Source organism: Podarcis pityusensis (assembly GCF_964106645.2).
Source record: "Podarcis pityusensis genome assembly, chromosome: 4".
NCBI lineage: Eukaryota > Metazoa > Chordata > Lepidosauria > Squamata > Lacertidae > Podarcis > Podarcis pityusensis.
The window spans coordinates 21,366,050-21,654,407 of NC_138027.1; the positions used below are offsets into that span (position 1 = coordinate 21,366,050).

At 44.0% G+C, this 288,358-nt stretch overlaps 1 protein-coding gene across 2 annotated transcripts; it reads right to left on the reverse strand.

Annotated features, from left to right (window-relative positions):
- Positions 1-31,716: 31,716 nt before the first annotated feature.
- Positions 31,717-178,453, reverse strand: GUCY1A2 (guanylate cyclase 1 soluble subunit alpha 2). 2 transcript variants are annotated; one of them, XM_081002045.1, is made up of 8 exons: positions 177,596-178,453; positions 156,741-156,802; positions 151,500-151,621; positions 145,195-145,913; positions 104,174-104,659; positions 83,948-84,091; positions 55,558-55,712; positions 31,717-39,852 (listed from the first exon to the last, which is right to left on the reverse strand). In XM_081002045.1, exons 1-8 carry the CDS (start codon positions 177,899-177,901, stop codon positions 39,645-39,647), a joined length of 2,202 nt encoding a protein of 733 aa, XP_080858171.1. In that variant the 5' UTR covers positions 177,902-178,453; the 3' UTR covers positions 31,717-39,644. The 2 variants fall into 2 exon arrangements, with proteins under 2 accessions (XP_080858171.1, XP_080858172.1); XM_081002046.1 differs by lacking the exon at positions 177,596-178,453 and adding an exon at positions 166,052-166,107.
- Positions 178,454-288,358: the final 109,905 nt, after the last annotated feature.

Consider the following 288,358-nt stretch of genomic DNA (forward strand, 5'->3'; position numbering starts at 1 on the left):
AATCTGTTCCCCCCGGTTTCCCAACCTTTACAGCTTTCCTAATCTGATGTCAGGTCTTTTAAGTGGGAAATTGATTCCATAAGGCTGCTTTGCATTTTTCAAAGTGTCTTGACCAAGGACAGGGCAGGGCGGAGAGAGACAAGCTTAAATGTGCTGTTCTGCAAAGAAAGTTGTGAATCCAAGGAGTTTCAAATGTTTGCCTCCAGGGACCACATCTTTATGGGGTGGATTCAACTAACTGGGGAGCCCACCTCCTCTCTCCATGCCCCCCAATACTCCTCCAAATTTGCTCAGGGGGGTTGAGAGAATCTCCAGAACAATGAATGGAGGCGAGTGGCGGCCATTCTGTTGGGCAAGCAGAAATACTTGTGCAGATGAGACCTTTCTAACAGCGCAACATTGATTTGCTCCTACAGTATCAACTTGCCTGCTGAGGAACCTTGGACATATTGGTCAAAACTGCATATGCAAATGTGTATATTAAGAGAAAGTCACACTAAAAATGCTGGTAAATTTCCATGACTTTTTTTTAAACAGTAATTGAAATGTGAAGAGCTGAAATTAAGAATGGAAAAAGTGAGGAACGGATAAAAACTGAAATTCACAGATTTGTTCATCCCTTGGCCAGAAGAAGGTGAACAAGCAGGATTGCAATGGTGAAGAGGAGGGGCAGGTCTATCATAGCTGTCAACTTTCCCCTTTTCTTGTGAGGAATCCTATTCAGAATAAGGGAATTTCCCTTAAAAAAGGAAAACGTTGACAGCTATGAGGTCTATGGGGCTCTTGTCAGCAGGACCCAGATTGGGCATTGGGTTTTTAGTAGCAGCCCAACTAATCCTGTTTTCTAGGGTGCATATTCCAACCTGGCAGGGCACACAGTAAGCCTAGTCACAGAATAAATAATTCACATAATTTACTTCTTCATGTCTAGAATGTCTCCCATGCCAAGTATGGAGAAGTCAGTTTCTTATTTTGAGGTGGCCCCATCTGAGTTTGTTGTTAAGAGGGGGTGTGATAAAATGATAATCCATTATGATCATTAATGCTAATGTTGCCATCATAATTCTGTGGCTGCCGGATGATTCTTACTATGCAAACGGTACAATGCGCCCTGTAAGTTTTGTATTTGTATTTCTTCATGGATAATATACGGTACTAGTTTTCTCATTTCCTCTTCGATATCCTGCCCTTAGATATTGACTCATTCATTATTTCAGCATTTTAAAATTCCACATATCTGCTTTTTCCAGTCTGGCAGCCTCTGCTGGATATTGAATTATATTAATACGATACATCAAAGTGTATTGTTAGTGATAAAGCAATAATCTCGAAAGAAATAAACAATTCCGAGGCACAATGTCCACTATCCAACGTCATATTTTTAAATGAACTTGTGTATTGTATAAACTGTGTCTGGCAGTTAGTTTGCTTCAAGATGAACTTATTGTATCTACTATCAATCATCCCCTGAGAGAGATAATCTAAAGTTTAACCACCACGTATTAATGCCAAGGGATGCATCAGTGCTAGGAGGTTGTTTACGGTTCATTCAACACTTGTGCTCATTCATAAGAATTGAAGAAAAGCCTAGGCTAGAGATGGGTACCAAACCTGTGAATCTCCAAGTGCCATCATCTCCTAGCCAGCATAGCCATTAGTCTGAGGTGATGGGAGTTGTAATAGTCCAATGACATCTGGAGGACCAAAGCTTCCCTATCTCCAGCCTAGACCAAGAGCCACCTAGTCCATCATCCCTTTTCCAATCAGCCACTGTGGGATAATTTTTCCTTTGGGGTTCAAGTATGGGAGCTCATACCAAGCTACCAGTTGGTTGGACTTCATTCAGTAATGCATTACACAAGACAAGAGTCCAGAGAGTCGGCATAGGAGACATTCTAGAGTCTCCAGCCCTAGGAGTCCTCATAAGGGAGCTGTTTCTGGAGGAAGAACTGTGAGGGGAGAGACTTCATCAGGCAAGGCCTTCTTCCACCTGCCTTGCTCTACCCTCTAGTCTCTGCTTCTCAATGTGTATTGTATTGTTTTATGTTCTGTGGCTTGCCGTTGTTTTATTGATTATAGTTTAGATATTATTGTAACTGTTGAGTGGATTTCTGTTTAACTTTTATATGTTGATATTATTATTTTATACTATTCTAATTGATTGTTGAATGTTACTTTTTTGATGTAGGCTGCCTATTTTAAACTTATGTTTTATCACATTTTTGTATTGCATGAGATTGTTGTAAGATGTGCATTTTTTGTTTCTTCAGCTTGTAAACCACCTTGAGTATTGTAAGATAGAAAGGCGGTATACAAATTAAAAATGATGATGATGATGATGAGAACTTCCTCTATAAGGGAAAAATATGTGTCATCTTAGCTGTTCGTCCTCTACCCAAACACTTTCTGCCACCCCATCACCTGTTAGGGACTGGGCAGAGGAGGAATGGTGGAGACTGCCTCCCCATCCTGACCCTTCCAGGGAGGAGGAAGAGGAAGACAGTATAGATTTACAACAGTGGTTTGCAGGAGGTCACAGCTCAGAGTCAGATGAGGGGGAATGCTGGGAAATAATGGGAGAGGAGAAGCAGCCAGAGCCAGAACAGCAGCTGGCTGACACCTTGTCACTAGAAAGCATTCCGGACCCTCCATCTCCCAGAACCCGGTGATCCTTAAAAGTAGCAGAGCAAAGAGCTCAAAGACAGAGGGCAGTTAGCAGCACCTGCAGAAGTGGGAGAGATGGGGGGGGGGAGATTCACTTGGGACAATGCCATTATCCAACAGGCTGTGTCCGATAGCCTCTCTCTGTAAAGATTGAAATCAATAAGGATGGTAAGAAACTTTTTCTTGTCATTATACTTTCCTGGGCAACCAACTGGGAGCTGCTGACAGCATCCTGACACCCCCTGACTATCTCTTCATCCCACCACAATCCTTGAAATGCAACTTGCTCAACCCATTTCCACTGTAGCTGTCAGAGCCCTCCTTGTACCTTATGTGGAGTTGCTATTCACTCTAACTTTATCAGTTCTTAGGTTCCCCATTTAGTGGCCCTTACCAGTTTTGTGGTCAGGCCACACTCCTGTGCACCTAACACTGGTCTTGCTGATAATGACTTTTACAGAAATTCCACACTGCCAGGCAGATGTTTCTAGTAAGTTCACAGGCAGGACATGAAGGCATTAATCCTCCAGCTGTTCATCTACCCCAAACCCACTCAGCAGCAGGTGCCTTTTAACATGGAGGATCTGTAAAAACGCGTAAAGGGTAAAGGACTCCTGGACAGTTAAATCCAGTCAAAGGTAACTATGGGGTGCGGCGCTGATCTCGCTTACAGGCCAAAGGAGCTGGTGTTTGTCCACAGACAGTTTTCCCGGTCATGTGGCCAGCATGACTAAACTGCTTCTGGCACACGGAGGACTGTGATGAGTGCCAGAGCGCATGGAAATGCCGTTTACCTTCCCACCACAATGGTACCTATTTATCTACTTGCACTGGCGTGCTTTCAAACTGCTAGGTTGGCAGGAGCTGGGACAGAGCAACAGGAGCTCACCCTGTTGCAGGGATTTGAACCGCCAACCTTCTGATTGGCAAGCCCAAGAGGCTCAGTGGTTTAGACCACAGCACCACCCGTGTCCCTTCAAAGGATCTGTACCACCATCATGACTAAAAGTCATCCTTTAAATAAATTTTAAAATGCCCAAAATACATAAGGAATGTGTTTCAACCCATAATCTCAAGGGCCTTCTGAGTGGCTGCTCCCAGACTTTGAAACTCCCACCCTAGAAAAGCTAGACTGGCTCCCTCCTTGTTGTCCTTCTGCCAGCATGTGAAGACTTTCTTGTTCCAACAGACCTTTAGGAATTGATGGCTTTTACTTAAAGGGCTGGTGCCATGCTATTTTTTATTGTAGTTATTGGTATGGTTTTAATGGACTTTATATATGCACTTACTTTTAATTTTATCAGTGATTACTTTTTTTAACTTTTTTTCTTATGGTTTTTTTTGCAGTTCTTATTTTTATCTGTAAGCCTCCTTGAGTCCCGTCAGGGGGAAAAGGCGGGCTATAAATAAATATGTCATTATCATCATCATTTTGATCATCTGTTTCTGCATAGCAGCAGATGCCACACTGGTATCTGTGAACATCATAATTAAAAGATCCTTCCCATTTAGAAGCCAAGGCAGATATCCCTTCTTCAATGTTGAAATTAAAAACCCAGCCACATAATTTACGTGTTCAGCAAGAGTCATGCACTGGTTGATTGTATTAATTTATAGTCTCCCTTTTGGCCTAGCCGGGCCCTCTGGATGGCCCACAATCTTATTTAATAAAAGCAATTAAAATCTGTTTTAAAGAACTGATATAAAATAATAGAATCAAAACTCTGAAATCACAGCAGAGCATGGCAAGAGGAACCCTCAGTATATCAACCCAACATCTCAAAAAACCTTCCACACTAAAAGGTTTTCATTAGTCATTGAAGGTCAAAGCATCTGAGATTTACTTTGCTCATACCTATGACCTGGAAATATTAGAGTACCTCTAGCTGATTGCTTCCTAAGCTTCTTTATAAGTTTCAGTCACCACTTCATAATTAGATGGTTTTCACGCAGGTGAGCAAAGCCAACTCAAAGCTGAAAAAGCTTCCTTCCTTATTTCAGAGACATTTGTTTTTCTTCCCAAGACTATATTTCTGCTCCTACCCTCCTTTTGTCTCTGCAGGATTTGTTCCTCCCTCCCTCCCTCTCTTTCTTTCTCTTGATAACTTGTGCATGAACCGTGTCACAGTCAAAGTCAAAGTCCTGGCTGAGGACGTCGGGACTGGGGGCAAGATGGCAGGGTGGAAGCAGGAACGAGAGTCCAGAAGCCAGAAGTCAGGAAGCCAAGAGTCTGAGGGTCAGGAAGCAAGGAGTCACGAAGTCAAGGGTCCGAGGATCAAGAAGCAAGGAGTCAAACGCAGCAAGGCAGGAAACGTGTTGCTGTGGCAAAGAGCCGAAGGGAAATGCTGACCTTATATCCCTTCCTGGCTCTTGCCACCAGGTGCTGTGAGTTACCAATTGGCCTCACTTGTGCGGCTGCGCCTTGCCGCCTCAGAACAAACTTAGGAAGGCCCCAGTCTTACAAACTCCTACTGCTCACAGGACCTGGCTCCTGCACACACTTCTGATAAACCGAAACATTTCCAGACAAATTATCAGTTTAAGATCAACAGGCGAAAGCCCTGTTGAAACTCAGCACACATCCATGTCACTGAAACTTGGAAAACCAGGTTTCATATGACCACACAGCTTTCTCTGTTGTGGTCTTCACTTCTAGTTGTAGTGTCCTTGTCCTTGGAGGAAACATTGAATATGAACTTGAAATGAATGAAATAAATAAGTAAACAAATAAACCACACTGTAAGGGCCCATCCATCCAGGACTGGGCTTTAAAGCTCCATGTCCGAACATTTGTTTTTTTGTTTTGCTTTGTCCCCAGGAAAACTTTGCTTTGCTTCCCCCAGGAAAACCCACATTTTACTGCTGGATTGGAACAAATGGCAATTGTGTTTACCATGTATTGCTGTTTGTTCCGATTCAGCGGTAAAGCAGGAAGTGCAGTGGATGAGCCCGAGGTCATAGAATCGTAGAATTGTACAGATGGAAGGGACCGTGAGGGTCTTCTAGATCAACCCTCTGCAATGCAAGAATCTTTTGCCCAATGTGGGGCTTGAACTCACAACCCTGAGATTAAGAGTTCCATGCTGTACCGACTGAGCTCTCCCATAAAGCTTTATGCAATTTTCCAATCCCAGCGAGTTTGGTAAGAAGATATCCACGGCATATAACACCAACATGCTACCATGGGTTCCTTTGGGAGTAACTGGCAGCCTATCCATCACTCTATCAATATGCATTACGGAATGTATGTCAACAGTAGAAATGAAAATATGCCCTGTCACATAGAGAAGTTGCAGATCTTCAGAGAAAAAGAGAAAGAAACCCACAAAGGAAGTCCGAGTGCCCTTCTGTGTAGCTGGGAGGCAACGGTTGTCCCTTCCTATTTTGGAGGTGGGACTGTCTCTTTTTCGTTTGTCCCCATCCTTCCCCTTTGGTGACATCCCTTTCCTTTCATGTAAAAGAACAGCAAATTTCACCTGGTCAGTCATTTGAAACAGGGGCACGGCGCTCTTGGAATCTGATGAGGCCACAACATTGTAGGTGGCAAGAAGGGTAGCCTGATAACAGCAGAAGCGGCTGTGTTTATTATCTCTGATCCCAATTTGATGTGACTGGAAGCAGCATGGTAACAAGGCTGTCACTGATATCTCCGTTGCCGCTCCGTTTTATAGAGATGAAATTAAATGAGACATCCAGGGATGGCTTGAGTGTGCAACTGCTTTGTACAGCCAACTCCTGGTCCCTTGTCAGAGGATCGTAGAACTAGGAGGTATAAAAAAAATTAATAGGAAGAAAGAAATGGGTATTGATTTCCAAGTTGGGGTAGCTCACTCATACATATATGCTCATCACTTGATGATTATCAGGCCTGGTGCCAGAGGTTGGCAAAACTAGCTGAGGGCCCCAGGGGTCAGTCATGGACTGGTTGGATGGGGGGGGTAAACAACATAGTTAAAGAACATACACAGAGTGCTCATAGCACCTATCTGACTCTTCACAGTGGCATAGTCTTAGTTACTGATTTACTAGAGTGCTGGAGCCACTCTGTCTGCCTTAGCTTTACATCAACAACAATAGCACTACAATTATACCTCATGTTACGTCCGCTTCATGTTACGTTCTTTCAGGTTATGTCCCACGGCGACCTGGAAGTACCAGAAAGGGTTACTTCTGGGTTTCGCCGCTCGCACATGTGCAGAAGCGCAAAATGACATCACGCACATGCGCAGAAGTGGCGAATCGCAACCCACGCGTGCGCAGACGCACCGCTGCGGGTTGCGCTCTTTTCATGTTGCGAACGGCCCTCCGGAACGGATCCTGTTCGCAACCAGAGGTACCACTGTATTCAACAGACTACTGCATACAAAATCCGTACAGCTCTCTCACTGAGGCTACTTTTTATAGGGAGAATGAGTCATCACCCAAGATGAGTCACAAGACACAGTGACTTAGCAGTTTGCTGTTAACAGTTTAGCAGTTAGCAGGCTTAGGCTTGAATGATTGCGTAGGGCTTGTAGGCCTTACTGCTACTTCTGCTCTCAAGAACCTTTGTCCCATGACAGAAAGCTCCAAGCCAGGGGATTGGTGGTGGGACAACAACGAATGGTCAGAGGGAGAAGAAGGAGCAGACTGGCTTGAGGAGGTGTCAGCAGCAGGAGAGATGATAGGGTTTCAGATTCTGACTCTGAGGCTGGAAGGGAGGGTGACCAAGAGGCAGAGTGGAGACAGGCTGCTGAAGAATCCAGAGGGTCTCTCCTTCCTGCTGCAACCAGCTCCCCTTCTCCAGTCTCCTAGAACTCGCAGAGAAATGTTGTTTTCCAAGTGGGGGCACATTCAAAAAATGGCTTATCTCCCCACTGCAGCCTGAAGTGGTATAACCCCCCCCAACCTGGTGCCCTGCGGATGTTGTTGGGCTCTCAGCAGTCCCATCCAACATGGTCAACAGTCAGGGATGAGGGAGGTTTGCCATCCAAAACATCTAGAGGGCACCACGTTTGGGGGAGTTTAGTATAGTCTACTTTGCCATATCTGTACCCTTACTAACGCTGTGGGTTAAACCACAGAGCCTAGGACTTGCCAATCAGAAGGTTGGTGGTTCAAATCCCCGCGACGGGGTGAGCTCCTGTTGCTCAGTCCCTGCTCCTGCCAACCTAACAGTTCAAAAGCACGTCAAAGTGCAAGTAGATAAATAGGTACCGTTCCAGCGGGAAGGTAAACGTTCACCAGAAGCGGCTTAGTCATGCTGGCCACATGACCCGGAAGCTGTACGCCGGCTCCCTCGGCCAATAAAGCGAGATGAGCGCCGCAACCCCAGAGTCGGTCACGACTGGGCCTAATGGTCAGGGGTCCCTTTACCTTTACTTTACCCTTACTATTACATTTTGCTACACCTCTACCAGGCAAGAAAGGAAAGCTTGACTAGAAGATACAGTTTGAAAAGCCTCCAAATGAAAACTGAGCTCCTGCTCTCCAGTGAGGTTCTCCCAAACAAGCAGTAGGAAAGGAAAAAGGAACAGCTTCCTCTGGAAGGAGACAGCACAGGCTTGCAAGTGAGTGACTGAGACATTTGTCAAACAAGACACCATTATTCCAGGCCAAATTGCTCTGTAGACCACCAATGATCCATAGACTAAGAATAATTGTGCTGCGTCTGGTTCGCTATTTTGCCAGGAGACTGCAAATCAACCGCAGTGTTTTACTGGGTGTATTCATCTCATGTCTGTTTTTCATCACTGTCAGCGTACGCTTCTGATGTGTTTCAACCCCCTAGAGCCATTATTCCAACCTGCTTTTTCATTTAAGATTTCACAAAAAGCCTTTTATTAATGCCCCCTTCATGCCCAGAAATTCTATACCAACTACATTCTCTCTCCATTCTCTTGTGATTCTATTATAGAAATCAATCCTCGCGGACCTGTTGTGCATCGTTCCATGCGAGCCCTGGCTGACTGTTACTTCTTCCTCAATCTGTTTACACTGCCCTTTTGTTTTAACTTAAAGGCACAATGAAACCACAACATTTTGATCACAATGAAACCCTCACATTTTAATTTCAAACTTCTGCTAATTGGGTCCCTGTTTTCTCCTGTTCACTTACCTGCTCTCTCGGCATATCATTTTTGTTGGCTCTAAATGGATCGGGTCAGAAATACTGGTGCTTTTACTACACGGAAGTTTGTGAAAATACAACATATTTTATTTACAGCTTAAAATCCAAAAGGAACTACAGTTCCCAGGATTCTTTGGGGGAAGTCACATGATTGCTGTTTTGTATACGCAGCCTGAACCTCATCCTGTCCGTAAACTGAGGCATATAGTTCCCATTCTCTCCCTGAAAAATGCAATTTATAATTACCTTTCTCACAGAGGTATTCTGAAGAGAATAAAGAAAACAGCCTCACACGTCAAAAGTGCTGTTGTCAATAACAGCCATTTCCATTGCTACAAGCCCAAGCAAGGAGTAGGCACATTTTGCCAGAAGCCTGGGAGAGATGAGATATTATTTACAGGAGTGAGGGGCTCTCCATGGAGGTGTGTTGTCGCCTCCGGTCAGCCTCTGTAAACAGAAATGACAGGAATCAATAGTAATGCCTCCACAGTGACTAGCCTGTTCCGTGGTATTTCCAATTCACTGAATGGAAATGGATGATTACATTTTACAATCCCAACAAACACGCCAAGGGTGAACCGCGCTAAAATAAACAATATCTTACAGAAACAATTCTCCCAACCGAACAGAACAGAGGAGGTAAGTGCAGAGACTGGCGATAATGCAGCAGCCCTTAAAAACAGGTATCATCATGGAAACATATTTGGAAAGGGTCTTAGAGATCGTTGAGTTCAACCCACTGCTCAATTCAGGAGATGCAACATCCCTAACAGATGGCCATCCTACTGCTCACCCTGCTCAGGACATGGTCCAGCTTGCCAAAACCTGTCTTAAAATGTTGGGCTCACAACTGGACACACACATACCAAATGCAGCCTGACCACCAGAACAGAACACCACGAAACTAGTCATTTGCCCCTGCTGCCCAAGGCAATTGGCTCATTTTGCCTAATGGGTAGGAAGACATTGGGAGCTTTGTATTGGGCTCAGGAGCATTTAGGTCTAACTCAGTGTAGACCCATTGAAATTAATGGCCATGACTAACATTGGTCTATTAATTTCAATCAGTCTGCTCTGTAACTTAGCTGAACACAACCCGATAAAAGTGGCAAGCCAATAATTTGAAAAAGCAGCACCATCAAGGGGAATGGACGAAAACCAAAGAAAAATCAATAGTTGCAAAGGTGAGGAATTGCAAGTAGTGCAAGTTGATTTGCGACTCAATAAACAAACGCTGCCACAAGTTAGGAGGCCATTGTTAATATTCTGCAACAATGGCAGAACTAAAATAACCTTCAAAAACAAACAAGTGCACTTTTAATACTAAAATAAAATGTGTTTTCTATAACTGTCCAAGTAACATTTAAGTAGACCATAGGTGAGGAACCTGTGACTCTTCAGATCATGTTGGCCTCCAAATCCCATCAGCTGTAGCCAGTTTTCAAGGGTGATGGAAAATGATGAACAGGTATAGCTCAGTGCCATTGGTCGAACGCAAGTCCGACAGCTGGTTACCTCTTGGTGAGGTAACCAACTACCTATCTCTGGAAATAGAGAGAGACCAAGATGGTAATATTTTAGTACACCAGTCACAGAAAATTGCTGATGTGTTAACCAAACTAAACCTGATGGATGCTAACCCTGTAGACACACCAATGACAACAGGTTATCAGGTAGATGATACAGAAGAAGCGTTTTCTGACACTACACTGGCATCTCAGGGAGAGCTGAAATTTAGACAATACTGAGCTAGATGGACCACTGGTCTCACTCAGTATAAGGCAGCTTCCTAGTCCAACAGCATCTGGAGGGCCACAGGTTGTCCATCTCTACAGCAGATGCTCTTACCTATTAAACTGGTTCAAGTTTGCAGCCCTACTTTGCAATAGAGGCTTGTTTCCAGGCTTACTGGAATAACTAGGACGGGCCATGGCTAGGAGACCCACAGTGCACACAGGTCAGGAAGCCGTGAGAAAGACAATGTGACTTCCTCGACCATTTGTCTCAATGGTGCGGAAGCCAGCACATTGTCATGTTTCATTAGATTTGCAAACCCCAGGCCTTAATGACTTCCTGGAGAGGACTCTTCTGGAATTAGGATAATTAGCTGAAATGTTGATCCTAGAAGAAGACAGCATGACCTTCAGCACCTTTCTCCCAGATATGACAGTGACCCTAATAGAGCTTGACTGCTGTTGAAGCAACATGGTAGGCTTCTCACAGAGTTGCAGCAGCACTTTATTGGAAATCTATGGCCATCAGTCAGAAACTGAAGGAATCCTTGCTGGCTTTAAGTAGGTAATTAGCTAAGAAAATGGGAGGTTTGCACTGGTAACATCCATAAAGTAAGCCACATTTTCAATGGCCTTAAGTCCATTCTTTCTTTCTCCACCCCACCCTGGTCACATTTTGCACCATTTTAATCAATGATCAGATTCTCCTTCATCACAACTTTGCAACCCCTTACCTACTTGGTTGGAAGACATATTTTATAGGTGGCCTTGTATCTGAACAGTGGTTGAGGAAAGTAGCACAATCTTATATAAAAACAATGTTAAAGAAAAATCACTCACAGTCTGTCTTATGTTCCATCTAGCTCTCTATTTGCAGGAAAGAAGAAATGATTTTGAAATAGATCTGTGTACTAACCTCCCATTGCAGTAAAGAGCTATATTTCGCAATATGGACCCAAACAACAACCCTTCTTCTTCTTCTTCTTCTTCTTCTTCTTCTTCTTCTTCTTCTTCTTCTTCTTCTTCTTCTTCGATTAGATTAATATCCCTAACAGGCATAATTATATTTGAAATTACTGGATTGCCTTTCTGTAATTTTCTATTAGGTAAAGGTAAAGGGACCCCTGACCATTAGGTCCAGTCGTGGCCGACTCTGGGGTTGTGGCGCTCATCTCGCTTTATTGGCCGAAGGAGCCAATACATCTTCCGGGTCATGTGGCCAGCATGACTAAGCCGCTTCTGGCGAAGCAGAGCACCGCATGGAAACACTGTTTACATTCCTGCCGGAGCAGTACCTATTTATCTACTTGCACTTTGTACTACTTGCACTTTGACGTGCTTTCAAACTGCTAGGTTGGCAGGAGCAGGGACCGAGCAATGGGAGCTCACCCAGTCGCGGGGATTCGAACCGCCGACCTTCTGATTGGCAAGTCCTAGGCTCTGTGGTTTAACCTGCAGCGCCACCCGCATCCCTGTAATTGTCTATTAATTCTGCACAAAAATGCTTAACAGATAAAAGTACTGTGCAATAATTTTCAGATGGGTGCAAATCCAGTTGCCTTCAGTCAGTCGCCCTTGATCACCCTTGCTTAAATCACCTGAAATGTATTTGGGTTAGGGTTTTTTTATTTAAAAAACTGTGTTAGTCAAGAAATATCTTTGCACCCAAAAGATGTCACATAAATTCCTCCCGATATTATAGGAAATCCCTTAATCCTAGACAGATGTGTCTGCATGGTCTAACAATGCTGTCACGAACACTGGAGTTATTTGCTCTCCGTGACTTGATACCTTTCCAGTATCAGCTGTTGTTTTTATCTGCTGTGGGGAATATATTGCCAGATGAACTGCTCATTAACCACAAGATCATATTAAGAAGTGATTCAGGTGGCGCTCTCTTTCAACTTAAGTAAATTGGGTGATTTCTATTGCTTGAGCTTGCTAAACAATGTTTGGGATGTTCCAAGTTGCCTCCTGCCTCACCACTTTACATCATCCTTTCCCAACCTGGTGCCCTCCAATGTTTTTGGACTGCAACTCTCATCAGCCTCGGCCAGCACTGAGTAGTCCAGAGCAGCCTTGGGACCCTGGGCTTGGATAAAGTCTGCTTCACATCCTTGTGAAGTGTAGCTTCTCCTGGAGTCTAGTCTCTCAGCAAAGACTTGGAACACTAGCAAAATACAGTTTTGAGAGATTTTTGAAGCTGGGACCTGCTTATTGGTAAGGTTCTGGGGCTTGATGAAGGCCTATGGATATTTTTATTATATCTCTCAGTGTGTGTGTTTTTTAAGATACTGGATTGAAGGTGGAAGAATAATAAATATATTAATGGCAGTTAAAATTTTAATCAGGCTGAACTAGAAGAAGCCTCCAGAGAAATAAATTGGAAATTAGGTGCTGGGAAATGATTAAATTGGCAAAGCTAACATTTTGGCTTTTAAAAACAGTGAGAAACGAGGAGTGAGATGGACTGTTCAAATAACTTTTTAAATAATTATAAGAATAGTGTATTTTTTTAGAGAATCTTGATTGGATTAAAACTGACAGAATCTTCAAAATGAGGATTAGTTATTGTTGCATTATAAGCAATGGAATGGAAGATAATTATTCCATTTAAAATGCATCCTTTATTTACAGAGCTGTAGGTTATATTTAAATACTGATAAACTTGTTAGTTGATTCTTTAGTTTCTAAAAATTTAATTTAATATATATAGCAGATGAAGGGGAATGGAAGTCATAGGTCCGCTCTTTGGGCCATTATATATCATACCCTCCACCATGTTGCAACAGGAAACCATGACAATCATCTTCTAGGAAGTGCATGGGTCACATGACCTGCATGAGAGCACGGTGCCCCAAACCGAGCATCTTTCAGGGCCATGGTCTCATGCGTTTTGGGGCTCTTTGCTCTCACACAAGAGCTTGGCCCCAGAAAACGGGATGTCCTGATTTAATTGGGACAGACAAGATTTGGACCAAGAGAAGGTGGAGTGGGGAACCAGCAACCAGCTTTAGGAAAATCTGGGGATAGTGGACATCTGCCAGGGAAGCATTTGAAATGGGCCAGATCCTTGGTATTATATGAATCATTTTGTTGTTGTTTAGTCATTTAGTCATGTCTGACTCTTCATGACCCCATGGACCAGAGCATGCCAGGCACTCCTGTCTTCCACTGCCTCCCGCAGTTTGGTCAAACTCATGCTGGTAGCTTCGAGAACACTGTCCAACCATCTTGTCCTCTGTCATCCCCTTCTCCTTGTGCCCTCAATCTTTCCCAACATCAGGGTCTTTTCCAGGGAGTCTTCTAATACCAGCTTGGCTTATATTGACTTGAATTGTCCCATGTCCGGAATGGAAATCAATCCATTGAATACAATTGTTGTTGTTACTTTCAGCCAGCATGTGATGCATCACTGATTACATTCCCTTCTACATTTGCATTGCATTTCCTTCTCATTGTAATGAATCGGGTGGAACAACATAGTGGCAATGGTAACTTATACTTTTTCACGGAACTGAAACAGTGCTGCCTGGGACAAATGCAGGGCAGAAAGGAAAACCATGTCTGCTTACATCCCTAGTCTTGAAACAGCCGGCCACTGCTGCAGCATTGAGTAGCTTCACATTTTTGTCCTTAAAAAGGCACTATCCAAGCACCCATCTGCTCAAACTGATAAGCACTCACCTTTTACTGAAATTTGGGGAAATAAATTGATTCTCTGCCTTCCCAGGACTGCAGGAGTATTATGTTAGGTCTTTAACTAACTGAAGGACAGGCTGGTAATCATCACATCAGCACTTAAGGGGAAAATGTAAATGCAGCTTGAGTTTCATAGGGTTGTATCTAACCAAGTTACACCCACCCGAAATGAATGGACTCAAGTTAGCGAAGTCCATGAATTTTTGAGGGATCTACTCTGTATAGAATTAACATTGAACACAACCCAAAATCTTGAAAGCCGCATTTTAGCTGAATGGCAGCCACAGATGGTACTGTTCAGAAACTGATAACTGGGGAGGCTTTATGATGGTTCTGGGATTGAGTGCGAACATCAGGCCCACTTATCATGGGAGTCTGAATTCATGTCTTAGTGCAGTGAGGGGAAACCTCTGGCCCTTGAGATGTTGCTAGACTTCAGATCCCATGATCCCTTATCCTTGAACACAGGATGATGGGACCTGGAGTACAGTGACATCTGGAATACACCAGGTGCCCCATCCATGTCTTAATGTGAATGTGATTTTTTTCTGATATGTTCTCCAGTAGCCCTCAGAGCATCGGGCAGCTCCCTGTCGCTTCTCTCATGAGCACCAGTCGCAGACCAGAGAAGCCCTGCTCAACATGGGGTCCTCCCCTCCAGTTTCCTTTATCCTCCCTCAAGGGGTAACCTCTGCCTTCCTCAGGTTCTCCTGTTCCAGTGACCCCTATGAGGCATATTATTATTCTTAGATTTATTAGCCACTTTTAAGAAAAAATTAACTCAAAGTGGCTTATAATACTAAAAACGGATCTAAGAACAAGAGCAAAAAGAATCTAAAATACAGCAAGTTGCATAAAATAGAAAATGCATCATATAAGCCAGTGGGAAGAGGCCCCATCATTACCTGGTTACAGTCCATTTGGGCTGATTTTTGGTTGAGCAATTTACTCACAAGTAGCCCTGGTCAGGAGCTTCTCCTTGTGCTGGACTAAAAAACGAGGGTCCTGCTTTCGATCAGTGGGATGTTGTGGGGCATGGAAATTGCCTCGCAGTACCTTCATTCAGTTTATTTTAAAGTACAGTCATACCTCATGTTACGTCTGCTTCATGTTACGTTCTTTCAGGTTACGTCCCGTGGTGACCTGGAAGTACCGGAAAGGGTTACTTCCGGGTTTCGCCGCTTGCGCATGCGCAGAAGCACAAAATGACGTCACACACATGCGCAGAAGTGGTGAATTGCAACCCGCGTGTGCGCAGACGCGCCACTGCGGGTTGTGCTCTTTTCATATTGCAAACAGGCCTCCAAAATGGATCCCGTTCGCAACCAGAGCCCCACTGTAGTGCCAAACATTTCTTCCTTAAGATTTCATGAACAGAAGTGGTGAGAAGTATTTTGTGAGTGCCAATTGTTATAGCAGAATTGTAAGCGACCTGACCCAACATACTACTAATAATGGAGTATGTGGTTTCAATATTTTATTACTGGGCATACAAGGGTTTCATTTTTTTCATTTTTGAGGTGTAGAAGAAGAAGAGGAGTTTGGATTTGATATCCTGCTTTATCACTACCCTAAGGAGTCTCAAAGCGGCTAACAATCTCCTTTCCCTTCCTCCACCACAACAAACACTCTGTGAGGTGAGTAGGGCTGAGAGACTTCAGAGAAGTGTGACTAGCCCAAGGTGAATGTGGAGGAGTGGGGAAGCAAACCCGGTTCACCAGATTACGAGTCTACTGCGCTTAACTACTACACCACACTGGCTCTCATGTGCTTCACATGTGTGTGAGGATGTCGTTCACATGTGTATGAGGATCACATGTGTGTGAGTGCTTCACGTGTGTGAGGATGTCCACACAAGCTCAACACATTTCCTCTCTGTGCAGAGGCTCTGTGCATATTATTACAATCTTTCTTACTGTGTTGGATTTCACAATTCATCTCTATGTTTGCTCGTTTAAACCTGCTTTTTAATTTAGTGGAATAGGAATACAGATTTAAAAATGGCACACACACACCACACACTTTTTAAAAAAACCAGGATATTTGTCATCATGCCCACAAAGCAAACAGCCTGACAACATTTAATAGGTTTGGCATAAGATTTATTGATGTAAATATAGTTTAAATAATTGATCATACACTCAAGGGTAAAGAAAATGTATTTTTTTCCTCCTTTAAAACATAAAACCGGGATATGGACAGTATAAATAGAACACACAACAGTCATAACCACTTTATATTTTGTTTTAATCATCTGGATTTACTGTCGATGTTTCGATTTTCCTCATATACAAATTCATCTTGTTCTGAAGTTGATGACCTAGAAATTTTTGCATAATGAAACATGCTATTTACACCGCGTATGACACACACAAAAATATACAAAAGTGTTTAAAAGGCTTTTGCTGTGTGAAAAGCATGGAAGATACATTTCATGTTTTGACCGAGGGGACAAACCAACAAGCACTGCTATTGCGCTTCCTCCATCTACTCCAGAGATGTGAGTATCTCCCTGTCAGACCAATAGTCAGTGCTGAGAGCTTTGATAATATGGGGAATCGATTCTCCCAAATCTCAGCTAGTCAACTGTCACTTTTAAGACCAAACAGGATGGGAGATCAATGCTTAGAGCAATCTTTGAAGCTCTTCTCTCTCTCTCTCTCTCTCTCTCTCTCTCTCTCTGCAGCCATGTTGGAAGAGGGGACAAACAGGGGGCCATTTCCCCCATCTGGTGGCATCATCACACCGTCCAATTTCTTGAGTTGGGCCTGAGATATACAAAACATGATGGCATTGTGAAAAAAGGTAGATGGATCTACTTGGGGTGGAGATGCCATTTTGAGAGGCCTTAATGTGCCATGCCTAACATGAGGTTGTGAACTTCCTCTGGTGGAAGTGAAGGGCATGTATTGGGTGGATGTGAGTTAAGGAGTGTAAACAGAGGGATGATGCACAGAAGCTCAGGTGTAGGATTTTTTCCTTAAAACCTCACAAAGCGCCTTTTGAATGTGCCGCACCCAATCGTGAGGGGTATATGGGCATGTGTGGGGAAGCCGCTTTTGCACATGGGTCTCTCATCCTGGACCCGACCAATCATCTATTGCTATTCACCTCACAAGCCCCAGCGAGAAAATGGAAAGAGCACAGCAGCAGTGTTTGCCATGTTGTTCCTCAGCACTATAAATGCATACAGACTGATATAGATTAATTCCAATCTGAAATGGCTATTGACATTATACCTCATGTTTCACCCATGACAGGAAATACATGGGATGCGAACCAAGTGGAAATTACCAAAGAGAAAACATTGTTGGGAACTGTACATACTTTGAGAGGTGGGTTCAGCTGGGAGGGAAATGTAAATCAAATATTTCTGACGCTGCAGATTATATTAGCCGTTGAAAAACACACGCTTCACAGATACTTTTGTATATGGAAGCAATGTGGAATGATGGCATTGCAATTGCTATTTGATATATCTAGTACAGTTTCCAAACAAACAAAAAATTGCCCATGGCATAGTGGTATAATAAAATAGCAGATGTACACTATTATTTACACTGCAAACTAAATAAGAGATAATGACCTTATGAAAATGCATCAAATTGCTCAGAATAGTAAAAATCACAGACCTGATTCATAAAATATATGCATATGTATATGTATATTATATATATATATTTATATATACTTATATATAGTATATGAACATGTATAAAATTTAATGGAGCAGGAACATAAGGATTATTTATGCTGCTAAAATACCTACTAGAGACTTTTTTAAAAAACTGGGTTCTCCATTCCACCAGAAATGGACGTTTCAGAATTGAACTAAAACCCACATGACCTAGAAGCTCCACGGCAGAGTTGCAGAATCTCCTGCATATGTGGAGCTCTGTTTGAGAAGCAGCCACCCCATTCACTCCTATAGGAATTCCCATAAGGTGCTTTTCCCCCTGGTAAAGTCAGCGAAGCAGTTCTCCCTCATGCTGAACTCTGTGGGTGCAATGCAGCTAAAGTTAAAAAGCCTTTTGGCTGCCACTGATACTAATGGAAGAATTTAGCATGTCCTTAAAATTTTGCTCATTGGAACAAGCGGGGATTAAGGCTGCAGTCCTGAGCACTCTTAAAGGGGTAGCCACACCACTGAACTTACTAGGGCTTACTTCTGAGTTAACACAGAACTGTGCTCCGTTTAAATTTGGGTGGTTGATGCCCTACGAGTGCAAAAGGGATCAATGGAGCTTTTTACAACTGTGTGTCACAGGGCTTTTATTTTATTTCTTTACAAACCTGTCACTGTGAAAAAGCAGCACTGCCATGAAAGAAAGGAAAGGAAGTCAGTGTTACAAACATGGGCCCAATCCAAAGCTTTATGCCTGGTTTTGGATCCCCACACACCATATATGTGTGTGTGTGTGTGTGTGTGTGTGTGACCAATCACATTCTGCACACGCAATGGATGATTATAACATCTAGCTTAAAATGTTATTTAAATTATGTTTAGGCAAGAAGAATGAAATACAATGACAATCATATGTCAAGTGGTATTCGAAAACTTTCCTCAAGAGATGACACGATCAATGGAAGAGGGGAAACAGCACCCCATTCTGACATTTTGTTCAGTCAAATAATTAAAGCATGTTGGCATCTCCACGTTCTTAAGTGACCTCCAGCAAAGTCACTCCAAAGACATCTATGCCTTCTATTCTACATGAAGTCTGTCCAATCAGACAAGCATATTTGGCCACTGAATGCCACTGATAATTTCCCACCAACTTTCCATCTTTGGGCAAAAAACCCCTCAATTTTGGTAGGATTAGTCACACCATTAAACTCTACACACTATTGTAAGCACTTAAGAGGGCTTATTGAGAAGGCTTCAGTTCTGAAAGCAGAATGCTACATTTATATTTTTATTTTTTAAAAAGTTCCTCTTTCTTTTGTGGAGAAGCACATAACAGAATTTTAGAGGGAGAGACAAACACTATTCAGTGGCGCGCTTTTACGTGCCAAAGATCAGGTAGGAGAAGACATTGATCTGAGTCTGGGAAAAGTTGCTGCCTCTTGTAGTAGAAAATATTCCACGAGAAGGACAGCTAATCTGACCTCATTGAAAGCTGCTTATGCTGTAAATTTACATTAGCCATGTACTGTACCCCATCTCTTATTGGCCTCTGTTAATTCACATACACGTTGGTAAATTTTGCCTTGTGACCTATTAGAAATATCTAGTGAACAGCATTATGATGGAGCTGTGAAAAGGCCTGGAGATCAGCATATACCTGTGTATAAGTTTTCCAGATTTTAAAAAATGCTCTTATACTTTCCATAGCGACATTTACATTTCATCTTTAATAATGAAAAAAAGTGCAAAGGCTCTAACTCAGCTGTGTCCTCATGGAAACACATGCATATAGCAATAATCACACTGGTTAGTTGATTGGCAGGGGAAATAAACCATGGAGGACTGAATCCAGATACTCGCCGTTTCTTTTAAAAATTCATTGATTGGATCTCAAATTTTATTTTATAAGGGTCTACATGAGCACAGCAGAAGTCAGAGGGAGTGACAGAAGATGCTAAAAAATAATGACTGAAGAATTGGAGAACAAGTTGAAGAAATGCCCGTATCCCTGAGTCCTTAAAGTTTCAGAGACTTTAGCAATCTGAACAGCACGAATAAAATTATTGAACTGAGATGCTGAATTATTCCCCCCTCCCCCTTTTTATGAATCAGGTACTGTGTCAAGATCACACATGAAATAGCTGATTAATTTTTCTTTTTCTCTTTAAAAACCCCTTTTTTGTCAGCGATATTATAAAATGTGGCAGATTGGTCGAGGGTTAGAAAATATGGGTGTGGAAGAAGTAGACGCTGACACTGTTCTTTATTGTCATCGTATTAATAATGTTTGGAAAAAAGCAAGTCGCCTCTGCTTGGTGCAGCGAATATTAGAAAACTGCATTCTGTTTATAAACATTTATAAGAAATAGCTTACCGCTATGGAGGCTTTGACTGAGAAGATGCAGAGTAGAGTAAATATTGCTTTACCTTTTATTTATTTATTTAAAATAAAGAGTGTACTTTAGGCTTACTAATATGGCAACAAACAAGGTTCTCCAAGACAAAGGAAAAACATTGCGCTGTAATACAGACACGCACACGGGCCGTCGCACACGCACATACACACAGCATTGAAGCAAGAGATTTCGTTACAGAAGGCAGATGAGGAGTCACAACACACATCAGAGGAGTTATTACAAGGTAAGCTCAAAAGATGTTTTTGTTTAGAAGTGGTGCTGCAATTCTCAGGCAAACTGGAGGAGCAAAGTCTCCCTTGGCTGACTGCAGGCCCAGCTTTTCTTTACCTCAGTAGCATAAGGATAGCCATTTTGTGTGACCCAGATGGGCCATGGCTCCTGATTCACTCTTTTTCCTGTGGCAAAGACTACCAATGTTTCCTGTGGTAAAAAGCTGCCAAAGTTTGGTGCCGCTGTCAACCAACGCTGTGGTAAGATAATGATGAGAATTGTGTGTTTTTGTGTACTGTAAAATTTCTTTTAACTGTTAGTAACAAAGACAAAATGACTGCCACCAGCACAGCAGTTCTGCCATTTTTGTACGGAGATGCCTACACTCGTGGCGCTTCAGGTTGCTTCCTGATGTGAACAATAGACATTTTCTACGCAACCACAATAAGCATGAAGGAACCAAGTGTTGACATGTGCCTATGACTATGACTTCAAGTGCCCGCTTCCGCCGTGCTGATGGAAGACAGTGGGACACCAGCAGAAATGCTGTGGCCCAACTTATTTTGGGTCAAGCACCATCTAAGGGACTCATCAACTGATACTCATGAAATATGGTTGCTTTCTAATGTCTCCCAGACTAAGTTGCTCCTGAAAAAAATTTGTATCGCATGAAACATGTTGGCCAACAGCCTTTCTACCAAAACAAATCTTTCCTAGCATCTCTTGAGCTTATCTCCCCTTCTGGTTTCCTCTGCTCATTGGTGTTGCCCTCCATTTCAGTTCTTGTTTCCAAAGCATGGAGTTTTTTTGGGGGGAAGCACAACACAAAAGGAATGCTCTGAATCAACAACAGCTGCAGAGGTACCCTTTGCAAATGCCCTGTTTTCCCAAAAGGCAACCATCAACAAAGCTTCATCTCAAGTAATGCAAGTGAAAGGGATATTGCTCAGTGATAGAATCCATGCTTTCTATACTGATGGTCCCAACATCAATCCATTCAACCTCATGTAAATCTGGGCTGGGAAAGACCTCTGCCTAAGTCTTTGGAGAGCTGTTTTCAGTTGGCATAGTCATAGGGCCGGCCCTACCATTAGACAAAACGAGGCAGCTGATTCTGTATATCATAAAAGCCAAGCAATTTATTCTTCTTTACCTCTCAGGCAGATACGTTTTTCAGATATTTTGCTGCCTCAGGTGTCAAAATAATTTGGCCAGCCTTGGGTCTATGCACTTGACTTGGGGTGGGAGCCATGTATTGTTCTACCTCAGACAGCAAAATGTCCTGAACATAAACAGTACAAGGCTAAGTGGATGAAAGGTGTGACTCTGTATAAGGCCTGGCAACTCCCTGTGCTAATTTTCTTGCTCTTGTATGTAGTATTTTGGGCTGCTTCATCCCCTTTCCCCACAGCGTTAAGCATAACAACACAGGCCTAATGGGAAGCAGGTGTTAGGAACAAGGGCTCCCGGGACAGAAATGGAAACAGAGAAGAAGCCTTAGCAAAAGGCAAGGGTGACTTCTCCAAAAAATACATTCAGCTATCATGGAAAATGGTTCAAACCTTAAAGTGTTAAGAAAATGAGTAGTTTTTACTGTGCACAGACAATTGATCTCATGGCCTTGTCATATGGCAGTGAATTTATTCTATAGACTTATGCACACCAGTGAAGGAAGTAATTAAGTTTTTGTTCCTCCTCTTCTAACACAACTGCTTTCCAGTAATCCCTAGTCAATATTCTCCACTGTTTTGCTATTATGTTTACTATTTACCTCATATACCAACATCACTCAAGTAACAAGGCCATCTATCTATCCCATATTATGAATGATTAAGTCCCACTGGCTTCAGTGAGAAAGGTTTAAGTGTGAGCTTAATTCTCCAACAGATCAATGGGAACTTAAATGCAATTCATTGTGGATGGATCATGCCCCAGATTTGGTCTATTCAAGTAGGTAATTTAAATCTTTGGTTGAATGTAAATTCAGTTGTTTTGGGGGAGGCAATCCTAACTCAATCATCACAAAGCAGACACCACTTCCAGAAATGGTGACTATTTGATGGCCATCCACAAACCAGCTAAACACTACTGCTGGTATCCCCAGTAACGAACGTATGAGCTTTAAATGTAATAAAGTAAACACAACACTTCCATGCATGCCCACCCTTTGCCCCTCTTGTTGCAGCATCTCACACGGTGTCAGATCCTGCCCCCACCCCAAATACCCTCAAGCCCTCATAACTTAGGACCATCTCCATCCCTACCAACTCCATCCCTACCAACCTTCTTGAGCATGAAGATCTGCAGAGTAGGCTTGGTAGTTTTGCCACCCTCATAAGTAGAGGGAATGTCAGCCTGGGAAGGGGCTTTCTCTGTGGAAGCCCAAACTGAGGAACTCTCTCCCTATAGAAGTATGCAAGGCATCTTCACTATATAGCATTCAGCATATGCTGAAGGTGCATTTTTTACCCTGGCCTTTGACAGGCAAGGTATTTTGACTTGTGGGACCCACCTCTTCTGCTGAATTTAGGACGTTCTGTTTTATTTGGGTTATTTTTACATCTTTTATCATTTTAATGGTTTTATTTGTTTTTATAATTATATATTCTATTGTTGTAACCTGCCCTTGGAATTTATGGTGAAGGGCAGGCAATAAATTTCATAAACAAATAAAGGCATGGCTTTTCCAGGCGCATAAGTGATTGCTTCTGATTTCTAAACCAGCTGTTAAACTACCTTCAGCCTGTACCTATGCATTTTTTCTGAGACATAAACCCAGTTGAGTTAAATTGGACTTCCTTGGCTTTGAGACCATGACCTTAATTTTGCTTTCCTGGATACCATAATAACTCTTATTTCTAAGAAGCCTAAAATGTTTGGCCATATGCTTACACCACCAGAGGGCACACTGCATGCTTGAAATTATAAGCACCTTTTTTTGAGAATACAGCATCAGTGTTTTAATTACTAAATGTTGAGCAGTATAACTCGAAAGCCTTCTGTTGGCCATTAATATCAAAAGCACCATTTACTGTCATCATTTTAGCCAAATCTTATTTGACATAGAACTGCTGCAGCTGAAGCACAAATTACTTATTTTAGGTTCAAGTTGCGCTTGCTTTGAAATAAATAAATAAATAAATAAATAAATAAATGCTATTTGATGTCGTGACAGTCCCAGTTGCCTATACAAAGAACATCGGTTTTCAAACGACACATTCTAGAGCTAGGCCAAAGTGCTGTGTAACAGTTGATTTTTATCTGCATCTTGCAGAGTTGAGATGGTGAATAATTTACCGAGGCTTTTGCCCTGCCCCTTGTCTCAGAACATAAGAGCAGCCCTGCTTGATCAGGACAAAGGCCCACCAAATCCATCCTGTTTTCACAGTGGCCAACAAGAGGCCTTTGCATTCAGCTCCGACAAACAGGACTTGAATGCAACAGCACTCTCCCCACAAGTTGATTCCCATCAAATAGTATTCAGAGGCATATCACCTCCAGCAGTGGAAGAAGAGCACAGAGTTGTATCTAGCAGTCACTGATAGCTTTATCCGTGAATTTGTCTGGTTCTCTTTTAAAGTCATCCAAGTTGGTCACTCTCAGCTGAAATCATTTTTTTTCTTCCCGAAGGCAAGTGGGTGCTCAGCTCCAAATTACAGATAATGGCACACTGCCCCATTGTCTGGGGGCGTTAGCGTGAATTGGTGAGCTGTAATGTGTGCAGATTATGCTCAGGGCAACAGTAGGTGGCACCTCTGAACAGACCCTGATGAAAAACAACATCGTCTGGTTGTTTTTCTGGGATGCTGAAGGCTACCATCAACCCTTGAGTTGCTGCTCCATGGCTGTCAAGGGCTATCAAGGGCACTGAAGTGGTCAAGAGGCAAGAGATGGGCAAGTGACAATAGTAGCAAGCAGGAGGAGTTTTCCACATGTATTGTATGCAGCTGACTTTGATCTATCAGGAATCTTTTCTATTACCCATAGCTAGAATGTGAACAAAATGTATTCAACATGCTCTGCTGCAATTCTATCTCTTATGTCATTTGTGTCTGAAGAGTTGATACACACTGGTATCAAATGTGATTTTTGAGCTTTATTTTTGCTCTCTGGGACACCTAGCTACTTTAAATTTTATGTTATCGTTATGTATTTTTATGTTGTGAACTGCCCTGTGATCTTCGAATGAAGGGCACAATACAAATTTAATAAATAGCATCATCATCATCATTCTCAACAACAACAGATTTCAAATCTCCACGGTGACCTATTTTTTCAAGACCAATGTCCTAGGAGAATCCTGACAAACTTTTGGATCACTGATAGCTGCTGTAGGTTGCTTGACACAGACCATACCAGTGATTGCCTGGAACTTTGGTTAGCATTTTCTCACTTTCTCTACTTTTTGGGCACATTCTCAATACTAATCAATTGCCATTTAAACACCCTTTACCCAAATGTTGAGACTCATGATCAGGGGTTAAATAATGGTGTTCTTCCGCGATGAGTACTAATCTGCATTATTATCAATAGGCAACCAGGGGATGGCTTTGAATGAACGGTGCATGATGTGTTAGTGACACAGGCTCCAATCTCACCATTAAGCAAAGCAATGATAGAACTAACCCTGTGACAGTCTTGCTGATTCTTGTGTGACTACATGACAGCAGAGTAAGTGTATATTGCCTCCCGCAACCTTATTTGTAGCTAAAAATACAGATGCACTCTCAAGGTCACAACATAAGCTAGCTACTCCTTCATAGTTTTTGACTACCTATTTATCCTTATAAACAATTTAAGGCAGCTTATTATAAACATAATGTGGTATCTCTCCACCTCCTCTATAATGTTGTTTATTGATGAGAATGAATAATATGGGGTTATTCTTGATTAATTAATAAAAGAAGTTGGATGTTAGGATGGTGCTGAAATTTAGTGAAGCGACCTGACTTGGGCAACAGTTTGTTGGATAATGGCTGTATGAATCCTTAATTTTGAACTGAAAATGTGGAAAATAAAGTACAGGTGGATTTAAGGCAGTGTTTTATATGTGCCAGAGAGGTGGCCAAACTTTTTCTGTTCTACACTTCCATTAATGAACAGACTCATTTTCTCTGTGACCTTAGTGGAGGGGCTTGATGAAACCTCCATGCAGCAACACAGCTAATTAAGCCACACTGAAGCAATTTTGCACTGTTTATTACCTTGGATACTATATTTCCTCCAAGGAACTGAGAATTAGGGCAGGGAGTGTTCTCAGATGGATTCCTATTTCAGGCAATAGCCCAACCCAGACCTGCTAAGTTACAGAGATGGAGCTACATTGTACAGCTTCTGACGGACCTCTGTGTTGGAATTCTGCCTGGGTCAGAGGAATGTGCCACAAGCGTAGGCACCGGCAGATATTCCTGTCGACCTCCCCGCGTCTCCCAACCTCTGCTGATAAGCAGGCGAGGTCCGGCGATTCTTCTCAGATGTATGAGAGGAACACACCGTTCTTCCTCTCTCCCCTTTGGTGTCCCCAGGGAGGGGAAAGAAGCAGACAGAAAACTATTTACATCATTTATTTCTGCCTCTTACATCAGTACAGAGAATCATGTCTGCACTCAACAACAGCAAGAAGAAACTCCTCCCAAGTACATCCAGTACGGGTCATATGACACACACACACTGAGCTAACATCCGGTGCTCAGTACAGAATGGACTGCCCCTTTGTTTCCATGGCAACAGTCACAAACATCCTGTTTGGCTTTCCAGCCACAAGCAGCTGGCTGAGCTGCTAGAGCCTTTGCTTGCTGCAGCATTGGTGCTTTATGGTAACATACTCCCCTTAAAGTATCAATGTGTGCTGCGAGCAAAGCGTCATCCAGAGAAGAAAACAAACAGTTGTTATATTTATAACATTCCCCTGTTGTTTCAGTTCCACCCTTGGAACTACCCGCCACTGGTTTAACCAATGTACCTCTCTGGTTGTGTGACTTCGCATTACCTCGATTAACAACTCTCTGTTGTGCCTTTGTCTCTGACTCAGACACAGCTTCAATCTGTCCTTGGTCGTTTACAATAGCAACATATGCAAGGTTAGCAACCTCCTTTGAATACCTCTTGGGTGGTACACCCTTCGTTGCTCTCTCAGACCTACGTATGAGGTTCTGATCCTCTGTGCTCACCGGTTCAACCTTTGAACTCTGTTGAGAACCAGTAGCAATCAGTGGTTCTTCCTTCACCTGTGAAGGTCTATCCATTGTGTGAGATTTCCTCTCAATGACTGTGACAACTGAGCTGTCTGAGCTATCGCTGTCATCATCAGTACTACTGAACTCAATAAGATCAAACTCATCATCATCATTATCATCTGAATCGTTTCCTGTGGGAAATGTCTGTACTATCCGCTCTTGCTTTGGAGCACTCTCTAGGAACTTTGTGAGAATCACCTGACCAGATTCAGACAAAATTACTCTGTAGAGACCTTTTTCATAACCCACAAAAATGCCTCTGGCATTCTTTACTCCACCTGGAGCTTCTGTTCTCACATGAGACCCGAAAACCTTAAAATAGGCAACAGAAGGTTTTCTATTGAACAGCTTCTCAAAAGGAGAACATCCCAACTCTGTTGAGACCTTTCTCAACCACACATGAAGATAGGACGCTAGCGATTCGGCCCAATATTCATGTGGCAAATGTGAACTCAGCAATTGCGCATGCATCCCCTTTTGCAATTCTTTGTTCACTTTTACACAGACCCCCCTGTTCCACGCTTCTTGCGAAACTGCCACTTTGTGGTCTATCCCTTTTCCATCCAGGAACTTCTGAAACTTCTGTAACAGAAAAACTTGTTTGTCATCTGTGAAAAGACAATCAATGTTAGCATCATGCATATTTTTAACCTTGTCACAAAACTCCTGAAACTTTTCTAAAGTTTCTTGCGGTTTCTCCATCATATAAACCCAAGAATAATTAGTGAAACAATCCACACACAAAAGGTAAAATCGTGCACCGCCTCTAGATGGTTCTAGAGGACCAATCACATCAGCATACACCCGCTGAAATGCTCTGTCGACCTTCTTGGTGAGCTTCCTGGTGCTCGCACTGGTCACACCTGCAAGAGAGATTTCGTTAGAAACAGAAGAATTACATTTCATGTAATCACTTTGATCAAAAGTCAACAAATACAGTCCATCTTTCTCTTTGGCAGTAAGAAACAGTTCTCCATCTTTGTAGATCTTGCAGCTTTTAGCATCATAGGACAGTTTCAGTCCTTTCTTTGCAATCTGCGACACGCTCAGCAGATTAAATCTCAGTTCTGGAACCAGGTAAACATCATTTATAGTCAAGTTCAGACTCTCAAGATACACAGTCCCAATTCCAATTGCTTCCAACTCCTGACCGTTGGCCTGTTTCACAGTGAAGCTTTGCTTCTTCAACGTCGAAAACAGTCCTCTGTGCGGGCACATATGAACCGTTGCGCCCGTGTCAATTATGAACGCGTTCCCAACATCTGGCGTGGTTCCTTTCGCCATCATAGCCTTTGCAGGTTTCACCTGGCACTTGGTACGGCTTTTGCCTGACGCCTGAGGCTTCGTAGAGCTGCTCTTTGCTCCTCTTGACTGGCGCGGCTTCTTACAGTTTCGCTGTAGATGCCCAGTCTGTCCACAATTGTAGCATCGGACAGCACTCAATGCTACACCATGCTCTCCAGTAGCATCAGCAGTGGGGAAATTAGAACTCTGTTCTTCCCTCCCCCTGTCTTTTTCTTCCAGTGCAGCAAGTCTGTCGTGTTCATTCAGGACCACAGCACAAACTCTCTCCGCGGTCAGCTGCGCGGCCGGTAGGGAACCAAGCTGACTGGCAACAACCTTGTAGGTGCGGCTAAGGCTGTTTATCATCATGAAGCAAAACACTTCCTCCTGAAGACGGAAATTGCGTTCCACCATCTGTTGACGCAGAAACTTCATTTCTGTCAGGTGCGCTTGAACATCTCCATCAGGCGCAAGTCTCAGATTGGTCAATTTCTCAAAATACAGCAACGCTGAAGAACCAGCATCTCTCTGATGCGTTGTACGCAGCGTGTCCCATACCTCTTTCGCATTTTCTAAATGCTGAACATGCACCAACTGATCATCTGAGACACACAGAATTATAGCAGTCCTGGCCCTTACATTCTGTGACTCCCAACCTCTGGTTGGTGCTGCAGGGATGGGGTTTTCAATTACATCAAAAAGCCTCTGATTCTGCAGCAGGGCCTTCATCTTTACAGACCAAGATGAATAATTGTTATTGGATAAGGGAGGTGGGCAAGGCAAAGCTCCTTTCTTGGCATCCATCTTGAAGCCAAGCCTCCAGCTCACAATGTCAAACAAACTGTAAAATCCAACAGTCGTTTTTTCCTTTCTCACGCAGCAAACTGCAAATTGTTTGTGCTTTTTGCACCTGGCAGCTAAACTCAGGCTGCTATTGAAAAGTCCCTTCCAAGAGCTCGTAAACCTTGTAGCCAAAACATTCTCTGATCTTTGTTTCGCTTTCCCAGGCTCACTCTCAGAGTCCAGCCCCTCTGCCAGTAACTTTCCGTTACCTAGCAACAATGCATTTCAATAGGACTTCTTATCTACCACAAAAATTTGTGGAATGCAGGCAGAGCTTCCAAGCTACAGGCCTCTTCCTCCGGAGCTTTTGTTTTCTCTGAAACGCAGCTCCGTGAACCAGGGAATTAATCTTCCTGCGTTCACACTTTTAGCCCGAAATGCAGCATACCTTGAGCTCCGTTGCTCTGGAAAACACCTCTTCTTTCCACCAGCTGTCTGTGGAGCCTCTGGCATTTCTCAGACGCTTTTCTCCCTCCTTGGAGCAGAGGAGGACAATCCACCAGCCTCTCATGCAGATGTCCGATGAATCGCAACCATCCTCTGCTACCACTGTTGGAATTCTGCCTGGGTCAGAGGAATGTGCCACAAGCGTAGGCACCGGCAGATATTCCTGTCGACCTCCCCGCGTCTCCCAACCTCTGCTGATAAGCAGGCGAGGTCCGGCGATTCTTCTCAGATGTATGAGAGGAACACACCGTTCTTCCTCTCTCCCCTTTGGTGTCCCCAGGGAGGGGAAAGAAGCAGACAGAAAACTATTTACATCATTTATTTCTGCCTCTTACATCAGTACAGAGAATCATGTCTGCACTCAACAACAGCAAGAAGAAACTCCTCCCAAGTACATCCAGTACGGGTCATATGACACACACACACTGAGCTAACATCCGGTGCTCAGTACAGAATGGACTGCCCCTTTGTTTCCATGGCAACAGTCACAAACATCCTGTTTGGCTTTCCAGCCACAAGCAGCTGGCTGAGCTGCTAGAGCCTTTGCTTGCTGCAGCATTGGTGCTTTATGGTAACACTCTGGTCATGGCATCAGCTGGGAGACTTCCAGCTTTAGTTTTATTTATTTCATTTATGGCCTAACTTTCTTAACAACAGCAACTGAAGGCAGTATATGATTGGTTTCCAGATGGTCTCCCATCCTGCCACTGACCAACCAGTTCCAGGCATAAATAGCACTGCTTCAATGAACTCCCATGTAAAAGAAGTCAATACTGCTATTCTTGAGGATTATTTTAACAAGTGTGCCACTGTATGCCAGATGAGAACAGCATTGGCTGCTATGCACAGTTGAGTATGTGCTGAAGGGAAACATCAGCTGTGAATTCTGAAAAACAGTCCAGGCAATACTAGGAAAGCAATGGCTGAAATGTGAACCTTGAAAAAGATAGACTTTGGAGATTGGCTGCAGAAGTCCCAGATTCAAACCCATAATTTGGTGGCCATGGGCAAATACTTCTCTTCCAACCCTCACTTATCTCACACTTCCAATGTGAAGATAAAATGGAACAAGAGTTGGAAAGCTCCTTGTACAAAGCAAAGAGTGCTTTCTTGCTTCACTAACCATCTAGTAGCCTGTGACAGAAAGACACATGATGCTATCCTACATAGAAATTTCTTACGTCAAACAATCAGACTTCTTGGATGCCACTAATCAATAAAAGCTGCCTGGATAAATGCCGGCAGAAGCTTTGAGGTGCATAACAGTGTTTCCATGCTTTTATGGTGGGCCAGTTTTGTTCTTACCTTATCTATAAGTTTTGCAGGAACACATATAATTTCCTTGAATTTTAATACCTGCAAGTTGCAGATAGGACTTAAGCCAATCTTAAAGCTCTGCAAAATCAGCAGCTACCTCAACCTGCCAACCAGCAGATCTCTTTTTACATTTTTCATAGGTTTTTAAGCACTAGCTCTTGTCCTATCTTCCGTTGTTAAATATTCTCACCCACAACCTTGCAGGCAATGCATGTGAGAAAACTGGACCTTGAAGTAAAATGCATTCGGAAAGAAAGATAATGGCTTGGTCGCACAAGATGGATGCTGAGAGACATTAAATGTTGCCATGTTTTCTATAGCCATTGCTCCAACTCAGAAGCCACTTATTGCTTTGTATGCCAGGGAGGCTAATTTTCAATGTATGACTTACTGGTTTATTGCTTATATACAGTTTAACTGCCACAAGCACAAATAATTTGGTACACAGTATGTACCTACACCAATGTGATCATGGCTTTTTCTTTTATTGCTTCGTACTTGTAAGTTATTGCTAGGAGCTAATTCTCCCAAGCGCACATGCACAATTCATAATGGGCCACTATGCAAGTACAATATGAATTTTCAGTGCAGATTTGCCTGAAGATTTCATTTGCAGCTTGGTCCTAGCAAAAGATCTCTCTGCATTCTTTGCATTTACACAGCTTGTTAATTTCCTTTGTTTTCTTTGCCTACTTGTTGATTAATAATATCACATCTGGGAAGGATTTAGAAAAGCTGCCTAAAAGCTGAACTGGGCTAGAGCTGAGAACATGGGCATCATACCTTTGGGGTATTAGTTGGACTGTATCCAACTCAGTTCTACAGGTTGAGTGTTATGTTATCAAGCAATAAACATACATGCATAAAGTGATGTTTAAACAAGTGAATTCAAGAGCTGTGGGATCAGAGCACTTAAATGACTGGCCAAACAGTGTTATTTCTGATACCAAGGATGACTTAGATCCTTAGAAGGTGGGATGTTTGAGGAATTCATCCTTTGCAAATTCTGATATGAACTGACCTGATCCCCAACTTCCTAGACTAATGCATTGATCTGAACTTAAGTTATCCACCAGCATTCCCACTTCCCAAATGTTCTGATGAAGTTCTCAGTTTTTTTAAAAAAAAACAACCCAGAAAAAAATAAATTTTAAAAGCACATATTTAAATGTATTATTTTTGTGCAAATATTATTTTAACTTGCAGAATGATGTGGAAACATGGCAGAACGGACAGATAGGAGAAGACATACAAAAATGACAAGGAATGGATATGTCAAGCCCTACTAAAAAGCACGTGTTTGTTTTCAATGGGATACTTTTACTCATCTCGCAACATTTATTCAAGTGCATTTGCTTTGCTTTGTAAATGATGGTTGAGTCTCTTAGTAATGTTTGGCAGATTTGCTGAATGTTGAGTACTTGATATATTACGAAGAATTACTAGAATGGCTAGAGAGTGACCCATAAATATGTAAGTGATTATAACATACCTGGAAGTGATCAAAATAATGGCACTGACCTAAAATGGACAGGTGGCACATGGATGCACTGCTTAAATTTCCTTCTTCTCAATTCTGGCAGGTGTAACATACCACTTACCAGTGGTAAATGTTGTATGGCAATCCTAGTGCCATCTGCCAATGATCCATTCTTGATATGATTTATTTTCTGGCACAAATAGGGACTGGAGAAGGCTCTGACACCTACTGGCCATTGTGAAATAAGATAGGGTATATTGGGAAGGGCCATAGCTCAGTGGTAGAGTATCTGTCTTGCATGTAAACGATCCCAGGTTCAATCCCTGGCACCTCCAGTTTGGACTGGGAGAGCCTCCTGACTGAAAACCTGGAGAGCTGCTGGCAGTCAGTGCAGACAAAACTGTGCTAGATGGACCAGTGGTCTGCCACTAATATAAGGCAGCTTCCTATGTTCCTATACATTAAGAGGTATGGGACAGCAGAGGAGATTCAGTAGAGTTTGCAAATACTCAGTGGGTCTAGTTTAGACCCATGTTTCAAGACAAAAATACTGTATTTAGCAAGCATTCTAAAATAACACCTGCTCAACATTTTTCAAAAAATCTCCATGGAAGCCAACCCTGCAATCTATAAACAGATTTCCCCAATTATTTACAGCACAGTTACTTGATGCATGTGAGTAATGTGTGTGGAGATATTAAATCCTTCGGTTTGCTACCAATTTAAAAAGATAATTTAACATACAGCCTAAAATCCATGGCAATCTAGAGTGTAGTGCCTGGGAATTGTATAAATGTCCCTCCCCACATAGTCTCTGCCTGGAGACATACTGGCTTGTTTGAAGGGCATCATCTGTGTGTTGATCTCTAGGATTTATAAGAACATCATAGGGATGTCTTAGGTAAATTAAATTTTATATAGAACTGCAAGTGACATACATGCCATCCGCAGTGTAAGATGTAGATGTTCAGATAGTTCAGAAGATGAGATGCACCATCAGAAGTTAAAATATGCAACCCTGCCAGTTAGGCATGGCTAAATCCGACTAAGAGCAATGCAGAGGGACTAACCAAAATGTTATGGATGCCCATATGCAATGAGGCTTTCTCCCATGTAAGTCTGCATAGGTGCAGCCTTATTGACTACTGCTTGACTGCACCCTGGCAAGGGCTACGTGTAAGTAACAAACATATGAAAAGCTTGAGGGCACCAGAGCATGCCTTGGCAAAACTTACTTTGTAAGCCTGCAGTTCAATTTAGTTTTAAAGCATTCTGAATGAGATGATTTGGTTAGGAAGACTTGGAATATTCTGAGAGGCAACACTACTAGCGGTTTTGATCTGTGGAAGATCAAAGTTCAAATCCTTGCTTGATTTGATCTGAGTGGCCCTACAGCACAGGGTCTAGCGTGCGTAGCCAATGTGGTGCTCTGCAGATGTTGGACTGCATCTCCCATCAGCCCCATCCAGCATAGCTAATGGTCAGGAATGATGGGCTTTGTAGTCCAACAACATCTATAGGCCACCGTGTTGGCTACACCCGCCCTACAAGGTTGCTGAGACGACGACGGTACAGCATTCTGTACACTGTGAGACCTGTAGAAATAATCAACAATAAACCATAATATCTATTTCAACCTAAGGGGTACATTTCATGGGTATGCACAAAGACATCCTATTGTAGCACATGCGTTAGAAATAGACTCCTTGCCACTGTACTGGAAACATGAAAATCAGAAAGTATTATTGTCACGTATGACTGAAATATGATTATGCTGCAACAAGTTCTGAGCTTTAGTTTTCTCAAGCGTAGGTCTTGATTAGACTGCCCAGCCAACTTCTTTTTAAAGCTCCTAGATCTATGGAGTTAGTGGTCTAACATCTACTCCACTCATAGGTCCCAAAGGCAAGACCAACAAGCCTATAATTCAGAACTTGGATGGTGTGCCACTGAAAGGTACTAATGTAGTAAATTGTCCTACCAAACAGAGATAATGCCTTAGCATATCTCTCATTTGGATAGCACTGCATTCATTTACATTCTAAAATGTTGCCTTAGTTCCTTTTGATAAGTTTTGCAAAACACTGCCTGCTCACACCTTGCAATTTGAACAGCCTTCCAGCAGCAGAGCTTTGCTGAATCCAAAATGTCTCTCTCAATGAGGGGCAACTGGACCATATGGTCCACAGCATCTGTTTAGTTAAAGCTGGGGGGCGGGAAGGTCATTCTTGATTTAATGAAAAATGTCCCTGCTTTTCTCTTCAAGATATTAAATAATCTGGCCATTGCAGCAGTATAAAAAGGCAAGACTGGCAATACACTCCAGCTTCCCTCACACAATGAGCTAGAGAAACGTGCCCCCAAAGGAACTTTAGTTGTCATAATACGGAAGCACATCACTTGGTACAATGCACTGAAAATGGGTGTCTGGGAGGTGTCGCATTTGAAGATGCTTATATATAAAAAGCACTGTCTGCAGGCTCTTTGTGGGAAGCTATTCTTTCTTTTGAGAGAGTTGATTTATTTGCAAACACAGCCATTATCTCCATGGAGATGATGATACCCAATTGTTTAGGTTTCGCACTGATCTCTGTGATTATAGTGGTTCTGCTTTTTTCCCCATTCAGGACCATCACTCCTACCTCCTGGACACTATTGTTCAAAGGAATTAGTATTCCTAGTCTCTCTACCTGTCTAGAAACAATGGGAACAATTCACCAAGCAATGTTGCCATGCAACGTCCCTTAATTATAACTGAGGTTGAACAGAAGGCCCCTGCAAATCCTAATGCAATGAATGGAGGAGATTACATAGCCATAATGCTTGGTAGATTTCGTTCCCACTGTCCCTATGATTTCCATAATCATAATGATTTTCATTGTTGGGACCATGTGTGTCTTGGAAGCTCAGTACTCAAAAGCAAATTTTTAAAGTTCATATCTAAATGAAGCTATTTCACTGCAAAATTGTTTCCATGATGACTCCAGCTTAGAGATTCAAATGTAGTATAAGATGCCGCCACCCCCCCCCCCCAAATCTATCTGCTAATAGCTTGCATATTGCTGGATAAAGCAGCAACCAACAGCTTTCTCAGAGGTAATCTGCTGTGCTAAAAGTGAAAAAACAAAAATGTGATATTGACGACTTGAGACTCTGCTATGAATGGCTACAATGTATGGGAAAATGTACAACCTTTGACACAGGAATACTTCAAGCCCTGCCTTGCACCTTATGAAAACAGATTTTGAACCAAAGGTAATATGGCTAATTTTGCTCTGTTAGAGGGTGGACAGCAATGAAGAATCTCTAATTTTTAATAATGTCCTTAGATCAATAGGCTTGTTCTGAAAAAAATGACCGATATTGATAGAGCATCATCTGTGGCCATTTTACAAAAAGAGACTTCTAACAATGCAATCCAATGCATGCCTACTCAAAAGTAAGTTGAACTGGGTTCCATGGGACTTGCTTCCAAGCAAGTGTGTAAATGACTTTTTATTATCTTATTATCTTATTCCTAGTTAGTACTTATTTTATTATCCCTATCATCAGGGGTTCTATTTCCACTCTCAACTGATATTAATCACAATATATTTTAAGGCAGAACTTCCCATCATGACGCTATCTGGATGTTTCAAACTAAAATTTCTAACCCTAACCCTAACCCTCCCTGACCTTTGGCCATGTTGGCTGAAATGTCAGGAAAGCCTCAGGCCTGGGAAAGGGATATCAAGCTTGCAATGGATATGGTATCCTCACTGATGTCCTGAGTGGATGGTCCAGTCATGAGGATGGATTAGGAAAACTGCCTGCTGGACCAATGCACATGGTGACCCGGACCCATCAACAGGGGAAGGGGGTCTGGGAGATGGCTGTGCCCACAACTCAATGCTTGAGAACATTTGCTGTAAATGAATGAATCTAGAGAAACAGCCTTGTTCTCAGAAGCAACACACTCTTTGCAGCGAAGAGCACAGCATCTTCCAAAACCTTTGACTTCAACTTAAATTCCAGTTCTGCTTTTAAACTTCAGAACTCCTGTACAAACATGCACTTGAGTGTTCATCTGTAAGACACGGGCAACATTCAGCTTCAAATTAGCATTCTGCTCAAGGTACCATTGCAGAAGTAATATGCCAGCCACCTCTTTAACTGTCAAGAAAGCTCCAGGGACGCAATACCAGAGAAATACAGTATGTTCTATGCTTCACCTTCAGGTATCAAGGATCATACAGGGCATAAATCATCAATGTTCCACTGGAATTGTGTTGAATTGCTTCAATGCAAGATAGCCAAGAGTTTTGTGGCACATTAAAGACTAACAAGATGTATCGTGGCATCAGCTTTTGTAGACTAGAGAGCACTTTGTTGGATGCATGAAACATTATCTTGTGCATGTATATCTCTGCCTGTCCATCCATAAATATAGAGGGAAAATGGAAGCGTTCGGTTTCAAATCCCAGGGGGATGCAGAGCCCACATGTTCCAGGAAGCGCCAGTTTTTATCGTGTATACGCTTTTGCCCTGCACAGCAATCTCAGAAGCATGATTCTCCCTCTTGCATGGCCGGCTATTTATTTACATTTTTACCCCACGTTTTCCTCCAAGGAGCTCAAGGCCTTGTACACAGTTCAACCTCCCCCACTCAGCTTTGGTTCCAAAAAAAGCCCAAAGCCGCCAACAGCAAAACAGTACTACCACCCCAGCTCTGTTAACACAAAATATCTGAAGGAATGTCATTAGAACAAAACACAGCATATATCTGAATGTAAAACAAGTCAAATCCAAATGCATGTCAAAACAATCTCAAACACAATCGATCAAATCCAAGAATTAATTCAACAAAGGTCCTCCATCTGGCCTTTATGTTCCCAACCCATACTTGGCCTCCTTTTTACAATGATGGGAGCTGCTTCTCCATGGAATAATTTATTTTATTTTATTGCAAAACAGTGGCAACAGATATCTGTTGCCCCCCCCCGAAGATGGCCTTGGCTTGAAGTTGGGTATCAATGTCCAAAGGCCTGGGGATCTTCTTCCTGTTAGCCCAGCTCTCCACACATCACTATGTGGCAGCAACAGATGTGCCAACAAAGATAATACTCTCTGCATCTAATGAAGTGGACCATAGTCTACGAAAGCTTATGCTCAGGCCTAGCGCATGGGGTTGCACCACCTGAGGCAGGCAGTGGCTCTGCCATCACCACTTTCCCTCTGCATTGAGGTTTTGCAGATGGTGTCCTCGTCTTCCCTCCTGCCATCCTTCCTTACTTCTCATCCTTTCTCTTTGCTCCCAAGTAAGTGTTGGTGCTGATGTCTTCCCCACTGTTCCCTCTCCACCCTTCCTTCCTCACCTTACCCAAGGGGGCCCTCTGTGGCATTCCACATTTATAACAGTCTCTTTAGCCACTGTGATTTGCCTTAGGCAGTCTCCTGCCTACCTCACCCAAAAGGCCTTGCCCTGTGGGACACTGAGAGCAGGATGAGACAGGGGGGAGGAGTAGGGCACCAAGACTCTTGCCTTGTTGGGTGGAGTGAGAGGGGTTGATGGGCAGCCAACCCAGCTAATGGCAAAGTGAGCAGGGGGTCCAATTGCAAATTCACTGCCCCTTGTGCTGACCACTTGAGACAACTGTCTCATTCCTCTTTGTAATTGGGCCAACCCTGCTTATGCCAAAATAAATCTTCTAATGCACAATTCTGTACATGTCTTCCCAAAGGTAAATCACATTGAATTCAATGGGACTTACTCCCAAGTTAAGTGTGTATAGGATTACAACCTAAGCCTTTAAGATGGTACAAGATCTTTGTTGTTTTTGCTGCAACAGGCTAAATGGGCAATTTTTCAAGAATCCGTCCCTTTACCAGTTCTGAGTTCTAAATTCTTCACCGTGTTGTGATTTCATGAGTAAAGCCCCATGCATGGTTTTATGTTCTTCAGAGCATATTAAAGTTTGGTGTGGCATGGCGCACTGCTGAGGCAAAGGAACACTACAATTTTGTAAATGAAAATCTCTTACTGAATTAGTCCGCATGAAAAATGAACATGAAATTATCTACATATACAAGTGAAATTTTACTGCTGATCAAAGCAGTAGCTAGACTACAGTCCTCAAACTGCTTACTCGAGAGTAGTCTCAAGGATATTAATGGCACCAGGACTTTTGAAGCTCCAGAATTTGAAAGGTATTTTGAGGGGATACTTCTAAAAATATATCAAATCTTGAGAAACTGAATGATGAGAATCAACGTAACAGATGGATTGTCCCCACCCCGCCAACATTAATAACTGGATATTCTACCCATGTTAGTAACTGGAAATGCAAAGCCAGTGGCAACATGTATCTTATGTCCCCCAATGATAGCTGGAAGCTTGGGAGAAGTTCAGAGCACAATGAGGTCATGATGTTGGACCACCCACTTTTAGGCACGTTTCATTACAAAGGACAATTACTTTACTCTGGGGCTTTAGGATTTCCAATAATATACCAATCAATGAGTATGAAAATAACTACTTTGCTTGCATTGTTCTGATGCCAGGACATAACACTACTAGCGGGACAAATATTGAACATCAGTTTAAATATGCAAGACATAAACATCTACTAAACAAAAAATGAAAAGTATAGCTCTTGCAAACCCCCAGCAAAATGGCATTTCTTATAATTTGAAGAAGAAGAAGAAGAAGAAGAAGAAGAAGAAGAAGAAGAAGAGGAAGAAGCAGCTTTGACAGATAGATGGCAGAAAATATACAGGAGTAGCCTAGCCTCACATCTGATACAGCATGTGAAATATAGTCCAGATAATGAAATGTATAAAAAGTAGACAAAATCCCTATGATATTATATGCAGAATTATAATGCTTCCTGCTGAGATGATTATAAATGATCTCTACAGTATTTGTATGAAGTGTTGTTTTTTTAAAATAAAAAAATACCGAGAAGCATATTTAGGTAACCTTCCTTTAAACGCAGGAATGAATCATAATCAGTTTAGCTGGTGCAACTTCTGAGAGCAATTCAGCAAGGACCGCTACCGTGACTCTTACATGCATTTCACAGATGCATGTGAAGGGGGCCTACCCCAATTCTGTTGGCGTGAATGCTGGATGTTTAAAGAAGTAGCAGGGGTACTACATCTTCAGATAAAAGGAAATGCCCACCTGTTTTGGAACAGAACAAAACAATATACCAAATGCTCCATTTATTTCAACGGGCCTTGAGGAAGAGGCCCAATGCTTTGTGGAATGCCTCCCCCATTAATAGCAACTCAATCTGGATTCTTCTTCTTTTTACCACATTGATATTTATGGCCAACAGTAGCTCTGGCAACAAGAAGGTATTTTGTTTTAATTTGATTAAAAAATAAAAACCCCTGCTCCCTCCCTTGACCCTTTCCAGTTTGTTTATGGACTGCAGTCACCCACCTTTAAAAAGAATTATTGCCTGACATTTCACGGAGCTTTTACTGCTTGCTTGGAACAATGCAGTGAAACAGAAAGAATCTCCTCTCTCCTGTCATGACCCAGTTCTGGGTTTGTGCTTTTTTGATGAGTCTTTGATCTGCAGCAGGCCTCATAGGCTCGTTTCCCGGAGGAACATGGTGCCAATGTTGTAGGAAATCTTTCTCACTCTGGCAGATGTGACAGAGGACTTTGGCTGCTTCTGACCAGTTCTGACCTCCAGGAAATAACAAATCCCAGGGATTTCCTTTGGAAAGTTGTCTGGAAGCTCTTCACGGGATCGAGGAATGAAGATAAAATTTTCTTCCTTTTTCAGAAGCCTGGGGATGGATGGGGAGGGAGGGAGGAGAGATTAAACAAAAAATCAGTGTTGAATTGCAGTTCTCAAACTACAATGCAGACCAACTTTACAAGGCTCAGAAGATTAAGGACAAGTAAACTTTTTCATAATTTCTGCACAAAATATAGTGTCGGTTGGCCACTTGGTAACAACAATTGGCAACAGCAGATTGAGCAATCCATGTTCATATATTTATTCATTCAATACTGCTCTTCAAATCTCCTAATGACTGTCTCCAATGGCTTCATATAGATGTCAAGTAGCATTGGGGGCAGAATACTGCCCTGCGGAACCCCACAGCTCAGTTAGAAGGGGACCCAAAGGCAATGTTATTCACTGAAATTGTCCATGAAGGTAGGAGCAGAACCACAGTGCCTCCAACTCCTAACATGGAGGTGATCCAAGAGTATACCATGGCCTGGCCAATGGTATCCAAATCCTCTGTGAGATCAAGGAGAAACAATGATGTCGCACACTCTGTTTCTCTCCTAATAAAGGTCATCCACCAGGGCCAATTTGATCCTCCAACCAGTTTGGGGGACCCAGACTGAAATGGGTCTAGATAATCAGTCTCACCCAAGAGTGTGAGTAGCTGCACCATTATACCCTTATAAGAGAACATAGCTAAATCTGGAAATCTCAGCATCCAGCACCTCCCCTTTCCCTGCCAAAGTATGGAACTACCATAAATTAGGAAAGATTGCCTAAAAGCTAACACATTAAATAACGTGGAATTGTGCTATGTGTGCTTTGGATTCAGAATAGTTCCATTTGCCACCTGTTCTTTACAAATAGAAATTTAGGAGCCATGCCTGAGCCAATGGCCCAACTCTGTTTTGGTGAGAGATGACCAATATGGCTAATTGAACTGAAGAGACACCCCTCCCCAATCTTTCTGACTCACAACTTGTCTGTATTTGCCAATATAATATTGGTAAAGTATTCTTTTTGTTCAAAGGTTTTGAGCAGGTTTTATTCCTATGGCAAGAAATAAAGGAGCTTACGGTACAGTTTCCATTGCTGGTAGAGGATTCTGTGCTACCGTAAAGCACAGTCAATACGTTATCCATACAGAGGCCAGACAGATCCTGTAAGGGTATGAGAGGCAATGCAAAGACTGTGCCAAAAGTAGAAATGCACACACACTCTATCTCAAGAGGAGCTGTGTGGGATAAATAAGTATCTGCTTGGGGATTAAGTGTTTTGGAAACAGCCGTCCCTGCCAGGGACCTTGCAAGTCTCAGACCATTATACTGAGCCCAAGCAGGTCCCTTGAGCTTGATAGCAAAATCCATTCTTTCAGCTGTAAAAATTATATGGAAGCTTACATTTCTGCAAAAAGCCAGTATAATCCCCGAATGTTTTCTGTAGGAGTCATACGGCTTCAGCTGGTGATATATACCCTCAGCAAACAAGAACTGCATTCACAAAATATTCAGATGCTAGCCAAATCCATTTCTTGCTGCTTTCCCCCATTTTCAGAAAAAAATAGACCTAATAACTGTTTATACAAAATGGACCTAAAAGCTGTTAGCATTCATATATATAGGTGATATATTCTAACTGAAAGATTACAGCAAGTAGAACATGTTTCTATGGGAAAGAAAATTCAGTTAATATACAATTTAGCCTTAGATTCAGATATTGGGGTATCAAGCTTATGAGGTATCTACCATAACAGGTGAACATCAGTAAATACAGAAATACATTTGACAGTAGATGTGTTTGCATTTGGCCTGTTTTGAACAATTAATTTACCTGCTAGTCCAACACTCTTTTATTCATGACACTACCATTGTTAGTGGCATAATACAACTATTAAATTACTCAAGTCCATCAAGAATAGAATAGATCAGTGGTCACCAACTTTTCTGGGCTCAGGGGCCCATTTAGAATTTTGAAAGGATGTTGTGAGCACCAGCCACAAAATGGCTGCTGCAAGGATTGACCCATAATGGTTGCCATGAGGTTGTGGGTTGAAGCAAAAATAGGAATATTGCTATTCTTATATTTAAAAAGCATGAACTGATTGGTTGACCTGAGAGACCAGGGTTCAAAACCCCAGTTGCTCACTTTGTCTTCTGCTGATAAGTGTAGATCAGAGGTTTCCAAATTTTTCATGTTGGTGACACACTTTTGAGACATGCATCACTTCGCAACACACCAATTCAGTTTTACTAGCAAACCACAGGTTAAATTAACCCCTTTCCAGCCCCGGGAGGAGCACAGGGAGCATTCGCACAACACACCTACACACTGCAGCCGACTCACTAATGTGTCGCGACACACAGTTTGGAAAGCTCTGGTGTACATTTTGGGGCAGATGGTTTACTGTTTATAAAGCTGGATAAATCAACCACACCAGAGAGAGTACCAAATATGCCATTGGTTAATGCAACCTCCTTGAATTCCCAAGTCCTGTTTATCATGAACAATAGAAACAGCTTTAATTTTAGTGCTAGCAATACGGACTAAATATGCCCCCTTAAAGCTTTCTACAGAAAATATATGCTCTGCTGTATACGCTACTGTTAGATATACTGAATTAAACCCGGCATCTGTAATTTTGCTTTATTTTCAGGCCAAGTAGCCAATTTCTTTCTGCTTCAGGTCTTGGCTACTACCAGTTACTACTAGTTAACACTGGTCTGACTCAGTATATGATAGGACTGTTGACCAAGAAGTTATTTGATAGTCCTCATTAACCAGTTCTCTTCCACCAAGGCTCCTTTTCTCAGCCTTGCTAGTGCAGGCTATAAATTCTGATATGAAGTTTTTGTTTCTTCATTTGATGGGCTTCCACAGCCACAACTGTGTTACCCATGACCCTTTCAACAACTTTAGTAGTTTAAGTTGAATTTTCCACTTGTAAAAAATACATCCTTCCCTAAGCCTATTACTGGTAAGAAAGGGGATGGTGTCCCAAGTGCTTCTTTTAAGTCCTCCCAAGGGATTAGCACAGTCAGTTGGGTTTTCTCTCCCTTGAGCAGCATACCACTATGTCCTTTCTTTCTTTCTTTTTTATTAAAGATTTTCTTGTTTTATAAAAGTGTTTGCGATGTCTCTCTTGTATTATTATTTTTTCCATGTAACATTTTTACAAATCAGTTTCATTTGTTGAGACATTGGGAAGAAAAGGGGGAAAGAGGTGGAGGGGGGGGAAGATGGGTGGGGTGGGGTCAGGCGACGGTGTTACTATTTTACTTACTATATGTAGGGTTTGGTGCCACCGTTGCTTGTGCAGGTTCTTTGTTGTTCGTTTGTGTTCCTTTGGTGGTGAGAGAGATTAGGGTTGGCCTAGGGTGTGGTTGTTCATTTGTGGTTGGCTGTGGTGGTCTTTGTTTTTATGTGTGAGTGGGGTGGGTGGGTCTTTTGGATCAGGTTAGCCATATTGATTTGTATGCTGTTGGTGGGTTTTTGTCGTCTTGTTGGGCTGTGTATGTGATAAAGGGGAGCCATACTGGGGTGAATCTGTCTTCTTCTGTTTGTCCCCGTGTCAGTTTCAGTTTATTGGTTAATTTTTCTAATAAGGCTGTTTCCCATACTATTTGGTACCATTGGTCCATGCTTACTCCTGACAGGTCTCTCCAGTGTCTGGCTATGATGCTTCTGGCTGCTGAAAGTAGGTGGGTTATGAGTTCTTTGTGGTGTAAGTGGGCATTATTGTCTTGGAAGATGTTTACTTGCTTGGTTATTTTATTTATTTCTTGTATGGTTGTTGTCCAGAATAGTTGGATTTTGGGGCACTCCCACCACATGTGGAGGTATGTGCCTGTGGAGGTGCACCCTCTCCAGCATTTTGGTGAAGTTCCTGGGCGTATTAGCGCTAGTTTTCTTGGTGTTAGGTACCACCTGTAGGTGAGTTTTAGAGAGAGTTCTTTTCTTTTCGTTGATATGGATTTAAAGGGTGTTTAGACCACATTTTGGTCCATTGAGTGGGGTTAATCTCATAGCCTATGTCCTCCTCCCATTGTTTTTTGATTGAGTCTAGGGGGTTTGTTGGATTTTGTAGTAGTATTTTGTCCTTTTGATACTCTCCTCGGTTTCCAGAGCAATGTGATATGGAAAGCTAGTATTTGAGACATGGAAGATAAAAAAAATACCACTCTGTACATTGAGCCCAACGGGGCCGACTTCAAAGTAGACCAACAAAGAATTGCTCTGCATATCCCATTCGCAACTCTTTCACAGGTGGCAAGCTGCAAAAGAGGGCTGGGATCCTGCATTTTACTTATTCAGCAGTAGAAACTTGCAGGACAAGCTAAACTGTTCATGCACTAGTGACCTCCCACTTAAGGGTATCAGCACAATTTTATTTTCAATTCCTTTTCTAATGGTCCTCGGCATGGAATTTGTCTTTTTTACAGCTGCTGCACTCTCGGCCAACATCTTCATCAAGTGGTCATCCATTATGACCCCAAGTTTTCTTTCCCAGCCACTTACTGCCAGTTCAAATCCCACGACCATATATGTGAAATCAAGGTTCTTGGGCCCTGACATGCATCACTTTACCCTTTTTAAATATTGAATTGCATATGCAATTTAATTGTCCATTCACTTAGTCTGGAGAGGTCCTCCTGGAGCTCTAGTCATGCCAAGCCCTGGCTTGGTGCCAGGCAATGAGTCCTTAAAGGCCACACTGGACATCCCAAAAGACAAAGTCCTTGAGGAGCACAGGGACCCATGAGTCCAATGTGAGGATCCCCTGATGAGGAACTCCTCGGACTATTGGATGAGGTGAATCAGCCCCCTGGTCCTTGAGAATGGAGCCACCAAAAAGCTTTGGATCCAGGTCAAAGAGTGATAACATAACACTAGTGTCAAAACCTGACATATCAGAGAGAAGATGATTCCACACATTAAAAAGACCCTTGTGTGGTTTTTTTGTGGTTTTTTGCAGGGGGAGCACAGCCCCCATATACTCAAACTGAAAAATCACATTTGCTCTTTAGATTTTACGTCGATTTCCCCATTGCCTACATGCCACACTAAGCCGCAGAACAGTTTTCAGAAGCCCAACGTAATTGGAAGGGTGAGAGAGCTTCTAGCTTTCCACCATTCTTAATCACTTTTGTTGCCTATGGCCAACAAAGGTTATTAAGAGATCTTCAGTATATACCCCTAGCAAATGGAATTGGGGAGGGGGGAGTCCATTCTGTTGCCAGACATGAGCACTGTCCCGCCTTGATTTTGCCTTGTGCAGCATTTAGAATGGGAAGAAGATTGTAATCCACCGTGAAAATCATGCACACACTGTATATCTCTGTGTATTATTAATTGGCCAAAACATCACATTTTGTTACAAGCAAAGGTTGTTATACTCATTATTGTTATGCTGATGATTTGAGATCAAAAGTTAGTTCCCAAATTGCAAGTAAAAGCAAGCTAAGCCAGCCAAAGTTATTTGTATGATAATAAAGTACCCATTATGATTGCTCATGTATTTTTAAAATGTTTTATATCTCATTAGATTTCTCATGCAACTGAACAATTCATGCACTATTGCCCCTGAATAATACATAAATGTGGATTATAAAATGCAATACGATAGAGTAATTACTGGCTGGTCGGTTATACAATACAGATATCATAGCTAGCCACTAATTGCCAGGACAAGGGGCAGAGGAAGCTGTCTTGATTTCTCTGCAAGATTTTTTCTGCAGTAAATTCCTGGAGCTTTTGTTTTTGCATTATATCTATCTGTCTATGCATGCAAGTGTGCAAGTATGTATATAGATGTAAACAGTGCTTTTTTCTGGGGGTACGCAGGGGTATGCATACCCCTAAACATTTTGTGAATCTAAGTTTGGCCTCATTGAGGGGCAGTATTTCAATGTTGGGAAAATGAGAGTACTCCTAAACATTTTTTTAGAAAAAAAAGCACTGGATATATATAGATAAAAATATAATGATGTTTATATAGATGCAGCTGTCCATATACACTCAAGACAGATGCATATTTATGGTTTATATAATAAATAAATAATAGATAAAATTCATTCTGACACTGTTTTTCTTTCTCCTTTTTATACATTAGATATATTTTGTGTTATAACTTGGGGGGGGGGGATCAGAACGCAACCTCAGTGTATGCCTATGGTATAGGGTGGTACACAAATCTAATTGTCGTCGTCGTCATCACCATCACAAAGTGTATTCTGAATTTGAGTTGTTCACATTGGGTTTCACTCAAGTGCACGATTTCCCCCAAGGGGTCTAGATTGAGTAGAACTTAGTTGGCTACAATCTAATAATGATGATGTGCGTAGATCTTGGCACGCTGAAGTTCTTCTTTGTTTGTCTCAAACAAATACATGAACACTGGGGTGACAACATTGGGGATGGGGCCAGCAGGCATGGACCAAGCTCCCCACTCTGCATGTAAACTAAATGTGTGGAGGCAATCATATGAACCATCTTAATGAGGTCTAAGATGAATGAAGTCTAACAAAGTGTGACTGCCATTCCTCATGAGTTTTTTAAATATATATATATATAATATTTTACTGATTTTTTCCAATATATCTTAACAAATAAAACAGAAGCAATACTGAACACAAAAGATAACTTGCAATGTGCAATGACTAAGATGTGAAGTTTTACCAGTGGGAGACATTAAAGACAAAATAGCATACGAGAGGCAGCCCAATCCGGCACTTCTCTATGAGAGAGGCAGACAGACTCCTGCCAAAATTAAATTATATAATATAATAATAATAATAATAATAATAATAATAATACCCCACCCATCTGACTGGGTTTCCCCAGCCACTCTGGGTGGCTCCCAACAGAATACTAAAAACACGATAAAACGTCAAAAATTAAAAACTTCCCTAAACAGGGCTGCCTTCAGATGTCTTCTAAAAGTCAGATAGTTGTTTATTTCCGTGACATCTGATGGGAGGGTGTTCCACAGGGCGGGCGCCACTATTGAGAAGGTCCTCCGCCTGGTTCCCTGTAACTTTGCTTCTCACAGTGAGGGAACCGCCAGAAGGCCCTCAGAGCTGGACCTCAGTGTCTGGGCAGAACAATGGGAGCAGAGATGCTCCTTCAGGTATACTGGCCTGAGGCTGTTTAGGGCTTTAAAGGTCAGCACCAACACTTTGAATTGTGCTCGGAAATGTATTGGGAGCCGATGTAGGTCTTTCAGGACCAGTGTTATGTGGTCTTGGCGGCCACTCCCAGTCACCAGTGTAGCTGCCGCATTCTGGATTAGTTGTAGTTTCCAAGTCACCTTCAAAGGTAGCCCCATGTAGAGCACATTGCAGTAGTCCAAGCGGGAGATAACCAGAGCATACACCACTCTGGTGAGACAGTCTGTGGGCAGGTAGGGCCTGCATACCAGATGGAGCTGAAAGACAGCTGCCCTGGACACAGAATTGACCTGTGCCTCCATGGACACAGTTACCCCATTCAGGACCAGGGAGCCATCCACACCTGCCCCCCCCCCAAAACAGTACTTCTGTCTTGTCAGGATTCAACCTCAACCTGTTAGCTGTCATTCTATGGACAGAGATGTATCTTTTTTAATGTTGCTGCTGTAAAGCAGCCTTCCCCAACCCTACAGATGGGCTCCCATCTGCCATCAGAACCAGCCACCATAGCTAATGGCCAAAGGATGATGGGAGTTGTGGTTCAGCAACTTCTGGGGGGCATAAGATATGAAGAGCCCATCTAGTTCAGCATCCTGTTCTTCCAGTGGCCAACCAGCTGCCTGTGGGAAACCTGCAAGCACAAGAGCACCCTGTTCTCTTGCTTGAGGGACTGAGGAAAGCTGATGTGAGGTGCAATGTACACTGAGGGTGCTATATAAATAACAATGTGCTGTGTGGGGAAAATCCATGGCAAAGGCAGCATTGATTGAAGCCAATGCACACAACTGCACGAACTTTTAATCCCTCAAGGAGAACAATTATGGCCTCAAAGTGGTAGTGGTATGCATTAGCCCGTAGGAAATCAAGCTCTTGGCAGTTTGCAAAAATTATACTTTGTGTGTTCTCCTAGGTTTTTCTTTTTTACCAGAAGCTCACATAAAAAAAATGTTTTCTTCCTGTACAAAGCTCTATAATTCCACAAGATAAAAAGAGAAACGTAGGTATCTTGTGGATATGCCTGCAGTACTCCTAGGTAAGTAAACACAATATGTTTGTGCTTTGTACAATTAACAAAAAGCTGGTAAATATTTAGGAGAATTGCTGGCATTGGCCTATAACTCCACACACCCCCACACACCCTTTGTTCTTTCTTGGAATTTAACCTCAGCAGAGATAAAGAAAATGGAGGTCAATACCCATTTTTCTACCGACTTCATACTGCTCACTCAGCCTGATTTTTCCCCTGAACAATGTACAAAAGAGCCAAGAAGAATAATTATCTGTCAAGAAGTTAAGTGCATTCTGAAACATGCAAAGCACCCAAGGGAGCCTCATTTGAATGTCTGCTACCTCCTCCCACATTCCATCTTTACGACTGATCAGATGCAGACTCCATGACTTCACCATCAGCCGACATTTTCTTCCTCCACCTGCTTGCTCTATTTCCCATCTAGCCCAAGGGTAGCTGACATGGTGCCTTCCAAAAGACGCTGGACTCCAACTCCCATCAGCCCTAGCCACCAGGGCCCTTGATCAAGCAGGATGAGAGTTATAGTCCAACACCATCTGGAGGGCATCACGTTGGTGACTCCTTAACAATGAGACGTTGGTCACTTTTTTGTTGCATTTTGTTGACCGAATACAGATTGTTTTATTAAGGGTCAGTGTGGCTACTCTTACTTTTTGTGTGTTGAGTTGTCCTCTATTAAAAGCAAGGAAGATCTTGCTGAGGTGTTAAAGTCAACATGAAAAAAGGGTGCAATGTTGTACTTGCTATAAGAAACAAGGACTGCTACAAAAAAAACACAGTCAATCCATATCAAATTCCCTTCCCTTCCTCCGCAAAGTACCCCGAGTCCTGATTTTGTGAGGCAACAAGTGATCAGCGCAACAGCACCTGAAGTCCTTCTTTGTGTGCCTCCTCCAGGAGAGGTCTGGAGGGTGGCAATTTGAGAACAGGCCTTTTCTGCTGTGGTTCCCCATTTGTGGTGTAGTGGTTAAGAGTGGTAGACTCGTAATCTGGGGAACCCAGGTTCGCGTCTCCGCTCCTCCACATGCAGCTGCTGGGTGACCTTGGGCCAGTCACACTTTTTTGAAGTCTCTCCGCCTCACTCACCTCACAGAGTGTTTGTTGTGGGGGAGGAAGGGAAAGGAGAATGTTAGCCGCTTTGAGACTCCTTCGGGTAGTGATAAAGCAGGATATCAAATCCAAACTCTTCTTCTTCTCCTCAAGGAGCTTTGGCTGGCGCCTCCATTATACACCTTTAAGTGCCAGGTGAAAATGTTCCTCTTCAACCAGGCCTTTGACTGATTGACATCCGATGCCCTTTTAAAATGTGTTGTAGGAGAGGGAGCTATTGGTCTGTTTTTGTTCTCATTTTTACTATGCATGTTTTTTATATTGTAATTTTATGTTGTGAACCGCCTCGAGATCTACGGATGAAGAACGGTATACAAATTTAATTAAACGAAGATGCACTCCTCCATGGTCTCGAGACAGATGCAAATAGTAGTAGTAGTAGTAACGACACGAGGTAAAGTGCATTACATGATTCAGAGAGGGAGGAGGAATGCAACACATGTTTCTTATCACATGTGGTTCCGCCACTCCAGAAGGAGTGTCGATTTTCTGAATCAACTTAAGTGCAGGTGGGTGAATATTTTAAATCTCTTTTAAACTACTGCTAGTCTAGTAAATTGGTGGTGGTGCAGAGACAGTATGGGTGAGTACATGAGCCCTGCCCTGTTCATTGCATTGTCGTCTTCCACAAGTTGGAAGGTGTCTAAAGTTAAGAGTGTGTTGTATCTTCAGCAGCTTCCCACATGTTCTGCATACTGTCCATCCCCACCCCCATTTGTTTAAATTTCCATAAAACCTGAAGAGGGCCAGCGTTGTGCATGTGTTTGCCGAGCTGGACCTAGAGATTGCGCAAACAAGAAAACAGGTGTGAGACACACAGATGTTTCCAGAATAAATAGGACTTTTTTTTATTCTGAAAAGATTACAAAAAAACCCAACAACAACAACTAATGCAAATCCTCCTATCTTTACATCTTGACTTTCTTTCCAGACAGGTGTAGCTTGGAGCAGGCCGACCCAAAGTTCAGCGCTGTTGCTAGGTGACAGCAAATCTTATATTTAGATTTGTAAACTCTTACTTCTATCACAGGCAGGCTATGGGTGCCGAAAGCTCACAAAGATCATTCCGAAATGCGATTACCATGTGAAAGCTGACGGGATGACGGCTCACAATGCACATTTGTAAGGCAGCTTCTCATCTGGAAAAAAATAGTATCTCTGGCTTTGTATAATGTAACATTTATAATCCGAATGGTGGTTATGGTTAGAAATAAACATCCATGCTTTTATAGCATCAGCCTGCTTGAGTCATAGGTGGGACTGGAAAAATAACAGATCATCCAGAAATATGATTGTGATTTTTCCAGCCCTGCACACAGGCATAAATTGCAAGAAGATAATAAGATCCCTCCTGCACCAGACCAAAAGTACATTGAAACCAGCATCTTGCTTCCTACAGTGGCCAACTAGGTGCCTCTGGGAAGGCCAACAAATAGGATATGAAGGCAAGAGCTCTCTCCCATTGTTGCTTGCCAGTAGCTGGTATCTGGAAGCTGCAACCAGACATCATGACTAACAGCTACGGATAGACTTACCCATGGATTTGGGACCGCCTCTCCTGGTATGCCCCGCGGAGGACCTTAAGGTCCACAAATGACAACATTTTGAAGGTCCCAAGTCACAAGGTGGTTAGATTGGTCTCAACTAGGGTCAGGGCCTTTTCAGTACTGGCTCTGACTTGGTGGAACGCTCTGTCACAAGAGACTAGAGCCCTACAGGACTTGACATCTTTCCGCGGGGCCTGCAAGACAGAGCTGTTCCATCTGGCCTTTGGTTTGGACTCAGCCTGACCCTTATGTTTCCCTCCCCTTATGGTTTTGATCTATGGGCTACTTTTAAAATGAGGCTGCATTTTAAATTGCATTTTAACCTGTATTTTAAATTGTTTTTTTCCCCTATTATGTTTTTACTATAATTTTATTGGTGTTAGCCACCCTGAGCCCGGCTCTGACCAGGGAGGGTGGGGTATAAATTGTTGTTGTTGTTGTTGTTATTGTTGTTGTTGTTGCCTTTTAGAACCATCAAAACTAGTTACTGCCACCACATCTTGGGATTTTCTTCTTCTTCTGTTAAGGAGAAATCTTTTGGAGGCAACATGTGGGCGCAGACATGCCAGCAGTGGGTGAGGATGGAGCCCAAAGTGGCTGGAGTTAGAAGTGGGTGGGACACCCCTTTTTCTCTCTTACTGCTCCATTGTAAGGGCGTAAAACATCCCTACTGGATCAGACCGAAGGCCCTACTAGTCCAGTACCTCATAGGATTCCACAGGGAAAGCTCGCAAGTATGGCTGCCTTCTCCAGCAACTGGTGTCCAAAGGAATATCCCCTCTAATACTGGAGGCAGCAAACAGCCACCATAACTAGCAGCCAGACCTATGCAGAACTTGTCTGAGGCCTGGGGAGGAAGTCCCCATTCGGTTGGGAGGTATGGGTTGTGGAGGCCCAGGGTAAGTGTACCTGGCTGCCTCCCACTGCAAGGGCCTGCTAGCAGCTACTGATAGCCTTATACCAATAGGAAAGAACTTTGTTGATATGGGCTGTTTGCATGAACTCTGTTTTTATAGACTTGTGTATTATATGGGAATGCTAATCTTTTATGTCTACTTATTGGAGGGTTATAGGTCATCTGCCCCAACTGCAACAAAACATGTCTCTCCTGTATTGGTCATAAACTATGCTACTTGGAGAAGCTTCAGGATGACCCAAGGGAAGCTTTTAGGCTGACTGATAAAGGGCAGCCTTGTTGAAATAAAGTTCCCTTTATCTGGTGGCAGAGAGTTCTTACATGGGGAAAGGGTGGGCTGAACTACAACTCCCATCATCCATGGTCATAGGAAATGCTTGCTGGGGCCAATGGGAGTTGTAGTTCAGCAACATCTGGGCGGCCAAAGCATCCCCAGCCTTGGAAGTGGGAACCATTTAACAATCTCTGTCTAACCAGCTTCACATGTTCAAATGTCCTTCTGAGCAGAATACAAAACAAATCCTAACTAACTAATCTAACTAACTAACCATTTGTTCTCCCCTCCCCCCAAAAGTTGGTTATTTAGATTTTGTAAATGTCACAGTAATCATGGATTACATCTGCTTGTTCTCTCCACCACCTCCCCCTACCACATTATAAGGAGAAAAGTCTTTACTTTCCATTGGACAAATTCATTATTCATGCAGTTTTCAAAAACCAGAGAAATTATCTCTAAAATAAGCAATTACTTCAGTTTCACAGCTCGCTGGCTGGCCATTTAGTAAAGCTGTTCCTTGCATCATGTCTTCCTTTTTTCCCTTTTTAATGTGCACAGGAACGGGTTGTTTACAAAGGTAGCCAGAGTATTGCACAGATATTGTACACATATTAGTGAAGAGGAGGCATTTCAACATCAAGTCTTCCAGTGTATCCACTTTAATGAGCTCTGCTCCCTTTGCTTTACAGCAAAATGCATTGTTTTCTGTGAAACAAACACTTGAAACAGTTGCAACAACCCAGGCACAGAAGCAAGCCCTTCCTGCTGAATGGTAGCATCCGATTGCACCTCTTAGGAACATAGGATCCTGACTTATGCAGGCCACACTATTTAATCAGCTAGCCCAGAATAATCTAGCACAGTGTTTCCCAAATTTTTGGGCTGTTTTTGGACTACAACTCCCATCATCCCTAGCTAGCAGGACCAGTGGTCAGGGTTGATGGGAACTGTAGTCCAAAAACAGCTGGAGACCCAAGTTGGGGAAACCCTGAACTAGATTGTTGGTGAGCCTCCAGGATTGTAGGGAGTGATAATTCCCCAATCAGCTACTACAAAATCCTTAAAAAAACAAACACAAAAAACCCATGAAGATGCCAGGGGTTGAACCTTGGGTCCTCTGCACGTAAGCCATGGGCTCAGGAATGCTAAATAGTACCGCGATGAAAAACAAAACTGTTGTACAGACCTTGGAGTCTGTCAGTGCTGATCCTGCTTCATGAGACCACATCTCCTGCCATCGTCACCATGATGGTGTGCAGCCTGGGAGTCATTTTGGACTCACAGCTGTCTATGTAGGCACAGGTCAATTCTGTGTCCAGGGCAGCTGTTTATCAGCTCCACCTGGTACACAAGCTGAGACCCTACCTGCCCGCGGACTGTCTCGCCAGAGTGGTGCATGCTCTAGTTATCTCTCGCTTGGACTACTGCAGTGCGCTCTATGTGGGGCTACCTTTGAAGGTGACCCAGAAACTACAACTAATCCAGAATGCAGCAGCTAGACTGGTGACTGGGAGTGGCCACCAAGACCATATAACACCAGTCCTCAAAGACCTACATTGGCTCCCAGAACGTTTCCGAGCACAATTCAAAGTGTTGGTGCTGACCTTTAAAGCCCTAAACGGCCTCAGCCCAGTATACCTGAAGGAGCATCTCCACCCCCATCGTTCTGCCCAGACACTGAGGTCCAGTGCCGAGGGCCTTCTGGTAGTTCCCTCATTGCGAGAAGCCAAGTTACAGGGAACCAGGCAGAGGGCCTTCTCAGTAGTGGCACCCGCCCTGTGGAACGCCCTCCCACCAGATGTCAAAGAGAAAAACAACTACCAGACTTTTAGAAGACATCTGAAGGCAGCCCTGTTTAGGGAAGCATTTAATGTTTAAAAGACTATTGTATTTTAATATTCTGTTGGAAGCCACCCAGAGTGGCTGGGGAAACCCAGCCAGATGGGCGGGGTATAAATAAATTGTTGTTGTTGTTGTTGTTGTTGTTGTTGTTGTGTTTGTCTGTTGGATGAGGTGGTCCAAATGGCTCTTTCCTCCTTTCCAGCTGACTAACATTTCTTCGTTAAAACTATTTCTATACTGCTCAATTTCCACCGAGGTCAGGTTCAGAGTCTCACCGTTTAAGGGATTAAAGCTGCCGCACAATGTGTCAAAAGTCAAAAACTGCATTTCAGGTTTTGCCAGTGGATTGTTAACGCCAAAAGATGGTGAAAGTGTGCCAGAATTCACCAGATGGCTCGTGCCACATGAGTCATGGGTACTGTACAGAAATAACGAAGGCGTCCTGGCTGGGTTGTTGGGTCTCGGTTGGCTAATGATCTTGCATGCTGGCAAGAATGTTCTTGCCCTATCGGAGGACAGTGGGGACGGGTGAAGGAAGGGTCATAGCTCAGGAGGAGTACGTGCAATCCTGGCACGTCCAGTCAAAGGTTCTCAGGTGGCTTCTGATTAACTGACAGTTTCTTCAACCAGGTAACAAGCTACAGTTTAAATAATTGTTTTCACATTGTAAGCCACATTCCAATATCCTAAATCACATTCTGATTTCTGGGGACCAGCTGTCGAATACCAATTTACACAGGGAGTTTTGAGTATCAAAGCAACAATTAAAAAAAACAAAGCAAAAGCAGAACAAAAGCAGCCTGTACAAGAATTGCATTAGGGAAATTAGACCCCGATTATTCTCCTTCAGATAGATTGTCAAGTCAGTACTGCAGTGGATTCTGACAAGAGCATTTGCAGAGATGGGCTTCGATTTCTCCTGACCATGTCCAGAACTACTTTGTATTCCCAAGTCTCTGCTCTGCCGCTCTTCATCCATCACGATCCGTCCCTGCCTATTTTGCCGTCAAAAGTCTGCTCAACATGCCTGCCTTTTGTACAAGCACCCGCGCTTCCTCCCCAGTTGCATGATTTTTATCTGAAGTGAGCTTGCTTCATTTCTTCCACCTGTTTTTAATGAGTTTTTAAAAACACCAGTCTCTAGCTGCTTTGTATTCTAGCGTGGCGAATGCCTCGCGTCCTGAGTGCAGACAATTACATAAAATTTCCTTTACGTAGAGACTAACGGGAAAGTATAAATACAGCGTAAGCCCTGGTGCTGCTTAAAAAGAGAAATCATACGAGCAGCCGAACAATGCTGAAGGCTGAGAAAGCTGCATGCCTCCAAATTGCTGTCAATTTTTTAAAAAAACAGAGAAGAAAATGCCAATGTCCTCACCTGAAAGCAAGTGCATAAATCAGAACCGTTGGTGCTCTAGATGTTGCTGAACAACGTTTCCCAGCATTCCTGGCCATCAGGCATGTTGGCTGGGGCTGATGGGAGCTGTAGTTCAGCAACATGTGGAAGGCCTCAGGTTCCTCACACTCAAAGGTAGAAATCTTTATAATTAAATCAATAAAAATCTAAACAGAAACACCTGGAAGTTACGGATTGCCTGCCAACTCCCTGTCCATACTACCCACCTACAAATCCTCTGTTGGTTAATTTAACATCTTCTTAATTTATCCTTCAGCTAACCTTCTATCCTTCGGAAATATGCAATATTTTCTCTCTCTTTTTGCCATTTTGGGACATAGTGTTTTATTTCCAGATGTTCATGTATTTCTCTCATAATAATACATTTAGGAATAAAAACATGAAGGTTAAAAGAAGATCATGGGATGCATAGTTAGAGCAGAGTATGCAAAGAAAGGCTGTTGAGTACTTACTGGTATGTTGTCGGGCTGACGTTGATGCGACGAGGATGACTTCCCGACTCAAATTTGCTTGCTAGGGTGACATTATTGCCAAAGAGACAGTATCTTGGCATTCTCACACCAACAACTCCAGCCAGAACAGATCCTGAGTGAATCCCTATCCTCATCTGTTAAGGGAAAGGGGGAAAACAATAAAAAATGAAACCTCTTACGTCAAATCTTCTGTTATTTCCCTTAGCGAATGAATGGATGCTCAGAATCCAGTACGATGTTAATTTAAACCGGTATCAATAGCCGCAGATCCAGATGGTCAGGAATACTCTGGCTTGCATTTCTGAAGAAGTCAGATAAAGATGTGAAAGAGTGTTGTGTGCGTGCGCATGCGCATAGGCATGAGCCCACACGTTTCACTGTAGTAAAACGCATCTCATTTCATTTGGGTTAACCCCAGAATATTTCATGTTGCTAACTTTCATAATCATAAAAAACCACACCAACAGATGCAATGGTATGCAACTTTGTGGCCACTGACAGAGTATAAGAAAACATGGCCAATTAATACACGCTCATGCCATTTTTGGGACGCGGGTGGCGCTGTGGGTTAAACCACAGAGCCTAGGACTTGCCAATCAGAAGGTCAGTGGTTCGAATCCCTGTGATTGAGTGAGCTCCCGTTGCTCAGTCCCTGCTCCTGCCAACCTAGTAGTTCGAAAGCACGCAAGTGCAAGTAGATAAATACTTGCGGCAGGAAGGTAAACAGCGTTTCTGTGCGCTGCTCTGGTTCGCCAGAAGCGGCTTAGTCATGCTGGCCACATGACCCGGAAGCTGTATGCCAGCTCCCTCGGCCAATAAAGCGAGATGAGCACCGTAACCCCAGAGTCAGCCACGACTGGACCTAATGGTCAGGGGTCCCTTTACCTTTACCATGCCATTTTCAAAATCAGTAGTATGAGATAGTTATGTACATATTGACTACATCAATGAGGTTTTTGTCTACCGCAGCAATGGGGAACCTGTGGCCCTCTAAATGGCATTGGACTCCAACTCCCATCAGCCTCAGGCTGCAGGACCAACTGTCAGGGATTATGAGAGCCGTAGTCCAGTAACATCTGGAAGAGCACAAAATTCCCCACTCTTGGTCTACAGTCTCCTCAACCAGTTGTGTGAATTAATGGGGAAAAGCACCATGTATAAAAAAAAAATCCACTAAGATATACCTTTGGAAATCACCTGCCAACAGATTCAAACCAACCAAGCAATTTACTATCAAACTATGGATATTTTCACAAAAGCTCACCACAGTCGGAGCTGGAGTGACTACAAAACAGTGTGACCTTGACGAGATGTGATGAGATTTTTTATCAGGAGTTTCAGCCCAATGGCCTGCTGGTTTTAATGGCTGCATCTTCCCAAGTCTGTTTAATGTGGGAGTGCAAATTAAGTATGGCTGAAAGGGTAAGAAAAATTATATAACCCATGTCTCCTTGCATCTAATCAATTAAATCTGAGAGGTGGGAGAGCCTGAATGACGGCTATGCCTGTTCTAGAGATTTTTTCCCCAGGTTGGGTCCTTTTTGGAAATATTCCATCGCACTTGTGGCTTCCTGGATTCACAATGAGATGAGCCTTCATCTCATCTGTGCTGTGGTCAGGCTCAGGAACAAGGCTACGGAACCAGCTTGTTGCTTTCCATGTCACTCCTGTTTAAAAGAGAAACCATTCATCTCCCTGAGATTCTTCCGGCCTGAGTTGAAACAAAAGTCTGGCAACCCTTCAGCCTGCATATATTCTCGTAACTGTCAGGCATGAAAGCATATTACATTGGACTGGGAAAACTGGAACGCCACCAGAAGTCTCTTTTTTTGGCACAAATGCTTATAAAGAGGAATTATACTTTGGTTTTCCTTTTTTGCCCAGGAAAGAGCATTCAGGTTTGGGAAATAGCTTCCTTACTGGAAGAGCAGCCATCCATGTTTGCCTTCTTGGTTTGGTTCGTCCACTCATGTCATTTGGAATGATCTGCTTTGTCAACTCCCTGGAGAATATGCTCCAGCTCAGTGGTTTGGATTGCACAGCATCCTGCTTTGGGGCAGGGAACCAGGCCTTTCAGATCTCCGAACATTAAATCGCAACACCTGGTATTTAAACTGCAGCACTTAGCATTCCCATTGTTCAAAGCCCTGTATACCTGGAGGAGCTTCTCTACCCCCGTTGTTCAGCCCAGACACTGAACTCAAGCTCTGAGGGCCTTCTGGTGGTTTCTTCACTGTGAGAAGTGAGGTTACAGGGAACCAGGTAGAGGGCCTTCTTGGTAGTGGCGCCCACCCATCAGCTATCAAGGAAATAAACAACTATCTGGCTTTTGGAAGATATCTGAAGGCAGCCCTGTATAGGGAAGCTTTTAATGTTTGATGTTTTACTATGTCTGACGTTTTAATTTTCTGGAAGCTGCCCAGAGTGGCTGGGGCAACCCAGTCAGATGGACATCTTCATCATCATCATCATTACATTCAAACACGGTTTCAGTTCTCTTCACAACAGCCCTGTATTCTCATTTTCAAAACTTCCCACCAATATTTTTGTGGGAGGTTGAAGCAAAAGAAGGGGGACAAACTTGGGGCATTCTGGGGAAACCAAGTGAAGGCTGCCAGCAGCTGGCTATGGAAATCAGCTCTGCTTTTGCTACTGGCATTAAAGGAACAAAGAAAAAAACAACAATGCAGATGAAAACAAATGTAATTAGATGAATGAGAACTGAACAAATGAAGAATGCAACTAATATGAATCACCAAATGAATAGTGAAACAAATCAGGTGTTTAGTCATGGAAACAAATAGAAACATGGAAATCTTGCCCATCACTACCAAAATGCTCAACTGTGGTGCATAGAAGGAAGTCGCCTTATATCTGAGAAACTCCCTTTTTAGTTGTGGTTTTATGGGGTGAGATAGGACAGGGGGTCGAAAGCAGTCCTATGACCAAATCTCCTAGTAGGTCAGAGCAGCCACCATGCTTGACCTGGAAGTTTTTACAGGGGTCAGGGAATAAGGTCTCTGGAATATTTCAGGTATGGAGGCATCCTTGGCTGGTGTGGGGCCAGGCACTTCCGTCCTTTGGCCAGAGCTGGAGGGTGGTACAACAAATGCATTCCCACTTGCCCTCCTTCAGCTCACTAGTGTTCCTTCTGCAACACTATTTAAACTTTGCCTCTGTTAAGGAATACAGTAATGTTTAGCGTATCTTGAACCTGGTTTCCTTCAGCAAGACATTTCTTAGCTAATGAACATGAGTAGGACACACGCTCAGCTGAAGGAGACCACATGGCTTAAACCAAATAAGTATCTAAATCAGTCAGGTTAAATTTGGTCGCCAAATCAAATCAGCTCTCTGCAAAAGGTCTGCTCAGTGTCCAACCTGATGGCAAGGCTCGACAATAAATTTTTATTATTAGTTTGCTACTGTAAGCGGGATGAAAATGTTTCTTTCTTTCCTCATAGTTGTTTTTTTTTAAGATCACGGTTGGTTGACTCCTGTTTTCCGCTATTTCTTCTCCTTCCTTGGCATATACATGATCCATTCTAGACATGTTCCCTGCGAAGAGTCCTTGCTTTACAATTTGGTTACTAATACATTTCAGGTTTAAATCCTTGCGAATTGTCTTAGGCTCCGCATAACTGTAAATGAAGGGAAGTCTGTAATGGACAGTGCTATTTTTCAAAAGAGAGTTAACAAAATGTACTTCAGATTGTTAGCCAAGCATGAAGGGAAGAAAGCCAAAGCCTATTTATAAAAGACAGGATGTGTGAGAGAAAATATGAGAATATTACTTCACTATCTTTTACGTGACTGTTTTCCAGCTCTCTGAAATATCCTTTTCTCTAGTATTATGAGGTCTTTGGGGACAGAGAATTTAATCAATATTATAGAAACAGCAAAAATAAGAAGCTCTCTGTAAGGAGAAAGGAGGGTGAAAAACAACTACATAGTATATAGAAGAAATATATAAATTTTTGCATGATTATTCATAGGTCTTTCAAAGAGGAGAAAATATCCCAGGGAACTGGGTCTCTGTGGGTTTGTGACATATCTTCAAGCACTGGGACTTTGCTGCAGGTCTTATGGTGTCACTGCACAAAGAGAAATTTGGACACACAGACAACTCCTCTAACAGAGAGTTTCTCATGGGTGAGTTGTTCCGTGAAAACTGGTTTATTCTCAGCAACCTTCAAAATAAAACCATCCATTTCATTCCAGTGTTTTCAGAAAGAGATTTTTTAAACTGCTGTGTGAAAATAAAATCCAAAGCCATTCGCTTTCAGAGGATTTCATCATGCGTTGAGTGAAGATTCTTCCATATGTTCAGGCAAAACAGGCCTGCTTCATAGAGTCTATGGAGTTAAGCAGCACAATTCAGCTCATATATCTCAGCATACCCATGACATACACGTCAACAGCCCCGGACAAACTGGGACATCCCATGAGAGTACGGCAGCCATTTTGGGCACCTTGCTCTCACGTGATTTCAAGCTGAGATCTCACCCCCCCAAAAAATGTGCTTTTTCAAGGTCTGTGATCTCGCGCAGGATTTCAGGCCCAACAGATGGTGTCCCAGGTTTGGCCTGCATCATGTTGGAGGGTATGCCACGACGAGATACCCAGTCTTTTTACAGTTCTTTCTGAAGTGCTCACGGAACTTCACATTTCTCTGTAATTGTTACCATAGCGCTGTACAATATGCCAGAATTTATCCATATTAAAGACTGGGGAAATGTATAATATTTTACTTTTCCAGACTTAGCAAAAAGAAACTTAAGTCACATGGCTTACAAACTAGGAAGGAGCCTAGGGCTTGCTGGGTCAAGCGTAGGTCTACTGTTAGCTTCAGTGAGCCAGGTAGGATATACCAGTATTAGATGGAGCAAACAAAAACAGCAACCAGTGTATCATCTTGAAGGTCAACAAACATATATAGCACAAGCTTTCATGGACTAATCTGTTTGTCTTTCAGGTGTCACAAGACCCTTGTTGGCAATGTATTTTATTGAGCTTTACATATGGAAAGGTGGACTACACATTCAACAATCAAAAGAAAAGCCGCACTATCATAGGCTACTTGAATGTCCCATCCATCATATTGTCTCCACAACCTTTTCCTCAGCTAAAGGGAATACAACAAGATGAGAGGTAGAACTGAAGGCCATCCAATGAAGATGAATGATGGAAGATTTGGGACAGTTAAAGAAACTGCTTATTCACACAGCCCAAATAATAATAATAATAATAATAATAATAATAATAATAATTATTATTATTATTATTAATATCCCGCCCTCCCCAGCCGAAGCCAAGCTCAGGGTGGCTAACAACAATAAAATACTACACCATTCTAAAATCATTTCATTATAAAATTAATTCAACTCATTAATATGGTTCAGCAGTAAAATTCTCTACCAGACTATGTAATGATGGCTACTAGTTTGCATAGCTGTAAAAGAGGATTAGACAAGTATATGTATTGCAAGGCTGCTAGCCATGATGGCTATGTTCTGACTTCACTAGCAGAGGGAGCATGTCCCGGAATACCAGCTGTTGAGGAAGACAAGCGGAAGACTGCTACGGCCTTCATGACCTGTAGGTGGGTTTGCATGCTGCACAGTCTCTCTCTCTCTTAAGCAGTTATGAAAGAAATTGTCAATACTTGCAAATACTGAGCGCATGCACTTCCATAGCCCAAGCATGACCAATTAGTGCTGGCATCTCTTCATTTCAAATTTGAATATTTTTAATCATTTCCTTACTTACATTGTGCATATTTAAATGTCAGATAATGTTTTATTCATCGCTTACTCAATGCTTCAAAAATTAATAAATATATGAAGGATTTCCTCTCCCAGTCTAACAGAATTATTTTATTAAATCAGAAATCTGTGTTATGTCCTTTGCAGTCTATTAACATTTCCTGTGTGTTGTTCTCCCCCCCCCCCCCTTTCTCCTTCTTGGTGTGTCTTTTGTCAAAATAAAGATTATGTCCACTTATTGAAAGGAAAATGCAATGGGAAAAGATTAAAACATAGATCATTACACCCTTTTTTCTTTACGACTACTAGTCATAGCTTTGCTCATGAAAAGAATTGTTAGTATTTTCAAGAAAGCAGTTGATCTAAAACAGGATTTATTTTCCAGCTTGATTCATAAGATTTCCAAACCTTTACTAAATTCTAAAGTAATACCAGGATGGACTAGGCTTCAATTTATGCTCTATCTTGCTGTCAATGGTATTCAAAGTGGTTAACGGTAGCGGCGCCTGCCCCGTGGAATGCCCTTTCATCAGATGTCAAGGAAATGAACAACTACCTGACTTTTAGAAAACATCTGAAGGCAACTCTGCATCAGGAAATTTTTTATGTCTAATGTTTTACATTTTTGTATGTGTTGTAAGCCACCCAGATGGGTGGGGTATAAATGATAAAATTATGATGATGATGATCCACCCCTCAGGTGGAATCAAACACCTGCTCTGAATCACACTGGGCGGGTACAGAGTACTGGAGACCCCAGAGGGTAACCCCCACCATTTCCTCCCAAGGAGTGGGAGGAGACCAGAAGTAGGGCTGGACGATATATCAATATATTGTCCAAAACTGGCTTGAAATCTATATCATGATATCGGTTTCATAATTTTTGACCTGGTAATATATTGCAAATCATGATATGTGTTAGGCCAGGGTGATATATCGTCCAAAACCTGCTTGAAGTCCATATCGTGATATCAGTTTTAGACTTTTTGGCCTGGCAATATATCACGAATCAGGATGTGTGTGTGCGTGCTATGCAAAAATCACACTGTGGGGAAAACTGTGAAGCCAGCCAATGCCTCTACACAGCTCTATCCTTATTTCAGACCTTGTGATATATCAGTATATCATGATGTATTGCGATGCTGAAAACCAGATAACTGAAAACCCAGTCCTAACCAGTAGCACCTCCTAATCACCAAGAGGGCACTGTAGAGGCAGCAATCGTGGGGCTGCTGAGGAGCGTGCCCAAGCCATTTTTGCTACCACAGCAGCAGCAGGAGCACAGCCCATGCATTCCTTGGAGGCTGGATCTGCTGTCCTGTGGATCCTGCCCCCTGAGGCAGTTGCCTCACCTTGCCTCATGGGTGGGCCAACAATAACCATACGTCTGTGTTCAAATGAAGAATGTTGCACCCACTTCGGGAGAAAACACACCATTTTATGAACATTCCCTTCTAAAATCTTCACCTGTACCATTTTTTAAAGTCACAAATATTTCATTAAAGCACCTGCATACTAAATTAAAGCAGCTGGGGTTGCAATAACTTAAATTCCACCATTACTAATGGATTCCCTAACAGCTAGCTTGCTAATCAATTTGTTTTCATGCCAGATACCATCCAGTTAATTGCTGAAAATTCAAAGCTCATGAAAACTTGTGTTTCAGACCCCTGCTGGGGGGGGGGAGTCTCCTGATGCAAACAAGCCACTGTCTGTAAAGGGGGGGAGGGGAGATGCTGCCTATAAAGGTACCCCTGCCCGTACGGGCCAGTCTTGCCAGACTCTAGGGTTGTGCGCTCATCTCACTCTATAGGCCGGGAGCCAGCGCTGTCTGCAGACACTTCCGGGTCACATGGCCAGCGTGACAAGCTGCATCTGGTGAGCCAGAGCAGCACACGGAACGCAGTTTACCTTCCCGCTGGTAAGCGGTCCCTATTTATCTACTTGCAGCCGGGGGTGCTTTCGAACTGCTAGGTTGGCAGGTGCTGGGACCGAACGACGGGAGCGCACCCCGCCGCGGGGATTCGAACCGCCGACCATGCGATCAGCAAGTCCTAGGCGCTGAGGTTTTACCCACAGCGCCACCCACATCCCCCCATGCTGCCTATACAAAAATATAAAAGGAAGAGGGAAATAAAACAGATATAATAATTTCTGCAATTCTGATTTCTCAAACTGTGTTGCAGCACAGTAGTTTTATGCTTAAAGTTTCGCATTATTGCTTCCTTTTGTTTTCGTTCTGATTGTAAGCTACTTTGGAGGGACATGAACCCAGAAAAAGCAAGCTAAAATATTTCAAATAATTAAATAAACCGTTGTGGCCTGAACCAAGTGTTAGAAGTGCGGTAAATAAACTGTAGTAGGCAAGTCATGCATGGTTCCCAAGATAACAGTGAAAACCAGGAAGGAAAATGCTGGAGAATGGAAGTGTCTACAGTGGTACCTCTGGTTACATACTTAATTCGTTCCAGAGGTCCGTTCTTAACCTGAGACTGTTCTTAACCTGAAGCACCACTTTAGCTAATGGGGCCTCCTGCTGCCGCTGCGCGATTTCTGTTCTTATCCTGAAGCAAAGTTCTTAACCCGAGGTACTATTTCTGGGTTAGTGGAGTCTGTAACCTGAAGCGTATGTAACCTGAAGCATATGTAACCCGAGGTACCACTGTATTCATATTCCAACTAGCGTTTAAACTGGGGAAAACGCCTCCAGCTTCAGTGGTGCTCTGTTTAGCATCTTTAAAACAATCTTGAGAGAAATACCTAGCTATGTCTATGTTCCTCCTTATATGCTTTGTTGAGTCATGCTTATGAATGACAAATTAACTAGTAAAAGCTCCATTCATAAGTCTTTCATGGGTTTGGCCAGCCAGTAGGCACACAGTGATCTACATAGAACAAAAAGCCCAGAAACAGGGCCTGCCCACCCATGAAGCAAGGTGAGGAGGCTGCCTGGCGCAGCAAGCTTAGGGGAGTTGGGAGGGGCAGCACATCTGTGCCCACAGTGCCCACAGCCACCCACTGCGCATTGCTGCCTCCCACTGCCCTCTGGGAAGTGGGAGATGCAGCAGTGAGAGAGGTGGCTGATGGGAAAAGCACTCAAACCAGTCTCCTCTCTCTCTTTGCTGCGTCTCCCTCCTCCCTGAGAGAAACACGGCTGCTATGAAACAACCCACACCCCTCTCTTCTACTCAAGGGGGTTAGTAGTAGTAGTAGTAGTAGTAATAATAATAATAATAATAATAATAATAATAATTTCTTGTTTATACCCCGCCCATCTGGCTGGGTTTCCCCAGCCACTCTGGACGGCTTCCAATAGAATATTAAAATACAATAACCTATTAAACATTAAAAGCTTCTCTAAACAGGGCTGCGTATCTTCACTTTCCCCCTTTATTTCTGATGCTGATACTCACTCCTCCCCACCCCCACCCCCCATGTGGCAGCTAGACTGGTGACTGGGAGTGGCCGCCAAGACCATATAACACCGGTCCTGAAAGACCTACATTGGCTCCCAGTATGTTTCCGAGCACAATTCAAAGTCTTGGCGCTGACCTTTAAAGCCCTAAACGGCCTCAGCCCAGTATACCTGAAGGAGCGTCTCCACCCCCATTGTTCACTGAAGTCCAGCTCTGAGGGTCTTCTGCTGGTTCCCTCACTGCGAGAAGTGAGGTTACAGGGAACCAGGCAGAGGGTCTTCTTGGTAATGGCGCCCACCCTGTGGAATGCCCTCAAATTGGATGTCAAGGAAATAAGGCAAGGTAAAGGATCCCTGGACGATTAAGTCCAGTCAAATGTGACAATGGGGTTGTGGCACTCATCTCGATTTCAGGCTGAGGGAGCTGGCATTTGTCTACAGACAGCTTTCTGGATCATGTGGCCAGCATGACTAAACCACTACTGGTGCAACGGAACACCGTGATGGAAGCCAGAGCGCAGGGAAACACTGTATACCTTCCCACCACAGTGATACCTATTTATCTACTTGCACTGGCATGCTTTCGAACTGCTAGGTTGGCAGGAGTTGGGACAGAGCAACGGGAGCTCACCCTGTTGTGGGGATTCGAACCGCCGACTTTCTGATAGGCAGGCTCAGTGGTTTAGACCACAGGGCCACCAGCGTCCCCTGTCAAGGAAATAAAGAACTACCTGACTTTTAGAAGACATCTGAAGGCAGCCTTGTTTTGGGAAGTTTTTAATGGTTGATTTTTCATCGCTTTTAAAAATATATTATTAATATTCTGTTGGGAGCAGCTCAGAGTGACTGGGGAAACCCAGCCAGATTCTGAAGCTGATTTTTCACTCCCGCCCCCCCATTTCTGATATTCCCCAAGTGAAAACCAGCATGGGGAAGAAGCTGGGAGTGAAAATCAGCATTGGGAGTGAGTTTGAAAATGATCTTAGCAAGTGTGTGGTCCACGAGGAACCACAAGAGGGGAGTTGCTAATGACAATGCCTTATGCAAAGCATGAATTGTTTAAATAAATTAAGTAAGTAAATGCTTGCTTGGATACTTCTGCAGTTATATAGCCACTCCACAAAAGTAACTGGGTTGAAATCGAGGAACCACTGTGAGCCAAACAAAGACAGGTGCAGTTTGGAAAATTATTAAGGCTTGCACATGCGTTGGCAGAAGGACCCCCTGCAGTCCTATTATAGGTACATTCTACAGAAGTTCTCGTAACATCTTTGGATTTAGTTTCATTTTTCTCACGCACAGCGCTACCGCGTCACACAAAACAGCCTTTCCGGGAGCCGAAGGGTACTTTAGGCTCTGTCCGACTGTGTACAAACAATCCAGCCTTTTCCAACTGGTTTCCTAAGGGGGTACAGAAAAATTGGGTCTGAGGAACCATTCTAAGATCCATCCTCACTCCAGGCCCAATCTAACAACTTTAATAAATTGAAAGACTCCCACCGGCTTCAGTGAGCCCTGTATCAAGTGAAAATAGGAAGTTCACACCAGGATTGGTTGCAATTCACACCTAAGCTGGTTTCGTTCCAGATGACGGAGGAAAGAAACATGAGCCCCTGTCGGGAAATTCGTATTATCTTGTTATAAGAATTTTAAGGTCATATATATATATATATATATATATATATATATATAGAGTAAATGTTCATAAATGTACCAAGCAAGCACATACATAAATGTATAGACCACATGTCTGAGACCCACAGAAAAAGTCCTGAAACCATTTGTCTCTCCCAAATGACCTCAAATGTTTCTCTACAAGGTCGAAGGAAATGGGGAGCCTCCCCATTGTCTCTTTGCTCACAAATCCTGTTTTAAGGGCATATTTAAGATATGAATAGGGTGAGCCTGTGACCTGGATTCAGGAACTGAATAATTATCATAACAAAAGAGTGGCCAGGATGCCCAGGTAATCCAATCAGGTAACCTGGCAGACAGGATAAAAACAACACTCAGATAAAAACACACTCAAATTTCTGTTGTAGTCCACCCCTTCTCTGATGTACGTATGATGTATTGGGGGTGGTCTTAGGCCACACCCCTTCTGTGATGTATGTATGACGTACGGAGGGGTGGTCTTGGGCTACAGGGTGGGCAAATTTCAAGGTCTATAGAAGGACTTGCACACCTTTGTCCTGGGTCCTCCTCCTCTCTCCTGCGTGTGGGGGAAGCACCCTGTTGCAACAGCTTTAATAAAGATCAGGCTTATAGCTACTTTGCTTTCGTATATCCTGGTCTGGTCTCTGTTCATTTCCTGACCGGTTTGAGCTTTAAAAGGTACGCTATCTCCAAAGGTCCAGTCTTCCTTAAGAAGCTGAACCCTTGAAGGGGCCTCTCAATATTCTTGTTTCAATCTTCATGATGATACTTAAGACACCTTTCCATCAACAGAAGTGCTTTCAACTTTCCATTAACATAAAAGTAAATAATTTTAAAACACTTTATTTTATGCTGAAGTTGAATCCTGCATAATTAAGATATGTAAGTCAAGCTGTATAAAACAATAAAATAAAACAATTAAAATAAGCAGAAAGAAGTTGTGGGCCAGGCCACAGCATCCCCAATCCCTGCGCGAAGGCAATAGCTATGGTGTGAGGGAACAAATATGACAAGACAACAATCTGGGATAAAAACTAGCTATAACTTTATCAGTTACAGATGTAGGTGGACTTTGGCTCAGGCATTGAGCGTATATCCATTTCAGCCTGCGTCTGGAGGGCTGAAATTTGAAGTGGGTCGTGCCAAGGATTGTGGCCTCCTCAAGATGCCAATCTGCCCAGACAGCCACTGGGAGCTGCCCCACACTTGGGCTTCTGGACAGAGACTTCCACTTTGACCCCTTCAAACATTTGCTTCCAGTGTTTGGTTTTTGAGATGGGGTAAAAAGGTAAAGGTAAAGGGACCCCTGACCATTAGGTCCAGTCGCGGACGACTCTGGGGTTGCGGGGCTCATCTTGCTTTATTGGCCGAGGGAGCCGGCGTACAGCTTCCGGGTCATGAGGCCAGCATGACTAAGCTGCTTCTGGTGAACCAGAGCAGCGCACGGAAACGCCGTTTACCTTCCCGCCGGAGTGGTACCTATTTATCTACTTGCACTTTGACATGCTTTTGAACTGCTAGGTTGGCAGGAGCAGGGACCGAGCAATGGGAGCTCACCCCATCGCGGGGATTCGAACCACCAACCTTCTGATCGGCAAGTCCTAGGCTCTGTGGTTTAACCCACAGCACCACCCGCTTCTTTTTAATGTTGAGGATTGCATCATCAGGGAGAGGAGAGTTTAATCTGCATGCCAACAGTGAGCAGGGCCAGAGCCAAATAAGTGCAGGTCATCCCTTCTCTCTTTACTAGGACAAAGTTGAAAAGATGGTGTGAGCTGTGTGTTTTTAGAAATGCGTATCTTTGTAATTTGTTTTGTTTTGTATTCCACATTTTAGCTGATGTCATATGCTCCTACACTCTGAAGTCAAAATCTGGGGAGCCATCTTCCCGGACACCATCTTCCTGTTTTTTTACTACGAGAGCATGGCGCACACTTTGGCTGTTGTGATCTTGTGCAATTTTGCACCAGTTTCTCCTCAAAAAGTGCCTGGGGGACATGACACTCAAAAATGCACATTTTGGGGCAGCACATGAGGTAAAGCACCGCAAAAAAGCACTTATTGCAGGGAAGAATCGTGCTGTGAAATTGTGCGAGATCAAGGCAATAAAAATGGCCATAGCTCATGCGATAAAAAAATGGGATGTCCCGGTTTTTCCGGGACAGTTGCAGGGTACGTGATATAAGTGCTCTTGAAGCAGAAACGTAGGGCATAACTACTGAAAAAGAAAAAGAAACACTGTTTGTTTGTTTGTTTGCTTGCTTGCTTGCTTAAAAAATTAAAACAATAATCAGGAAACCTAAGCCTTTGAATAGGAGAGCTGGACTGGGGGGACGAAGTAGGAGCTTTATCCACCCAGCTTTTTAAAAAGGAAATTGTTCAAAATCTGTACCAGGTTCCTCTCCCACTTTCAGAATATCCCCCCCAAAAATGCATATTTTATTTTTTTTACTTTTTGGAACCATGCAAAAGGGGATAGCAAATTTAAGCAGAAAAGTGGTCTGCTATGAAAGGGCTAAGCACCATCACCAGAAACTATTTTCTTGCTTTAATTTCTAGCCACCAAATTCTTTTTTTTTTAAACCACCTTTGGGGTTTCCTTACATGCAATTGCATATATTAAAAAAATGTGATTTGCCCCTCAAATAACCCTCATCCCTCCCAAAAGGCACAAAGGGAAGACGCACAAAGTTAATATACTTGGGCTTCGCCCAAAACTATTTTGACCTGATTTCCCAGGCCTTTGATCAGCTACCTTGTTCATCTGTACTCCAGAAGCACACAATAAATATAGAGATTAGACTGAATTTAACACAGCATGTTCTCTGGGGGGGTGGGGGTGAGAACAGCAAGATGAATGAAAACGCCGATTTGGCAGCGGATACACTGACAGATGATGGTGTGGCATCTCTCTAACTTCCTTGTTTGTTATTGCTCTGCAGCCACCCTTTAATGCCACTAATTGGGCACAATTGGTAGCTTAAAGGACCCAGATGCCTCTCTCTCCAGTGTGCTGCACTGCCATGATCATTATTAACGTTTATTGCCGGCCTGGGCTCTTGTCTGGGCTTTGCTTTATTTGGAACACTGCCTGGCGATTTCTCCTCCTAGAAGTCATTTCCTTCTCATTCTGGGTTGGTTTCAACAAGATACACGTTTATTTTTAGGAGGAACAAATTGAGGTTTGCCAAGTCGATAACAGGCCCGCTTTCCATGAGCAGCGTAGGACGCTTCTCAGGGAGCTTCCAGACCAGCTGTGCACAGAGCATCCAAGCAGATGTGTTTGCACAAAGCTTGCACCGAAGTTATACAGTGTGCCTGTTCATCCTAATAGGCTTGCATGGAGGCTATATCCAATGTGTCCAGCATTTGCAGACCCTCCAAGAGTCCCTATTTTCCAGGGAAAGTCCTGGATTTGCAGAAACCATTTCTGATATTATAATAATAATAATAATAATAATAATAATAATAATAATTTATACCTCGCCCATCTGGCTGGGCTTCCCCAGCCACTCTGGACGGCTTCCAACAAAATATTAAAACACAGTAATACATCAAACATTAAAAGCTTCCCTAAACAGGGCTGCCTTCAGATGTCTTCTAAAAGTCTGGTAGTTGTTGTTCTCTTTGACATCTGGTGGGAGGGTGTTCCACAGGGCGGGTGCCACTATCCTGTTTTTCCTTAGGACATCCCTGTTTTCATCAAAGAGAAGTTGGAGGGTATGGTCGGACGTCCCTATTTTCTTTGGAGATATGTTGGAAGGTTATGGAGTTATGCGACCCCTGAGCCAAGAGATAAGTAACTATACAACCTCTAGAAGCCATCTATAGGGAAGTTTTCAATGTTTAATTTTTTAAATGTTTTTATATGTGTTGGAAGCTGCCCAGTGGCTGCGGCAACCCAGTCAGATAGGCAGGGTAATAATAATAATAATAATAATAATAATAATAGTGGAATAGGATGCCCCTATTTTCATTGGATAAATGTTGGGGCATTTTAATTGGAGTTAGCTCCCATAAGAACAAGGCCTGCATTTTAAAAAGGTTCAAATAAAGGTGTGCTACAATACATAGCTAGATGATGGACAGCAATGGGAAGCGTCTTAGTTGGTTATACATCATAAGAAACGAGCATATATTAACAACTGACAAACAGATACAAAGGTGTTAATTTGCTGATTAAAAGGTCCAGCAACAGAGTGCAATTCAGCAACATTAAAGCCAGTGGGAGCTTTGCTGTTGAGCTCAGCAGAACGCAGCTCGTACACTCAACTGATACTTCTTTTCACAATTCCACTAAAAGTGTGCAAATATTATTCTTAACAGAGGAAACATTTATTACTAATGATGAGCGAACTCCACTCACTTTTATTCAAAATCTGAGAATTAATAACAAGAGTTGCTGGAAAACTCTGGGGAAGAATACTTTTATTCTTAGACCCCCCTCTCTCTCTCTCTCTTAAAAAAAAATGTTTTGCAATTCATTGCACTACATGAAATTGGATTAAAATCTTATCGGTACTGCAATTTGCATTGAGTATCAAGGCAAGGAAGTAATTTTTTTTGCTCTAAAGCTTCTAAAGAGGTCATAAAAGCATATGCCGGGGAGAGCTAGCTAAGTCAGTAATAACAAGCTTACTGGTTGACTGGGTATAGAAGCTTATCAGAGCTAGTTAAACAAGCTTTGAGGACTCCAGCTTCATTACTATTTTTCTGAAGACTTCAGTTTGCTCCCTGATCTCTGGAGAATAGTTAGCCAATATGATACCCTCCAGGTGGTGTGAACCATTCAGAACTACCATAGCTTGCATGGATGATGGGTGTTGCAGTCCAACAACTTATAGAGGGCCTCGTATTGGCATCTCCTGCTCTAGAGCCTTTAAACACTGCCCCTTTTGGCGGAGAGGATTTGTTCTCGTGCTTAGCTCTGTGTGAGCAGAGCAGAACGCAACAACCTGGGAGCTCCAGCTGTGCTATGGAAATGGCAGGCATGGGAAGGGTTTTTAAGTACTTCTCCCTACCCTTCACCCACTTCAGACTGCCTCCTCCTTTCCTTGATATTTTAGATATTAAAAGCAGCCGTTTAATGAGGTTCCAAAATGGTATCCAACAGGTATCAATTTCATAGAGGCCCACTTTGTTCAGGAAGGTGAGCACAGAAGCGGCAGAGAAAATGATTCAACCCCAGGACGGAAAAGTTTCTACCCCAACGTTACAAGTCCTCTTGTTTTCTTAACAGCTTTGAATTATGGAAACAGGCAGATGAATCCTAACTTGGGGCCATGGAAGAGCAGAGGAACTTATCTACTGCTGTATTCAAATTCTTATTTATTATTTATATTTGTCACTGTGAAAAATTGGGTCTCAAAGTGACGTACAGTTTTGTTTTTTAAAAAACATACAATAACAAATTAAAATATATCCAAAGATTTAAAGAAAACATTAGCTGAAAGTGCCCATCCTGCAAGAGCACCCTACCCTACTAAAATATCAACACCAATCAAGAACAAAATGGCTGGGTGAATATGAACATCTTCACCTGGTACCCAAAGGTTGATAGTGATGGCACTAGGCACATCTTCTGTGGAGATGCTGTCCAAAGCCCAGCCTGGCTGTGCTCTCTCTCTATCTCGTATAATCATCCACAAAGTCAGTTCCAGGTCGCTGAGCCTGAGGATTGGGCCCCGTGGGGATCTACTGGGGTTTGGATCCTGCCAAGCCAAAGCTACTGTCCTCCAGTCCTGTTTGGGGGCCTTCTTAACAGTGGAGTCCCCCCCCAACCCCCACCCTGCACGCTCCCATCTGCCAACAAATGCTGAGAGGCTACTCTACAGAATCCTATCGCCCCCTCCTCAGCCATCAACATGCGGGAGAGTAGGACTGCACTCTTAGAACTTCTTGAAGCATGTAACTTTACTCCTTTTTTGATTAAGAGGAAAGGCTTGAGGACTGCGATATCTCTAGCTGTGCTCCCAGCGGTTGAGATCATCTCCCTCCTCCCTACCCCCAATCTCTCAGGAAGAGAAGCCGAGGCATTTCAATATTCTGCCTGCGTCTTTATTTATAGCAGGGAACGCATTCAACCCTCAGGTTACTAAATCATTCTGAAACAGATGGATGTTTTTCATCTTGTCAGCTTCAAACCCAAGGCCGAGTGGCACCCTCCGCTCTCCCAAGCCACCGCTGAACTCCCAGCTAATTCTCAGAACTTGTGCCGACCTGCGTTCTTAAAGAGGCGAATTTATTTATGGCACTGTATTAGAAAGGCATATTCCTTCTAGCGTGAGAGATGATAGCTTTGTAGGCAGAGGATCCTAAAACCCTTCTGAGAAAACAAACTGCACCTCAAGAAAGATGAGAACGGCCAAACTTTCCTTTGGTGCACTGGGGACCCTGGTTTGGAACATCTAATACACTTGACAGGGTATTATTATCAGGATTTATTGCTGCTCAGACCTGGAACCTGGCTGCACTCCCTTCCGCCAAGAAGTTATCTGCACCACCAGCAACCCTGAGGAGTTGTTGTATCCATACATTCCTGCCCCAGGAATGGAAGCCTCAACAACAGTTGCCTAGGCTCTTATCAGCTTCACACCCACCCACCCCAACATGCTGTTGTCACCTTTAGGGCCGCAACACCAGAGAAGATCGTAAGCAAGCTATAAGCTTTGAGGCACCAGAGAAGTTCCTAGAGGCTACTTGAGAGGAGGGGGAAGCATGTACAAGTGTGGATCAACCTGGCCAAGAGCCAGAAAGGAGTGGCACCTCCAGCTCCTAGAAATGTAGGAAGCTGCCTTATACCAAGTCAGACAACTGGCCAATCTAGCTGAGCGCTCAGCTACACTGATTGGCAGAAGCTCTCCAAGATTTCAGACAGGAGTCTCTCCCTGAAGTACCTGGAGATGCTGAGGATTGAAGCTTTCGGTTGAGCCATGCCTACCTGCCCTACACCTAATGTCAGCTGGTTTGCTGCACTAGAAAAGTGCCACACTTACTTCCCCTCCCCCATGTACAGTGGTACCTCAGGTTACAGACGCTTCAGGTTGCAGCGTCTGCTAACCCAGAAATAGTACCTCAGGTTAAGAACTTTGCTTCAGGATGAGAACAGAAATCGTATGGCGGCAGTGGGAGGCCCCATTAGCTAAAGTGGTACCTCAGGTTAAGAACAGTTTCAGGTTAAGAACGGACCTCCAGAACGAATTAAGTTCTTAATCTGAGGTACCACTGTAGTTTGATTTCACAATGAGCAGCCACTTGATGTCACTGTGATGCCAGGTAATTGTCTGGTGGGCAGCTCTGACCTCTTGTTGCACTGGGCAGAAGGTGTGTGTGGAGATCAGGATCTGCCCTGCTGTTTTAAAAAGTATTCTTATCTCGTAATTTCTAACTAGCCTCCTTCGAATCAAAACGTCACAGACAGGTTGGAGGAACCAGCTGGGCAACACCTGAGGGAAGAAGGCTCCGAGCCCGGGGATTGGTGGTGGGATGCTGTTAAGTGGTCAGAGGGAGGAGAGAGAGACTAGGAAGAGGAGGAGGTGTTGGAAGCTGAAGAGGTATCAGGGCTTAGTGAGCTGGGAGAGGCTGTGGCAGAGAGAAGTCCAGAACAGAGGCAGAAACAGAAGCAGGAGAGTGGGAAGAGGCCAAGAAGCAGAGATGAGTCAGGCTGGTGAAAAGTCATGGGTGTCTCCCCTTCTTGCTGAGACAAGCTCTCCTCCCCTCTCCCAGATCCAGAAGAGGCATAAAAAGGGCAGGGGAGAGGCTGGCTTCATGCAGGTGCAGTCTCTGACTGCTTGGAAAAAGATGAGAGAACTTAAGATGGCTGTGGGGAGGCAGGGACTTTCAGTCTCGACAACTGACCCATGGGGCGAGACCTACTGGGTCTGTGCAGAGTGTGTTCTTGCTAATAAAGAATTAGCTCCAACTTGAACGACGTGATTTACTGCTGGCTCGCTCCCTGTCACGAAAGTGCTTCGTAGGAAGGTGCCACAAGCCACGAAAAGTAGGCATTAATGGGGGCTGAACTCTGATTTGTGCATTTCGGCAAAGTGTGAAGATGCTTTGAAACATCACCAGAGCACTGCGGTGTGAGCCCATGGGAATTCCACTCCCGCAATGCTGGATCAATAGGTGAAGGTCATCTCCCTCTAGCTGCATCAGTTACAGGAGTATGTGCACACTGTATAACTGCAAAAGGATGAAGTAAGTGTGCTCTCTCTTGGCCCTAAAGCCAAGACATCATCTTCTGCTTCCATAGGGATTGTACATTTCAGCACCTTCTCCCACACAGTGCTATGATTTAATAGCATCTCTGGCCTTGAGTAAATAAATGCCTTTGCTTCTGAATGCAGACAGGACTGTTATTTGTTTTCCCCCCATGTTCTCTCCCCACCCACCCTGGTTCTTACTCATGAAATGCCAAAGATGAATAGGGAACTCCTCCTTCCAATACTAACACTGCTGGAGAGAGGACTCTGCAAAGCTCTTTCAAAATAGAAAGCAAATCAAAAGACAGTTGCAAACAGTGCACCCCTGGAACAGTAATATGATTCTTCTGGGCCCTTTGGGAAGGACCATGATTCAGGGGTAGAACATGGGACAGCTGCATATTCCTGCCTTGCAAGGGGTTGGACTAGATCAGGCATCCCCAACCTTCACCCCTCCATATGTTTTGGACTACCATTCCATCATCCCTGACCACTGGTCCTGCTAGCTAGGGATCATGGGAGCTGTAGGCCAAAATATCTGGAGGGCCTCAGGTTGGGGATGCCTGAACTAGATGATCCTCAGCGTCCCTTCCAATTCTACAATAATATGATTTTATGTGCTTTGCATGCAGAAGAGAGAATTCTGAAAGATGGCTGTGTTTTGGTTCTCGTACAGTTTTGGGAAATCTGAACTTGGCAAGTTCACCTTTAAATGTGGACAGAATCAAATCTCTCTCCCTGTATCTAGGGCTGGCTTGCCACATTTTGAAGTCCGTCAAGTAAAACATACTGCCTTCTAAATAGGGGCCTTCTTAACTCCAGAGTCTAAAATTAGTTTGAAAGGGTCTCAGAACGGCTCAAAATGAGACGCAGAGGAGTATTTGCGACCTAAAGCCCATCCCAGTTTAAGCTTCCCGCCATCAATAAGAAGAGAGGACAGTATTTTTGAAAAATAGCTCGCTCATCACAACCAGTCTGTACTGCAAAGCTACTGGCGAGTGTGCCTGCTTTCAGTTCACAAGAATCATAGAATTGTAGAGTTGGAATCTCAAGGGTCATCTAGTCCAACCCCCTGCAATACAAGAATCTTTTGCCCAACGTGGGGCTCAAACCCACAACCCTGAGAGTAAGAGTCCCATGCTCTACTGACTGAGCTATCCAGGAACGAAGCAGCATTCTGTCTGTAGCATTCTAGAGTTCAGTTGATTCCAGGGTGGTTTGTTGTTGTTGGTTTGGTATAACGTGCCCCAGAATCCCTTGCAACACACACCATTCCCTCGGCAGTCACATGGCAAATGATTCCTGAAAGTTAGACACTTAAAAAACCACTATGAACTATGTTATGTAAGCATTTATGCCAGGGTTTTTTATATAGGGGGGAGAGAGCAATACTCTAGTTTTATCTGAAGAAGAGTTATGTGTGAATGGAAAACTTGCATCTTTGAATGGTGTTACACAGAACTAATTCTGTGAGCTTGTTTCTGTGGAGAGGAAAAATGTTACCACCAACTCTTGGATCGCTAACACCAAGATAGGAAGCTCCAGAGCAAGGGGGGGCACAAATCTGGTTATATAACCACATTGCTGAGGCATTAAAAACATGATTAGTTGTTCCATATGCAAATGTACTCTTTTGCTGTAATGTTATTGCGCAAAATGACAAATAATTTCTCATTTCAGGCGAGCCACCCTGAAATAGGCTATTTTGTAGCTTTTGGGGAATGATTTACACATTAGAAAGGAGAAAAAAACAAAGGAGAAAGAAAAAGAGAAGTTGCTAGGATACTGGAAGGAAGATTTCCACATACCAGTGATGGAATTATCAGCAGAAACGCAGGGCTCTGCTTTTCTGGAGGAGAGTTATGTTTGGCATAACTGTACACAGCTCAAGTGATTTAAGCACCCTCATGTCAAGTCGACCACCTGCAACCCTAGCAGGCGGGAATAAACATTCAAAGAAAGGTACAAGATTATGAAGAATGTTGCTCCGACATAAAAACGTACCTGTGTCTTTTTCTTTTTATATCTTAAAATGTACCTGCAGGCATCTAAGCCAGAAGTTCCAACAACCATCTGAGGAAATATGGCTCCACGAGATTAAAGAGAGGAGCCATCAACATTTGAGTAATGTAAAATTCAAGGCAAATTTGGAAGGGTTCGCTGAGACAAGACAGGTAACATTTTTCAGGAAAGCTGAATATGTATGTATGTATATATATATTTATGTGTATGTATGTATGTATGTATGTATATATATATATATGCGCATTGAATTCCACAAGGCAGAGGGTTCTAGGTTGGTGGTATTCAAACTATTTTCTGATTAACTCTGAGTTCCTTAGGGGCTCCTCAACGAAAAGCTCAGTAATAGCGAACAGCTTCCCTGTATCTATCATTTCCCTGCACTGTGCATTTACAGAGAACTGGAAGGTATGCTATAATAATAATAATAATAATAATAATAATAATAATAATTTATTATTTATACCCCACCCAGCCACTCTGGGTGGCTTCCAACAGAACACTAAAATACAATAACCTATTAAACATTAAACATTCCCTAAACAGGGTTGCCTTCAGATGTCTTCTAAAAGTTTGGTAGTTATTTTTCTCTTTGACATCTGGTGGGTGCCACTACCAAGAAGACCCTCTGCCTGGTTCCCTGTAACTTGGCTTCTCGCAGTGAGGGAACCGCCAGAAGGCCCTCGGCACTGGACCTCAGTGTCCGGGCAGAACGATGGGGGTGGAGATGCTCCTTCAGGTATACTGGGCTGAGGCCGTTTAGGTCATGTTTGAGGTCACTTCCTTGATTCATATGGAACACTACTGTTGCACAACAAACCTGTACACTGTCCTATGAGACCTGAGTGTGCATACCAAAACATGCTATAATCCACAGGTGGGGAACCTTTCTGTGGCTTGAGCATCACACTAGCTATCAGGATTGGGATGAGCAAAGCCTTTTTCAGCCTTGCTGGATATAGGACCATATTCTCCCCAGTCCATTTGATAAGGGCCCTGTACATTTTCAAGAGCCCTTTACTGAGTGCTCCAGACATCCACAGTGTATCTGGAGGAAGATGGTGCAACTCAACATCACTCTACACCAACACAACAGCACGGAAAAACTAATTGCTGAATGGAAAACTCTATGTTGTGCCTTTTACAGTCAGCAGGTCTACAGGTATCTGGGATTAATGACAGTCTCAGAGTGGACCTGCTGAAGTTAATCGGGTGCAAGTTAGTCCTTAAGTTTGGATCCAACACATTCTATCCTGCAATTATTTCCAGTATTAGACCAGTGTTTTAAATACTAAACTTCATTTATTTGGTAGATTTCTTTGGTGCAAGGTAAAAGTACTTTTAAAAGTAAAAAAAGGACTAATAGTTTGACGATTCATAAAGAATCTTCATATACATTTCCCTGTTCATTCTGATTGCTGGTCCCCATACTATTCAGTGTGAACTTCTCCCACATTAAGCAGCACATTTTAAAGGAGGTTTGGGAGAGGTCTGGTTTCTCTTTCACCCACTCCATGCCCTGCAAGCTTTCAACAAGGAAGACTGCACACAACAAATCTGCATAATTGCAGAGTTAATTTTAGCAGCACATGCAAATTGACGTTTGCGCCTGCTTAGTTCTTCGCCTCGCTCCTCAGACCCATTAGTGCCACCTTAACTCACTAAAAAAAAATGCAAATAATTATTGAGACTTAAAGGGAAAACTCTCTTTGGTCAAGAATCTCACTGATGTAGCCAGCATGACTAGAAACCTCAAGCATAAACTTCATACGTCAAATGCTCAGTGTCTCCCAGCAAACTGAGGAGGCGACTCGCAAATAGCGTATTTAATAAAATAACTATCACAACAAGTCCTCATTTTTTGAATTTTTCATAGCACTGTACGCAGCAAGTATATTAAGACAATGAAAAAAAAAACTTTACAAAGACAGTTAAAACAACGAAATCCCCAAGCTGCAGAAAGTCCCGCGAATGTCACATACAGGTAAGTTGTGTAATGATGCTATATTATGCAGAACCCATTAATGAAACATTCCTTTCTTTTGCCTATTCTTCAAAGACCCCTCCACAAATTTCCAGGAGTGGCTGGCAGACTCGCCACTTGTTCACTCGTTTTCGTATAGTGCCCTCACCCCAGCCCCAACTTGGCATCTGGGGCGGTTCAGGAAAAACAACACGGCACCTGCAGTATATCGATATGTTTTGCTGTGCCGCTGCTACAGGTAGCAGAGAAGAGTTAAAAACAGGTGCCTACGCATTTGATGTTGCGGCTACTTTTGAAAGTAGGCAGCAGCTACTTTTAAAATTAAATAAAGAGCCAGAAGACCACCAAAGAAAGGTGGGCAGACCTCTGTTGCTGAGCAGGGAAAAGTGAAATGATGCCACTAGGGGCACGGGTGGTGCTGTGGTCCAAACCACTGAGCCTTGGGCTTGCTGATCAAAAGGTCGGCAGTTTGAATCCCCGCAACGGGGTGAACTCTCGTTGCTCGGTCCCTGCTCCTGCCAACTTAGCAGTTCAAAAGCACGCCAAAAAGTAGATTAATAGGTACCGCTCCGGCGGGAAGGTAAATGGTGCTTCTGTGCACTGCTCTGGTGTTGGTGTTCCATTGCGCCAGAAGGGGCTTAGTCATGCTGGCCACATGACTTGGGAAAACTGTCTGCGGAGCAGACGAACACCGGCTCCCTCGGCCTGTAAAGCGAGGTAAGCGCCGCAACCCCAGAGTCGTTCGCAACTGGACTTAACTGTCAGGGGTCCCTTTATCTTTACCTTTAGGGTGAGGTCTAAATTTAATCCTCCTCAACCTAATATCCCCACAGCCATTGATCCCATTTGTATAGTTCCCACCTGTCAATAACATGTGGTTATTGAAGTTATCCATCTAGCAAGATTGTAAGACTAGAGCTATGCAGAATTAAAGAAACACCTCCCTCCCTCCCTATTTTTTGTTTCACCAGAGCATGAGTTAATTGGGCAATAGTTTAAGCGTGCTTTTTTAAATGTACATCCAAAAATTACCTTTAATTCCAATGGATTAAATACGCTAAATGTGGCAGAGGCAACAATATCTCTCTCTTTCACTCTGAAGGTCAACATTCTAGAGAATTCCTATTAGCTCTGCCTATTAACATTTAGCTTCTGCTAGAGTACAGGGAATAAAATTGGGGAGAAATACAGGGTATGGTCGTGCCAAAGTTAAGCACTTTAAAAGCCACTGAGTTCAGTTTGATCATCCCTGAACTCTCCTATTGAAATCAATTTAAAACTGCTTTCCTTAGCCTCAATGGTGTTTCAATTTGCTATTTGAGGATGTACAGGGAAGCTTAAAATCAATACTTTCAAGAAACTACAGCTACCTTGTCTTTTAGCGCAAGGTCAATCTAATGAAGGCTTCTCCCCAAAATAATAAACACCAATTTTATAGACAGGGACAAATCTCAGAGTTCTTAACTTGGTTTTTCAGTCAATCCCCAGTCAAAACCAGCCAACGATGTGATAATAATGGAATTACTTTTATTCCAACAAACACAACTCTATTACTAGATGTTACAGGCAGGCACTTTCAGCTTACAGTTATGAAAAACCAGGTCCCTGGATAACCAACAAAGGAGATTGTGGATGTGTGTGTCTGTACAGACAATGGAGATGCAAATCTGGGCATGCATCCCTTTCCATATTGCAGTGTTCATCAGGAGCCACTGAACTGGCTGGACACAGAACCACACAGTTGCAGATGGAGATGTCTGTGCACCTGTCATTGTGCAACACTGGGAGTGGATCAGGGTCATTATGCCCACTATTTCATCTGTTTGTCCTGATGTAGGAAGGTACAAAGCTAGGGAAGAGAACTGCATTTACAGTTTTTATCAATATCTCACACTTTTTTCTGAAATTCATTACATACCCTTCAAGTCTCCAGGGACAGTTCTGGGATTACAGAATCCATAACGGTTTCTGATTAGATCCTGAAATGCCCAGGTTTTCCTGTTTCCTCCCCTCCTCATCTCAGAGGGGAGAACAATTAAAAGTGTTGTGTGTGTGTGTGTGTGTCGGTGTGAAAATGGAGTCCTGTTTATACTGAAAATATAATACCAGCACAAAATGAAGGAAATAGTGAAGCTTAATAGTGAATTTCTCCCCCATTCCTAGATAGTGGTAAACACACACACACACACACACACATGCAGCTCAAGTCCAGAGGGAAAAGGCGAGATATTGGCACTCTTCTGAAGTGTTTCCAGACATTTATCATTCTAGCAGAGGAAGTGGAACAGAGAATGTGAGAAGCTCTTGTCTGCATTCCTTGCACTTATTCAGCAACAGCTTAGCACCATGTTTCTAGTTAAAAAAAGAACAACTGGAGGCAAAACTAGGAACCACTTCATCTATATGGTATCTCCTTTTCTGAAAGCCAGCACATCAGGCGCACCACTGCATTGTCAGTGGTTGGTTCTTAGCTTTTCAGCCTCCCATCATGATCCCCACAAGAGTCAGTGAAGAGTTACATCTCTGGAGAAGATGACTCCATTAGTGTCAAGATCATGCAATTATGTCTGTTCTACTGAGTGTTGGGGAAATTTAAAAGGGGGGGGAGCTGGAAAATTATTTTACCATCTGTATTCCAAGCTCCTTAATGAATTCAAACTTTAATGATCTGTAGTTTATTATATCTCATGGAACGTCTTGCTAGCAAGTGCTTGCTGTTAAATTAGGTGCTATCATTACCCAAGAAAGGTGCACAAAACATTGCAGCAATTAGCAACTGGGGATGCCAAAGTACCACGGGAAAAGAAAACTAGCTACACCTACGCAATTGAGTTCTCTCAAGGGGAACTTGACCCTGTAGCTGATCCAGCCATGGCTCTACCTGAACGACATCAGATGACACATACGATGCCTAATGAAAGGCTTTAAATGTATCTCCAAGACAGTTCAGCATCCAGAAACTTTCCCCCCGGCTTAGTGAAAGATATTGCAAACAAAGCACATTGTGTATTTATTTTCCCAAGAAACGGATAAGCTAATTTCAGTGCAGATAAGCTCTGTGTTGTCATGCTCCAACGTAACTGGGAATGAAGCATCTGCCTGGGGGACAAATGTAACCAGCAATACATCATGTTGGGCTTATCAGAAAATCATGCTCTACTCAGTGGATGCAAAGGGACGTCGCAGCTCAACATTTGGACTGACGCAGTTCAAAGCAAGAAGAGGATATACTATGTCTTTTCCATGCTATCTTTATGGCTTGTACTTCAGGTAGGGAGGAGGTAGAGAGAATGGAAAATGGATCACTTGCTTGACATGATAGCCAGTCGCTGAGCAGTGGAGATTTCAAAGGGAAAAACTTTGTGCCATATTCCTCTCTCATGTTTTAACCAACAATGCCCCTGGAAATGACACCACATTGTGATGTAATGTTGTTCCCACTGGACCATTCTCTATGAAGAATGCCACATTGATTGACCTAGGAGCAAAGCTTTTCTTTTTTTTAAAAAAAAAAAATGTATGTGAGAAATTTATTCCAAACCCTGAAGAGCATTAACATCTAAGGGAGTGCTTTTGCTTAACCTCCACACCCCAAATGCAAAAAATTAAGAAAAGATGGGGGGAAGAAAAGGGGAAAAAAGAAAAGCCTGTCCCCAATGCTATCATAAAAACATTAGGGGGTGTATATCCTTACCCCAGCACCATAATTAAATTATTATGAATTATTATGAATTATTATTCAATTCAATTATTTGAATTATGGTGCTGGAGGAGACTCTTGAGAGTCCCATGGACTGCAAGAAGATCAAACATATCCATTCTTAAGGAAATCAGCCCTGAGTGCTCACTGGAAGGACAGATCCTGAAGCTGAGACTCCAATACTTTGGCCACCTCATGAGAAGAGAAGACTCCCTGGAAAAGACCCTGATGCTGGGAAAGATGGAGGGCACAAGGAGAAGGGGACAACAGAGGACGAGATGGTTGGACAGTGTTCTCGAAGCTACGAACATGAATTTGACCAAACTGCGGGAGGCAGTGAAAGACAGGAGTGCCTGGTGTGCTCTAGTCCATGGGGTCACGAAGAGTCGGACATGACTAAACGACTAAACAACAACATATCCTTACCCCCTAACAGGAGTGCTCCTATTCAGGGTTCTGGCCACCCATGCTGTCTACTATAACCTTTCAGTAACTCAAGTAGGCTTCCTTATCCTTTCCATTTCATGCCTTTCCTTCCCAAATGACACAGCATTCTCTGACACCTCATGTCCACTGAGCATACTCAGTCTGCAATGGGCTGTTCGGACGACAGGCAAATGCTGATACAGTTTCATTTCCCATTGGCTCCATGTTTGTCTCCTTTTTTGTTAGTACAGGGACACTGAGTTTGCCGTGAGAGGGAATGTGGGGTTGTTACCAGCTGGTCAGATGGAAAGCAGATGGAAAATTGATCTTTCACTCATAGAATAATAAAGTGAACTGTCATGGATGCTTTAGCTGACATTCCTGCATTACAGGGGGCTGGTTGAGATCACCCTTGGGGTCCCTTCCAACTCTACAATTCTATGTGGGGCTTGAACCCACAATCTTGAGATTAAGAGTCTCATGGTCTACCGACTGAGCTATATAAAAATATGCAGGGTCCATCCTATTCTCTTGACTGCAATCTGTTGTAACTCCTCTTAATACAGTGGTACCTTGGGTTACATACGCTTCAGGTTACATACGCTCCAGGTTACGGACTCTGCTAACCCAGAAATAGTGCTTCAGGTTAAGAATTTTGCTTCAGGATAAGAACAGAAATCGTGCTCTGGCGGCGCGGCAGCAGCTGGAGGCCCCATTAGCTAAAGTGGTGCCTCAGGTTAAGAACAGTTTCAGGTTAAGAACAGACCTCTGGAACGAATTAAGTACTTAACCCGAGGTACCACTGTATTGTATTTTTAAATTGTCGTAATTTGCCCTGGCACCTTATGGTAAAGGGTGGGTAATAAATTATTATTCTTATTTATTAAAAGATAAGTTCGCAGGTTCCTAAAACCAGGAACCATTGAATCCTGAATCTCATTTCCCACAGTAGCCAGCCAGATGACTCCAGAAGCAAGGCATGAAAGCAACATCCTGTGGCTTTGCTCCCCAGCAAGTGGTATTTAGTGGTATACTGCTCTTGGGGAAGGAGGTTCCAATCAGCTATCATGCTTTGCCTAACACCTTGCTGACCTACACTCTGTAAGGGCTATAAGTTGCACCCAGGGCAATTCAACTGTGCCTGTGCTACAGCTGCTTTCCTTTCGATTGCTCAGGATGCAGAGCAAGTAAGTTTACCTTAATAGGTCTTCCATCCGGTGTAAGCACCTCCTCTGACAGCTCCATCATCTTCAGGGCCATCAGCGCAATGGGCTTTGCGTGATTTAGGTTCTGTCTGTGGAGCCCTGCTGCAACACAGTAGGCATCACCTATTGTTTCCACCTGCAGCAATCAGACAAATCAAATGCAAAAAAATAATATGATAATGAGCCAGGAACTGGTACCATTAAGTCTCTGCAATCACTGAATGTTGCTTAAAAACATGTCAGCACAACATCAATAAGATAAACTATTAGACAACGGAGTATAATTACCCCCAAGTTTGCAAACAGCCACCATCAAATCCTGACACCTCATTGCACAGTTGTTCATCATTAGTGAGCGCAAAATCATTAGAATTGAGGACAAGTTATGCCACCAAGTGGGTTGTAATAACACTGAACCTTAAGAAAGTGGGGGTTTTTTCTGGATCAGGGAGCCTACTGCAAATGTGCAGGTGGGGGAGAAGGTGCCACTGTAGTTTGTCCTCTTGTAGGATAAGAATTGTAGATTGATACCTATACAATCTGTACATCTTCTACACTAAAGCAATCTGACACTTACAGACTGAACATAGAATTTCTTCTACCTCTCTCAGAGCACTAACATTCAGAGTCTCTGGTTAACAAGAACTCACAAATGCAGTTGCCATGAATACCAGAGCAGCTGCCCCGCTGAGCTCTGGTGAGTTCATCTCTAGCAACAGCAAATGATCTGGCAAAAATAATGCTCTGGTAGCCTTCAATGTTTCCTATTGTTTGGCTCATTGATACCAATTCTAAACATATGGAGATCCACGAAGCAGGAGACATCACTCTGAAGTAATATTTGGGGTGGGTGAGTGGGACCAATTATCTTATCTTTGATAGTGAAGGATTGCAGACAAGAAAGAAAGAAAGAAAGAAAGAAAGAAAGAAAGAAAGAAAGAAAGAGAAAGAAAGAAAGAAAGAGGAGTACCCTGGATTGAACACACATCATATTGATGTTGTGGACTGGCTGGACCAACTGGGGAACCCCCAAGGGATGAAGCCTGGGGAGTGGTAGCGAGATGACGATGAGTTGGTGAGAGGGAGAAGAGGGAGGAGGAGGTGTCGGAAGCTGAAGAGGTAACAGGGTTTAGTGAGCAGGGAGACTCTGTGGCAGAGAGAAGTCCAGAATCAGAAGTGGAAGTAGGAGAGGAGGGAAACCAAGAGACAAAGATGAGTCAGGCTGGTGAAGAATCGACAGTGTTTCCCCCTCCTGCTGCTACCAGCTCCCCTCTCCCCTGGTCTCCCAGAACCAGAAGAGGCATGAAGAGGGAGGAACAACGACAGTCATCCTGGCAGAGTCTCAGATTGCTTGGGAAGGACCCGGGAGAGGAACCTGTGGGAAAGCAAGGATCTTCAGTCTCAAATGCTTCATAGGGGCACGGCCTACCAAGAAGAGTTGCTGTGCTCATTAGGCATGGCACTCCTGAGCAGATTTTGTTTCTTCTAATAAAAAGTTCACTTCACTTACAGTGGTGCCTCGCAAAACGAAATTAATCTGTTCCGCGAGTCTCTTCGTCTTGCGGTTTTTTCGTCTTGCGAAGCACGGCTATTAGCGGCTTAGCGGCTTTTAGCGGCTTAGCGGCTATTAACGGCTTAGCGGCTATTAACGGCTTTGCGGCTTAGCGGCTTTAAGAAAAAGGAAACAAACTCGCAAGAACTCGCAAGATGTTTCGTCTTGCGAAGCAAGCCCATAGGGAAATTCGTCTTGCGGAACGACTCAAAAAACGGAAAACTCTTTCATCTAGCGAGTTTTTCGTCTTGCGAGGCATTCGTCTTGCGGGGCACCACTGTACTCTTTGTGATTTATTGCTGACCCGCACCTGACACCCCCTTTTAACATTTGAGGGCTTGCCGATTAGCGAGAACAGGGAGGAAAAGAATCATGTAGATGGAGACTGGATATTTCTTTTCATATTTTTTTAAAATCTATTTTTTATTAAAGATTTCTTGGTTTACAAAAGTATGTGCAATGTCTCTTTTTTCAAGTTACATTTTCTACAGATCAGTTTCACTTGTTGGGACATTAGTGTTACATTTATTGAGCGCTTAACTCAGGGCTCTCCAGATTGCTGCTTTTTCTGCAGGTGTATTCAGCAACATATCATTGGCACAATATCAGTGCATTGGTGGTAGATATAGTGGAGCATCCTTACATCATTCCCCTTTATTAGTCTTGCTATAATGCACTCCCACTGTTAATATATTATTATTGTCTTGAGAGGGAACTCTTGCACAGCAGTGGGACAGAACAGCAACATCACTAGAACTTTTGATGTACACAAAATTTCAGGATGCCAGCGGGAATCCACGAGACACACGCTGACTGGAGATGAAACAGGGTGTCCGCTGCAAAACTTCTGCAGGCACAAACATTACTGAAAGCAGGTTTGCTTATAAGCGCCCCGATACCATCACCAGCGCAAATCCTCGTGATGCACAAGGGACGGGTTTTCTGGAAGGGTTTAAAACTGCAGACGAACAGAGGAAATGTTTTGTGAAATGCTAACAATAACATTTGAAAGATCATCCTGCTTGTTCTCAGAGAAAAGCAAAGCATACGTGACAGCTGGCAGAAGAACCACCTTTGTCAAGCAAATGCTTGATGGGTTTTACAGCCTGATCTGCAAGTTTTGTCCCACTGAGTTCAGTGAAGCCGATGCTCAGGTAACAGTCTTAGATGAAGACAACAAGGAGTCGAACTTTGTAGGCAGGAACAGAGGATGTTGCTTTAGAACTGGGGGTTGTCATGAGACTTTCACATAGTTGCCTATGTATGCCCTAAGCAGGGTTGCAATATCTTGAAGAGGAAAAAAAGAGGACAGCCTGAGCCACTGCCAGCCTGAGACAAGGAAAGAGGTGTGCGGGCATGTGGGACCACAGCTGCCAAGCCCACATGACTGTTTGCCCAATTCGGACTGGAAGCAGCTATGGTGTGCAGAGCAGCCCAAGCCCACCCCCAAGCCCCTCCAAATACCCCCCCCCCCCAAAAAAACCAGACTTCCTTTAAAATCTGCCTGGGTGGGCATGTTGGCCCCGCAAAAGAGGACATGTCCAGGTTTTCCTGGACATATGGCAACCCTAGTCCTAAGTCTCTGTCCCACTGACAGCACAACTTACTCAGCACAGATTGCAAACTGGGTAGTTGAACCCCAATGAATTTTAAAGCACCATCACTTGTTGACCACAGATATATTTGGTGCCCAAGAAAATGAATAAGGGAATTTGTTTCAGAATGAAGGATACAGTGGTACCTCAGGTTACAGACGCTTCAGGTTACAGACTCCACTAACCCAGAAATAGTACCTCGGGTTAAGAACTTTGCTTCAGGATGAGAACAGAAATTGCACGGCGGCAGCGGGAAGCCCTATTAGCTAAAGTGGTACCTCAGGTTAAGAACAGTTTCAGGTTAAGAACGGACCTCCAGAACGAATTAAGTTCTTAACCTGAGGTACCACTGTATATTGTTATTTTTTTAATATTGATGCATAAAAGAAAGATAAAAACAGAAACCTCAGGCATGAGCTAGTGTTATATTAGAGGTGGAAGATTGGAAAATATCTTATAACAAGCCATACCAACTGGCTATCTGGCTTAATACTGTCCACAGTGATTGGCAGCCTCTCTCCAGGGTTTCAGACAGGAGTCTCTTGCAACCATCCTGGAAATGCTGGGGACTGAACCAGGGACCTTGTGCATCATGAACAGCAAATGCTCCACCACTCAGCTATGATCCTTCCACTTGTGGAAGAGATGTCTTGTGTCAAATAGCAGCATTTCCAATTGTTGCTCTCTGGACTCTCTCCTCCGCTTCCTCCCCTCCTCTTTTGCTTTAAAATACTGGTTTGAAATAAGCCTCAAAATGTAATCACAGGGGGTCACACTTACGGCTTGTCTGATGCATGCCTTTCGCGGCAAAAAATCAGACAAGCCCGGTGCACTGAAAAGAGCAGCTGCAGAGGGAATATGCTGCTATTTCGGCCTGGCTTCTTGCAGCAGGATCCCTGTAAAAGCTTAATAGACAATTTGGATTATAACTGTTGCAGCTGAGGACTCGTCACTACTCTCCACCCCACCCCACCCCCCACAAAATGAACAAGCTTGCAACGTCTCTCTCTTAATCCAAGCTTAAATCCCACCAATGCTATAAAATTCAACAATGTAAAAGAGGAAAAAATGCATTTTACTGGAGGAGGGGTAGAGCAGACACACACTGCCCACTTCACAATTCAGTATCTAAGCTTCTTCCGATTACAGGACAAAGATTTGAGGTTGATACTAGAACAGCATGGACATTTGACTTCAGGTTGCAAATTTAAGAAATGCTGCATTTTACATTTGTCAACTTTCCAGTTCATCTTGAATTATTTTAATTATTGCACCATCATTGTGAAGGGACGCGGGTGGCGCTGTGGGTAAAACCTCAGTGCCTAGGACTTGCCAATCGCATGGTCGGCGGTTCGAATCCCCGCGGCGGGGTGAGCTCCCGTCGTTCGGTCCCAGCTCCTGCCCACCTAGCAGTTTGAAAGCACCCCTAAGTGCAAGTAGATAAATAGGTACCGCTTTATAGCGGGAAGGTAAACGGTGTTTCCGTGTGCGGCGCTGGTGCTGGCTCGCCAGAGCAGCTTCGTCACGCTGGCCACGTGACCCGGAAATGTCTCCGGACAGCGCTGGCCCCCGGTCTCTTAAGTGAGATGGGCGCACAACCCTAGAGTCAGACACGACTGGCCGGTACGGGCAGGGGTACCTTTACCTTTACCTTTTTTACCATCATTGTACATGCTGCTTTACAAAGTAATGTAACCAAAAAGCAAAGCTGGCTCCATAGGGAAGGAAATGCAAAAAGCCATAGTAAGACAATCCCACTATTAGGATCAACCAAAACGATCTCCCTAGTGTGTGGTGTGATGCCTAACCAGGCTGCCCCTTAATACCAGCTGTGCCTGTCAGAGGACCTGGAATGGTGGAAGCAAAGAAAGTGAGGAAGCTTAAGGGACTTCAGGTGAGTCTGCAGTCCAAGGTAGGGAAGGCTAGGTTGAGCTGAATAATTTCTGGCTGTAACTCAAGATGATTCAGTTGCCTAATGGGCTCTTCTAAGCTCAATGCACACCCAGACAAGTGCTGTACACATATGCAAGAGTTAGGGACTAGAAAGCTAAAGAAAGGTGGGGAAGGCAAAGCTGATTTGATACCAGGGAGCTGTTCACAGTGCTGAAGAAGGTTTGCTGACACTTAGAGCTCTAGTGGCGCTGTGGTCTAAACCACAGAGCCTAGGGCTTGCCGATCAGAAGGTCAGCAGTTCGAATCCCCGCGACGGGGTGAGCTCCCGTTGCTCGGTCCCTGCTCCTGCCAACCTAGCAGTTCGAAAGCATGTCAAAGTGCAAGTAGATAAATAGGTACCGCTCCAGCAGGAAGGTAAACGGCGTTTCCGTGCACTGCTCTTCTTCGCCAGAAGCGGCTTAGTCATGCTGGCCACATGACCCAAAAGCTGTAAGCCGGCTCCCTTGGCCAGTAAAGCAAGATGAGCGCCGCAACCCCAGACTCGTCCATGACTGGACCTAACAGTCAGGGGTCCCTTTACCTTTACTACTGCATACACCTTGGGTAGCATTTGTTCCATCATGTGACATCTCCTTGTAGGTAGCTTCTGGGGAGGAGGACAAACCACAGGGTTTGCAAACCACATTAAAAACAACCTTTTTCGCCTGCCCTTCCCCCCCCCCACTCACCTCCATTTCCCTCCTGACATGCCTACGGTAAAAACCATTCAACCTCTACTCTGGCTCACACCAGATGTTTTGGAAGGCAATGGGATATTTGCAAAACTACTAAATAGAGGCTGTTAGCCATGATGACTATGTTCTGTGTCTATGGGCAAAGACACTGCTGCTTCTGAATACCAGTCGCTGAAAACTACAGGAGGGCAGAGGGCTCTTGTGCTTGGGTCCCCGCTTGGGGGTTTCCAACCGGCTGCTGTGAGGACAGGATGCTGAACTAGGTGGGCCATTGGCCTGATCCAGCGGGCCCTTCTTATGTTCTTAATGGAGTGAACATGAGAACTGCACCACTAACAGTTATTTTAGTTGCAAACACAGCCTGTGGTTTATTGGTTAATCACAAGTGCATATATTGATTCCTCCCACCCATCAACCCCAGTTTGTTTCCAATATGGTTGTTGCTATCTACAGTTGTTGCCTAGTGCTAACTTACAACCCATGGAAGACAATCTCACTCGGCTACGAATGATCACCAAAGGAGAAGAAGAGGAACCCATGAACCCATCGCCCCCGAACACAGCTTCTGAAAGGCCATTTTTTAACATAATGGGAGCTCCTCTCTTTAATAACACAATCACAGAAGTACCCTTATAAGAGTCTTTGGTGTCTTTGTGGGGATGTTAGCAGAATCAACTCAATGAATTAGCCAAACCTACTTACTGTTGCAAAATTCTTGACAAGTGCACATCTTTTTTTATTCCACTTCAATAACCTTTGATTAAAATGGATTGGGCAGTGGGAGTGGAGAGAAAGCATTTGTTCTAGTTCACTCTGAGCCGATCAACAAGTTCTATAGTTTCATGAATATCTGCTAAAATAAATTCACTCGCTGCATTTCAGCTTATGTATGCATGTATGTATGCATGTATTATTGTATTATTTATATGTTAGCCACTCTGAGCCTGGCTCTGGCCAGGGAGGACGGGATACAAATAAAAATTATATTATTATTATTATTATTATTATTATTATTACTATTATTATTACTACATACAAACCTTATATTATGTGTAATTCTACACACACACACACACACACACACACACACGGAAATGAAGTTTGCATTTATAGATCAGTATTTATTGCTGCAACTGAGAGTGCTCTGCTCTCCCAAATAAAAATATTCAAGAAGCAAAGCAAATCCCACACCTCAATAGTCCTCCCTCCAGTTAATGCTGAGAGAAATTGTCCACCCGTGTGCTATGTCATTTGCAAGCTGTAAAAGAGCCCAACTTTTAGCCAGCTTTTCTAGGCAGAGCCTGAATGTGCAGAATTGGTGTGAAACTCAATATACAGTATCCCAGAGCTGCCATTTCCCTTTCCCCACAAGCCCTTTGAAGCAACACTTTCATGCGTTGCATCCATTATTAGTTCTACTCATGGTAGACCCATTGGAACTGATGGATGCAGCTAATTTAGAGCCATTAATTTCCATGGGTCTACTCAGAGTAAGACTTAGTTGGCTACAATCCATTGTTCTTAGGCATTCCCTAAGCCATATCTCAAACCCAGGTAATATACATTTTTTACCCCTCCTCTATCTGTATTTTATTTTTCTATTCTCACATTTATTTTTATTCACCATATCCATTATTTTTATTGTACCTTGTATGTGTTTATGCCAATAAACCTTTGATCAAAAAAAAAAGAAAGTCACAAGCAGGACCCTGCATTTAGCCAAAAACCAATCTGGAAGCCAGCGAAACTCACAAAAGACCAGTTTCACATGTTCCTGGCAGCTAGCTAGTGATTGACAGAAGACATGCTGCTGAATTCTGGGCCAACTGTATGTTAGTCTTCTAGACTGTCACTACAAAGCACATTGCAGCAATAGTCAAGCCAAGATGTTACCATAGCATCCATGACAACTGCCACATTAATTTTAAGGTGAAACAGATGGATGGCAACAACAAAGTTAGTATGAAATCTGACAGATCTTCCTTTTCCCTCCTGCACATTCCTTTCCGTGGCATACCGAGTAGGCCGAGTAGGGGGCTTCCTCTCCCTTACATCATTGGTTCAAAACTATGCTTAGCCATACCATGGTTTGGCTTAGCATGAGAGTAGATTGCGGTTTCTTTGCTACCTCCTGGTTGTTTAGTTGCTGTGCCAAACTGAGCTAAGTCAGTCTGAACCTGAGCTTGTGATTTTCTTCTCTCCAGACTAAACACAAGCTGTAAACCAAGAACAAAATTCTTCCCCCAGATCCTGCATGCTCACACGAAGCAATGGTTTGTCTTCACATGATGTGTGAACCAGACCTATAGCAATAGTAACATTTAGCACGTGAATGTAGAGGAATACACACATGTTTTCCATTGAAAAAGAAGAGAGAGAATGAACCTCAAAAAGAAAAAGAAAAAGTTCTACATGTTGTGATCTTGTATCTTAGGACAACCTTGCCGCCTGATAGTTTTATAGACAGGACTGCTGTTTGACGCTGCTGTACCTCTGCTTGCCTGCCAATCAAACTGCAGGATGCTCTCTGCCTTGATTTCAGAGATTTCTTTAGCCTTTGCTGGAGACTGCCAATAAAATAACCCCTCCCTGCCTTCCTCCTGTTGTATCCCTTTTATCTATTTTGTCTAAAAGCAAAGTACAGGGGACTGACAGAAAAGCAAAAGTGACTCAGAACATGAGGACTTGTGCTGGCTTTGTGTTGGTGCAGCGATTATTATTTTTTAGCCTGGGGTACTTATCATCCACCTTCCTCCAACCCAGGGGCGGAGGAAGTGGGGGCAGGCCGCCCCGGGTGTCACCACTGAGGGGGGTGACAAAATGTCAGGCAGCACTCAACGCAGGGCCTGCAGCGCCCCCGAGCCACACGTCTCTCCTGGGAGTGACGCGGTGGCTTGGGTGCCCGCAGGCTCCGTGCTGCTCCAAATGGTCTACCCACTGCCTCCCCCTCAGCTGTAGGGCGGCTGAGTGGGAGGAGGCAGGCAGACTCATCAGAGGCCCCACAGAGCGTCCTGCGCTGGCTCACCCCGCCCCTGGCCCCAGGCACCCGATCAGCTTGCTCCATCGCTGTTCCAACCACAGCGAAGAAAAGGCCTCACTAGCCAGAGATTAACTTACCCCAGTGAGTCCTGAAAATGAGATGAATAGGGCTGGGCAATATATTGATATATTGCCCCAAACCGGTTTGCAGTTCATATCGTGATAACAGTTTCATAGTTTTTGACCTGGCAATATAATGCAAATCATGATATGTGTGTGTGTGTGTGTGTGTGCGTGGTAAACGCTATGAAAAAAATCACAATGTGGGGAAAACCGTGAAGCCATCCAATGCCTAATAAATAACAACAATTTATTTATACTCCACCCATCTGGCTAGGCTTCCGCAGCCACTTTGGGTGGCTCCCAACAGAATATTAAAAACAAGATAAAACATCAAACATTAAAAACTTCCCTAAACAGGGGCTGCCTTCATATGTCTTCTAAAAGTCAGGTAGTTATTTATTTCCTTGACATCTGATGGGAGGGTGTTCCACAGGATGGGTGCCACTATCGAGAAGGCCCTGTGCCTGCTTCCCTGTAACCTTACTTCTCACAGTGAGGAAACTGCCAGAAGGCCCTCGGAGCTGGACCTCAGTGTCCAGGCTGAACAATGGGGGTGGAGACACTCCTTCAGGTATACTGCTCCATCCTTATTTCAGACATTGTGATATATCAGTATATATCACGAAGCTAAAAACCAGATATCACCCAGCCTTACTATCCACCTCTACGTATGTAGTTCCATCTTTATTTCAGATATTGGTATATTGCAAGGTTTAGCTGGTAATATCCTGATGTTGGAAACCAGGTATTGCCCAGCCCTAGAGATGAGTTCTCAGAATATGTGCTATGAAAATTCACTCAACAGGAGAGCCAGTGTGGTGTAGTGGTTAAGAGCGGTGGACTCGTAATCTGGTGAACCGGGTTCGCTTCCCCGCTTCTCCACATGCAGCTGCTGGGTGACCTTGGGCTAGCCACACTTTTTGAAGTCTCTCAGCCCCACTCACCTCACAGTTTGTTGTGGGGGAGGAAGGGAAAGGAGAATGTTAGACACGTTGAGACTCCTTCGGGTAGTGATAAAGCGGGATATCAAATCCAAACTCTTCTTCTCAGCAAGGGGAATATGAACCTGAGCTTGCTGGATCAGACCAGTGGCCCTAGCACTCTGTTCGGCCTGCAATTCCTCAACAGCTCCCAGTGTAGCAACCTCTATCCTTGATCGTCTTCCGCTTGTTCACAGCCTAAGTTGCTGTTCTTCCTTTTAAAAAAGAAGACGCTATCAAGAGACTTTCACACATCTCCTGCATTGCTGCCTACTTTGGCACTAAAAGGATGTAATCTTTAACATACTTAATTGAAAGGAAGCCCCACAAAAATAAATGAGACCTGCCTTCAAGCAAATGTGCTTAAGACTTGCGTTTAAGTGCTCCTCTGTATTCTGCTTTCATTTAAAATGGATGACAACTGTTACATTCCTTTTAATATGTGCCATTTTTATCTTCTCTCCCAAAATGCTTTATGAATTAAATATAGGGAAGAAGATTAAAGGGGGAGAAATAAAGAGGCAGAATTAAAAAAAAAATGGTTGCACAAGCAAGGGTGAAAAGAAAGAATTTTCAGGAAGAACTCAGAATAGATTGAGAGTTGATTAGATACAAGAAAGCTGTTCCTGGAGAAGATGAGAAAGATACATTTCTGATTGAGAGTCTGTCTGGGATTACCTAAAACAGATTAGATAAGAGCACAGCCAGGCTAAAGCTCCATCGATCCTCAGAGCTAAATTTAAAATAATCGCATTTGAAGCACCTTGAAAATATCTCATTCAAGACAGTCCTATGATTTTAACAACAACTTGACAACTTGATTTGGTAAAGATAATTTGTGCATGATCTCTTGCCCATTTGCAAGGCAAAGCTATGCACCATGTGACCCAACAAGCCAAACCAGGGATACTGGCGTCTTAACAGACCATGAGCTTGAACGTCTTGTGATAGGAAGCCAAAGTTCAATGGCTCCATTTCCATATTTGGCAAATGCTTTTAGGGATTTCGGAACATTTTAGTGGCTCCACTCGCTGTTTTATCTTTTGTCGTTTTTGGGGGGGGGGGTGTTTTTAATTTGATACACCGCTTACCGTGTTCTTTGTTCCCATTTGTTGTGCAATCAGCAATGAGGCACTTCTCAAAAGGAAAATTACAAATCCTGCAGACAGGGAAGAGTGCAGTGCTTCCCTTTCCCAAACCCGTGATGCTGATGGCTGGGAAGGGGTTAAGAGTGTGCTGCAAGCTGAAGGCCAGGGTGGAAGCTCTGAGCTGTACTGCAGCAGAAGCCCTGAGCTTTGCCTAAGCGGGCAAGAAGTTATCACTGGTTAGTTCTCTAGTTGGCGGCAGCCAGCAGAAATCAGCCCAAATCAACTGCCATTGGCAGCTTACCAGTTGACAACAGCCAGGAGAACACATCAGACCAGGGTGTTTCAGAGTGCCAGAGGATCCCTTGGGGGCCCTGATCCTCTAGTCCCTCCGCTGTGCTTTCCTGGAGCAGCTGCAGTGAAACCAGAAAGCACTCCACACTTTTCACCACAGGCACTGCAAGTGGCAGCCTAGGCTTCCTACTCCTGCGTCACAGCGCAATCCTAAGCACATCTCCCCAGAAGCTAGTCCTACTGGGTTCTATAGGGCCTACTTCCAGGAAAATGGGTGCAGAATTGCAGCCTTTATAAGTACGTCAGTAAATGTATAAGCCACATCCACATGTTTTTCTACATGCCAAGAAAATCCAGTTGTGGCCACTACTTGCAAGAGTCGTCATAGCATGCACACCACTCTTTGAAAGTTTATAATGGTTTACATACATTCTCCTTTATTCACACTCAATTATGCTTCATATTCTCATGCTCAAGGAGCTCTAATTATAGTCTTTGCCATACTCAGTTTATGCTTCTAATAATACTCAGGCCCAGGAAAGTAGATTAATACTCATATTCAATCATAGAAAGAGAAACCTACATCACTTTTACTTCTGTGTTGCAGCAGGATTTGGCTGCTGATTCAAACCTTAAATCTTCTGCAGACCTTCATTTTCCTGCAGTTTCTTTCTCCGTGCAAACCTGAGGCTCCTTCTTCCAGCAGCGCAGCAATGCTGCATCCACAAGGGAGCCAGGCTTTTGAAAACCAGCCTACGTGAGTGGCACATAGTCCACTGGTTGGTGGGAACCCATTCCCAAGCGAACGGGAAGAGATTCTAAATGGCAACCCATCCATCTGCTTAAAAGTGTGCTCTTCTGAGGGCTGCCTCCCCTCTGCAAATCCCAGTTCCTTCCCCAAGAGTCTAATTATGAAGCAATTGCTTTCGTGAGCCCTACAGGCATTTAAACACTCCCTCCCTTTCTCTCTCTCTCTTAATGATCTTTCACAATGGCAAGCCCAGGAAAGCACTGGTTCTACCACCTCTGCTTAGCAGTCAGGGCAGGAAGCCTCGAGAACCCAGGATAAAGGGAAATTCTGACGAGAACAATGTGTTGAGCCATAGACAGCTATTTTCAAGGGAATGGAAAGAAGCAATCAATTCTCGACATGTACTCTCTCTACCTGATATTAAATGACATTTTGTCATTTTTTTTTCCCCTCCGAGTAAAAAAAAACCAAACACAAGACTTTACAGCAACTGGCAGTCTAAAACCTCAACTATATAAAAAACAAAACACATGGGAGGAATTTTTCAAAAGCGCACAGGAATCACGATTTTATCTTAAGCATTTTTTTTTCTACTCGGAAGTAAGTCCTACGGAGCTCAATAAAACTCTTTTGAGGGCTTGCATAGCAGCAAGCGCCTTTGGATTTGATTGGACTTGCTTCTGAGTAGGCATGCATAAGATTGGGCTGCTAGGCTCAGCAGGTTCAACTGAAATCAGAGGGATTTAGTTCAGTGCATAGGATGAGGCTGTGTAAGCCACAGTTTTGTCAGTCATAAATGGAATATGGATCACCCTATTGTCAGAGAGAGAATCATCAGAGAATCATAGAGTTGGAAGGGACCTGGAGTCATCTAATCCAACCCCCTGCAATGGAGGAATCTCGACATGTGGGGCCTCATCCAATCTGAAACCACACCGGCCGCTGCTTAGCTTCGCAAACATACTAGCAGTTTTATTGCTGCACCAGTAGGGTTCATCATACATAAACTCCTTTTAAAACCAAGGAGGCTGCAAAGCCTTCCCCCAGGTGAATCTGTCAACTTCAGATTCTCAATTTTCCAACAGTAAATTCAGTTCTACACATTTCTGAATCAGTTTATGATAAATGTCCTTTTGGAAATTCATTGGCCTTTTTTGGTGACCAATTCTCCTAGTATACAGCACACAATTTTGTATGTAATTTCCCGTTATATACATGCTTTTGAAAGCAATCTTCCCATAGCATATTTTGTATGTTATTTACACCAACATTTGCATTTTTATGCACATTGCTTGGCCAGAGAACCAACTGCATTGCAAAATTCGGAGCTGCCTTTTTTCTTAGTAAAGCTTCTAGGTGAATCCCTTTTTTAATCTTTGCAGCAACATGCCGGCTGCTTTGGTGGCATTTCTGCCGATCAAAGGGCTCGCAAAAGCACATAAGCCTTGATGAATATAAAGTAAAACAACTTAAGTTGTCAAGCCTATTTATTTAATCAGATTTGGTTATCAGATTTATATCGTGCCCATTCGCTAAGCGGTTTAGAGTGGTATACAGGGATCATATTACTGTATTCTCAGAAAAGACTGCTTGGGGAAAGATAACCTGAAAGAAAGGGTGATTTGCTCAAAGTCAATCAGTGAATGTCATTGCTGAGCAGGGGTTTGGACTCTCTACCTCATGGGTAGGCAAACTAAGGCCCGGGGGCCGGATCCGGCCCAATCGCCTTCTAAATCCGGTCCATGGATGGTCCAGGAATCAGCGTGTTTTTACATGAGTAGAATGTGTGCTTTTATTTAAAATGCATCTCTGGGTTATTTGTGGGGAATAGGAATTCATTCATTTTTCCCCCTTCAAAATATAGTGCGGCCTCCCACAAGGTCTGAAGGACAGTGGACCAGGCCCCTGCTGAAAAAGTTTGCTGACCCCTGCTCTAGCTGAAACCCAGGCCTTTTAATTTCCAAGTACAAAATTTGTAATTTTGGTGGGATATAACCCACCTAAGATTGTGCAAATATTCATCTTTTACAAGCCAGCTCAGGTCATTGTTTCCTTGGCTTTGTCTGCTTCTGTACTGACCCACGCCATTGGGTTATGAAGAAGATGCTCAAACTAGCCAGGAATAGAAATATTTGTCTGAGGGCTTATCCATACTTCCTGCTTTCTCCCGGGGAAAACTGCTCTTTAGAGCTCAATTGGAGCAAATACCAATTTGAATTTTCTCCAGATCGACATTTGCTCCGATTTAAAGCTGAAGTGTGGGTTTTCCCTGGGAAAGAAACATGGCAAGGGAGAAACCGCTTGGGTGTCAAGCAGAAAATCTCTCAGACCTGTACTTTCTAGGCACAGGACAAATGAAAGTATGGCCACTATTGAGGTCTAGGCCGCCACCTTGCTACTGCAGCAAAGCCATTCGCGGCACTCCTACAGGGCTCTCGGGCAGTGGATCAGCCACACCCTGGGAGGGTCCTTCTTCAGAGTGGCGCATACTGAGAGAGGCGGCCCCAGGGAGTGCCTGCGCCGCTGCCACTTTGCAGATGAGCAAATATTGCTTTACAAGATTGACAGTGTCCTGCTGTTAAAGCTGAAAGGGTATTTTCTACCACTGCAGCAAAGTGGAAGCAGAGCAAGCACTCTCCTACCCCGCCATGGCCTGGGAAGACCCTATGTTCCCCTGGGTCCTTCATCAGAGCAAAACATGGTTGTATATAATGCTCTTGAGAGCCTCAGCATGACCACAGCTGCTGCAGAGGGGAGACAGTATCAACTCTCCCTCAAATAGCATCATTACTTGTGCCAGCCCTTTTCTGCTCTATTCCTGCCCATCTAAACATTGTTGCTGCTTCCTCTGCTTTCTTGGCTTAACCATAGAAAGGTAAAAGGACCCCTGACCGTTAGGTCCAGTCATGGCCGACTCTGGGGTTGCGGCGCTCATCTCGCTTTATTGGCCGAGGGAGCTGGCGTACAGCTTCCGGGTCATGTGGCCAGCATGACTAAGCCGCTTCTGGTGAACCAGAGCAGCACACGGAAACGCCATTTACCTTCCCGCCAGAGTGGTACCTATTTATCTACTTGCACTTTGACGTGCTCTCAAACTGCCAGGTGGGCAGGAACTGAGACCGAGCAACGGGAGCTCACCACGTTGCAGGGATTCGAACTGCCGACCTTCTGATCGGCAAGTCCTAGGCTCTGTGGTTTAACCCACAGCGCCACCCGCGTCCCTGGCATAATCTCTGAAGCAACATGGGTTAACCATATGGACGATCAAATCAGGTTTCATGTAGTGAATGGGACAGTATTCCTCTCAATCAGCTTTAGCTATGTGATGACCTCACTGAGGACACAGGTTTAAATGAATAAGCAAACAGTCCCGTAAGGGATGCTGAGAAGGAATGACTAAAGGGAATCCTTTCTTTGGCAGAAAACGTGAAGAAGAAAAAAGTTAAGAGGAGCTTCTGCTCAACTCTGGGGCAAGTTAGCACAGTAATTCAAAATGTTCTGAGAAAACCGAAGCTCTCCATTTCAAGTTGCTTCCAGCAACAGTGGATTAAGCAGCAATCCTATGATCATTTACATAGCAAGTTCCACAGCACTCAACGGGGCTGTATCCTGAGTAGACCTGTACAGGACTGCATTGCACACGTAATGTTCTGATTGCCTACATGCGTTTTTGTAAAAAGAGAGAGAGAAGAGCGTAGATTATGGCTCATACATGATCTCTCCTCCCCTTTGCTATCACGTAAGCCATCTCCTTTGTGATAATCTAATATCTCTATAGCAACTACACCAATTACTTACATAGGAGAATAACATCAGGGAAGTATATTTTTAGATGTTGTTTAATGTGTAATTTAGCAGCAGGAAACAAAAAGGCGAGCCACCTCCATGCCAGCAAGTGCTTTAAGACCTACAAACCAGAATCTGAAGATGTCTGATTTAACCTTTGTTTCACACTTGTGCCAATCTCTTTTAATCATTATTTTCAAGGCCACACATTTTCTTGATGCAATGTTTGATTTGCTTTTTCGATGCAATGACTGCTCTAAATGAGTTCTGATTCTGTCGCCCCCCCCCCCCAAATCCTGAGATCAATCTGATATAAACCAGGTTACAAATATTTCAATTAATAAATAAAATAAATATACGAAACCTGTTCTGCTTCAGCACATTTGAAAAGCTGTACATAACGCTCATCTATGCAGCTATATGTCTGGTGGTTTGTAGGGTTGTTTCACATATTTTAAGCTACTTATGCAAGATGATGACCCTTGTTTTATGAAAAAATAAAAAATGTGACTTTACTGACATGGGGCCGTTTATAGCCCTGCAGCTACACTGGTGCAAGGGAGCTCCATGCGTGCAACACAAATTACTATTTGTCTCCTATCCCCTCCAGCCTGCCCCCATTCAACTTCAGAATTAGCTCCAGAGGGTTGGGGAATCCTCAAGAGCAGATGAGGGCATGGGGGGAGGGGAGAGACAAGGAGGAGCATTGTGCCAATGGAATTCCCTTGGTACAGCATTGGACCCAACCTCCGGGGATTATAATGGATAGTCAGCATTCATAATTCATTTCATTATAGCTGTGACATAAAAATAGGCAATCTGGGGTAAAATGTCCCTGGTTCAGTTTGAGAGAGGGAGAGAGAGAGAGAGAGAGAGAGAGAGAGAGAGAGAGAATCATCCCATGTTTCCCATGTTTCTAGTAAGGTAAAAAAGGTAAAGGACCCCAGGATGGCTTTCAGGCCGAAGGAGCTGGCGTTTGTCCACAGACAGTTTTCCGGGTCATGTGGCCAGCATGACTCAACCACTACTGGTACACGGAGGACCGTGACGAGTGCCAGAACAGCGCACAGAAACGCCGTTTACCTTCCTGCCTCAGCGGTACCTATTTATCTGCTTGCACTGGCGTGTTTTTGAACTGCTAGGTTGGCAGGAGCTGAGACAGAGCAACGGGGGCTCACCCCGTCGCAGGGATCCAAACTGCCGACCTTCCGATCAGCAAGCCCAAACCATGTTTCTAGTACTCAGGCGGCAATGGGAAGGAAAATTGATTTGGTTCACCCTAAGCTGCACTTCCTGAAACAATTCACTGAGTTAAATTCAGCTACTTCTCCAGACTTTGTCACCCACTTCTCCAACCAAATATATACAAGGAATTTATATTAAGGGGGCATGGCGGGGCGGGGTAACACAAAAAAACAGCAAAAAAACAAAAATGCTTTTGGTTGATGCTTTTGAATTATGGTGCTGGAGGAGACTCTTGAGAGTCCCATGGACTGCAAGAAGATCAAACCGATCCATTCTGAAGGAAATCAGCCCTGAGTGCTCACCGGAAGGACAGATCCTGAAGCTGAGGCTCCAATACTTTGGCCACCTCATGAGAAGAGAAGACACCCCCCCCCCCCCGGAAAAGACCCTGATGTTGGGAAAGATGGAGGGGACAAGGAGAAGGGGACGACAGAGGATGAAATGGTTGAACAGTGTTCTCGAAGCTACCAGCATGAGTTTGACCAAACTGTGGGAGGCAGTGGAAGACAGGAGTGCCTGGCGTGCTCTGGTCCATGGGATCACAAAGACTTGGAGATGACTAAACGACTAAACAACAACAACAAAAGGAGGTAAAAGTAAAAGCTAATTTAAAAACGGCATGCAAGACAGAAATGCTAAATCATCTAGTGATATAGTAAGAATAACAGGTCCTACCACACCCCAGCATTCATCACAGTAGTAGCAGCTGGCACCCCAGTTCATGACTGGGAATGAAATAGCAGAGCCCTCTAGGCCACATCACTGACTGTTTTTGAAAATTCTCTCTGTTTCAGAAGTGGCCTGTCAGGCAGCGCAGAGTTGCTAATTTTTGAGAAATGCAACCCCACCTAATTCTCTACATGCTTTTCTTGGATCCCATCCACTTTCTGCCATAAACCATTGGCCCTTCTGGAAGAAACTTTACTGCAATCTCTTCATCAGAGACCAAAGAGTTGATCCCACAAGTGAACCCGAGCTGTGAAAAGGATCAAAGTGGTGGTGTGTCAAGCAAATGTCTGTTTCTATGCCATCCTGCCCCTCCCCCCTCCCCCCGGTTTTCAAGTGCAATGCAGCAATTTCAAGCTCACAGACCTTTCATTCGTTCACATGACTGGCACCAGGAACTCGCTATGGGAATTCATGAGATTGATGCTTCGCTGGAACCAGAGCCCTGAGTGATCGTAACACAAGCTTAAGACAAACCTGCTAGATTTAAGCATTGCCTTGCACAGTGCCTTAAACAAAGCACATTGCAAAGCAGAAGACACCAAAACCTGAAGGACAGCACAAGTTTTCAAGGTGAGGCTGCAGAGAGTGATGGATAGCAGCAAATGGATTATTTACAGTGATTTGGGGTCCAGTCGGGCAGCCGCTGATAAATGTGGCCATCCATAGCAGAGAGAGAAATGCCAGTGGCCTTCGCTGTTCGCAGTCACTAGAACGATAAAACCTTGGTTTTCTGTTCAAGAAACTCCCTACATGAATATGGATTAGGGAGGCTCAACTACAGCTGTGGGAAATAAAAAACACCATACGGCAAGGATGTAAACAGAATGCAATTAAGCTTCAGTGCGGTTTGGGGATGAAAGGAGAGGATAGCTTGTGATTTATTTATTTTTATGTAGTGTTCAAAGTGTGGCCCTTTGGAGCCAGAAAAAAAGGTTTACCTCCTTTAAACAACCTCCTCAAATCCCTCCGTACTTGTTTATGTTGGACTCGGTACTTAGAAGGCAACATCCAAATATTTTAAATTATAATATCTTAAAATATGGCAAGGCTCATCCTCAATTGGTTTACAATCATTTTTTTCCCCTATCATGCAAACCTTGAAGGAATTTCCTTGCCTCTTAAGCATGCTGGAACTACGGACAAAGGAAGCTGATTGATGGATAATTATCTACAGCGAGAAATTCTTTGCATCAAGCTGTCAGGTACTTAGAAATAACAATCACCTGGAAAGTTTGGGGGTGGGGTGAAAAACATTTGCCTGCTATGACTTGGATCTTTTTTTTTTTTTTTTTTTTTTTTTAGGGATGAGACAAGCTATTTTTTTCTGTACTGAAAGCTGGCTGGATTTTGAGATGGCTGAACAGATGTAGTTACACGATTGTTAAGTACCCCACTACTACCGGCTCAACATATGTATTAAATAAACAGAAGATGGTACAAGTCTCCAGTCCTCTTTCCTCCAAAGAGGACTGCCTTAAGAAAAACTATCTCTCATCAACTCCCATGAGGGCTCCTGCCACTGAAAAACAATGGACTTGGACACTTCCACCTCACATTATATCACAGCTGTCAACTTACAGATTTGAAAATAAGGGACCAGCAGCCTCGAAAATAAGGGATCAGCAGCCAAAATAAGGGATTTTCCAAGCACAGGTATGCTCAACTTCTGAGCCCCTCCATGCCAAAGGCAGAAAGCCCAGCCAGCAGGCAAACAAAGCCTCAAGTGGTGGTTCCCACAGCACAGCAACCCGGCAAAGGAGATGCAGCAAGGAAAACCACCGTCACCTCTCTGCTGGGAAGCGCTGAGCAAAGGCGAGTCCCCAGGCAACGTGGCCGATTTGATCGGCACAAGGCATGCAAGCTCCATCCCCCAGTCGTTCTTAGACTCCTTATTGGGTGAGCAACGCAGCCAAGCAACCCTGTTGGAGCCTCCCTCCTCCCTGGCCCGCAGGGAGGGAGGGAGAGGAGCTGCTTCCTTTGAAACCCGGGAAATTTAAGGGACATCATCAATAAGGGACAGCAGCGGGACACAGCACTGGGATAAGGGACTTTCCCACCAAATAAGGGACGATTGACAGCTATGCATTATATAACCAGCACCCCAAACATAGCCTCTCTCAACATTTCCTTCTTCCATGCCTCCACAACTGATGGTTTTGTAATTAAGTGCCATACAGCTCCACGAATCTTCCCAGCGTTTAGCCTATTAAGTTCAAAGTTGCCACAATCTCTGAACCCTCATTCCAACCTCAATCTGCAGAGAGAGTGAGTAACAATTCCGTCAGTAGAAATACGATTGCTTATTCCACCAATTCCTACCATACCAAAATTGTCCTGTCCACCCCAAGTCAACTGCCCAGTGATCACCACCAGTCATCTAGACCAACCTTTATTTTACTGAGAAAACGTTATCCTTACTAGGCTATTGTCTAGAGGAGTTTAATAGGGCCAGAGGGAGCTGAAGGGTGTTACCTTATAGATATCCAGGAATCCACACTGATGGTCAAATCGCGTGTAGAGCTCGTTGAGCATGCTGATCACCTGCATGGGAGTGCACTGGGCGCAGACCGCCGTGAAGCCAACTATGTCAGAAAAGAGCATGGTGACATCGTCGAACTTCCTGGCCTGAACCTGCTGCCCTTGCCACAGCTGCTGAGCCACTTCTTCCGGGAAGATGGAAATAAGGAGATCCACCGTTTTCTTCTTCTCTTCTTCCAGGGCTTGATGCGTTTGTTCCAGCGTTGCCTTCAGTTTGTCCATCCGTTTCTTCAAGCCGTCCTGGGCTTTGGCCTGCTCCCCGACGAGGATGACGTCGCGGGTGGCATCGTGAATTGGTATGTCTGAAAGGTGGAGGCCTCGGCCCATGAGCTCATCCAGCTTGTCCACACAAGGAGAGCCCAAAAACAAGATGGAGTTTGATTCCGGGACGTGAATCATTTGTCCTTTGATTTCCATCACCTGCAAAGTACACAAATGTAGTAGTAGTAGTAATAATAATAATAATAATAATAATAATAATAAAATAATAATAATAAAATAATAATAATAATAATAATAATAATAATAATAATAATAATAATAATTTATTATTTATACCCCGCCCATCTGGCTGGGTTTCCCCAGCCACTCTGGGCGGCTTCCAACTGAATATTAAAAACAATACAGCATATATATATATATATATATATATATATCAAAGATTATGGGATAATACACACAGTGATTTGCGATCTCGATCACACGCAGTCTGTAGTCCGTTGGCAGTAGGAGTACAATATGGGCATGTCTTTAGGTTAACACCTTACATTAAAAACCTGACAGTACCAAATTATCGACGGTTATTCACCAAAGCCAGACTAAACGTCTTTCCTTCTGCAGTGTTCGATGGCAGGTTGAGAGGAGTTCCCTACCAGGACAGACTTTGCTCGTATGCTCAAGACATCAATTCTATAAAACATTATTTTGCTGCACTGTGCGAAATATGAGCAAGCCAGGGCTGAACTGATATTACCCTTGCTGGTACCTTTCCTGGGAAAATCAGAGACTCACTATGTCAGGTTCCTATTGGAGTGGCGAAGTTTTTATTGGTGGTTGCAAGAACCAATGATCCCCATCTTTAAGTCTGAACAAAATGCTTGTTTAACCTGGAGGTAGGCTGTCTGAATTGTGCATTGCTTTGTAACGATTGTTGGGTCTCTGGACCGTAATAAAGATTGATTGATTGATTGATTGATTGATTGATATACATATTAGCAATTATGCATGGCTAGACATCTCAAAGCAAGCTTTCAAACCTGTCAAAGGTCCAAAGGAGAATTTTAAGGTGCTTCCTAAGATGCACAGAACTACAGTTACAAAGTACCTTGGGAGGTCATCAAATCTCTGCTCAGTGCAGGATGGAATTGCAGAATCCCTGACAGATGAACATCCAAGCATCTACTTAAATACCTCCAGAGAAGAAGAGTCCGCCACCCAAACAGCCACTGTTTGGGAGGGCTCTATTTCCAAGGTTCATCTTATAACATTAATGCCAGGTAATACATATAAACATCAGCTTACAGGTTCAACTAATTTGCCCATTATACATTCTCTGTATATCTAAAGTCTGTACAGTCGTACCTTGGTTCTCGAACGGAATCCATTCCGGAAGTGTGTTCGACTTCCAAAACGTTCGGAAAGGCACAGCTTGCAGCCAATCAGAAGCCGTGGAAGCCGTGTGGGACATTCAGGTTCCAAAGAGTGTTCGCAAACCGGAACACTCACTTCCTGGTTTGCGGCGTTCAGGGGCAAAAACATTCGACTCGCAAGGCATTCAGGACCCAAGGTACGACTGTATATAGATCTTCCTGGTAGCTAATTCTCAGGACTACTGACAATGCTCAAGAATGCTGATAAATTACACCAGAAGACAAACCCCCCCAAAAATAAACAAAGAAAACACAGAGAAAGAAAATACACAATGAAAATTGCAGATTAAGTAGGGATTCCATCAAAAATTGCAAGGGAATTAATAAGTTTTCGTAAGTTTTTTTTAAAATGTAAAGATGTAGTTAGAGAGAGACGTGCTAGGCCACAGGGTCACCCCGAAAGCGCAATTGCTGGCTGACTGAAATTGGGATCCCCAGATGGAGGGCTGATTCACACACTGTCCTCCTAATCCCATCTGTTGGGAGTAAAGAGCGTATCCAGCATAACTGCATGTAGGTGGTCCTGGATGTAGCAGCTGTTGGTACACCAAGATATTAAAATGTTCACCTCATTTTTATTTTAAAAACCATATCGTACTTGATCTGTAAATAAGTTGAAAAGGCCACATCAGGAGAACGTTTAAACTCTGCAGAACAGAAGAATCTTGCTCAGCAGTTTGCAATCTGGGTTTTGATGTCTCTCCCAGGCTTACTCATGTTTTGTTGCTTCATGCAGAAAAACTGCTGCTACTTTAAAAGATTTTTACATTCATTTGGTTTTGGTAACATACATCTAGGATTCAGTTATTGGCATTCCATGGGAGACAGTCACTAATAGGATGTTGGAGGAGTAAACCTGGCCTGCCCTGTTCATGTGCCAAAGGGTATTAGTATTATACTAATTAGTATTAGTATTATCAGTATTATACTAATACTAATTAGTATAGAGTCCCATGGACTGCAAGAAGATCAAACCTATCCATTCTTAAGGAAATCAGCCCTGAGTGCTCACTGGAAGGACAGATCCTGAAGCTGAGGCTCCAATACTTTGGCCACCTCATGAGAAGAGAAGACTCCCTGGAAAAGACCCTGATGTTGGGAAAGATGGAGGGCACAAGGAGAAGGGGACAACAGAGGACAAGATTGTTGGATAGTGTTCTCGAAGCTACCAGCATGAGTTTGACCAAACTGCGGGAGGCAGTGGAAGACAGGAGTGCCTGGCGTGCTCTGGTCCATGGGGTCACGAAGAGTCGGACACGACTAAATGACTAAACAACAACAATTATCAGTATTATTTTACTTAATCCAGTATTAACATGATTTATGTATTTATTTTTTAGCTGCCACTCTTCTGCTTATTATTATTATTACACCTTCAGTGTGCAAGCTATGGAACAGCGTAAGAGAAACAAGCTGTAAAAAAAAAAAAGATAGTGTTCCCCGTACACAAACATATTTTTAATAATAAATTTAGTTGTGTCATAAAAGTTGCACTTGCAACATCTTCTGTCAACCTGGAACTAGAGATCTTATTAACTCTGGTAACTGTGAACATTTGCTCCACAAGAGTTTGTCCTCACAGGGTTTTTTCTGGTTCTTGACTATAACACTGCAAAATTGTTCCCAGCATGAAATCAAATCCCAAAGGACTGAGAGGCTCACAAAAAATAACTCAGGGAAAAGGGAATCAAATAGAAAGAGACAAATTTCAAAGTGTGATGGGGGAATACAATCATTTAAATTCTTGAGACGTTCACAAAGTTAACTTGTTCAATTATATTGGGGAGGAACCTTCATATTTAGAAAATACCTTGTTAGGCAATGCACTATAAACATGTGTAGGACTGCTTTGTCACAATATTCTGGAATTATTATGATTTAAATGTCTTACATCGACTCCTAAACTGCTGGGTAGATATGGACCCAGTGAATTACCTCTCCTCCTACTCTGAGACCAATGTAAGGTCAAGGAGGAAATGAGTTCGTTCTCTCTCAATAAAGGCAACTGCTTGAATCTCTTAAGTGATGGTGGAGCAACCATTTAAGGCAGGGATGGATAACTGCAACCCCCATGCACTCAATACAGCCTGCAGAACTCTTTTGGGGCCTTGGGACTCTCTCCCTCCTCCTTAGCCACACAACTTTTCTCTAGGCCTCAGACCTCACCATTCCCACTTCACAGCCTGGCTGTAATGTGCACTTGAACTCTGATAATACCTCTTGCTCTCCTTGCTGGAGGTTACAGAGCTCTGGATGTATTGGAACTAGCCTACTGTTGAAAAAGTAAAATTCATTGCTCCATCCACTTTGGCTACACCCGGAAGGTTGTCCAACCCAAATGTGGCCACCAGAAGGTTGCCCTGATGGAAACATGGTCTTTGGGCTGAAAAAGGTCCGCCCCGGCTTAAAGTGATTTTATGTGCCTTGTGAGAACAAGCCTTTCATTTGATGCCAACGTGTTTTATCTTCCAGCCTTCTCTAGCATCAGGTCCTGGTTTTCAAACATTTGCAGTCATCATCCTTGCAACCACGTAATAACCTCACACCTAATTTGAGAGTAAGCAATAGCTGTCCTTCAGTGTATGTTAAGCGCCATCTAAACTTATTACTAATAACAGTTGTTAAGATAGCACGACAGAGTATTTTCATCGTGCCCTTTGCACACATTATATCTGTAAGCATCCAAAATGGGCATCTCTAGCTTGACACATTGGGTCATTTGTATGGAAAATTGCTCTTTGCTTTTAAATTTGTTCTTAATGTATTTTAAATTGTTGTACCCTGCCCTAGCATCTTAGGGTAAAAGGTGGCTAACCAATCAATCATCATCAGCTTGGACTCAGATACAGCATGAAGGAAGAAGAAGAAGAAGAAGAAGAAGAAGAAGAGGAGGAGGAGGAGGAGGAGGAGGAGTTTGGATTTGATATCCCGCCTCAAAGCCGCTAACATTCTCCTTTCCCTTCCTCCCCCACAACAAACACTCTGTGAGGTGAGGGGGGCTAAGAGACTTCAGAGAAGTGTGACTAGCCCAAGGTCACCCAGCAGCTGCACGTGGAGGAGCGGAGACTCGAACCTGGTTCACCAGATTACGAGTCTACCGCTCTTAACCACACCACCACACTGGCTTTGACAATCCTAGACCCTTGGGTTTAAATGTAGTCCAAACTCCCAGGAGTAGGATTCATGATAGGAGTTCATGATAGGAGACTTTCAATTCTACCTCCAGGGATATTACAGACCTATTTATCAAATGTGATAATCCCTTAAGAGCCCCACACTACACCAAGCATGATAGAGCTGAATAGGGACTCCCATGAAACCCTACAGCAGATATTGGGAACCTAGGGAACCTGTAGACCTCCAGAAGTTGTTGGACCACTGTTCCCATCATTCCTGACCACTGGCCATCCTGGCTTTGGCTGATGACAGTTCAACAATATCTGTAGGTAGAGATGAACAAATCTGCTAGTGTGGCAGAACTGTTAGAGTAATAGACTAGGACCTGGGAAGCCACTCATCCACGAAGCTCGCTGGGTGACCTTGGGCCAGTCACTGCATCTCAGCCTAACCTACCTCACAGGGTTGTTGTGAGGATTAAATGAAGACACGCAGAACCATGTGCACCACCTTGAGGTCCTTGGAGGAAAAAGGTGGGATATAAATGCAATAAATTATAATTTTGGTTTCTCTAAGTTTCTCATTTTTCTAGTCTAAAGTCCAGTTCTCCACATTTCCATGTCAGTTTGCATGTATTTTCTTAAATCCTCATGAAAACTCCCCAGCTTTTTAGTGTGATTTTCTCCTAATATACACGTTCATGTGTAATTTTGCCCTATATATACATATTTTTTTTTGCAATTTCCCTTAAAACAATGCATTTTATTTTCACCAATCTATGCATTTTTGTGTACAATTAATGGTAGCATATGTGTTTTTGTAAGCATCCCTTGCCTGGAGAACTACATTATAAAATAAGGAGAAGAGCAAATTAGGAAGGATGGCTATGTAGCCATTCCCTTGCAAACTAGGTAGGCACCCCTTTAAATACAAACTAAACCACATTTCTCCCCATTGCTACCTGGAAGGCACTATGCTATCTTGGCCCTAGAAGACTGTTTATGTGTTAAAACCCAGTAGCATACCTGAACATTGCAATAAACATGGCAACAGAGCTAAGCAGCAGTTTTGATCCTATGATTAGGACCTTGTGCAGTGAGCTTAATTGGGGGGGGGGGCATAAAGATTCTTGGTGGTCTCTCCCCCACCCCACCATAAAAAGGTGTCACCTTTTGTCTGATCTTCCCCCATTTGAGCTTCCAGCCAAGTGAATTGTCAAGAGACATTATTCCTCGCCGCAGAAAAGCTACCGTTACAAATTTCAAGTTATTTATAGAAGTCTCCAGGGTGTTATGCAATGTGCAACAGCCTTCCAACCCCCAAGACAGCAAATTTAGCCTTTTTGATTTATCTGCGATGCAAGAGAACAGCGTCAGGAAGGCAAGCAGCTGTTATTAAGGGAGAGGGAGGAGACATACGGGATTGATAAACGTCAGCCAATTTGCTGTGAAAAGAAGATAAACGTGGAAGACAAAAGAACACACCCATTAAAGTACCGCAGAGCCAATTAGCCAACAAAGGTTGCCTCCCCGGTGATGCGGCACCCACAAAACAGACCCCTGCTTGGCTTTCTGAAAATGGATTTCCAAGCAGGGGTTCCGAAAAGATGAAGGCCCCTTATCGTGTTTCAGAGCACGGAATACGGCATCGAATAAAGAATGCAGCAGCTTGAGCACATTCATGAGAACCTCGAGGCTGAATAAGACATTAGTCCAAATACAGGAGCTATTTCCCAACTCTTCATGTAATAAGGAAAAAAGAACTGCCTGCCTGGATCATATACACTTGGGGGAGAATGAAGAGGTGGCGTATCACTTCAGCTAGAAGAGGGATGCTGAAATAAAATAAAATTAAATTAAAGCAATAAAATAACAATCCCTCACAACAACAAAAATAGCACAATAGGAGGGAGGGGGGAAATCTAACCTGACCCCTTCCTTGCTAAGATAGTTTTCCATTTGGAAACTTGGATTTATGGATTTTTTTTTTAAAAAAAAGATTAACTTTTTATATACACAATAATATTTTATTATAAAAATCTGATGGCTGCCTGACTCTTTGTTGATGCCCTAACCTCAGTATGGTTGCATCCGCACCATTCATTTAAAGCACTTATACCACTTTAACAGCCATGGTTTCTCGCAAAGAATTCTGGGAACTGTAGCTCCAGGAGTGTTGCCCTAACAACTAGAGTTCTGTCTGGTCTAGTTGTTTGGGATCAGTTCCCATGACTGTGCCTCGAGGACATGGACAAGATGCTTGATGGAGTTTTGTCAACCACCTGTCTTATTGATCCTTGTCTAGAAAGCTAGGAGGACTGGGCCGATGGGGCAACTCCTGGAAGTGGCAAATGCTTTGTTGAAGGAGGCCATGTTCCCATTTTGCTGGGACATTCACTGTGGTTGCTTTCACATTTTTCTAGGGCGGTAACACCACTTGCTCTCTCATTTACTCCTGAGAACCCAGTATCTCCCAACCCAGTATCCTGTCCCACCTGCCTCCCGCTTCAGCTGCGAGTCCAGCTTTTCATAGTGGTTGCTTGTAGCAAATTTTGGAGCTTTCCACTCAAAGCCATCCAAGCACAGATCAACAGCACTGTTGTCTCAACAATTCTGGAACTGTGCTGTGGTAGATGATTAGCTGTTCAACCCTCCCATCATTTTTTTTTTAAAAAGGTAAAGGAGCCCTGGACAGTTAAGTCCAGTCAAAGACAACTATGGGGTTGCGGTGCTCATCTCGCTTTCAGGCCGAGGGAGCCAGCGTTTGTCCACAGACAGCCTTCTCCGGTTCATGTAGCCAGCATGACTAAACCACTACTGGTGCTTGGAGGACCGTGACAAGTGCCAGACAGCCCAGAAACGCCGTTTACCTTCCCACCACAATGGTACCTATTTATCTACTTGCACTGGTATGCTTTCAAACTGCCAGGTTGGCAGGAGCTGGGACAGAGAAATGGGAGCTCACCCCGTCATGGGGATTCAAACCGCCAACCTTCTGATCGGCAAGCCCAAGAGGCTCAGTGGTTTAGACCACAGCGCCACCCGCGTCATTACCACTACAATGAGCCACTTAAGGCCAGATACATAACTGCTCTTCCAAACTTGCCTGGTTTACATCTTCTGTTCTTTCCCTTTGTATGAAGCACTGTGTGCTGCCTTACTCTAACATTGGGGCACACGAGCTGCTTTTTTAGGTGTGGGGGGGAGAGAAGCAACCCTCCCCTTCTTCCACAGCAACAGCAGCTATGGCAACAAAAGTTTTTACAGTGAACTGGGGTGGGTGGATGAGTGTGTCTCCAACAGCTTCAACCAGCAGGTCTTCCAGTTAACAGGAGAGGAACTTTTCCTTTTCAGGGGTGGGGGGGATGAAAGTACTGTGTGTGCCAGTGCTGCTGTGCATGTATGTGCCTTTTCCCCCCTCTGGGGTGGAGACAGGGCTTTTTTCCAGCCAGAACTCACCAGAACTCAGTTCTGGCACCTCTCAGGCAGGCGCCATTGCCATTATAAGAGAACAAGGGAGGTGTTCATGGTGAGTTCTGGCACCTCTTTTTCTAGAAAAATAGCACTGGCCATGGAGGCAGTAAAAAATTTCTCCCCACTGTAGAGCAGTAGCAAAAGCAGAAACTCTTTACAGGAAGGAGGAACCAGGAAAAGTCCCTGAGAAGCAGGTTGTCTACTGCCCTGGTCCTCAGTTGGTGAGGACTGATCCAAGGTGGGTCATAACAGGAGCGCTACCCCAAAATATATGGTAAAAGGTTAAAAAAATGGGTCCCCAAATGCATATTCGGGATTAAAGTGGGTCCAGGGTATGAAAGACAGATACCTATTGTGTGGAAAGAAGAGGCCTAGTGCTAGCTACATGTGCTGTGCTGTTGTTTTAGACTAGTCCTTTGTTACTGTTGTCTGGAAGCTATGGCCCTCCAGACTACAACTCCCATAATCCCTGCCCACTGTCCATCCTGGCCGAGGAAGATGAGAGATGGGAGTCCGATGACAATTGAAGGACCACAGATCTTCCCAACTCCTGTTGTAGAGCAAATTGCCGCTTGTGAAGCAGCTCTTAGATAACAGCTTCACTCAGATGGCTCTCTTATGACATCAGTATGGCTGCTTTAAATACAGTTAACTTTCCCATCATTGATATAATCAGATAAATTTTGCTTTTGGGATTTTGCAGGGGTTTTTTTTTAAAAAAAGGAGAATCAACAGTGGCTCATGCTCCATGTGTTTCTTTAACCCACACGCCACCTGTGTTCCTGGTAGCTCCTGCTGTCCTACTCCCCTGGGCCAATACCAGGCCCTGAGGCAAGATCATGTTCCTAATAACTATCTTCCTGAGCTCCCTCCTTTGCAAAGAGATCCTTATGGCAGATATTGCTTCTTCCTGCAAGAGACCACAGAAAGTTCTCATATATTCTTGCAGCCAAGCCTGCAATACAAACTGGCACACCATTCATCTTAGGTTGGGGAAACCCTTTTATGACTGATTGCAAATTCTAGAAATTGTGTCACGATTCCTTCAGATAAGGAGGATTTTGTAAATTGTTCTGTACGGTGGTTAGAGTTATATCTGAAGGAGCGTCTCCATCCCCATCATTCTACTCGGACACTGAGGTCCAGCACTGAGGACCTTCTGGTGGTTCCCTCACTGTGAGAAGTCAAGTTACAGGGAACCAGGCAGAGGGCCTTCTCGGTAGTGGCACCTGCCCTGTGGAACACCCTCCCACCAGATGTCAAAGAGAACAACTACCAGACTTTTAGAAGACATCTGAAGGCAGTCCTGTTTAGGGAAGCTTTTAATGTTTGATGCATTACTGTGTTTTGATATTTTGTAGGTGGCCGCCCAGAGTGGCTGGGGAGGCCCAGCCAGATGGACGGGGTATAAATTATTATTATTATTATTATTATTATTATTATTATGTGTCAGACTAGGGTCATGAAGCTCACTAGGCGACCCTGGAGTCAGTCACTGCCTCTCAACCTAGCCTACCCAACAGGGATGTTGTGGGGATTAAATGAGGCAAAGAACCACGTATGCCATCTTGAACTCCTTTGAGAAAAAGCAGGGATACAAATGCAGTAAAGAAATAAGTCAAATAAAGAAATCAGAAATACTGAAAGCACAGCAAGGGGATTTTATTTTTATTTTTTTGGTATTTTAAATTTCACTTCATTATAGGTATGAAATCTACCTGTCGTAAAACAAACAATAAACCACAACAACTTCCAATTGCCTTGACACCCCTTGCTGAATTACTGAATTACTGAAATCCCTTGCTATGTGAAAATCGTTACGGGAAAGGTCTAGCAGTAAATACCGCAGAAGGTTTTCAGAGATGTAGGTATTCTATAAAAAGTACTACGAGAACCATAGTGAGATTGATTGAACAGTGTGTGTGTGTGTGTGTGTGTGTGTGTGTTAGTAAGGTAACAATGTAAGTTTACAACCACATCCAATGTAGAAATCAGGTCAGGACATTCTACTATAGTGAGTAAATTAATATAGTATGCAGCAGTCAGATAAGAGCTTTTAGCAGGGAAGAAACTTAGAGCAGTGATAGGGATCCAGTGGCCCGCCAGATATTGTTGAACTACAACTACGGATGTTGTTGAACTACAACTCCCATCACCATTGACAATTGCCCATACTGACTGGGATTGATGGGAGTTGGGAGTCCAACAAAATCTGGAGGGCCATGGGTTTCCCTTTCCCTGATTTAAGCTGTGTTTGCTGATGTCAGGACAGAGTACAAGTACACAACTAAGTCACCCATTCTCATCTGCAAAACATTGCAGAATGTGGCTTTCCTAAGACCACCTCTTTGCGGCAAGGGCAAGAAACAAAGTAAGGACTTTGTAAGTTTCAGATCGACCACTATGCTTCAACTGTGTTGTTAAATCACATGTTTTGATGCCAGGTGGACATATTATCTGATATGGTAAAAAAAGCAGGTTTTCTCCAAGGTTTTAGTACTGATATGCCTGTGTAGTCTTGACTTCTCTAGCACGGCATCTTTCCATTCTCCCTAGACAAATAATCAGTATTCAAGGGAAACAGAATTCAAGGGAATCAGAATACTGCACACCTATTCCTCCAGATTCAATTTCAGAAATATCGGCATACTTCCTGCAAGAGATTATTTTACAATAAATGCCAGGAATGCACTAGTAGGAATAATTCATGCCCAAGTCTCAAAAGCTGAGATTTGTGATTTTGTTCAGGCAAACCATTCTATTTTTACTTGTGATTAAATCAGACCCAGGCGGCATCAAAGCCCTTGCAGCTCCTTATGAATTATTTAATAAGAAATCTTTTTTAAAAAGTCCACCCAAAACTGAAGCTTGAAGACTGCAACAGCTTCTCTTTATGACACATAGTAGTCTTCGTGCAGGTCTTTGTGTAAAATTCTTCTTCCTTTCCTTTCCTTGTCAAAAACGGAGCAACCATTTTTGGTGGTATCCCTGAATTTTTCAAAAGTCCCTGAAAGTGTCATTCTACCTCCAGAAAACCCAGAAAAGGAACTTCTAGCAAACTGAAAAGAGAGTTAACTTTTCTTCCTCAGAGAATCAGTGTAGTGTTTCATACAGCAGTATCACACCACTTTAAAAACCATCATGGCTTCTCACAAAGAACCCTGGGAACTGTAGCTTGTTAAGGGTGCAGACAGTTGTTAAGAAAGCTCTATTCCCTCCTCAGAGCTGCAATTCCCAGAGTTCTCTGGACAGGGGAATTGTTGTACAACTCTGAGAAGTGCAGCTCTGTTGGGAGATTAAAGATCTCCTAACAACTATCAACACCTTTTAACAAACTGCAGTTCCCAGGAATTTTCCGGCGAAGCCATGACTATTTGACAGAAGTGATAAGTGTATAGTGCAGATGGGATGTGTAACTTGCTGAGGGGGCTGTGAAATCTAGAGACAAGGCAACAAGCAGCAGAAGAGAGAAGTTTCACAGTGATGCAGTACTGCCTCCTGCCAGATATAATGCTGTATCACCTTGCCAACAAAGGTCCGTATAGTTAAAGCTATGGTTTTCCCAGTAGTGATGTATGGAAGTGAGAGCTGGACCATAAAGAAGGCTGATCGCCGAAGAATTGATGCTTTTGAATTATGGTGCTGGAGGAGACTCTTGAGAGTCCCATGGACTGCAAGAAGATCATATGTATCCATTCTTAGGGAAATCAGCCCTGAGTGCTCACTGGAAGGACAGATCGTGAAGCTGAGGCTCCAATACTTTGGCCACCTCATGAGAAGAGAAGACTCCCTGGAAAAGACCCTGATGTTGGGAAAGATGGAGGGCACAAGAAGAAGGGGACGACAGAGGATGAGATGGTCGGACAGTGTTCTCGAAGCTACCAGCATGAGTTTGACCAAACTGCGGGAGGCAGTGGAAGACAGGAGTGCCTGACGTACTCTGGTCCATGGGGTTACGAGGAGTCGGACACGACTAAACGACTAAACAACAACAACAATAACTATGCAGGAAAGGTTAAGCAGAATTATTATTATTATTTTAAATGCACACTTAAACTTGTTTATTCATGCACAGAGATTTGTGCATTTCCAGTTTTACAACCAAATTAGCCGCAGGATCTTTCCTGAAGCAATGCAGCCTCGCCGTTTGTGAATTAAATACCACAAAGAGATGTGAAGTTCCGAGTGTTGCTCAGAGGAGCGCTTTTATTAGTGCCGCGAATTGAGGAACCTCGGCACTCATTACATCTCAATAAAGGGTCTTCAGCTCAGGTAACATCACATTACTCAGAGAACAGGGTAAACAAATTGGTTTCAAGGTACGCTGGGCAAATGTAAAACGGTGGATGGTTCTTTCATCTCAGGGTCTAAATCCTAAAAGGAGTTTGTCCCTGCCAATCGGAAGCCAGCCATTGTTGACAATGCATATTGATAAATGTACTGTGCTTATAAATGAGAGGAAGCTCTTAATGAAAGTTTGCCACCACCTCCATGGGCTCTTGTACAGGATGAGGAACCTGTGGCCCTCCAGATGTTGGCAGGTTACCACTCCCATCAGATCCAACCACTGTTTTCCTGCCCTTTCTCTAGCATCTTGTCCACTGTGTAGGAAGAGAAAGGTGATTCAGAAACTGAGTTAGTTCAAAGCAACTGTTTTGCATTCTGCACTGGCTATGGGACTCTAACCATGTCTTTGTCAAATAAACGTTACCCATGAAAGTATAATATATTCCATTTCATACTGCTAAGTCACCCTTCTGAATGAAGGGTTGAACAAGGCTCCTGCAACTGAATGGCCAAGAAGATTCAAATGCTTTCTTTGTTATCTTTCTCAATGTAAAATTTGTATGCATTTATTTTCTTGCATAGAGACTGTCCAGTAACCATTTGAACGGCATGCATCTTAAAGTGACCATCCTAAAAGCCGATTTCAAAGACAGGGCCAAGCAGGAGACCACTGAGATACCACTATAACCATTGGCCAACACCCACCTTTTCCCAGGTCTAGCTCAGCACTCGCCCACCCAACTAAAAATTGGAACACATCTGTACCAGCCCCAAATTCCTCTCTCATCACCTTGTTAGACTTGTTTCCAGGGATTATATCCACAAAATCATGACCCTGTTTCATACATTATGGCAATACATACCCATCAACTGTCCCAATTTGAGTGGGACATCCTGGAACTACAGAAGTCATCCCAGCTTCTGACTGGATCACAGAATGTCCTGGTTTTGGGTCTAGCTCTCTGGCATGAGCCTGCTGTCTTCCACCAGAGCACCGGACTAAAAGACACTCATTTTTGGGTCTCACGCAAATGAACTTGTTTGTACCAGAGCAGTGGAGCAAAAAACAAGCATCCCGATTCTGATCAGTGGGATGTTGGAGGGTATGGCAATGTGGTGTGGTGGTGATGAGTGCTGGACTGGGGAGACCCAAGTTCAGATCCCCATCCAGGTCACTGGATGACCTTACCCTGTCCATCTAACCTACCTTGCAAGGTTGTTGTGAGAAGGTGGAGAGCAGAACCATGTACAGTACATTGCCCTGAGATCCTTGGAGGAAGAATAGGACACAAACATGTAATAAATAGTCATGTGTAGGTGCATGACCTGCTAACTGGCGGCCGAATGTGCAAACTGATTCTGCTGGAAAGCATTGCATTTGTGGTGCGGCGAGCAAATTGGAAAAGTTCTAGTCACACACAGCAGTCTGCAGTGAACAGCAAGCCAGCTCTCAAGGGGCATTTTTGCAAAGATCGTGGCTTTGGAGGAAACCTTAATTTCTCTTTCAGTGCTGATGACAATTTGCTCCCCACCTAGGCCTGGTGTTTAAATGAGTCTTGATTGCTAATCATATCATTACTGCAGGACATAGCTAGGTTCTGAGAAGGAGACTTCCTGTGGCTCATTTTCAGTGTCTCCACTGCACATAGTATCTTCTTCTCTTGTTGAGGCCTCCTGTTAGCACTCCTGCCACAGAGAACATAGTCTTTTCTCATCAGAGAGTGTGCTGGGATCACAGGTCACAGCATCACTTAAGAGAGAGGTACTCTGCATGGCAGTGACTGGTACCCTCTCCCCTTGGCCCTTGGGCAAGGTAAGTGGCTCTGCTGGGGAGTGGCTCTGCCACCAGCTCTTGTAGGAGAAAGTCATTCCCATACAGTATTTGTATTATGCAGAGTCTCAGCTTATGAAGCTGAGACTCTGCATGTAAAGTACATATATATTTTAATGATGATTTTTTATGTATTCGGCCTTTTAAAAAGGGATGGGTGGGAATTACCAGACTCCTGGCAGCAAGCAGGCAGTGGGATCTGGTTCTCAGCCTAACAAAACAAAAGGCAGCTTTCCACAGAAACATTTTTAAAAGGTTTGATCCATCCTTTGCTCCTGCAACAAGTAACTTTGGAGCACTGCAAGATTCTTACGGATAATCCCAGTCAAATCACTAATTATTACTCTTCCCAAGATCAAACATTCAATGCAGGTCAGCAGCAAAAAGCAAACGAATGAAGAAAAAAAAAGAATTATAACTATAGCCACCAGGGAACAACTGGCAGAGTCAAGCTTCAGGTTCCTGGTTGATCCCAGAAATGTAATTAGAACGGTATTTTAAAAATCCAAAGTTGGTAAAATGTTCCCCTCCGAAATCCCATCTGGAAGCCCTTCTAAAATTAGAAACTCACAGCAAGCAGGAAAGACTGTAGAGGCACAATATGCAGCAGTGGTTCAAGCAAAGAAGGCAGAGGTCAATACCAGGGCGAGAACCAAGGAACCACATTGTGGTCATTGGAAGAATCATGGGATATAATGTCCCGTTCACACGTCAAAGTGAGCCACAGTCCAAAATAAACTATGATTTAATGCAGGAGTGTGGAACTAGATCCCTTGTTCTGCCCCCCGCCCCCCGGGCAACGATTGACAGGTGCAAAATCACAAAGTTTTGCAGGTACCACTAAAAAGCTGGTCGGCAATGCCTCCAAACCATAATCCAGGCGAACTGTACCTTTACCTGCCTACTTAAATGCAAACATGGTGGTTCATGTGGCTCAATTGTTCCTGTTGATCTGTACTGTGTGAACCAAACTCAGGACAGCAAACAGGTCCATGAGCCAGCATCTGCTGGGTCTCCAAGAGCAAAACCCTTGGCGAAAACAGTATGTCGCAGTATTCTGTCCAGCACCAAGCACAACGCGATAAATGCAATTAGGCAATTCCTATGCAGCTCTATTAGTATTAATTATTTTCTTAGCATTCTGCGATATTGTTATTGGAGCGGCAGGTTTTTCTTTTAATTCCGGGTTGAATTCTCCTTCATCTGAAACCCATATGGCAATGCCAGGGATATCTGTCACCAGCATAAGGTTATTCAGACTAATGAAAACAAGTCAATTTTTCTGCTAGAAAATTAAATGTCACAAAAGTTAAAAGTTCTTTTTAAAAGGCTATTTGCTTTGGACTAGAGCCAAAACACACAGCTCAATAGGACCATTTAGTCTTTGTACAAGCTACAGAAAGAGTGGCAGGAGAAAATATATATGAAGGGTGTTTTTAAAAAGCAAGTAAAAGCGTTAATGGGTTCCTTTCTGTAAGCTGTCTCCTGGCACAATAAAAGTAACATACTGAAAGAAGGCTTTCTATATCTCCCAGGGTGTTCAGTGTGAAAGAATAACCTCAAAAGGTCAAGTTACTTCTTAGCTTTGTTCCTACACTACTTCTTGGAACAGACTCATGTCTAGAAAGGAGAAGAAGAAAAAACCTACAACTCCATGGCTTTGTTCAGATGTACACGGTTCGGCTGTGACAAGGAGACTGGAAGCACCCACTTCCATTTTCATCTAACCACGGTTTCTCGTTTTGTCCAAACCAGGACAAACTGTGGTTAGTTTAAACCATGTTTTGTCCCCAAAAAGCCAAGACCATACCAGGTTTCTGATCCTGCCTTTTCTTGGACAAACTATAGTTAACAGGGCTTAATTCCCTCTGAACTCATTGGAATTTACATCTGATCAGACATGCGTAAGATTGTACCACTCAAATTATAAAATACAGGCATGCAACAGGTTTTGATTTAAAAAGAAATGCTTGCCCACTATATGAGGAAGGGCCGTAGCAGAGTGGAAGAGTTTGTTTTCCATGCAGAAAGTCCCAGGTTTGGGACCTCCAACAGGGCTGAGAGAGACTTCCTGTCTGAAACTCTAGTATAAGGCAGCACCCTATGTTCCATTTCTAGTTAAAATGTCTCTAGTGCAACTCTCTGACTACCAAGCTGACTAAGCAACAGTTAGGAGAAAAACAGCAACAAAGAAATTCAAATGCATCCACAAAAAGGCTTGGATCTACATATCGGACTCTGAATCCTGGGCAAGGAATCCTCCTTGAGGAAGGCGTTAGATTAGATTATGAATGTTGACTAACTCCTGGATTATGTAATTAATCAATATTCTTAAATGAAATCCAGAACATAGAGAGAGAAAAGGTAATAGAAGAAAAGCCCCTGTGTCAGAAAATCCATATTGTTTTGAGTCAGTTAGCACTTTTCACCTACAACTGCTACATCCAATACTAAAAGCTTTGTGTTGATTTCAGTCCACCTATCTAACCAGTTTCGTGGCACACAATTCATTGGGAAATTAATGGGAGTGTTGATTTGTACAACTGAATGATGTTTTTCAGATAGACGTAAATAGTTTTTACTTCATTTATTGCATAATGTAAGATGTAGCATCCCAACCATCGTCCAGTTATATACATTCTTGTAATGACCAGGCTATTGTATGCTAAAACAATCAATAAGTAATATGGAATTCCCTACTGCATACTCAAAGCGGTGCTTACTTTCCTCCATAAACTTGGGAGGAAAGAAGATTGCTTGTACAGATTCCAGCTCTACTAAAACCATCAATTACAGGGGCAACCTACTGTATCCACAGTACCTAGCAAATATTCTTTGATTAAACTGGGGAGTTGGGTATTATTTTTTAAAAAGTAATTATCAGAGCATTGTCCTAAACAAATAACTATTAAAAGATTAAAAGCCTTCAAAAGGAAAATTACCAAAATGTGCTTTAGCAATAAACAAAGCAAAGTGTTAATGAATGAACCTTCCTCACTCAATTAATTCTCTCCTCCAAACAACAAAATTCTTCTGCGCACACCTTATGAAGAAATCCACTTCTAGCCCAGGCAGATATTTTGTTCCTGTCAAAGCGCTTTCTAAAGTCCCCCGCTCCCCGCACTTTTGTCTGCTGAACAGCAAAGTGTAATTCTATTTTCAACATACACAATAAACTGGAAATGAAAAGTCACATTGCTGTTATCATCATTAACCAAGCATTTCCAATTTCATACCAAGTTTCATCACTATAGCAAATCATTGTCCTATAATAAATTAAAGAAACGTACTTAGATGAGCACGCTCTAAATCACTTGCCTTGCACGCACTGAAAAAGATGAAGTGTGGATTCCCCCCCCCCCATGCAGCTAAAGGGAAGGAATTCATAAACTGCTTGGAGGAAGTAGAATAATGCAATTAAAATACATGACCTCTTATCAACACATCTGGGACATCAAAGTAAGACTCGGATAGTTAATCTATATAATGGCACCAGGCTCCCAGAAACCATTGATTTGCCTTGTTACCATTTTGGATAAACTATGTGTTTGGTTCATGAAACAAATGTTTTCCTAACAAGTGTTCCCAGCACAAATCTTGCTGATGGAAAGTGTTTTAACCTCTGTAAAGATTATTTGGCAGTGGGCGGAATCCACAAGGAAATTCTCTCCTGTAAGTTATTGTAATTAAGGGGATTGCGAAAGAGCAGGATTCTAATTTACAACAATTGATTGAGATGTAATTTTACATTAACTTTGGTTCATATTTACATGCACCACAATACTCTGCACATTAAAATGGCAGACCACAAGGGTTTTGATGCAACAGAACGCACACATAACTGCTTTAAAAAGATTATCTGTTATTTCGTGGGGAAGGTAGGCCCCGAATTCACTCCTACTCTGCTTTTCTCTTTTAAATGGTTGACTGGTGAGATTTTAAAAAGGGAACACTTAAGTGTAAGGCCGGCTGCTGGGCCTGGCTAGGGAATCGGACATTCAGCAACTGTTTGTCATCTAGCTAGTAACTATGCATGATCAAATCCCAGTCAAAACACAGAAGATATAATCCTGCTAAATTGACACCACAATCCTGTACAAATCTACTCAGAAGTCAGTCCCATTGAGTTCAATGGGGCTTGCTCTCAGCCTAAAGGTGAAGTTTTATTTCAGAGATGGAGAACGTGTGGCCTACAAGATGTTGCCGGATTGCAGTTCATAAGGCCCCTCACCATTGATTGCCATGCTAGCTAAAGCTGATGGGATTTGGAGTACAACAACATCTAGAGAACCTCAAGTTTCCCTATCCTACTACAGTCAGTTGATGCAGCCTAGACTAGCGTTAGCATTTTCTGCTGCTGAATCACGCTGTAGACTCATGTTAAGCTTGTAGTCCACCAAGACCCCTAGATCCTTTTCACATGTACTGCTGGCAAGCCAGGTGTTTCCCACCTTATATTTGTGCAGCTGATTTTTCCTGCCTAAATGTAGAACCTTACATTTGTCCCTATTGAAATTCATTTTGTTAGTTTGGGCCCAGCTCTCCAATTTGTTAAATCCTTCCCAATTTGGTGTCATTTGCAAGCCGGATGAGCATCCCCTCAATTCCTTCATTCAAGTCGTTTATAAAGACGTTGAACAAAAATGGGCCCAGGACAGAACCCTGTGGCACCCCACTTGTCACTTTTCCCCCAGTGAGCGCTCTTTCGGTTCAGTTAGTCAACCAGCTACAGATCCACCTAACAGTTACCTCATCCAGCCCACATTTTACCAGTTTCCTCGGAAGGAAAAGCCTTACTGAAATCAAAATACTCTGCATCCACAGCATCCCCCTGATCTAACAAACTTGTAGTGCTACCAAAAAAAGAAATGAGATTCGTCTGGCATGACTTGTTTTTGATAAACCCATGTTCAGTCTTAGTAATCACAGCATCCTTTTCTAAGTGCTGACAAAATGACTGTTTAATTATCTGTTCTAGGACCTTTCCTGGTATCGACATCCAGGTGACTGGTTGGTAGTTATCTGGGTCTTCTTTTTTCACATACTGGAAAATGGGGACAACATTTGCCTGCCTCGAATCTACAGGGACCTCAACTGTTCTCCAAGAATTCCCAAATATTATGGACAGAGGCTCTGAGATTACATTCACAAGCTCCTTTAGTACCTTTAGTACGTGGGAGCGTCTCCACCCCCATCGTTCAGGCCGGACACTGAGATCCAGCGCCGAGGGCCTTCTGGCGGTTCCCTCATTGCGAGAAGTGAGGTTACAGGGAACCAGGCAGAGGGCCTTCTCGGTAGTGGCGCACGCCCTGTGGAACACCCTCCCATCAGATGTCAAGGAAATAAGCAACTATCCTATTTTTAAGAGACATCTGAAGGCAGCCCTGTTTAGGGAAGTTTTTAATATTTAATGCTGTATTGTTTTTAACACTTGATTGGGAGCCGCCCAGAGTGGCTGGGGAAACTCAGCTAGATGGGTGGGCTATAAATAATATATTATTTTTTTTATTATTATTATTATTATTATTATTATTATTATTATTATTATACTCTTGGGTGCAGATCATCAGGCCCTGGAGGTTTGACTTCATTTTGTTCCCTTACCACCTCTTTTTCAGTCTAGGGCTGCAGCTCTCTCCTTGTATCATTTATTTTGTTATCACCAGGTTGAGCACTGCTTTCCTTTTGGGTCAAGACAGAGGCGAGGTAGGTCGAGCACTTCCATCTTCTCTCTGTCACCCAATAGCATTCTTCTCCATGCAAGGGACCTACTACTTGCTGGTTCTTCCTCTTACCTCAAACATCAACCTTTTTCTTATTATTTTTAACCTCTCTTGCAAGCCTAAGCTCATTCTGAGCTTTAGCCCTCCTGACCTTCTCTCTGCAAATGTTGGCTACTCATGCATACTCTTCCTTCGTGATTTCCCCTTTATTCCATTTCTTATACATGCCCTTCTTAAATCTCAGTTGATCTGTAAACGCCTTATGCAGCCACACCAGTTTCTTCAGATGCCTCTCGTTTTTTCCCCTTGTTGGAATTGTATGCATTTGTGCCTTCAATATTTCACCTTTAAGAAACTCCCATCCATCTTGGGCTCCCTTCTCTTTCAGCTGATATCTGTAAACTCAGAGTTTTCAAGCTCTTTTCTCTCTGCACCCCACCTGGGTAACTTCCAATTAAATTTGAACACTAACTCTCAAGAGCTAATCAGGTCATTTGTCAAACTGAGGCATTGCCAGGGGAGAGAAAAAAAAATTCACCTGAGTAATAGTGTGTGTGTATGTAGTTTTACGGTACATTGAACAAATGTTGTACACCAACTTCACTTTGGCAGAAAAGAAATATGGTATCCCGACTAACAGCAGAGAGAATTTATTGTGATGTGGACCAGTGCTATTGAGCATAAATGACACTGCGCAGAAGCAACACCAACCCCCAAAACCTGTCAACATTGACTGTGTAGGTGGGAGAAGTGAAAGATTTTCACATTCTGTGACTCCCACAAAATAGTTGTAAGAGGAAAAATGAACAGCCTATCCATGCTCATCTCAAATCTAGCAGACAGAGTGCAGGACTTCTTTTCTTTAAAAAACAACAACCAACCAAAACTTTTATTGGGTATATTGGCTAAGTATTGCAGAAAACACAAATGGTCCTCTGCTGAAGAGCTTCCTAGAGAAAGGATAGAATATTCTATCCAGATCTGGTACCTCTGATCCTTAACAACTATCTCCAAACCAGGCACAATGCTGTTTCCGTACATCCCAGTTGAAAATGCATCCTGCACTTTGAGTTTCGATATTGCACTCTTGAGCAAATCTACATGACTGGACAGGCTTCTTTAAACAACAAAACAGAAAATTTTCAGCAGATGACAAAAACAGTACAGCACAGACACCTGCCTAATGTCCAAGAAGCAAGAAGTCCCAAAGTTCAGGTGCCACCACACTGAAAGATCAATTCCTTGCAAGGAATCTAGCAGCTGTTGGAGTTGTAGTAGCAACAAATTGTTCCCTTCCGTACTGCTGTAGCACAGTGTGGGCAAGCAGGAGTCTGTTCTCCTGCTTAGATGGTGTCTTCAGTGCTAGGAACTCATCAGCTGCCAGGAGAAGGTTCAATCTCAGCTTCAACAGATAGAGAAGGACATCTACATGTACAGGACAATGTTTTCCATTTGGGACACTCACAACAGTCATTTGGGATTGTCAACACTCACACATGAATGCTTTGACATTCAACCACATTGTAGACTGTAAAGCATAGGAACACAGGAAGCTGTCTTACACTGAGTCAATCTATTAGTCCATTTAACTGACTGGCATGTGGCTCTCCAGGGTTTCAGGCAGCGTTTTTCCCCCAACTCAGCTGGAGATATTGGGGATCGAATCTGAGATCATCTGTATGCAAGGCAGATACTTTATCAGTGAGTCATGGCCCATGCCTAAAACAGACACTGAAGTTGGAAGAAACAGATGGTAAGAATGTCATTGGGCTATACAGAACACAGAAATGAAACAGTCCACACCCAAAGCCACTCTTCACAGATTGACAAGCTGGTCTCTGGCAATGAAAGCAGGTTTGCCAATTCAGTTTTAGAACTGGAGTAACCACCTCATGTGCTGGACACGGATGGTGCTGTGGGTTAAACCACAGAGCCTAGGACTTGCCGATCAGAAGGTCGCCGGTTCGAATCCCCGCGACGGGGTGAGCTCCCGTTGCTCGGTCCCTGCTCCTGCCAACCTAGCAGTTCGAAAGCACGTCAAAGTGCAAGTAGATAAATAGGTACCGCTCCGGCGGGAAGGTAAACGGCGTTTCCGTGTGCTGCTCTGGTTCACCAGAAGCGGCTTAGTCATGCTGGCCACATGACCCGGAAGCTGTACGCCGGCTCCCTCGGCCAATAAAGCGAGATGAGTGCCACAACCCCAGAGTCGGCCACGACTGGACCTAAAGATCAGGGGTCCCTTTACCTTTTTAACCACCTCACAGTTCAAAATGTTTCAAGGGTGGCTGAAGGCCAAACCAAGGAGCTGTACTTGCATGCTACTGTTTAGTGAAAACTGTAACTAGGGACTGATTGATTGACCTACATATTACATAAACTTGAAAACAGGGGAGAAAGAAACCCCTGCAGACAGAAAAACAAAGAAGAAACCAGCAGGGTTTGGGAGAAGCTGCTCTTCACTTTACAGTATCCTTTGAAAGGCGTTCAATTAAACACAGTGGACAAAAGAAAAGGTGGTAAAGACAATTTGGCCTTTCAAAAGCATCCAATCACCTCCCATAAGGGGGGTTCAAAAGACGTTAATTAAAAACACTAGGTTGCTGAGCTAGCCAAACCTTTGATCTGACTGTCTATGACAATTCACAGTCTCTTAATTAAGCTTCCCTACAACAGCATGCTGAGATACTTTGGTGTTCCTGTAATCATTTTATAGGTGGTAACAGAAACTCTGAAAATCAGAAGGCTATAAAGATATTACTTCGCATTTATGCTGCACATTTCAAATATTCAGAAAGCCTCATATTCAGTATCTCAGTAATCCTTGCAACAGGCAAGTATTAGGACCAGCATGCTATAGATAGGAAGGCACAGGATTTGTGGCTCAGATCCACAGTTCACACTTTTAGGTACAACATTAGGATCTTCAGGTATTTGTCTGAACAAGTGATGCTTAAATGCAGAGAGAGGGGCAGGGGGCACATGCAACGTTGCCCCCAACCTATCTGTGTTTAGTAGGGGAGGTCTGCAGGGGACTTTTACTGAAGTTTACTGTGCAACATCATTTCTGTGAAAAATGAACATTTACTACCGAGCCGAGAAACATGGTAGGAAACGATTACTACCACTAAAAATGCACAAAATATAAGAATGCTCCTTAAGAAAACCAACCAGCACTACATGCAACTCAAAGCTTTATGGAGTGGCACATTGCTCTTGGAGAGAATGAGATGGCTCTTAGGAAACACAAGAACCTGCCTAATCCTCACAATGGTCCTCACATTTTGCCCCTGTTGGATCAGGCTAAGAATTGGTGGCTGGCCCAAAGTTAGCCAGTGAGCTTCATGGTCAAATGAGACTTTGAACATGGGGGTGGTATTCAACTAAGTCCTGCTTACAGAAGACATACGGAAGTTAATGAACCCAGGTTAGCCCTGAGTATAACTAGTGTTGAATACCAGTCCTGGACCAACAATCTAACCCAGGAGTGGCCAAAATGATGTCCACTAGTGTCTGTTTATTTCTGGTATTTCTTGCCCATCCTTTCCGCTAAGTTACCAGGGAAGGTTACATAAACTATCATAAAAAAATAATGCATGATCAACAAACCATAAAACAGCAAAAATAAAAGCCTAAAACAGCTAAACCGTGGAACTGTATGAACAGATACATCACTAATTTCCAGAACATGAACACACAAATGTCTTTGCGTTCATACAAGCTATTGGAAAGTGGATTTGCTTTTTCCCCTCTTTTCCCTCTGATCGCTTCTTTCGTAGTTAATGTTACCCTGTTTCCTCATAATCTATGAGCCACAGCTTGAACAGAGTGATCAGGCAAACAAACCACCCAGAAGGAATGCTTACTTGCCTCTGGGAAGAGGCTAACTGCATGGCTGCTCCCCGTTGTGCCCTTAGAAAGCCTTGCTAAGTCCATGCAGCTGGGGATTTGTTTTCTTAATGGGTGTCGCAAGGCATATGTGCCAGCCTCAGACTCAAGGGAATCCTTGATCACTTTTCAACACCATGGCTCCAAAAGTATGTTCATGAACCAACTCTAGAAAATATAATTTGTGGTCATAAACGTCACAGATATTAGAAGTATCTGAAAAAGAGGCAATTATTTCAGAAACATCAGGCTGCATACATCAAGCAAAGATGCCACTTATAAATCGCATCATCAAAAAGAGGGCCTGGGCAACAGACTGTGGCCAGATGACTTAGAATCATAGATTAATAGATTTGTGGAATCATAGAGTTGGAAGGGCCCACAAGGGTCATAGAGTTCAGCCCCCTGCAATGCAGCAATCTTTTGGCCCAAGGTGGGGCTGAAACCCACACCCCTACGTGTCTCATGCTCTACTGACTGAGCTATCTTGTTGAGTATTAATTAACTAACTAAACAATTAATTAATCAAATCATTTCTATGCCACTTAACTACAATAGCCTTTCTGTTTACAAAGGCACACAGAGACAAATAAAAATCATTTAAATCTATAAAATCAAATTTCAATTAAAATGCCTGCTGGAGGAGAAAAGTCTTTAGTAAGTACTGAAAGTTTGGGGGGGCAGAGCTGGGGGGGGGGTTGCTGTCTGACCTCCATACATTTGGGCCCACACCATTCTAATAACACCTGCAGCTTCAAGGTCAAGTGCAATGGAAGTTTTTACATAGAGTAAACTGCAATATTCAAACAACCTTAAAGGCATCATAATGGTGATAAGAGAGCAAATGGGTACAGCAGACCTATTTACTCACATAAATGATCGTGTTCACCAAATGTGGTGGTGTTGTGCATACCGTATTGGCCCGAATATAATATAATTATATTAATAATAATTTATTATTTACACCCCACCCATCTGGCTGAGTTTCCCCAGACACTCTGGGCGGCTTCCAATCAAATGTTAAAAACAATACAGCATTAAATATTAAAAACTTCCCTAAACAGAGCTGCTTTCAGATGTCTTTTAAAGATAAGATAGCTGCTTATTTCCTTCACATCTGATGGGAGGGCGTTCCACAGGGCGGGCGCCACTACCAAGAAGGCCCTCTGTCTGGTTTCCTGTGACCTCACTTCTCGCAGTGAGGGAACCGCCAGAAGGCCCTCGGCGCTGGACCTCAGTGTCTGGGCTGAATGATGTGGATGGAGACGCACCTTCTGGTATACTGGGCCCAGGCCATTTAGGGCTTTAAAGGTCAGCACCAACACTTTGAATTGTGCTCGTGAATGTGCTGGGAGCCAGTGAAGATCTCTCAGGACCGGTGTTATGTGGTCCCGGCGGCCACTCCCCCTCCCAATTATGACCGTGAAAACTTAAAATGTGGCTTATATACACAACCTTACAGTATGCAGCCAGGAGCATGGGACAAACAGTGCCAGGGATGCAGAAAAGCGGCGCCCACCCCGCGCATTGACCCCTGTCCTCTCCCCCAAGGCTGGGAAGGGCGAGAGAGTGAGGAAGGGCAAAGGCCACTGGCAGGACAGTGCGGCTCCCCCACCCCCCGGCCCAGTATGCAGTAGCGAGGAAGGGAGTGGCTTATATTCGGGTAACTTTTATTTCCTTCCCCCTCCAATTTTAAAGGTGCAGCTTATATTCGGGTGCGGATTATATTTGGGCCAATAAGGTAACGCAGCAGTGGAGCACCCAATTTGCACATAGAAGGTCCCAGGCTCTCTGCAGTGATGTCCCATCAGAAAGAATTCATCTCATAAGGGAGGATGGAGAGCCTTTCTCCAAGATCCTGAAAGGCTGCTCCTGTTAGAGCAGACCGCAACTTGTGACCCACCAAGCTGCATGTAGGTCACCAGTCACGAAGAGTGGGCCACCAGGGGCTCAAAAATGCAAGCAAGTGTGCCAAGAAGCTGCCAGAACCGCAACACAAGACCTGCTCTATTATTTCTTTGTAAAATACTCCCCTTTTCACTGCATCTGGGTCTCAAAGTACAGTAGCTTAGAAGATAAAACCAAGCACTATACAAAATTTAAAACATAATTGTGTTCAATACCAGGAGTATATATGATGATAATTTTATTAATATTCTTATATCTTATAGTATGGTGGTTTGTTTGATTTTTCTGTTATTTGTTTGTTTGATTGTATGTTTGTTTACTTGTATGTACGTCTGTTTTTCATAAATGTATCTATTTTAAATTAATAAAGATTACATATTTTTACCATTTGTAGGCTGTGTTTGGGAACCAAGCACACGTCTCAGCCAATTGCATGAGCTACAAAAGTAACACTTCTTTAAATCCTAATTTCAGCCTGGGAAAGATGGCAGACAAGGACTCTGTGCATATGATGCAAGGCTCTATGTTGGTGAACCCTGGTTTAGTGGGTTATATATCAAGCAGGACTGTACTATCCTGGGTTAAGTGAACCAATAGCACAAAGACAAACTTTAAAGAGCTAGACGGACTAAACTCCTGACTTATCTCAAAGAGAATGTTTATGCCAGAAATCAAGTGATACTTCTGAGCGCATTCATGAGGCCAGTGCACCATTTATCATACTTGTTATGGGAAAAGCGCAAGAAGCATAGGGGGAAAATGGGGGAGGTTTATCACCATAGGAACAATTTTGTGAGTCTGTACAGAAAGAAAAAATGCATGAAAGAGAAACATTCGGAAGGGAGCAAAGGTCGAAATGAGTAACTCCTGGAATGCAGCTGAATTTATATGTGGCAAGCGAGGGACCCAAGATAAGAGCAGAACAAGCTGCTTCGGTTCAAGCACATGCAGCAGAAGAGTTAAGAACACACCCACCAAAACCCAGTCAAGAGAAAGAACACATCATGGGGGAGAGTCTTTGAAACACAAAAGCTGTCAGCAAACTATGCTATGCAAACCATCTTATTATATTAACAGAATACAGCCATGCATAACAGAATACAGCCATGCATAAAGGATAATTAAGTGTTCTGTACCTAAAAGGGACGCGGGTGGTGCTGTGGGTTAAACCACAGAGCCTAGGACTTGCCAAACAGAAGGTCGGCGGTTCAAATCCCCACGACGGGGTGAGCTCCCATTGCTCGGTCCCTACTCCTGCCACCCTACCAGTTCAAAAGCACATCAAAGTGCAAGTAGATAAATAGGTACCACTCCGGCGGGAAGGTAAACGGCGTTTCCGTGCCCTGCTCTGGTTCGCCAGAAGCGGCTTAGTCATGCTGGCCACATGACCCGGAAGCTGTACGTCAGCTCCCTCGGCCAATAAAGCGAGATGAGCGCCACAACTCCAGAGTCGGCCACAACTGGACCTAATGGTCAGCGGTCCCTTTACCTTTACCTAAAAGTACTCTTTGCAAATCCAGAGGCTGATAAAGGTTCTACCAAGATGTTACTTTAATCATGTTTTTATATCCAGTGCTTCGGATTGCCCACATCAGTTTCTTTTCAAAACGCAGCCAAAGGAACCCTGAACCAGATTAGGATTGCAGCACAAGGAAGAGGGGGGGTTTAATCCCTCAGCTGTGTTTTCCCACTGAAATTCCACTTCCCACTATCTCATTTCCCCCCAATGTTAAGTTCACATTTCCACATCAATTTGCAAGTTCTCGTGAAAATTCATCAGCATTTTAGTGTGAATCTTTCGCAATATATAAATTTGTATGCAATTTTGCCCAACACACACATTTTTGCAGAGCAATTCCCCATTATATAGCCTTTTTGTGTACTATTTTCACTAATATAACCATTTTTACACACGCTTTGCCCCAGTACATGAATCTTATACACATTAGTTGGCTGGAGAACTGCTCCAGAAAATTTGGAGAATTTTTAAAGATGGCTGTGTTTTGGTTCTCATATTGAACTGATAAACCAGCCTAATATAACCAGCATGTTTGAGCCTAATTAATGCATGAAGGGGTTAATGCCATAGCGTCAGCTGACCTGCCAGGCTTAGCCTATGTCATTTCAGAGGAAATAGGTAACTAAACCTTTTGTTCTCTCAGTTCAGATGACAATGCAGGATGAAACATATGTTTTCCTATACCAATAGTTCATATACCCTTTTAAATGTGTTTGTTGGAGGGTGTGTTGGTTTGTTTTGTTTTGATTATGTATTTTGTGCTTTCATCTTGTATTTTTACGATGTGAATCACCCTGAGATCTATGGATGAAAGGCGGTATACAAATTTTTAAAAATAATAAAATAGTTTAGAAACATTTACCACCTTGAAACCAAACAAAATTTTACGTGTGATTTTTCTGTCTGCTGTATGGAAATGCATGAATCTAACCTTTGGAGAGTTTGTAAGTAAACCATTTTTTAACTTACCAAACGTGTGGTCTTTTTCTATGTTGGTGGAAGCGGAAAACTTCGGAATTCACTGAAAAGGCCACATTTTAAGGTTTTACAAATTATAACACTTTTACTTTGCTGCAAGTTTTGTCATGTTAAATCTCTGCTAGAATTCTCTTGCCGAAGGGTACTTCCAGCATCTAGACAGGGCTTGAAAAGACCCTGTTTGAAACTTTGGAGAGCTGTAGCCAGTCAGAATGTAAACAACAGAGTTTGATGGCCCAATAACTCAGTATAAATCAGTTTCCCCTGGTTTCTGCCGGCACTCAGACATCAGCCACTGCTCTGGGAATCCCAGTCTCATACCTTCAGTCTACAGAGGCCTGTCCTTCATTGTTCTGAGCCTGTTCAGTCTCAAACCAGCTCTCTCCAAACAGATGTCTCCTTCCCTCCCACTCACCTCTAAAAAGCAGAGTCAGGCTTTTATTTTTAATTCTTGACATACTTTTAGGAGAGCTAAAAATAGTTCCTCCCCCGCAACTGTCTCCTTCTCTTTCCTCACCCCTTTTTTAAATGTTTCTGTGCAATTTTATTGGATTTTATTTTATTATTCATGGGTTAAAGCTCCCCTATTGCCCAGGAAGTGTGGTCCGATCTCTGAGCCATGGACTGGGCCTATGGAAGGGCGGGGTGGCATGAAGCAATCTTTTCTGCAGTTGCAAGGAGGATGCCTTCCTAGACGGTCTGAGATCCAAACAAGGAAACATAAATGCACCTCCTTGATGGTAAATTTGCAGTGTGCCCATAGTTTTAATCCAGGAAAGAAATAGTGTCTGAGGTATCAAACTTTCGGAAATGCTGTGTTAAAGGATTCTTCAACCGGTTTATCAAAATCCTAAAGGCTCTTCCAGATGTCCTATTTACGGAGCATTCATCCTTATTTGCTTGCACAAAGTTTACATGGAGATTAGATTATATCTGGTACTTTACTAAGCATTCATTATTTGTGGTGAGGTTGTATGACATTGAGTATTCATCCTGACTTGCTTCCGGAGTGTTTGTAAGCTTTCCCTTTTATAGTCATCTCACACTTTTCAATGCATCTCCACATCACTTTCCTAACCACAAGGAAGTCTGATTCTTTTAAAGTGGATTTGATTCACTAGGGAAACAGAGCACTTCAATCCACTTTAGTCAAGCAAGCCTAAATTTCCCGGTATGTGCTGAAATCCCTCCCACAAAATGCTGACAAACTAGAGGTGCCCTAAATCTTTCTTGATTGGTTGCTCGTCCAGCCACTCTTCTTCAAGTGCAAACTATTGGTGCAATCCAGCATTGATTTAAGAACCTGCAGGACCACTTTACCCCATATGAGTCCATTTGAGGACTTTGGGGTCTACAGACCTGGCATGGTTACAGGTGACACAAAATACTCATTCTGCAGTCGTAATAAACTGATTTTTACCCAGGCCTATGGCTATTAAATAATCTATGTCCTGTAAAAATGTAAGGGAGAGGCCTGATAGTATTATGATTATTTTTTTATTAGGCTGTCTGTCAGTATGTTTTTTTGCTGTTTTTATCAATGATGTTCTGTAATGTGTTTTTAATGTTGTACACCACCCTGGCATCTTTTGATAAAGGGACGTATATAAATTGAATAATAATAATAATAATATAGCAATAGCATTTTCATTTAGGCAAGCCTTTCCAAACATGTAGCTGTTAATATGCTTTAATCTTCTAACTGTTCATCTTACTTTTAAATGTTTCAATTACTTGTGTTTAACTGTTTGTATTGATGTTTTTGATGTTTCTTGTAAACAGCTTGGGAGTTTTGTTACAATCAAGCGGTATATCACTTTTGTTAAATAAATAAATATGAATTATCACCAATGATGCTGTGAATTCCACTGTCTTGTAACCTGACTGGTGGCTGTTCTGGCTTTTGTTGGAAGAACTCTGCGTGCACTCAGTTTTGTGGGATTTCAAAAAATACAGCTTGCTGAGACATATTTATTTAGATGTTTTTATTTCCCCACCCAAATATGTTCTAACAGAACTTCATCAGGAAAGCATTCCCTGGACTTGAAATTGGTACAAAATCTCTGCTGACCATCATTACTGAAAAACAGCCATTTATGGTTCGGACTGCGAAAATTATATCTTCATAGAAGGCTCGGCTTGTGTTGACCCGCAACGCATTTGGTCATGTCATGTTCTACTTATCCAACTACTCTGTACAAAAATAAAAGCAATGTTGCTTTTGTCAGAGATTCTGGGTACAGTGCCCAAATCAATGATAGCTCAATTTCTAACAACAACAGTTTAAATTATTCTTGTTAGAAATAGTCCGCTTGCAAGCCAGCAATTAATCACAAGGTTTAAAATCATAGGAGCTTTTGGACAACCTAACAGAAACTTTGGGTGAAGGAATTGCTACAGAATGTTTTTTTCGGGCTTTCTCCTTCTTAATATCTGGAAAGACAGCTTACCTCAACTCAGACGGTGGCAGCGATTGCAGCCCGGTGCAGTTGCCAGGGAACGAAAGAGGAGAGGCAATCTGCGTGGTTGGCCGATATTAGCATCAGCAGACTGTGGGGCTGCTGGTATCACCCACCAAAAATTTAAATTTGATCAGGCCAATTAGGGCCCCTTGTGGGTGGGTGAAGATCTGGTGACTGACCTGGAAGGGCCAGTCTTCTGTGGGGTCTGCCAGTCAAACATGGAAACCAGCTGCGCTTCCAGCAAACAGCACAATTGGGAAGCAGTTGTCCCACCTGCTCACCATGTTGTGTGGCTGTACTCATGTATAGCCTTGCTGTATTCAGGGCCAGGGAGGAATTTGCCTGTAGACTTACTGGGCCTGTTTGGGCTTTTGCCTTCCTCATACCAATTGCCACAACTTTTGGCGGAAAAAAGGCATTATTTGAACTTATTGTTGGCTCAATATAGTAAATTGTTTTCTCTAGCACACTTCAGTGGCTTCCCCTCAACACATTTAATACATCTGATAAATAATAATAATGTTTAAGGGGCAAATCTAACCAAAGTCCCCAGATATTGCCCTTGTAATAATAAAGAAGTGAAGTCAGGGCCACATGTTCTTTTTAAATGTAGGTTTTTATCAGGGGGTTGGGATAGATCCCATTACACAGTCCATCAGCAAAGTCTCTGTTGAGCATTGTATTGGATGGCTCTTGTTTTTAAAACATTCCCAAGCAAGTTGCAAAATATCTAAATATTGCAATTTCTCTTACATAATCTGAATGTTTTCTGATTCCCCTCCCTCTTTTAATGCTTTTATGTGCTTTAAATTCTGTAACTTTTTGTGGTTTGTAGACAATAACAGCTGTTCGGCAGTAGACTCCCTCAGGAAGTGGTGGCCTTTTAGCAGAGGTGGGATGGCCATCTGTCATGGATGCTTTAGTTGAGATTCCTGCATTGCAGGGTTTCTTCCAACTCTACAATTCTATGATAGTGTGATTCTGTGATTCTATTTCCTATATATAATTCCTCATCCATTGGCATTCTCTGCCCAGAAAGTCTTGTCCAATGACATCTTTGCTTACTAGCAGGCCCAGACGGGGGGGGGGGGGGCATATGGGCCACTTGGCCCGGGCCTTCAATTCCAAAGGGGGCCTCAGTCAGCATACATTCCCTATGTATTTTTAAAAAGCACTTGTATATCTATATTTTCTATTTTGTCTTTTTATGCAGATACGGTTCAAGCCTTGAAATAAAATTATTTGTCAGCATAACTTTTATGAAAATTATTTATATACTTACTTATTTATAAGACTTCAGTTATCCCCAGGGTAAAAAAAGGGGGGCACATTATCTACCTGGCCCAGGCCTCTGTCTGGCTCTGCAAGGCCCTGCTTACTAGTAAAGGCAAGTAAATCCTTACAGCATTTTCAAACTTTCACACAAAATTGATCCCTTCCCAACTGCCCCATCCCAACTTGCTTCACTACAGACAATAGTTTTTATTGAGTTTTAAAATTTGCTTTCGTTGGCTTCTTGCTCCAAGAATTTTAACACTGATAAACAAAACCCCATTGCCTTTAGTTCTTGCCCTGGGAATTTGATTTTCTTTCTCCCTGATTGCAGCCTTACAAAATGCACACAGAGGCTTCGGTACCCTTAGAATATTGTTAAAACATTATTTTCCTGTACGAACACGAGGCGGGCACGATCACGGTTTCAAACTGTAGGTCTAGGTCAGAGAACTACTATTGATTGCGATGTACTCTACGCTGTGTCTTGCTGATTTACAGGAAATTTTATTCAACCCCGGCGCATGCTTTCCCATGGCAGAGAAACTCTCATCTCTATTAAATTGCATCTCACCTCAGCTATTTGCAACCTCCGGAATACCAGACAGTAGACAATGATTTTAAATATCCTCATTAAAACTACTCATTATGAGCATCGAGCATTGATGAACAATAAATCACCTCATTAAAAAACAACCTCAGGTACAATTATGTCACTAGAACTGGTCTCCATTGCTGATTCCCTCAATGAGGCTTATGGGACTCATTAGAGACTAGCACATTACAAGGCAAACCTAGGAAGACCCAACGTCAAATTTGCCTCAGGATATTAATGTGCAAACTGGGTGGGAATTGGGTGGGCAAGAGATAGTGCATAACACTTTCTCACCTGCTAATTCTTCCCTACAAAAGGGCATTTTCCGACCATATTGGCTGCTCTTTTAATCCACAGGTGGGCTCCAGAAGTGGAAATGTGTCCCGCAGGCAAAATGTAGTGAGGGAAGGAAGGATTTGCAGGGGGAGGGTCAGTGAATGTGGAGGGTACAGTGGTACCTCGGGTTTCATATGCTTCAGGTTACATACGCTTCAGGTTACACACTCCGCTAACCCAGAAATAGTGCTTCAGGTTAAGAACTTTGCTTCAGGATGAGAACAGAAATCGGGCTCCGACGGCCAGTCACAGGGCCTCAATCCTGCACGCACTCCTGGCAGGCAGCAGTGCAGCGGGAGACCCCATTAGCTAAAGTGGTGCTTCAGGTTAAGAACAGTTTCAGGTTAAGAATGGACCTCCAGAACAAATTAAGTACTTAACCCGAGGTACCACTGCATTAAGGAGCCTCTCTCACACCTGCCGATCATGTTTCATGATGCCCCAAGGGTGCCTCCAAACTATCATCGTTTTCAGGTAGGGTTCAGTCCTAACCAGACAAATAACAGGTGTGCAATTAAAGCTAATTTGGGGCTCCTGTGAAACAAAACCTAATTTCCCCCAAAATATCGGACTTCTTGTGATAAGCAGAGTGAAGTTGTCAGTGAATGTGCGGGATAACCCTTGCTTCCTGCTACACCATCTAATTCCCACTACAGAACAAAGGAGGCTGGATGCTCATTAAATAGCAAACCTGGTCTATATCTCTCTGCAAACAAATCAGGCTGAATGCTTCTCAAACAGGTCATGGGGAAGCGACCCCTACGCCGTTCCATCTTCAGCTATCCTCACGCTGAATCTTAATACTTCTAACAAGCTCCATTCCTGGAATCTGTCCTCTCTGCTGGACATGCACCTTGAACCTAAACCCACCAACTGTTTAAAAATGAAGTTTGGTGGAACTAAGCCATTGGGCTTTGAACTGTGGCTGTAGTTCTTACTTCTCATGCAATGAAATGTTTGGAAGGGGGAGGCAGAATCTGGCTTGCTATTGTTTTTTAAAAAGCTTGTCAATTTAAATTTCATAATATATTTTTTTTTTACTAAATGCTCTCCCGGTTGTTAAGCTACATACCGTATTACTTACAGAATGTTTAATGGGAAACAGTAAGTTGGAGTCACTGCTTACTCTTAATTAGATGGCAATTTTTTGGGTATTTCCCTAGCGCTACATTAACTACAGGAAAGAAGCTTAAAAATTATACACACAGGAGAAAGATAAAGCTTATAGGATTTTCCAGGTCATGGCTTCACTGAATGGCAAATGAATGCACAAGTAAAGCAACCCTACAGAAGCTAAAGACTTCAGGTGTAGCACTATTTTATTAAGCTCCAGTAAAAACCAGAAAAGGAAACAAAAGCAATTCTTCCAGGGTTTAATCAACCTTGCTTAGTCAAACTCAGTCTGTGTACACACCATACGTTTAACACAGAAGATTTTCTCCAAGAGAAGCATGGGAACTGTAGTTTAGCCTTCAAAGAGCTACAATTCCAAGCACCCTTAACAGACCTCAGCCTCAGACTTCAAGGATATGTATTGCTCAAGGCACTGTGAGATCAATCAAAGCTAAGTTCCTACGCTGACAGTGTAGATGAGGTTTTATTTATCTATATATAGAAAGATGAAAAATATTTACACTATAGAATGCAATGTGCCTATCACATATGCAATAAAAAACATTTAAAACAATCATGCTTCTTCAGAGAGGCAGAGAAAAATAAAAGAAATAAGATAAAACAGAGGGTTGAAAAGGGAAGTGGACAAAAGGGGCAGAAATGTCAATTATCTGTGCATATAACTCTGCATCTTAATTGAGGATTGATTGATTGAGGATGCTAGTTAATATCCATGAGAAAAGTATAATGGCAATGTATAGATAATCAGAGGAACGAAAAAGACTGATCAGTGGCCAACTTTTCCCACAACTTGTTGGGTTATTTGAAAGTAAGCACCATTGAGATCAATAGGAGAAGATGTAAGATTAGATAGATACTTATTCCAGCTCTACATTCAAGCTTAGCTCTAGTGTGGGCATCCAGATCCATTTTTAGAAACTCGCAGTGCAGAGAAAATAAAGGCAGAAAGAGAGCAACAGAGTCAGCAATGGAAAAGGAGGTGAGTAATCTCCACATTTCTGCATAATCATAGTAGGATTGGGGTCTGCCGCATAAGATAAGCTTTGCGAAAGGCTGGCTATGCTTCAAATGAATTGCAGTCCAGAACTTACAAGCAAGGCAAGTCTGAAAGCCCAGTGTTTTGTGAATTCTAATCTTCAGACTTTAGTTAGTTGTTGTTGTTGTTGTTTTACTTCTGAGTAAACATGCACAAGACAGAGTTGCAAAATCTGGAATAATTTGAGTGGCTGCCATAGTCCTATCCAGACTTATTTAAGTGTATGTTCACTGCTTTTGAGCGACTGTGTTTTGGAGAGCAGCTCAGGCCCACTACCCACCTTCACTGCTTTCGAAAATAATTAAGTAGACGTTGCAAGCTCTGTTCTACAAAAGAGCAGTTGCTATAATTGGTAGTGCCCTGATCTTTGTTGCCATTCTCATAAATGAATGCTTTAGATGCTCAACAATTATTTGACCAATTTCAAATCTCTCCCGCTTCTGTTCCTGGTGGAGAAGTACACGCAACGGAGCATTTTGTTTTATTATTTATTTTAATGGACTGCTTAAGCCAAAAATATGAAACCCTCAAAGCCTGCCAAGCCTTTCTTATTAGTAACAGCCTGGGCTGGACAGCGTGACATTTCTCCCACCATTTCGTACCACCCCCTGCCGTCACTGGACACATCACACTTAATTATCCATAAGTGAACATTTGACACAGTGGGGAGAACTGGGCTCTGAGTGAAGGCAATGCTTATTTTTGAGAGACCGTTTACGGGTCTGAAAGTGTTCTATTCCCAACATACCCAAGGGCCTCTGTAATTTCAACCCATTTCCCAAATGGCCCACAAAGCACAGAGCAGGGGCCTTTCTAAACTGCCACCGTCGGATCGAAGCAGAAAGATCTCAGATCTTAAGAGCGCTAGTTGGATGGCTAAAGCATCATGTGCCATTTCGTCCCCCATATTCCCAGAGCTCAGTGCCAGAGACTCTGTGTTCAAGTGAGAGAACAGAATGTTGGCCCAATACTGGAGAACTGAATTCTTCATGGTTCACAAACAGAGACTACAAGGATGAAAGACCTGTCGGGTGAGGGAAATCTGAGGCTCTTTTTAATGTTTAGCATTCCAGCTAAGAGACAAGGACACACATTTGAGCGAACGTTAAATGAAATTGTGAGTCTGCTCAACGTCAGTTTTGATGGCGGTGCTTCCACCCTCAGCCCTCCGGCAGCGTAATATTTCTCCCCATCATGATTGTACAACTTTCTACGAATTTTCATGAAGCTTCTCCTGGAAACACTTAACAGTAGAACAAGCTCTTTCCTTTTGGCATTTTTAAAATGAGTAGCAAGGTGTAAAAGCTCTCTCGAATCCCCTTTATGGGCCTCTAATATAATATGTAAGATTATCGCTCCAATGCAACAGTTATTTAAACTCAAGATTCTGCTACTAGGTATGTCAGTGTGCTGTACCAATTGTTTTTATTCATGTATTGCATTAATCTCCCACTGCTCTTCAAGAGATCAAGGCACTGCATATAGCTCGCTTTCCCCAAGTTTAACTCCCAACAAGATAAATCAGGCAGAGAGACAGAGACAGAGAGAAAAGGGCCCTCAAGTGTTTTCATGCCTGAGTAGGGATTTGGAAAAGAAAAAAGCCTCAAAATAAAATGTGAGGGGGGGTGTGTGTATGCATATGTGGAACTTAAATAAAATCCAGAAATGCCCAGCGATTCTAAGAAGCCAAAACAACAACAACAACAACAACAACAACAACAACAACAACAAAGCAGCGAAGTTTGAAATCATTGGTTAAAATCAGTGCCATTCTTAAAAGATTCAACCTGCCATCTTGATTCAAAATGGAGTCAAATCATACCCAGACACAGACAAAACCTAATTCTTCATTATACACCTTTAGGCGCCAGGCAAAAACGTTCCTTTTTAACCAAGCCTTTGTTTGATTTTATTGAAACCCTATGCCCTTTTAAAATGTGGTGGGGTTTTATTTGGGGGGGAGGGGTGTTATTGGGTTGTTGCTTTTATTTTGATTATGTATTTTGTGGTTTTATATTTCGATTTTATTCTGTGAACTGCCCTGACACCTCCGGTATATAATATAAATTCAACAAATAATAAGAGTATCAACAATTCTGGTTGCAATATTGTAAGAGAACAGAAAGACAAACAACTTTCCAAAACATATAGCAGATTTCTAGTGAGGAAATACCTTTCGGCTTGTTTTTCATCCAAACTGTCTCCTCTGAGGGCAGGTTATTTCGGCTGTATCATGATGTTGGCACGATCCAATCATGCCCTCATGAAGTATATGCCATTCGGAGTATACTGCATCTCCCTGAGAATCCACAGGCCTGTCACCTTCCAGTCGGGAAGCTGAGCCTGAGCAGAGACCCACACAGCCCAAGGCACGTAACTAAGGAGGTGGCAGAGTCCCTGAACAAACTATGAGAGATGCTCATGCCAGGAGCCGGAAGAATCATCCTCCCTCAGAGGAGGCCTCTGTGCCTGAGTCTGCAGCACAAGTGCTTCTGAATAAAGTGAAGGAATAGCAGACTGGATTGGACTGGCGGCCCCAGGGGTATTGTTAAGGAATGACCTACAGGGCCCTGCTTCTTCTCCCCAGGCCCTAAGCTCTGCAGGCGACAGAGTGGGTGGCGTTAGGGATGTGTTTCTCTTCTTTTCCTTCTACTTAAATAAAAGCAAGTTGGCAGCTAAGCTGCACTGCCATTGCTACCAGAGACGGACAAATCAGTCCATTTCAATTTCTCTGTGTGTCATTTCCCCCCAATTTTAAATTCAATTTTCCACACTTCTGTAGCTTTTTGCCATTCTTCTTCTTTTTACAAATGCTCGTGAAAACTCACCACCATTTTACTGCGTGTTTCTCCTAACAAACACATTTTTATATGTAGTTTCAACCAATACACATATTGTTACTGTTATGTACTGAAGTTCTCACCCTGGGCCAGCAGGGGGATACTGTAGATAGTTATGCAAATAAGGGATCGAAAGTGACGTTCAGTGATTGGATAGTTTTAGAAAATTGTTACAGTTACATTGTACTGGAGCTCTATATAAGCAGGCTGACTGAATCCTTCAGTTCAGTTCTGTTCTGGCCTGTGAATAAACAAGAGCTGTTTGAAGAATCGCTGTGTCATCTGATATGTTCACCCACAACTTAACAGTTACAAGCCGATTCCCTAATACGGTCCTTTTTTTGTATGTAATGTTCACTAAATATATGCATTTTTTAATGTACACTTTCCCCCAATACAATGCAATATTTGCACACCGGTAGTTGTTGTCATTAATAGTCATAATAATATTTACCCACCCTTCATCCTCACGTCCCAGGGCATGTTACATTTGTTTGGAGACCTGCATTGCACAATTCAGAGACGCTTGAATTCTTCAAAGGATAATTGTGTTTCTGTGTGCATGTTGCTTCGGGAAGTGTGAATTAGGTAGCTTCTCATTGAAAAGCAAACAAATCTAATTTCTCCCACATCCCTAACTGCAAGTTTAGGTTCACTGCTGCTGTGCACAATGGCGGACTTTGGGCTCTCAAATTTCAGTGACAACCTGTGTGACACTAAAATTGGGCACCTCCTGCCTCTCAATGCTACCTCTACAGCTTTGTTTTGGTGCCCCCTGCAACCACAGTGGTTGCACCACCCTAAAATTGTCTTTGCTGCAGCCAACTGAAACCTCAACTGTTCCTGGGAAGGAAAGCAATGTAATTTCAGTTTCCTTTTGAATATACAACATCCCAGAAAAAGAAAAGGAAATGACATCATATCCCTTCCCAGAAGCCCTAACGGGCCAGTAGTTAATAGGAGGAAATATGGCAATAAGTTTCGGGCCAGTAGTTAATAGGAGGAAATATGGCAATAAGTTTCTTCCTCTCCAGCCTTTGCACCTTATTTCTTAGCTTCGGATGGCAAAAGAAAAGAAAAGAAAAGGCAAACAAAATAGAAATCTATACATACAAAAATATAGAAATATATACATACAAAATAGAAATATATACAAATGAAGGTCTTGGTTTTTTGCTACTTCAGATTTTCGAACCAGGCCATGAGTGAATATATAACTTTTATCAATTCTAAACCCAGGAAGGTAAAGGCATGATTTGCTCCAAATATACTTCTTTCTGCATTTCACTTCATTTTTGGGTCCTCAGGTTCTAAGTTGATCAACAAAGAACAGATCAATCTCGTCGATCTGAGGTTGTTGTTATGCACTATTTAATCACAAAAGTCTGCAAATAACAATAATGTTTTTATTGACATACCTCAAAAAAAAACTAATAAAACAGGAATGGAATTTTTTTTTGCAATCTCTGTATTCAGAAGCTGTAACTGCATCTTTGCAGAAAAGTACTGCAGATAAAGAGTTTCTGAACTCTTATTTGTAGATCCTTTAAATAGTAATTGTAGATCCTTTTAATAGTAATTATAAAGTTGCAAAGAAATAATAACTTTCCACTGGATATTTCACAACAGCTTCCAATTACAGGCAACAGAGAAGGGTGTGCAATAGGCATGTCTTTTGTGAAGCAGCTGACACGTTTCTCAAGAGCAAGACATGCAACACATCAATAGGGAATGACAATAAGCAAAGAAAGCAGTTGACATTACACCAGAACATAAGTGAAAGCAAATCAGTTCTTACTTTGAATGGGGAAACTTTTAATTGCATTATTCTCCCACCTTTTTCCTCCAATGGGCACTCATGCTAGGATGCAAAGTAACATGCAAACTAACAATTAAAAAAACTTGTTCCCTTGTGAAAAATATATACCTGCTTTCCCAAGTAAATCCAAACAACAGGCAATGTTCAGCATCACTGGAATTAATAGGGAAAGCTTTGCATATCCCTAATTAAAAATGCTAAGTGGCTATCCAAGATGCTATTAAAGTTCAATGAAGCACAACCATTAGTGTGTTGGGTGATTTTTTTATTTAAAAAAAACCACGTTGCCATCTATTCTTTCACTTTTCTCATTTACAGCCACTGACAGCTGTCAAATTAGCCAACGTAATTCATTTTGGAAACCATCAGAGTCTAAACAAGTTTTGACAACTAAGCGTGAGGAATATTGGGGGGGAGAAGGAAGGGACAAAACATCCAGAATTTGAATCTGGGATTTTTATACAAAGGCTGCAGACAACAGCCAAGTGTCAAGTTTGTTGTTGTTGTTGTTGTTGTTGTCATCGTTGTTCAGTGATTGTGAATGAAGGAAGAATTAGAGCCCCGAAATTATACCTGGCAGATGTCCCTCATGGTCCAATAACCTTCAGGCCATTCCATTTGAATTTTAAATGGGACAAAATAAAACAACAAACAAACAAACAAACAACAATTCAGGGCTATGAGTTATGATATTAAATGACTTGGCTAGCATCAGACCTGTTGATTTCATAAGGTGAAAAAATACATATGGATTTTAAAAGCTCTCCTGAGTAAAGCTATTTATTAAAAGCCTTTCATCAGTGAAAATTAATTTGTTCATATTTAAACTATTTAGGTGAGGGAAAGTATCTGAAGGAGGAGACGGGAGGAGAAGTAATACTCCGTAAAACGACTCCAGCAGTGTAAAGCAGAGAACAGTGCCTATCACCCCAGGGGATCATTATGAGATCCACAGATCGCCCAATGTTTTGTCTAATTTGGCCCTTACGAAATGATGTTTCCCCCTCAGTTTTACGGATCGTGCTTGCTAGAAGACTCCTTGATCTGCCAACAAACCTTTTTTTTAAGCAGGCTAAACGTAACGTTATTACCTTGTCTTTATTTTCAGAGCCAGACGCTTCAAGTTTGGTTCGGATCACGAAGGGTGTCGACAGCCTCAGGAGGACTCGCTCAAACGTGGCGCCGATCTTTGGGGAAACGATCTCGAAACAGTCTTGGAACCTCAGCGTCTTGTGAGCATCGCATCGGAGCTGTTTGCGAAGCCCTTCCCCTAACTGCAGCACTAGCATGCTGGGATCAAACATCAAGTGGAAGGGGAAAGCGCGGCAGAAGTTGCTGATACTTATCCTCAGGTCCGAGGGGGACTGGGAAGTGCCTAGAGGAAGTGCTTTTGTGATGTTTGCATTTTCGCGCTCTTTGATGACGAAAGTGAGGCAGCTGCAGTTGCCTGGGTTTGAATCCTCGGGGCACAACTTGTCGTTTGCAATCGGCTCCACTTCGACTTCCAGTTGGTAGATTTTCCTGGCCGCCGCCTTGACCATTCCCACCATGGCGAAACCAACAATCTGATGAGGGTGGAAGTAGTGGAGCATCAGGTTGCCTTCGGGGAGCTCTTTGCATAGGAAAGAAGGGGATTCCGAAGTGGCCTGCCTTCCAAACGAAGTCCTGATGTGCTCCAGCAAAGCGTCAAAGCCATTGAAGAAATCTTGCAAGGTGCCACCCACGGCTCGGAGGACCCGCTCGTTCTCGTCAAAGCAGATGTTGAAGAATTCGGCCCCAAATTTCTCCTGCAGTTCTTCAAACTTCAAGCCTGCACAGCAACGGATAGCACATATCAGCAAGGGACCACTGTTGCACAGCAGTGGCATTGGGGGACGGGAAGTGGGCCAATTCAGGGGGCTACTAAGTCAAGTTTGGCAGGAGTGATGAGACCTATGGCCACCTATTGAAGAATATGGTTTTAATGGTTGGTTGGAGACTATGCTCTTTTTAGGTTCTGCAAATGGAAAGGGGCAGAGGACCAAGGCCTGAATTCCTTATCCCTCCAACTGGGCCAGGCCCAGTACATTTTGCTGCCTGAGGTGAAGGACAAGATGGCGCCCTGCCCACATTCCATGTACAGAAGCTGACTGGACTGGCATTTGAATATGACTTCAATGCACCGGACAGCAACAGGCTAGTTTAAGAGGTGTATGGCAGGCCTGTGGCACACACAGCTAGAGATTTGTGGCACACAGAAACCTAGGAGGGCTACCACCGGTGCCCTCTAATTCCTGTCACACAAGGTGACTGACTCACCCTGCTATTGGTAGGGCTGGACCTGACCAGAAAGTAAACTGATTGCACATTTTGTTATCACAGACACAACGCCCTCCACATATCTCTCTCTCTTTACCAGAGCCACAATCCTAAACCCACTTAACCTGGGAATATGCCCCACTGAATTCAATAGGACTGAGTAGACATGGTTAGGATTGCACTGTAAGTTAGCAATTTGGGAAGCCAGGCAGTGCTCCATAGGAGGCCAGATGTGATGAGTTGATCTCCAGTCTATTGTCTTTGTATGTGAGGTGGACCTCAGACTGAGCTAGGGTTACATACCAATTGCTAGAGGACCAATGAAGGAGATGAAATCTCCTACCCAACACCCTTCTCCTCCTGTATTGCTCAGAGAACCGAGAACAGCGTTTTCCACACTATCCTCAAGCACTACCCACCAGGAAGATAGTGATTAGATAGACGACAGTACCAGCAAGCTATAATTTAAAACAAAAATGTATGCAACCTTTTCAAGCTCTTGTCACAGAAGCTCATGCTTATGATTAAGAAAATGTTCGGAATAGCAAGAGCTGACACTGTCAAATAAGAGACCACTGAATGACAATGTGCACCAAATGTTGTCTGGCTTGGGTAGGCTATTACCTTAAAAGGTGACTGCTAAAGGACAGCCTGCTATAAGATGACTGCTTTGTCATTTGCAGTCTGAGGAGTGGCTCTGTTGAGCATTTGACCCTCCGGTCGCTGTTATCTCTTAAGCTGAACAGAGTCTTCTGTGCTCAGAAGCAGCAAGAAGGGGAAAACTGAAGTTTCCTAGGAACCACCAAATATCTTTCTAGCCATGGCTTTGACATTTGCAAGTGTTCTGCAGGCAGCTTCTTGCCTAACAGGGCAAGGAATGTTGAGAAGGGTTTCCAAAGGTCCAGTCTCCATGGAGACCCTCCCTCCCACTCTCTGCTAATGCCAGCCTTCCTTTAACTTAGCAAGGATATCTAGGGCAGGAAAAAATAAAACTACCTGCCAAACAGCACCGGCCCTCAGTGGCCTTGAGGAAGGAGCATAGTCTCAGAGGTAAAGCCTTTCCTTTGCATGCAGAAGTGTTCAATCCCTGGCAGCTCCAGGTAGGCCTTAGAAAGACTCCATGTCTGAAACTCTGGAGAGCTGCTGCCAATCTGTGCAGACAGTACTGAGCTCAATGGACCAACAACGTGAACTGGAGGAGGAAAACGTTGGGGGGGGGCATTTACATTAACCAAGTCTTACGTTTCCAAGCACAATTCAAAGTGTTCGTGCTGACCTTTAAAGCCCTAAACCGCCTCGGTCCAGTATATATGAAGGAGCGTCTCCACCCCCATCGTTCTACCCTGACACTGAGGTCCAGTGCTGAGGGCCTTCTGGTGGGTCCCTCACTGTGAGAAGCCAAGTTACAGTGGACCAGGCAAAGGTCCTTCTCAGGAGTGGCACCCGCCCCGTGGAACGCCCTCCCACCAGATGTCAAAGAGATAAACAACTACCTGACATTTAGAAGACATCTGAAGGCAGCCCTGTTTAGGGAAGCTTTTAATGTATGATGTACTACGGTATTTTAATATTTTGTTGGAAGCCGCCCAGAGTGGCTGGGGAAGCCAAGCCAGATGGGTGGGGTATAAATAATAAATTATTATTATTATTATTATTATTATTATTATTATTAGTCACACAATTATGCAGCCATGCATTCAAAGGTGACTGGCACAGGTCTTTCATTGGTAGACTTATTTGCTTAAGTTAGGAACATCCGCCAATCTGCTAAGAATGTCTCTCTCTCTCTTTCTTGTCTTCTGGCAATCAGGAGGCACTGTATAGGTTTCCTTGCAAGTGCAAATTCCCACAGCTTACACCTGGGGCCTTCTGCATGCAAGACGGATGATCTACCACTGGGCCATGGCCCTTAAGATGATGGAGAAAACACCACAATTAGTTGGCTCTGCCTATCATTGGCTCTGGTCCCATCTGCTGCTGAACAGGTTGCAGTTTTCATACGCAACCTGCTGGTATTCTCTCCACGCTGAGAGAACACCATGCAGGAAGGAAGCTTGCAGAACCGACCACAACATCTACCACGCCCACCCCCCCTCCAGAATCTCCCTAAATAAAACGTTAACAAATAATTATCCAAGAATGAAAACAACAGCAAAAGACCACGTCATCCGTTTATACCAGAATATTTATTTCCTAAGGGTATGAATTAGCTACTTGGTATAAATATTCAGCAGCCCCAATGATATCAGTGGAATCCCAATGGAGAAGTAAGAAATGTTGCACAATCTGGATGGCACATTGTCTTCTGAACTTGGGAGAGGAGTGCAATTAAAAAGTTTGTGCCCGCAGGCAAGAAACAATAGGGTAGGGTTGATGTGGGAGGGTGGGAATTATTTGTCCATATCCGCAGGGAGAAAAAGATTATAATCCCAATGCAGACCCCAAATGAAGCTCAACACTTACAGCGTAAATGGCTTCATAAGGCCTTGCAGCAAAGCTATCCCCCAGTAATTTAAAAATGCACTGCCTTCTCCTCTACCAGGGTTTCCCAAACTTGGGTCTCCAGCTGTTTTTGGACTACCGTTCCCATCATCCCTGACCACTGTTCCTGCTACCTAGGGATGATGGGAGTTGTAGTCCAAAAACAGCTAGAGACCCAAGTTTGGGAAACCCTGCCCTATACAAATCAGTCCGTCGAGTGAGGTTATCATATAATGGGAAGGCCAAAGTGGTCCCCCCTCCAGAAGTTGCTGGACTACAACCTCCATCATCTGTGACAATTGGCTGTGCTGGATAGGGCTGATGGGAGTTGGAGTCCAATGTTATCTGAAGGCTACTACTGCCACAGGCCCTTCTATGGTTACTGGGTGGCTTTTCTGTGGTGGTCTATGAGTTATAGAACTCCCTCCCCACACAGGCTCCTGAAAACATCCCTTTTTAGCTTTAGATGTCAGGTTAAGTCTACCCTATTGACTAGAACTTTTCGTAATAATAAATCAACCTGCTTTAAAGGCAGCATCTTGCTGGCTTTGGTTTTTAAGGTTGCTTTGCTTTAATCTGTTGTTGTGGGTATTTTTAATTACGTTTTCACACTGTTAAGCCTCGGAGACCATAACGGTGGAAACGATGGGATATAAGTTTCTTAAATAAGTTTAAAAACACATGGAAGAATCAAGGTGTCCAAGCTTGACCACCCCCACTTCAAACATAGCACAAAGAAAGTGAAACCATGCTTAACATTCGGAAGGGAAAGGGTAGAAGCATGCTTTCACAAAGCTGGTTCCTGATTTAACAAAACACCAGTTTGCAGGAAGTCAATATTACGTCTCCCCTGGACCAGGAATGCCAGTTACTGCAATTATATCTCTACCTGCAATCATGTGCTGCCGCCCAAGGGTACTTTTGGAGGAAGTGCAGGATATATATTTAATAAACACATAATTTTTTTTGTACTTTAACATAGTAGTTTAATATCCCCGTAATCAAATATTTCTATCTCATCCCCACCCGTTTCCTAATCCAGGACTTGTGCATGGGATTGACTCCAACTGCAAGCGATGGAGAAAGAGATCCATACATGTAGAAATGTTGCTGCAGACTTTCCCCCACACCTGTTCCTTTGCACAAGATTTTTTTCCAATAAATCTCATGACTCAGCCCAGTTAATCTTTTCCAGCGAGCCGCCACAGTGACAACATTCTACACCTATGGGCAGGATTGGAAAACATGGGCTGTGAAATAGAACAGGCCAGCTCCTAAGGGACAAACACGTGATAGAAATCTTCAAGGGTCTTTGCAAGACACAACTTGGGGTGGGGAGCTATTTGGTGGTGAAATTTGCACCCTTAAAAATACGCATGCAAGAGGCAAAGATATTAGCAAACAGCGAGAATTTCCTTGCACAGCTTTCGACACACTATAATGTTAAAGTGTGAGAATCACAAAGCACAATTGCGGAGGGGGTGGGGAGAGATGTTTTAGCTGCTTGCAAATTCCTGGAAAGGCACTAAATGAGCAACCTGCCAAGAATTTCTCCCTCAGAAGAGTAGGGCCGAGGAACCTGTGGCCCTCTAGAGGTCGCTGTAGCATCTAGAGAGCAGAGACTCTGCAGTTTGGGAGAAGAAAGGTGTAGGCACTGGAGAGGGCAATAAAAGAGGAAGGAGAGGAAGGAAACGGGCTAAGAGACACCCAGGTGAAGAAGGGGACACACTCAAAGTGAAGTGCAAAAACAGGGTGCCTGGAAGGAATGCCTGCTTACAGAACTAGAGAGGGGAACACTTGAAAAGGCCTCTAATCATGCAGAATGGAAGACAGACAACAAGGACCGACAGAGCACAGTTAGGATGGAATGGGAGTGAGCTTTCCACCACCCACAGTAGCAAAATCCCATAGCTTCTAACTTTGAACATTTCACCAAGGAGAAGCAAAACTCTTCCAGCCCTAGAACGTTTAGAGCACATGTATAAGAATCTGAAGGAGCTTTTTGAGAGAAGCTCACCTATTATCTGACCCACAACTTCTTGACAACAAGCAACACCATTTACAAGCAGTAGATTGCATCCAAAAAACTAAATAATCTATCCAGGCTTTGCACCACAAGAGTGGGCAGCTATGCCCTGATCCAGCAATGCAATATAGAGCCCCAAAGCATAAGCTGAGGCTGTTGCATTCTCTGCAAAGCCATGGCATGTACACCGTGTACATAATGGGGAATGCTCAGATAGCATCCTTTACAAATCAGGTCTCTTACTCCAATGGGGTGTGTCTATATGCATCAGGACCCAGTAGATGTTTGGACATCAGGCTTGGGATTTTATTAGTGGGGTCAAATATGTTGGTCTACTTTGAAACGTGGGGAGATGACAACTGAGGAGGGCGGCTGCTTTTCTGCCCCAATTCCGAGAGGCATCTAGCTAACCACTAACAGTTGGGAACATAACGTTGGACTATAAGGCAATGATTATAGCTGCATGGAAGCAACCTCAGCATTACCAAGCTGAACTCTGCAGAATGGGCCTCCGAGAAAGGGAAAGCTCAGAAAACAAGAAGGGAAATTCAGAAAAATGTCTTCTGCTAATGACACAAATGTACACGGTACCGAGTATATTTGCTGTACACTGGAGGATTCCTGAGACATCTTCAGTTTCGTCGTTGCCAGGGCGGTCTGCATAGGAGCACCGGTTGGAGAGATTGTGGAAGTTCTTTTCAGCATCCCTGTAACTAGAAAGAAACACAAAAGTGGTGCATGAAAACAAAACAAAAATAAACTAGGCATCTAGAATGACTGAACGTACAGAAGGAAGAATCAGCATGGCTTCTTCAAAGGTTAAGTTCTGCCACGTCCACATTTTGAGTTATTAAAGCATGCCAGATGGGAGTAACCCAGGAACTTTGGACTTCCAAAACATCCCTCCTCAAAGGCTATGTGTAAACTTAGCAGTCAAGGGATAAGAGGAAATGTGCTCTCATTGACTGGCGACTGGCTAAAGGACTGGGAACAGAAAGCAGCAATAAATGATTAGTTAGAGCCGCTGCCCAAGGACTGGGCACTGGGGCTATATAAATCTCATAAATAACTAGCAGGACCTGCAACATAATGTTGTAGTGCATCCAGTCGTCTAAGAGGACTCCAAACAACCTGGAACAGTAATCTCGGAGTGCTGTTCAGACCTTTTGGAGGAGTTTGATGAGGAGGGAGGGTAAAAGGACCACTCCCCATGACCTCCCCTTGCTAGGTAATACAGCACTAGGAGGCTTCCAGCTCCAAACATGAGCCCTATGTAGTGGGGATGATTGGGGGAGACATGCAATTCTGGAGAGTGGGGAAAATGTGTTTTCACGTCCCTCTTCTTGAAACATAACTGTGGAATGAGTGTGTATGAAGGAGCTTCTTAAAGCTCACGGCACACATCCTCCCCCAACCTTAGTCTCCCACTTTTTAGGCTTCTCCCCCTCCTGCTCTCAACCGTAAATTTAATCAATAAGACTCCCACAATTTACCTGACCTGGTTTCTTTAGACCTTTGTATTCTCTTCCTCCCTCCCTCCCACCAAATGCTCAATCGCTACCAGCATTCTGTAAGCAAAAGGTTCATGACAGACAGGGGTTTTCAGAAAAGCATATACAGCATCTTTTAATTTACAAGCTTACAGAATTTTGCATAGCTATGGAACCTTCGTTTTGAATGGCCCTGTTCTGCTCCAAATTTGACCCCCCCCCCGAACCCACTATTAGATTGAATCACCTACAGTCAGAAGCACGCAAGTGAGATGGTCAAGCTTGTGGGGGGAAAACATACTAAATGGTTCAGGAAGGGGAGAGAAAAAGGGGTGGAGTTCTGCAGGCAGCACAGACACACACACACACTCCCTGTCTCAAGCCTTGAGTCTTAGGAATACAAGCTTTAATGGAAGAGCAGCTCTTTTGCCAGAAGTTTTCCACTCCCTTTCTCCCACATCTGTTCTATATTCTGCATCAAGCTATGAGTAAGGATGCACAGGCGACTCCCCAAGCAATAGCTCTCTCTCTCCCTCCCACTCTACCCCAAGGGGTTCTCCAGACGCGCCAGCCTTATTAACACCAAGGACAGCGCTGCAGCTCAGCTTGACAAAAGAGGCTATGCGGTGTACAAGGGCGACTCCCTAAAGCCTAGAGAGTTTCAGAAACCTGGGATGAATTTTTTTGCACCTAGGCATACAGCTGATCCGACTTGTACAGCATGCCAAAGCTGCCAGGGCACCCGGGTAATTACATAAGAGCCCACGGCAGCAGTTGGCATTTGCCCCTTGTTACTGCTGCTTAACCCATCTTGGCAGAGGCTTCATCCAAACTATATAGGAAAGGTACAGTGGCCAATATAAACAAGGCGTAGGCAGTTACTCAGGGCTGTTAAGGGTAAATCTCTGGACCATATATAATCTGATGCTGCTACTTGGGTCCATTTTTAAACTGGGGGTGGGGCGGGCGGCAGAGTACTGTTTCTATATATTGGTGCAAATGATCAGTTTTTATGGGCTTGCCAGTCTTATTGTAAAGGCAGTCAAGCCTGGATAGCTCAGTTGGTTAGAGCATGGTGCTGATAATGCCAAGGTTGCAGGTTCGACCCCCGCATGGGACAGCTGCATATTCCTGCATTGCAGGGGGTTGGACTAGATGACCCTCAGGGTCCCTTCCAACTCTACAATTCTATGATTCTAAGGCGATATACGCTCAGCAATTGCTCTAGCATCCCATGGATTTGGTACAATTGCATCAACAATGTGTACTTCAGGCCCCTGGAAATAACATTCAGCTCAGAGGGCCAGACAATGAAGGCGGGTGTCGTCCTCTGATCTGACTAGCGGCACTTGCAGTTTTCCAGGCGCCACACAATATTCATGCTCCTCATTCGTGAGGAGTCACTCCTTCTGGAACTCCGCATCTAATGGCATGGGGCAGTTGCCTTCGCTGTGCTTCTTTGAGGCTGGCTGAAAACTTTCCTATTTCAACAAGCGTATCCAGACACATGGGGCCGTTAGCCAACAAAACAGATCCACTAGCAAAATAATTTCCATTTGCGCAACAGAACTTCCCCTCTCTCTTCTCTCCGTGTGCCCCCACACTCTCCCCAGATCTGCTCTGTGTAAGAACAACGGCCCCTCTAAGTCCAGCATCCTGTTCTTCCAGTGGCCAACCAGATCTATGAGAAGCCTGGAAGAAAGGACATGAGGGAAACAGCATTCTTCCTACTGGACTAGACGGACCCAGCTCCTGATGACTCCAGGGGCAGGGGCAATGCAAAAGGCACTGTGGAGCAGGGCTGGGCGATATCTGGTTTTCAACACTGCTCTATACCGAATCACCAGCTAAACATCGCAATATATTAATATGTCTGAAATAAGGATGGAGCTATGTAAAGGCATTGGCTGGCTTCGCGGGTTTCCCCCGCATCGTGATTTTTGCCAGCGCCTGCTCTTGCGATTCGCTGCCCCCCTTGCATAAGCCAGGGGAGAGCTGATCTGACAGAGTTAAGAGGGGCTGTAGGAATCGAGAGAGAGAAATTTGGGCTTCACGGTTTCCCCCACGTTGTGATTTCTGCATAGCACATATCATGATATATTGCCAGGTCAAAAATTATGAAACTGGTATCCAGTGGCGGAGAGCAGGCCCCAGCCCTGGGGGTGTGGCATGTGTCCTGGGGGCATGGCACTCCGCCTGAGGGGGCGTGGTGCCCAGCACGGGCAGGGGGCAGCCATGATGGCACCCCACCGTGATCGCGCTGCTGGGGGCGGTGCGTTCCCCCTGCACTCCTCTTCCTCCACCACTGCCGGTATCACGATGTAAACTTCAAGCTGGTTTCGGACATATATCGATATACCACCCAGCCGTACTGTGGTGCAGGTCTGAAGAGGAAGGAGGGGCTTGTGGCTCTCACCATAGACAAGGGTGAGGTGGGAAAGCAGGCTGAGGGCCCCCCCCTCCCCAGGATCCTCATTATCAGGCACCCCCAAGTCTGGCAAAGACCTCCCCATCTCACTAGAGACCTTTCCCCAGTTCCCCGGTAAATCATCCATCTGCATCGTGCTGACTCGGCCAGCTATCAGTATCAGACTCATCCCAGTATCAGAAGCAGTACTGGGAAACACAAGCAGGAGAGTGCTGTGGTCCTCTTTGTGGACTTTCCAGAAGCCTTCACAATTGGCCACTGTGGAAACAGAATGCTGGACGAGAAAGGACTTTTCCAAAGAAAAAGTATTATCATAAACATAGTTTACTGTATTGCTACAACACCATTCCGCTTCACTCTTTCGGCTATCAACACAGTTTTTCCTTTCCTTTCTAACAACACAGTGTTACTCACGTATGTAAAGCATTAACTGGAGTAGCACATTCTCTCTAGCAAGGACTAGGTGATGTATTCTTACGTTTAGCACAATAGAAAGGCAGTCTGGCCGAGGTCTGAAATCATTTCCACAAGGCAAATATATCTGAACTGTTTATAAATAAACCATTACATGATTCATTCTACAGAAAGGTCATAGGACTGTATTTACACTCTGCTAAAAAAAAAATCAGAATCCTGAACCGGGGAACCGGGGGGGGGGGGGATCCAACTACCTTTTCCTTTTTAAAACAAAAAAAGGTAATCCTGTCCCCATAATTAGTTATGTTATTTGGTCTGATTTCTTTATTGATCTCTTCTGCAAATACTCCAAGAAGTGTGCAACATTAGCATTTGAAACAAAACATTACAATACAATACAATTCACAAGCCACATACAGTTTCTCCATAAAATAGTCCCAAAATAATAAAAACTAAATGTTTTTAAAAAACCTGTCAAGAGCTCAATCCATATCTTTCCCTTCCCATGCTGTTGAGAGCACACACAGCATTTCTTTGAGCCAGTAGCACAAAGCTTTCCCCAACTTATAAAATAAGCTGAGCTACTTCTCACAAAACTGGGAAGTAGCGCCACAAAGGGCTTTTTATTTTATTTTTTTGGCTGGAACTCACTGGAACTCAGTTCTGGCACCTCTCAAGGTGGGCGCCATCACCATTATAAGAGAAAAGGGGAGCTGTTCATGGTGTATTCCAGCACCTCATTTTCTAGAAAAAATCTAGTTCCACATATTCCTGAGGGAATCCAAATTCACCCCTAGCTGAGTCTTAAATCCCATTCTGTTTCTTACAATGCATCCCATACTGAGGGCTCATCCATACGTCTGTTTGTCCCGTGATTTCTAGGAACTGCTTTCCCCAGGAAAACCCACTCTTTACTGTATCTAAGAGGGTTTTCTGCCCTATTAATTTAAGTTTAACGTTTGTTACGTTAACGTTTGTGGCGATTCAGTGGTAGACAGTAGGTTTCCCCAGGGAAAGGGGTGGGACAAAAAAAAAACAACACCTCTTGGACCCATTCCTTAGAAATCATGGGACAAAGAGAAGTGTGAATGATCCCTAAGAGAACTTCCTTGGCTGTGGACAAAACTGTATCAGTAGCTTATAACAAATAAACGGATCTTTCTGCGTTGAGAAGAAGAAAAAGCTAGCCTAAGCTAAGCAGTTGTGGGCATCCGAATTATATGAACAGCAGCACCACAGCCATTTGAGAATTGGTGTAACAAGCTAGCAATGAAGAACGCAAAGGGGGAAGGGCCATAGCTCAGTGGCAAAGCGTCAGCTTTGTATGTCAAAGGTCCCAGGTTCAATCCCTGAGGTCTCCAAGTAAGGACAACTTCCTATGCGCCTATGAGGTGTTCATGTTAGCAAACATCATAGAATCATAATGTCATTTGCTTCTTATTGTCACCACCATCTATCTATCCACTTCCCATTTTTTGAGAAATGCGCTCTACTTACCCAATAACTTGATGCTCGTAATGTTGCAGTGTCCTCTGGAGAGTCTGCCTTATGGTCTGAGGCTACAGAATAAACAAAGAAAGAATGGTTTTGTTTTTTTATTTAAAAAAGTTATTAGCAGTTCGTCAGCCAGCCTAGCGCTCAGCACGATGTCTGGAGGTGACTACTGATTTTATCGCTTAATTGTGTGTTTCTTTCCCAGTTACACTTTTTCTCTCTCTCCTCACACATCTGCTGTGCTTCCCCCAGAGAAACGGGAAGAAAGCAGCCCAGAAGTAGCAAGCTGTTTTTGTTCTACAAACACATCAATATTTCAAGGCTCTTCCCTGATATTTTAGTCCTCCGTTAAATCAGCAGTGGTTTCTTTAGCCAGCGCTGCTTAATACAAAAAGCAGCAAACAGAAAACACAATGGGCCCATTCACAAGTCGCAGCGCATCATAAACCATAGCTTATCGTGCACAACTGACTCAGGCACATTTCGCTCCTCTCCACTCGTGCCGAGAGCAATAAACACACAATCCTCTGGCTTAGTGTTACATCTTAACCAAAGATCATGGTTTGTTTCATGTACAACAAACCATAATCTGCAGCCCAAATTTGCTCTTGATCATGGCAGAGACATAGTGTTCAAACATAATACTAAGACGGGAATTATGCTTTGTTTTCTCCTGGTGAAAAGAAAGGTGGGCATGGTTCACTCATGAGCAGTACACCACATGATAGCTTCCAGCAGCCAATCGGAAGCCACGTCGGACATTTGGCTTCCAAAAAACTTTCGCAAACCGGAACACTCACTTCCAGGTTTGCGACGTTCGGGAACCAATTTGTTAAACAACTAAGGAGTTCGACTACCAAGGTACGGCTGTATTTCTTACCCACCCTTCACTGTAAGAGCCCAGCGCAGGTTAGAAAAATGCAATAAAAAATTCTGAAAACAAACTGCTACAATTAATTCTTAAAAAAAAAATTCATAAGGGATCAAAGCAGTACAAATGTGAGGACCACAAAACAAAATACCTCAAAGGCCAACTTAAAAAGGTGTATCATCAGATTATGGTGAGAGCTGTACAGTACACTGAATATGATAGACCCAGCTCTGTGGAGCCATTCACAGGGAAAGCCCTCTCCTGGGCTGCTATTCCCCACACTTTGAGCAGGGAACAACCAAGAGGGCCCACTTTGCTGATCTCATCACCCGAGAAGGTGGGTAGGGATTAAAACAGTCTTGTATGCATAAGGTTTATATGCTGCTCAACTTGAATTGTCATCAGGCCAACTCACAATTTAAAAATCAATAGAAAACAAATACAGTGGTACCTTGGGTTTAAGAACAGTTCTGTTTACAAACGATTCGGTTCACAAACTCCACAAAACCAGTAGTGTCCCGGTTTGCAAACTTTACCTTGGTCTAAGAATGGAATCTGAATGGTAGAAGGCCTCATTAGGGGAAGTACACCTCGGTTTAAGAACAGTTTCGGTTTAGGAACAGACTTCTGGAACGGATTAAGTTCATAAACCGAGGTACCACTGTATTATCAAGTAGAACAAGCAATACAAAAGTTGCACCAGCAGAAAAATGAGTATAAAACCAGCATAAAACTACAAAGAAACGCAAGAGCAATAAAGAAACAGCACTAAAAAACAGGAAGGAAAACATAACTATGAGACAGTGACAGACACAGGCAGGAGAAAAAGGCTGGAATGGATCTGTAGCTTCTGCTCGCATCTGTCACTGGAAGCAGTCTCCTGCTTTCTGCCATTGCTGGAGCCAATCACCCAAGCGTCACTTGCAGATCCATTCCAGCCTTGTTCTTCCGCCTGCATCTCTCTCTGCTTCATTCCTCCTCCCTTCCGCCTTCATCTCTCCCCATCAATGCTTCCCTGAGTCATGGCAGCCGAGGGAGCCAGGGTTGCCACCTTGTACTGTCTCTTCCCTACTGCAATACCTGTAGGAGTTCTTATATGACAGTGATCATTCATTTGGCATGCATCTTGATTTGCTAGCAGGATGTTTCTATGTCTCCCATTTACAAACCTTTCTTCATCCCATACTTTTCAATGCATTTCCCTGTCACTTTCCAAGTTGCAAAGAAGTCCCATTCTTTTTTCAAGTGGATTTGTTGAGCTAGAGCGACAGACCACTTTAACCTACTTTAATTGTGCAAACCTAAATTTCCAGGCATGTGCTTGAATCCCTCCTGCAAAATAGTGACAGTCTGAAGGCACTTTAATTTCGCATGGCACAGCTGATGTGTGTGTTTGAGCCTGCAAATGCGTGGATAAAATGGTTGCTATTTATTGCAAAAACAAAACTGGGAAGATTACTCACATATTACTTAATTTTGATAAATGTGGCTTAAAAACACACATTAAGAAAATCAGGCTGGCAATAATGATCCCTGCGTGGACTCCAAATTGCAGAGGTGAATATAAATCGCTTTTAATTACGTGTACTTCAATGAGGGACCTTGAACTTCAGCTGTATTTTAGGTCTCAAACGCTGAATTCAGTCATCTTTCCCCTGTCCTGTCAATATGCAAGAAAAGGAAGGCCATCATGCCAAGTCAATTTAATAAAAATTGCGATAAATCACAGTTCAATTATTCTCGCTGCAACGGCAGCACAAACGAAAGATCCATACAATGCCCAATATCGGCCGTAAGTAGAACGCACAACTTGTAGGAGCCTTCTTCTAACAGCAGGAGCTAGCAATTTACCTGGCCTTTTGCATTTAGATGTGCAGCTCAGCATAGACTCGAAAAAGAAAGGAGGGAAATAGGGTTAAGCCTTTGAACAGGTTTGGGATTGTTGTTGTTGTTTTTTTAAAAAAATCAAGTTGGCAATTACATCTGCTCCCAGCAGGAGTCAAATTTACTGTCTCAGGAAAGCATTTAAAAATCCGATGTGCTCTAGCAAAATAAAATAAAATAAAAAATCAACATAAGCTCTATCTAAATGAGACCACACATAAGGAAGCAGCTTCCTCCCATTTGGAGAAGCAGGTGTTTAAAACCTAAGGACCTGATGGAGCAGAAATTCTCTTCAGATGCTGCTTGGGGGGGATGGGGGAAGGTCAATTGAGCAGCTCCACAGCACCAATTTTTGCTGAGAAGAAAGGGATAAAAGAAGAACACAGTGTTCATCTCCCAGGAATTAAACTCTTTCTCCATTGACTTTTATCTTGAAACCTGAGGTCAATTTGACCAGTTGCCAGATTTTGCACAATTAAAATGAAACAAAGAAAAACTGGCAACTCTATAAAGACAATACGCAATTAAATTACGCAAACAGTAACCTGTCTCTTTTTTAAAAAGCATTTGTTTCGCTTTGCATTATTCACCAGCGTCAAGTGCTCTTAACCTGTCTACGTCCCTATCTTTTTGTTACTATTATTATTCATTGAATTTATCTTCATTTGTATCGCTTTCATCATACGATTCCTATTCACAGATACCTGCAGTTACAGGAAAACAGAAAGCCAGGACAAAAATGTTTTCTGCAGCTGTGAGGTTTCGTGGAATAAAAAGCTGTCCTGTCTGAAGCAAAGCATTTTAGAAACATGTCCTTTCTCACTTGTGGTAAAGACCACAGGCCCTATCTGCCTTAGGTGTTTAAAGCAGTGTCATACCACATTGAACACCATGGCTTTCCTCAAAGAATATTGGGGACTATAGTCTGTTAAGAGGGCTGAGTTTTTAGAAGATCCGTGTTCCTCTCATAGTGTTACAAGTGCCGGAGTAGCTTAACAATCGCAGGGGTAATCGTAGCTCTGTGAGGGGAATATGGTCATGTACCACAATACATGACTGGTGACCGTGAGCCAAATCCACCCTGATTGATCGCAATTAGAGCATCAAAATTAGGAAACTACTTTTGGTATCATATATTTTGGACGCCTCATTACACAGAGCGCCTCCGGCAGCGACTTCGCAGTCTAACCTCCAAGTTCATTATCTCGTGAGGATATGTGACACTTACACCAAAGTCACTACTGTGTGTTATCACTGTGGTAAATGGACAACAGCTAACTGGTAAAATTTAATCCAGATTCTCAGCCACACACATTTAGGAAAGAAAAACAACAAGAAGAATCCCAGGTCTTATTTAAGAAAAGGCATGGCCCTCCCAGTGTTTCAAACCATGCTGATTCTGCCTCAGGAGAACTTTTCTCATGAGCCACAATTAAACATGGAGGACTTCTTGTTCTAAACACTTGCTAATTTTGTAATGATAACATTGTTATAGTTGTTGTGAGGTTATTGTGTGTGTTTGTGTTTACAGTGGTACCTCTGGATGCGAACGGGATCGCATCTGCGTCACCGTGTCTGCGCATGCACGCAACGTCATTTTGAGCGTCTGCACGTGTGTGAGCTGCAAAACCCGGAAGTAACACGTTCCGTTACTTCCGGGTCGCCGCGGAGCGCAACCCAAAAACGCTCAACCTGAAGCAACTTTAACCCGAGGTATGACTGTATTTCTTTTTCTAAAAAAACACCACAATATTTACTGCTGCTTTGCAACTTAACTTAATCTAGAGTGGGTCCTTTGGATCTCTTTCCTACTCCCTAGTAAAATATCTTCCCTACCCCAGTTGTTGTCAGGGGGCAGGCCCAGTCCTACCATTAGGCACAGAAAAGGAACTGCTTCAGGCAGTAGGTGTCCCTCCCAACAGTCTCCCTAAGCCGTTAAACCTGCTCTGCACCTCTTAAGATAGCCTACTGCACTCAGGTACAGGATGCTGTTCCAAGGCTGGTGCTAAAATAAGATTCAACTACCAATCCAGTTTATTGGGGGGTGAAGGAGGAACACCGTATTATCCTTTGCTTCAGGCAGCAAAATGTGTCGGGCCCAATAAGGTGAAAGATAGGGGACTCTTAATGAAGCCTACAAGCCTCACCCTCCGATCCCCCTGTCCCACTTTTGCTAAAGTATGCCTCCATGAAGACTTCTAGAGGCAAGGGGGTGACGTCCCCTCTGCCCTTATGGTAATTTGGGCATTTTGCCTCTCCTTCCATAAAATCTGAAACAACATATCCAGCAAGTATGTTAGAAGGGCTTGCCAATGGGCTTCATCTCCAGGGTTGTGGAAATCAAGCACAAGAACCCTAGCCTTATGCCTGAGCTACTCACTTTCCGTAGACTGCCCTTTACGAAAATGTAGAATGTGAAGCTACTGTTAGAATTCCTGCTCCATGATTGCAGTCATGGGATTTTTGTCTTTCACATGACGGTATATGTTTTGACTCCACAGAGTGGGAAGTGACGGAGACAGGATGTTTGTGTTACTGTGTTCTTTGAAGTGGGACTATTGTCCTTTGTTCTTTTCCTCTTTGCTGTCTGATGCTAGAGAGGGAGGGAGCCATGTTGCAGTGCTCCGTGTGTGTTTATATGTAAATAAAGTAGATTAGCCAAAATGCTGAGTTGCTGAGGTCTGTCATGAAAATCTGCGAAAACTCTGCAGATCCCTAAGTGTGCCGGTGTCAGTTGGCATCAGTTGCTGTGATGTTCAGGCAGAAGAAAGCTCTTGAAGCTCCCAAACGAACGACCAGGAGGGAGAGAACATACCAGTCGGGCATGTGTCTCTATCAGGGTCCTACTCGAGTGCAGGCTGAACTCCTGACAGCTACACCTTCCTCTTGAGATTAAAAGCTGTTTAGACATGCAAGTGTATTACCTCTAAAAGCCGGGAGAAGGATGCAGATGAAGATCACTGAATACAAGCAAATATTTAAAAGCAACCAATGTCACAGGTTACATTTGAGCCGAAAGGAAGTCTGTGGAGTTTGGAAATCCAGAGCCTAGACACGCCGCCCATCTCTGACAGAGTCCTACTACTTCTTGGGGAAAAGGTTCCATCTAAACCTAATAGGATCCTCCCCTCACTTCTCAGCGAGAAGCTAAGTGACTTCTAGCAGAGCCATTAAGGCACTTCAACTGTCATGCACTTATGAAGTGCATGCTTAAAATGTTTAAAGCGCACCAAAGTTAAAGATCTGAAGAGCACAACGATGCTCGCCAAAGGAGCCACTTGGCGAGGATAAATGGCCTAAAATATAAAAAAAGGGAAACTTAAAAGTCCTGAGAATAACTGGCAATCACCAGTAAATGCTTTTCATCTTCAGTCTGGGCTTAAGTGGCCAGGCCTACAACCCTAGAGAGCAGTGGGGAGGCTGGTCGGTTAGGCTGAATAGCACACTAGTCTGTGTTGCCCTTGTAAAGGTAAAGCTAAAGGGACCCCTGACCATTAGGTCCAGTCGTGACCGACTCTGGGGTTGCGCACTCATCTCACGCTATAGGCCAAGGGAGCCGGCGTTTGTCTGCAGACAGCTTCCGGGTCATGTGGCCAGCATGACTAAGCCGCTTCTGGCGAACCAGAGCAGCGCACGGAAACGCCGTTTACCTTCCTGCCGGAGCAGTACCTATTTATCTACTTGCACTTTGATATGCTTTCGAACTGCTAGGTTGGCAGGAGCAGGGACCGAACAACAGGAGGCGGGAATTCGAACCTGCCAACCTTCTGATCGGCAAGTCCTAGGCTCTGTGGTTTAACCCACAGTGCCACCTGCGTCCCTTGTTGCCCTTGTAGAACTCAGCAAAGAGATGGGTGCAGGTAAAATTCAAATCAATGGATTCAGTCATTGGCTCTTGCTCCATCTCCCTGCCTTTCACCCTCCCTGTACTAGTACATAAAGCCCCAAATGACCGGGGGTTCAAGTACCTTTAAAGGCACCTTCCCCAATATCAACAATTTATGACCCTACAATCATCGGCTGAGGCCTTGTTAGTGGTGAAGCCATTGAGGGCTGCCCAATTGCGCCTGATCCATGACAGGGCCTTTTCAGTGGTGGCTCCACATTCACGGGATGCCTTCCTCAATGAGGGATGCCTGACTCCATCATCATTAACTTTCAGGAGGAATTTGAAAAACGTTCCTGGAAACGTTCCACGAGACTGGAGAATGCTGTTCCTGGCAACCCAGTGATCACTGGATACAAGAATATAAACTACAATTGCTTTTATTTATTTATTTTTTTAAAAATGATATTTATTAAAGTTTCAAAGAAAAAAACATTACATAGATAAAAAAGAAAGGAAAAATACAAAAATACAAAATACAAAATACAGAAAAAAAGATAAAAAACACTTAAAAGAAAAACACATCGATCTTTCCATAACTTACATTTCATTTCCTTACTTCCCTGACTTCCTCACACCTCCCTTTTTTGTATTCCAGTTCTATTAGTTAATTCAGCAATTCCTTTCCCTCTTTGTTTTTATCTTAATCCTTTAACTTAACATATTATAACTTTAAATTCTCATCTGTTAACAATCCATTTGTACATACACCTTTATAACATTGTTGCTAAGACCACTTAATTTCATTCTGACATCATTCTAACATTCATTAATTTTGCAGTATTTCTGTAAATAGTCTTTAAATTTCTTCCAGTCTTCTTCCACCGACTCTTCTCCCTGATCTCGGATTCTGCCAGTCATTCCCGCCAGTTCCATATAGTCCATCATTTTCATCTGCCATTCTTCCAGAGTGGGTAAATCTTGTGTCTTCCAATACTTTGCAATAAGTATTCTTGCTGCTGTTGTGGCATACATAAAAAAAATTCTGTCCTTCTTTGGCACCGTTTGGCCGACCATGCCCAGGAGAAAGGCCTCTGGTTTCTTCAAGAAGGTATATTTAAATACTCTTTTCATTTCATTATAAATCATCTCCCAGAAAGCCTTAATCCTTGGGCACGTCCACCAAAGGTGAAAGAATGTACCTTTAGTTTCTTTACATTTCCAACATTTATTATCGGGCAAATGATAGATTTTTGCAAGCTTGACTGGTGTCATGTACCACCTGTATATCATTTTCATAATATTCTCTCTTAAGGCATTGCATGCCGTAAACTTCATACCTGTGGTCCATAACTGTTCCCAGTCAGCCATCATTATGTTATGTCCAACATCTTGTGCCCACTTAATCAAAACTACAATTGCTTTTAGAACGTTTTAACTGTTTTGAAATGTTTTTACTTTGTTTTTAAACTGCGTGTCTGTCTGCCACCCTGGCCTCCTTGGGGAAGGAAGGGCGAGGTATAAATTCAAATAATAGTCATATTGAGCACCAGCCACCACTGCTAGAGAACCATAGCTCATGCATAGCTGGAACGGATTCTGAAAATGGAAAGGCAAAGCGAGATGGAAAGAGGATACAGTCCCTAACAGAGAAGAATGGCAAACCAAGCTGATGGGCTATGTTGAAATGGCAAAGCTGACTGGAAAACTCAGGAACCAAGAGGAGAAAAACTTTATAAAAGAATAGGAAAAATTCATAAGTTATCTAAGAGGCCACTGTAAGCAGATGGAAACATTGGCAGAATTTGATTTCACTTGTACTGTTTCACGGAAAATATGGATTGATATAATAGTTAGAGTTTGAAGAAGATGCAGTTTTAAATGATTAAAATGGGACTCCAGGGAAAGGGGGGGGGAGTCCTGAGATTCAGAGGAATCTCTTTACAGTGGTACCTCGGGTTACATACGCTTCAGGTTATATACGCTTCAGGTTACAAACTCCACTAAGCCAGAAATAGTGTTTCAGGTTAAGAACTTTGCTTCAAGATGAGAACAGAAATTGTGCTCCGGCATCTCGGCAGCAGCAGGAGGCCCCATTAGCTAAAGTGGTGCTTCAGGTTAAGAACAGTTTCAGGTTAAGAACGGACCTCCAGAACAAATTAAGTTCTTAACCCGAGGTACCACTGTATATGATATGTAATTGATTTTTTTTATAATTTTGCATTCTAAAAACCAAATTAAAAATTTTGAAAAATGGAAATGGAAAGGCATCTTGGTGGTTTGACCATATCCTCAGCTGCAGTAAAAGCAGTGCCCTGACTATCAAGATTGCTGAACATCAGCTGTGTACTGTAAGAATGAATAGCCCCAACAGTGCTAATGTGTTTTTTTAAAAACAAAACAAAACACGAAACAACAGATCATAGCAATTTTGAATACTTGTCATAGCACTAAAGTTAAACACAGAAGGACTCTGATGTCATAAGTAACACTAAGTAAAGCTGAGATTCCAAAATGACTTGTGAAGGTTTGAGAAATGGTGCGCTTAATGGTCTCTGCCAACATATCAAATATAGATACACCACAGTGCAGTGAATGATTCGCACTAGACTAATCTGTTGCAGAAATGTGTCCAGCAAGGCTAGATTCTAAGTTCTCTGACACAATTTCTTGAAATTTCAGGCAAGTTATACACAGTGCTATTTTTCTAGAAAAGGAGGTGTCGGAACTCACCATGAACACCTCCCTCATTCTCTTTGAATAGCAATGGCGCTCACCTGAGAGGTGCCAGAACTGAGTTCCTGTGAGTTCTGGGTAAAAAGAAGCCTTGGTTAGACGAAAGCTAAGAGCAAGGCTTCAGCTTTTAAAAAATAAAATAAAATTTGCATCTTAGGTGAACAGACACCTTTTGCAGTTGTGACCACTGAGCTCTGTCCCTGCAACTGTCAAAACCTACTAAAGGTTTAAAAAAGGTAAAGGACCCCTGGACAGTTAAGTCCAGTCAAAGGCGACTATGGGGTTGCGGTGCTCATCTTGCTTTCAGGCCGAGAGAGCCGACGTTTCTCCACAGACAGCTTTCCGGGTCACGTGGCCAGCATGACTAAACCACTTCTGGCGCAAGGGAACACCGTGACGGAAACCAGAGTACATGGAAACACCGTTTACCTTCCCGCCTCAGCGGTACCTATTTATCTACTTGCACCGGCATGCTTTCATACCTGAAGGAGCGTCTCCACCCCCATCGTTCTGCCCAGACACTGAGGTCTAGCACCAAGGGCCTTTTGGCGGTTCCCTCACTGTGAGAAGCCAAGTTACAGGGAACCAGGCAGAGGGCCTTCTTGGTAGTGGCACCAGCCCTGTGGAACGCCTTCCCACCAGATGTCAAAGAGAACAACAACTACCAGACTTTTAGAAGACATCTGGAGGCAGCCCTCTTTAGGGAAGCTTTTAATGTTTAACAGACTACTGTATTTTAATACTTTGCTGGAAGCCGCCCAGAGTGGCTGGGGAAACCCAGCCAGATGGGCGGGGTATAAATAATAAAATTATTATTATTATTATTATTTCAAACTGCTAGGTTGGCAGAAGCTGGGACAGAGCAACGGGAGCTCACTCCGTTACAGGGATTCGAACCGCCAACCTTCTGACGGGCAAGCCCAAGAGGCTCAGTGGTTTAGACCACAGCACTACCCACATCCCAATCTACCGGGCCCCACAGTGCAAATCAACTCCAATGCAACAGATATTTTGGGGAAGTGATTTCCAGATAGTTGAATGGAAGTCAAAAGAAGATGAATGCTTTGTGACTCAGATCATGTGCTGCTTACTGCCTAGACAAATATAGTTGGAAATAGCCCTTTACCAGCTCATTGTCCCTTCCTATAACTGCCAGAAATAAAATATAAGATACTAACCAAGGAAATATGCGCAAATTAGCATGATTTGCATCACTTATGCCAGTGTGGTTGGGGATGTTGGGGCTTGTTATTATCTTTATTATGATTTGCAGTATTTACAGCACATTCTTCATTAAATATTTTCAACTGCAGAGCAAGTGGGGAAAGCAATAAAAATAAACAGAGAGAAACAGCAATATACAAACACTGCAAAATCATATAAACAGGTCCAAATAAACAACAAATTAACAACTCCGCCATAAAGCAAGCAAAATCACAGTGGAAAAAAATATTTTATTTTTAAAAGCCATGCTCCAACCTGGGGCTGAAAAATACGCTAAAATTCTAAACATACAGTGCAAACCTGCTCCAAATTAAGTCCCACTGAGTTGAATGGGACTTGTTTCCAGATAAGCATATATAGCATTACAGCTTCAAACAAATAAATATACTGTAATTATGTTTATTTGGTTATTTAGGCTGCAATCCTAACTCTACTTTCCTCTGAGTAATCCCCAATGAATTCAGTAGACATGATTAAGATTGTGCTGTTAGTTAATAAGTGGCTTATAATTTTATGCCAACTATCCAGCTATGTTTTCTGTGTCTGGTTTATGCTTAATTATTACAACAACAATTTTATTATTTGTACCCCGTTCATCTGACTGGATGACCCCAGTCTTTTTGCAGACAACTTGCTCAAAGCATTTTCACAATGGATTTTCTAAGTTTTATAACTCTGTTATCTCTTGCACCCACAGACTGGTTTTTCACTTGTTACGTAGTCACAAGGCTACATTTCCGATTGGAGTCCATTTTTCACTGCCAGTTATGCACATGTCTTTGCAGATTTTATTTTTGCTTAACCGTGTAATTTCTAACTTTTCGCAAGTGCTGACAACAACCAGCAACCTGCATCGCTCAGAGGAATAGTTTACAGAACTTTTCTGTGTTCTGTATAATATTCTACATAAGGATATGGCTCTCCCATATGCTACAGAAAACTCACTTATTTTTCTTTCTTTCTTCGACTTCCTTTTTCCAACATCTCCTGCTTTCTTCCATCCATTTCGTACCTGCCAATTACCAAGTGGAAGCACAGCATGGGAGAGCTAAGACAGCATTGCAAAGAAATTGCAAGGTAGCAACTTTCAGCTAAACATCAGGGGAAATTTCCTAAGCCGTTCAACAGTGACACAGACTGCCTCTAGAGATGGGGAGCTGGTGCCCAATGGGACTGGCAGGGCAGAAGGCAGGGAACTCATTGGAGGAAGAGCCAGGGCCAAAGACAGGTGGAGCCACAGAATCATAAAATCACAAAATGGAAAAGATGGAAAGGACCCCAAGGGTCATCTAGCTCAACCCCCCTGCAACGCAATGCAGGAATCTCAAATTGCAATGGTTGAGGTCCAACTGTTTACAACAATGGGATTCAAAACCAGGGGATGAGTAGTATGGTGGTTTTCAGCTTCAGTGGAGCAAGAATAAAAAGGTAAAGGTAAAGGGACCCCTGACCATTAGGTCCAGTCGTGGCCAACTCTGGGGTTGCGGCGCTCATCTCGCTTTATTGGCCGAGGTAGCCAGCGTATCTGGGTCATGTGGCCAGCATGACTAAGCCGCTTCTGGCGAACCAGAGCAGCACACGGAAACGCCGTTTACCTTCCCACCGGAGCAGTACCTGTTTATCTACTTGCACTTTGACTTGCTTTCGAACTGCTAGGTTGGCAGGAGCTGGGACCGAGCAATGGGAGCTCACCGCGTCACGGGGATTCGAACCGCCGACCTTCTGATCGGCAAGTCCTAGGCTCTGTGGTTTAACCCACAGCGCCACCCGCATCCCGGAACAAGAATACAGATGGGTCATTGGCAATCTCTCCCCATCGTGAAAATGGCCCATTGGTGAGACTGAAAGAATGAAAATAGAGAGGGGGGATGACGAATCAAACGCTTGTCTGATCCACTGCAGCTGGAAGCCAGGAACACCGCAGTGCTGAGCATAAGAGTCCTGGCATCACAGAACTGTAGAAATGGAAGGGACCACAAAGGTCATGTCATCCAAACTCCCGCAATACTAAGGAGGAGGAAGCTGATAGGCAACGTTGCCTCCGAGATGAGCTGCAAGTAAGGCAGGCAGGTGGGGGCTGGCTGAGGGTAGATTGCTGTTGCTGGGGCAGTGCCCCATTAGCTCTCATATAGCAGCTTCTGCTGGTGGAATCTCCATCAGTGGAGGGTTCAGACTGGAGCTGGATGCCTACTTTTCAGAGATGCTGTAGTTGCTTCCTGCGTTAAGTCTGCACCGAGCGGGAGTTGGACTAGATGACTTTGGAGGAATCTCTCCCAGTTCCAAAATTCAATTATTCTAAAGACTCTCTCATTACTGAAGAGAATAGCGATCATTCGCTTGGAACCAATTCATGTATAGCTTGTACATCACTTGATTTCTCATCTTTTGCATCACAGCTAAATGCATGAGTCAACTCCTTTGAAAATATTTGCGTTTGAGATGATGTGGAAGTTCTATCTGGGGTGTTTGATCTCCAGTTTCAAGTCACCCACTTGATGCGATAGTCATAAAATGATGGGCATGTGTATTATGTGTGAAATCAGCCCACAAAGAATTGTGTTTGACGGATCCTGCCTTAGAATAAAAAGGCTGGGCCGGATAACCTTCAGTTCCTTTCTAAATTTATCCTGCATACACTCCAGTTATCTCTAAATTTAAGCACAGAATAAAAGCAATATAACCCAAGCATTGTTAAATGTATATCTGGAGCATCTTTAAGCTCCTGGTCCTATGTAGTGTGATAGAAGGTGAAAAAAGTTGTCCCAGGCATACACAATTCATAATCCATCAATCCGAATGTAAACCACCAGTCATTTATGACAACCACCAAGGGTTTGACAAGCGCCCTAGTTCTGCTGCCTGTCTACAACTAAAAAAAACAATGAAGTGATTGTCACATATCTGGCAGGCCACAATGCGCACTAGGTGGGCTGTGCTTGATTTGGTGGGTCAAAGACTCATAATGTGCTAAAGCACCACTTACTCCAAATCTAGGTAATCCATCTAGCAATCACGATTATTAAGATTTAAGAAATAATTTCTTGAATGTTCCAATATTCTGGCATGTACGGTTACTATTCTGGGAGAGAAGACTCAGACAAATGGAACTGCCATTGTGCAATGCAGCCATCTGATCAGAATGAAATATTTTGCATCTGAGATTCAGATCTAAACTCCAGGATAACAACACACCGCAACGTGACACTTGCCTCTATTTCCCTTCCTAACACATAGTTTGGAAACGATGATATTATAAATGTCAATGAAGTATCGTAATCTGCAATTTAATCATGATCAAGGATCGCAAACCAGGGTTTGATTCTGGTTTGGGAGGGAGGCGATTGCTAGTTCAGACATGATGATAAAACAGGCATAGGCAAACTCAGCCCTCCAGATATTTTGGGACTACAACTCCTATGATCCCTAGCAAACAGGACCGGTGGTCAGGGATGATGGGAACTGTAGTCCCAAAACATCTGGAGGGGCAAGTTTGCCTATGCCTGTGAGAAAACATCACCTGAGCTAAACAAGAAGAAATGAGTTGGGTCTGCGGAAACTCTGGGACCAGAAGCAGCCCTGCCCCCAATCTTCCAAACCATATTGCTTTGCATATGAACCATCATAGGCAGCCTTTGCTAATTCACTATCAGCCTAAACCAGACTCCCCTCCCCCAATCTGCAAAATTGGAATAGAAATGCCAGCAAAGGGCAGACTTTGGCCTTTCAAATTTAAGTGGTGCCCTGTGCAAGCCCAAAATTTGGCACAACCCCTGCCTCTCGCCTGCCGTTCTGCTCAGCTCACTATGTCACAGTTGCAAAGCCCTGCAACGCCCCAGCAGATCTTGCAGAGTTGTGATAAAGGCATGCAATAATTTTGTAAAACAGTTTGAACACTCAGAAGCACTATATAAATTCTGCTGTTCTTATGGGAAACCTGCAGTGTATTTCGGTGCACAGGATGTTTTTTTTACATGGAGTCAGTCCATTGGTCCACCTAGCTCAGAATTTCTCAAACTTGGGTCTCCCAACTGTTTTTGGACTACAGTTCCCATCATCCCTGGCCACTGGTCCTACTAGCTAGGGATGATGGGAGTTGCAGTCCTAAAACAGCTGGAGGCACAAGTTTGGGAAACCCTGATCTAGCTCAATATTGCCAACACAGACTGACAGTAACTCTTCAGGGTTCTGGTTGGAGAGTCTCTCCCGGTCCTTCCAGGGATTGAATCTGGGGCTATAGACCCAGTAAACTCTATCGTGCCAAACTGAGAGGTGATGTGGTGTAGCGTCTAAGAGGCTGAGCAAAAAATCAAGAATCCCCCAGCTCATATCTGTGCTCTGCAATAAACACTCTTGTCTTAGACAAGCCACACACTCTCTGCCTCCCCCACCCCCTTTTTAATATGGGGCATAATAATACTGACGAACCTTATGACAATATAAAAACGTTAAATATTAAATATTGTTATTGAATGTACTGTGAAGAAGTGGAGGCAGGGATGTATGCAAAGCACCTTTTCAGCAGCAGAGATCTGCAGTGATAATTACTAAAGTAACTTGAAAACCAAAGCAACAAGTAGTCTGTTGGCTCAGCCATGATCTGAAAAATTAACTTACAAATGTGGCAGGGGATGGGGGATGGACAGCCCAGAATGGTCAGAAGGAGCATTCCCCTTAATGTGTGTTTGTTTCCTCAGATTAACAGTGGCAAATAAATATTCTTTTATGGTCTGAATATCTGGACCTACCTTTTAAGCTATCTCATTATGGGAGGGTTAATGATGCATCAAAATGTGAAAATATAACTGCTAAAATCTGAAGCAGTGCCAGCTCTGGATGATCTTGGAGTGGGGAGGGGAATACAACAATGCACTTCATCAGATCACTTTGAAACATACCGTACGAGAGTTATGAAAATTATGTCACTATCTTATTAGATAGATAAAATATACCGCAGGCTAGCTGGGATGTCTTTGGTTGATTTTGACATCATAGCACCAACTGTTAGGTCTGCTTACTCAAAAAAAAGGGGGGGGGGAGTTGGAAACCAATGAAAGAAAATGCTAGTTAAACAAACTGTACTACAGTTAACCATGTAATATACTGATAAATCTCTTCACCTATATCCAGCCCAGTGCTCGTTTGCTTTATCCACTGTTGTCACGATGAATAAAAAGGATGTCAAAAGCAAGGATGAACCATAGCAATTGACAGACCAATAAATCAAGAGCTCAGATAGAGATCTTTTTCCCCCCAAAAAATGGGAATGTGGCACACAGACAATAGATTGCCCAGTGATTCCTATCATTTACCAACTATAATTTGAACAAACCACCTGCTACAAGTGGAATGATAACTGCAGCATGTTTTATATTGCAATCTCCACCTCCAACAACTGAATAGATCATTAACTCTAGCTGTAATAGTATAGGTGGAACTATTTACCCCTTCTTGCGGGGGGGGGGGGAGTTCTGATTCCTAATATCTAGAAATCAGCAATCATCTTTTGCAGGACCACAGTCTACACAGGATTATTCCAGTTCCCTAGCATCAAAATTCTGCATGACCAACTGCCTTGATTTTTCCCCCCTACGCCTGTCAAAACCTATTTATCAAAAATCAGAATTGTACGCTGCAATCCTAAACACTGGGTTCAAATGCCCTGAATTGGAGGGAGAAAGGGGAGAGAATAAAGATAATCTAATTTACTGCACTCCTGCCTGACATCAGAAATTATGGTTAAGCTACCAACTTGTTCACTCTGGCTTCTGACACAGTACAAGGATCTCCTACGGCTCCTGTCCAAGGTTAAGACTGAGATTTGAGTGCTTTCAGCATTTCATTAACAAACTATTTCAGCACAGATAAAAGAGTAAAATTTAGCCGGTGCTTTCAGGACACTGCAATAGCATTTCAACGAACACTTGTCATTTACAACAAAAATTGTTCTTTATTACATCCAGTAATGTGAAAGCTCAATGCCAGTGGGAATGAGGGAGCAGAGACGCACACCTGCATTTTTAGACACAACTTATGAAGATGCCAAATATATACCCCAAAGTTGTGCTGATTGATGAAGTGTAAAGAGCAACGACAGTGATGAACTCAATTCACTGATTTCAAGATGGTGTCAATTCCACCCTTAATATTTTGCACGCTTTGTAAAATGGCACGAAAGCGCTCCCACAAAACAGATATCAGAGTGGAGGAAGAAGGTGCTCCATGGTTTGCTACCATGGCTAAACTGCATTCATCCTAAGCACCTCTTTCCTAATAATCTCTCCACCAATTTTAGCTTCTCTCCACAGCACTGAGAAACAAGAGAGGCATTGCAGTTGCTGTAAAACGACGCTGGTAAGTTCTAGATGTCCATCAAGCCAAACAAATGGGGCTAACAGGTAGAATACGAAGTGTCCCCCAACTAAAGGCAGATTTCACTTTCACCACAATAGTGACCCAACAGCACCGATTTATTATTCCCCATCAGAGGGAAAGGCAATGATTCACTTCTATGAGAGCATGTAAAGGGGGAAACGAAGGGATGCAATTAGAGGCTAACTGCACCCCTGTCCCTGCTAATCACAAACATACAGCTCAGTTGGCAGATGACTTGCTTTGAATGAAAATGGTCCCAGGTTCAAGCTGATGGGGACCATACTGGGCTAGGTGGACTTGGTATAAGGCAAGCAAGACTCCATAGCCCGTGACAGAAAGTGACAGTATGTTGGGAACTATCTTTTATATGAGAGGCTCTATTCTAGGGCTGAGTTCTAGCACTGAAAACAATTTATGGACCTGAGTGCTGGTGAGCTATTGCAGACACTGGCATACAGGTGTCATAAGTAAACCTGCTCCCATCATTTTATATTTAGCTATTATTTCGGTATAGATTTGGAGCAGAGATGCAGCATGAAGATAGGGAGCTTAACCTTTTCCCCCCATCAAGTGTTTCCCCGCTTCCAATCAGTCCCACAAGCTGTTTTCACCCCTGCAGAGCATATAGAAGTTTCTCGAGAGTCTGTCACGCTCTAGTGTGACCAAGAAAGAGAGCTCTGGTTTGGAAAAGTAAAGCATTGCAACTGGGAACAAGGCTGCGGTGGGGGCAAACTCCACACATGGTTCTTTAGTTGTTATCACTGATCACAAACCGCAACAAGGGACACAGGGAGCTCCATGCAATATCCTCTCTTCACAACCACCATAATGATTGGGATTTTGCTAGTCCTATATATAAATGGCAAACTCGTTCTCCGCAAGGGTCCTTAACAAGACAAAACAGCGCCATCCACATGCAGGAGAGAAGTATCAGTATGCTTGGGGAAACCGTAAGGGTTGCAGCAAAGCATAAGCTCTTTAGAGGAAAAACCCTATGATGGAGGACACCCCAAAACAGCCCAATGCAGACTGAATATGATCAGAGGGTGTGGAAAAGGGGAGAACGGGATGGAATATCTTGGTACCCGAACAGGAGCATTTCAATATTTTCCTGCAGATACCAGTTGCGTTTTCTAATTCCAAACCATTGATTTGTTATCTCCAGCCTCCCTGGGAAATGCCCCAGTTTCCAGTGCTGCTGAAACACGTGGCTCCTTTCCTTCCTGAAACGCTGTAAACAGGAGATAGGGTTCTTTTCTCCCCTTCAGATTTTTCCTTTCAATGCTCAGGACAATGGGAGCCTTAGAAGGTGTACTGCACCCAAGATAAGTGGTCAGTTCATTGTTTTCTGATTGGATTCTCAGCAGCAGTCTTTGAAACTCAGCACATGGGTCCACCTGACATGCACAGAAGTAACTAGGAGCAACAGCTAATAACAGTAGGAAACTTCGGAGGCTTTTCCTCTAAAGGGGCCCAAAATTGTAGGAGCTGAAGTCAAACAGCAAAGCAATCATCACCGGCAGAAATAAGAGCAGCTTCTCCGCACAGATGAGAATCTTCACAAGCAGCCAGTGCAGATCACTGGAGTGCAAGAGGCTAAGCCGGTGCATTGAGAGCCTGGCTACACCTTACACATTAATCCATGTAACCAAACGACAGCTGCCCATTTCTTTTTAAAGGAAATGACACTTTGGGAATCCAGTGGGATTCAAGCTGCAAAAGCAGCCTCATTTGAGGAAGGGGGTGTTTCGATCGGAGAAGCGACAGGCACACACATTCCTTTCCTTTGCTCCAAATTGCCCAAAATGACTTTTCCTGGGGGGTGGACCATCAAAATCCTCATGCTCAGGTCCTGCTTGCCAGTTTTCCCACAGGCATCTGGGAGGCCACTGTGAGAACAGGATGCTGGAGTAGAATGCTGATCCAGCAGGCTCCTTCTTAGGTTCTTAATTCGGGTATTTGCGTTTGCATGTTACATATACATCTAAAACACCCACACAGGAAGCATACTGAGTCAGACCAATGGTCCACCCAGCTCAATAATGTCTACTCTGATTGACAGTAGCTCTCCAAGTCTTCAGACAGGTGATATTCCCAGCTCTACCTGGGGATTCCAGGGATTGAACCTGGGAGATCCTGCATGCGAGGAAAAGCTCTTAAAGCTGAGTTATGTGGCCCTTCCCTAAGTCATCACCAGCATTTAGGAGAGTAACAGAGGAACCCAGAGCTGGGAAAGCGGGGAAATGTTGGGTTTAGGAGAAACTCTGACCATAGGATCTGGAAATAAAGGGACAGTGATTTGATGATGGAAGCAAGGAGAATATCTAAGGATAACCAGAAACTGAAATACAGTAGTGACAGAAAAGGTGTCACAGAGGAAGCGTCCAACAGTTATTGCGATACGGACTATGTAAGAAGTGTAAAGAAGATCAACAGGGAGCTTGGCAAGTGACGGATGAGTAAGGGAGAATTCAGAAGAATTATATCTTACCTCCAAATCTCTTCTTTTGAATCATCCCGTAGAGCCTGGGACACGTTAAAAGGAAATACAGAAGGAGGGGGATGCAAAGCATTATTGGTGGCAGAGACTGCAGGTGAAACATTGCCCAGGTGAAACTTTGCGGATTAAAAAAAAGGAACAATTTAAAGCGTGCAGATGCTTGGGCGATAAGACATGTTTGCATCCAAACCACTACATATGGATTCAGGTACCATAAGAAGCAAGGAAGGTGAGGCAACTGACAAAGGCGGCAAGGCACTTGACCCAAACGCTCGTTGGAAAGCTCTTATGGCTTGCACACAAGAGAACGTAAAAAGAACCACAGTGGCCAGCCAGGAGCCCAGAGGGAGATAGGAAGCTGCCTTATGTACCAAGTCAGACCCTCACTCCATCTAGCTCAATATTGCCTACACTGACCAGGGTTTCAAGTAGGAATCTCTCCCACAAGATGCCAGGGATTGTACCTAGGAAACGTCTGCATGCAAGATGGATGCTGTACCATTGATCTAAGGTCCTTCCCCTAAGGCCATGAAGACAATAGAGCTCTTTGGCCAATGCCCCTTCATAGCTACCGGCATTTATCCAAGGAACCTAGATGTACCAGATGCATGGCTGGGCATCACTCATCCCTTTCAACGGGACTGATGGGAGAACTTCGGATGGACTGTGTACCACGCTAAGAACAGAGGAGAGAAGACACCACAGGACGGGGAGCTATCGGAATTTTCTGCCTTAGGCACCTAAATATCATGGGCTGATTCTGTGCATAACGATAACTCCGCTTGCAGTCCGATTCTCCGTTATGGTGGCTTAGGAAACGCTAAACGCAGCGGATTTCCCACGCTTTCAGCACAAGCTGCAGCGAGAGAAGCCAGAAGAGGAGTCCCAGATCCTGGCTGAGGATCTCGAACCAGGATAGCGGAACCAGACAACGACACTCGATTTATGTAGGTGAAGCAAGGAGGAGAGGCGCCGGCTGTGGGATGTTACCAGGATGAGACAGGACGGCGCGGAGCAGAAACCGGACCGGGAAGGGGAAGGGTGGCTATACAGCAAAGTTACGCCGAGGCGGGGACCGGGAGCAGAGGGAGACACTCCGCAGCAGACGGCACCGCGCTTTCAAACCCCGGATCAGCGGTTGTGCGCGCGGTTTTCCGCAGCAAACGCGTAAGGCGGGACCCGAATGCAGGCGAGAGACGGAGGGCCGCTCCGCGCGTTCCGAAAACCTCTCTCCCCGGCAAGCAGAACAGAACGCGCAACCCGCGTGCAGAGCGTCGCGTGTGATGGCGGCGACACGCGCGTCTGGTGTCGCCCGGAGGTTTTGCTGGATTTCGACCCCTTCCCTTTCTGCGGCCGCCTTTGCCTGCGCAACCCTTCCCTTCCCTGCGTCGCATGCATCGAGACCGCCCCTGCACCTGATGGCGGCCCGGACGCGGCGCAATTACCGTGGGAGCGGTGAGGCGGCTGATGCTCTCGCCCAGCGAGTCCAGGTTGACCCTCCTCCGGCGAGGAGCCCTCCGGGAGCCCGAGGGGGCTGCCGAGACCGCGGCTGGCCCCGCCGCCGCCGCTGCCTCTAACGGGGGGGCTGTGGCGGCGACGGGGGTGGTGGCCCCGGACTGCGAAGGGGGGCTCCGGCTGCCGTTCCACAGCAGCCTGGCCACGGGACATTCGCCTTCCTCCTCCGGGCTGGTCTCCAGGTAGTCCGAGCCGAGCGAGCTGAAGGATTCCGACGAGATCTTGCGCCGGGACATGCTGCGTGGCGTCTGCTCCTGCCGCTTGGCCAGGGGGGCATCAGATGGCGAGCAGCTCCGGCGAGGCGCGGTGGCAGCGGCGGCCAGGGAGTCCCGCAGGGATGGCGATCGCGCGGGTGGTCATTGCTCGGGAGGGCGCCGAGATCCCTCTCTCGCTGCCCCTGCCTGCCTTCCTCGCTCGCGTCCACATGCGCTGCCTTGCTTGCAGCCGGGAGGATTTAAAGGAGACGCCTCCGTCCGCCGCCCACCTCCTCCTCCTGCGTGGATCTGCCAACCGCCCCCCACTCGCCCGCCCGCCTGCCCGCCCCTCTCCTCTCGCCGCGCCGCCGCCGCCGCTGCCTTCCTCGCTCGCTCCTCCTCCTCTCGCCTCCGCCGGCGTCACGTGCGCGCAACGCGGAAGGCGCGCCTCGCCCATCGCCAGATTTAAACGAGGACGCGGGGGAAAGCATGCCATGGCAGGACCCGGGCAATCTCAGTTAAGTATTGCTTCCCATCTGATGCTCGGATCTCCACATTTCCACATCTCTTTGGGTTTTTTATTTTTTGGAAAAAGCAAGAACCCAGCCCCAAAGCAAAGGGGAGCGGGTGGGATACCAAGTCCCTCTAGTTTCAAGATTGTCCGCGCTGGCTGGTAGCAGCTCTCCAAAGCAGCCCGGGGTTTACGCACGAGGCAATCGAGCAGGACCGGCCCAAGAGGTTTTCGCACGTGAGAGGAAAAGAGAAATTGGTGGCGCCGCCCCTTGCCTGGGAAGAAAGGGCGACTGAAGATCTCCATCAGGAATGAGAGGGGAATAAGGATCTACATTATGGGGAATACGTGTGGGAGGCAAGGGTGCCAATTTGAGTAATGGTAATAATAATAATAAAAATAAAAATAAAAATAAAAATAATAATAATAATAATAATAATAATTTATTTATTCCCTGCCTATCTGGCTAGGCTTCCCCAGCCGCTCTGGGTGGCTTCCAATCAAATATTAAAATACAGTAATACATCAAACATTAAAAGCTTCCCTAAACAGGGCTGCCTTCAGATGTCATGGGGCGTAATCTGAACATTCCATTTCACATCTAAAATCTCAAACTGAAGTCCAGACCGTTTGCCCATCTAGCCCGGTATTGTCTAGTCTGACTGGCAGCAGCCCTCCTGCCTGCTACCTAAGCTTTCATCTCTAGAGATTTCAGGTGTTGGAGATCACATCTTACACATGCAAAGCAGATGTGTCTTCACCCTCATTGTTCAGCCCAGACACTGAGGTCCAGCGCTGAGGGCCTTCTGGCGGTTCCCTCCCTGCCAAAAGTGAGGTTACAGGGAACCAGGCAGAGGGCCTTCTCGGTAGTGGCGCCCACCCTATGGAATGCCCTCCCATCAGATGTCAAGGAAATAAACAACTATCTGGCTTTTGGAAGACATCTGAAGGCAGCCCTGTTTTGGGAAGTTTTTAATGTTTGATGGTTTATTGTGCTTTTAATTCTGTTGGGAGCAGCCCAGAGTGGCTGGGGAAACCCAGCCAGATGGGCGAGATATAAATATTATTATTATTATTATTCAGCATCTCTGAAATATATTATCTCCCACTGTGGGTTAAACCACAGAGCCTAGGGCTTGCCCATCAGAAGGTCGGTGGTTCAAATCCCTGTGATGGGGTGAGCTCCCATTGCTCGGTCCCTGCTCCTGCCAACCTAGCAGTTTGAAAGCACGTCAAAGTGCAAGTAGATAAATAGGTACCGCTCCAGCGGAAAGGTAAACGGCGTTTCCGTGTGCTGCTCTGGTTTGCCAGAAGCTGTTTCGTCATGCTGGCCACATGACCCGGAAACTGTACACCAGTTCCCTCGGCCAATAAAGCGAGATGAGCGCCACAACCCCAGAGTCGTCTGTGACTGGACCTAATGGTCAAGGGCCCCTTTTCCTTTACCTAATGTGCCATGTCACATCCGGCAATCTTGATGTTCAAGTGGCATGAATGGGCTTGTCACACCACCACAGAGAACTTTCACATCACTTCAGACACAGGGCTTTACAATGGATGCAGCCAAGGTTCTCGCATTCAGCTGCCACCAGTCAAATGATATCCCTTGGTGACTGGGAGATGGATATGGGAATTGACTTCACTGTGTTTGTTGTGAGTCAAAGTGATATTTAAAAAGCCATGTGTGGTTGTTCATCTATGACATGATGCAAGTCATCACTTAATGCTGCAGTAATTGAATAAGGAATGTACATGTGTGAATTGGCCCCTAACCCCAACCTAATCTATCTACATTGGGGTAGCTCACCCTTTCTCTCTTATTTTGGGCTGCATTAATCTTTGACCAACATTCCAGGGGTGGGGGGCATATACCAGCAGTGAGTGTAGCTGCTCCATACTATCTCACAGATGCCCTCATGTGACATACACAAGCATTCAACACTTCTCTGCTGATCTGTGTAGATTATGATGGCAATGATGAACTGTTGAACTTATTGGTAGTTCGCTACACAAAAAGGACCCCAAGTAAGTTACAAAAATGTTTAAGAGAATAAAGCATGAATAAAGAATAATAATAATAATAATAATAGCATAATAATAACAGTTTGTGGAAAAAAATCCACAGGCAACAGACAACCAAAGGGAGCAAATATTTTGGCAGCAACAAACAATAAAAGCCAATGACTCATAGTCCTTCAAACACCAAAAGGAAAAAGGAAAATTGGTGGTGAATGATGTTTGTGATGGCGCCTGGTGGACCTTAGCGGGGAGAGCAGTCCACGGATGAGGGACCACCATTGCAAAAGGCCCTCAGGTCAGTTGAAGTTGGGACTTACGAGCCAACACTGAAGCTACCAGAAAAATTGCGGGGGGGGGGGGGAATGGGGTCAACCACCGATTGTCTACCTGGTTGGCATGGGCTCTATGTGTTGGTGTTGCTAACATGTTCTGAGTAGACAAATCCACACTGATAAGTGGATCTGAGTTCCCTTGCAGTCAATGCACAAGTACAAAAAGCAGAAACACTAAGCAGTGGCATATTCTGTTAAGTTGTGGGTGAACATATCAGACGACACAGCGATTCTTCAAACAGCTCTTGTTTATTCACAGGTCAGAACAGAACAGAACTGAAGGGTTCAGCCAGCCTGCTTATATAGAGCTCCACTAGAACGCAACAGTAACCACTTTCTGTAACTATCCAATCACTGAACGTCACTTTCAATCCCTTATTTGCATATGTGGACCTGAGTGAAAACTATCTACAGTATCCCCCTGCTGGCTCAGGGTGAGAACTTCAGTACATAACATATTCCATAAGGAAAGGTTAGAAAATTTGGGTCTTCCTAATTTGGTGGGAAAAGCAACTAATCATGGCAGGCGTCATGGAGGTTTGTACAATCATGTGCGGAGTAGAGAAGGCTAATATACAACTACATTTTTTCTCTCTCCTTCCCTCATAACATTCAGACCTGTGGGGTTATTCAGAGAAACGTCCTTCCTGTTTTAATTAATGTTTTCTTTCCATATTTTAATATTTTAGTTGTATACCGTTTGAACTTGCTGTGAACTGCCCAGGGGGCTTTGTCAACTGAGTAGCCGACAAATGTTCTGAATAAATAAAATAAAGTTATTGGCAGGAGATTCAAGGCAGGCAAAAGGAGGCAACACGTAATTAATTTATGGCACTGGCTGTCACAAGATGAGCTGGTGGCCACTAGATTAAATGGCTTTAAAGGGGGACTGGACAAATTTATATACGGTAAGTCTATCTATGGCTGTTAGTCGTGAGTCTGCTGAGTTTGCAAAAATTTGCATTGAATAATTTGTTTTATATCATCATTATTACATTGGTTACCCCCTGTTCACCAGGATGGGTTACAACAATATGTCATTCAGAATGAAGAACAGTTAAAGACAATCACATGAATAGGGTGGGTCTTGAAAACACACACCTCAGGTGTCAAACATCAGTGTGAAAAGGTGCGTCTTCAGCATTCTCTGGAAGCTGTATAGTGAAGAAGTCAGAGAATGAGACTCTTAATCTCGGGGTCATGGGTTCGAACTTCACATCCGGCAAAAGATTCCTGCATTGCAGGGGGTTTAACTAGATGACCCTTGTGGTCCCTTCCAATTCTATGAGACACCTCTGTACATTGCTTTGTTAACTTTTTGTTGTGGAGCGTTTTATGAACCTGCAAATGAATGAATGACAAAAGCAAATGAAATGAAACGACGACTCTATGCAATTCAGAGTACCTCTGAATACCAGTTTGTAGCAAACCCACAAGCCTCTCCCATGACTGCTATCCTGCAGGACAGCAGCCATGGAAGAATCTTGTGTGTTTCAGAGAAACATCTGGTTGGCCACTATGGGAAACAGGATGCTTGTGCTGGGATACTGCCGAGGAGATGGGGGCATCAGGCAGGCATCAGGCAGGGCCCCAGCTGGCTCCAGCCACTGGCCGGCAGCTGGTCTCCCTTGGAACAGCATCAAACAGCAACACGAGCCTCCGATACGTTTAGAGACCCGTGCACGCTCTGTCAGCAGAGTGTGTAAATCAGAGTGTGTAAAGAAGAGGCAGACAGAGAAATGTGTAAGCATAATGTACAGCATTTTATTCAGCATAGTTCAGGAACAAAGGAAAACATGTCTGCTTCCCTTCATCTCCAGAAAAACAGCAGTAACACAAAACCTATATACAAATGGAAGTTCCCAGCAGATCTGTGCTGGAAGTAAACAGGAATGTGACACCCAACAGTCATGCCTGTACCCTTTTAAGGTGGAACGGAACTATATCCTAACAACTTAGACCAGGAGTGGGGGAACTTTGGCCTTCCATATGTTGCTCAACTATATCTCCCATAAGCCCTAGCAAGCATGGCTGGTGGGCAGGGGTCAAAGGCACCGAGGTACCCAATTTCAAGCACTTATATAACACCAGTGGCAGGTTACCGGCAGAGTAGGCACTGACCTATGGGTCCCAGAGCTTTTAGGAGGCCCACAACAACAGATCAAAATAATATTGATTTTATCTTGAAAGGAAATGCCAAAAATGTATTAGGAGATAATTTGTGAGCCCGCCCCCCCCAAACCCGGAGATTTTGACTGCCTAGGGGCCTCCACAGGGTTTAATCCAGAACTGCACAACACCCTGTGGATAGATAATGGTAATAGTCACCGATTCTCTTAACACCCAAAGCCATCTTAAATATATTTGTGTGGCATCTCCGTTCCCCCACACTGTGCATTTCCCAACAGCTGTGGGCATCTTCTTACAAAAGTAAATGTGCAAATGGTTTGAGGTTCAGCAAACCATTAGGACATGACAATCAAATAACGCATTTCACAGGAGGCAGCGATGCTAACGGCTGCAGGTATTACTTGACTATTTATAGATTAATAATGTTAGTTAATTAGCAGGACTAAAGTGCCGCTGTGGCTAAGGGAAAAAGCTGTGAACCGCAAACCCACCAGCTCCCATCTCACCTTGACCATCAATCTACTAGGAAGCTTTAAGCAAACTGCTCCCACTCAGCTTCATTCTCCCCACCCCAACCTGCAATATGGGGGGGGGGGGGGACTGACCTACCTTGCAGGATTGTTTAATGATTACTGAGGCAATAGATGTGGAGTTGTCTGAGCACTCCAAAGCATTGCATACATAAATACTGTTATTGCTAATCATATTATTATTGCTGTTGAACACAGTCCAAAGCATTACATAAGCTTAGCTCAGCTGGTTAGAGCATGGTGCTGGTAGCACTAAGGATGCAGGTTCACAAGAACTCCAGTAATAATAATAATTAGTAGCAGCAGCTGCAGCAGCAATATTACATTTACAAATCACTTCCTGTTAAGCATCTCAAAGCATATTCACCTTACAATAAAAACCAAGGGTTTTCAATGCTAGTCATACTCAGAGTAGAGCTATTGCAGTTAATTGACAGGAATAGCTTAGGCTCGTTCATTTCAATGGGTCTACTCTGAGTAGGACACAACCCTATATACAGAACATTTAATAAAAGTTAAACCTGGGATAGCTCAGTCAGTAGAGCATGAGACTCTTAATCTCCGGTTCATGGGTTCAAGCCCCACGTTGTGTGAAAAATTCCTGCATCGCAGGGGGTTGGACTAGATCAGGGGTCAGCAAACTTTTTGAGCAGGGGGCCGGTCCACTCTCCCTCAGACCATGTGGTGGACTGGACCATATTTTGGAAAAAAATATGAACGAATTCCTATGCCCCACAAAGAACCCAGAGATGCATTTTAAATAAAAGGACACATTCTACTCATGTAAAAACACGCTGATTCCCAGACCATCTGCAGGCTGGATTTAGAAGGTGATTGGGCCGGATCCGGCCCCCGGGCCTAAGTTTACCTACCCATGAACTAGATGATCCTTGTGGACCCTTCCAACGCTACAGTTCTATGATTCTATGATTATTGGACCATATGCAGCGAGAGGACAGGAAGCATAATCCATCAAAATCCTGTAGTAATATATAGAATGACTTTTTGGACTATAATATAGGACCATTATTTGAGCCACAAGAATGGTGTTGTTGGTGTGTTGTGTTGTTGTAAGTGTGATATTAAAAATTTTGCGGGGAGGAATTTAAAAAACAATAGTCAAACAATCACAGATATAAAACAATTAAAACGAAAAAATGAAAACAATTACATATATAAAAACAGTCAGGTATATAAAATGATATTTAAAATAAAATAAAATTGAATGCCAATTAGGCTATAAATCTCCACTTTGAAGTCTTCTTGAAGGTCGTCAACATGCACCAAAAAGACAATAAAAACAGCACCTGTCTGATATGTAACAGGATTCTGACTCCTCCTAGTTTGACTTACCAGAAGCAAAGGAAAGGGGAGAGAACAGAGGATTGTAACAAAATGCGACTCAGACAGCATGGCAGCAATGCTCCTTTCAAGAAGAGAAAGAATGCTGAGCAGTGCTTTGAAAGAGGATGACACCTTTAAAAACAATGAAAGGCAATCTTTCCAAATCCTCAGCCCTTTTCCTTTTCAACCCAGCCTACGCTTTCCTTTTTCAACCTCTTCCCAGCGGCTCATGGAAGTTGTGCTGACAACATCACATATTCCATCAAAGCCCCCACAGCCCCTAGAACACCTTTGGCTAATGTGATGCTTTAATTAGGGTTGCCAGAGGAAGAAAGGGGAAGGGATGGCAGATGGCGAGAAGCGTCACTTCGACGATTATTTGCTGAGAATAGAAACGAAAGCTCAAAAGCACATCCATTCACTCCAGCGCTGTTGGGGTGGGGTGGGGGTGGGCTTATGGTCAGAAAGCGGCATTAAAAAACCACAACTTTAATGTAAGATTTCTAGCATGCTGGCTAGAAAGACTGTCCACTTTTCATAGATGGAGGGCGAGTAGTTTTGATTTCAGTTTTTTGATTCAGATGGAGACAGAAGCAGCGCGCCAGAGAGCATGGAGCTGCTATACTAGCTTCTCAGAAGGTGGGTCCTTGTTACTTACTGGGAGGCGTAAGGAGAGGGGCAAGGCAACAGGGAGGTTAGCATGGTGCAAACACTGGCAGGAGCTAATCCAGCACACCATGCAAATCCCCCTCTCCCTTTCTCAGCAACCCACCTTTTCGGAAGCTAACACAGTTCTACTGCATTATAATAATATAATAATAATAATAATTTATTATTTATACCCCGCCCATCTGGCTAGGTTTCCCCAGCCACTCTGGGCGGCTTCCAAAAGAATATTAAAATACAATGATACATCAAACATTAAAAGCTTCCCTAAACAGGGCTGCCTTCAGATGTCTTCTAAAAGTCTGGTAGTTGTTGTTCTCTTTGACATCTGGTGGGAGGGCGTTCCACAGGGAGGGCGCCACTACCGAGAAGGCCCTCTGCCTGGTTCCCTGTAACTTGGCTTCTCGTAGTGAGGGAACTGCCAGAAGGCCCTCGGTGCTGGACCTCAGTGTCCGGGTAGAACGATGGAGGTGGAGACGCTCCTTCAGGTATACTGGACCGAGGCCATTTAGGGCTTTAAAGGTCAGCACCAACACTTTGAATTGTGCTCGGAAACGTACTGGGAGCCAATGTAGGTCTTTCAAGACCGGTGTTATATGGTCTCGGCGGCCGTTCCCAGTCACCAGTCTGGCTGCTGCATTCTGGATTAGTTGTAGTTTCCGGGTCACCTTCAAAGGTAGCCCCACGTAGAGCGCATTGCAGTAGTCCAAGCGGGAGATAACCAGAGCATGCACCACTCTGGCAAGGCAGTCCGCGGGCAGATAGGGTCTCAGCCTACGTACCAGATGGAGCTGGTACACAGCTGCCCTGGACACGGATTTAACCTGTGCCTCCATGGACAGCTGTGAGTCCAAAATGACTCCCAGGCTGCGCACCTGGTCCTTCAGGGGCACGGTTACCCCATTCAGGACCAGGGAATCCCCCACACCTGCCCGCCTCCTGTCCCCCAGAAACAGTACTTCTGTCTTCTCAGGATTCAATCTCAATCTGTTTGCCGCCATCCATCCTCCAACCGCCTCCAGACACTCACACAGGACCGTCACCGCCTTCACTGGTTCTGATTTGAAAGAGAGGTAGAGTTGGGTATCATCCGCATACTGATGAACACCCAGCCCAAACCCCCTGATGATCTCTCCCAGCGGCTGCATGTAGATGTTGAAAAGCATGGGGGAGAGGACAGAACCCTGAGGCACCCCACAAGTGAGAGCCCAGGGGTCTGAACACTCATCCCCCGCCACCACTTTCTGAACACGGCCCAGGAGGAAGGAGCGGAACCACTGTATGACACTGCCCCCAGCTCCCAGCCCCTCAAGACGGTCCAGAAGGATGTTATGGTCGATGGTATCAAACGCCGCTGAGAGATCCAGCAGAACTAGGAAACAGCTCTCACCTTTGTCCCTAGCCCGCCGGAGATCATCAACCAGTGCGACCAAGGCAGTTTCAGTCCCGTGATGAGGCCTGAATCCCGATTGGAAGGGATCCAAATGGTCCGCTTCTTCCAGGCGTGCCTGGAGTTGTTCAGCAACCACTCGCTCAATCACCTTGCCCAAGAATGGAAGATTTGAGACTGGGCGATAGTTGGCCATCGTGGCCGCATCTAAAGATGGTTTTTTAAGAAGCGGTTTAATAACCGCCTCTTTCAGCGGGTCTGGGAAGGCTCCCTCACGGAGGGAAGCATTCACCACCCCACGAAGCCCATCGCCCAGCCCTTCCCGGCTAGCTTTTATAAGCCAGGATGGGCAAGGATCAAGGAGACAGGTGGTTGGTTTCACTCGTCCAAGCAGCCTGTCCACATCCTCGGAGGTAACAGATTGGAATTGATCCCACGCAATTTGACTAGACAGGACTCTAGCACTCTCCCGCCCCGGCCCTGCTCCCACAGTGGCGTCTACCTCTTCCCGAATCTGAGCGACTTTATCTGCAAAAAACTTTGCAAAATCATTGCAGGAGATCATTAAGCGAGCCACTTCTGACAAACATACATTTGTCCTTATTTAAGGGAATCATAGAATTGTAGGGTTGCAAAGGACCCTCTGCAATGCAAGAATCTCAACATGTGGTCTCCCATCCAATTTGAAACCATACTGGGCCCTGCTTAGCTTTGAAAATGTGCTAGCAGTATTATTGTTGCACCACTAGGTGGTGGAAAAACATGGGATCAGTCCATATTTCTAAATTTGCTTCTATCCATGAAATTAGCACATGCAATTTCTCTCTCACTTTCTCTCTCTCTCTCTCTCTCTGGTGAGGAATAACTGGCCACCCTAGAAAACCCCACGTTTTGCAGAAGTACCAAAATATTTAAGAGGGGAAAATCTGGGTTGGGGGGCACCACATAAAATAGCCCAGTGGGCATAATTTAGTGTGTAGAGTGGCCCCAAAATGCTGCCTGGGGGAAGAAGGAGACAGGAAACCGATTGAGCAGGGAAATAATATATATTGTTATAAGTATGGAGTATTGGGTGCGGGCCAGCACTATAAAACACTGGTTGCTTTGCCATTTTCGGTGCCAACCTTCGAGTCTCCTCTCCGACTTACTTAAGGACTCTTATAAATCCAGATGGTTCCAACACTTACATAGCAAAATCAGATCTATTGGTATTGACTTGGAACACTTGTTTAATTCAAGTGAGCAATATATTTATCACAATATTCAAACCAGATTAAGGGCCATTAAAAACAAAACATCGAGTCAGCTGTAAATAAAATTTGCTTCCCCAAGTTCTATGGTTTAAATACAGCAGATAACAGGGTCACTTATATCTCAAAATTAATAATTCCAGTGCAATGCAGGGCCTTTATGATAGCCTGACTGAACATTTTCCCTTCAGCTTTCATCAAGGGCAGATATTTAAACATCCCCAGAAATGACAGACATTGTGGATGTTCTTTGAATGTGCTGGACATTGTCTACTGTCCATTGTACAACCAGCTACACTAACATGTACTTCCCCCTTTTTTGGGTAGTCTAACATCACAACCCACTGAAAATATCAGATTCTATCTCTCTGACCTTAACCTGGAAGTAACTGCAAGGGTGGCTGAGTTTTTTGCACAGAAGTGGCTGTTTTAGATCCAGACTTTTTGGGGTACGTACAGATCCTTGGAACAAATTAGGTCCGTATCCAAAGGGTCCACTGTATATGTTTTACATGGCTGGGTTTTTTTGGCATATATTTTAAAATTTTATATATGGATGCTTTATGATGTTTTATGGTGGAGATGACTAAACGACTAAACAACAACAACATTTATAATGCCTAATAAAGCTTTGGTGAAGTAAGTAAGTATTGTTATGAGTTTGGAGGAGAGAGTAAGCTGTATGCCAAAATCCTTCTAACTCCTGGATCCACCAATTGTTAAAACAGGGGTAGGCAACCTAAGGCCCCTGGCCTGGATGCGGCCCAATCGCCTTCTCAATCTAGCCCTACGGACAGTCTGGGAATCAGCGTGTTTTTACATGAGTAGAATGTGTCCTTTTATTTAAAATGCATCTCTGGTTTATTTGTGGGGCATAGGAATTTGCTCATATTTTTTTCCAAAATATAGTCCGGCCCACCACATGGTCTGAAGGATGGTGGACTGGCCCACAGATGAAAAGGGTTGCTGACCCCTGTGTTAAAATATAAGCCAGGCTAGCTTCTTGTTGAGGTGATGGCCTGGGTGATGGGCCATTAAGGGAACAAAGAAGGGGTGCTGTGAAAGACGGCAAATGGTTAGTTAGAATTAAGACAAAACCAGGGTTGAGAATAGAGAATTTGGAGTGATATGAGCTAGAAGTAAAGCAGAAAGCTAGGAAACAAGGGAGGCAGAGGAATGTTTGATTTCTGTTTGAATCCAAGGCTGTGGCTATGAGAGAAGCAGGCCCTCTTGGGGTGTTCATGTTGTGAACCGCTCAAGCTGTATATGTGTGTAAATAAACCATATAGCATAAAGACACCATAGTCTCCCCTGTGCCTCATTCCAAAGGAAACACGAACCCTGGGTAAGTGCCTGGAACCCCTGGAATATCACACCACTTTAAGATTGGGGTGACGTGCAACAGTATAATAACACTTTGTGCAAGTTACTAGATCTCGGGTAGGTCTTATCTCATGGGGTGGTTGAGAAGACCAGAGAGCATTAGGGAGGTGGGGGTGGAGACTGAGTTGCAAATGAGATCAGTTACATAAAAATCTTACTCATGCTGAAATTCTCCACAGATGACAAACAAAGATGCGACTTGGAGATGTTCTGAATCAGCCTGAATGTTTCCTGCTGCTCTTTTTCAAAGAATTGAAGAAGAACTGGTGCTGTATGAGGCAATCTGGTGCCCTCAGGTGTTTTGGACTACCACTCCCATCAGCCATTGGGAGCTGTAGTAAAAAAGCACCTGAGGGCAATTGGTTGGCGAAGGTGACTGTTTTCCTGCCCAAAGCCTGAGGATACACAAAAGCCGGCAAGAACCAAACGCTCTACCTCAGTTTGCTTCTGCTTGAGCAAACAGGTTACTGAGGGTGCAGCCTGCTTTGTTTTCGCAGCCCTCCTTATTATATTCCTTCAGTTGCTCCAGAAGAGGGACCATAATTGCTTCTGTCAGAAAAGGGCTGGTGATAAACACGGATCCACGTCCAGCCGCTTCCTCAAAAGAGCCAAGGTGTATACCAAACCCAGAGCATTTCCTTCTCTTCTACATCCCAGATGCACCTCTTTTCCTTGGCCTTTTGACACCTGAGCTACATAAATATATGTAGGGCCCAGCCTATTCTCTTGATTGTAATCTATTTTAACTGTGGGGTGTAAAAACGTATTGCAGTCAAATACAACATTCCTACAATACACACGCTGGGGAACGCTTTGTATCACTCAGGAGAAAACTTGCTAGTTCCTCCTGAGCTGGGACAGACTTCCTTTGCATGTGACTTAATGTGGGTGTGGCCTGTTCTTGGACAGAGGAGCAAACGGTCTCCATTTTCTGCTCTTCTTCTCCTTTTCGTTTTCCCAAGATTTAGGAAAAGTGACTGCTGAGTCTCAGTCACTTGAGACTATTTCCCTTATGGGATAATTCACATAGTTATATGTTGTTCTGTAAATTAACAAAACAACAGGCAAACCTATGGTCACGTAACGCATCCTCAATATACACACAAGATAAATAAGGTATACTATTCATTGTATCAAATGTCAACAGAAGTAACTCATGGACAACCTTTTATGTGGATTGTTTGGACTTTATGAAGAGAAAGGTGGAATAGACACCATTACACGGCTGGACCTTATGCATGAACTGACTAGAGAATGATCTGATCCACTGGGTCTTCTGCTTTGTTCATTTGTTGAACTTTATGAGTTACTTCTGTTGAAATTTGATACAATGAATAGTTTACCATGTGTTTATTGAGTTCTGTAAATTAAGTCTGCCTTCAGGGATCTTATTGTGAACTGGATGATTGTAAGTAAACTAGTTTTATGTTAACTTTAAGCAGATGGTCGTGTCTATTCTTTTAGGGGGGATATAAAAAGGGAAACCAGGAATCCTAAATAGTGAGGCTCGGATGAGCCTCCAACTAGCTAACCACTGTGTAATTTAACAACTCTGCTAAGTTATAGAACTATCTGACGCAGGTTAGGAAGGATATAATAAAATAATATATCCTCTCCTGCCTCCCTCAACATCCCCACATTAACTGCTCTTGATAGTGTGTTTTTAAATCGTTGTAATTTGCCCTGAGACCTTATGGCCAGAAAGATTAGGAAGAAGAACCTGGACGAAATTACAGTAAATTGTAAGGGAGATTCAGAGGTCTAAATAGGAAAACATTGTATGTCATGTGGAGTCCCACAATTTACACGTGCATCTGCATTTTTATGATTTTGATGGCTTAGGCAGCGGCTCTGCTTTTTATATATAGTTAAATAGATATTTCTTTTCCTGACAGTGCTTGTATGGATTTGTCATGGCCTTTGGCTACTACAATAAAGCTTATTTACTTACTTATGGTGAAGGGTGGGTAATAAAGTATTATTCTTATTTATTAAAAAATAATAATGCTGCAACACTCCTAAGTTTCCAGGTTCCTTCTACCTTCTTGATGGCATAGATCAGCTATGGGAGACTACAAGTCTATGTGCTGTTGCCATAAAAAATATTATTATTATTATTGTTGTTGTTGTTGTTACTATTATTATTATTAATAATAAAGCATGTTTTATTGAAATAGTAAAGGTAAAGGTAAAGGTACCCCTGCCCGTTCAGGCCAGTCTTGCCAGACTCTAGGGTTGTGCGCTCATCTCACTCTATATGCTGGGAGCCAGCGCTGTCCGCAGACACTTCTGGGTCACGTGGCCAGCGTGACAAGCTGCATCTGGCGAGCCAGCGCAGCACACGGAAACGCCGTTTACCTTCCCGCTGGTAAGCAGTCCCTATTTATCTACTTGCACCCGGAGGTGCTTTCAAACTGCTAGGTTGGCAGGCGCTGGGACCGAACGACAGGAGTGCACCCCGCCGTGGGGATTCGAACCGCCGACCATGCGATCGGCAAGTCCTAGGTGCTGAGGTTTTACCCACAGCGCCACCCGCGTCCCTTTTATTGAAATACGTTACCTTAAATGGTGTAATCTTCGACACCTCCCTTTCCATGGAGGCGCAGATTGCAGCTATAACAAAGGTGGCATTTTTCCATCTCCGCCAAGCTAAGCAGTTGGCTCCTTACCTCTCTCGCCCTGACCTAGCCACTGTGATCCACGCGACGGTCACCTCCAGACTGGATTATTGTAACTCGCTCTACGTGGGGCTGCCCTTGAGACTGACCCAGAAACTCCAGCGGGTGCAGAATGCTGCAGCGAGACTCCTTACGGGGTCTTCGCTGCGAGATCACATTCACCCGGTGCTATACCAGCTGCACTGGCTCCCGGTGGAGTACAGGATTAGGTTTAAGGTGCTGGTTTTAACCTTTAAAGCCCTATACGGCCTAGGACCCTCGTACCTACGGGACCGCCTCTCCTGGTATGCCCCACAGAGAAACTTACGGTCTTCAAATAAAAACATCTTGAAGGTCCCAGGCCACAGAGAGGTTAGGCTGGCCTCAACTAGAGCCAGGGCTTTTTCGGCCGTGGCTCCGATCTGGTGGAACGCTCTGTCACAAGAGACTAGGGCCCTGCGGGACTTGACATCTTTCCGCAGGGCCTGCAAGACAGAGCTGTTCCACCAGGCCTTTGGCCAGGGCGCAGCCTGACTCCCTCCTTCGGCAATCTTTGCGGAGCTCTGGCCCAATGGTTGCCATTGGTTTGATTTGAATTAATTTTATAATGAATGATTTGTGTTGTGTTCTGTTGTACTGTTGTACTGTTTTATTGTTGTTAGCCGCCCTGAGCCCGGCTTCGGCTGGGGAGGGCGGGATATAAATAAAATTTATTATTATTATTATTATTATTATTATTATTATTATTATTATTATACCTGTCAATGACGGTGTAATCGCTCTTCTGTGATCCCTTTCCAAAGCTAACATACCTATGCCCTTGCTCTTTTTTGCAAGAGTACAGAATGACCTGATGTTTTTACTTCAGTCTTTGAGGTCACCACTGTCACGGCTAAAATGGCCGCTGTTTCATTAATGCGAATAAAGCTGGGTCAGCATGACTCAGCGGTCTGCACCAAGTTGTATATATAAAGTGAGAAATGTTAGTTTGTGCTGAGGCTGGTGTCTGGAGGTTGGGTTGGTTGGTTAGTGCTGGTGTGTATAGTTATTCAGTCGTGTTTTGCACAAAGACTTTTAAGAATAAAACTCTGCAAGGATATTCTCGTGGACTCTTTTTGTGCCGACAAGGGTCCGAGGACCAGGCTGAGGAGACAAAGGGAGGTCAGAACCTTTTCCTCCTTTTTTTGCTTTTTACAAACACTGACAACCACTCCCTCATTCAAGCGACATTAAGGCAGTAAACAAGCTTCTGAGAGATTGCAAACCACAAATGCGTTCCTTAAGAATTTAGATAATGTGACTGCCAAATGTAACTGTGCACAATGCAAGGTGTTGCTTTTTTGGTTTTTTAAGGTTGATCCAGCAAACTTCTGTAGGGTGAACACATACCAATAGAGGCATTCTGTAGAGATATTTTATTGTCCTGCTGTGTTTTTACTGTTTTGTAGATGTTTCAATCATTTTACAGCATTTCAGTTGTTATTGTTAATTTCTGTTCTACTATGGGATGGTGCATGGAAGGTGGTGTTCAAATGCTTTAATTAAATAAATATACTGTAGTATTAACAGTGGTACCTTGGGAGTCGAACGGAATCCGTTCTGGAAGTCTGTTCGACTTCCAAAACATTTGGAAACCAAAGCGCGGCTTCTGATTGGCTGTAGGAGGCTCCTGCAGCCAATTGGAAGCCATGGAAGCCACGTCGGATGTTCGGCTTCCAAAAATAGTTCACAAACAGGAACAGTTACTTCTGATTTTGCAGCATTCAGGAGCCAAAACATTCAAGAATTAAGCTGTTCGAAAACCAAGGTACGACTTTATTACAAAAGATGATCCGTTAACATCTTATATTTACTTATTTTAAATATATATACGCCCTTTTTTTTGTTTCAAAATGAAACACTTGGGACTCAGCTATACAGCTGCAAATAAAACATTTTAAATGTCTTGTAAAGTGCAGTATACAAATGTGACACTAGTTGGCGACAGTGAGCTATGCCAAATTCAATGTCTTTTTCAAAACGTTTTTTAAAAAAGCATTTTCACAGCGTTTTTTTTATATGTGTGTAGATTCCATCAAAGTGGGTTACAATAAAATACAATAAAACCTGCTCCGCATTGGGAAGAAACTCTATTTTCTTTGCATCTTAATGAGAAACTGCTTCACACTTTTTGAACTAATTCCAGCTACCTCCTGATATTCACACTTCTCCAAATTTTCTGTTCCAGCTCTTCAGCCAAACAGTGCATACAAAATGTATGTATTATGGGGAAATGTGCATAAAATTAGTGAACTTAACATAACAACTGCATTATATTGGGGAAATTGCTTGCAAAATCTGTATATTAGTCAAAATTAGATATTAAATGTGTATATTGGGAGAAAGTTGCACTATAGCACTGATGAACTGTCATGAGGATTTTCATATTTGTCAACATTTTCCCTCCCCTCTGCTTTGTTTTGTTTTGTTTACCATCTAGCCCAACGAAGTGTTCTGGAGAACTTTAAATCTTGTACCCTATTTTGAAGACATTGCAATAAAGGAAAAGGGATGTGACATGGGAGCCACACAGTATCTTATAGTTTGCAATCTCCACTAAAGGGAGGAGAAGAAGAGGCCATGTCCCCAAGAAGTGAATGGCTATTTCTGAAGCAATAAATTTTGTTACTTTTGTACAGTAGATCTCGACAACGCAAGGAAAACTATGTGATGGAACTGAAACTAAGGAATGCTTTCGGAACCACAGTTTTGGTGCACTAGAACCTGGTTCTTTCTGCAGCTTCTCTCACCTTTTATCATTATTTTTATATAATAACCAGTTTGGACAAATTCATGGAGGATAACGCTGCCCGTGGCTGCTAGCTGCGATGGTTGTGACCAGTTGCCCAGAATCACAATTGGGGAGAGTGCTGTTGCGCTCACGTCTTGATAAACACCAAACATTAAAAGCTTCCCTAAACAGGGCTGCCTTCAGATGTCTTCTAAAAGTCAGATAGTTGTTTATTTCCTTGACATCTGGTGGGAGGGCGTTCCACAGGGCGAGCGCCACTACCAAGAAGGCCCTCTGCCTGGTTTCCTGTAACTTCGCTTCTTGCAGTGAGGGGACTGCCAGAAAGCCCTCGGAGATGGACCTCAGTGTCCAGGCAAAACGATGGGGGTGAAGACGCTCCTTCAAGTATACTGGTTTTAAATGGTCACTGGACCCACAAGTCTTCATCCATCTGTATAGGATGTCATTAAACCTCTGAGATCTGGTTTGAAAAGCCAAAGAGTGAAATTTAAGCCCTGATATATATATTCTTCGGATTACACCGGACAAGAGTGTATACAGAGACTGAACATGGAGCCTGGCACACTTCCGTTGCGAAACTCTGCAAGCTATCCGTGCCTCCTGCAAAAGTCCTCCACAGGCCTCTTTCTCTTGCCGGTAGCAGAGCGAAACACAGCGGTGAGAAGCAAAGTGCAGCACGTGTGGAATAAATCAGAGCAGACACAAGGCAGTCCTTATCTACTCTTGCGTTTAATCATGAAGAATAACATCATAAATTCAGACCTGGCGAGAACTGACACATTCTCCCTTTCGCATCGCGTCCGAGAGTCAGACTGAAACACTTAGAGTCAAACCCCTCCCTTAAGTGTTTCTAACCACGCCTCAGGAAAGAGACGTCACCAGAACTCTTTAACTCTGTGAGTTCTGAAACCATCAACACCCCCTCTCGTCACGAATCCTGAGGGAAACTGTGAACCCCTATTTACAGAACTCTTTGAGTTCAACTCACCTCCCATTGCCTTTTGCCTCCCACTGGCATCTATCCCAGGCAATTGTTGAATCCCTTCCACACTCCCAGAATCACACTGTGCGAAACCAACCCATGCACTGGTGACCTGAAACCTCTCCGGTGGAATCCCCTTTGTGGTCCGAGTTGACCGCCGGGGCACAACCTCGGGCGCTCCTCCTGACCCACTGGGGTCAGCAAGTGTGTCTCCAGCAAGCTCAGAAGACTCCCCCTCTGACTTGCTGCGTCTTCGGGCTTCCTGCACTTGGCTAACAGGAGATGAAGGCTCACTCTTGGGTTCTCTCTTAACCTGTGGAGAAACCCACCCCTGTGCTTGACCATCATCAGCAACCTGGTCTTCAGCAACAGGCTCCGCCTCTGCCTCTCCTTCCTCCCTTTCTTCCTCCCTTTCCTCCCCCTCAGAATCGGACAAGCATTCTGAGAGAAAATCAGAACCATACCTAGGCTGTGACCAACCATCCTGCTCAAAGAACTCAGCATGCTTGCTGACCAGCAGCGTGGTCTGATCACCCTCCGGGTATGCAAACTTCCACCCATTTGTTGCAGGATCATACCCACAGAAGATCATGTCCTGGTACCTAGGACCACCCTCCTTCCGTTGCGCTGTTGGTATTGGCACTGAAGCCTTGGAACCAAACGAACGGAAGAAATGCACCTGTGGCTTCCTCTTGTGCAACAGAAAATACGGTGTGTCACCTACATCGTGATTGTAGGACCTGTTAAAAACAAAGCTGGCAAACTTCCCAGCCTCACTCCAAAAGCTCTGAGGCAGCCCAGAGTCACACAGTAAAACCCTGACAGCTTCAGCCAGTGCTTCACTCCTGTGCTCTGCCACGCCTCTCTCTTGAGGAGACTTTGCACCCGTCACCTGGTGACGAATTCCCTTTTCCTTGAAGAACTCCTTCAGAGCAGACCCAGTGAACTGTGACCCACGGTCGCTCCTGAACTCTTGCACCTTGGTGGAGAACCTTAGTTCCACCTCCGCAACCCAATCCTGGATGAGTTGCGCCGCCTCTCTCTGTGACCTGAGAGAAAAAGACCATAAATTCTGCGTAAAATCATCCGATATCAATAGCAGATATCTGGCCCCACCCAGACTCTCACACTTCATTGGTCCTGTAAGGTCTGTGTGAATCAACTCAAAAGGTTTTGTGGTTACCCTCTTTACCCCGGGAAACCTGCACCTTTTTACCTTGCTGCATGCCCTGCACACTAGGGATCCCTCACATGGCGTGATTTTACAACCTTCGGTGCAGCCTGGCAGCCTCTTAACATCCTCCAGACAAGCATGAGACATTCTCTTGTGCCATACATGAACACATGAATCATGGCTGGGAACACTAGCACACTGCGCCTGTGCTTTCCCTGCATTCCCCCCACCCTCCAGAGGTGTTTCCAGAACAAAGAGATTGTCCTTGCTCTCCACGTTGACAAGTTGCCTCCCCCCTCTGAAAATGGAACAGGTATTATTTTCAAAACAAATTTTGTATCCCTGTTTCGCCAGAGCAGAAACCGATAACAGGCAACACTTCATCCCTGGTACAATGAAGCACTCCAGCTCCGCCTGCAAAACAGAAACATATACATTTGCGACTTTAGATACATTTCGTTTTTCCCCGTCAGCTAATTTACAAGTCGTTCCAGCCAAAACAGCCCTGCAATTCCGCAGCTCCCCAGCAGATGGCGTTATCAGGTGATGACTCGCTCCTGAGTCCAGCACCCACTTCACAGTTGTGTCCCTGCTGGCATTGCTCTGTAGCGTTGCCATGCCAACAAACGTCTGGCTGCACCTGTCCTTGGCAGCGTCCGTAACCACAACTTCCTGCGTTCCTCTGAAGACTGGACTTATCTCAGAGTTCCCAGACAGCTCTGCAGCACGTATCTCCCTCTGCAGCAGATGGCTGGCCTTGAAGCCGTCAGCACTGTCCTGTTTCCCAGGCTTCAACTCACGACGCAAACAACTCTTGGCAGCCTTTGGAAAAAGAGGCTTCTCTGAGCTTTTACCGCTCACTGCCCCCCCACTGCTCACAGGGCTCCCAGGACGCCTTCCTGCACCCCCAGTGATGGGTAAAGGGCCCCCAGCAGCTTGCCTCTCTCCAAGCTCCTCACGCAGACATGTTGCATCACCCACGCAGCTTTTAGACTCTGCTAAACCAGCAGCAGCAGCAACAGTGGCAACAGTCCCTTCGCCCCCCTCAGGGGTCCCACAGCCTTTCCCAGCTGTGCACCGGCTTTCCGTGCTTTCTTGCCTTTTTTCCTGACCTGATGCAGCCATCTCCCGGCCCTTGCCACTGCCCCCAGCTTTACACGCTTCCTGGAGAGCTACCCAAGCGACCTCAGGCTTCCTTGCATCCAGAACAATAGGCCTCAAATCAGCACTGACGTTCTCAGCCAGAAAAGTGAGCACATGCTCCTCAGCTTCACGTTGGCTTGTAACCGCCCCAGCTGACGTAGACATCGGCGTGACTGTTTCCCAGAGCTTGGCTCCAACTAGGGACAACTCTGCTAAATAACTCCACTCTAACCACGAGTTAAGAGTTAGTTTCGCACACGGCAGCTTAAGCTCAAAGCCGTGTTCCTGGGACTGAGCCATCTCCTCCTCCCCGGGGGCTAAGCTTACTCACGTCTCCCGGCTCCGGCAGATCGGCTTCTCCCAGCGAGCTCCTTCCAGCTTCAAAGACACAGCTCCAGAGCTCCAGCTGGACCCCAGCAACTTTCCTGCTGGCTTCCCCCACACGTGGGACGTTCCTGCAATGCTTCAAAGCTTTGGCGAGCATCCATAACCTCTTTGGATTACACCGGACAAGAGTGTATACAGAGACTGAACATGGAGCCTGGCACACTTCCGTTGCGAAACTCTGCAAGCTATCCGTGCCTCCTGCAAAAGTCCTCCACAGGCCTCTTTCTCTTGCCGGTAGCAGAGCGAAACACAGCGGTGAGAAGCAAAGTGCAGCACGTGTGGAATAAATCAGAGCAGACACAAGGCAGTCCTTATCTACTCTTGCGTTTAATCATGAAGAATAACATCATAAATTCAGACCTGGCGAGAACTGACACATTCTCCCTTTCGCATCGCGTCCGAGAGTCAGACTGAAACACTTAGAGTCAAACCCCTCCCTTAAGTGTTTCTAACCACGCCTCAGGAAAGAGATGTCACCAGAACTCTTTAACTCTGTGAGTTCTGAAACCATCAACATATATACCTTATTGTATTTTATTGTAAGCCACTTTGATGGAATCTACACACATATAAAAAAAAAAACGCTGTGAAAATGCTTTTGAATGAGTATTCAACAGAGGCAAATTATGACTGACAGTGGAGTGAATTGCTGCTTTGCAGACTATCCACTGCCATTGGATCAGAACCCTTTTCCCTATAATGCTAGATAAAGCAGCAAGAATATATAACACTTGCATTTACAAGGGTGGAGGTAGGAAGCAGAGTGGGTTGCACTGGGGAAAGGGACGGTGTTGATCTATGATATGAACTAGGTTTGTCAGCAGCTGATATATATTTTTTACACAATATCCATGCTATGAAATAGTCTGTACTGTGCATTTGAATTATGAATTGGATACCTGGCTATCTCAATTTATTTTTGGTATACAATCTCAAAATACCTGCAGTGCTTTTCATTACTCTCGCTTGGCTTTTCTTCTTCTTTAGATAGCATCATGTTCCCCCTTCAGATGATGGCAGTTGACTGCATTTTATGAGTCAACATGATGAGTGACAACGTATCTGAAATGTTTTCTAAAATGCAGTTTTATTGGATCAATTTTATTATTATTATTATTCAGCAGAAGGGAGAAGGAACTGGGTAAACCAGGCTGTCAAGTTGGTGGTGTGAAGCTCTATAGGGGATTGATGTGATTTGGTTATTTTGTATATTCTCTATACTGCCCTGGGATTCTATGTAATGAAGGGCAGTCTAAAAGTGCCTAAAAATCTCAATTATTATTTATATCCATTGTAAAGGTAAAGGGATCCCTGACCATTAGGTCTGATCGTGACCGACTCTGGGGTTGCGGCGCTCATCTCGCTTTATTGGCCGAGGGAGCCGGCGTACAGCTTCCGGGTCATGTAGCCAGCATGACTAAGCCACTTCTGGTGAACCAGAGCAGCGCACGGAAACACCGTTTACCTTCCCACTGGAGTGGTACCTATTTATCTACTTGCACTCTGACTTGCCTTCGAACTGCTAGGTTGGCAGGAGCAGGGACCGAGCAACGGGAGCTCACCCCGTCGCGGGGATTCGAACCACCGACCTTCTGATCAGCACGTCCTAGGCTCTGTGGTTTCACCCACAGCGACACCCGCGTCCCCGTATATCCATTGTATCCAATGGTAATTCTGATCAGAGTAGACCCTTTGAACTTAATGGACATGGGGAACTTAGCTCAACCAATTCCAGCCAGTCTCCTCTGAGTATTATTAGTTAGATTTGTCACTTGCTTGTTACCTGGAGCTCTCCAGGCTACTTACAATACCTTTAAAAACATTAATTTAAATATATTATGGCATCAAAACAAACCCCGTGACAGCCAAAGGCAGCTTTGTCAGCACACCAGTAGCAAGATACTATCATCTCAATCTATCAAAAGGTCCCAGCTAAAAGTTAAGTCTTTACCTGGTGCCAAAAATATCAATGAAGCTGCCAAGTGGACCTTGCTGAGGAAAGCATTCCACAGATGAGGAGCAGAATTTTGTTGGAATCATTATGGACATCTGCACAATCTTCTTCAGGACAACCATTTCCTTCTCCTTCCAGCTGGATTAGACACTTGGTTGATTCTACCCAATCAGCCAGAGATCACACCAAGTGTCTGGGTAAATGTCCACAGTGTATACAACCAATCAGATATGGCGGTGTGATGATGTCACTATGGACAGAGGAAGTGTGAAGGCAAGTTTCGTTAACAAGGAAGCGTTTTTTGAATGAGTGCCAAAAATGTTCTGGAAAAACGTAAGGAATTTCATCTCAACTCTCAAAGCATCTGAAGTATGCTAAATCCGTATCTTCCTCATCCTTCTCTCATTTGAAAAGGGAATAAATGTCCAAATCACAAAATATGTCAAAGTTGTGGTTTCTCTGCCTGGTGTCTGTTTTTTGGTTTTTTTTAAATGCAGGCAGCAAATTGACAGAATGCAATTAATCAAACAATATATTTTGCTCCTGGTAAGCTCTCTCATTAGCAATGTCACCATCCGCTGAGACTGAATCACACATCCAGCATCTGCTGTGCCATAAATTGGACCCAGCTCTTCCTTCCTCCATGAGAATCAGATGCCCTTGCGATGGGGCCTGCCTGCCAAGTATCAGCAATGAAAGCAACACCTAAAACAGATTGATCTAGGTTTTGCCTGGAGCAGTTAAAGAAAAAATCCCCTCTAGGAAGATTCTAGAAGCAGGCCTATGAATCACAAAGAACACTCTCTAGCAGTAAAGGAGAGATGAAGTATCTTTCTTGCAGCTGCCTATTTTATTTGCGCTTGCCATATATAGTCTCATTTCTGATTTTAAAAAATGCCCCTCTTTAGTTAAACAAAGCTTTTAATGAGATAAGACGTGATAAATGCTTGCCATTAAGGAGAAAGCTGTTGACGTATAGTTCAGTGTGGCACGTTTAAATGAGCCCATCTTCTTTTCTGGGGAAGAGAGGGCCAAATGAAAATAAAGTCCTCTGCTGCCAATGTGGGGCAAACAGTAATGTTGAGAGCGGCTTCATCATGGTTAACAATCTGCTTGGCATTGCTTAAGTTAAGGTAGCTAAAATGGGATGCAGGATGAGCTATGATGGGGTGAGCTCTCGTGGCAAAGAGGTGGCCCTTTAAGGCATTCTCTCTCTGCTAGTGCAGAAAATTGTGAACATAATAGAGCTCAGCCACATGGCTGATTATTTGTTTATTTATTACTGAGCCTTTTAAAGGCCGTTGTCAGTGTAATCTCTGGGATCAGGAATCCTGACTTTTCAAACGTGCTGTCTTACTGGTTCCGCCCGGACACTGAGGTCCAGCATTGAGGGCCTTCTGGAGGTTCCCTCGCTGTGAGAAGCCAAGTTACAGGGAACCAGGCAGAGGGCCTTCTCGGTAGTGGCACCTGCCCTGTGGAACGCCTTCCCACGAGATATCATAGAGAAAAACAGCTACCAGACTTTTAGAAAACATCTGGAGGCAGCCCTGTTTAAGGAAGCTTTTAATGTTTGATGCACTATTGTATTTTAATATTTTGTTGGGAGCAGCCCAGAGTGGCTGGGGAAACCCAGCCAGATATAAATAAATTGTTATTGTTATTGTTATTGTTGTTGTTGTTGTTATTATTATTATTATGTTAATTGTTTAATTGACACTGAAATGGAGAATGCCTGAGAATGTGTATTGCAGGAAGACACAAGACTTACCCACACTGGAGGAATGGCAGATGAAATTGATGGACTATATGGAATTGGCGGAAATGACTGGCAGAATCCATGACCAGGGAGAAGAGTCGGTGGAAGAAGATTGGAAGAAATTTAAAGACTATTTACAGAAATATTGCAAAATTAATGAATGTTAGAATGATGTTGGATTGAAGTTAAGTGGTTTCTAGCTGTATAGGTACAAAAGAATATGGAAAAATTGGTTTTTAATATGTAAAAATTTAATGTTATAATATATCAAGATTAAAGATTAGGATTAAAAAGGAGGGAAAGGAATTGTTGGATTAACAAATTGAATTGGAATACAAAAGAGGGAGGTATGAGGAGGTCCGGGAAACAAGTAAACGTAAAAGAAGTGATGAAAAGATGGAATTGTTTTTAACTGTTTTTTCTTTTTTTTTACTTTGTATTTTCCCTTTTTATTGTTAAATTTTTTAAATTTTTTTTTTATTAATGTGATTTTTCTTCTTTTGAAACTTTAATAAATATTATTTTTTTTTTAAAAAAAGAGAGAATGTGTATTTCTAACTGGGGTTTTTTTCCCCTGTGGCAGCATTCTGAGCTTCAACCGGTCGATAATTAACTGTTGAATGTTCTCTGCTCTAATACTGAAAGTTTACTTTGGAACAAGTGATATTTGGTTGAAAATCTCAATTTGGAAAAGGATTTGCCTTTAGTCTTTGTTCTCAAGATATATGAATGGGTCTCCCGAAGGGAGGAAAAAGCAGCTCCAGGCTATTGGACACTGTAGGAAGATAGAGACCTTTGCTTCTAGGTCTGCTTGGAAATATATTGTATTTCTTATAAGATGCTGAGCCTGTGCTGGACATGCACAAGATATTGTATGGAATGATTTGGATATATATATTTGATGCTTTTGTTCTGTTTTGAAGAAAGTTCTGAGAGTAAAGCTTCAATCAAATTTATGGGTCTGGGCAATGTTTTTATTCGGAAAAGAGTCAGTTTTTATTCTTCCAGTTGCTTCAAGCTGTGCAATATTATTATCTGAAGTATTTATTTGCTTTTAAAACATTTTAATGTTTAAACAATCATATCAAACTACCCTTTCTCCATACAATGGTACCTCGGGTTGCATACGCTTCAGGTTACAGACTCCGCTAACCCAGAAATAGTACCTTGGGTTAAGAACTTTGCTTCAGGATGAGAACAGAAATCGCACAATGGCGGCAGCGGGAGGCCCCATTGGCTAAAGTGGTACCTCAGGTTAAGAACAGTTTCAGGTTAAGAACGGGCCTCCAGAACGAATTAAGTTCTTAACCTGAGGTACCACTATATTTCTGACTTTTGCTTTTGCAAGTCATTGATTCCATGCCGCAATGCAATATTACCAAAGATCTTTCTTACTAACACTATGGTGAACCGTATCAATGGAATACAAGTGGAAGGGGCCTTAAAGGCCATCCAGCCCAAACCCTTGCTCAGTGCAGGCTCTGCAATGCAGAATGCAACTATGGGATCCCAAAAATATGGTTGCCTGGTTCCTGCTTAAATGCTGCCAACAAAGAAGAGCTCACCACCTCCTGAGGCAATCTATTCTATGGTTGAACAGCTCTCACCTCACAATTTCCTCTTTCTCCTCTCAAATTCTGCCCATTGGTGCTAGTGCTTGGAAGCAACAGGTCCTCGCAAGTGTTAAGATCAGCAAAGCGTGTCCTCTTGGTAATTCGACCACCCTCAGAAATTCAGAGGTGGCAGCATTCTTGGGGGAGTTCAGCAAGAGAGGATGTTCATTGTGGTAGCTCGTAAATTGTGGAATTCCCTACAGAGGTCCACCTTCACTATGTATGCTGAAGAAACACCACTTTGTTCTGGTCTTTGGCACTCTATCTATCTATCTATCTATCTATCTATCTATCTATCTATCTCTATCATCTATGTCTCTCTCTCTCTCTCTCTCTCTCTCTCTCTATCATCTATCTATATCTATCTATCTATCATCTATCATCTATCTATCTGTCTGTCTGTCTGTCTGTCTGCCTGTCTATCTATCTATCATCTACAAACCCACCCTATTCTCTTGTTTGTAATTGTTCTAAACTGATTTTAGACTGATTTTAGTATTGTATTTTTAAATTGCTGTGACCCATCATGGGACCTTGGGGAGAAGGGCAAGTGAGAAATCAAAACATCGTCATCATCATCAAAATTTCTATCCTGTTCTTCTTCCCAAAGGACAGCAAACATACAAGTGATAAAAGGCTTGTTGAAAGAGGAAGGTTTTTAGTAAAGGCCGAAAAGAGAACACAGTCTAATATTTAATAGAAGAAGAAAAGGAGGAGGAAGAAGCTGTTCTGCCCTCCAGGGCAGCAGAATACACACAGCATTCTGCATATGACCTGACTAAAGTGAAGCAACTCGTGTTCCAAATGTGCAGTGTGAAGTGTTCACTGAATAATCTAGTACAATATTTTAAAACTCTTTTAAACATTTTAACACAGTGAAATATAGATACATACTCCACCACTGGCACTTTGTGAGTGTTTGCGGTGGGTTTTTCCACTGCTTAGTATTGGCAAGTTAATAACTATAATACAAAATTACAGCTATAATTATGCTGAAAAATACTGAACACTGTACGCTTTGCCTTGTCAAGCTTCCTCATAACCTTCAGGTTCTATTGGTGCTAAATATGAACTTAATTAGTAATCAGAGCTTGAGGTCTTCCTTTGTAATTCTACGCCATCAGCTCAAAATATTTTTTAAAAAATACTTTTATTCGCAATAGCGCTTCAATGAGCCATTGAAAAACCAACTTTTTGTACTTCCTTTTAAATACTTGATAGCTGTTCTTGAAAAACCTTCCAAAGCAGCTATAATTATTTAAATTCCAGTTGATAAGTATTTGAACTACAGGCAGAGAAAGGGGAAAGAACCTAATTAATGTTATTTTATGCTAAGAAAGTATTGCAAGCTGACATTCCTGGCATCTTCGTGCAAATGAATGGAGTGATAATTTACAGACATAAATGGGTAACGATAAATGGCCAATGTAAAAAACAAGCATTGTCATTAGTATTGATTTATTGATCATCTTCTACACCACCATGTCAAGGTGATTTCCATAAAGGACGTTGATTTATACTCAGCCAGACCATTGGCTTGTCTGGCTCCCTATTGTCTACTCTGGAATGGCATAAACTATCCAAAGTCTCAGGCAGAGAAAGATCATTCCCATCTCCTGCTACCTGAGCCTTTTAAACTGGAGATCCAGCAAATGGAACATATGCTCTACCACTGAGCTACAGCTAGCTCCTCTCTAAATGTCTACCATGGTGATGGATAAGAAAGTAGGTTAGGTGGAGTCAGGAGGTGCTGGCCTAGATCTTGGAGCTTCCAGCTTTGTTCAAGGATGTTGTGTTCCAACAATATCTGGAGGATACCACACTAGCTAGCCCTGCCCTAAACAGGAAAGCAGGGGTGGCGAGCCTGTGGCCTTGCATACATTGTTGGACTACAGCTCCTTGACTGTTGACCATGCTGGCTGGGGCTGATGGTAGTTTTGAACCAAAGTACCTGGAGAACCATGTCACCATGTCACTCAGACCCCGCAAGGAGGACACATGATTGGAAGTTTAGTTCTTTATCGACAAAGGTCTCAATTCCATCAGCTCCAAAGGTGCAAGAATCACACGCAGAGCTCCTGCTAAATAGCGAGCTGGGCATCTCCTTCTTCAGATCTCTACTCCATCCCAACAGCTGGAGCAACAGAGCAACAAACCTCCTCCAGCCCCTTGAAACCCTGTCTTCTCACGTGGAGTGTGTAAGCAAGCAGTGGCTTCTCCTGCATGGAATCTCCAGCTGCTGCTGTTGCTTTAAGCCCCTCCTTGTCCTTGGAGGTAGTTTGTGGGGGGGGGGGGACAGAAGTGATTCTAATCCATCTCTGCTGTCAGGAGTGAGCCAGCAGTAAATCACACTGTCCAAGTTGGACTTAACTCTTCATTAGCAAGAACACGATCTGCAGAGACTTGGTGGAGTGTCAGCGGTGCTTTCCTCTCTAGAAAAATAGGTGCTGGTACTCACCATGAAGTTGTTACAGTAAGTGCCACACTTTTTAACAACAATAAAAAAGAGGTGCCGGTACTGCATACCATTGAGTACCTCCTGGGGGAAAAAGCACTAAGTGTCAGGCCTAATGAGCACAGCAGCTCATCCCTGATAGGTCTGGCCCCATGAATCAGTTGCCAAGACTGAAAGTCCCATCCTGTCTAGGGTTTTCCCCAAGCAAGTGGAGACGGTGTCTGTGTGAAGCCAACCTCTCCTCCACCCTTTTCACACCTCTTCTAGTTCTGGAAAATGAGGGGAGGGGAGCTTGTTGCAGCAGGAGGAGGACACACCTGTGACTTTTCACCAGCCTGACTCATCTCTTCCTCTTGGCCATTGGTTCTCTTGAACAGGAAGGGTGACAAAGGCTTTCTTTTTAGGGTGGGGCTTTAAACTGAGCAACAAAGGTCAATTCTAGCTCTGGTTTGGGTCACTGTTTCAGCTGTCATTTGCTACCTGTTACTTTTTGTGCCAATTTTTGAAGATACTAGGATGAAGTGAGATGGGGAGCACTTGAAACGAATGTAAGAATTTGGGAATCACCATTGTATTTTGTTGCAATTCATCCTAACACATGGATAGTTGAAGCCTGTACAGGTTCCTTCTGAATTTCTTCACCAATGGGGTGTAGTTTAATGAATAGAATTTATTTAAATTTTGTGGAATCCGAACACTTAAATATCTAAAAATCCTTGCAGCAATGTGGAATAGTAACTAATTCTTCTAATTTCAATTGTTCACTTGGGGCTATGTTATAGTATATAATTAAAGATTTATCCAAGTTGGTTCAAAGGCCTATCATTTCAAATTTGGAAAACTCAGCTTCTAAAGCTTGCAGGACTTCCCTTGGGTTATGTTTCACACTAATAATATAATCCACATAAAGATTTTAAAGGTGCTCTTCACACGCACACCAGTAACGTTCCTACTTGTTCCTTTTTGACTGACTGATTGATTGAAATCAGTTGTATACTGCTTTTCATTTGGAGAATACCAAAGCAGTTTACAGAACAAAAAAACAACAACACTGCAATAAACTCAATCATAAAACATCCCCATCCCAATAAAACATTTAACACTAAATGCAAAAGTGAAGATTGCTGAACATTACACATGAATAAGTCCCCATATGCACTACACATTGGCATTATGGAATTGTAGAGTTGCAAGTTATATTTTAATTGCATCATCATTCATGTACCACCCCATAACATTGTTGGTTTACAAGCCCCCTCCACAGAGGCTGGCCCCTCTCACTGTCCTCGGAGCTTGCATACCGGTAACCTCCTCTGGCTGACATCCAGACAGACCAGGGAGATTTTGATAGGCGACATTTTCCCAAGCGTGGGTAAATGCACACCCCCTCCTCCTGCTTCTTCCCTAGCAGGGAAAAGGAGACAGTCAGAAACGTTTATCTCCATTCTTTTATTTCTGACTACAGCACTAGAGAAAAACACATCCTTTCAGTTCAGTTCTTCTAGCAAGTCTGACAAACTTCCTGTACATGCGCAAACGGAAGGTTTCAAAGTACACTCTTCACAGAGCTCCGAGAAGCCTGTGAACATCCGGGGAAATTCTCTCCCACAGATAGCCGCATCTTGTGATGTCAACAAACTGGCTGTTTGCTGCTGCAATGCTTTCATATACTGACATCCTCCCCCATATGAATCATCGTTAGCTGCGGACAAAGTTTGATCCAGAGAAGAAAACAAACAGTTGTTATACATATAACAATCCCCTGTTGTTTCAGTTCCACCCTTGGAACTACCCGCCACTGGTTTCACCAATGTAACTCTCTGGTTGTCTGTTTTCCAAGGAATGAGTGCATCTGCATTACCTTGGCTAGGGAATGTTGTGTCACGCTTAGCAACTCCCTGTTGTGTCTTTGTCTCTGACTTAGACATACCCTTAACCTGGCTTGAGTTGTCAACAATAGCAATATATGCAACAGCTGAAATAGCAAACTCTTGAGAATACCTCTTGGGTGGTACGCCCTTTGTGATTCTCTCAGACCTGCGTATGAGGTGCTGATCCTCCTTGCTGACTGGTTCAGTCTCAGGATTTTTCGGAGAACCAGTTCTAATAGTAAACAGTGGTTCATCCTTAACCTGTGAAGGTATAGCCATCGTGTGTGAACCTTTCTCAATAATTGTGTCAACAGAACTCTCTGAGCTTTCTGTGTCACTTTCAGTACCACTATAATCAGAATAATCAAATTCATCATCTGAATTATCAGCAGTGGGGAATACATGAAATATTACTCTCTCCTGTCCAGGAGTACTCTCTAGAAATTTTGTGAGAATCACCTGACCAGATTCAGACAAAATTACTCTGTAGAGACCCTTTTCATAACCCACAAAAATGCCTCTGGCATTCTTCACCCCATCTGGACTTTCCGTCCTAATTTGAGATCCAAAAACCTTAAAATGCGTGACAGAAGGTTTTCTGTGGAACAGCTTCTCAAAAGGAGAACATTCCGTACCTTTTGAAACCTTTCTCACCCAAGTGTAACAAAAACATGATAAAGATTCAGCCCAAAACTCATGTGGCAAGTGTGAACTCAGCAATTGTGCCTTCATGCCATTCTGCAATTCTTTGTTCACTTTTACACAAACAGTTTTGTTCCATGCAGCTTCAGAAACAGCAACCTTGTGCTCTATCCCTTGCTTCTCAAGGAAATCCTGAAAATCCTGTGAAAGAAAAATTGGCTTCTCATCTTTGAAAAGAAAATCAATATTAGCATCATGAACACTCTTAACCTTATCACAAAACTCCTTAAACCTTTCTAAGGTTTCTCTGGGACTCTGCAAAATGTAGATCCATACATAATGAGAGAAATGATCAACAAACACAAGATAGTATTTTGCATTGCCTCTAGATGGTGCTAGAGGACCAATTACATCAGCATACACTCGCTGAAAAACACTGTTAATCTTTGTTGCCTTTCCTCTCGTGTCTTCTTTCGAGATACCTGCAAGAGAAAGCATTTTAGATTCACATGCTGTACACATTTTATAATCATTTTCATCAAATGTTAACAGATACAGTCCGTCTTTCTCTCTGGCAGAAAGATACAGCTCTCCATCTTTGTAGATTTTGCAGCTTTCCTCATCATAGGACAACACCAGTTTCTTCTTAGTGATTTGAGATACACTCAACAGATTGTACTTTAAATCAGGAACAAAATAAACATTGTTTATAGTCAAGTTCAGGCTTTCCAGATACGCAGTTCCGATCCCGGTTGCTTCCATTTCCTGACCATTGGCCAGTTTCACAGTGAAGCGTTGCTTCTCAAACGTAGAAAACAATTCTCGGCGTGATGCCATGTGTTGTGTGCATCCTGTGTCTACAATAAATGAGTTCTCCACGGATGATGTGGCCTTTAGCGACATCAAAGCCATATCTGGTTTTGCCTGGGACTGGGTACAACCTTTGTTTGAGGCCTCAGGCTTTACAGAGCTCCCTCTAGCTTATTTCTCCTGACGTGGTGTCTCCTGACGAACAGCGTTCAGAGCTACAGCTTTCTCTTCTGTAGCAATTGTAGTGGGGGTGCTTGATTTCTGAGCTTCACTCCCCCCATCAGCAACAGCCATTGCAGCAACAGTCCCTTCACTTCCCTGTTGTGGCTCAAAGCTCCTCCCAGCTTTCGATGAGCTCTCAAGAATTTGGCTAGCTTCATCTTGGCTCTCCCCCTTTGGTGCAACCAACTCTCAGTCCTTGCTTCCCACCCCAGCTTCACAAGCTTTCCGGAGTGATTCCCAAGCGACGCTTAGTTCTTCGGCACCCTTTAGGACTTGCTCAAGATAAGCGTCCACATTTTCAGGCAAAATTCTGATCGCACGCTGCTTCATGTCACTTTGAACTGCAGCCTTCTCCCCCTGTGTTTGTACAGCAACAGGCTGTGGAGTTTGTACTAAGTCCCAAAGCTGCTCTCCCACCAACAGGAATTCCATTGCAAAAGACCATTCTAGCCAATTTTGGCTATTCAGTTTTTGAGAGAACAAAGCCATCTTTAATCCCAAGCTGCAGCTTTCAGCTACAAGCTGGAAAATCCAAAAGACTATGTCCTGTTTACTAGCTGCTTTGCACCTAGCCTCTGCTGCTTGCAATTTTCCCTTCCGAGAATCTGTAAACAACAAGCCTTCGCTGCAATCCAACAGCTCTTTGCAGCGTAGCTGCTTGGAAAGTCCCTTTCCAACAGTTTGTTTACTACAAGCGTCGCTGAAAAAAACTCAGCCTTGCTTTCGCTTTTGAAGCTTCTTTGCTCTCTTTTCTCTTTAAGCTAACCAGCCCATAAATTTAGCTCAAAAAGTGCTCACGTCTTGTCACTTAGCAACGGAACTTGGCAGGGGACGGCAGAACTTTATCAGCTCTGGAATGCGAAGTATGTGGCTTCTCTCCGCTCTGTTTTATCCAAAACAGGAGCTTTTTTCTCCGTGAACCGAAGAAGATTTCAATTCGCGTTCAGCATCCAGCCATAAATCAGCAATCGCAGAGGTACGTGGATCGTTGCTTATCAGCAAAATAACTTCTCCCGCCTGGTACTTCAGCCGTCTTTAGCAGTGCTTCACAGTCTCAGCCATCTGCCGTGCTATCACTTGTTGTAGCAACCATCGGGCTTTGCTACCATTTGTTGGTTTACAAGCCCCCTCCACAGAGGCTGGCCCCTCTCACTGTCCTCGGAGCTTGCATACCGGTAACCTCCTCTGGCTGACATCCAGACAGACCAGGGAGATTTTGATAGGCGACATTTTCCCAAGCGTGGGTAAATGCACACCCCCTCCTCCTGCTTCTTCCCTAGCAGGGAAAAGGAGACAGTCAGAAACGTTTATCTCCATTCTTTTATTTCTGACTACAGCACTAGAGAAAAACACATCCTTTCAGTTCAGTTCTTCTAGCAAGTCTGACAAACTTCCTGTACATGCGCAAACGGAAGGTTTCAAATTACACTCTTCACAGAGCTCTGAGAAGCCTGTGAACATCCGGGGAAATTCTCTCCCACAGATAGCCGCATCTTGTGATGTCAACAAGCTGGCTGTTTGCTGCTGCGATGCTTTCATATACTGACAAACATAGCATCATTTGGGCAGCATATATTAAATAACTTTCTTAAAAACTAAATGCAAAATAACCATAGAAACAAATGCTATTTAGAAGTAGCAGAAGCAAAATCCTGTACAGGGCTGCCTTCAGTTGTCTTCTAAAGGTTGTATAGTTACTTATCTGCTTGGCTCGGGGGTTTGCATAACTCCATACCCTCCAACGTTTCTCCGATGAAAATAGGGATGTCCCAAGGGAAAACGGGACTTTCCAGGATCAGATCAGAAACTGGGACGGCTTCTATAAATCTAGGACTGTCCCTGGAAAATAGGGTCACTTGGAGGGTTTGCAGTTGTTCAGGTAACCTGTTCCCAGACTTTGGTGCTTAAAAGCAGAACTGTAAATTGGGCCTGGAAATTGGCTAAATAATTGTCCATTTTCTTACCTTTAAATAGTACCTCTCAACCTATTGTTCATTCTGTCTCTTGGCAGAGCCCGGCTTTCCATATTAATGAAGGAAATATGTATAAGTTAGAAGAAAGCTATTCTTTCTTCTGTCAAGAAGGGGAGCTGGGCTAATGTGCTGTAATGTGAAAGAACTCTGTGAAATGCCTTTTCCCATTCTCTATTAATAATGTTCAAGGAATATAAGAATGGAGTGGCTTCAGTGCCCAGGAGAAGGTCAAACAGCGTGTTTTCATGTTGACTCAGAAGCCAATTGCGTAGACCTTTACGCCAATCAGTAGAACTGCCCCTTTTAACACTGACATGCATAAATACCCAGAACAAATAGCTTGTGATGACCAGGACCTTTAAGCAAAGAAGAGTTGTGTTTTGAGAAAAACCAACACACATAAAAGCATTGCAAAAAGTAAATTTTAAAAGTGAATAGCTCACGGTGCCTTGTCTGTTTACCTTACTCAGGCTCCCAGCACCAATTTACCGCTTTCAGGAACCACAGTGAAGCTTATTAAATTATACAATCACCACCGCTGCTGCTAGTACTACTATTCTTTTCTACTGCAGCCTGCTATAATAAATATAAAGATCAGAATCTAAAGGGCAACTGCCAAAAATAGAAACATAATTTCTAGCCAGCGAGGCTGGGAGTGTTACCCAATACATTTTATTATTGTGACAGTTTAATTTTCTAATTTATCACCCATGAGTAATCCAACCTGATGGTGTGCCCTTATATTTCTGCTTGATGCTGGTAAGATGGCATCCATGCTCAATTCTGAGCACCAGAGTTCAAACAGACGCTGGCAAAGCACTGGAAAGGACTCTGATAAGATCACAGATATGATGAATTGGCTAAATTTGAGCAACGGCTGAAGGAACTGGGCATGTTAGATTAGAAAAGGAAGGAAATAGAGTCGGAGTAGTAGCAGCCAAGGAAGGTAGCTGAATGGTAAAGTGTGAAATATATATTTACTTCTAAGTAATGATGCTTGGTGGGACGCGGGTGGCGCTGTGGTTTAAACCACAGAGCCTAGGACTTGCCGATTAGAAGGTCGGTGGTTTGAATCCCCGCGACGGGATGAGCTCCTGTTGCTCGGTCCCTGCTCCTGCCAACCTAGCAGTTCGAAAGCATGCCAGTGCAAGTAGATAAATAGGTACAGCTCCGGTGGGAAGGTAAATGGCTTTCTGTGCGCTGCTCTGGTTCGCCAGAAGCGGCTTAGTCATGCTGGCCACATGACCTGGAAGCTGTACGCCGGCTCCCTTGGCCAGTAAAGCGAGATGAGCGCCGCAACCCCAGAGTCGGCCACGACTGGACCTAATGGTCAGGGGTCCCTTTACTCTTTCCTTTTAAAGATGCTTGGTATGTTTTGTGTGATATGGGCAGTGCTATTTTTCTAGGATAAGAGTGTGGGAACTCACCAGGAACACCTCCCTCTTTCTTGTAGAATGGCAATGGTGCCCACCTGAGTGAATCCGCAACTCACCTGAGAGGTTCCGGAACCCACCTGAGAAGTGCTGGAACTGAATTCCAGTGAGTTCCCGGGGGGGGGGGGGGGAAGGCCCTGGATGGGAAAGATTTCTGTCCACAAAAATGGCTAGTTTATACCTAGCCATTCTGGGGAGGACCACAGCATAATGGCAAAGCAGAAGGCCAAGGTGTTGCAGAACAGGTTCTTCATCTCACCTCAAAGAAGGCAGACATGGCTATAAAATTTAAACTGAATCTTTACTTAACACCCTAATACATTTCTGGTTATGGCAGCAGGAAAGGTGAAAGGGAAAATAAACTCACATCTCAGGCAGTTCACTTAATGTCCTGTTCCTTATATACATCAACTCTCTATTGACTTTTTCATCTCAATACTGTGTTATTGATTAAAGGTTGTTGTTTATTCCAACACCCAATTCAATCTCCGGTAGGACTGGAAGAAACTCCAATCTGAAACCATGCAGAGCTGCTACGAGTCAGTGCAGCTAGATGAACCAATGGTCTGGCTCAGTATAAGCTGGCTTCCTGTATTCCTATGTGCCTGCTGCATATGAAAACTGGAGAGCACTCCTGTGTTTCTCTCTCCTTAGAGATGTAAAATGTTCATCTCTAAGAGGCGATCTACCTCAAGCAGGACCATCGGCTGTGGGGAGGACTGCAGGGCCTGCTCCCTTCCAGGGCCTTTTCCAACTGGCCCAGGGGGCGTGGCCCAGGTCCTCTCTCCCAGCTATAAAGGGACTCCTGCTGCGGTGAGGCCTCGGACCATCGGCTGTGGGGAGGACTGCAGGGCCTGCTCCCTTCTAGGGCCTTTCCAACTGGCCCAGGGGGTGTGGCCCAGGTCCTCTCTCCCAGCTATAAAGGGACTCCTGCTGCGGTGAGGCCTCGGACCATCGGCTGGGTGAGGACTGCAGGGCCTGCTCCCTTCCAGGGCCTTTTCCAACTGGCCCAGGGGGCGTGGCCCAGGCCCTTATTTGGAACAAAACTTTGGGGAAGTGTGGGAAGTGTTCTGCCATTGCTTCCCTGTTCCAGGTGGTTAATGTGCTTTAAAATGTCCTCAAGCAGTCGGTGGCAATTTAAATTTTTATTTCTTTTTTTCCTTTTTTCCTTTGTTGGGGGTGGGTGGGTGGGATGGATATTTGGTTGGGGATTAATTTTAGTATAATTGTTCTGTTCCTTTTTTGTTGTTGTTGTTTTATTGGTTCTGTATAGTTTGTGTTTTGTTTTAAGGGGCGGGATCAGGGCTGCCTGGGAGTGGGGCCCCAGCCAACACGATGGCTGGGACAAGTTCCACAGGGGCGGAAGCACTGGGACATCCGATCTCGGTGATCATGGGCAGGAGGCGGAGTTATGCTAAGACCAGACCATGTCATTACCGAGGAGGCAGGTTTAGTCGTTGTTTGAAGACTATCCCTGCCTCCGGGTCTGGCCTTGACCGGATGGATACTGGAATCAACAGTGGAAACCCACATAACCTGAAGGTGTTGCTGTGTAATGCCAGGTCAATGATGAATAAAACCACTGCCATCCACGACCTGATTGTGGATGGAGGATTTGACCTGGCATGTGTGACAGAGACCTGGTTGGAGGAAGCAGATGGGCCTGTCCTTGCCGCTGCTTGCCCACCAGGTTTCTCTTACGCACAGCAACCCAGGTCATGTGGGCGGGGAGGGGGGGGTTGCAGTGATTTTTAGGAAGTCACTAGCTTGCACCGGGCGTCCTAATGGGAAGACCCAGTTTTCTGAGTGCATGTTCTGGAAGCTGGGCAATAGGGGCAGTACAGGATTCCTTTTGGTGTACCGACCTCCCCGCTGCACCAAGGATTCCCTGTCCGAGCTGCTTCAGGTCGTGGCGGATTTTCTCCTGGAGACACCTAGCTTGGTTGTCCTAGGGGATTTTAACATCCATGCCGACACGACCTTACAAGGGGCTGCTCGGGACTTCGTGGAAAGCATGGCCTCCATGGGGCTGTCCCTGAATAAGTTGGCCCAACTCATAGTCATGGACATGCCTTAGACCTGGTGATCACCTCTAGTGACGTGGGTGATCTGACACTAAGTAAAAGTGAAACAAAAGAAGTGCCATGGTCAGAACACTTCCTGGTGCAACTGGACTTCTCCGCGACCCTTCCCCTCTGCAGGGAGGTGGGACCAATTCGGATGGTCCGCCCCCACCACTTAATGGATCCAAATGGTTTCCAGAGAGTGGTAGGGGATTATTTATCCCATGTTGATGGCCTTTCAGCTGATTCCCTGGTGGCCCGCTGGAATGCGGAGTTAACCAGGGCTATCGACTATCTGGCTCCGAAGCGCCCTCTCCAATTGCATGGAGCCCGGACAGCCCCGTGGGTTTCTTCGGAGCTGAGGGCGATGAAACAATCGCTGAGATGGCTAGAGCGTCGGTGGCAGAAAACTCACTCCGAATCTGACCGGACACAGGTTAGAGCTCAACGTCGAGCCTACCAAGTGGCGATAGCGACGGCGAAGAAGACTTTCTTCACCGCCTCTATTGCATCTGCAGAAAATAGTAGCAGGAGACTCTTTCAGGTGGTTCACAATTTAACGGAACCACCTTTACCACCGGGGCCTTGTAAAGACCCCAAGATCTCCTGCAACGATTTTGCAAAGTTTTTTGCAGATAAAATCACTCATATTCGGAAGGAGCTAGACACCACCGTGGGAGCAGGGCTGGGGCAGGAGAGTGCTAGAGCTCTGTCTGGTCAAGTTGTATGGAATCAATTTCAATCCGTTACCCCCGAGGATGTGGACAGGCTGCTTGGACGCGTGAAACCAACCACCTGTCTCCTTGATCCTTGCCCATCCTGGCTAATAAAAGCAAGCCGGGAAGGGCTGGGCGATGGGCTCTGCGGGGTGGTGAATGCTTCCCTCTGTGAGGGAACATTCCCAGATCCGCTGAAAGAGGCGGTCATTAAACCGCTTCTTAAAAAAACATCTTTAGACCCGGCCAGTATGGCCAACTATCGCCCAGTCTCAAATCTTCCATTCTTGGGCAAGGTGATTGAGCGCGTGGTTGCTGAACAACTCCAGGCACGCCTGGAGGATGCGGGCCATTTGGATCCCTTCCAATCGGGATTCAGGCCTCATCATGGGACTGAAACTGCCTTGGTCACGCTGGTTGATGATCTCCGGCGAGCTAGGGACAAAGGTGAGAGTTGTTTCCTAGTTCTGCTGGATCTCTCAGTGGCCTTTGATACAATCAACCATAACATCCTTCTGGACCGTCTAGAGGGGCTGGGAGCTGGGGGCACTGTTATACAGTGGTTTCGCTCCTTCCTCCTGGGCCGTGTTCAGAAAGTGGTGGTGGGGGATGAGTGTTCAGACCCCTAGACCCTCACTTGTGGGGTGCCTCAGGGTTCCGTCCTCTCCCCCATGCTTTTTAACATCTATATGAAGCCGCTGGGAGAGATCATCAGGGGGTTTGGACTGGGTGTCCATCAATATGCAGATGATACCCAGCTCTACCTCTCTTTCAAATCAGAACCAGTGAAGGCGGTGAAGGTCCTGTGTGAGTGCCTGGAGGCGGTTGGAGGATGGATGGTGGCTAATGGATTGAGGTTGAATCCTGACAAGACAGAAGTACTGCTTTTGGGGGACAGGGGGCGGGCTGGTGTGGAGGACTCCCTGGTCCTGAATAGGGTAACTGTGCCCCTGAAGGACCAGGTGCGCAGCCTGGGAGTCATTTTGGACTCACAGCTGTCCATGGAGGCGCAGGTCAATTCTGTATCTAGGGCAGCTGTCTACCAACTCCACCTGGTACGCAGGCTGAGACCCTACCTGCCCGCGGACTGTCTCGCCAGAGTGGTGCATGCTCTAGTTATCTCCCGCTTGGACTACTGTAATGCACTCTACGTGGGGCTACCTTTGAAGGTGACTCGGAAACTACAACTAATCCAGAATGCGGCAGCTAGACTGGTGACTGGGGGCAGCCACCGAGACCACATAACACCGGTCTTGAAAGACCTACATTGGCTCCCAGTACGTTTCCGAGCACAATTCAAAGTGCTGGTGTTGACCTTTAAAGCCCTAAACGGCCTCGGCCCAGTATACCTGAAGGAGCGTCTCCACCCCCATCGTTCTGCCTGGATGCTGAGGTCCAGTGCCGAGGGCCTTCTGGCGGTTCCCTCATTGCGAGAAGCAAAGGTACAGGGAACCAGGCAGAGGGCCTTCTCAGTAGTGGCACCCGCCCTGTGGAACGCCCTCCCAACAGATGTCAAAGCGATAAATACAGTGGTGCCTCGCAAGACGAAAAGAATCCGTTCCGCGAGTCTCTTCGTCTTGCGGGTTTTTCCGTCTTGCGAAGCAAGCCCATTAGTGGTTTAGCGGATTAGCGCTACAGTATTAGCGGCTTAGCGGGCTTAGCGGATCAGCTGATAAGCGGCTTAGCGATCAGCTGTTAAGCGGCTTAACGATCAGCTGATAAGCGGCTTAACGATCAGCTGATAAGCGGCTTAGCGATCAGCTGTTAAGCGGCTTAGCCGATCAGCTGATAAGCAGTTTAGCGGCTTGGGAAAAAGGGAGGAGGGAAAAGGAAAAAAACCCCGCAGGAACTGGCAAGACATTTTCGTCTTGCGAAGCAAGCACATAGGAAATTCGTTTTGCGAAGCACCTCCAAAACGGAAAACCCTTTCGTCTAGCGGGTTTTCCGTCTTGCGAGGCATTCGTCTTGCGGGGCACCACTGTAACTACCTGACATTCAGAAGACATCTTAAGGCAGCCCTGTTCAGGGAAGTTTTTAATCTGTGATATTTTAGTGTATTTTTGGTTTCTATGGAAGCCGCCCAGAGTGGGCGGGGTACAAATAAAAAATTATTATTATTATTATTATTATTATTATTATTATTATTATCTGTTCCCAAGGTCAACAGAATTTGATCAGTACATAAATTCAGAGCTTCCCCGTTCCTAACTGACTCCACTGCTATATTTCTTCTGTTTTCCACTTCTACCAGAAAGAATGGCCTTGTGAGAGTCAAAGGAAAGCTGCTATATTATTCCAGCCGTGGATGTCTGTCCAATAAAAAACAATTACTTTGCTTGTATTTTCTGGAACCAGCACAGCCACAGTTCACGACACAAACTGTTCTTTTTGTCATATCTATTACACTGTCAGAGATCCGCCTTATAAAAATACAGAATTTGTAAGGGAGGGAAAGCGGGTAATTAATGGAGGCCTTTGCCATTTCTCTGCTGTCTTATTGGCATAGCTGCTTTTGGTAATTAACTATGATATTTTTTGAGAAACACAGTATGACTCAAGAACCCTCCCCCCTGTTCTCTGAGAACCAGTCATTTCCCCTAAAAGAACACAAATGACAAGTTGACTGATGACATACACTGTTGGGTTGAAATCACGACAGACGAATGGTGGGTGTCAAAGGAGAGGCGTCTGCCGGGACAAGTCCCGGGAACTCTCTTTTATTGAATATTACAAACATTGCCACAGGTGTGCTTGTGGCTGATTGGTTGATACAAACACAAAGCATCTTGTTGCTGATTGGTTAACATAGGTACAAGGCGGGAATAACATATTACATTAATCACTGATAGTTCAAAGACTGGGAACGGAGCTGGAACTAGACAGGCATGAATCCTCCTAATTAAATTATAACTAAAGATTAATATAACATGACTAAAACAATTACTAATGATTGATCATAGTTCCGTATATGTGGTCAGCTATGCATTGAGAACAGAGCATGTTGTTTTTTGTACATGAACTCAGAATGAACTGAAGAATGAGAGAATGTCTGGGTGTGCTGAGCTCGGTGTGTTTGGAACAGTATGTGCAGAGCAGAAGCGAGACTTCCCAGAATCCAAGAGGAAAGGAGCAAGAGTTCTCATAGTAAGCATAGAAAGATTTCATAGTAAGACTTCCCACAATGCCACAGTTATGAGAGAAACTGCAGAAAGAAAACTTCCCTTCATCTCCCCCTTTCTTTTCTTGTTTGCGAGGCGTTCCAGGTGGATAAGGCAAAAATACTTCGGGATTAGTGGTGTGCCAGCGAATGCCCGAAATAAGCCTGCCAGGGTCGATGGGACAAAAATACTTCAGGATACGTGGTTTGCCAGCGCATGCCCAAAATAAATCCGCCCACATCTCCCCTAAGGTTTACTGTTGGTGTTGCCATTTCGCAATGTAAGCAGCAAGGAGTTTGCTGGGTGGTGGAGGGGGGGACAGAAGCCGAGACAAAAGACTCATGAGGCTAGGAACGCATTGTAGGAAACAGCATAGTAAAATAAGAATACAAATTATGAAAATAGCATATTGAAAGAGACTACGAAGCCAAGTAAAGTTAGGCAGCCAAGCAGTAAGCCACTGGGTGAAAGAATCCCAGAGGCCAGAAAATCCAACGTCCTGTTTAATGTGATGTGTAAGATTTTGCAAATGAGAGATTTGACTTTGAATGGCTCTTGAATTGTCAGTAATATTGAAACAACACATGTCATTCACATGTTCACAGCCATAATGATGAAGCATGAGCAAATAGTGATAGCAGCACGATTTCGTAAAAGTCCATTATATAGTTCACTCTGTTCTTTATTCAAAGGGTGAAGGGCTTGAGGAGTATAATTCAGAGTTTTTGCTGCATAACAAGCTAAAGAAGTAATGTTCATACAATTCCGTACAGCCGATCCAGGGACTCCTAAGAGAGAGACAACTAAAGAGATATATTCAGACCTACTGAGAAGAGAGACAAAAGCATCACAATCATTAGTCAATTCAATATTGCGGCGATAAAATGATGGAAAAACAGCTTAAACAGCAAGGTGTGCCATGGCTGATGTTTGCTGGAATGTGATTAAACGTATAGCCAGGACACGACCAGAAGATTTTCAGTTGAGGGGAAGTGCAAGCTTACTCATTAAATTGAATGGTAGCTTGTAATTGTTGTAGTAAGTCTCTTCCCCACAGATTGAGGTGGATTTTCAGCACACAGGGCTGGATGTAAGCAATGGTTTCAGAGCTATCAGGCAGAGAAACAGGCAGCCACTGTACGCTTTTGGAAGAGGTTTGGGGGCCACCCACACCCCAGACTGCAGAGGCAGACTCAAGGGGCCACGTGGGGTCCCAGCAACTACTAGAAATTACAGAAACGTCTGCGCCTGTGTCAATCAAGCCTTCCAGCACAATACCATTGATTTTATACTTACGAAGAAGTTTCTTCTCACCAATCCTCTGGACTACAGCTAACAGCTGTGGAGGGAAAGAAGAGAGCTCGTGCAAATTACTATCCATAATAGAAGCAGTAGGATGAGAAGGGACCACTACCAAATGCGCCCAAGACTCACCCTTTTTTAATTGCATGGGCATATGGCTCCAGAGTTGAACCATTATTGTGCCTACATAGTCAGGATCCAGAACTCCAGGAATAACCTGGATTCCCTCCTTTGCCGCAGAAAATTTGGGTAAAATTAAACCTGCGACTTTAGGAGGCAGGGGACCTGCCAATTGAGTTGGCATAAGCACAATTTCACCAGGTAAAACAGAGTCTTTGGTCTCCTGATTGATCAAATCAATGGCAAATTCAGAGGGTGTGTTCTTTGAAAAGTTTGCAGCAGCAGAAATTAAAGGTGGAAATCTCTCTAATTTTCCTGGCCCGAGAGAGAGGCCGTGATGCAGTTTCCCGAACTCCGGCATTGATTAGCCCAATGATAGCCTTTGCCACATTTCGGGCACTTTTTAGAAGGTTTAGCCTTAGAGGCGGCACCATCCTTGTGTGCCCCCCCGCCAGGGGCTCTGCATTGCTTGGCAAAATGGCCTGGGCGCTTGCAATTAAAGCAGTTACCAGTAGGCTTAGAGGTTGCTTGGATTGCGCCGGCAAGCAAAGACATCGCATGGCTCTGGCTACCGACATCCGCACAAGCTTGAATCATATCGGCCAGTTCATATTTAGGGCGATGTATGATTGACTGCAAAGCTTTCTTGCAATCAGTGTTTGCGTTTTCAAAGGCCAATTTTTTCATCAATTCATTTTGAGCAGTGGTGTTATCAATCTGCCTAGTGACTGATTCTTTCAATCTATCTATAAACTGATGGTATGGCTCCGAATGCTGTTGCTTAATATTAACAAAGGAGCTCAGCAGTTGCCCAGAAACAGGGACTTTCCGAAAGGCGCGTTGTACACAGGTCGCGGTGCGAACAAAATGTACAGGTGTCAGGGTTGCTTGGGCAGTTATATCAGCAAATTGACCAGCGCCATAAAGTTCATTGGCAGTATGTTGCGGATCAGACAGGGCTGAAGCGCTATGTTTAAATTCACTCTCAAACACCACATACTGAGCAGGGGACAAAAGCATGCGCATCAGGTCTTTTCAGTCCTGAGGTAGCATAATGTAACCAGTTGCTATGCCTTCTAGCATTCCCGTCACATAAGAGGATTTTAGACCAGAATCAGCAATGGCTTTCCTTAATTCTCTCATTACAGAGTAAGGAAGCGATTCATAATAAACCTGCTGTTGAGCAGTTCCAGGGTTTGAATAAGAGATAGGGAAAGCAGACGGCATTTCACCTGGCCACTCAGACTCCTCCTCTAAGGACAGGAGCCCTTTCTGCCTTGCCAAAGAGAGCGCAGCGCGCACAGCTCCTATAGAGCAAACAGGGGCTGTGGCAGGAGGAGAAGGGATGGGGGGGAGGAATCAGGCTGAGGAGGGTGAGACGCAGGGAGGGATTGGCTGGGCTGCAAAGGAGAAGGAGGTAAAAGTTTCGGGTAAGGTGGGGGATTGTCTGCGATGGCGAAAAGTGCTGGTGGCGAGCGAGACGCCTGTGGTAATTTAGCAACGGCATCAGCACATTTCTGCCAAGTGAGCAGACAATGAATCGGAGCCCTAGGTTCTGCAAAAAGGGTCTTTCCGATCTTTTGCCAAGTCTCTACTTCCAAAGATCCTTTCTCTGGATAGGAGGGGAATTGGCAAGAAATCTCACATAGCAATTGTTCAATTTCTTTTAAGAAAATATTAACACCCACCTCCCGCTGTCTAACTAAATAAAGCAATTCTTTAGCATGCTCTTTTTGGAATGTAGTCAATTCCCCTCCCATACTCACGAAAGTAGCGCGCTGAGACTTTTCCAGTCGGGTGAAGTATGAGGTTTGGCTGCGTAAGGGATCTGGCACGTCAGGGGTCACCAGATGTTGGGTTGAAATCACGACAGACGAATGGTGGGTGTCAAAGGAGAGGCGTCTGCCGGGACAAGTCCCGGGAACTCTCTTTTATTGAATATTACAAACATTGCCACAGGTGTGCTTGTGGCTGATTGGTTGATACAAACACAAAGCATCTTGTTGCTGATTGGTTAACATAGGTACAAGGCGGGAATAACATATTACATTAATCACTGATAGTTCAAAGACTGGGAACGGAGCTGGAACTAGACAGGCATGAATCCTCCTAATTAAATTATAACTAAAGATTAATATAACATGACTAAAACAATTACTAATGATTGATCATAGTTCCGTATATGTGGTCAGCTATGCATTGAGAACAGAGCATGTTGTTTTTTGTACATGAACTCAGAATGAACTGAAGAATGAGAGAATGTCTGGGTGTGCTGAGCTCGGTGTGTTTGGAACAGTATGTGCAGAGCAGAAGGAGACTTCCCAGAATCCAAGAGGAAAGGAGCAAGAGTTCTCATAGTAAGCATAGAAAGATTTCATAGTAAGACTTCCCACAATGCCACAGTTATCAGAGAAACTGCAGAAAGAAAACTTCCCTTCAATACACTTTTCTTTTTCTTTTCTTTTTTTAATGCGGAATTACATTTTCTTGGTGTGGAATGAATCAATCAGCAATTAATTCTCTTGTTGGAGGGCCTAGAATTGTGTAAAAGAGCCTATATTAGCAATCTATAGAATAAGGACTTCTCAATCCTTTTATCAATGCACTTTATGCCACTGTTATGTACTGAGTTGAATAGGATCCAAAATGCAGCAGTCTGATTGGTCCTAGAACAATAGGATTCAGAATCCAACAGTCTGATTGGTCCGCAGGAGCCACCCAATCCAACTCCAGGTGGAAGTGAATCCGCAGCCTGATTGGCCTACAGGAGAATCCCAGAATTAGCCAATCACGTGGGGCACATTGTGTAAAGAATGTATATAAAGCAGACATTTCGGGGAAACTTCCATTCCTCACTACTATGAGTTGAATAAAGAGCATGAAATCGACACTTGACTATATTTCAGCCACCTTCAGCCCTCCTTAGCTCTCTAGTGCTCGAACAGTTCCTTTTGCATTGTGAGGAACTATATATGTCAGAGAAGAAAACACTGAGTAATGTCATTTTAAAAAAATTATCTTCACACACTTATACCCTGCCTTTCTTCCATGGTGGAGCTCAAGGAACTGAAACCATGCTTAGAATCTCTAACAAAACGCACACCCTACCATGTGGACCTTCTCTTAACATGAAACTGTAAATATGGAACAATCATTCATTTATATAAAGCAATAATGCAAATGCAATGCAATGCGATCAACAAACCATAAGACAAAGTTGAGGCTGGTACATTAAATGGGGCACTGCCTCAGCGGACTCTGATGCAGAGCCACAATAGAGCATCTGCTTTGCATGCAGAAGATCACAGGTTAAATCTCTGACATCCCTTCCTGAAACCAGCTTCTGCTGGTCAGCGTGGACAGCACTCTGGAGCAATGTTGTGACTCAGTATAAAGGAGCTTCCTCCACTCAAGTCCAGCTCTGAGGGCCTTCTGGCACTTCCCTCACTGTGAGAAGCAAGGTTACAGGGAACCAGGCAGAGGGCCTTCTTTGTAGTGGCACCCACCCTGTGGAACGCCTTCCCATCAGATGCCAAGGAGATAAGTAACTATACAACCTTTAGAAGACATCTGAAAACATCCCTGTAGAAGGAAGTCTTGAATGCTTGATGCCCATCGTTCTGCCCAGACACTGAGGTCCAGCACAGAGGGCCTTCAGGTGGTTCCCTCGCTACGAGAAGCCAAGTTACAGGGAACCAGGCAGAGGGCCTTCTCGGTAGTGGCACCCGCCCTGTGGAACGCCCTCCCACCAGATGTCAAAGAGAAAAATAACTACCAAACTTTTAGAAGACATCTAAAGGCAGCCCTGTTTAGGAAAGCTTTTAATGTTTAATAGGTTATTACATTTTAGTGTTCTGTTGGAAGCTGCCCAGAGTGGCTGGGGAAACACAGCCAGATGGGTGGGGTATAAATAATAAATGATGATGATGATGATACTTCAATGTGGTTTTTTTAATATTTTGTTGGGAGCAGCCTGGAGTGGCTAGGGCAACGCAGTCAGATCAGATGAGCAGCAAATAATGATGATGATGATGGTGATGGTGATGATGATGATGATGATGATGATGTTCTGTAGACCTCTCAGAAGACCCTACCTGCATACTTACTTACATATAACCAGTCCAAAGGCCTGTAGAGATATTTGGACTGATGGAAAGTTCCCCATGAAGTACAAGTCCAGCTGTATTTCCTTTCACACATTCATCTGAACATAAGGGGCATGAGGTAATGCTGGACTCTAGGGTGTGGCTAGCCAGCACAGCCCCACTCCCCTGTCCATTTGTTCATGATCCTATGAGTGATTCCTCTGAAAAGGGCTAGTTCATCCCTATAATATGCTAGCCCTCCCTCCACACAGACTGTGCCCATCCGAACGATCTTCCTCTAGTAAGAAATAATGAACTGGTGAACATTGTCTGTGTGCTCCAGATCTTGCAGTGGGAAAGTCTCTGTGAATTATTGCAGGAGTGCTTGCCGGTAGCATATATTTTTATTTACTGGAAAAACCTGGCTTAGTTGTGCCTGCTGTAATCCTGGTCTGGCCACATTTCAGTTGTGATAGGAAAGCTGTTAACTTCTGACACCCTCTGCTTTGCAATTTGCAGCTATGTTATCAACTGGAGGGAAGCCAAGGGTAAAACAGCAAAAGGCTGTCTGCAGAAGGCTTTTCTGATCTAAGAGGGTGACCCAGTTAGACCAGGCTTATGCTGTTTCCTCCACGCCTCCCCACCCCCACTCCCTGTAGCATGGAAATCTACAGGCCAGAGGCTACTAACAGAACTTAGGCTTAACAACATCTGGCAAGTCCAATTGCTTATTGAAGTTGCTGGAAGAGTTGAAGAAGGTTTGACACCTGGGGCAAAGAACCAGCTTGAGCTTCCATCTGTTAGAAACTGCATGCCCACAATTATTATACAACGAGGTGCACAGTTCACATCTGAGTTGGACTTCAGGTGCAGGAGAAGGGAGGGAATGAAAAGGGGGGAGAATCCTTGATGTGCCTTTCAGAAATATTGACAGCAGATACTGTCAAAAGGAAGGCAAACAATCTTCAAGGACTCTGGTAATACTGAATGAGCGATTACTAGCATTTGTATAAACTGAACGTAAGAAGAACCTGCTGAATAGGACTAAAGGCTCATCTTGCCCAGCATCCTAGCCTCACAGAGGCCAACCAGATGTCCATGGTATTGCAGATATTCGTATTGTGCGGCTTGAAGCCATTGGATACACAAAAATTGAAACCTTTTAGAATAAAAATTGTCCAGACCCATAAATATTATTCAAAGCTTTACTAACCAGAACTTCTTCAAAAGCAGACACCAAATCATTAATGATACACCCAGAAAGTTGTATAAAGCATAGCTCTTGTATATTTTGTCATCTGTTGTTGACCTGATGGCTGAAGCTAGGTACTCAAGCTGATCCGTTTCTACATTGAGTTCAATTATAGTTATATTGTTACCAGGTAACACACAGCAACAACAAAAGCTCACTGTTTTGCCAACACTCTTGAACTTCCTTTTCCAAGTATGTAAGATTAATTTCTCAGCCATAGTACATTTCCTGAGACTTTTAAAGTCTGCAAAAGCCAGGCAGTACACCCCAGGGTTTTTATTGCAGATCTTGTTAAGAAATGCCCTTCTTTATTTCTGGTCTACCACATTTTCCCTCTATACTTAAACCCTTTCAGGTGAAGTACAGAATGGAACAGAAAGGGACGCGGGTGGTGCTGTGGGTTAAAACACAGAGCCTAGGACTTGCTGATCAGAAGGTCGGCGGTTCGAATCCCCGCAACAGGGTGAGCTCCTGTTGCCTGGTCCCTGCTCCTGCCAACCTAGCAGTTCGAAAGCACATCAAAGTGCAAGTAGATAAATAGGTACCACTCCAGCGGGAAGGTAAACGGCATTTCCGTGCGCTGCTCTGGTTCGCCAGAAGCGGCTTAGTCATGCTGGCCACATGACCCGGAAGATGTACGCCGGCTCCCTCAGCCAATAAAGGGAGATGAGCGCCGCAACCACAGAGTCGGCCACGACTGGACCTAATGGTCAGGGGTCCCTTTACCTTTTACAGAATGGAACAGATCATTGAATATACAGTTGCGTTGTTCTGATACGACAAAGCGGCATTCTGTTTACATGTCTCCATAGCTCTCCAGGTTCAGAAGCAAACATAGAGTTCTGGCTGAGAAAGAAAACCCTTCACTGGGGTCAAGCAAGATGCACACAGCAAGGGCTGGAAGGGAAAGGAATACTTGAGATGTGGAAGACATCTCTGGGTAGGTCATGACCCCCTCCATGACAGCCCTACAGTCTTGAGAGGCCCTCCTGTCTTATCTCCTTGACTCAGTGGCATGGTTTTGCTGCTTCAGAAGTGGGAGAATAGCAGCACGCCAAATCCTAGAGTATCTTGGACTAGAACAACAACAAGAAGTGGGCTCCTGAGGGGTGTGTCCTGTCCCACTTTATTTGGCAGGGAATAATTCCCCCCAGCAAAGCTGTTGCCTCTCCTGTTCGGTGGCTGTCTGTTGTAGCTGCAATGACTCTTTCTGGCATGCCTTCTCTCTCTTCAGACATGCCAGAATCAAGGAAAGGAGCTGTGCTCCACCATGCCCTCTCTCAGCGAGGTTATTTAGATGTACGCTTCACCAATTCCACATGCGTAAGACTTGTTTCCAAACAGATCTTTCCAAAGGTTTGCTGCCTTTATGAGGAACCTTATTCACTCCTTGGGCAAAGTAATTTTAAAGAGGGCGACAGCTAATATTTCACATGCTGCTCACCACAATTTTTAATACCCGCTCTTACTTTGCCTGCCTTCAGATTTTAGCAGTGCAGCAATAAAAGTGTGACGATCGACAGGATGCCCTCAGTAGGTACTGGAACAGCTGTTAAGCCCTTTGCTAAGAATGGGCTGTATGAAAATCTTAAGCAGGAAGCTCTGCATCTCTGCTGGCAGGTGGTACTTAAACTTCTGTGCATGCTTAGCGTCTCAAGGGCACATTTTCATCCCACACTCTACAAGATGAATGGAAATAATAAAACCCAAAGAGCGAGAGAGAGAATGGGGGAGAAAATATTGTTCCAAGTGTTGTTGGTGCTTAGAGAAATAGCTAACACGGATTCACTTCATTCTTTGTTGGTCATATATTGCAGGTAAAATTGGATGCCGTACCATGCCCAAAGGAGACAGGGGCAACATACAACAGATGTTGTGCAACTTTATTCCATTCCACAAGCAAAATAATGCTCAGGGTGTGTGCATGCAGTACAGTTGTACCTTGTTTTGCGGCCAGGATCCGTTCCAAAAAGGACACAGGGCAAAGCGCTGCATCTGTGCATGCGTGTGTGGCAAACCCGGAAGTAACCCGTTCCTGTTCTTCCGGGTTTGCCGCGGACGTTTGCTGGAATGGACGCTAGACAAGGTCGACGTTCGTGGAGGTATTACTGTATGTGTGACAAGACATCATCATATTAGTACTTCCACAACCGATGAATGAAAAAGCAGCCACTTAGGTAGTAGAAGTGCAAATATGGTGACATCTGGTCACCTATACCACATGCGCGCACACTGAGCATCATTTGAGGGAGAGCCATGGATAAGCACTTGCCTGTGTGTCTACCCATAATGTGTTGCCTGGCCAAAGACTGAATGCGGGGAATGTTCATATGTGAGGGACCCAAAAAATCCATTGCATTACTTCCTCCACAACAATGGGAACAAAACAGATGCCAGACTGAGGCAGGGGAATTCTGAACTTCAGACTGCTGTTTGGGGAGGGCATTATTTTAGTGCAGTGCTTTGAAAAAACCCCCACCTCACTTCAGGTAGTAAGCTAGCAGTTTTGGAAGAATGGTTCAGAATAGGCCTCTGCCAGATGTACTAGTTTACTGCATGCATGGAATGTTTACAGGAAAGACCCATTAAAACTAAGACTCTGCCTCGTCCACGCTGCAATCTGTACAGCCCAGGCAGGGCTTTTTTCAGCCGGAACTCACTGGAACTCAGTTCCAGCACCTGTCAGGTGGGTGCCATTGCCATTATAAGAGGTGTTCATGGGGAGTTCCGGTACCTCATTTTCTGGAAAAATAGCACTGAGTCCAGGGTTCTCCCACCTCAGTCTGCAAAATGTGAAGATCAGCTCAGGAGATGCAAACGTCCCCCAACTTCTCCATGCAGACTGTTGCTCCTTCCCTCCTTGCCCCATTCAGCGGTCTCCAGGGACCCTTCACAACAGGGTCACGGATTGTAGCTCTGTTGCTGCACCATTCTTGCCTTAGGCTCTATGGAGATTGTTAATATTCTGCATATGGAAGCAATTTTGATGCCTAAAAACTGACTCTTCTTTGAAATGAAAATTTCTTTGCTCCAAAAATATGGTTCAAAAGCTTTACTACAGAACACTACTCCACAGCAACTTTAAACAATAAAGCAACATTCAGATACGTGCATAAGATCCTATGCCGATCTCACATAGGTAAACTATCATAGATTATGAATATCTTCCATCCAGATCTAAAAAACAAAGTTCTGTCTCTCTTCCAACAGCCTCAGGCTGTTTTCCTACAGAGAGAATTAGCACGTCCATTCTTTCCAGTAGCTTGAGAACAAAGACTCACTCCAACCAAGACGGAGGTCCACATATGCGCAGACTTGTAACACAATTCACCTTGTCAATGAGGCACAGAAATAGTAACATTAGGCTCTCCACTTCAGCACTCCTTTGGCTTCAATGGGAATTTCCACCCCATGCTTCACAATATACACACAGACATATTACAGAGTTATTTTCCATTTCAATGTGCATTAAACAATTATATTTAACAGGCTCTACCTCGTTCTCTGATCAAATTCTCTTGTGGCTTGGGCAATGTGCCTTACTTTATAACTGAAGTCAGGCAGCTCGTCATTTTTCTCACCTGGATTGGGAATTCATTGCATATTGTATCGGTTGTGTGGCATCAACTTGCCATGGGAGAGATTTGCCAGGAAGTCCACAATGCACTGTGTCAATGAAATGACAGTGCAGATTTATGCTCAGGGCAGCGTAATATGCATGGCCAATTTGCCATGCACACATCGCAGAAGAAGCAACCAGCAAAGAGTAGCAACGTCTGCTGAGCACTGATACCTTGGAGATCTCTCAGAAAGCTAGCTATTTTTTGTATAATGCCAAAACTACAATCCAAAATTAGACAAATCTTTTTCATAGGTTTTGGGTACATTGACAACTTCTCTCTTTGCAACTCATTTTCTTTGGTTGCTTGGTTATTTACAGGATTTATTCCCTTCACCATAAGGTCTCAGTGTGGGTTACCACAAAGCAATTTAAAATCAAATAAAATGAATACATAAACAAAAATAAAAGCAGATCCTAAACACATATCTCAGCTGTCAAAGACCAGGGGGGAAAGATGCATTTTCAGCCTACAATGAAAAGCTGTATAATGAGGATGTTAGCTACACCTCTAGGGCAAGGGAATTTGGGGGGGGGGCTGCTTCAGATGAAGACCCATGTACAGCACATTGCAATAATTCTATCTGCAGGTTGTCAGAGCATGGAGCACAGGAAACAAGCAGCACTTTGAGACTGTGCTTCGAAATAAAAGGAAAGCCAGTGCAGATGAAAGAAAGGATGATGAAACAGTTGGGGGTTAGAGATGGAGAGTGAAATGTGCAGAGATCATCTTTGGGGCTCCCTCCCCCCTTTGAGTGACAGCCTCTCACTGCAGCCACCCCTTTGCCTTTGAAGCATAGAAGAGAGTCAACCTCTCCTGACATCATTCAATTTGCTGGAAGCCTTGTGTGTGTCACCATTCCGTTTATGCTCCCGACAAATTAATCATCAGTCAACTTGAGCATCTGCACACATGCTGAATGTGTAATGGGCTGTCCTCTGCTTGCTTGACGAACAGGGAGCAAGTTTGATTAACATGTAATTGAAAGAGGAGGAAGAGGAGGAGGAAGAAGAAGGGTGAGCAATACGCTCAGGTACTCAGACATTCTGCTGCAGTCCAAGGTTTGCTGAACCAGGAAAAGTAAGCCGCATTTGAGCTCAGGGGATCTTATTTTTGAATAAAGTTGTTAGGATGGAGCTAGGGGTGGGAGCATCTAACACCTTCGGCTTCTCTCCATATCTTATTTTTTCAACCTTAAATTCAGGTGTGGGTCGAACACCAGAATGTTGAAATGAAGCTGAATGTTGGAAGATTCAGGCCAGATTGAAGAAAGCATTTCTACATGCTGCACATAGTGAAACTATGGAAAGCACACACACACACACAAGGCAGTGATGGACATCAACTAGGACGGTTTTCAAAGAAGATGGGCAACAAGATTATCAACAGCCACTTGCCATAATAGCTGTGCCTCAACATTTGGATGCAGAAATTCTTCTGAATTACCTGTTGCCGGAAACCACAGCGGCAGTGGTGGGGAGAGTGCACTTGTGCTCGAATCCTGTAGTGGCCACTGTGAGAACAGGATGCTGGACCACATGGGCCACTGGTCTGACCCAGCAGGACTCGTCTTGTGTCTCTATGTTGCCCTCTGCTCTAGCTAAGCCCTGATGCTAGGCGTTCCATATAGAGTTGGAGGAGATATTCAATTCTCAACTAAAGGCAAATCTACATAATTTGCACTTTCCAAAACGATGTGAAAGGTGATACGCAGGCATCCTTTAAAATCCGTGCTCCCTTGGGTTTAGCAATGCAGTTCTCTGACCAAGTAATGTGTACAAAAATGCATGTGCATATCTTAGAGACCACTGTAAGCAGATGAAAACACTAGCAGGAGTGCAATAAAACTTGTAACGTAGCAAGAACTATGGAGATAATGGAGTTATATAAAACATGAACTATTGAAAAAGATGCAGCAGAAAAGGTTTAACAAAAGGACCCATCGAAGGGAAGATGGGAAGTCCAGAGATTCGGAGGAATCGTTTAACTGTTGATGTGTATGGTTGTATAGTTATAATTTTATACATGTAAAATCAAATAAAAATTATTTCAGAAAAATGCATATGTGTATGGGAAAGCATGCACAAAACAACATTTTTAAAAATGCATTGTCTTAGGAAGCATTGCTTTAACAATGTGTATATTAGGCAAACATTTCCTGCAAATGTGGGGGGGGGGGGAGAGAAATTCACACTAAACGGCTAATGAATTTTCATGAGGACTTTCATGAGGACTTTGAAAAAGACTCCACAAACTTAACATTGGAAAGATGAGAAACTAAGAGAGAACAAAAATGGGCAAATCCCCACTCTGTTGTCATACATTGTCTTTCCGAAGCAATAAAATTCTTTTGATTCTTACTACTATTGCTAATACGATTGCTTGGAAAGGGGGGGGGAGAAATACCACACAGCACTGCTACAGCAGCAGCAAACAACAAAAGTATCTTCAATCCCTGATGTACTTTCAACCGTGGTCTTTCTCAAGGGGAAAATTGCCTCACGAATAAGTAGCCACCATGACAAGTTCTGAAGTCTATTTGGGCGGTTATAGTGCAGAACAGCACACTTGTAAGCATGCCCACGCAGGAATAAGTCCCACCGAGATCAAGATCACTTGCTCCCAGGTAAGCATGCATCTGACTACAGCCTTATCTCATAATATGTGACAGGAGAACACCCAACAGAGGAACAGATTCAACAGCCTTACCCATTTGTTCAGCAAAATTTCCCTTGAGAAAGACTGGCTTTTAAAACGCATTGGGAACTGAAAGGTACTTTGGTTGTTTACACAGCTGACACTGTTGCCGTTTCCCCCCCCAGAATTTCTCACAGCTGTTAGATCCCTTCCCACCCCCCTTCAGATTCCCTTGACAACCCTTCCCACATTCAATTTCCCATCATTTGCTGTAACTTTCCTAGTGTGTTCTGAACCTTGAAATGGATGAGTCTTCTTCCGATGGGAACTTTCCCTCCAAACAATGTACCCTTCTGTAATTCTCATAAAGTTCAACGGGACTTGAAATAAATGAGTAGGCTTTGTGCTCTGAAGTCCGTGTTGGATTCCGATTTGTGTGTCTAAATGGGGAACTGGAGGCTCTGAAGTCTAATCACTTTTGCAATGCCCACTCGGTGCTTTATTTGTTTTATTTTTCGTTTATTAATATATTCATACACTTCCTTCCCATGGGAAAATACTCACGGCAGCTTACACTGAAAGCATTTAAGGCACACATCAAAGATAACAAAATAAATAATAAAATATTGAGGCCACATTAAAGGGATTTCCTCAAAAGCCAACTTATGGTTGTATGCTGGAAAGACTACAGTCCAGTCCTGTGGCTAGTGAATGAAGCACAGATCTTTGTTGACAGGTTGCCCCTGTCTAGAAACGGTCATATTTTGTGTGCCAGTATAATGCTACTGCAGGCACTTGGGCAATGATGGTTCAATGAGCAGCCTCAGACTAAAAGGTAAAGGGACCCATGACCATTAGGTCCAGTTGTGGCCGACTCTGGGGTTGCGGCGCTCATCTCGCTTTATTGGCCGAGGGAGCCGGAGTACAGCTTCCGGGTCATGTGGCCAGCATGACTAAGCCGTTTCTGGCGAACCAGAGCAGCGCACAGAAACGCCGTTTACCTTCCTGCCGGAGCGGTACCTATTTATCTACTTGCACTTTGACGTGCTTTTGAACTGCTAGGTTGGCAGGAGCAGGGACCGAGCAACAGGAGCTCACCCCGTCGTGAGGATTCGAACCGCTGACCTTCTGATCGGCAAGTCTTAGGCTCTGTGGTTTAACCCACAGCGCCACCCACATCCCTCAGCCTCAGACTACTCACTCCTTAACAGGAAATGCAACTTACTCGGAATAGCAAAACTGTCTAATTCACAATCATGGGAATAACCTGTTCACCAGGCCCCTGACTTGCCAAGATTCAGATTCAGCTTTATGTAGTGGCATGTCAGGCTTCCACTTAAAACCTTTATGAGGGCCATTTTAAAAAACTGTTGAGTTTGCCTCTGATAACAAATGAAAAACATGGCTTTCTTATTCCTAAAATGGAAGGTGGCGTTTTGCATTCACTACCCATCACCTTGTCCAATTAGATTTCTTTAAATTTATTGGTGAGCAGGTACAACCATATTTGAAGGGAAATGTAAAAAAAACCAAAACTTGACCTCTCTTCCTTTCCTCAATAGCTCCTGCCATGCAGGTGGACCTCTGGAAACTTTATGCATTCTATTCCCATCCCGACTCCCCTGACAGGCGAAAGGGAATATAAGCAACAGAGATTTGGCTTGCCTTAACGCCTCTGCGCTTCCTTGAGAAATGTGACATCTCATCTGATGTGCATTACTCCAGCAGCACAGCGTCCCCCTGGTACAATGAATGTGTCCAGATTTCTCAGCCAGTCTATTACCTTCGGGCTCAGGAGCAAAAGAGTGGTTGACTGACATCTCTGCAACACCAGCAAAGAAATGCATCCATTTTCTTTAACTCTGGAAATAGCTGTTAAGCCTCTGTGCATCCAGCAACTAAATATTTAGCTGTGACTACTGGTGTTTTCTCAAAGGCCATTATGCCAAAGACAGAGCTTTTGCCCAGAGAACACTAGACTTAAAAATGTGGGTGTCCATTTCCACGTTGCTGAAGAAAGGTGAAACCAATGAAGAGGATGCAGAGGATGCATCTGCTAACTTATGTGTATAGATGCAAATTTAGAAATATCGTACTGTATTTCTTTTGCAAATAGTCATCTCACTACAGCAGGGGAGATTGACCAGTTGACCCTAGATGCCTGCTCAGCCTGCTCTCCAGACGCTAATTGATGATGGAGAAACAACAGAAGGTGTGTTCACTGGTGATGGAAACCGGCAAGCCCTTCCATCACTCTCATTTCTCAGGGTTCTTTATTTCTGAATTGGACTTCAGCAGCCCTTCAAACAGAGGACAGTAATGTGGGAGACATGGCCACTATGCAGAAGACACATACATGTCTTGGCGCTGTGGTCTAAACCACTGAGCCTTTTGGGCTTGCTGATCAAAAGGTTGTTGGTTTGTATCCCTGCAATGAGATGGCTCCCATTGCTCTATCCCAGCTCCTGCCAACCTAGCAGTTCAAAAGCATGCCAATGCAGATAGATAAACAGGTACCGCTGTGGTGGGAAAGTAAACGGTGTTTCCGTGCTCTCTGGTTTCCATTATGGTGTCCCATTGCACCAGAAGCAATTTAGTCATGCTAGCCACATGACCCAGAAAGCTGTCTGTGGACAAACGCCAGCTCCCTCGGCCTGAAAGTGAGATGAGTGCTGCTACCCCATAGTCGCCTTTCACTGGACTTAACCATCCATTGGTCCTTTACCTTTAGCTTACATGTCTATGCAGTAGTCAGCCCCATTGAGAAGCAAGTCCCAATGGGTACTGGGCATGATGCCTATATTCTGCTTCAGTGATCAGAAGCAGCAATGCTTTTCAATAGCTGATGCTGGAAACCACAGGAGGCAAGAGTGCTCTTGCACTCAGGTCCTGCATGAGGGTATCCCATAGGCATCTGGTTGGGAGAGCAGAATGCTGGACTAGATGGGCCATTGGCCTGATCCAACAGGCTTTTCTTGGGTTTATATGAGCTGCATGTGTCTCCTTTGTTATCTTTTCTTCTATTTAAAGCAGCATTTGTTTATTTGTTTATTATTTCATAAGTTTCTATCTTATCCTTCCTCCAAAAGGAGCCCAGCAGACATCAAGTTAAAAGAATACCATTTAACAATAAGATCAAAAACATATTTAAAACATTTAAAACAAGCTTACAAATCTATAAACACCTGGCACATCTGAAAACACTCGAAAGCATCTAAAAACATTTTAGAGCAATCACATCACCTTGGAGTGCTCATGTTAAGGTTGTCCTGGCCCGTATCTTTCAGGCATCAAATGCCTGAGTGAGCAGGAATGCTTTTAAATTTCTCCTGGAAGTCAATAATAAAAGGGAAGTAACGATACGGACAGGGAACTAGCACTGAGTAGGCCAGCTCTTCAAAGAGAAAACCCTGTCATACAGAGGACTAATTCAGAGAGCGGACTGTCCTCTGAAATAGGACACATGGCCATTCCACTTATAATGGAGCTGGGCCACTGATACTGAGGTGAAAAAGGGTTAAAAGGGTCCAGGGCCACTGATACTGAGGTGAAAAAGGTGAAAAGGGTCCAGGGTTGCAGAACTTGTGGTGCTCCTAATGCGCTTGGACTCCCATCATCCTCAGCCAATATGAATGTTGAGAGATGATGGTACTTGTAGTCCAACAATGCCTGGAGGGCCACAAGTTCCCGGTCCCTGTCTTAGAGACAGTAATAACAACTTGAGAGGCTGCTATGCACTCCTATCTTCTTCAGCACGATTTGATGTATCCTGTCAAGAAGCACAGGAAATGGTGTATGGAATATATGGGATAGTTTGGTTTGTAATAAAATGGTCGAACCTTTAACAGATAACCAGCTGTACTGGTTAGGTAACCTTTGAATATGCTGCAGATGATTCAGTCATTGGCCTGCCTGGTGGATTCGTTTTGTTTGGGTTTTTTCCATTCATAAATTCCTTTGTTTCCACACAGAGCTAGAGTTAAAGTATGCAATCACCAGTCTCACTTATGGTTTTTTAATGCTGTCTTTCCATTTGCAAAACCACCAGGACAATTTAACATTTAAAAACAGAACAATATACAAGCTAAAATCAGCAATACATTCACTCAAAAGAACAAGGGGGAAAAACCTGCATTAGAAAACAGTAAAGTCTATACAGCCATCAGATCAAAGACAGCTAAATTATGTGTTGGAAAGCCTGAAGCAACCTTCCCCAACCTGGTGCCCTCCAGAAATTTTGGACTATAACTCCCACCACCCCCAGCTAGCAGGATCAAAGGTCAGGGATGCTGAGAGTTGCATTTTGACAATGGAGCCAATTTCCTGAGGGATGGGGGTGGGGCTCTCCCACTGGAGGTCTTCAGGACAGCCATCTAGCACTGGATTTCTTGCATTGATCAAGAAATGGGTTGGACTATATCAGGGTGGAGAATATGTGGCCCTCTAGGTACTGTTGGTCACCAGCTTCCTCTGCCCCAACCAACATGACCAATGGCCAGGGATGATGGGACTTATAGTCCATCAACAACTGGAAGACTATAGGTTCCCCATTCCTAGACTAGATGGTCAACAAGGCCCCTTCCACCTTTTGCGGCCCACATCTCCAATGTGAAGTGGTACTACAGTATCTGGAGTGCTGCTGACATAATAGGGAATAGTACAAGAGACTAGACCTTGGTAATAATTCCTCTGTCCCTGCTTATATCCCCTGCAGTATCTAGGAACCAAAAGGATCAAGCATCTGGAGCAACTATGAGGAAAGATGGAAATAACCTTGCAGAGCCTAACCTCTTGCACATCTTTGGAATGGGAAAAGCCGTGCTCACCTTTGCCTGGGAATGTGAAGTGAGCATTCAGCAAAGCATGAATGGAGGAACAGTTCTTACTATCTGGGGTCTTCATTTCTGCAGAAGTGTTTTCAGTTAAATGAAAATTAAAAGGCACTATGGTAAGTAATGTCTCCACCAGCACAGAGAATTTAAGAGAGAAATTATCCTTTTTTTAAAAAAAATATATGTATTGGACGAAGTAAAGTTATCTGGAGTAGAATTAGCAAAAGAAAATGCATTGTCCCAGCAGCGGAACAAAATCAGCACCATGGACAAAGAACTCCTATTATTTTGAGTCCGGAGACAGCGAAGAAAAGAAGGTACTGTATTAGTTGTCAGGAACCCTGCAGCAGTGTCGGAACTGGGCATGGATTGGCAAGCCCGAATGGAAGAGGAGGAGGCTGAAGAAACAGAGGTAATGATGGAAACCTAGATAGGGGGAGAGCAGGTATCCCATTTCCACCCCAACTTCAGTCACTTTGGAAAAGGAAACCTCTCCCCTCTGACTCTCCTGCAGAGAAGAGAGCCTCATGGGTGGAGGGTGAACAGGTGGCAGCAGTGACTGAACAAGAGACTGGCAGAAAGCAGCAGACTTTTTGCCTAAAGCCAGGTGTCACCCTTCGTGGATGGGAGGAGGGCTATCTGCCCTGACAGAGCACACACTTGCAAGCTTGATGTTCCTGAAAGGTGAGAGACTCTTGCGAGTGAGCATGCCATGCCTTATCTTTAAAAGCTTGGCAGGAGGGATGAGGAAATTTGTTGGGACATCTTCGTTGCTGCCATCCAGCTCTGAACTTCTTGAACTGTTTCTGAATCATGACCCTTGAGCACTATTTCTGCTGTTGAGCCTGTGCCATTACTTACCTGAATAAAGATCTTGCTTACAACTAAGAGCCTCTGTCTGTGTGTTTGTGGCAGGAGCCAAGACAATAGCAGCTTAAGATGTTCATAATCTAGTGTATGGTACTGTTAGTTTCTGTTTGCCACTGAGCAGTGCTTTGGAGTCACAAGACTCTGTTTATATTCCACACATTCCATACTGTTGGAAGTCTCACAGAAGACAGGAGACGGATGTGACGTTAGTGGTTTCCTGTTCCTTTGTTCCTTTGTTCAGTTGCTCTCTGCTTTCATAGAGAGAGGGTGTGTTTTTTGTCTGCGTAGTTAATAAAATAAAACTCCTAGCATGTAGCTCATACTGTCTCGTCTCTTCTCTGTCCTGCTTTCCTGAAGTATTCCTCCAAATCTTGCAGTAATACTACCCAACATGGCAGCTCTGACATAGTATAAAGCAGTCAATCCTGATCTTCTAAAACTGGGGTGCAGCTACAGGTCTCTGGATACTGCTGGACTACAATACCCATCATCAATGACCTTTGATCATGCTAGTCAGAGCTGATGAGAGTTGGAGCTGATGGGAGCCCAGAGGACCATTGGTCCATTGAGCTCAGTAATGTCTACTCTGACTGGCCGCAACTCCCCGGGGTTTCAGAACCTGACACCTTCTGCATGTAGTCCTCTACTGAGGATTAGAAAACAGGATGTCCTTTGTTGGTCTAGATCCAGCAGTTACAATAAGGCTGCAATCCTAGACACACATATGAGGGACAAAACCCCATTGGCATAGTGCGACCTACTTCTGAGTAAACATGCACAGAGTTACAGTATGACTCTGCAAGGACGTATTGATACCACAGACATTATTAAGTCATAAATCCACCCCATGTTTCAAATGAAAAGACACACACAGTGTGCATTTAAAATGAAAGACACATTTATTTATACATCAAAAAATAGTTACACTGCATCAAAAAATTTGGATGGGGGCACAGTCCAATTGAGCAATATGTTCTGATCCACATATAGGTCCACAACCAGTAAATAACATCCGTTTGCTTTAACATACGGGCTGAACAAAGATCTCTTCCATTCCTTGTTGCAATGTCTTTACTTGATTGTTGTTTGACTAATAAAATTTCTGCTGTCAACATCAGTTGATTCTTTTCGAACTCTAGGTAGGTCTACCCACATATTTTGGCATATGAGGCAAAAATAATAAATAAATAAATGTTGCCCTCCCTAGGGTTAAAAAAAATGTAATCATAAATTAAATAACTGTCAACTTGTCATCTTTTGATAGCATTCAGAATCTATTGCCTGTGGCTCTTTGTCTCACAGCAGAACCACCTGAGGTTTAACTATTACTTTCCAGTATATGTTGAAAGTGAGAATGAAAGCTCAGTGAGATCTTCCAGGGACCAAAGATGTTATAAAAAATGCATTGGCATTCTTTTAAATACATTTATTATACAGTTATGTTTTGACTCATTGTGCAGATAGGCCCAGTTTCGTAAAAATTCCAACACTTCCCCACCACCACCAACCTTCACTGAAATATTTTTAGATGTTTACATCGTTCTTAATATATACAGTATATGCATGTATATTATTGATTGATCTTCTATCATCATCATTGCTTCTGTTTTTGCTGCCCTTGTCTCCTTTGGGAGAGAGAATGGGATATGAATGTACAGTGGTAACTCGGGTTAAGTACTTAATTCGTTCTGGAGGTCCGTTCTTAACCTGAAACTGTTCTTAACCTGAAGCACCACTTTAGCTAATGGGGCCTTCCGCTGCCACTGTGCCGCCGGAGCATGATTTCTGTTCTCATCCTGAAGCAAAGTTCTTAACCTGAGGTACTATTTCTGGGTTAGCGGAGTCTGTAACCTGAAGCGTATGTAACCCGAGGTACCACTGTATTAAGTAAATAACCCTAATTGTTGACCCTCCCCTTTCTGTTCTAGGAAGGAAAAGACACCCTTTAAGATATAGATAGGGAACCTGTGGCCCTCCAGATATCAGTGGACTACAATACCCATCACCCCTGACCATTGGCGGTGCCAGGTGGAGCTGATGGGAGTTGAAGTCCCACAGCACCTGGAGGTTTTACAGGTTCTCTACTGTGCTTTGAAGGAAAATGGACTGCCCTCAAGCTTTTCAAAATTCCAGTACCCATCTGTCTCCTTTGCTTCTCATGGGCATAATTAAATTCCACTCCCCTTGAAATCCATGTCATTTTAAAGGGTGTTGAATGTGCCAACTCCCTCGGCCATGGCCTGGTCTGGGAGCGCACGCAGGTGTCCTGCGACCCATCTCCGATGGAGCTGTGGGCACGCTAATGCATCAGCAGAGTAACAGCAAGACGCGAGGCTGTGGAGGCATTGGCATCATGAAAGCTTCCTTTATTTACAAATCAAAACAACAAACATGGCTGGTGTGAGCAGCAGCTTCACACGTCTGCTCTGTCTGAAAGCAATGAACAAAGAGAAAGAACAAAAGCGCGTAAGACGGAAGTACGGTGTCTAGTTCCATTCCCACACTCCTATCACAAAGGAATGTAAACAGTGGATCACGAGATCCAACAGCAATGGAGAATGAAAATACTATCAGGTGTGTCCACACCTTCCTTGGAATTTGATGAAAGAAGGTTCAACTGGGGTATCCAGCCTCAAGCACATACCCAACACCCTGTGGCTAGAGAATGGCAAAAGCAAACTTATTTGCACTCGATATCCTGGATAAATGCTCAGAAACCCTGCCGGCCACACCTGTGGCATGTAGATCGTCAAGATCACAGGCATTCCCCATACTATGGGAGGGGGGAAGTAAGAGATGTTTGAAATACCAAGTTGAGAGACTTGTATTATTGTAGGCAGAACCTCTCAGGCACATGAATAGATGATAGATAGATGATGATGATAGATGATAGATAGATAGATAGATAGATAGATAGATAGATAGATAGATATAGATAGATAGATGATAGATGATAGATAGATAGAAGATAGATGATAGATGATAGATAGAAGATAGATAGATAGATAGATAGATAGATAGATAGATAGATAGATAGATGATAGATATAGATAGATAGATAGATAGATAGATAGATAGATAGATAGATAGATAGATAGATGATAGATAGATAGATAGATGATAGATAAATATAGATAGATTCTGTAGGTAGATGATAGATAGATAGCTAAACAGATAGATAGAAAGATGGATAGATGATAGATAGATATAGATAGATAGATAGATAGATAGATAGATAGATAGATGATAGATAGATAGATAGATAGATATAGATAGATAGATAGATGATAGATAGATACATGATGATAGATAGATTAGATAGATAGATAGATGATATAGATAGATAGATATGCATGCACACAAACATACACAAAGTTGACGACAATTCCACCTATGTCAGTGGAGTGCATGCCCCACCCCCATTCCACCATTTTCAAGACCTTTTTGTGACCTTTTTAGTTTCAAGCTGCTAAAGGCTTTATATATTAAATAGTAAAAACCTTGTACCCATAAAGTGGTGAATACAAAAAGATTCCATCCAACAACTTATGGAGACACAAGTTACATATGTCTGAGAGGTTCTGCTTTGGTCATGATAGGTTAAAACAAACTAAAAAACATAATATCATGATAAAACAACAGTATTCCCCACCCCCCACCCCCCAAAAAACAGAGAGGAAGGAGGAACCCAACAAATGTCAGTCACTTGTCTTGGCATCCTGTGATTTGATATAAACTCAGGGGAAGACATAATGAGATAGCTTCTCCTGTGAGGCTTTTCCAAGTCAGGAATCAGACAGCCAGGAAAAGTTCTGGATAAATCTTTAATGGGAAGAAACATACACACCACCCTTGGCTACCTCACATGGGCAGATTTGTCCATTTCAGTTTCTCATTTTTGCATTCTTAAGTTTTGCATTCTCCACATTTGCACATCAGTTCTTTTTTTTAAGTCATGAAAATTCACCAAACTTTTCATACGAATTTCTCCTAATAAACACATTCGCTTTACAATTCAGAATACACTCTTCCTTAATATGATGCATTTTCCCCCACAAATATATGCATTTGTATGCACACTTTACCCTAGTGGGTGCATTCCTGTACACATTACTTGGCTGAAGGGCTGCCTTGCAAAATTCACTGAAGTTCAAATTTCAAAGGACTGCTGTGTTTGGGTTCACATATTGTTTCAGAAAATGTGAAGGGTCACAATGAATGAAAACAGAATCAAATTTCTCCCTCATCCTTACCTTACACTCCTTGCAGTTCAAAAGAGGCAGAAAATATGAGAAAGAGGAAGGGAAAAAATGAACACTGTGAATAGTTGTATCTGTAGAAATATTCTGTGCCAAACACACGCACCTCTTTCAAGCAGGTTTGCTATACTATTTCTACAGCCACTTATAAGTATTTACAGTGCTTTTTGTCAACTTGTAGAGGCTGGTGTACTTTAATTCCTCATATGGTCAGTGTTCGTACAAATAAAAATAAAATGACTTGCCTCCATTTGTCCTTGAGGAGATAACTGGAATGGAGAGATAATATAAAAGTTAATGGAAAACCAGTGTCCCAGATACGCAATATGGCATTCAGTTCAATTTCCTTCTGTAAAGAAATAAAACCCAGTCTTTCTCAGTAATTATTAGAATTGTTCCACTTGCTAGCCGAGAGGACGGATAAGTACAAGAAGGTTAAAAAAGAAAACACAAGTGTTGCCTGCCTAACACTCAATGTGCTGATTCATTATCTGCTGTAAAATATTGCCTGTGTACTGATGCCATAGGTTCAGACTTGCGAAAAAGGACACTGAGATGCCACATAGCATGAAACCAACACAGCATTCACCACATGGTAACACAAACTTTCAAAAATGCATAGTATAAAAGACTAACAGTGCAATCTCCCCTAAAACAATGCACCTTTGTATGCTATTTTCACTAATATATGCATTCTTTTAAGCACATGCTATCTAAGCATATGCATTAGAACACGTTACTTGGCTAAAGAACCACACCACAAAATTTATCCCGCATCCCTTGGCGTGAGATGGCGTGTGCCCTACAAAATTAAACAATCTATCACCTGCCAGAATTGAGAAACCCTGTGAAACATTGAACCCTCCTTCTCTCTCCCAGTAGATGGGTAATAACATCTTCCTGAGGAGAACCAGTTAAGGATGTATCTGACTGTCCTGATATGCTACAGCTGACAGCTGCTGGGAAATTCCCCCAAACATCACCATTGACTCGAAAGCATGGTCCCAGATCTGAGCTGCAATCGGGCAAAAAGAAGGGTAGGACATTTGGAGAATCTACTAAGTGGGTTGTCCTTCCTCAAGGAGCAACCATCATAACTTTGCCCAGACGTTGTTCTGAATGCTGATCAATGAGAGCCCCACAAATCTTGTTGAGTGTAGCATGGTGTGCCTTCATTTTTAATCTGGTGGGGGAAGAGAATTACACCCCCAGATTTATTGGGGGCGGGGGTAAACTGCAGGATAGTTGAATCACTCTGTGATTGCTTTGCTTTTACCCTCCCCTCTCATGCATCTACTGGTGGTGTTGGCCAGGACTGGAGATATTGTGCAAGTGAGAACGTTGGCTAGCTCAAGAACAAGCACTGATGTTCATTCATCAATGCATTCAGCATCTTTGTTGCCACCATTCAATGCCAGTACCTTTGCAAGGTGAACGCAAAGCAGCTGTTCACTTGGCCTCTTTCATACTAAATCCTCTTTTGAAAGTAAAGCATTTAATTAATAATTCTCCTTTTATTTGGTTATCATGGACAACCAGCTTGAACGTTATGCTGCCAGCGCATTCCCTCAGCGCTAACCATCCTCTGCACCAAAGAAGGCTCTGAAATCCTGCGGACAAAGCTCAGAGGAGATCATGCCATTAATGGCCATATCACAAAAGCCTCTGTACAAATGGGATGAATTAAGGACTCGCTGACTGGCTCAGATCCACAATTTCCCTAACCTGAGTTTGCTGCTGCTGCATTCCCCACCCCCAGTAAATAAATCCCCATTTAATGTAGACCAGAGACATATTTGAAAGCTTGGATTTCCCCACTGAGTTTACTGAGACATTTCAGATACAGAATTGCATTATAGAAACACACAATCTGCAACATACTCTAGCAAGGGGACTTGAGCAAAAACAACATGACGAGAATGGTGGTAAAATATAATGATCAATGAACTGCATCCACATTATCTAAACTGTATGCCATGTGGTATTCTAGGTGGATCAATCCCCTGATCCTTACAGAGAACTTCAGGTCATGTTTCCAGAGGAATGCATTTGATAATCTATCAAACACCTAAAATGTCCTTGAAGTTACATCTGCCTGCCTTGCCTTTTTTTCTGTCTCTCATGTTCTTCACTTCTTTGCTCCTGCATTTGCCCAGCGTGATGAATTTCATTTTGTCACAAGCTCTTGAATATTGTTGTGGTGAATGTTCTGAGCATTTATCCTCATCATCTAGGAGGTGTGACCTTCCATATATTGTTGGACTACAACTCCCATCACTGCTGGCAATTGGGAATGCTTATTGGGGCTGATGGGAACAACATCTGGAGGGACAGAGGTTTTCTGCACCTACTCTAGGATGTTTGCAATCCCTTTTTAATCTGTGCCATTATTGAAAAGGATAAATGAATTGCTCACTGCTTCATTAGTGATGGGGGATAAATTCAATTCAGTTCACCTTTAAAGATGAATCTACCTAATTCACACTTTCCTGAACAATATGAGAACCGAAACACAGCCATCCATTGAAATTTGCACATCTCTGAATTTTTCAATGTGCATACTGGGGTAGAATATGTATTGAAATGCACATATTAGTGCTAATGACATACAAAATGGTGTTACTTTGGCAAAACTTGAATACAAACATGCATTTATTAGGAGACATTCACACAAAAATGCTGGCAAATTCTCACAAGCACTTTTAAAATAAATAAATCATCATATGATGTTGGGAAAATTCAGACCTGAGCTAAAGATATGAAAAACAAGCAACTGAGGGAAACCCAGACTGACACCCATCCATATTCTTCATCCGGGATAATGATAATGTTATTGATTTGCACCAGTACAGATGTCAGAGGATCTCTCTTAGTAGTGCTGATTCATTCATGCAACATTTTAAAAGCAATTCAATATCCAGTCAGTCTATTTTCCATTTTCTAATCAGCCTGTCACATCAAACATCTAGATATGATTCTTTTTATATTATAGTTTTATTACATAATTTTGTACTATTGGCCACCTTGAGCAGCATATGGAAAGAAGGAAATTAGATAGATTACATAGATGATAGATAGATAGATGATAGATAGATAGATAGATAGATAGATAGATAGATAGATAGATGATAGATAGATAGATAGATGATAGAGATAGATGATAGATAGATAGATGATAGATGATAGATGATAGATGATAGATGATAGATAGATAGATGATAGATAGATAGATAGATAGAGATGATAGATAGATAGATGATAGATAGATAGATAGATAGATAGATAGATAGATGACAGATTTAATATCACATCACAAGGAATTGGGGAATCAAAGAGATGTGTATCAGCAGCAGCTCACATCTCTTATATCTATTTTCGCCCTTTGCTTCAGTAAGTGCTTCTCTCTATCACCCCACTCAAAGCCCTTTTATACTGCAGCTGCTTCAAATTAGTAGAGTGGACAGTTGTAGCAGGTGCTGCTCATGAAACAATGAGCCAAAAATAATAATACTAAAATCCATGGGACTTTGAGAGCACTTGGCACCTTATCGAATTGAGTGTTGCCTGTTTTCAAAAAGCATCTGAGCCCCCGGTCACTTGTTGCTTCAAAGTCCATTTAAATTATGGATCACCTCCAGTTGCACAGAAAACAGGCCAGCATCTAACCAGGAACTTCTTAAAACCATCTAGACCTAGCATACATGCATTTACAGTTCAATATCAATGTAAGCCAATAGTAACTTACATTTTAATAGTAAAGGGGGGAGCATTGCAAGGCAGTAGCACCTTAAAGGTAAAGTTAAAGGGACCCCTGACCATTAGGTCCAGTCATGACCGACTCTGGGGTTGCAGCGCTCATCTCACTTTATTGGCCAAGGGAGCTGGCGTACAGCTTCCGGGTCATGTGGCCAGCATGACTAAGCCACTTCTGGCAAACCAAAGCAGTGCACGAAAACGCCGTTTACCTTCCTGCCAGAGCGGTACCTATTTATCTACTTGCACTTTGACATGCTTTCGAACTGCTAGGTTGACAGGAGCTGGGACCGAGCAACGGGAGCTCACCCCGTCACGGGGATTAGAACCGCCGACCTTCTGATCGGCAAGTCCTAGGCTCTGTGGTTTAACCCACAGTGCCACCTGCGTCCCTGCGCCACCCGCGTCCCTAAGGTAGCACATTAGCCTCTGTTTAATTCTATCCAGACTTAACCAGCAGTTGTGATTGCACGGGATAGCACATATCAATACTGCGTTACATAGAAACCTGTCTTCTGCTGAGTCAGACCAGTGGCCCATCTAGTTCAGTATCGCCAACAGGGGCATTCTCGACCCTACTTGGAGATGCCAGGAATTGAACATGGTACCTTCACAGAACAGCCTGTGCATCACATTGGCTCCCCTTGCTTTATGACATTTAAAGGCATCCTGGAAGCACTTTTCAAATCACTCCACACAGCCACTTATGGAGCAATCCTAACCCACAATCCATAGTTACTGGGTGAGGATAGGATGCTGCAAACATGTTCCAGGGATTCCAAGGGAAACCTTTCTGAACAGCCCTAATGTAACTGTGGAAAGAAAACTATTCAATATTGATTACTCCATGACACTTTGGATAAGTAGGTTTTTGGCAGGAAGTTATTGACCTTGAAGGTCAGGCAGAAAGGGGATGTTCTCTGGGTATTAATCACCTCCAACAACCCATGAAAATCTAAACCAAAACAAGCTGCCTCACCAAATCCAAAACTTTATTTTCCCCTTGCCTTGAAAAAGAAATAAGTTGGAAATCCTATCATGGATACCTTCTTAATCCAGCCACTGTCCGAAATGCTAATCCGTGCTAATGTGAATTTATCTGTCTATTTCCATAAAACATCTTAAGAGCCAGTGTGTTGCCCTCAATCTGGATGCTGAGGAACCTCCCATTCATTCCCATGAGAGCCGTCCCCCACCTATGCAAATGGTAGGGCTGGGGGCTAATCTGGACTGGGACTACAGGGGTGTGTACAAAGGGCCAAAGCTCCTTGCTTTTGTGCTGTATCCCACACACTGGCTCTTTGTGAAAGAAAAATACTGTGCTCATGAGCAAGCTACATGAGTACAAAGAGGGGGGAACCACTTGGAAAGGGTAGTACAACAACAACAAAATAACATATATTATAATCTACAAATAACAAGCAGTTGCCTTATACCATTTTTGCTAGAAAAATGCAACCTGTGCTGCTGATAGGAGTAGTACGACTCATGCAACACGTTGGTGACTAATATACATACAATAATTACCAAAATAATTATACATTCTTTATCAATCTTTGGAGAAAAATACAAAACCTTGTGTAAAGCCACAGAGACTTATGACCTACCCAACTTAAGATGAACTTATAATGTCTGGTTTTGATAGGTTTTTCAAATGCTTAACTCAGTCTTCCTTTTTCTTTAGCTTTTTAGGTAAGTTCATAAAGATACCAACAAAAGGTAAGTTCGATGTTGTTCACAATACTGAGAGATGCTAGTGAAGTTGTAGAAGGATGTTAATGAAGTTGTAGACAGGGTACCAGCATTTTGCTTATACAGTGGTACCTCAGGTTAATAACTTAATTCGTTCCAGAGGTCCGTTCTTAACCTGAAACTGTTCTTATCCTGAGGTACCACTTTAGCTAATGGGGCCTCCCGCTGCTGCCATACCGCCGGAGCATGATTTCTGTTCTGATCCTGAAGCAAAGTTCTTAACCTGAGGTACTATTTCTGGGTTAGTGGAGTTTGTAACCTGAAGCATCTGTAACCTGAAGTGTCTGTAACCTGAGGTACCACTGTACCATTTGGGGGCCATTGGTCCAGCAAGCTCCATATTGTCTGCTCTCCTGGCTGGCAGTAGCCTTCCAAGCTTTCAGGTGGAATTTTTCTCCAGCCCCACCTGGAGATGCAAAGTGAGCCTGTGACCTTCTGCATGCAGAACTTGTGCTCTGTCCCTGAGCTCCAGCCCTTTTCTCATCAGGGATTCACTTTCTCTTGTATTACCATATCTGCCTCCTTTGTTGTTCTCTGTGTCTCCTTGCTCTCTCAGACTCATTAAAAAGAGAAGTTAATTTACCTGCAACGACGACTAATGTTTTCTTATAAAACTCAGCAATGATTCCATCTGGTCCAGGATGCGATTGCATTGGCATTTACATAATTGCTTCTTTAATTTACTTGTGCTTTATTGGCTTCTTTCGTGTTTTTGGACCACTCAGTCCTCAGCCCGTGCTTGTAATCTTGGTTTTTCACAGATCCTGAACACACTGACTCAGAAGTGGGTCCTATTAGTTTGGTGGGAATTATTCCCAAGAAAACATGCTTCAGATCATAGCGGTAGTCTCCACAGCTTTCATGGGAGCCCAGAAGTTTAAATGAGTTTGGGTCCTCATGGGACACAGTCTGCTGGCTCCTTTGTTGTTGTTGTTGTGCTTAGTTTATATTTGGCTTCTTCTGCACCCAAGAAGCCATGATGCCCTATCTAAACTGAAAATAAAGGTAAACAAGTACTGCAGCTCAGTGACAGAGCACATGCCTGGCGTGAAGAAGGTCCCAGATCCAGTCCCAGGCACCTCAAGGAAGAGAGCCCTGTCTGAAACCCTAGAGGGTCACTGCCTTTCTCAAACTGTCATTATTTAACTATTGAATTTATATCCCGTTCTTCCTCCCAGAGGAACCCAGGGAGGCAAGCAAATCCAAATTAGAAAAGCACTATAAAACAGTTAAGACATTCTGGAAACAGGTTCAGTTTAAAACGTTATAAAATGTTTTAAATTATAAATGTTTTAATAATAAAAAGATATTTTGGACCTTTCCCATCAGCACCAACCAGCATGGTCTACTTTATTTGAGATTCTTGCATTGCAGGGGGTGGGACTACATGACCCTCCAGTTTCTGTTATTCTATGATTCTCTGAACTGCCATGGATGATGAGAGTTGTAGTCCAAAACATCTGGTGGGCTTGATATGATCATCTTAGTCTCCTCCTTACCCCCCCCCCCGGAAAGGCAGTGCAAGGGCTGGAAGAGGGTGCCAAATTTTGGGCTTCCACAGGGAGCCATAGTACCCAAGTCTGCCACTGTCCTTGGTCAGTTGGAAGGCGTATGTCAACCTGGAGAGACCAAACCACCAAGCTTCCTGGTTTTGTTCCTTGAATGAAAGGCACCCACTCAAAAGCTTCCTTGATTAGTTGAAAAGGTGGCACCTCTGAGCAAAACATATTTCCTGGCAGTAGCCAAGGCCTTTACCAAAGGTTAGTGTGGGATGGCTAGGCTTGGGCAGCAGCAATATTGGGTTTGCTCTTTTGTACATACTGTTGGTGAGCACTTTAGGTTGTTTTTATTCTTGCTTTTACAAGAATATGATATTTGTAGACCTCTGAAAATGCACTTGTAATATACACTGTAAAGGACCTTAAAAGCTGAGCTGATATGGAGTAATAATTTCTGTTGGTCAAGGTTGCTAAAGTAATGGTGACATATACTGCATTGTGACAAGCTTCTTTCTGGAGGACCTTCTCTCTTTTAATGAGAGAAGCTTTTTGAGGAGAGACAGAGACAGTACTTTTTTCCTTAAAAATTGTTTAGGTGTAGTTTCATTTTGACTCAAGAAAAGTCCCCATTTTATAGTTCAAATTGGGGGAAATAAATACAGTAAATGGACAAAAGTACAGAGAACATGCATTACCTCATATTACACAGCTGACAGCTCATAGTAACTTCCACATTAAATGCTCACTTCCGTCTGAAACGAAGGAAACACCGTGACAGGAAATGAGGCCGCCATCGGGAATAGCAATGGAACTGATGATTCGTCATGCTAGAGAAGAAACTATAAATTTTAAACATTTTAGTTTCTTCTCCTGTTAGATTCACAAAATGTTTAGAGGTATGCGTACCTCTGCGTCCCCCTCAGAAAAAAAGCACTGGACTTAGAACATAGTGAGAGGAAGCAACCAAACTTACAAACTACAGAAACAAAGGAGGCAAGCCTCAGAAATTGCTTATGAAAATGGAGAGTTGTATTCATAAAGGCTCTCCACTTTCAGTTACTATGTCCAAGCTATGGCTTTAAGCAACAACGTCTTCTGAGCTCTGGCATTGCTTCACATCCTTGTTTAGTCTTTGATCCTGACTCTTGGCTTGCTCCTGCATCTTTGCTTCTCCTCTGGTCCTGATTGCTCTTCAGTCTTGACTATTTTCTAGTTCTACTGCTCTTGGATTGGCCGTCCACTGCCCGGCCCTTTCCTGGTTCCTATGGGGAAATTAATTTTAAAAATACTTAGGGTGGAATTCCACACTGCACTATGACAAACGTCCTGTCACTGCAAGCATTTCAGTTTACCAGAATGATCTCTCCTCTCCTCTCCTCTCCTCTCCTCTCCCTGCAGGCTATTCTTGAGGGTCCTTCTGCCACATACACCCCTGCCAATTTTAGAGTGGTGGTGGTGAGAGGAGCAGAGAGTGAAAAGCCAAGCCAAAGTCCTTTTGCAGGGCTTTCACTGACAATGATCATTAGGTGAATCTCACCCTTGTTGTTGTTGTTTAGTTGTGTCCGACTCTTCGTGACCCCATGGACCAGAGCGTGCCAGGCACTCCTGTCTTCCACGGCCTCCCGCAGTTTGGTCAAACTCATGCTGGTAGCTTCGAGAACACTGTCCAACCATCTCATCCTCTGCCGTCCCCTTCTCCTTGTGCCCTCCATCTTTCCCAACATCAGGGTCTTTTCCAGGGTGTCTTCTCTTCTCATGAGGTGGCCAAAGTATTGGAGCCTCAGCTTCAGGATCTGTCCTTCCAGTGAGCACTCAGGGCTGATTTCCTTCAGAATGGATAGGTTTGATCTTCTTGCAGTCCATGGGACTCTCAAGTGTCTCCTCCAGCACCATAATTCAAAAGCGTAAATTCTTCAGCGATCAGCCTTCTTTATGGTCCAGCTCTCACTTCCATACATCACTACTGGGAAAACCATAGCTTTAACTATACGGGCCTTTGTTGGCAAGGTGATGTCTCTGCTTTTTAAGATGCTGTCTAGGTTTGTCATTGCTTTTCTCCCAAAAAGCAGGCGTCTTTTAGTTTCGTGATTGCTGTCACCATCTGCAGTGATCATGGAGCCCAAGAAGGTAAAATCTCTCACTCCCCTTCATGAATCACTGCCTTGCTATGACGAAGGGGCTTGAATAACTTAGAGAAGCTATGAGCTATGCCGTGCAGGGCCACCCAAGATGGACAGTTCATAGTGGAGAGTTTTGAGCAAACGTGATCCACCTGGAGCAGGAACCAGCAAGCCACTCCAGTATCCCTGCCAAGAAAACTCCATGGACAAAGACAACAGGCAATCTCACCCTTAACATTGATCAAAGTGCTCCACAAACATAGTCTCCATAATGGCGCTGGGGAGAGCACCATCCCCTTAGCTTTTGCTTAAATTAGTGGGGAAATAAAGAGCACGCTATTTTAAAGGCAGAGACTGAGTGGGCAATATTTAAGCAGTGGAGGCTTGAGAGCGCATAATTATGATCCGTGAATACCTGGCAGGTAACAACAACATGCAGAGAAGAAAAGGAATTATTCATAGGCTTAGTAGCTGGGAGGAATATTCATGGTCTCAAAAGGAGGAGAAAAGTCTTGATGTAAAAGTTGGTTGCGGGGGGGGAGGAGGTTAAGTGTGTTTGGAAAACATTTTGGCAGGTAACATAATTAGACAGCAGAACTGACTCCTATGGGAGATGAATGATGCCATGCCATTTGCATATGCTAAGGAACAGCCAGCCTCGGTGGGAATAAATCAACGTTAATGGGTCTCAAATATTTTATGGTACTGACACACCGAGAGGAAGGCACCGTCCCCATTTAAACCACAAAACTGGCAATGTCAGTTTGTGAAGGCAGGAACATCCTCTTTGCCCACAAATAAATATCACCTTGCATTTATTAGCTGAACAGCAAGCCAACCCTTCTGCTTGTGTGGTAAATAATGAATCGATCTCAAATTATTCACACTGCTTCAGTCATGTATTGTTTCCTGTCCAGAGACTTCAGTCTGATTTATATGTCAGAGTTTGTAAAGTAATGGGACCCTCAGAATTTACCAGCAGGGCTGTCTTTAGCATATGCGCCGCCGGGGTGCAAAGATCCACCCAGCGCCCCCTAATTTAGTTTAGCCCCCAAATTAACTTTTATTATGCTTATGTCAGACACCACGCTTACGCCTTATCTCTTGTATACGAAAGATGGGAGGAAAAAGAAAGAAACTTTTTTATTTGCTTATTTATTTACAATATACTTATACTTAAGTACACAACACCACCACACTTAAACTTATAAGTATGGCTTATGCACCTACTTAGGAGAAACACCAGTCGTGTCAAAGGTGCCACTGACCCCGCTGCCGGATGGCAGATCAATACAGTACGTAACATAATATTTCGATGTAAGAGTTAATATCGCTTGCACGGGGCCGTTGTGAATGAGAGCCAGTGTGGTGTAGTGGTTAAGAGCGGTAGTCTCGTAATCTGGGGAACCGGGTTCGCGTCTCTGCTCCTCCACATGCAGCTGCTGGGTGACCTTGGGCCAGTCACACTTCTCTGAAGTCTCTGAGCCCCACTCACCTCACAGAGTGTTTGTTGTGGGGGAGGAAGGGGAAGGAGAATGTTAGCCGCTTTGAGACTCCTTCGGGTAGTGAAAAAGCGGGATATCAAATCCAAACTCTTCTTCTTCTTCTTCTTTGGTAAATGAGTGCACAAAGTCAAGTCCTTTAGTGAAACAGTAGGTATACATTTTGGTAATACCTGGGTATATATGTATTTTGTTTTTCTAGCTTGATCAAAATTATTTCTTATTTCATAGCAGGTAGATAGTTAAGAGCTTAGGCGGCTTCAGCAGCAGGCGCTGGGTGCCCCACACCCCTTGCACCCCCAGGTAAAGACGGCCCTGTTTACCAGGTCACTCAGGTATCTTTTCTGTGAACCCAGGGTTGTGTCTGCACCACTGCAGCTCTCATGAAGCCTTTTAACCCTTTCCCCGCCTCCAGGGGTGCTGGGAAATAAGCAACTTGTATTTCATCGTGTGAGATCCATTGAAGGCGCTAGGCTTGATTGTAGGTTGGAATGAACCCTTCTTATTTCAAGGCAATAGATTTCACTAAGGGGCTACATTCCTTAGATGCAGTCAAAACGGTCATCCAGCTGTACTTCAGTCATCAGAGCCCCCAGGACACCTTCCACCCACCTCCAGTAGCCATGTACTTCTCTAGTCATAAGGTGCCTGAGCTGCAATTTCTCAGCATTGAGGTAATGGTGGAGACTAATTATCTCCTTGCATTCTCTGCATAAAGCTTCTCTGCTACACATTGGAAATCAGTGGAAAATTTATCAATGATGCATTTTGCAAGCGCCTCGCTTCCAAAGTGCTACTGTGCCACAATTTCTCCTGTTAAGAAGGGTTTATTTTACACACACACACACAGAGGTTTCCATAGAAACAAAACTAAATCTTGCCTCTAATATCATTCATAAGGTCTCTGCAGAACCGAGGTGGCAGGGGGGGGGGGGGAGGGACCACAAATTGTCAAACCATTTTTATCCTGACATAGAGAGTAACACGCCTCTTACTTAACAGAGTTTGCCACATAGGGATGACGTATGCAGTGTAACCTAGCTAAAAAAGCACATTCTAAAATTATACTTGCCACAGTGTTTCCTCATCCCTTTTCTGCTCCCTTAGAGTTCTGCATTAGTTACCCAGTACTCAGAATAAATCACAGATCCTACTCACGCAAATGGCCCATTAATTAATTCACTGAAAATGTGGTCTGCTGCATTCTTCTTTTACTGTCCTTAGGATTAAGAATTGGAGAAATTCAGTATGGAAGCTGGCTTAGAAGCATAATACTAACCAAATAAGCATTTTTAAATAACCCATCCGCAATAATAACATGTGTTGGGGGGGTTATTGGTTGTTTACGTTCTTATTTTTTATGTATTTTGTTTTGTTTTTTAATATTGCAATTTTATGTTGTGAACCACCCTGAGATTTACAGTATATAAGGGCGGTATAAAAATTAAATAAATAAGAATCTTCTTATAACAGCTGGGCCTAACACAGGAGCCCACAATGGGAATCGCCCAGTGAAAATAACACAGAATTTTTAAAATGTCTGACAGTCCCGATACTCAATTTCTCCTTATTTTTCAGTATCATGCACAGGCTGCTGGGGAGAAAATAAGTACAGAAACCAGAGGAGAACTTTTGTCAATGTGTAAAGGAAGAGAGAACCAGCACGCCTTGGCTTGATGTCTAAGGCTTGGCTCACACCACACAATAAGACAAAATAGATTTACCAGAACTACCCAAACAAGCTGTAGTCAAAAATAAACCTTGGTTACAACTTGTGGTTGGTGAGAAGATAATTTAACCATGAGCTACACCATTGCCTGCATGATTTGATGTCAAACTGCACAGGCAAAAATGGTTCATCTGATGTCATCATTATATCATTATATACCTAAACGGCATCAGCCCAGTATACCTGAAGGAGCATCTCCACACCCATCATTCAGCCTGGACACTGAGGTCCAGCTCCGAGGGCCTTCTGGCAGTTCCCTCACTGCGAGAAGTGAGGTTACAAGGAACCAGGCAGAGGGCCTTCTCGGTAGTGGCGCCCGCCCTGTGGAACGCCCTCCCATCAGATGTCAAGGAAATAAACAACTATCCAACTTTTAGAAGACACCTGAAGGCAGCCCTGTTTAGGGAAGTTTTTAATCTTTGATGTTTTGTTGTGCTTTTAATTCTGTTGGGAGCCGCCCAGAGTGGCTGGGGAAACCCAGCCAGATGGGCGGGGTATAAATTTATTATTATTATTATTATTATTATTATTATTATTATTATTATTATCATTGGGTGATTGTCAGTTGGGCAGATCCACCCACCTGTCAAAGTTGGCCTGTGAGAGACATAAGCTTGATCCAGTTCCCCATCCCTGCCCTGAGCCATAGCTTAGAATTACATCTGAATGCAGCCATTATGTTACTTCCAAATGCTAAGTATAATCTTCCCTGAGAAACCAACAGGCCAACAACCACGATCAAAGCTTGATTTGCAGCAAGCCCAGAAAAATGTGTTTTCACTGGCAAACAGGCAAGGCCTCTGTGGGCCTCTTAATACTAAATATATGAGCTCGGGGATCTGAAGTATCTTTTTTTTCCTCCTTCCTGTGAAGAAATAGAAATAAATATATCAGACTTGAGTTCTTTAAGCATTCTGTGTAGGGCTTGACGGAGCTATAAAAAGCTGTAACTCACTGAAGCCACAAACATCTTTGTATCTCCAAATGTAGTCTCAAGTGGTGGTGTGGTGAAATTAAATAAATAAATAAAGCATTTCTGGTAAAATTGTACATGCTGTACACTTTCCATACTTGAGGGGCGAGAGGAGTTAATTAGTAAAATAGCCTTGCAGAATACTGGGAATGGGGGGGGGCATGGAAAGATAAGCTTATCCCCCTTTGATATTAAATCACTGTAAGCCATGTATATTACAAAATTAGAGGTATCAAATTATGCTAGTTGAGTATATTTAATAAAATACATATTATTGTGTGTGGCCGGGTGGGGGAGTAAATAAACAGCAAAACCCTATGCATGATTATTTAGAAGTAAATCCCACAGCACTCATTGGGGATTACTCCTACGTAAGGACGGGGAAGGAATTGGATTTTGTTTGCGTTTAAGTGAGAAACTACCGCATTCACACGTCTCAGCAATACCAATACTTGAACCAATCACAGCTCCTCTGAATTTTGTGATGCAGCTCTCCCAACAAAAATGCATATATTAAGGCAATGCTTTTTTTCTGGGGGGGACACTGGGGCATGCATACCCCTAAACATTTTGTGAATCTTTGTATAGTGGTACCTCTGGTTACGAACTTACCGGTAATTTGTTCTGGAGGTTCGTTCTTAACCTGAGATACCACGTTAGCCAATGGGGCCTCCTGCTGCCGCCGTGCCACCACCTGTCAGGAGTGCCTGCAGGATCCAGGCCCTGTGACTGGTAGGGCCTCACAGAACTCGGGCCTTCCTGAGTTTGGCCTGGAAGGGCAAGGCGTGGCTGCACAGGTGAGTCTTGACAGAAGACTCATAGCACCTGGCGGCAAGGGCCAGAGGGGGTATATAAGACCAGCATTTCCCACTGGCTCTTTGCCACAGCAACATGCTACTCACCTAGCTGTGCTTTGGCTTCCTGGCTCTTGGACCTTTGACTTCCTGACTCCTGGTTTCCTGATTCGTGGACTCTTGGCTTCCTGACCCCTGGACTGCTGATTTCTGCGTCCCATTCTCTACCCCGGTCCCGACATACCAAGCTGGGACTCCGACTGCCTGTAACCCGGACCGTGACACCACCGCACGATTTCTGTTCTCATTCTGAGGTAAATTTCTTAACCTGAGGTACTACTTCCAGGTTAGCGGTGTTTGTAACCCGAGGTGTTTGTAAACTGAGGTACCACTGTATTTATTTTTCCCTATTTGAACTATAAAATGGTGGGGTTTTTTAGTCAAAATGGGAGTACCCCTAAACATTCTTTAAGGGGAAAAAAGCACTGTATTAAGGGGAAGTGTTTAAAATGCATATGTTCATGAAAAGAGCAGACAAAAATGCATTATGTTGGGGGGAAATTGCTTGCAAACATGCGTATATTAGGCAGAGTTGTGTGGACCCATCTGAAGCAACCAATCATTGCTGCTTCATGTATGGCAGAGGGAACAGCATTCCACAGCACAGGGGCGATAGCAGAAAATGCCAGTTACAATATTCTGTGGGGTGTAGTGCCATGAGTAGAATTTCTCCAGGTGATTTCAGTGATCTTACAGGTCTATACAGGGGCTGTCTGTCTTTCAAATAACCTGGTCCAGAGTTGCTCAGGGGTTTATATGTTAACCACAAGATCTTGAGAGTGGCCTGGCAGCTGATCATCAGCACAGGTGTTAATGTGTGTGTGTGTGTGTGTGTGTGTGTGTGTGTTGATGATGATGATGATTTATTTATTCCCCGCCCATTTGGCTGGGTTTCGCCAGCCACTCTGGGCGGCTCCCAACAAAATATTAAAAACACGATAAAACATCAAACATGAAAAAACTTTCCTAAACAGGGCTGCCTTCAGATGTATCTAAAAGTCAGAGTTGTGTATTTCCTTGACATCTGATGGGAGGGCATTCCACAGGGCAGGTGCCACTACTGAGAAGGCCCTCTGCTTGTTTGCCTGTTAATGCACGGAAGTCCTTTGTGAAAATTCATCAGCAGATCTCTCTTAATATACACATGTTTGCATGCAATTTTCCCCAGTATACACAATTTTGCAAAATATTTTCCCCTAGTATTTTGCACATTCATATGCAAGTTTCACATTATTTGGCTGGGTGCACATTCCCTGGCTGGGGAACCGCATTGCAAAATTCAGAGAAGTGTAAATTTCAAAGGATGGCCGTGTTTCAGTTCTCATATCCTGCAGGAAAGTGCAAACTGGGTAGATTCACCTTTAAATGTGAACTGAATCAAATTCATCCCCAATCCTGAAAAGGTCAAAGATGACCTGAAGATATCACTTGAGAGGAACGTCTCTGTTGAAAGAGAAAAAAGTCAAGTCTAAGAGAAGAAAGTCTGGTAAGTACAGCAAGAAAGGAGAACACAAAAACTGTATGAACAGCAATGACACAGGAGTGTATTTTTATGCCAGATATTTTGAGAAGCCATTTAGTTTGTAAAGCCCAAAGGCTATAAACTGGCAAACACAACCTCTGAAAAGCAGGGGGTTTATTTTATTATTTGCAGCCTGTAAAGCATTGGTGCAAAACAACTGAACAGTAATAACCTATGGGACACTTCTAATATCAAGCTGTTACATGCAGCGATTACACACAGCTGGGGAGGTTCAGCACACAGTTATACTAGGGAAATTCCAGATAATTTGGCAGGGCATGTGGTATAATATAGAATTAAGGAAATTCACATCCTGATTAACTCTTCTTGTTGTGGTTTAGTTCAATTCAGCAGAATGAATGTTCTGTTCAAGTTGAAGAGTTAGGGAGGAATCCTCTCTCTCTCTCTCTCTCTCTATCTCTCTCTCTCTCTCTCTCACACACACACACACACACACACACCCGTGAAGAAGTGTGCTTGAACACGAAAGCTTATACCCAGAACAAACCTAGTTGGTCTCTAAGGTGCTATTGGACCATATCTTATTTGGCCCTTAGTTGAGGAGACCACAGGCCATTCAGCACTTGACACCCCTTCCAACAGGTAAAATTATGCTCAGATGAAAGAGTGATGACATTATCATCTTGGCACAATCCTTCAAGTGCATGATATGCCATTTGGGTTGGATTCAACACAAATAAGGTGCCCCTTTCAGTGAAGCACTATTCCCAGCCGTCTCAAAGCCCTACGCTCTTCTGTGAAGCTGACAACAGACACTTGACGATGACCTCTGGTGGCATCCGGGAGGCTGCTCCTGTGGTTAACAAGGAAAGGCAAGGAAACTATAAAAGGCAAAAAGGCAAGAACATTTAAATACTTTTCAAAGGAGGAAAATGTGAAAGACCTTAAATTCAGGCAAAACAAATGCAAACCACATAATAAGATGCAATAAAAAGAAAATGAGGAACATATCGCTAAAGATCTTGACGCAAGCGATAAGAACGTTAAGGTATGAAAAGCCTTGCTGGATCAGGCTGAAGGGCGGGGGTGTGGAAACAACGTTCTTCCCTTTGGTCTCCTCCGCTCTGCCTGTGTTGACAGGGGGAACACAGGATGTCTTGCAAAGTCCAGACATCAGAGGTTGAAAGGGGCAGCACAGGACATCCCTTTCTCCTTTGTGCTACTGCTGCTGCAGATTATGAGTCTGGCTCTTACCTATGGGTGCAGTAGCAGACCTTGGGGTTTCAAATTTCATTAGCACCCTGTGTGTCACCAAAATTTTGTGCCCCCGCCTCCATTCTGTCAAAGTTACTGGCAACCTGCTGGTTTTGACCTTTAAAGCCCTATGCGGCCTAAGGCCCACGTACCTACGGGGCCTCCTCTCCTGGTATGCCCCGTGGAGGACCTTAAGGTCCACAAATGACAACATTTTGGAGGCCCCAAGTCGCAAGCTGGTTAGATTGGTCTCAGCTAGGGCCAGGGCCTTTTCAGTACTGGCCCCGACTTGGTGGAACGCTCTGTCACATGACATCCTTCTGCAGGGCCTGCAAGACAGAGCTGTTCCACCTGGCCTTTGGTTTGGACTCAGACTGACCCTTATGTTTCCCTCCCCTTATGGTTTTGTTCTATGGGCTACTATTAAAATGAGGCTGCATTTTAAATTGTGGTGTTTTTCCCCCTCCCCTATTATGTTTTTATTGTGATTTTACTGATGTTAGCTGCCCTGAGCCTGGCTCTGGCCGGGGAAGGCAAAGTATAAATAAAAAATTATTTATTTATTTATTTATTTATTTATTTATTTATTTATTTATTATACTTTCGCTTGCGCAACCATATCCCACTGACATAAAACCTTTCCCCTGTGGAACAAATATACAGATAAGGGACTTCAACTGAGCAATGCATTAGATACAACCCTGTTTTTAATATATGTTGCCTTTCCCAGAGATCTGTATTCAAGATCATAGCAATTAGCCCATGTTGTGTTATAATGAGTTTGTTCAAATCATCAACACTTTAAAGAAATTACTTTAATAAAATATTGTGTGGTTGGCAGGGAGAGGAATGATTTTCCTCACTTGCTGATAAGTTCTTTTCTTTCCCCCCCTTTTGGTGATAGTTTATAATTAACTACAATGCATCAATGCTTTAATTAGTTAATGAAGCATGAGTGGAAATATGGTATCATTTTTTATCATTTAAATTCAAATGAAGGAGAACTTGTATTAAAGTCTGAATGGTATGTAACAGATATTATTGGGCATTTTGCTAGGTTTACTTAGGACTAGATGAATAAGTGTTGAAATTGTAGCAAATTCCAAATATTATTGAAACTGACATCCAGCTGCACTAATATGCTGGAATGCATTTCATGAAAAATAGGCTTTGTTGTTGGGTTATAAAGCTAAAAAATAATGATTTAAGCACAAGCAAAACCTTATTTTCCAGAATATCCTGTGTATTACTGTATGTAATGTTAATAAAACGTTATCATTGGAGGTAGACGCTTTGACCTAAAAAAGAAGAATCTTATTTTCAAAACTTCAAAGCTTTTCCCACTTAGAATATTTTTTTCTTATACAGCTACAATTTCATGAGACCATCCTCCTTCCTTGCAACTTCATTTCTTCCCTCCCCAAAATGTATGATCTCTGCTTTTCTAAAGTTCCCTGACCTTTCTTTCTTTTAGTTTGGAAGAATTATTTATAAAAATCTTGTGCAATTGTTGGGTTGCAGGCTTTCATGCGGGTTTCTTTTTCCCTTTCCCCTTTTGTTCTTTTAACCTTTTTTGCACTGTTATAACTTTATTTTTATCAAATAGAGCGCCCACCCCATAGGCTTTACCTCAGTTGCACGTGACTCGCAAGTAAATATCCCTGCATACTGGGGGAAAAGGGCTCCAATTTCACATTGTTAATTATACTAAAAAATAGTGCTTGATTTCCATATTCTGTTCCACCCTGTGTGTGGTCACCTAGCAGATGGCTGCCACGGTGTATGCACAGACTGCTGATGTCATCAGTGATGGCCAACCACTCATCTGTGGCATCCCCCACATCTCCAGAGCCTAAAGCTCAGGGCAGGTAGGGTCATTCCACCTTCATTACCTTCTATGACATCCCAAATCCACTTTGTAGTAACAAATAACACCCATATCGTGTATAGCATGGTGTAGAAGAACAGACATGGGACTGTGTGTGTCAGAAACGCAGCAACAAGTTTATTGTATGGCCACTGGCCAGGTGAAGATGCAAGTGGGAGAGTTTGTGCTTTTTATACTGAAGATTCAGTCCCAGGGCATCTCCTTTGCTTGGAATCCATGGGCAGCTGCTGCCAATTGGCACAGACAATACTCAGCAAGATGGACCAATAGTATGAATCCTTATAAGGCAGCTTCCTGTATTCCTTTATTGCCTCACGCTGCCGGTTCCAGGAGACTACAACTGGGACAAAACAGCCCCCAGTTCTTCCTCTGCTGGCACTGGGTCTGTGGCCCTGATCCCTGGGCCCATAACCGTTGTCAGGAGTTCAGCCTACACTCAAGTAGGACCCTGGCAGAGACGCATGCCCGACTGGCATGTTCCATCCCTCCTGGTCAATCGTTTGGGAGCTTCATAAGCTTTCTTCAGCCCAAACATCACAGTGACCGATGCCAACTGACACCAGCACACTTGGGGATCCACAGAGTTTGCACACCATGTGTAACAGACCTCAGCAACTCAGCATTTTGGCTAATCTACTTTATTTACATATAAACACACACAGAGCACTGCAACATGACTCCCTCTCTCTCTAGCATCAGATAGCAAAGAGAAAAAGAACAAAGGACAATAGTCCCACTTCACGGAACACAGTAACACAAACATCCTGTCTCCGTCACTTCCCACTCTGTGGAGTCAAAACACACACCGTCATGTGAAAGACAACAATCCCATAACTGCAAGCGTTGAGCAGGAATTATAACAGGACTCTCCATGGGTCTTTGCCCAGCCATGTTTGACGATTTCATCAATACTGATTTCATCCACTATTTCTCATCCTTTGGGAGTCTATCCATTTGTAAAAAGGTTTCTGAGATGAGTGTCTCTCAAGTCTCCACTGGTTGTTCATAGATGCACATCCTGGGACTGGCACAGAGGCCTGAAGGGTTTATGAAAAACTCATTTTGAGCTGCTGAATGCTGTGTCCTTGAAAATTCTTTCACATAAAGTGCTTTTTTTCTGTTGGCAATAACCGCTGCGCAGTGTGTGTCTGATCTTTTGGCACTCTCACTGGCTCAGCATCTCTGTGTTTTCCATAGCGATAGAACGCTTCTAAGAACACTCGCCTTGTACCCTCAAGGTATATTCCTTTTTCCACAGGCAGCAGGGGTTGATATTACCCATCTTCTTCCCTTCACCATCACATCCATTGGAAAAGGCCTGTCATTCCCTGGATGTGGAGAGAGTAAGATTATTGGCATAGCAAAGAGAGAGGCGCAGAATAATCCCGTTTCTCAAAGAGCCGACCCAAGACGGTCCACTTTTACTTCCTCTTATTAAAGTTGCTTTAATTGTTGCAAAAACGTATATGATGCCATAACAAGAAATTAAGTAAATTTGAAATAAAACTGCTAATTACAACAGGAGAAAGCAGCACAATATGTGCTTCTCCCAAAAGCACAATTTCAAGAGCAATTTCCAAAGGAAGAAAAAGGGTTTGTATTCTACTTGGATAATTATTTCTTATTCTCACCCTTACGCTAGCACAGCAGCCCTTGTACCAGCAGTCAGAGAATGTTGAATATCTTTCATATCTTCTTTCTTGTTACCACAAAAAGTGTGCTAACTTAGCCATCCTTTTAAAGTTTAGGTGTCAAATGCAATTTTCAATATTCTGCATACAGGATTCTAGCTACAACAAGCTTCCAAGAAATAAGTACCTTGTGTTCTGGCCTTGTTATTCCCAGTTTAAGTACCAAAGTAATTATCATAGATATTAATCATTCATATTACAGAGGAGTGCTGTATTTGGAGGGACGTTCCTTTACATACATCATTATAAAATGGACATACAGTGGTACCTCGGGTTGAGTACTTAATTCGTTCCGGAGGTCCATTCTTAACCTGAAACTGTTCTTAACCTGAAGCACCACTTTAGCTAATGGGGCCTCCTGCTACTGCTGCGCCACTGGAGCAAGATTTCTGTTCTCATCCTGAAGCAAATTTCTTAACCTGAGGTACTATTTCTGGGTTAGCGGAGTCTGTAACCTGAAGTGTATGTAACCTGAAGCATATGTAACCTGAGGTACCACTGTATATGCAACTGTCAGACTTCAGGGAATCCAATCCCTCCCACGGTGGGCAACCAATAATTAGATAAACAAGAATAGTTCATACCAAGTCTTTTATTCAATAGTCACAGAGAGAGGCTTTGAAAAGTGCCTCTCTTTTAGTAATGGTGTTGCTCTGATTAAAGCCCACCCCCTCCATCTCTCCTATTATATGTCATCCCTACTTTGGCTGATCTGTGCATTCTGCCTCTGAGCTTCCTGTTCTCCGACTTTCAATGCCCGCCGGGTTCTGGGAGAGGGAGAGGGGTCTGGAACGCTTTTTAAAGACACTGAGTCTGTCAGCTGTCTCTCTCCTGGTGCTTCCTCTTCTTCCTGCTCCTCTCCCAATATTTCCCAGCTTCTCCTCTCTGCAACCTCTGAGCTGTGACCTTCCGCAAACCACTATTGTAAATAATAATAATAATAATAATAATAATAATAAATTTTATTTATGCCCCACCCTCCCCGGCCAGAGCCAGGCTCAGGGCAGCTAACACCAGTAAAATTACAGTCAAAACATAATAGGAAAAGAAAGAAACCAATTTAAAATACAATTTAAAGTGCAGCCTCATTTTAAAAGTAGACCATAGATCAAAACCATAAGGGGAGGGAAACATAAGGGTCAGGCTGAGTCCAAACCAAAGGCCAGGCAGAACAGCTCTGTCTTGCAGGCCCTGCGGAAAGATGTCAAGTCCCGCAGGGCCCTAGTCTCTTGTGACAGAGCATTCCACCAAGTCGGGGCCAGTACTGAAAAGGCCCTGGCCCTAGATGAGACCAATCTAACCACCTTGCGACCTGGGACCTCCAAAATGTTGTCATTTGTGGACCTTAAGGTCCTCCGCGGGGCATAATCTATACTGTCTCCCTCTTTTCTGGCAGGTTCAGGCTGAGGAGGCATTATCCACCATTCCTCCCCCTCTGCCCAGTCCCTGACAGCAACCTTTCTGCCAATGCATTTGGGGTGGTTTCCTATTCAAAATAATACCCAGTCGGTCTTGGGAAGTGGTGGTTCATCCCTTTCTTTGCCCACCCCCACTTCCCATATAGGATTGCTCTGCCTGACAATAGCCTATGTCCTTTCAACCAGCATAATTGAGGACAGGGTGGCATTGCTTGACTTTAGTAATTTCAGTCTGTACTTTAAAAAAAAAAAAAAACAACACTTTTGTGATAGAAATTGTCTGCCAGTCCTGCCCAGGTTACGCACGCAGCCATGCCAAAAGGAAAAAGGAAAAAAAGTCCCATTTCTTTTTAATATGAATATACACTGGGTAATAATAATAATTTATTTGTACCCTACCCATCTGGCTGGGTTTCCCCAGCCACTCTGGGCGGCTTCCAACAAAGATTAAAATTACATTAAAATGTCACACATTAAAATCTTCCCTGAACAGGGCTGCCTTCAGATGTCTTCTAAATGTCAGGTAGTTGTTTATCTCTTTGATATCTGATGGGAGGGCATTCCACAGGGCGGGCGCCACTACCGAGAAGGCCCTCTGCCTGGTTCCCTGTAACTTGGCTTCTCGTAATGATGGAACTGCCAGAAGGCCCTCGGCACTGGACCTCCTTCAGGTATATTGGGCTGAGGCCATAATTTTTAGCATGGTTGAAGCTGCTGTTAAGAACTTCAGCCATATGATTGGCAGTTGCTCATATTTCTTTGAAAGAAATTGAACAATTGTTATGTGAGATTGCTTGCCAGTGCCCCTGGTACCCAGAGTCCGGCTCTCTGGGATCAGAAGCTTGGCAAAAGATCGGAAAAACCCTCTTCACAGAACCGAGGGCACCGATTCATTGTCTGCTCACTTGGCAGAAGTGTGCAGATGCCATTGCTAGGTTAGGACCACAGGCATCTCCATCGGCACCTGCTCTTTTAGCTGAAGCAGACAATCCCACACCTTACCCAAAGCTTCTGCCTCCATCGCAACCTTGCCAACCCATCCCTCCTTCCCTCCCTCCTTCGCCTGCCTCAGCCCCTGCGCGCTCTCCCACAGGAGCTGTGCGCGCCACGCTTTTTCAAGCTAGGCAGCAAGGGCTCCTCTCCTTAGAGGAAGAGGCTGGATGGGCTGGGGAAATGCCATCTGCTTTTCCTATTTCCTATGTGAACCCCGGCACTGCACAACAGCAGGTTATGTATGAGGCGCTTCCTTATTCTGTTCTGAGAGAATTAAGGAAAGCCATTACTGATTCTGGCCTCAAATCTTCTTATGTGCTAGGGATGCTGGACGGGATCGCAAATGGTTACACAATGCTACCTCAAGATTGGAAGGATTTGATGCGCATGCTTTTATCTCCTGCTCAGTATTTGGTTTTTGAAAGTGAATTTAAGCATAGCGCAGTAGCCCTGGCTGATCCACAGCATTCAGCCAACCAACTCTTTGGCGCTGGTCTGTATGATAATATACCAGCCCAGGCGCAATTGACACCTTTACATTTCAGTCGCACCGCGACCTGTGTACAACGCGCCTTTCGGAAAGTCCCTGTCTCTGGGCAACCACTGAGCTCCTTCGTTAATATTAAGCAACAACATTCGGAGCCTTACCATCAATTTATAGACAGATTGAAAGAATCAATCACCAGGCAGATTGATGACCCTACAGCTCAAAATGAATTGATGAAAAAATTGGCCTTTGAAAATGCAAACACTGATTGCAAGAAGGCTTTGCAGTCAATCATACACCGCCCAAATATGACCTGGCCGATATGATTCAAACCTGTGCAGATGTTGGCAGCCAGAGCCACGCGATGTCTTTGCTTGCCGGTGCCATCCAGGCTGGCAATAAGCCCACGGGCAATTGCTTCAATTGCAAATGCCCAGGGCATTTTGCTAAACAATGCAGAGCCCCTGGCGGGGGGAGCAAGCAGGAATGGTGATGCCAATAAGGCTAAACCTTCCAAAAAAATGCCCAAAATGCGAAAAAGTCTATCATTGGGCAAATCAGTGCAGGAGTTCGGGAAACTCCATAGGGGCCCAGCTCTCGGGCCAGGACAAATAGAGAGCCCTCCGCCGTTAGTCTCCAATATTGAGACTTTTTCTAAGGATACACCCTCTGATTTCACCATTGATTTAATCATTCAGGAAACCAAAGACACTGTTTTACCTGGTGAAATTGTGCTCATGCCCACCCAATTGGCGGGCCCACTACCACCTAAGGTCGCAGGTTTAATTTTACCCAAATTCTCTGCGGCCAAAGAAGGAATTCTGGTTATTCCAGGAGTCCTAGATCCTGACTATATGGGCACAATCATGGTCCAACTTTGGAGCCATATGCCCATGCAGTTAAAAAAGGGTGAGTCTTGGGTGCATTTGGTAGTGCTCCCTTCTCATCCTACTGTTTCTATTATGGATAGTAATTTGCACCAGCTCTCTCCCCTTTCTCCACAGCTGTTAGCTGTAATCCAGAGGATTGGTGAACAGAAACTTCTTCGTAAGTATAAAATCAATGGCAAAGTTCTGGAAGGCTTGATTGACACAGGCGTAGACATTTCTGTCATATCCAGCAATTGCTGGGACCCCACGTGGCCCCTTGAGTCTGCCTCTGCAGTTTGGGGTGTGGGTGGACCTCAAACCTCCTCCAAAAGCGTACAGTGGTTGCCTGTTTCTCTGCCTGATAGCTCTGAAACCATTGCATACATTCAGCCCTGTGTGCTGAAAATCCACCTCAATCTGTGGGGCAGAGACCTATTACAACAATTACAAGCTACCATTCAATTTAATGAGTAAGCTTGCACTCCCCCTCAACTGGAAGTCCACCACCCCTGTATGGGTGGAACAATGGCCCATAACGGGGGAAAAGCTACTTGCTTTAAAACAATTGGTGAATGAACAATTAGCGGCAGACCATATTGAGTTCTCTGTTAGCCCCTATAACACCCCCATCTTCGTCATAAAAAAGAGAAGTGGGAAATGGAGATTTCTCCAGGATTTAAGGAAGATTAATGACATCCTTGAACCCATGGGGCCTTTGCAGTGTGGTCTGCCTAATCCGAATGTGATCCCCCATTCTTATCAGTTGGCTATCATAGATTTGCAAGATTGCTTCTTCTCCATCCCCTTACAGGAGAAGGATCGTAAATTCTTTGCTTTCACTGTTCCTGTGTTAAATAACAGCCAGCCCACGGAACGGTATCAATGGAAAGTCCTACCGCAAGGAATGCTGAATTCCCCTACCATGTGCCAATATTATGTGAATCAAGCCCTCCAGCCTTTCCGTCTTCAGTATCCATACCTTTTAGTTTTTCATTACATGGATGATATCTTAATTGCTGGCCCCCACCATCCCCCTCAATGGAAACGTGATATGGTAGCCTGTGTGTCAGTTTATGGTTTGCAAATTGCACCAGAAAAGGTGCAGGAATCCTCTCCTTTTCATTACCTGAGACACAAAATGATAGCTAGCTATTCCATTCCCATAGTCCCTGAGCTTCATGTTCCGAAAACAATGAAATATGTCCAGCTACAACAATTGCTGGGCAATATCAATTGGATAAGACCATATTTTAAAATCCCTCTTGAAGTTTTACGGCCGCTTTTTTCAGCCCTAAAAGGCCATCAATCTCCTGGTGAGCAAATTACCTTGACGACTTCTCAACAGAAAACTGTTGCCCAGTTAAAGGAAATTATGCATTTCCACTGGGTCGACCGAGCAATTCTTAATGTTTTGCCAGATGTAGTCATAATGACAGATTCTGTCCAACCTTTTGCGGCCCTTATTCAGTCAGGCCCATCAAAAGTACATATTATTGAATGGTTGTGTTTACATCATACACCAAAAAACACGGTGACTCCTCATAGAATCATAGAATCATAGAGTTGGAAGAGACCACAAGGGCCATCGAGTCCAACCCCCTGCCAAGCAGGAAACACCATCAGAGCACTCCTGACATATGGCTGTCAAGCCTCTGCTTAAAGACCTCCAAAGAAGGAGACTCCACCACACTCCTTGGCAGCAAATTCCACAGTCGAACAGCTCTTACTGTCAGGAAGTTCTTCCTAATGTTTAGGTGGAATCTTCTTTCTTGTAGTTTGGATCCATTGCTCCGTGTCTGCTTCTCTGGAGCAGCAGAAAACAACCTTTCTCCCTCCTCTATGTGACATCCGTTTATATATTTGAACATGGCTATCATATCACCCCTTAACCTCCTCTTCTCCAGGCTAAACATGCCCAGCTCCCTTAGCCGTTCCTCATAAGGCATCGTTTCCAGGACTTTGACCATTTTGGTTGCCCTCCTCTGGACACGTTCCGGTTTGTCAGTGTCCTTCTTGAACTGTGGTGTCCAGAACTGGACACAGTACTCCAGGTGAGGTCTGACCAGAGCAGAATACAGTGGCACTATTACTTCCCTTGATCTAGATGCTATACTCCTATTGATGCAGCCCAGAATTGCATTGGCTTTTTTAGCTGCCGCATCACACTGTTGGCTCATGTCAAGTTTGTGGTCAACCAAGACTCCTAGATCCTTTTCACATGTACTGCTCTCAAGCCAGGTGTCACCCATCTTGTATTTGTGCCTCTCATTTTTTTGCCCAAGTGCAATACTTTACATTTCTCCCTGTTAAAGTTCATCTTGTTTATTTTGGCCCAGTTCTCTAATCTGTCAAGGTCGTTTTGAAGTGTGATCCTGTCCTCTGGGGTGTTAGCCACCCCTCCCAGTTTGGTGTCATCTGCAAATTTGATCAGGATGCCCTTGAGTCCATCATCCAAGTCGTTGATAAAGATGTTGAATAAGACCGGGCCCAAGACAGAACCCTGTGGCACCCCACTAGTCACTCTTCTCCAGGATGAAGAGGAACCATTGATGAGCACCCTTTGGGTTTGGTCAGTCAGCCAGTTACAAATCCACTGAGTGGTAGCATAGTCAAGACCGCATTTTACCAGCTTCTTTACAAGAATATCATGGGGCACCTTGTCAAATGCCTTGCTGAAATCAAGGTAGGCTACATCCACTGCGTTCCCTTCCTCTACCAGGCTTGTAATTCTGTCAAAAAACGAGATCAGGTTAGTCTGACATGACTTATTTTTCAGAAATCCATGCTGACTATTGGTGATCACAGCATTCCTTTCTAGGTGCTCACAGACTGTTTGCTTAATGATCTGCTCCAGAATCTTCCCTGGTATTGATGTCAGACTGACTGGGCGGTAATTATTTGGGTCCTCTCTTTTCCCCTTTTTGAAAATAGGGACAACATTTGCCCTCCTCCAGTCTGCCGGGACTTCGCCTGTTCTCCAGGAATTCTCAAAGATGACTGCCAGTGGTTCTGAGATCACATCTGCCAGTTCTTTTAATACTCTTGGATGCAGTTCATCTGGCCCTGGAGACTTGAATACATCTAAACTAGCCAAGTATTCTTGTACTATCTCCTTAGTTATTCTGGGCTGTGTTTCCTTTGCTGAATCATTTGCTCCAAATTCTTCAGGTCGGGCATTGTTTTCTTTATCGGAGAAGACTGAGGCAAAGAAGGCATTGAGGAGTTCAGCCCTTTCTGTGTCCCCTGTTTGCATTTCACCATCTTCTCCTCTGAGTGACCCCACTGTTTCTTTGTTCTTCCTTTTGCTACGAACATACCCATAAAAGCCTTTTTTGTTGCTTTTAACCTCTCTAGCAAGCATGAGTTCATTCTGTGCTTTAGCTTTTCTGACTTTGTGTCTACACGTGCTGACTATTTGTTTGAATTCTTCTTTGGTGGTTTCCCCCCTTTTCCATTTTTTGTACACATCCTTTTTTAATCTTAACTCAGTTAAAAGTTCTTTAGATAGCCACCCTGGCTTCTTTAGGCACCTTCCATGTTTCCGTCTCATTGGTATTGCCTGACGTTGTGCTTTTACTATCTCCCTCTTAACAAACTCCCAGCCATCATGAACTCCCTTTCCTTTTAGTATTACTGTCCATGGGATCTCACCCAGCACTTCCCTAAGTTTTATGAAGTCAGCTTTCTTAAAGTCAAGAAATTGAGTCCTAGTATGCTTGACTGCTCCTTTCCGCTGTATAGTAAACTTCAAAAGAGCATGATCACTTGCGCCTAATGATCCTTCCACTTCTACCCCACTAACCAGGTCATCAACATTGGTTAGGACCAGATCTAAAATGGCTGTTCCTCTTGTTGCTTCTCCCACTTTCTGGACAATGAAGTTGTCTGCAAGGCCAGTGAGGAATCTGTTTGACCTTATGCTCTTGGCTGAGTTTGACATCCAACAAATATCCGGGTAATTGAAGTCCCCCATTACTACTATCTCCCTTCCTTTTGCATGCTTGGCCATCTGTTCCAGGAAGGCATCATCTATGTCCTCTGTTTGGCTTGGGGATCTATAGTAAACTCCCACAATGAGGTCACTGTTATTCTTCTCTCCCTTAATTTTGACCCAAATGCTCTCACTTTGGCTTTGAGGCTCTAAACCTTGCATCTCTTCACAGGTATACACATCCCTGACATATAACGCCACTCCTCCTCCTTTCTTGTCTGGTCTGTTTCTCTGAAATAGATTGTATCCCTCCATTATTACATTCCAATCGTGGGACTTATCCCACCAGGTTTCAGTGATGCCTATTATGTCATATTTAGTTTGCTGTACCAAGAGCTCAAGCTCATCTTGTTTATTTCCCATGCTTTGCGCATTAGTGTACAGACATTGAAGTCCATTAATCATTCCCCCGTGTCTCTTATTTAAGGATTTTTTCCTCCCACCACTAGGTCTGCGTGCTGTTTGCTCCATTTGGTCTATGACATTTGGATGATCATCTTCATCAATTGATAGACTCCTACCTTCAGGAGCACTGTCTCCCTCCCCCACATTAGTCAGTTTAAAGCCCTCCTGATGAGGTTTCTGAGATTTTTGGCAAAAACATTTCTCCCAACCGTTGTGAGGTGCATCCCATCGCTTGCCAGAAGTCCATCTTCAAGAAACTGCAGTCCGTGATCTAAGAATCCAAACCGTTCCTGTTTACACCATTTGCGAAGCCAGCTGTTCACTTCCACTATTTTCCCCTCTCTCCCTGGACCACGTCGTTCAACTGGGAGGACAGATAAGATGACAATTTGTGCATTTAATTGCTTCAATTTCCTGCCCAGAGCCTCGTAGTCTCTTTTGATCTTCTGGAGGCTATTGCTTGCAGTGTCATTGGTTCCCACATGAACCAAGAGGAAGGGGTATTTGTCAGTGGGTTTTATGATTCCTTGCAGTCGTTCAGTTACACCTTGGATCTTAGCCCCAGGGAGACAGCACACTTCCCGAGACATCTTGTCAGGCCCACAGATCACTGCTTCTGTTCCCCTCAGTAGGGGATCCCCTATCACCACTACACGCCTCCTCATAGGTTTGGTCGGGGTTCTTCCGTGAGCTGTCCATTCCAAGGTCGCCTGCACATTCCCTGAGGACAGACTTTGCCGCTCGTCTTCATATACCTGATCGACTGTAATGAGGGAGAGATCCTCAAATGGAGTCTGCTCTTCGTCTTCCATGCTAGGGGAGAGGACCTCAAAGCGATTGTGTATTTCTAAACAATCAGAGCGAACCCTGGGCCTCCTACTTCTTTGAGTCACGTTTCTCCATATATCTGGCTCCTGTGTTGGTGAACTAGCCTCCTTCTCAGGGGAGTCCCCTGTCTCCTCCTTGGTGGAGACGGTGTGCTCTGTTGCTTCCAAGAAGAGCTCCAGCTCTCTAATTCTTTGGAGCGTATCTACACGTTCCTCCAGTTGCTGGACTTTGTCTTTTAAGAGGGCAATCAACATGCAATTGCTGCAGGTAAAGCTGCCTGCAACCTTTGGCAAGATGGCAAACATTGCGCAGGAACCGCAGGTGACTGCAGCTGTTCCCTCCCCCTCCATCTTGAGAACGTGTCGTTGGGGGTGGCTACAGCGGTCCTCCATCATAAAAAGCGTGAAGACAGGACAAATAACTCCCCCCACAAAAAAACCTAGGTCTCCCCCAACAAACGTTTGAGACTAGCTCCCTTAAATCTAAAAGATGGATCAAACTGCCCTGCAAGCTCTGATAAGCTCCTCCCACAGCTAATCACCTGCCTCAACAGAAACCCTGCCCCCTCTGACCTTTGCACAGGGAAAGCAGCTAATCAGCCACAAAGAAACACACACACACACACACACACACACACACACACGAAAACCCTTTTTGCTCCTTCTTCAACTGCTGCCTTGCAAGACTCCTTTAGTGGACCTCCTTGCTCAGCTCATCAGCAAGGGGCGCCGTCGATGCAAAAGTCTCTTTGGTATCGATTGCCACCAAATTATTGTGCCCATGCCCTTGGAGCAATGGGAGACTGTTCTTTCTACTAGCATGGATTTGCAGTGCGCTTTAGCCGATTTTGTCGGCTTGGTGGACTGCCATGTCCCCGCCGATCCTCGCCTGCAAATGGGTAGACAATTTTCCCTATCTTTCTCTTCCATATTGTCTTCTGTCCCTTTGGATGCCCCTACTGTTTTCACTGATGGAGCCCCCTCCAGGGGGGTGGTTGCATGGCAACAAAATGAGGAATGGCACAGCCTCTATACTCTCCCACAAAAATCAGCTCAGCGTGCTGAGTTGGCAGCTGCAGTTAAAGCTCTGCATCATTTTTCCTCACAGCCAATTAATTTGGTAGTGGATAGCCTTTATGTTGCCAATGTTATAACTCATTTACAGGGCAGCTATGTAAGTCCCTTATTGGATGACAATCTATTGAGCCTTTTCCTGTCCTTGCAATTGCTCCTCTCCAATCGCTCCCACCCACTATTTGTGGTGCACATTCGCTCTCACCAACCCTTCCCAGGCCTTCTCACTGATGGTAATGCAAAAGCAGACTCTTTGCTTAGGGCTTTGCCTGTCTCCCCCATTGAAAGTCATGCTTTCCATCATCTTAGCCGCCAATTCCAAATTCCGTTGGAAGCGGCTCGTGCAATTATCCAACAATGCCCTCAATGCTCTAATCAGAATGGCCACCTCAGCCCTGGTGTCAATCCCCATGGGCTGGAGGCCAACCAGTTGTGGCAAATGGATGTAACTCACTTCTCCCCTTTCTCACCTTGGAAATTTATACATGTCTGCATTGATACATTTTCTGGCTTTATTTGGGCCATCCCTCAAAGGGGAGAACAGGTTAAACATGTTTGCAATCATCTTGTTCGTACCATGTCAGTCATGGGCAAGCCTCATTCCTTAAAAACTGACAATGCCCTAGCGTACTGTGCAAAAACCTTTGCTCAGTTCTGTGAAACTTGGAATATTCACCATTTATTTGGCATCCCTTACAATTCTCAAGGCCAAGCTATTGTTGAACGTGCCAACCGCACCCTAAAGGCTGCCTTACTTCGGCAGGAAAAAAAGGCCGGAGTCCCAGCCTCACTTTCAGAAAAGGAAGGCTGGTTGGCTAGTGTTCTCTTTACACTCAATCATTTGAATGTCTCTATACAGGATCATCAACCCTATACTCGCCTCCAAAAACATTTCCAGCAAAAAGAGATACTTCCAGCCCCGCTGGTCCGTTATAAAATATTACCCTCCAACGAATGGAGTGAACCAGTAAAACTGATCACCTGGGGAAAGGGTTATGCTGCAGTTTTTACTCCACAGGGTGCTCGCTGGGTTCCCGCAAGCTGCATCCGCCTCTACCATGGCATGGCAACAGGCCCTGCAGAATCCGATACCCCAGTTCAACTGTCAACTCCAGATCGCCCAGGATGCGGCGCCCAGCCCCCCCAGGACTCGCAAGCGGGGAAATCGTAATGGACCAGTGACGTGGGGCCAAGTAAAATCACTCTCATTTCAAGCTGAACAGCTTAGAAAAGGAAAACAGCTAGAAGCAACCCCTGATAATTTACTTCTGTGTCTCATTTCCTGCCTTAATATAAATTCCATGATAGTGCTCATTTTCAGCGTTTTGTTTTTGCCCCTCTCTGCTTCCGCTCCTAATAGCGGTGGTTCCACACCAATAAATGTGTGGGAATCTTTTGCAAAACCCCTCAGTGTTTCTTCCTTTTGTCTAACCCAGCAGGTATCGATAGGTGAAATCCTTGGCTCTAGCCTTATCCCTGTTTGCCATTACCCTTTTGACATACAAAATGATACCTGGTTTTATTCATCCCTACCCCAAAATGATTCTCTCCGCACCCTTGGTTATTCCGGTTACTGTGTCTGGGGTACCCAAGTGCGCCGGCGCCCACTTCTGGCCATTGATTTGTTGACCCCATACGTGGCTTCCTTTAATGTCACTTGCGCCCGTATGGTCAATTGCACAAAAACCAACTGTGTGAAAATGGGCAAGGATAATTTTAATTGCTTTAATTATTTAAATATTTCTTATGTATATAAATATACAGAGCTGCCTGAAGGCTGGTTTTGGTCGTGTCCAGGCTATACATTCAATTATATTCCAGCAAACATCAGCCATGGCACACCCTGTTGCTTAAGCCGTTTGTCCATCATTTTACCCAAAAAGCATCATTTATCCCGCTCTCGATATCGCCGCTCTGTGGAATTGACTAATGATTGTGATGATTCTGTTTCTCTTTCCAGTAGGTCTGAATATATTTCCTTAGCTGTTTCTCTCTTAGGAGTCCCTGGATTGGCTGTACGGAATAGTATGAACATTAACTCTTTAGCTTGCTCCGCTGCAAAAGCTCTGAATTTCACTTCACAAGCTCTTCACCTTTTGAATAAAGAACAGAGAGAACTACCGTATTTTTCACACCATTGGACGCACATTTTTCCCATTAAAAACTAAGGGGGAAAGTCTGTGCGTCCTATGGAGCGAATGTGTGGTCCTGGGACTTCCCCCTCCAGCCCCTCCAAGCTCAGGTTGCAGCGGAGAGGCTGTGTGGGTGGCTGGGGAAACCCCGGGCTTCCCCATTCAGCCCGACAAACAGCTGAGAGGCTGCGTGGGCGGCTGGGGGAAGCCCTGGGATTCCCCATTCAGTGCTACGAGCTCCCCATTCAGTGCTACGAGAGGGCGGTCAGCGCGCAGCGGAGAGGCTGCCTGTAACTTGCCCTCCGTCCAGTGAGCCACTCTAGGGGGCTGGCTGGGGGAAGCCCTGGGATTCCCGTTGAGTCGGAGGAGCTCAGGGCGGTCAGCGCGCAGCGGAGAGGCTGCCTGTAACTTGCCCTCCGTTCCATGAGCCGCTCTAGGGGGCTGGCTGGGGGAAGCCCTGGGATTCCCATTGAGTCGGAGGAGCTCAGGGCGGTCAGCACGCAGCGGAGAGGCTGCCTGTAACTTGCCCTCCGTTCCATGAGCCGCTCTAGGGGGCTGGCTGGGGGAAGCCCTGGGATTCCCATTGAGTCGGAGGAGCTCAGGGCGGTCAGCGCGCAGTGGAGAGGCTGCCTGTAACTTGCCCTCCGTCCTGTGAGCCGCTCTAGGGGGCTGGCTGGGGGAAGCCCTGGGATTCCCATTGAGTCGGAGGAGCTCAGGGCGGTCAGCGCGCAGTGGAGAGGCTGCCTGTAACTTGCGCTCCGTCCCGTGAGCCGCTCTAGGGGGCTGGCTGGGGAAGCCCTGGGCTTCTCCATTGAGTCCAACGTGAGCCGCTCTAGGGGGCTGGCTGGGGAAGCCCTTTACAATGAGCCGGAAGATTTGGACATCCCCTTCTGCCCCTCCCCCCTGGTTATTGTGCCGGTAATTCCCAGCATTTCCTCCTTTTGCTCCGGTTCCACGAGGCAAGGCAGCTGCCCTCCACAGACATCCAGAAATGTGAGATCTCCCTCTCTCTTCCTTCTTTCCCTCCCTCCCTCTTCCAACTTAAAAATATTGGGGGGGGGGCAGTTAAGCGCCCAATAGTAAACATTGGAGATACTGTACTGTACATTACTGACAGTTCCTTACCACTGTATTTTCTTGCAGAAAACCTCCCCCATTCTGATAAGGATGATAAAGCATAAAAGACTAGCATATAAGATTCCTTTTAAACTAGAGGTAGTAAAATATGCTAAGGAGCATGGAAACAGAGCAGCAGAGAGACATTTTGGACCACCTCCAACTGAAAAAATGATAAGACAGTGGAGGAAACAGGAGGATCAGCTGCAAAAAGCAGATAAAAGCAAGCACACTTTTCGTGGACATGCTGCAAAGTGGCCACAGATGGACATTGCCATGAAAGAATGGATCACAAAGCAGCGGAATAAAGGCTTCGCAGTCTCTACAAAAATGATAATATATGAAGCCAAACGCATTGCTTTAGAGAAAGGCATTCACGATTTTACTGGCTCACCATCATGGTGCTACAGATTTATGAAGCGATGTGGCCTTGCCATGCACACTAAAACTAGAACTGCACAAAAAATGTCAGAAGAATATGAATCTAAGATTCTGTCTTTTCATAAATTTGTAATTGATGCTAGGAAGAGAAATGGATTTGAAATTGGCCAGATTGGGAATATGGATTGTCAGGGAACTGCCATCGGAAGGAAGGGAAGTGAAAGGGCTCACACAGGTTGGGAGAGACTCAGCAGCTGAAGAGGGAACCAGTAGGGGGAGAGGAGCTGAGCTGAGGGAAAGGGAGCTGGAGGGATGGCTCAGAGACACTTCCAGCGAAAACAGTGGGGAGGTTTCAGGACCTCCTGTAGGGACACCCACTCCTCGCCGGAAACTGTCACGCAGAGAGTCCAGAAGACGTGTTTCCGTTAAGGAGCTTTTATGTTGGAAGCGATTCCGAAAGCAACCACTGTCGGAAACTGCCAGCGACTGACGGAGCCATGTTTAAGGGGCTCCGTTACAGACAGAGGTTTGCAAACTTGACCAAACTCTGAGGGACTAGGATTTTACACACAAGCAGCTCATCGTCCCATCACAGCATTCCGACAGTCTTCGTGAGAAGCTTGTGCAGGAGAAGGCATCATGAGCAACCCAGCCGGAACCGGAGAAGCAGGAGCTGGAGCGGGTCCAAGCCTGGAAGAAAGGTACCGGGTGTTGGAGGTCCAGCTAGCGCTGCAGACGGCGAGGCTTGAGGAGAGGAGGGCTCAGGATGCAGACAAAAAGGGGAAAGACACCCAGCTCGTCAGAAAGGTACCAGGATTGGTGCAGAAGTTTGGGGGGGAGCCCAAAGACTATCATGGCTTTCGGACAGAGATGCAATATGCCCTCAATCTGCAGTTTGATGAATTCCCTGACGAGGAATCACGAGTGGCTTTCGTGATTGGGCATCTTGAAAAGGGGGCGAGAGACTGGGTTAGACCCCTGATGGCAGCGAATAGTGACGTCCTAAAGGACACGATGAAGTTCTTTCGCGCCATGGATCTGATGTTTTCCAGCGATATTGAACAGGGAGTGGTCCGCAGACAGTTAATGGCTTGCAAACAGGGGAGCCGATCTGTCCGTGAGTACTGGACTGAGTTCACCATGTTGATCCATAAATTGGGGTGGGATCTATCGGCGGAACCCATTCAAATGCTCTTTGAAGAAGGGCTTTCTTCGGCTGTGAAAGACGAACTTTCCCGGGCGCCCAGGGCGGAGTCTATGGACCAGCTGACCAAATCAGCGCTGACCATAGGAGCGCGCCAGGAGGCGAGAGCATTGGAGAGGCGGGAAGGGAAGGGGGAACGTTGGAAGGAGTTCCGCATTCCAGACATTCCAGAGCCAACTTTCCCGCCGGCAGAGCCGATGGAAATCGGAACAGCGCGCGCGCGCGCAGTTTCAAAGCCCAGTGAGGGGGGAAAGAAGGAGGGAAAAGGCGCCCGGAAATGCTATCTCTGCCAACAGCCAGGTCACTTTGCCAGAGTCTGCCCCCAGAGGAAGGAATGGCAAGGGATGGTAGGAGCTGTGGAGGGAAGAGAGGAAGAAATACCGAAGCAAGTAAAAGCCAACGCCTGGCTGCCACCGTCGGGGCACAGCAGCCAGGCCAAAGAGCAGTGAAAGTGCCCACGCCAGAACCTCCTAAACCCGCCCTAGTGATAGAAGTGGCGCTAGAGCTGCCAAACGGACACCCTCTAAAGATAAAGGCGCTGTTGGACTCAGGCAGCTCCTGCAATTTCATGAGCAAAGAGTTTGCAGCTGAACACCAGATACAGACGATCCCTTTAAGCAACCCCCTGCAGGTGACCACGATCGATGGCAGGGAGCTGTTGGGAGGAGAAGTCAGCTTGCAGACCGTCCCAATGATAATGAAGGTGGCAAGGCACACCGAACTGATAGCGTTTAATGTGGCCACCTTGGGAGGAGCTCCCATTATATTGGGGATGAGCTGGCTAGCGTTACATGATCCGCTGGTGGGCTGGCATCAGAGAGTGGTTTCTTTTGGTTCAGCACATTGCTTAGAACACTGCAAAGAGGGAAAGGGTTTGGCAGGGGCCCAAGCCACCCTAGCAGGGACTGAAGTAACGGAGAACGTGAAGGTACCACGACAATACGCAGATCTCCGCGACGTCTTCAGCGAAAGGGAAGCTGACCAACTACCCCCGCATAGACCCTTTGACTGTCAAATCAATTTACTCCCTGGGGCACAGCTCCCTGTAGGCAAGCTGTACGCCATGTCAGACAGAGAGATGCAGGAGCTAAGAGAGTTCATTGACAAGAACCTGAAGAGAGGGTTCATCAGAGAGTCCAGGGCGGTGGGGGGCAGCCCAGTGTTTTTTGTGGATAAAAAAAACACGAACAAGCCGAGGCTTGTGTGTGACTTCAGGGCCTTAAATGCAGTGTCAGAACCAGTGGCTTTCCCTATGCCCAGGATTGACGACATTTTGACAAGGGTCAGGAAGGGAAAGATTTTTACTAAACTGGACCTAAGGGGGGCGTACAACCTGATACGAATAAGGAAGGGGGATGAATGGAAAACCACCATGTTCACCCCTTTGGGGGCATTTGAATATTTAGTTATGCCCTTCGGCCTACAAGGAGGCTCCGCGTGCTTTCAATCGTTTATGAACCACGTCCTGGGGCCTTTGCTTTACAAGAATTGTGTGGCCTTCTTAGACGACGTGTTGGTGTATTCTGAGAATGAGGAGCAGCATGTGAGAGACGTCAGAGAAGTGTTGAGCAGGCTGCAAGCCAACCAGCTGTGGGTGAAACTGGAGAAGTGTCAGTTTCATACCAAGGAGGTGGAATTCCTGGGGTATCGCCTGTCAGACAAGGGATTGGCCATGGATCCCGGCAAGGTCCAGGCGGTGCTGGAATGGAAAACACCCAAAACAAGGAAGGATGTGCAGAGGTTCCTAGGATTTGGGAACTTCTATCGTAAGTTCATCCGAAACTTTGCCCACCTGACGGCGCCCATTACGGACTGTCTCAGCAGTAAGAAGAAGTTCGTTTGGACTGAGGAGGCGGAGCGAGCATTTGAGGAACTAAAAAGGGCCTTCGCCTCGGAACAACAACTCCTGCATGTGGATTTACAAAAACCGATGAGAGTGGAAACTGACGCATCAGACAGAGCTATTGGGGCGGTGCTTCTGCAGCCAGGGAAGGAGGAGTCAGAGTGGAGACCGTGTGCCTTTTTTTCGCGAAAGCTGAACAAATCCGAGAGGAACTACACGGTGTATGACCGAGAACTACTAGCCATTCATGAGGCGTTCCGGAGATGGAGGCACCTGCTAATTGGCGCACAACATAAGGTGCAAGTGTGCACTGACCACAAGAACCTAGAGTATTGGAGGACGGCACGAGTGCTCAACCAACGGCAAGTGAGATGGGCCCAGGAGTTCTCCAAATTTAACTTTGAGATTTGTTACGTGCCAGGCCCAGAGAACATTAGGGCGGACGCTCTCTCACGCAAACCTGAATATTTGGAGGGGGAGGGAGCACCCGAAGAGAGACATGTCATTCCAGAGGACCGCTGGGTGTGTGGGGCGGCATTGGTGGGACAAAGAGAACTGGTAGAGGAAACAGAGAATGATGAATACGCCCAGAATAAGCTCAGAGGTCTTAGGGGTGAGGGAGAGGAACCAGGGGGTTTCGAGGAAAGAAATGGAGCTTTGTATTACAAAGGGGCACTGTATATCCCTGAAGGAGACTTAAGGGGGAGGGTACTCAAGCAGTTGCACGACAGCCCCACGACGGGGCATTTTGGACAACACAAAACCATGTGGTTGGTCACCAGGGAATTTTGGTGGCCTAAGGTGAGGGAAGATGTACGGGAGTATGTAAGAGGGTGTGAGCAATGCCAGCGAGCCAAAGGGGAGAGGCGGGCACCGGCGGGGCTATTAGAACCCTTACCAACCCCAGAACGACCTTGGGAGGCAGTGTCGATAGATTTTATGACTGATCTGCCGAAGTCCAAGGGGAAAACAGCCATCATGGTGGTGGTAGACCTACTAACAAAGATGTGCCACTTTGTAGCCTGCTCGCATGCAGTCACGGCGGAAGAGACAGCGAAGTTATTTGTAGAACACATTTTTAGGTTGCACGGGGTGACATTGAGGGTGGTCTCAGACCGAGGAAAACAATTTACTTCCAGGTTCTGGAGGAAGCTCATGAGCTTACTGCAGGTGGAGGTCAACTTTTCGACTGCCCGGCACCCTGAAACCAACGGGCAGGCGGAAAGAGCAAACGGGGTCCTCCAGCAATACCTGAGGTGTTATGTCAATGACAGAGAGAATGACTGGGTAGAAAAGTTGGCGCTGGCGGAATTTGCCTACAACAATGCCGAGAATGTGTCCACAGGGATGAGCCCCTTCTTGGCTAATTATGGGTGTCATCCCAGGGCTTTCCCAGGGGGAGAAGGGGAGAGATGGGGTGTCCCGGCAGCCGAGCATTTTGTAGAAGAAATGGAAGCAATCCATCGTCAGCTCCAACTCAACTTAGAAAGGGCGAAGGAAGAATACAAGAGGCAGGCAGACAAGAACCGAAGGGAAGGTGAAACCATAAGGGTGGGAGATAGGGTGTGGCTGTCAACCCAAGGGTTGCCGTTCAAAGGAGGTTGTAAGAAATTAAGACCCAGGAGATTGGGTCCCTTTGAGGTCATTCAACAGGTCAACCCAGTGGCTTTCAGGCTCCGGTTACCCAACCACATGAAACTGCACCCAGTATTTCACAGGTCGTTACTGTCACCGTATGAGGGGGGACGAGAAGGGATGGCCACTCGGGGACCGGTCATAGAAGAAAGGGAATGCAGCAGCCATGTGGCAGAAATCCTCGACGCCAGATGGAAGGGGGATCAGGTGGAGTATTTGGTAGCGTGGGAAGGAGAACCGGAGTCAGAAAACACTTGGGTAATGGCAGAAGATATCAATGACGAGGTATTGATAGAAACGTTCCATCAAAGGTTCCCAAGGAAACCTCAGCCTGTGGAGAGGTTCCGGAGGGAATACTTTGGGACCACCGATGAGGAGGAGGAGTTGGAAGGATTCTCGGAATCGGAAGGGGAAGGGGAGATGGACTCTGAGGAGGAGGAGTACTTCGAGACCAGGAACCGCAACAGGTGGAGAGAAGTGTTCGGGACATCGGAAGATGAAGGAAGTTCATTCCGGGGTTTTGCCTCCTCACCGCCCGTAGAGGAGGGGGCGAGAGGGGATGAAGGGGGCCCTGGAGGGGAGGTGGATGTCAGGGAACTGCCATCGGAAGGAAGGGAAGTGAAAGGGCTCACACAGGTTGGGAGAGACTCAGCAGCTGAAGAGGGAACCAGTAGGGGGAGAGGAGCTGAGCTGAGGGAAAGGGAGCTGGAGGGATGGCTCAGAGACACTTCCAGCGAAAACAGTGGGGAGGTTTCAGGACCTCCTGTAGGGACACCCACTCCTCGCCGGAAACTGTCACGCAGAGAGTCCAGAAGACGTGTTTCCGTTAAGGAGCTTTTATGTTGGAAGCGATTCCGAAAGCAACCACTGTCGGAAACTGCCAGCGACTGACGGAGCCATGTTTAAGGGGCTCCGTTACAGACAGAGGTTTGCAAACTTGACCAAACTCTGAGGGACTAGGATTTTACACACAAGCAGCTCATCGTCCCATCACATGGATGAAGTCCCTCTAACCTCTGATGTGCCATCAAATAGGACTGTTGATCAGAAAGGTGCCAAAACTATCGCCGTGAAAACCTCTGGACATGAGAAAACCCATTACACTGTTGTGTTGTCTTGCTGTGCAGATGGCACCAAATTGCCACCCATGTTAATTTTCAAAAGGAAAACATTTCCAAAAGAAGTGATTCCACGAGGAGTTGTTGTACATGTTTATGAGAAAGGATGGATGGACGAAAATGGAATGAGAGTATGGGTTGAAAAAGTGTGGTCCAAACGTCCTGGAGGGCTTTTGAAAAAACCTGCCTTATTAGTACTTGACCAGTTTAGAGCACATATTAGCGAAACTACAAAAAAGTGCTTTAAAGAAGTGAAGACTCATCTAGCTGTAATTCCTGGAGGTCTTACCAGCCAGTTGCAACCTCTCGATGTTTCCATCAACAAGCCATTTAAGATCTTTATACGAGAAGAGTGGAACAAATGGATGGCTGCTGGTAATCATGATCTAACACCCACTGGACGAATGAAGAGGCCCACTATCACTCAAGTTTGTGAATGGGTGAAAACATCATGGCACTCGGTGAAGGAGGAAATCGTTGTCCGGTCATTCAAAAAATGTGGCATTAGCAATGCTTTGGATGGTAACGAAGATGGTATTTTACATGAAGATAGCGAAGAAAGTGATGTCAGTGATTGTGAGCAACTGAGCTCCACAAATTCTGACTCTAGCAGTGATGAGTTCTTGGGGTTCACAGAAGACTAGAAGAGTACTCAAACTTTAAAGTCTATCTTCATTTGTTAATGACAGTGATGATGGTTCTTAATGCCATTGTTGACTGCTGTTCACTTTACATGGCTGTAATATGATTCTGATACACTGGTTGTTTATTAAATACAGTAGTTTATACAACATTTGATTCAGAATATTTTTTACTTGTTTTCCTCCTCTAAAAACTAGGTGCGTCCTTTGCTCCGGTGCGTCCAATGGTGCGAAAAATACGGTACATCATGGACTTTTACAAAATCGTGCTGCTATTGACTATTTGCTCATGCTTCATCATTATGGCTGTGAACAAGTGAATGACATGTGTTGTTTCAATATTACTGATAATTCTAAAGCCATTCAAAAGCAAATCTCTCATTTGCAAAATCTTACACATCACATTAAACAAGACGTTGGATTTTCTGGCCTCTGGGATTCGTTCACCCAGTGGCTCACTGGCTGGTTGCCAAACCTGAATTGGCTTTGTAATCTTTTTCAATATGCTATTGTCATAATATGTATATTAATTTTGCTATGCTGCTTCATCCAATGCATTCCTGGTCTCATGCGTCTTTGGTCTAAGTTTTTTTCTCCTCCTCTGCCACCTAATAAATGTTACGATATTGAGGCAATGCAGCCGCGAGCTGCTGGTAGCTTGAAAGCAAAACATAATGGGAATGTTGGGACTGTTCCGTGGGAAACAGAGGGACAGTCAATTCACAGTGCAGAGGGCACCGGAATTAGCTCAGAGTGTAATATGACATGGACAGGAAGTGTTTGTTCTCTCTCGACTACTGGAGTATGAAGAGAGCAGTCATGTTTTCTGTAACGCTGCAAAGACAGAAATAAAGGCATGTAAATACATTTCTGTCTATCTCTTTCCCCTGCCCGGGGGGGGGCAGGAAAGAGGGGGGGGTGTTCTTCTCACGCTGAGAAGGATCGCCTATCGCGACCTCTGCCTGGATCTTGCCGGGAAAGCAGACAGGGAGGTCAACAGGAGACCAAGCCGGGTGCCTGGGAGAGTTGCAAGTTTCTCCTGATAAAGGCTTGATTTCCGACAATAAAATCATTGCTGCCTACTTTGCGAAGTGGCAGCACCACCAGTAAATAATAGGGGAGATGTGGGCGGACTTATTTCGGGCATGCGCTGGCATACCACGTATCCCGAAGTATTTTTGTCCCATCCACCCTGAAATCACAAAGCAACATTTCGCGAAAAACAAAAAAGAAAGGGGGAGATGATGGGAAGTTCTGCCTTTGCACATGAGTCTAGGAATGTTCAGTTCACATTGAGTTCATCATACCCTGACCTGTTCTTAACGCATTGTTGACCACATCTACAGAATGCGATTGTTATGCTCTTTCAAGTCATGCAATATCAATCATTAGTAATTGTTTAACAAGGAGGATTTCATACCTGTCTAACCATGTGTTCCCTTTCCCAACCTTTAATCTATTGATGATTAATGCCTATATTCAACCTTTGCATTGTATTTGTGTTAACCAATCAGCAACAAGCACATATGTGGCAATGCTGTAATATTCAATAAAAGGGACTCTCCGAGACATGCTCGGGAGATGCCTCCCATATGGCACTTGTCACTCGTCTGTCGTTTATTTCAACCCAACAGCCGTACTCCTTTGTTTTTTTGTTTTTTTAAATGATATTTATTAAGGTTTCAAAAGAAGGATACAAAAATAAGAAAAAGAAAAACAGAAAAAAGAAAAATACAAAATACAAAAAAAAACACAATTAAAAACAATTCCATCTTTTCATCACTTCTCTTACATTTACTTGTTTCCCGGACCTCCTCATACCTCCCTTTTTTGTATTACAGTTCAATTTATTAGTCCAGCAATTCCTTTCCCTCCTTTTTAATCCTGATCTTTAATCTTAATATATTATAGCATTAGGTTTTTACGTATTGAAAATCCAATTTTTCCATATTCTTTTATACCATTACAGCTAGAAACCACTTAACTTCAATCCAACATCATTCTAACATTGATTAATTTTACAATATTTCTGTAAGTAGTCTTTAAATTTCTTCCAATCTTCTTCCACCAACTCTTCTCCCTGGTCTCGGATTCTGCCAGTCATTTCCGCCAATTCCATGTAGTCCATCATTTTCATCTGCCATTCCTCCAGTGTGGGTAGATCTTGTGTCTTCCAATGCTTTGCAATAAGTATTCTTGCTGCTGTTGAAGCATACATAAAGAAAGTTCTGTCCTTCTTTACTCCTTTGTATCATACTGTAACATCTTGTTCTGCTTCATGATTAATTTGTAACTTTTCTTAGATTGATTAAGATAGGGGGAGCGGGGGTTATGAATAAAGCACATGCAGAAACTGGTCGTAGGACAACATCCTGTACAAATACAACACAATGGATGTGCTTTGGGTACAGTGAGAAGGGAACTGGGGAAAGCTCTTCCATGTTAGTTTTCGGTGTAAGTCTCTGTGCTGTACCCATCTCTGTTATTGCTCTTTGTTAAAATTGTTTTATGTGAGGTCAGAAGCAAATGAAATGCAAAAAAAGCGAACAGGGTTAATTAACCCACGAAACAGTCATTGACAACACATACAAGCTGGCGTTGGTTAAAGCTTATGCCGTAGTCAATTAAGCAGACTCAATAAAGCATAATGAAGTTGTTTTTAATCTCGGCCTGAGTGGGCTTCCACATGTTTTGTGCAGCTATAGACTAAGAGGGCTGCCCCTTTGGCAATTATTCAAACATATTTGTAAGCCCCTCTGGAGATCTAAACAGTGCAACTTTGTTAAAGAAACACACAAAAGCCAAACACAGGAATGCTCGAAGCACAATTACAGTTGTGCAAGTCCTGCTCCCAACATGCTCACATATGCTCCCCCTCACCCCAGTCCCTGGCCTTCACTTTGTTGGGCAGGAAAAATGTGTGCAGGGGGCCTCTGCTGATGTTAGCTTTATCGGGCTCCCTGATTGCACGGAGAATTCTCCTCACATGCATGCTAATCTCCTCTGGACAGCACAAAGAAGGTTGGGGACTGAGGGTATGTTGGCCTCGGGGACACTGTGGGCTCGACGAGTGCATGCCCCTGTTGCTGCTTTGAGCTTTTGTGTATTCAGGTGAATGCCTGAACAGTGCCTTGAGGATCTGGAGAATCCTTCAATCCTTCAATGCTCTGCATAAATTTGTCTGATTTCATTTTAACTATCTGAACCTCTGGCAGTCTGTTCCACTTGTTATTTGTTGGTGAAGAATTGCTTGCTTTTGATTGCCCCATATCTGCTTCCAGTCAAGAGCCTGAACTCCTTATCGACAAATCCTTATCAAGGCAGAGGGAAGAGAATGCACACAGTGCAAAATGTAATAAACTTCTATCATAAACACCCCCGGTTTTCCCACCTCCGAAGCAAAATGCCTCGGATGAGAAATGTTTCAGCTCCGAGGGGGCGTGTACAGCAGCCTTTTGCTGCGGCGCCAGCCTCTCCTCGGCCTCATTCTTCTCCGTCGTCCCGTCGCGAGTCACCCACCCTCCACTCCCTTTGAGCTCAGGGTCTTAGTTCATTGGCCTTGCTATGGACCTTAGGTTGGTCGCCCTGGTTGTCCAGGGGGCCTGGTAGGCATTTTTCCATTTGGCATTAGGCTTTTTGGTTTTTCCGCCTACCTCGTAGCAATCGTCACAACTTTTGTGGTATTGGTGGGTAGGTTAGGCATTGGAATAATGTGTTGTGGTGTGTCGAAGGGCTAGGTGTGGCCATCGCCTATGCCTTCAATTTTTGGGTATTCCGTTAAAGGAATCTGGCGGTCGTGTACTCTGTCCGATGCCTGCTTGGCGGGAGGCCATGGCACGACCCTCGGTGACATCAGGGGAGAGCCTATAGTTGGATTAGCATCAACAGGCTCCACCTACTGGTGAATAAACCCCCTTGTTTTAGACATCCAATGCCTAAGCCAATACCTTTTCACTGCTGTAATCAATAAAGTTGTGGCCTTTTCTTGCCCATTAACCTTATATCACGTGTCCTTGCGTATTCATTTCACATTGCGGGGGTTGGGTCCTCGAACCACAACTAGATGCAGCTGGCAAGCCATGACATTACCTCCCCCCACCCCCCATGTGGGCCAAATGTGGCAGGTGGGCAGATTATCTACATGTTAATACTCTCAAAAATTCTAGAAGATAGGTGAAGAAATACAGTGGTACCTCGGGTTACAGACGCTTCAGGTTACAGATGCTTCAGGTTACAGACTCCACTAACCCAGAAATAGTACCTTGGGTTAAGAACTTTGCTTCAGGATGAGAACAGAAATTGCGCAGCTGCAGCGGGTGGCCCCATTAGCTAAAGTGGTACCTCAGGTTAAGAACCGTTTCAGGTTAAGAACGGACCTCTGGAACGAATTAAGTTCTTAACCCAAGGTACCACTGTACTTCCAATTCTATGATTCCCTTTGCAGAAGTTAGGTTTATTCTCCCTCAGCAAGTATTCTCCAATATTTAATCATTCTAGTTTCAATTATGCTTTCCACCAATTTACACAGGACAGATGTTAGGCTAATGGGCATGCAATTTCCTAGCTCTCTTGGATCTCTTATTGGTGATTTGATGTTAGGTTGGCTACTTTCTAGTCTTCCAATACAGGTGCTGGCATTAGTGATCACTTGCATATTTTTCTTAGAAGATCAACATTCTTACATTTCGGTAATTTCAGAATTCTTGGCTGCAGATTATCTAGTCACAGTGATGCCAATTTTTAAATTTTCAATTTCCCCTAAAATTTCAGATTTAACAGACGTGACTTCATCGTGCCTACTTGATTGGATTCTTCCAGTCTTCTCCTAGAAAAAATAAAAAAAAATCCTTCCAGTAGCACCTTAAAGACCAACTAAGTTAGTTCTTGGTATGAGCTTTCGTGTGCAAGCACACTTCTTCAGATACACTGAAACAGAAGTTGCCAGATCCTTCTATATAGTGAGAAGGTGGGGAGGGGTATTACTCAGAAGGGTGGTGGGAATGGGAGATTGGCAGATAGCTGGGATGAGCCTGCTGACGACTCTTAACGACTGTAATGGGTCTTACAGGAAAAGGCAAGGGGTGAGAAGGTGAGAAATGGCTTAGTCATGTATAATGGGATAAGAATCCAATGTCTTTGTTCAAACCAGGTTTCTCCATGGTTTTAAGTTTGGTAATGAGTTGCAATTCAGCAGCTTCTCTTTCCAGTCTATTTCTGAAATTCCTTTGTAGTAAAACAGCTACTTTGAGATCTTGTATAGAATGTCCTGGGAGATTAAAGTGTTCTCCTACTGGTTTCTCTGTTTTGTGATTCTTGATGTCAGATTTATGTCCATTTATTCTTTGGCGTAAGGTTTGGCCTGTTTGTCCAATATAGAGAGCTGAAGGACACTGTTGGCATTTGATGCCATACACAATGTTAGATGATGAGCAATTGAATAGTCCCGAGATGGTATGTGTGATGTTGTTGGGGCCAGTAATGGTATTCTCCTAGAAACTTAGTGATCAAGGCATAAGAATCTGTCCAACATCTGCT

What these genes read in the sequence shown, in the direction of transcription:
- GUCY1A2 (XM_081002045.1), bottom strand. Translation starts at nt 177,901, where the DNA reads ATGTCCCGGCGCAAGATCTCGTCGGAATCCTTCAGCTCGCTCGGCTCG. An exon ending in GCTCTGAAAATAAAGACAAG is followed by an intron (nt 104,660 to 145,194) that starts GTAATAACGTTA and finishes TGTACTTTGCAG; the next exon opens with GTGATGGAAATCAAAGGACA. An exon ending in CGGATGGAAGACCTATTAAG is followed by an intron (nt 55,713 to 83,947) that starts GTAAACTTACTT and finishes TTCCCTTAACAG; the next exon opens with ATGAGGATAGGGATTCACTC.